Genomic DNA, 277,351 nt, shown 5'->3' on the forward strand with positions numbered 1-277,351 from the left:
TGTCTATAAGATTAACGACACAAAGACATAGAAGAAGACAGTAGAGCGGTATACAAAGATGGCGACAGAGGCAATGACGAGGACGAAGATGACGACGGTGACGGAGACGGCGACAGACTGAATGACGGTGACGGAGACGGCGACAGACTGAATGACGGTGACAACGGTGACGTAAACGAAATCAGCGTAGATGACGGGAACGTTGGGGGTGAAATCGTCTCCTCCTCGCTGTGGTCGTCATGCTCGGGACTAGAGTTGTGGATGTTGGAACCGTCGTCGGTTTAGTCGCAAAGAAAGCTTCACCAGAGCAACAATTGTGAACTTTTGATTATTTGCAACCATGAATTAGGATTGAAATCTATCAGATCTAGACAAAATACATTAAAAAAACAAGTAAATAATGTAAAGAATCGTAAAAAATAGGTGAGAGAGGCGGAAATTAGGGTTTCTGGTCGGCAGTGACCAAGAAAGAAGACGAAAATATTTTTGTAAATTTCCATCATTAATGAAAAAATCGAAATAAAAAATTCGTGTGTACATTACTTTCAAATTGTACATGTATACACCTAATTTTGTATTATAAATCAAAGTGATTGTGTACACATTTTTGGTTTTTGTTAACTAACTTTTTTTATTTTTAGTTATGCCAAATCGACATATTTTTTTATTTATTCTATTAAAATTGAAATACCAAAAAAATACTTGCCTATTTTAAAATATTTCTTACAAATTTTCATTTTATTTTCAATTAATTGTAACCACTTAATTTATTATATTTTCTAAATAATTTGACTTCATTTATTACAAAAGTACAAAACAAAACTCATCTATTTTGAAGTATTTTATTATATATTTTACATTCATTTCTCGCTCTTTTTAACTACTTCATTAATTATATTTACTATAATATTTTGATAGCATTTAGTTACATATTAACCATAATAATTCGACATTTTGAATAAATTTGCGCCATTTGTGACAAAAATTCAAAATTGTTAACAAAGAGTTTTTTTCGTTTACATAACCAGTTAGGCATAGACATTCAGATACCCGTTCAATTTTTTTAAATTTGGGTTTTGAAATTAGGCTCTACTTTGGTATTATAAATTTTCGATTGGGTTTCGAGCTCCAAATCTGATTTTGATGTATAAAAATCTAAAAATATCCAAAATGTATTGTATATGAAACATGCTCGGATATTTGTACCAAAATTAACCATACTAACCAATTCGGTTTGGGTATTTTGAATCCATACTAAAAAAAACCAAATAACCTAAAGTATATATTATCCAATTTGATTTAGGTTCGATTCTGATGTACATGAATCTAAAAATATTCAAATACTTATACAATTAATTATGTGATGACATATATAAAGTACATAGTATTAATCATGAAAAAGTAATAATTTATAAAAATGAATAAAATTAGGGAAAATTTGGAAATATACTTCAAAAAGAGAATTTATTTTGAAAACTACACCTTCATTTAGCTTATTTGAAAATTACACTTTCTACAAAGTAAAATATCTAAACTATCCATATTGATGATGTTTACAATTATTCTATTATTTGATTGAAAAGTATAATATGATTATTTATAAGTTTGAAAATTTTGAATGTACACTAGTCCTAGTTAAATATGTTATTAAAATATGATGTACTTTTCTTTTCAAAAGAAAAATACAAATTGACGCTAGCAGAACTCAACCCTAGAAGGTGGTATGTAAGTTCTGATTTTTTTTCTTTCATAATGAAATTAGCATCTTATAGCTGAATATAGAATAGCAAATAACATTTGCCAAATACAAGACATGTGGTTTAAGCTGAATCTAGAAAGATGAATCACTTTTAATTAAAATAATATTCTAACATAACATAGTTCTACAAAGAATAAATTACACATTTTAGATTACGACGATGGTGAGTCTTCGTAATCATCGAGTTTTAAGCTGTTATTTGTTCTCTTTCATCATCGTTAGAAGCTTATCGGACCATATTTTATTTGATCATAAATAAGGGGGCCAAGAGGAACACCACGTTCTTGCTAATGACCAGAAAATCACACGGAATCCACGTTCAAAATGAAATAACTAATTGCAGGATCTTAATAAACCAAAAAATATCTGAGTTGGTGATACTTGAGATACCAAAGAAACCTCTTTCCCATTCCTTTAACATGTAAACAAAGAAACCAAGCACATACTAATTTCAAGAGTTATCTAATTTAATTAAAAAGGGGCGCCTCTGCATATGAGAAATTTAATTAAGATTGGTCACGAAAATCACAAAAAATAAACAACTTTTAGTTTTTAAGATTTTTAATTTTAACAAAAATCAGGACAATAACGTCTTATCGTATTAGGAATATATATCTCACATCGAGAATTCTAAATGACATTAAGTAATATATAAAGGTATATAGCCAATCTACTAATCACCTATTAGTTTTAAGTTAAAAGCTCACAATAAACTCGAATCTAACATGGTATCAGAGCTCATATCCTAAATACCCTAAAACTCTTAATTAATATAACCCTTCCGACCGGGTATAAAGGTCGTGATTAACCCTACCCGATCGGGTATAAAATATCGTAATTAACTCGCTCGACCAAGTATAACTGTCTTAAAGTTCCGAGATTTCTGGCTGATAAGAACAATCATCTCGAGGAGGGTATTAGGGATATATATCCCACATCGGAAATTCTAAGGGCCATTAAGTAATATATAAAGGGATAGGGCCAATCCACTAATCACTAATTGGTTTTAAGTTGGAAGTCTATAATAAACTCCGAATCTAACATGGTATCAGAGCACAGATCATAAATACCCTAAAACTCCTAATTAATATAACCCTTCCGACCGTGTATAAAGGTCGTGATTAACCCTACCCGACCGGGTATAAAAGGTCGTAATTAACTCGCTCGACCGAGTATAACTGTCTTAAAGTTCCGAAATTTCTGGTTGATAAGAGCAATTATCTCGAGGAGGGGTATTAGGGATATATATCACACATCAGAAATTCTAAGGGACATTAAGTAATATATAAAAGGATATGGTCAATCCACTAATCACCGATTGATTTTAAATTGGAAGTCCATAATAAACTCGAATCTAACATGGTATCAGAGCCCATATCCTAAATACCCTAAAACTCCTAATTAATATAACCATTCCGACCGGGTATAAAGGTCGTGATTAACCCTACCCGACCGGATATAAAAGATCGTAATTAACTTGCTCGACCGAGTATAATTGTCTTAAAGTTCCGAGATTTCTGGCTGATAAGAGCCGTCATCTCGAGGAAGGGTATTAGGGATATATATCCCACATCGGGAATTCTAAGGGACATTAAGTAATATATAAAGAGATATGGTCAATCCAATAATCACCAATTTATTTTAAGTTGGAAGCCCATAATAAACGTGAATCTAACATCTCACATAGGGAAAAGAGTAGTTTTCACAAAAAAAAAGAAATGGTGTATTTCTCAAATTAAAAATAATAATTAAAGTATGTTTCAAATTAAATTATCCCTATAAATTAACATCTATATACGTAGGGGTGGACGTTGGGGTACCCGTTCGGGTTCAGATCGGGTATTTTGAATTTTCGGGTATTTTGGTATAGAGGTATAGAACCCGTTCGGGTATTTCTGTACTTCGGATCGGGTTCGGGTATTTTTAGTTCGAGTTCGATTATTTTGGATCGGATTCGAATATTTAGATTTTGAAAAAAAAAATTTAAACTTTTCATTTCTCAAATTTCTTGTATTTAAAAATATAACCTTTCACTTAACTAATTTTTTATTTTAATAGATTGAATGGTTAATAGATTTGGACATAACATTTTGAAACTAAGAAAATACATTAATTTGGTTATTGTTTTTAAATTTTGGATCTAACTTTTTGTTAATTCTTGAAATAAAAAGTTTGACATGCATTTTAAGTGAGTAGCAAATCATTTTCTCCATAATTCTATGTATATCATATGAACTTAAAGTATGTGTAATATCAATATACATATTTTATATAAAATGAGAGATGTAAACTAGAAATATACGGTTAATTATACATATGTTCGGTTATCTTCGGATATTCATTCGGATTCAGATATTATCCGTTCGGTTCGGATATTATCCGTTCGGTTCGGATATTATCCGTTCGGGTTCGGATATCCAATCCCTCCTAATTTAATATCCGTTCGGATATTTTGCTACTTCGGGTCAGATTTTGGTTTGGATTTTTCGGATCGGATTCGGATGCGGCTTCGGATATCGGGTAAAGTGTCCAGCCTTATATATACGGATCAATTTCTAGTTCCCTCATAACCAACTAGATCGAGTTTAGTTTCTCTTAACCAACCAGATGTAGTTTAGTTTATTTGATGTGTTGAAAAAGTCGTTTTCCTTGCCTTTGACCGTATATGTCATGGTGATAATGATAAGTTGGTGCACTGATCAGAGCCCTTAAATTTCGGCTTCTCTCATTGCTTCCCTAAAAATTGAAGTGAACTCCATCAGCGGAGTAAACGAAGACGACGACGACGACGACGACGACGAGGCTTTTGCTGACTTGCAAACTTTTCATTCGTCTCCGATCTGGAGACAATTGGGAACTGCGATTCTCTATTTGCCGTTTCGTGCGCTCTATCTCTCTCCCCCCTCTTTAAAACCCTAAAGATTTCCTCTGGAGCTGCAAATTCAATGCTTGTTTGTGTGTTATGGGTGATTCAACGATGATCTTAGACGAGACGAATCGAAAGAATCTCATCTTCCTCATCTTACAGTTCCTTCACGAAGAGGGCTATGAGAAAAGCCTACACTTGTACGGTCTCTCTCTTTGATTTTGGGTCTTTCTCATTTACCATTACAGTGCATCTTCTTATCACTGTGTGTTTCTGTTATAGACTGGAGCAGGATTCAGGGGCTTTCTTTGATTATAGCTACTTTTCTGGTTTTATCACCAATGGTAAGTGGAAAGACGCCGAGGACTACCTTTCATCATTCACTAGTCCGGATACTAATACATTCTCAAGGAAGATGTTCTTTGACTTGTACAAGTGGAAGTTTTCTGAAGCACCTGATAGGTTAGCTAAAGCCCTACTCTTTCTAGTTGAAGGAACTCAAAAAAAAAAGAATCGTTTTCTTAGTTTTTTTCAGCTAATGACTTCAATTTCATGGTGATTAGTAGATTTGCTTAAAATGATTGGAAGACTTTGTTTTTTTTTTTGTCATGTATGCTTTCTTATTCTTCTCTAGTTGTGTTCTGCAGAAGTGGTGGCTCTGAATCTGCGAACATTTTCTCCAACGATCTGAGACGGATTCCTGTTTTCAAAGATGATGGCTTTGAGGATTTGGTTGAGGTGATTGCTGTAGACGATTTAAGGCAAGGATTAATATTATATTAAGTAGCCCTGTAACAATATTCCTTAATGCACATCTCATTGAGTTTTCTTTTTTTTTTTTCTTTTTGTGGTGGTTGCTTTGTTTATAGAATTCCTGAGAAAACTGGGAGCGTGGACAAAGCATTGGTTAGAGCTAGTTTGTGTGTTGATCTCCGCAAACTAGCAGAAAGCAATCCTTCTTTATGTGGCAAACTTGTTTTTCCGAATTTGAATAAATCCGCACTGCTGTCCCTTATCTCCCTCATTTGTCCTAATTCTAATGTGAGAATGGGAGGTTCGAAGGTGAAATTTTGCTCTTATTTTTCTTGTCAGCTTTTTTTCGAAGTTATGTTGAGATTTAAAATGCAATGTATATTTTGCATTCATTAGTCTTTTGTTTCTGATCAGTGCGTTTCTTGTAGGAAGATCTCATTCGCTTAATCCTTCAATTTCTCCATGAAGCAAAGTACAAGAACACTTTGCATAGGTAAAAACATCTGGAAAGATATGCTATTCTGGATAATATTTTTATTATTTGTTGACAAGGTTTTTCTTTCCGAAGATTTGAGCAAGAAACAAAAGTCTTCTTCAACTTAAATTATCTGGCTGAAGTGATGAAGCTCGGTGAAATGGGAAAGGCTGAAGAATACCTGGCAGCTTTTACAGACAAACACGCTAATATATACTCAAAGGCCATGTTTCTTGAACTTCAGAAGCTGAAATGGTTCGTTTATTATTTCCTTGTAAAAGATGCTTGAGCAATCCTAGACTTAGTTTTCACTCTGATGAATATTGTTTTTCCTACTGTAGGGAGGCTACTACCCCATCTGGATCTCTTGATAACACGTCGCAAAAGACAAAATTACTTGCGTCTGTTGCCATGCTAGCCAAGAAGAATCCAGCACTGAAAGATATACTCAGCTTTCCTAAGATGGCAAAATCAAGACTCTTAACACTGATGAAGCAGACGTAAGGCTGCCCAAAAATGGGTTGCTTTCTTTCTTTTCATTGGTTTCTTCTAGTCTTGATTCTCTTCACCTCATGCAGTATGGACTGGTGGAGACCTCATTCATGCAGCAATTCTAATTCTCTGGAACATATCCCAGTAGTACCTTACCTTTGTGGCGAACCATCCTCTTTAAAAAACAAATTGAACGGAACAGGGCCAAGAACGAAGGTTGGTAACTGCAAACTTAAGGAAATCAATCATCCATCCGAGTGCAGTTCATTGGTTCTTCCTGATTATTGGTCAGGTGAAAGGGTATGTAATGGCTACTTTCTCCAGAATCTTATAAGACTTTCATTCTCACCTTTTATTCATCTATAGAAGGAAACAAAAAGAACTTTACTTTGTTTAGAGTAAAATGATCTGTTGAATAGCGATGCTGTTTGTTGATGCATGTAGTCAAAATTTTCCTTTATATCTTCAACCACTGGGTATAATTATTTGGTTTTGCTAGATTGCATGCTTGACATATTCCCCTTGTGGAGATTACATTCTGGCTTTGGCAGATGACGCCACACATAAACTCTGGACGTGGTCGACTGGCCAAAATGAATTCTGCAAGGTTTAGACTCAGATGCCAAAATTGTCTCTCCTATGTTTTTAGCTCTGATGTCATTTGACTACTTACACTATCTACTTGATTTTTTTTTTCAAACTTTCTACTTATATAGCATACTCCTCGAGTATTGAAGGAAGATGTATTTCCGAAGCCACGATTACATCAACCCATGAGTGGGAAAACTATGAAAAACGAAATAGCCACCTCTGTTGAGGATTCAACGTCTTGCTTTGCGATCAAGGGCTCCTATCTTTTCTCTACTTCAGGAGGAAAAATTGCTGTTTTTGATTTGAAGAGTTTTGAGGTAATAAGCATTGTTGTATTGTACTGTTATAAGCTTTCAACTCCTGCCTTTTGTGTCATCGAATGATACTGTGCTGCATAAAAACTGCAGAGGGTAGCTGCTTTTGGAAGTCCTATTAAACCTATGGCTACGTATTTTATATTTATTCCTGTTGATTTACTTGCCGTTGGGCTTGATGATGGCTCTATCCTCATCCATTGCTTATCCTCAAGAAAGGTAAAGCTCTCCGTTTTCATAGTGTAATCATCTGAACCGTTGTCTTTGTTTGTCTAGTGCAAAAAAATATATATATATATACCAACATGAATCTGTAAAATGTGTTAGATCAAAGAAAAGTTGGACGGCCATGATCAGAGAATAACCTGCTTAGCATTTTCGCGCTGTTTTAATGTCCTCGTCTCATCAGGAGCAGATGGAAAGGTTTGTACATGCCATCTTTACTGTAGGTGTTTTCAGGATTTTCCTAAATTGTTTTTTTTTTCTGTTTTCTCCAGCTGTGTGTTTGGAGCACAAAAAGATGGCTAAAGCTAACAAGTATTGACTCTATTCAAAACTTTTGCACCCGGCTTAACAATGTGTCCTCTCTGGTAACGCAAATCCAGTTTGACCCGTATCAAATCGAGCTACTCGTTGTCCAAGATAAGTGGATAAGTAGACACGCAGCTCCAACTCTAGATTGCCTTAGGCAGGTAAAAGGCAAATACTTGCAAGACATCTTCTCTGATGATATCCCCTTGCATCTCGTTATAACCAATAAAATGCTATGCAGTGGGTTCCTGATGAATCTGAAGCTGCAATTACTTCTGCTACATATTCTTCTGATGGTGAGATCATCTGTGTTGGCTTTAGAAGCGAGTCTATAAAAATTCTCGACTCCATGACATTTCTGATAAAATGTCGAATCAATCTCACTGCTTTTACTCAACCCATCCCTAGCAACATCAGGTACACTTTCCTTGCCTGCCCCCACGTTTCTTATATTCGATACTAAAAACGGTCAGAAATGATGTAATCAATTTTGGAATGAGACAGGGTCAAAGTTTATCCGGCTGTTGTAGCCGCTCATCCATCACATCCGAGCCAGATCTCTGTTGGGCTAAGTAACGGTAGGGTCATCGTTCTTCAGCCCTTGGGGAGAGGAGGATGGGGTGAAGCAGATGCACTTGAAGACGATCGAGATAATTCTGATGGCTTAGAGCATTGTTACTGACCGATGACCACATAGACTGCCTTTAGTTTTTTTTGTATGTCCATCTTCCTGGTACGTTTTACTGTTCTTTTTGGATGTATTCTGTGTAGGGTAATACGTAATTAATAGATGCGTATTTTGTGTATTATTCATCGTAAAGCATCTATCAAAAAGCTTCCAAATTAATATTTTCTGATGAAGAGGATTAGTGCTGGTAAATTTTTTGCAATTTCTTTTTCTTCTTAATAAGATTAGAATAGGGCGGCTATAGCTAATTCATTGGAGAATAATTGCACTTTTTAATCTTAAGTTTTTTAGTAATTAAACCCCTCAACTAAAGATGAATCGTAAAAAAAACCCTCAACTAAAAATCTTGTGAAATAAACCCTCAACTTTAATTCCGTTAACATATGTTACCCTCTGTCTAAAAAACGGTGACGGAATGTGACATATGTTAACGGTTTATAAGTTGAGGGTTTATAATGTTTGAAAATTTTGTTGAGAATTTTTTTTACGATTCAAAAATAGTTGAGGGGTTTTATCACTAAAACTAATTTATAAATTTTAATACATTAATCTATTATAAAATTAATTTATACATCTTAAATTAATAAATTTCAACACTACTTACAACTTATTATAACTTCAAAATATTAAATTATTTGATACTTGGCAATAGTGATATAAAAAAAATTGTGTTTATATCGTCATTGTCAGATATCAAATAATTTAAAGTTTCTAAGTTATATTAACTGTTAAGTAGTGTCGAGGATAATTTATCCATGAAGTCAATCTTTCTATTTAGAGTAGGAATCACTTTTTCATATTTTCATGATTTTCGTCATCCGGCTCATACTTTCCTATTTTCCTATATTGTTCTTGATTTATTGTATTACTTTATGTTTCAAATATATTACTGATCAAGAAAATAAAAATATAACGTATTTATTCAGAAATAAATGAGTTAAAAATAATCATGCATTATTTTGGAGGGGAGGGGGGAAATATGAGCCGGATGACAGAAATCATGAAAATAGGAAAAAATGCGTCCTACTCTAAATAGAAAGATTAATTTCATGGATAAATTATCTTCGACACTACTTAAGACTTAATATAACTTAGAAACTTTAAATTATTTGATATTTGACAATGACGATATAAACACACAATTTTTTTTATATCACTATTGCCAAATATCAAATAATTTAATATTTTGAAGTTATAATAAGTTGTAAGTAGTGTTGAAAATTATTAATTTAAGATGTATAAATTAATTTTATAATAGATTAATGTATTAAAATTTATAAATTAGTTTTAAAGGTTTATAAATCAATCTAAAACAATGTATAAATAATTTAATAATATGTAATGACTTTTAGTGATAAAACCCCTCAACTATTTTTGAATTGTAAAAAAAACCCTCAACAAAGTTTTCAATATTATAAACCCTCAACTTATAAACCGTTAACATATGTCACCCTCCGTTACAGTTTTTTAGACGAAAGGTAACATATGTTAACGGAATTAAAGTTAAGGGTTTATTTCACATGATTTTTAGTTGATGGTTTTTCTTACGATTCATCTTTAGTTGAGGGGTTTAATTACTAAAAACCCTAAATCTTACTAGGGATTTTCCCCTACCCGGGGTTTAAACATTATATTTGTATATAATATCTCTATATATATTATTAATATATATCGTGATCAATTTAAATAGTTTAGTTAGTTTTCTTTTAAATAATTCAGATATTTTTGGATAATTTTAGTAAATTTTCAATGATCTTTAAATGATTTGAAACATTGGTTATAACCCATTTCTGATCAAACCTGAAATGAACTGAATCCATCAAATTTCAAAACCAAATGTTATGAACATAGTATTAAAAATTAAAAATTCTTAAAAATTCAATCAAGCGGAAACAACAAAATCTAATTGTCATAGCTAGGGCTTGGTTTTAGGAAATTCAGGTTGGTTTTGGTTAAGATGCTTCGGTTCCAGGTAAATTTGGGTCAGTCTAACCGGTTTCAGAACGGATCAGATACACTATTATACCCATAATATTATATTTTCATTTATTTTTCTGAGGTACAATTCAACGTTTCTTAAACAGACTTAAGTTTAAACAAGCATCTGACCGATTCTGGATAAGAACCATACCTGGATCGATAACCATGGATAATCATACTAATATCCATCGGATAAATATGTTATGACTGGAACCGAACCAAACCGATCCATTTCAGGTCGTATCTAGTTTGGTATTCAATTTTGGTTAAATGTCCTAGGCATAGTCATAGCCTCAAAAGTTAAGAGAACATCAATATTTATATTATTAAAACTGAAATAATATCTTTCGTTTAAGTTAAAAATTACAGATTTTGCCACTAAGATATTAATTATTCCTACATCTTAGCATTAATTATCTTTCCATAATTTAAAACAAGCATGTAACATACTTTAATCATTTCTAACTAATTAATGATAAAATATATTATTTCAAAATAATGGAAAATAAAATAAATTTTTTGACATATCTATTTATGTATTGCTAATAATTTAAAAGTTTAATTATACATGTAAATACTAAATTTAACAATATATAAATTATTGATACAAAATAATATTCAAAAATGTTATTTTACCATTTATTCTTCAATCTACAATTCGACCTCAGGCTGAGGTACGAATGACAAGAAGAATTCACCACAATTTTTTCTGATTTTTCTCTCAAACTATGACTGGTTATTTTCTATTATATATGGCTATCACAGGACGTCCAAAAGAGAAAAGAAGGTAGTTATAGTATAGTAGTTGCTTTATTTGAGGGTTTTCTCTTTATACAAAGCAATGTGGTGAGTAGACATGTGGAGAGCTACTTCATCAATTTCATCACAAAGTATGACCGGGTGAGGACAACTGGAAAGGTACTTCATCATTCTGAGCAATAAGCTGCTGTCATTTCCCTCGTACGAAGAAATCTTTACTCAGACATGTGAGGAGCACATGTCTTGGTTCAGCAAGGAAGCAATCATGCGGCTTGTGATTTGCATGTGATCTTTAATGAGCAAGCAGACTAAGCAGCTTATAAAAAGCATATGCCTTTTTAATGAAGAAGCAAAACAATCAAGCAGCGTATTTCTATCACATGACTATGTAAATGAATCAACACATGATTGATTTACTGAATTCCACTTACGAAACACCATCCACGGAATACCATTCACAGAATCATCCATGGAACACCATCCACGGAATACCATTCACAGAATCATCCATGGAACACTATCCACATATGTTAGTACGCTTATTATTAATATAAATAATAATCAAATATGTTATATTAACTAATTTTTTAAGTGGTCCTACTATGACTTGTTAATGATATATGAAAATATGACCCTAAATTAATAGATTAGATTACATATTTTGCCACTAAGATATTAATTATTCCTAGATCTTAGCATTAATTATCTTTCCATAAATTAAAACAAACATGTAACATACCTTAATCATTTCTAACTAATTGATGATAAAATATATTATTTCAAAATAATGAAAAATAAAAATAATATTTTCTTACATAATTAATTATGTATTGCTAATAATTTAAAAGTTTAATTATACATGTAAATACTAAATTTATTAATATATAAATTATTGATACAAAATAATATTCAAAAATGTTATTTTACAATTTATTCTTCGATCTACAATTCGACCTCAGGCTGAGGTACGAAGGACAAGAAAAATTCACCATAGCTTTTTCTGATTTTTCTCTCAAACTGTACTGATTATTCTCTGGTATATATGTCTATCACAGGAGAAAAGAAGATAGTTATAGCATAGTAGTTATTTCATTTGAGGGTTTTCTCTTTACACAAAGCAAGGTGGTGAGCAGACATGTGGAAAGCTACTTCATCAATCCCATCACAAAGTATGACCGAGTGAACAATAAATTGATGTCTTTTCCCTCCTACAAAGAAATTTTTGCGCAGACATGTGCTCCTCACATGTCATGGTTCAGCAAGGAAACAAGCATGCAATCAGTTGCAGCTCACATAACTGATTTACTGAATTTCACCCACGGAACACCATCCATAGATCCATCCATGAAATACCATTTGTGGAACACCATCCACGGCACCATCTATGGAACACCATTCAAAGAACCATCCATAAAACACCATCCATCTTATTTGATCTACTGAACGTTTATTTTTTTTTGTAGACGGGGTATTACACTCATATTCAGAGTTAGTCATGGAGTAGCAGCCGGCAGCCCAAGAGGGAAGTCCTTTGCTTTCATTCGCCAAATAGACAATCATCATAATTATTAGAGTATTGATGTTTGCTTGGAGATTTTGTTCTTGGTGGCCTAAAAAGCCAATTCTTATATTGTTGGCAATGGCAACGAAAATTTTTATGTAAAGGAAAAATGATTATAGAAAAAAAAAAGAATTATATCTGAAAATGTTCTTATTCTGATAGCAAGAGATATAATTAATCATTATAGATATGTTACTTAGTTAATTAAAATCTCCATACAAACTTATGAGGCCAGACATCCACAGAAAGACCTTACAAAACAGGACTCAAGAAAAGAAAATGAAGTGGGTACACAATCCCTTTCTTGCAACCAACACTCTCTTTACGAAGCTTATTGCGTCGGTTATGATCATAGTAGTATGTTTTTAGACTTCCATATCCAAAACCAAAAACTAAATATACAAAAAAAATAAAAATAAAGCGAAGGACGCCCAATTCATCCGTGGCTGCTGCAGCTGCTAATAGATGCGCATAAACGCAGCTCTTTGTGGACGGATGAACCAGATTAGTGCCAAATGTTACCTACCATTGGCATGACACTATTTAATACATATAGAATAAGTCTTTTAGGTAGTTAATAGACAATGGTCGGGTCTATAAAAGCTCGTCCCATCGTCTTATTAGCCGCTTCTTGTTCAGAAGAGCTTCTTTAAGGATTCGTGCATAGTTAAGCACGAATCTTCCAGGTCCTCCTCGTCTATCATCATCATCTCCTCTGAACGACACTCCTCACTGCAAAACGCTTTCTCACCTCTGCAGTTAATCACCACACAAACATCACAAGTTTAGATTTTTCCGAAACCTCTAAAGCATTTCCTCATACAATTATGCATGTGAAGTTCCAGATCTACCTAAGTTGGGCAACTCAACCATCCTATGTTTGCGTGTGCATATGCACATTTTTGTGTGTACTAGAGAGTACTGGTAACGGAACACGCACCTGTACATGTATATGTCGTAGCCAACTTCAAGTTTCTTGTTGCAGAAGTCACACACGCTGAGAAAGTGATCCGTGGGAAACATGGATTCTAACTCTGTTTCAAATTGCTTCTCTTTGTTTATAGCCTCATTCTTTTGACACTCTAAAACTCGGTCACCATAAATATGAGTGGTCTTCGGGTTAGGACCATGCGCAATGATACAAGTGTAGTCCTCTGACATCTCCATATGATCCTCAGATAGACAAGAGGAGGATGCACTGTCTGAACCAATCCCTGGAAAGTACCCTTCTGCGATGACCTTGGATTGAGACAGAACTCGGGCCTTTCTCGGACAATCATTCTCAGAGAAGGAGCGGTTTCTTAACCCGATTGGCTCGGTCTCATCACCGATCTCAAAAATAACACCAGATCTTTTCTTTTCGACATCCAAGGACTTGGTTTCTGGAAACAACCTGGGATGTTTGTCTTTAATCTCAGAAAACTTGAGCCTCAAGGCTGGTCCAAACACGACATCTGGTGACAAAACCCCATCATCACGAAGAGAATCCACAATGCTTAGCCCAACTTTATCAGGGACACAACAACAGTTAAGATGAGCAGTGAGTGATGATCTAGGAGATCTGAGGAAGAAGGGCTCAGCCATTTTAGACAACACCCTGAATTCTAGAGGAGATTTAGGGCTCCTGAGAAAATCAGAATCAGAGATGCACTTGTTGTTGTTCAGACCGATCAAGAGACTCCGAGTGAGTGGGTTAGTGATCGCTTTGGTGTTGTTGTGTCCGACCAGATCGGTTTGCGGATCTACAGACTGAGACATTGTTTCATCTTGTTCTTGTTTTCAGCATTTACGGTTACGGTTCTTCGATCTGTTTCATAAACCAAAACATATCAGAGACTAGTATAACTCTATATAACGTTATGCCGATAAACTAGCATGATCAGATAAGTACAAATGGGAAAACAAATATGGATATACGTGAAATCTAGAAGGATCCAAAGAATGAAAATTTCCAAGAATATACCCCAAATATTTTTTAAGGTGATTTTCTGTGAGGAATTTCAGCAGAGAAATGTTTGCAACGGACAAAATAAAATGATTTGTGATTGTTTGGTAGTCTACAAATAAGCCTTAAAATTATATAAATATATTTAGACTATAAAAGAAAATTCTGAAGTATTAAACAAAACCTAAAAAAAACGTGTAAACTATATGTATAACAGGGATTAACATGCAATCTTTGTATGGACAAGAATTTTCTAGAGAAAGTAAATTCGAAGCAGATGCATAAGAAATTACAATTAACTAACAAGATGGGTTTCTTCTTACATGGATCTTGTAATGTTTTTTTTTTTTGTGCACTGATCTTGTAATGGGACATGAAACAGCAAAGATATGAATGAGAAACTGGAGAAGTAGATAGGGAAATAAAAATAGATCGACCCGAGTGGATCTTTAGAGGGGTCGGGAGGAAGGATCCGGAAGCGCGTGAAAGAATCTGAGTTCTTTTCTCTCTCACTCAAGTTCTTGAAGAAAGAGAAAGCTTGAAATACTTGGCTCTCTTCTCACTCTTCTCTATACCATTTCTTGGCCCTTTATGCACTGTTCTTTGTTGTTAAAAAAATAAATGCAACTGTTCTTTCTGCGTATTAATATTTTTTTTTTATGTCGTGGAGGTGTCCGTTTCACACGCTCTTCTTTCAAAAAAGAACCAAGAAATTTACAAATTTGACAAGACTTTTCCTTTTATTTTCTTTCTACCGAAAATGAATATAATAAATTTGGTGGGAAGAGCATGTCACAGTTTGGGCATCTTTATTCTTTCGATAGAAGATATGCAGAAATGTTTGCCTAGCTGAATCATTTTCATTGTATTTTTGTATACATTATATTGATATAAGTCAAATCAATTATCCTACCTTCTTAGAATGTAAAATATAATTTATGATTCTCTAACTAGAACCTTAAGATTTTTCCATAAAATTTTATTATGTTGATTGTTCTATTCCGATTTGGTTTTCTGAACCATCTCTTGTTTGCGTAAGATGTTTGAGGTCAAAAAAAAAATTGAAAATCAATTATTTTTCAAATAAATTATTAAACTTCAATCAAAATCAACATTGACTCAAACAATACTAGTCAAATGATATGTGTATAATATTTGATAAATTTTGTATTATGTTTCGAGTTTTTACATTAATGTCTAGTTTTTGTTTAACTAAAGTTTTCACCTTTTACTTATGATTAGTCAGTTCTTTTTTAAAAAAAATAAGGTAACGATATAACTCAGCAGTAGAGTATCTTCTAAACTTGGTGGATATTATAAGTTCCAAATTAATTTTCTCTAAGTTTTTTAAAAACTACTTTCTTTTATATTCTATTGTGGCTTTGTTTATTTTCATATATTATCATATAAAAAATTTAATACAAAAATTCCTATGATACTAATAGTTGTGTAATTAAATAACAAAATTATAGTAAATTAATTTCATAAGAACTCTAAGATAATTTTATTAAATTGAATTCTTTGAGTAATGCAATGAGATTCAAATATTCAATAACAAGTATGGATTTTTATCACCAAGAAAATAGGTTGAATACATTTTTCATATTAATTTTACTATTTATGTAACAACTAAAAAAAACTGAAACATATTTGGAAGATAGAAAATTTTGCCAGACTAAAACAACGTTTACCTTTTGATTAATCCAATGATCACTTGTATCTTGCTTGAAAAAAAAAAGTTAAACCATTGATCACAAAATTTTTAATGTGAGACTTTTACCATTTTTAGTAATATATTGTTGTTTTAAAAAAAAAATCAAAATATAACATATATGAATAAATCTAAATATTTTCATTATATGCATAATGTGATTGTCTAATTTCTTTTAATAATATAAAATTAAAAAAATACTAAAAATTGTTATCAAATACGTATTATTCATAATCATCAATGGGAAATTCTCTCAAATAGTTTTTTTTAAGTTTTTGTCACAAAAATAGCCTTCAAAAAAGAAAATGACCAAAATAGCCCATTTTATTTTGAATTTTTTATTTTTTAAAATTTGAAACCATATCCTCAAAACCCCACCCCTTAACTCTAAACCCTAAGTCTAGATTAGTTAACCCTAGCGTTAAAATACAAAAACTTATTTTGGTCATTTTCTTCATTGGTGGCTATTTTTGTGACAAAACCTTTAAAAAGGCTATCGTAGGAAATTCTTCATCATTAATTGTCATATATATGTTAATCATATTAGGTAATTTCGTAGCTTTAATTTAAGGAAATAATTGAGAATATTATTTTGGGTACTACTAATTAATTTGATAGTTAGTTTAATAAAAAATATATATAATATATATTTATAAAAACCAACTTATTTATCTAAGGATTCTAAGAATCATCCTAGTAATAATACGTGGTTACGAAAACCTGTCGTAATTCTCCTTGGCTAATATACAGGAGATATTGATTTGTTGCTTCTTGTTACATTAAGAGTTAAGAGTGACATGAAGTTTGACGAATTAGCGTGATACTAAAATAATTTAAGCATTAGATTTGAACATCTTTTGGTTTAGATAGTAATATTTCCAATAGCTGGGTTTTAATTAAACTCCGGTTAGTCAATTTGATAGCAAGTCGTATATGATAATATAATGTTTATATGGTCACAATTTTGATGTTAATTAAGGGTGACAAAAAGACTAAAATACCATTAATGAAAATCAGAAAAATGATTTTAAATTTTTTTACGACGGAATAATTTTAATCTCAGTGACAATTTGTGCAAATTGCATATGGAATAAAAATTAATTATAATATGTTCTCCTCTTTTAATAAAGTAGATAGATACAATAATGACGAAGTACGAACAAAATAACGATTTACTGATGTTTATGTGCTATATATTTTTAAACGAATTACTGATGTTTATTCGCTATATTTTTTTTAAAGAATTATTGATGTTTATTCGCTATATTTTTTTTTAAACGAATTCAAATGTTAAACCACATGGAAATTTTTATAAAACATACTCTCTCTATTCCTGAAAGAAAGATTTTATAGAGTATTCACGCATATTAAGAATATAATAAATGTTTACAATTAAATTAATTGTTTATTTTACTATGCATTTTCCAACAACCATCAACCAATAGTATTTAATCAATTCAAATATTTTCAATTAATTTTTCTTAAAATCATACAATTTATCAACATTAACTACTAAAAGTACCTTAAAATTCTAGAAAATCTATTATTTTGGAACAAACAATAATTCTAGAAAATCCTACTTTTAGGAACAGAGGGAGTAACTGATAGTTTTTTTTAAAGAAAAATTATTTCTTTACTTTAATATCAAGATTAATTTTGTTACCTTTTTTTGACGTCATCAATATTTTCTATTTTGTTAACTTTTTTTATAATATTTTTGTTAACTTTCATTTTGTTAACACATATAGTATTTTTTATCTCTATGAATAACAGCACATCCATCTCTATTTTCTTTTACACATCCATCTCTAATTTTGTTAACTTTCATTTTAATGAAATTACATTATATATAAAATATATTTTTGTTTAAAATCTTATAAATATTTTCTTTCTTATATATTTTATCTCGAAAAATATAAAAAAGGAATTTAAATAAAAGGAAAAAGAAAATATTTTCTTTTTCATTAATCAAATCTTAGTTTATGTTGTTAAATTATTTTTGTTATAACTTTGAGAAAGTATTTATTTAAATAAAATATTTATTACTATATATATATATATATTATGTTTGTTTAAGATTATCATTTAAAAGTGAAGATTATTTAAGTACTTTAAAATCAAGATTATTTGTGAACTTTCCTTTAGTTAATCACATCGAGGGTGATTGGTTGGGATGTTGCTTTAAATTTTGTGCTGTGAAAATTTGGCTGTATAATTATTGATGTAGATGTTTCTGATGTAGATGTACATTTTTCCTACAGCCTATAAAATATTGATTTACAACATAGGGGTTTTTTTGTCGGTAACTTAAACAGTCGACTCATATAGATTCTGCAAACCAATTTGGTAACTCTGCATCTATATGGACAACAAATGACGGTTGCGTCCTTGCACTACGTGTGAGATTGTCCGCTTTTGAATTTTGCATCTGTGGTATATGAATGAACCATGAACTGTTAAAAATAGAGGTTTCATCCATTTTTAACTTTTTGGTCGTAGCTTTAGAAATTGATTTAAAGTATAATTGATGTTTTTAGAAGCTGTAGATAAAAGTTAAAGCTAAAGTAAGTATCGACAGCCTAGCCAATCACCTCCAATATATAGAAAACATATCTAAGTTTTATACATGTTCCTTATTGTATATATTATTTTGGAAAATATAAAGAAAAAGGAAATCTAAAAAAAAAATATTTTTTTAATAATGACAACCAAATAAATTTAATTCATTAGAGCTATCATTGCAATTAACTATCATAAGAATTAATATGAGCGCGTCACATATGAAACAAACTTTCACAAATAATGTTATAGAGATGTTACGTAATATTCGTTATTTTTTTTTTAAATATTTTTAAATATAAACTATTTTTACATTTCAATGCAATTTTATTTATTTGATATTGTATGAAACATAAAAATATGTAGGTTTTTAATTATTGGTTGAAATGTTGAATTTAATATTAAATGATATTTTCTTAAAAGTAACAATTTTATTAATCTTTGTGATTTTAAATAAAATAAATTGTACTTTGAAAGAGATGGAATAGAAGAACATACTGAAAATAAAGTTTGAAGACCTCCAAATCAAGAAAATATAACTTAATCGATCCTCTTGTCCAATAATTATAAATTGATTGAAGAGAAGTTCACTAGAATTAATTGTTCAACTACAGAAAATGATATTTTGACATTTTTTTACAGAGTGGGGGTTACTCTAAGCTCTGAGGAAGAAAAAGTGAATATTGGGTAGTCCTTGATTTTTTTTTTGTTAGAATAAAAAATCTTGGATGATAAACTAAAGACAGGGTTAAATCCTTTATCAAAAAAGAAAACTAAAGATGTGGTCGAATAAAGCCAATAAAAGATCAATTTTTAATCAAATTTTAATTAAGAAAAATAGAAATAGTTTTTGTTAAATAATTTATTGAGTTATCCGTTTTTCAATAACATGGCCTGTGATTTTTTGCTGATTCATTGCTATTAGAGGTGTTGGAGATGTTATTTATGGTGTGTATATGAAGACTGGATCTTTTAATTTATTCTAATTTATTTTATTTTATGATTTATGAACCGATGTAACTAGCACTTGTTGATTTGTTGCATAGTCATATGGTGAAGCCTTATATTTACAAAGTGGTTTACCAAAAAAATCCAATACCTTACAAAGTAAAATATTTATTTATTTTTATTTTTTTGAAAAATATTTATTTGTTTATATTCTCAATTCAGTTAACATGGAAGAACTATTTAGTTCTCTCTCGGCCAAAATGTCTTTATTTCTCTCCTTTGAATAAACAGAGCAAATAAGCTTTTAAGGATTCTTTCTTTCACACACTAAACGACAAAAGGTCGAGAAAAAAGAAACCACAAAAAGTATTGTATTTGTGAGAAGACGCGTATACGCGGAGAAATGTTCACGGACGTTGTCAGGATCCTTGCTAGGACATGTGGGTGAAATGTATCCCCTCTGTGTGCTTTTCGTGCAACCACAATTGGTAAAAAGTATAAGTTTGAAAATCAGCACATCTACGGCAACTTTTGAAAAATAAAAACAAAACACATCTTTTTCGTTGCGAGTTTTAAAATTAACATTTTTTTGTTTGTTTTGCTAGTGCGCTTGACAGTGGCTTAACCACCTAATGTTTTATTTACCGACAGATTTTTTTTTCTAAGATTCGTTTTTTGTTTCTATGACCACCGAACAAATTGTAAAATGAAAAATCTATAATTTAACAATAACCAAACATTTCTAATTCTTCCGTCAGAGTGACTGTCAGGCAGCTGACGCATCACACCATCATTCTCCTCGCTTGCACTTTACATTTTTTTTTTTGAAAACACTTTACATTTTTCTTATCTAAACATTTTGGTGAACTTTAAAGAAAAGAATTGTTGTTTTCCGTGTATCAAGCACTTGTGTTTTTTCTCGACTTTGATACTTTTATCATAACCATGCACCGACATAATGTCAGAATCACTGTTCAAGGTGGTGCAGAAAATTCAGCTGCGTACAAACAAAAGGTGGCTCGTTAACCTATGGTCTAATAAAATTTAATACAATTACAAAATGTAATGAATTTTTAAAAAAATACAGAGTATTTTTATTTGTTCATAATATATTTTCTATAAATCAACTATAAAATATATGTTTTTCTATAAATCAACTATAAAATATATGTTTTTCTATTTATTTAAAACTTATATAAAAAGTATTTAATGTAGTTATATGTTCTGATAGGAGCCGTGCGAGATGAAAGTCTCATGCACGGTTTTGAATGAGAAAAAAAAGTGAGGAATTCTCTTTTCGACTCTGACTCTCCCACTCCTACAGGAATTTGCTTATCAACCCCTCGAACAGTACTATAAGAATCGGTACTGAACATCCCTCTGTAATTGTACACGCTCCCATAGAAAAAAGGGAGGAAAGCTCTCCATTCCTGGTTCTCCTGTACATGGATCCTTTAGAACCATAAGAATCCTGAGTTGGAATTGGATTCCAACTCATCACCTTTTGAGAATGAGACCTATTCTGGGACATACAATGCATTACAGACGTAAGATCATTACGTTTCAACCAGTTTATCATAATTAAACGAAAACCCTGAAAAATTCATTTTTGTTTCGAATCTTTTTTTATCGATATTCGTGTTTACTACTCAGTCAACCTTTATCAACGAGATAAAAAGTGAACTTTTGCTTTCGGGGTGAAAGAAAAGATAGGAAATTTGTCTTTTGGATTTGTTGCTAAATTATCGATATTAAACCCGAAACTCCCGACGGATGGCCAGTGATCCAAGTAAACGAAAGAATCGGTTATATGAAAATAATGTGTATAAATACCTTTTTACATAAATTATACTCCCTCCGTTTCAGATTACTTGTCGTTTTAGACTCAGATTAAAAAAACATTTAATTTTGTATATTTACTAGATAAAAATATCATTACCAATACACCTAACCACATTTCAACCAATTGAAAAATAGATTAAAATATAAAATCAATAAATTTTGCATTGAAATTATAAAACAACACTTATTTTGAAACAAAAATTTTACCCTACAATGACAAGTAATCCGAAACGGAGGGAATATTAAATATATATGAATATGTCAAGTATATAAATATATTAGTATTTACGAAAATATTATAGAATTTAATATGTCTATATATATAAATAATATATTATTTTACATATTTTTATAAAAAATCATCTTAAATTTAATAATACCGAAAAGAAAGATAAAACCAAAAATTTATATTTAAAAGAATTTTGTGGTTTATGAATGAAAAAGTGAAGTGAATTTGAAAGTGAATATAATGAATTAATAATGTAGACTGATTATTAATAATTAATAGAAAATAATTAGATGTTCATTCATTGTCATCTGCATCCCATTCTAACCCCTAGTTTAGTTATTGGAGACCATTTTTTTAACAAAAGTATGATATGCTCTTAATGAGAAAAAATTAATCTATCACGTTTTTTTAATGAATCTTATATATTTTTTATTTATTAAATACTCTTAAGATGATAATAAAGTCAAAAGTACACCCATTTTGTCTCTTCTTCTCTTTTTTTCTCTTTCCTCCACGACTCTCTTCTCCAACTCTTCTCCAATCCATTCACAAACCCTTCTATTAAAAGTTTTATTCGATTTTAATTCAAAACCTGCAGCACTCTGAAGCCATTGTTGAGGATTAAGAAGTGTAATTTTCAAATTTTGGTACATTTTTTTTCTATTATTGGTCTCTAGCCTAAATCCATTTGATGTTTTTTGGCGGTTAAGAAGCTGATCATATGATTGAAATACATCAAAAATCATAAAAGTCAAACTATAGAATCTGTTTTACAAGAAAGCTTATTTGAATGAGGATGCATGAATTCTATATTATCGTAGACAATGCTACCGCCAAAAGTTCAGCTTTTAGGTAGTTTCAGGTACTTTTGCCATGGTTTCAAATCAGTCTCCTAGGAGTGCATGAGTGCATGCACATGAGATGTAATGCTAACTTGATAGTAAGAGACAAGATGGAATAAATCAAAATGTGTGTGATATTCATAGTGAATCTCCTACGTCACACACTTTTTGATCATATACAAATAGGTTAAGATCTTTTGAATTTAATGTAGATTTGGATAATGTTACAAGTGGAAGCTTGCCATTGGATGTCAAGACACGGTGGAATTCAAACATGTTTAATGTTCACAACAACTCATAAGTTCAAAGTAGCATTCAAAAAGATTGATGGATAAGAAAAGGTGTACAAAGAATAGTTTGTAAGTTTGAGAATATTGAAAAAGAATTAGGTCTCCTTAGCTAAGGGATTGGAATGAGGTTGAGAAGTTATGTCAGTTTCTTATGATATTATCCAACTCGATATTTGTGGTATCAACTTCAACCTCTCTCAATGCGCATAGGTGTTATGGTAAAACAATCACCATAGTGACAAATCTGTTAGCACTTAGAAACAAATATTCTTATTTGAAGTCTAAGACAGACAAAATTATTTAGGAAATTTGACAGAAATTGGGATGATCTGAGAATATTAACATGATGTCAATTGTGACAACAGTCTTGATCCAACCAAGAAGTTGGAGCTTGCGGAGATGTTTTTTATTGAGCTGTATAGGCAAGACACTATCAAATATAAAGAGATGCGTGACTCGAAGATTAATGTTGTGAACTTTTTTTTTCAAATAGTACAATGCAAGATATGGAAACAATAACAAGTCAAACCAAACATCTCAGTCCACCAATTCATTTCAGTTCACCAATTCATCTCAGTTTTCCGGGGAGCAGTGTATTGAAAGAATGGAGATAGTGGACAACTGTATGGGTTATAAAAGAATGGATGTTAGGTACAAGCAAAAGATAAATAAAATATGAGTTACAAAAAATGAGTTGAGAACATACCTAAAAAAGTAAGAAAACTCTTTGATTTGGTGATTGGAGTGGAATATGATGCATCTCATCTCATGGTGGAGAGAAAACAAAGCTAAGTATCCTATCTTATTTGAGATGATTGCTTTGGATATTTTAGTCAAGCAAGTATCATCAGTTGCTTCAGAAAGTATTTTTAGTACTAGTGGTGGAATTCTAAAACCACATATGAGTTGCTTAACTCATATGGTTAAAGTTATAATGTGAACATAACAGTCGATGAAACAATACCTCTTAATGGAGTGAAGAAGGCTTACTAATGCATAAATTCTTATCGATCTTGAAGATGTGTACAAGATTGAAAGATGTAATAATCTTAATCTCAGCATCCAATCTTATAATATGAATACTAAACTGTTAACATTAGTTTGTAAGAGCATCCACAATGGGAGCTCTTAAGTGAATCCTTAGTGGGTGTGGAGCCCACTTTCTTAGAGTTTGTGCAAAAAAGAATCTTTAAAATCCTTTGATAAGGATTGATCCTTACACTGTTCACGGGTCCCATTGACTACGTGGCGGCCCGTGAATGGTCATCTTTTTTTTTCTTTTTTTTTTAAAAAAAAATCCAAAATATCCAAAATTAATCCGAAATGCCCTTGTGTTAAAGACTCCAATGAGTCTCACCATTGCGGATGGTCTAACTTTGTATTTTTCAGATTATTAAAAGAGAAAAAGACAAAAATAGCACTAAATCAAGTTTTTGTTCTCAAACTAGCACTCAAGGTCAAAAGTCACAAAAATAGCACTTAATGTTTTATCAAAAGTCACAAACTTAGGGTTTAGAGTTAAAGGGTGAGGTTTAGGATTTAGGGTTTAGGGTTTAGAGTTTAGGGTTTAGGGTTTAGAGTTTAGGGTTTAGGGTTTAAGGTTTAGGGTTTAGAGTTTAGGGTTTAGGGTTTAGGGTTTAGAGTTTAGGGTTTAGGGTTTAGAGTTGAGAAATGAGGTTTTGGGGATAAGATTTCAAATTTTGAAAAATAAAAAAATTAAAATTTTCAAAGGATAAACTTAGAAATGTGCTATTTTGGTCATTTTAGTTTTTGAGTGCTATTTTGTGATATAAACTTAGAAAGGTGCTATTTTGGAGATTTGCCAATATTAAAATGCAACAATCCCACAACAAGACTAAACAATTTGTCTTGCTTATATGGTAAAAGATTATGGTTCTTGTTTATCGAATTTGAACACTTTATATTCATTTTTCCAACTACTCTTCTATGATTTTGAATTTTGGCTGTTTGTTTAAGTTTAGATTGAATGTTGTTTTGTTTTAGGGTTTTACCGGCTTTTATATGTTTTATTTTTGATTATTTTTTTGTTACAAAATCTGGTACCAAACCAGACTTAATTTACTTTCAAACAGATATTTTCTTTTTTCTCTAAATCGATCCGAACGCAACTAGTTCTGAACCAATATCATATTGAAAATTTATAAAACCTGCATGGACATTTTAAACCTAATACAAATAATGTAAAAATTTAAATCACCCCAACTAGGACACTGAACGCATATGCCTAAACCATCAATTCAGTTTTAGTTTCAATATTTTCGATTTGGTACGGCGTAATATTTCGCTTCTGGTAATTTGCTCATGTCTAGGGTAAACCGTACAAAAGATTATAAGAGAAAAAACTACTTGCTTGAAAGTATATTATAAACTATGTATCTGTTTATAATTGGACTGATTCGGTGAATGGAATGTGGTTCAAAGCTTTAAAAAGTGGAGGTTTCGGGTGGTCTATCTATGGAAAGGGTGAAGCCCATGACTCTCAAGTCTCCTCTATTCTGTTGAGCGCAGGCTTGTCCCTTGCCAAAGAAGCTATAAGGATGCTTGAAACTCTTCAATCAGCAAAGACTCATAGATTCTCAAGTCTTCAGTTAATTTTGGACTCTATTGTCCTCTTCTCTGACTGGACATGATTAAGATCACATGTCTTCTTTTCAGAAACCTTGTCACTTTTTTCACTCCACTATCTTGCAGTTTTAATCAATGCACAGCCACTTGTTTTGATGTTGCTTTCACATTGAATGTTGTATCCAAACTTTGTTCTCGGATTAGTCTGTTTTGAGTTTATGAAATGAAATCGTTGACGAAAAAAAAAAAAAAAAAACTATGCATCTACTTTTATGATGAGAATACCCCTTTCCAATAAAGTTAGACGCTTTCTTTGTTAAAATGAGTTCTATAATCAACACAAAACGAGGACACCAACCTCACATTCAATAGTATTGCCAACCATGGTGAACTCATAAATTTTTACAAGTATACCTCTGCATTTTCTCCATTTGTCACAATCTCTCGTAAGTGAAAATCATCAGTCAATGATCTTCTGATATGAGTCCACCAGGTTCTTTTAAACAATATGCCCTCAATGTTTTAAACAAAAACATATGTAGTGTAGTCTTTCTATTTTACCCAAAGGGAATAAAATAAAAGCTGAGGAAAGACTAATCGCTAATCAGCCAAAACGATGTGTACCTCAAAAGTTTTTTTTTTTACTTTGGCTTTGCACCGATGTCATGGAGTTACAGGGCCTTTACATGTTTTGGGATAGCCATTGCTTGCACAAACCGAGTACAGTGTGCGAATTGGCATGTGAGGCTTGATGAGCTACATATTGAACATCAGCCACGCTACCGCTTTTGGACGCAATCTGGAACGCCCTTTTAAGGCGGCCACATACAACGCAAGCCAGCACCTTTCTGCACTCGTTTACAATCAGATGTGTATCAGCCTAATGATCCCACGCGATTCAGTTTATTACATACATAAACACATTTATGAAACATAGTGAATTGGAACCAAATCTACTGGAACGAGATATGACTATTCAGGTGACAGCCAAATAGTCTAGGAGTGATATTCTTTTTCTATGGAGTTGAACATAATGCAAGAAGACGCATCTAAACAATCATAATTACAAATGATCTTACCGATGGCTGCTTGTTAACATGTCTATGAGACGGTCAGGGCGCTCTTTGTGCTTGTTGGCATATACATTGATGGCAGCACCCAGGACCTACAACATTTCACGTAATATAAAATAAGTAATTTCAACATTACTCCACCGGCTTAAACAGATTGACAAGGAAGACTGTTGCTTGAGAACAGATTCTTTTTTGCTGAAAAGTACTAATTAAATAGATGTGTGACGTGTCTGAATTGTCCAAATAAAATTTTATGTTGAACACATGCAATGTTCAATACCTGATCCCAGTCATAATCTTGGATCGTTCCCTTGATGTTTTTGAATAGTTCTGTCAACTGACTGCCTTTCTTCCTATCGGCGAGTGACGCAGCAACACCAGCATATATATCAACAGCTGCTTAGGAGTAAGAGAAAAGTGAGATACCAAGAGCAACAACAGTTCACAATTATTCACATAAAACAATTAGGGATCACCTGAGAGCTTAAATTCATATATAACTTGAAAAGCCAAGTCAAAGTTTTTCTCAACAAGAGTCTCCACTATTTCACATCTTCTCCTGAAACCAAGAGCCAAAAGACAATTCAGCTAAAGGTTTTTCTCCGAGCTTCAGATTTATAAGAAATAGGCACATGATCTCGAAGGAAAAACTGGTATTCAGTTCACTGGGACAACAAGGGAAGCATATCCGTCTATACTATTTGATAGGCATCTCTTGGAGTTTAAAAGAAAATTGGAATAGAATCATTAGGGTAGTGTGGAAAGGAAAACATACCCTGTCTTTCTACTAAATACTTTTTTAGAATCTACCATACATATTGCTTAAATTTATGCAAGGATATAAGAAATTTGTTTGAAATATAGTGGAGGAGCAAGTTGTGTAAACAAATTATGGAAAGAGATTTCTTTTACAGCCAATCCTTGTTTTCAGGACAAACCTGGATGTCTCTGAATCATTTGGATTTCCAAACAAGGAAAGCTTCCACGGTGCTCCTTCAGAATCACTGAAGGACTTTACCACATCAATCTATAGGAATAACAAACCACAACGTGAAAGGTGGAAGGATAATTCTATAAAGCAGTAATTCATCAAACTGATGAAGACAAAAACTGTTTAAAAAAGTACCTGCATTTTAACCCGAGAGGACAACGTAACCAGAGCTTCTTCACTCAGCTTCTCATTGACACCTTTGCCTCTAACCCCCTTTGTAACAAGTTTTTTCGAGTCTGAACCTCTGTGACGTGCTGTCAATGCTTCTTCAAAGTGTGCCTGTACCCAAATCTTTGTTAGAGACCGATATGTCAAAATTAAAAAGAACACTAGCATGCTTATGATTGTCGGCTATTCTTTGTTTAGGCCCCAAAACAAGATCTAATATATACCTCATGAGCTAGTATATTTATATAACTCTGTTTTAAGTACTAAGGATTACATCAAATAAGACGTTTAACCTGTAAGCACCATATAAACTTGTCTTAATGTAGCCCATGCAACTTTTAGAAATTCTTTAGTTAAGATAATTGCGTAATATTATGCAGACGGAAAAGCGAGCTAAGGATATGCTGCCATAAAACTCAAAAATTTATTTGCCTAATTATTGACTCTAAACCACTTTAAAATGCTTAAATAATTACATTGCAATCCAAAAAGGAAACCTGCAATTCATCAAGACATTAGCATAGTTTGGATTACTTAGTGGATAAGTGTTTTCAGATGGATGTTGCATGTAACCTTGCTAAACACAGAGATTATATGGGTGGTGCAGAAAGAGCTACTGACTCTATACCTTTGCATGCTCAAGATGCCTTACAGCTTCCTCTTGAGTGGTAGAATTCATAAAAAGCTGAATACAGCAATACCCAGAGGTGACATAATCCTTCTTGAGTACCTGAACAATTAGACAAAAAAAAACTGAAAGAATTAGCATTACGTTTAGTAATTTCAGAAAACGCTTAGTAATTTCAGAAAACGCTTAGTAACTTGCTCGTCTTTCTAGAAACAGAAAAGGAAGGTTATACGTTAAGATCAACTATCGAATCTGGACATCTAAGGATGGACAAAATACTAACTCCAAGCTTAGGATCAGGGTTTATGGTTCAAATTGCATGAGAGGAGGTGCAAAGCACAGAGAATAAGACTAGCTGAGAATTTTGGGATAAAATGCCTATTTTGTATCCAATATTCACGGATATTATCTGTGCACATGATATAATTGTATAGCAGAACTACATGCCAAACATGAAAGAAAAAAATTCGATCCTAGTTAGTATACCGAAATCTCCAAGTGGGAACAACCTAAAAATAAGTTGTAGGCAAAGAATCATGAGAACAAAAATGTTCTCACCAGAAACTTGTATAGGTAATTGAAATGCCGGTTTGTCTCTAAGAAAGCACATATACGTGAAAGAGCTCCAGCTATGTACTGGTTTATGGCTTGATCTTGATGTTTTGCGGATTCGAGTCTTTCTGTAATTACTTCCTCGAGGGATGATATAGCTCCGTAACCGACACAATACTCACACAAACTTTCAATGGTCCCATACTCGGTTGCCAATGGATCTGTTCGTTGAGGTGAAGAGGACGAACTAACTGCGCCCAGAGATAAACTTTGCAAAGGAGGGGGAAGAGCACTTGGGGGAAAGAATAAAATGCATGCATCTTTAAAGTGACCGTGCCGGAACATAAAACCAAGAAGGTTTTGGCGAGAATGCTGCAGAATCACACGAAACAGATTCATTGAACCAAAAAAAAAAAGAAGCAAATGTAACAAGTTCATATGTTTGCAAATAATACTAACTGCATCCAAACTAAGACAGTACTAAAAAATCAAACCCACCTAAAGACATATCAAGACAGATAAGTATATTATGAGACAATGTCAGAATCACTTGAATATTATTGCCTTACCTCCTGCAAGTAGTTGGTACATTCAGAGTAGCGAGTACTATCCAAGTTGCTTCGGGGCCCATCTTCAAAGTTTGAACCGGGTACAGAATTATTCTTTTCTGATTCTAGGGATCTCCTTGATCTCTCTGAACGAGGGAATGTCGATGGCATATGCAGAACATTTAGGTATGAGTCTGCTGATAACGAATCGTCCAAAATTGTTGGGGCGCTTTTAGCCAAATGGTCATACCTGACATGCATCAACCGTCCCAAGAATAAGGTCAGGTGGTGGATTACCATAGACTTTTACTTCTTTTATCACCTTCGACTTGCATTATTCATGAGTATCTTCTCCATTCTTAAAAGTTTAATAATTTTTTTTTCTCTTAAATCATTAGGCTGCTTTTTACGTACTTGCAACATATCTAATTAATCATGTACATGTACATGTTCAACTGAAATTATATTTGATCAAACATTGCCCTGTCCTGTAAGTTGATTAGTCAGACATTTCATAATAAAACAACTCTAGAATATCCCCCATACAGGAATAACAGATTTAGTTAAATAGAAACACTTACATGGAACGAACAGTTGACACATCCACAGGCGGTCCTCCCTCTATTGTATTTATTATCTCCTGAATGACATCAGGAATGTCTTCCCCCTTTAATTGAAAGGCTTGCCTATAGAGCACAGAAAAATAACGGTATTACTGCACACAGCCTGTGGTTGAAATATGCAAAAGGGGGTTATAATTTATGTGTTCAGTAACAGCTTTAAAACTAACACGTACTTGAATTTGACTCGAGCTTGGGTATAGCGCTCCATCCGCAACAAAGCTAGACCCCATGCTTTCCACACAGGAAAAACATCGATCTGAAATTAACCAGGTACAAAAGCAGAAGTTATTGCAATGAAGTGACCTTACCACGTGGAAGATAATCAACCTATGAATTTTACCTTGCATTTCTTGCACATATAAACCGCCATACTGTACCGTTCATCAGATACTAATCTATCTCGTAGAGATTCGGATGACAATTTATCAGCAATGTCATCAAGAGAAGCAGAAATTCCAGACCCTAGGAGACTTTGGAGCAACTCTGCACGCCCCAGCCAAATTTCTGCAAGTGAGAGAACTTCGGATGGTTCATCCGTTGATTGACTGCCAACACTGGAGCTGCCAGCATCAGAAGATATATCATCAAGATCTCTACTTCTATCACCGTTGTTATTGGTAAATTCAGAGGCACCTAGAAGTTTTCTCAGCAATGATTTCGCATAAGATAAACCCTGCACAAACAGGGAAGATAGTTGCTTTAGTAATTCAAATCAGCAACAACAATTCCCACTCTCATGGAAACGAATTATAAGAAATGCAAGATGGCCATGTATAGTCCTGATATAAAATACACCCTCCAAATATGATTCAAACGAAAGCATTTTATTGAAAAAGATCATACCTGCACAAATGCCTCCGTTGCATGATATGCTCGGCCAATTGTTTCGACAGATGCAGCCTCCGATAACTTCTTGGAGTTCAATACGTTCTTCATTTGATTGATGCATAAGTCAATTGCAGTTCTTGCTGATACTAGCTCATCAGAACAAAGTGATAGCAGAGCCTAAAACAAGAGCAGTGTCATAAAACCGAAGATTACAGTTATTGCCACACGTGTAAATAAAGATAGCAATACCTTGAAGAGAACAATATCGGGGGTGCTTTCATATTTGTGAGATGCACGTACAGCCTCATCTTTGGTTGTTTCGCCAGTTAACATCCATTCTTCTGCAATGGAAACAGAAGGTAGTCTATCTTGCCCATCTGCCGAATAAGATGATCCCTGGTCCTCTTGAATACCTGTCATAGCCTCCCAAGCAGCTCTCTCAGGTGCCCCCAGCCCGGAACTCTTTCTTTTACGATCATCCTTTGACGTCGTCCTGTTTTCAGTATTACGTGGTCCCCATGAAAATGCTCTTCGGGCCTCTCTCTGAAAATTGCTTAAACTACTAGTGAAGGATGGTTTTGCTGGCCCTGCCCTTTGCTTTTGCCTTAACCGTGATGCAGACACAGTTATTCGAGGTTCTCTGGGCGGTGGGCTAACTGTAACAGCAATAGCTTTTGCGGCATAGGCCATGATAACATTGTTATCTCTTAATGCTGGGAACTCTTTGAGTATCTGAAGGAAACATAAAAGTAAGTCTCATAAAGTCATCAAGGGCGAACATATTAAGGAAGAACAAAGGAAATCACCTATTCAAAAGATATATAGACATGAACAAGAGAGTAACAGAAGTGCATTCACAATAATAGAGATAATATGCAGCAGAGTAATGAAATGAAAGAGAAATGAAAAATTCGAAAAAATTCTCTCTAGACATACCAGTGAGGCATATTGTAGCTGTTTTCTCATCAGCAGAGCTTCAACTATTAAATGAGGATGCTCATGAAGCGAAGAGCATCTCTGTTGCCACGGAAGTGGCAATGCAGCTAACACTTTCAGACCTAAAGCCCAGGAATTAAGCCGGGACACTTCCAGATCCGACAGATTGCTATCTCTTCGCTTCAGAAAGAAATGGACCTACAGAGAAAACGAAACAAACATCTTTCTAAACTCAAAATCAAAATATGATATTCACAATGATATGAAATAATAAAAAAAAAAGAAGAAGAAAAACGTTGTTACCAGGAGCTGTTTTGAACGAAGGTCAGGTAATAACTGCATTGCACCCATCACCACTGGCAGTGCATCAGCGGAGTCTTGAAGTGAAGAAAGAAATCGAGACGCTTCTGCAGGACCACCACCATTGAGTGGATCAGTGGTTAGAAGCTTTACAAGCTGTCGTCCTTGTAATTCTCTTCTAAGATCTATTGATAATTCTGCACTTTCAGCCACTTCCAGAGCTGCGGAAACAGCTCCTTTCCCAGCCAATCTTAAAGCCAAGCCTTCAGGGTCTTCTTTACATTCGGCTTCTACCTGTTTCCCATTCAGAATTTTGAGAGAGAGACCCATACCAAGAGCCAAACGTTGATATTAAGCAAAAGAGGAGAAACATTACCTCTTGCCAGCTATTATGGCGATCATCTGCAGAAAGTATGTGGCTGTACTTCTGCAGAGCTTTTCTCCTATGCAACACCTAGATGGACAAAGAATGATGAGGAAACATAGGTCTTAATTAAAGATTACAAGGTTATTGGGAACTCAAGTTACATGCAGGAATCTAGAGCTGAAACAAACTCCCTTGTACCTCATAGCTAACTGGATCGCTTTCTAAAAGATGACAACTACACATTGTAAGAACATTTAAAGCTGCATCAAGCTCCCACGTATCCATATACCTGAAACCAAGACTTACCAAAACATCAAAACTGATCCACGACAGAACAAAACTGCAAGCCGTTTGTAATAAGATGACAATAAATTCATATTTCTCAGTCTACTAACACAAGCCTGAATCCCACATTATACATACATTTACAGGTTATAAACAATAAGTTCAAACAATAATGAGCAGACTTAAGCGTAGGTATAGAAAGAATGATTGTCTTAGCCTGACCCATTTAAAAGACCACGAAGGAATCACAGGTGTCAAATACACTTAGGAAAAACATGGTAAGGCATTAAATAAGCAACAGAAACATCGGGAAACTTTTACAGAAAGCACGTTGCAATATTAGTTTGCATACAAAACATATCCAAAAATCAAGATACTCAGTGCAACAAACCGCTCACTTAAATCCTCTAGTCACACCACTTTCAATTCATTCCACATCACTGCCTCACCACATTAAGACTTAGGGGCGAAGGCTTTATCATCAAGGTTAATTTTGTTTCAAGTTCCTAATTGTTCACATCAGAGAGCTAAACCAATTGATTCTTATATTTCAATACTAAAATTTGATGCTAATCTTAATCTTATCTCTCCAGGAATAAAGAAACACAAAAATTCTTTCTAATAACAAAATCCGTAAACAAATCTTTGCTCTCAACCCAAATGGCACAGAAAAAAATCGGACTGCACTTCGTGGTGGTTTACTTACTTAAGAGCCAGTGTCGCTGCCAGCTGTTTATCCTTTAGCCGCAGGCAATACTGCCAACTGTTGCTCCCGATGCTCTGACTTCCATATCCCTGAGATCGTCCCAATGTTGAAGGAGTTTCTTCTCTACTTTTGATTAGGAGCTCAAGTAACCAATCGGAAGCCCCATTCCGCAAGAAGTGGTCCGAAAGTGCTAAAGCATCCATTAGTTTTCCTTCATCAATTAATCTAGCAAAATCCCAATCAATCGAACACTAAGAGAACTTTTCCACAAGCTAACGAACCAAAAGAAGAAATTAGCATACCTATTTACAGCATTTTCATATGGTCCTTCATTCTCCCAATCGAAAGAAAGGAAAACCGTAGGATCAGTTCTACTAGCTCCAGTTTCAAAGGATCCACCATCACGAGCACTGTAGTGTGTCAATGCTGGTCGAATATTGTTGGAAAAAGCCTCTTCCGCATCCGATTCCGAGTCACTGTCATGTTCACGAAGTCTCTTGATCGCAGTTCTTTCATCAGGTTTAATCCGTGCGTCGTCAGGTTTTTGCTTAGGTGTCACAACAAATTCAGAAACTCGATGAAGGTTAGTCTGCATTTGTATCCATCGGTTTAAAGTGGGAAACCTGTGAAGAAGAAGAAGAAAAATATCACATAATATGATGGAACATAAGAACTGGATTGATTTTTAATTTAAAGAATACGTTGGCTTGACAGTACCTCTCAGACTGATCAAGAGAAAATTCATAAAACAATCTGTCTGCATCAGGAGAACTTGTGAACTCATCGTTCAAGGAGCTCGAGAAGACAGAATCACTGCCATTGTACAATATGCTCCCACCAAATACGCAAGCTAAAACTGCTCGTACTGGGGATATTTTTACCAAATGTCTGATTACATCCAACTGAAGAGGATACAGAGGGACACCAGGTGTTGCTGAGGAACGGACATAACAATTGGGTTTAGCCTCTTTTGAAGGAGACAGCACTTTACTCTCTGAGTGAGAATATGTAGTGGTTGGAATGACGGGAATACAAGCCCATCCATGACCAGAACGTGGAGGATAAACTGGGGGAACACACGCAGATATTACTTCATGAACAAAATCAGCAGACATGACCTCAGCGACTTTCGCAGCCGCATCTGTGCTACTTCGATCAAACACCAGACGCGTCAATAGCTGCAACATGAACCAACAGTACGAGGTTACAAACAGATCTATGCCCAGAAAAAGCATTGGATTCACTCACAATTCGTACTGCGGTACATATTTAGTAATTACCACCCAGAGGCCAATATTATTAAACAGAACATCATAGGATCTTAAGATGTCACTAATCATGAAATAAAATGCTAGAGTTAAGAGAAGCAAGCACAACGAAACTCGGTAGTTTCTCCAAATAAAAGTAGAATGACAGGATTAGACCACTGGTCCACAATTCGAATGACAAGGAAAACAGTATAAATGATAAATAGCGTGAGAAAAAGCCAAGAAACACTTACGTCTTTAGGCCATTCATAAACAAGAGAGAAAAAGTTGAAATCATGGGTTGTATCAGTGCCGTCTACTATGTCACCAATAGCAGCAATATAGAGTATAAACTGAGATAGATAAGTAGAGGTTTTGTTGCTAAATGGGCCAAATGACCTCTTTCCCTTCTCTTCGCTTTCATGTGAAACATGATTTCCATCCACATCTCTACTTGCTAAACCAGAAGGACTTTGCTTCTTATATTTTAGCCCAAGACCAAGAACTCCATCCTTGTCAAAAGTCATGTCTCTTACGTCCCCTTTGAGTATGTCAACTTCTGGTTTTTCATCACCGATTGCTCTCGCTAGGTTGTGAAGCTTTCCTATTGTTCATTACAAGACCAATTAGAACTCCATGAAAGGCTAAAAATACATAATTAGTCAAGAGCAGACAACTCAGTCACATACTACATCAAGAACACATAGAGGAGAAAAGAGAAAAAAAAATAATACCACTCAGGAACTGTCGCTTGCCCTTATGAGCATCCTCAATCATTTGATGTAGCATTGCAAGAACGCGATCTTTTTGACCCTGTCGATGAGATTCCGTGGCTGATGAAATGATGGTATCTCCACTAAAACTGGCTTGAAGAATTTGAGGGTTATCCTGAAACATGACAGGGTAGGAAAAAAGGCAGCTAGGAATAAGAGAATAATAGAAGGATCTTAATATGTTTTTGAGCGCCTAGATATTCAAATATACACATAAAGGCAGGATTTACAAAAGTTTCCTCTGTGATGGGAGAGAACAGCATGGTAAAAAACAGTATATTTCTGCACTCACATACTTCTAAAATCATAACAGCATCTCCCTCCCTTAAGCATCCAGGCAAAACAAAAAATCATCACTGTTACCATTTGTACTAGGCAATATTATCTCATATGACCGTCCCACATTAACAAATTCAAAATTTTGGCAAAAAACCAGAAAATAGCATATTAAACTTGAGGACTGACCTGTTCCAGGAATTCCTGCAGACGCTTTAAGATCCTTCGCAATACAGAGATTATTGCAACTTCGTGGACCTGATCCCAGTAAGTAAACCCCACCTTTGGAGATCCTCCAGGATATATTTCGGATAACATAACTTGAGACTGCGTACAAAGTAAGAACTACTTAGCAACAACAGTACATACTTCCTGAATAAATTAATTAAATGGAACAGTATCACTTTAAGAATTTAGTAAGAAAATAACCAGCCACTATATTAGACACGGTACACTGTCCGGATATGTATGCAAGCCATTCCTCAATTTAAACTAATAATACTACCCCCAAAGCTTGTTTGCTTTGTGTCCAAAAAGCAATACAAAAATGTATAAGGATGTTAAACCAGATTCCCAATATACACCACTAAAAATGTCCAGAGAATGCAAATCAGTAGACGATTCCAAGAGGAAATCTAGAAACTGGGTACAGATACCAAGTATAATTAAGAATCCAAAGGTAAACAAACGGTTACTTTTTGTAGACCAAGTTAAAGTACATGGAAATTAAGAACACTGCTTGCCTTATCCAATAACTGTTTGGAAATTGTTGTAGATTTGGCAGAAGAAGCAGCCGCATCTATGCATAGTAGAATCTGGCATCACAAAAAGGTAACGTAAAACTTGCTTAGTGGTGGGCAAGGCAATTAATTACAGGGTAGTCCTATCAGGATCTAAACGACAAGGACATACCACAGCCAATGGACTCAACTGAGAAGCTAGAGAACTAAAATCTAAATCTTGCACCGCAGATGCTCCCTCAGCAGTACGAGACATCACATCTTCTACCTGAGAATAATAAGAAATAGAGATACACGTGACTAGATGCATCCCCAATGAGCTTCTACAAAAACGTGGGAACAGTATATAATATACAATCCTCAAGGCAGGAGAAAGAGGTCTCAAATCAGAATACAGTCATATCATTATGCGAAAAGTAGATACATATAAGGTGATACATATGCAAGAACAGTGAGTAATATTACGAAAGGTACCAATGTTCTGTTGAAGGCATTATCCACCCATTCAGCTAATTCAAGAGTAGCTTTGTCCTCTGCTGATAACGCAAACCGATGAACTGCCTGCTCTCCAATGTCATACTTAGCTCTTTGCATGCAGCTGCAGCAAGAAATTTTGTGTCTTAAAGAAGTGGCATGAGGAAGCAAAGTATTACTCAAGACAATTTATATAGGAACTCAGGCAGAGACAAAACGGGAACAAGTAATACTTGCACCTTAAAGAGAAGTTTATTGATAAACTATTTCATCAGCAGCGCTGTCATCAGAAGAACTATTCAAAATTTGCATGCACATACACGCTGAGATTAATTAAATGTAATACAATTAGCAATGCAAAGAAACAGATAGATCGACCTTTCAACTTCCCGTATATTATAATCATAGAGTAAAAGCTCGATTTGGTCCCTAACATTTTCGATGTGAAAATAGACGAGAAATAAGGTGGCTACAATTTTTTCCAAACATAGCAAGAGAATTCCACTCACAGGTTAAGTAGTTTTGCAGGGGCCGCCCTTAGAACACTTAAAACCTCCTTTAAACCCCACTGGCGTTCAGAAAGTGGCAAAAGATGCTGCATAATAGATAACCGCCATTCACAATCTTCAATGAAATGTTTAGCCATCGATACTCTCCATTCTAAAGCCTGTCTTCCATCAGCACTGTAATTACCATCCAGTTGACACTCTTGTTCAATCAGCTCTGATGGAAGATTGCGGCGTAAAACATTGAGTAGCTTTCTTGTGAAAGTTATAACAATTTCATTTTCCCCTTCTGTAGTAAGATCGCCAAGATCCAAACTAGAAGTAGAACTGAGACGAATATCATCAATATGTAAGAGTGAAATAACTATGTTGACCATCATAATCTGCAAAAAAAAAACTGACCTCATGTTAAAGAAATATTTAGACTACCACATTGAAAAAAAAATATTTGATAGAAACACACTACGTGTAAATGTAGTATAAACATATACATTTTTCCATATTATTTCTCTCATTGTAGAAAGTTTTCAGTTCCATATTTTCCACGATGGTTTTACTACAAAATTTAAAGACGGGGGCCTAACTTCCTGTAAATGAAGCAATGGATATAGATATTACCTTGCGTGGAACATTTTTAATTGCCTCCAAATGGGTGGTGAGGTCTTTTAAATAGTAAAATACCACATGATGACTAGCATCTGTCTCGTCTTTAATGACCTCGTCCATTGCACCTAATGCTAAGACAATAGCCTCCAAAGCATAACGCATATGCATCAATTCAATATCTTGTATCCTACAACGTACAAAGACATTAAAAGTGAAATTACCGACCATGAACGACTCGCCCCAGCAAAACAAAAACAAAGAAATGTACAGAATACAAAACACTGCATCGAATTTAACATTCAGAAATAAACCAGAAAGCTAATGCAACAACTATTGTGCACATAAATGAAGGGGGCCAATTTTTGTCAAAGGGACATATGTTAGAATCTACACTAATAAACTATCCAAGGAAGTATGGAGAAAACGATTGGAGTATATGTATACAACATAGCAATATGAACTTTGGTTGAACTCACCTCTTCCAGGCTTCTGCAGTTGAAGCAATAGGTTGCATACTAATCAGTGATATAGCTTCTTTGAACTTTACGCCCGGAACAACATCAAACAACACCTACATAACAGTAGGTCATTACAACTTGTTCGGATGAAGAATAGGAAAAACACATTCAGATGATAATCAACCGATTAATAATAGTACCACTCAACAACAGATATATTTTTGTTATCTATAGTAAATAAGGCTGCAATTTCCTCTTGTTGTCTATTCGTTCTTGTTTAAGTTTCTCCGTTGCCTGAGAGACATCATTCTTACTATAAGTAAATGAATCTAGCCCACATGAAATCTAGTGAAATTTTTCATTGACAAACACTATATCTCATTAGTAGCTTGAGATGTTCATTTGTACTAATTCTTATTTAACACTTTTTCTCTGAGAGAGACTGAGAAACATAGTCTCTGTATAGAGGATAACTTAAAAACTCATACCCGAAGTGGACTCTGCGCAGAAAGCCTTTCCAACACAAGATTTTCAACAAAAGGATCCACCTCCGCATCATTATTCTCAGATGACACATTACCATGCATCAAGAAAGATGCCTTTGGAGTCCAAGATTTACCAGAACTGATATAAGCAGCGAAAGATGCAAGGTGCAGCCGATAGCATAATGTATCGCAGAGATTTTCCACACAAGATTTCTGCTCAGATCATTATGTCCTGTTAGGCTTACACTGTCATATTCTACAAAAATAATATAAAAATAACCGGCTATGCAAAAGAGTAAAGTTTACTTCATCTGTATTGTTTCCATAAAGAGTAGATTCTTCTAACCGAATTGCTTGTGAATTACTAGACCAAAGTAGCCGCATCAGCTTTCTACGGGCTGCAGTTTTTCCAGGCAACAGGTCCCAGCCCATGGAAGCTACTAATGGGCGAAGTCTGGGAAACAAAGTCAGAACCTGTAGCACATGAGAAGAAGACGCTTTCAGATCCCAACAGAGAAATCCAAAACTAAATGGCGCAACAGGCAACCAACGATACTACTCCAGTGCGATAATGAGTACGAAAAGATGCAAGTTTATTCCACCTACATCATTAGCCTCCTGAAGCATTTCTTTCTTCACGTAAGACAAAGCAGCACACATCACACACTCAAGCACATGTGATCCAGAAATACGAGCATAATGATACATGTCTCTGAGGCAAGAATTAACTGCTATGCTCAGCGGGGAATTTTTGTCCTCTACATTTCTCTCAGTTTTCAAGTCTACAAGGTATCGCCGGAAACACTCAAGAGGGGGTGGAATTTGGTCATTGTCGAGAGATAGATGTAGCTGCCTATCTGGGAGGAGCATATCATCTTGAATACCCTGCAGAAGAAAAATTATAAATCATATAATCATAGTACAAGATAACTAAACCAAAGACACGTATATACATATTCAAAACGCACATATAAGCACACCCTTTAACTCAAACCAACCGCTTAGCTAAACTACCTCGAGGGTAAATATTCACAAAAGAACAACGTGAACTGGATATACAAGCTTCAATTCCAGCATACTCAAGGGAAGAAAAAAAACAGTTCTACGTTCCTAAACACAGCAAATGATTAGTTATGGTACACATTAGCAAGATCTGTAAGCAACTTGATTATTCTTATATGTCAAACCTCCTTTTCAAAGGGATTGCTCCCGTATATCAACTTTTATGAGAATGATAGCCACCTGAATCATCTCAAGAAGGTCTCCGCAATTAGAAGAGAGAGCTTCCTTATAGATAAACAGCAAGTTCTGGCGCACCATGTGCCAAGAGTCACCATATTCATCTTTTTTTTCCATAACTCTTGAAAGGAGAGCCTTTAGAACGGCACTATCAGAAAAGAAGGAGAAAACAGAATAATAGTCAGTTCTATATTCTTAAATATGCAAAAACCCAGGAGCAGGAAGTCAAAAGTTAAAGCAAGGAACGGAATTGAGTATGCAAGGCCATAGATTTCTTCATCCATCAGTATGACATCAACATTTTGCACAGTTTGAGATTTTCCTATGGAAACGAAATGAAACTGTCCTAAACAAACAAACACTATAAAGCTTCTCTTTTTGTTTTGAAATCCTGAGGCTGGAGCTCCTCTCCTTCCCCAAGTCGAGGTTCTAATTTAGTTTTTGAAGCAAGAGAAGGCTATAAATTCACTAAACAAACTAATTTTTATTGATGTCTTATAATAAGACACTCCTCCATTATATCTATTCAACAAAAAAGAATGTACATTATCAAATTTCCCTACACAGAAGTTAGCATAAAAAAGGGAATGTTGGAAAATCTCAAACATAAAGTGAGACTACACTTGTCACTACTTTGAAAACTGTTATAGTCTATCTTAATCTAAATCTCGTCTAATTTTAAAGAACATGTCAACCAAAAGAATGAGAACGTGATCAACCCTTTCTACAGATTTGCCTATATTCTTACAAACTAAGAAAATGAATGCCAAGGAAATAATCGTCAGAATTTTGTAAGCACAGCTAATATTCAAAAACTCTAATGTATTTGTGGAGTGTGCATAAATCAAGCACATACTGATAATTCTCTTTCTCGACGCCATAATCAAGGTGAAGATAGCGTACTCGATCAGCTGCCCCGAGCTCATCTCCTTCATCCAATTTTCTTCTCATAGCATCCAACTGTGCTAACTGAACATTCCTCAGTATCAAAGCAAACACATTGTTGCTATCCTCTTCTCGGGGATCTATGGCCTCGTTTCTCTCGACTTGATGTTCTACTTCCTCCACCATACAGCGCTCGGAACCACCATTAAGTTGCCTCCTAATGTTACAGCACAAGGCATCGAAAACATCAGAGTAATCCAATACAATACTCCTCAGAGCCTCAACATCCTCCTCTTCAATCATATAGCTGCTTCCTCCACTGCTACTTGTATCAACATCAAACTTCAATCTCTCAACACCCAAATCCAAAAAACCTTGCAAAACCCGTGCAGAGTTTCCTTCCTTGTCGCCATCCCTAACTCTATCGATCAAGACCTGGACCATCAACAAGAAATCCGCACGCAAACCTAGAGTCTCTGAATCGAAGCCCCAAGGGGAAGTAGGGTTTTCGAATCTGAGAAGCTCGACCGTGGAGAGGAAGGCGAGCAGCGACGGGGAAGAGCAAGAGCGTGACCAGAGGACATTATCGAATCTGCCAGCTTTGGAGACGATGGTCTGGAGAATCGTGTGTGCGAGGTCGGGGTTTCGAACCCTGAGAGCGAGCAACGTAGCCTTTAAGGCCTCGAACTGAGCAAGGTGAAGGTGGTTCGCGGCCAGACGGGAGAGAATCTCCGTTTCATTATCCATTGTCTTCAGATCAATGAATCTAATGCATACCGATCATCTTCAGCAATTCTGAAAGTCGTCCCCTCTCTCTCTCTCTCTCTCTCTCTCTCTCTGTCCGTAGAATCTAAGGAGATTTCTCGTTTCACAGTACGATTATTTTTTATTTTTTCTGGAGAAATTTGTTCTGAAATCGTCAACTGTGCTGAGAAAGCATGATAGCTTGGCGGAGCTGATCAGACCATTAAAACGTTGGTAGAGCAGATCGGTTAGTCGGCTGATTATTATCTGTTTGATCCTGATTTTTTTTTTAAAGAATTTGGTCCTGATTTTTGGTTGTGACTCACAAAAATCAGGGGAAATGAGAGTAAACAAAAACGTGAAATTAAGAGGAAAGAAAAAAAAAGAGAAAATGACAAAAATAGCACTAAATCAAGTTTTTGTTCTCAAACTAGCACTCAAGGTCAAAAGTCACAAAAATAGCACTTAATGTTTTATCAAAAGTCACAAACTTAGGATTTAGAGTTAAAGGATGGGGTTTAGGATTTAGGGTTTAGGGTTTAGAGTTTAGGGTTTAGGGTTTAGATTTTAGGGTTTAGATTTTAGGGTTTAGGGTTTAGAGTTTAGGGTTTAGGGTTTAGGGTTGAGAAATGAGGTTTTGGGGATAAGATTTCAAATTTTGAAAAATAAAAAAATTAAAATTTTCAAAGGATAAACTTAGAAAGGTGCTATTTTGGTCATTTTAGTTTTTGAGTGCTATTTTTGTGATATAAACTTAGAAATGTGCTATTTTGGAGATTTGCCCAAAAAAAAATACAGTTTTCCTTAATTTAAAAGGCTTATTTGCCGAATAACAAAAAAAAAGAGAAATTAAATGGAATTTTGGTTATTTAGCGAATTATAGTTTTTTTTTTGTTATTGGACCTAATTTCCCTAATTTAAAAGAGGAAATAAAAGGGTTTTGGTTGCTTTTTTTTTTTTTTGGTCATCTAAAGATTATATTATCACTGGTGAAATACAGTCGAATACACATAAGTGATACACCATAGATTTTACCTACTTTTAGTCATGGTATATTAGTATTTTAGGATATAGTTATTATGTTTTGGAGTCGTTTTAGCATATTTACAAGTTCATGAATGTTTTGGAGTTAAGTAGTGATTTTGGTGCATTTTGGAGATAAAATGAGAAGAAGCCATTCAGAGTTTAGCATCGATCGACGCACTGCGAAGCGCGCAAGACCCGACTTGGCTTCCAGCCGACTTAAAATCTAAGTCACACACATTTACAGAAATACCTCTCGTCGACTTTAACCTAATACTAGATTTTGATCCGCGCTTTCAAAGCGCGGGTTTATTTTCTTTTTTTTTTCAATTGACAAATATTTAGCGTCATATTTCATATATTTGTGTTTTATTTTATAAAAGACTTAAATTTTTTATCTTTTTTTATCGTGTTTCATTTTAAATGACTATTTATGTTTAAAAAATTAAACTTTATTTTTTAATGAATTAAGTTGGTATAACTCTATTGAATTAATTTTATTATATGGTTAATATATTTAATAAAAATAATTATATTCTTTTAATAAAGATTTATACTTTTCAATGAAAAAATCAATTTTTTTTTATGAATGCTTAAATTATATTAAGAAAAGAAAAAAAATTAATTAAGAATGGTTGAAAAAAAAAATTATTTGAACTTGGACTCAATGGTCCAAAGGAAAAAAAAATGTGAGAATTGGATCTGATTTCTTAATCGGCCCAAATGACCCAAGAGAGATCTGATGTGGACAGTGGGCTGGATCCGAAAAAAATGGCCCAATATAGATGTGTTATTAATATTACTTGATTGCCCTTAATGAAACATGCAATGTTAATAAAGAAATGGCAGGCTAAGGTAAAAAGGACAATAGGATCCTGCTTTAATAGTATAGATTTATGTGCTCCGCCATTGTTCTAAGCAACACACGTTTTCATACTTTCTTACTTTTTCACAGAAAACATAATTTAGGGTTTTTAGTAGTTTAGGGAGAAGATCCAAGACTCATTCAGAGATTTGTATTGGAACTTTAGTTTGTCTACTCTATTCTATTTTATGTAGTTTATTCATATTGTTTCTATGATTTACTTTGCTATGTCCGAGTAATTCACTTGTTAGATTTAGGGTTCAATAAGGTTATGAGGGATTAACCCAAAATATAGAATTGCTAAGGTGATAATTATCCTTCAAAAAATTCTTATTAATGTATGTGTTCTAGAGTAGCTAACTAGAACCTTCAACTTAGGATAGTTAACAACTACGACGGCAGGTTTTGCACCAGAATAGATTCCCTTGAGCAAGGATTGTTAGAAACAAACAACAGCTGATCTAGAAAATACTAGAGAACCTATCGATCAACTCGCTAAAGCTTGTCTAAGAGAACATCGATCGACGCTCTTACCATAACATCGATTGTTGGGGTCAAAATCGGTCACGACAGAATTGACGCCAGAAAGTTCCCGAGAAATATTTTTTCTAAAAAGAGAAGTCGAAAATCGACATCAAAAGCCTCGTACAAGTTTAAAAAGAGTTATACGAGAAGTTGTCAAAATAGATAGTCCAAGCTATTGGTAGATGACTTCCGGGAAATAAGCAATGAAACATGAAAAAGGCCGACCATCATTCCCCAACCATACAAATCATCCGAAGATAGCCAAAAACTCAGCCTCGACCTTAGCCGGCTAGCCATAAGGCGAGCCGGGACAGCATCGTCCCGCTTGCCATATGTCGAGCACGACAGCACCGTGCCAACATCACGCATTCGTGTCTCATCTTTGTAGCTTTCTCTTTCGAGCTTCGGTTACTCTGTCTCTTGTTTCGTTTCGATTGGAGTTACCTTTGGAACTTTACGATAAAAACCACCAAGACTTGTTTTCTCGTATACGTTCGAATTGATCGTGTAAAACGACAAACAATTTACTTAACACTTTAGTTGTCTCAACTATACGATTGGTTTGAGTTATTCTTAAAAGGGCCTACGTCGTACCAAGGGTAACCTTTCAAAGAAATCGTAAAAACATAAAGTCGAAATACGGCCCGATTTTGGACGAAATCGAGCCCAAGGTTGCTATGACGGTCTATCTTTTATTTGCAGAAAGAGATAACTGTCAAGTTTGGAGATAAATGTCAAGTTCCGAAGGATAATCATGAAGATCGGGAAAAATAGAATACTTCCGCAAGGAGATAAACTCGATCCAAGGGCAGAAAAAGAAAGCCCAAACCGACCAAGGAGGAGTATATAAAGGATGCCGAGGCGAGAGGTGCAAAAGGAGAATTTTTACACACAACAAACTTAGCACTTAGAGCGATTTAGGTAATTTTCCGTTTTTGGTATCGAGCTGCGACTCAACTAGGTTTTTCAAATCTTAGGTGGTTAGAACTAGGAAATCGCCAACAACTCTTATGTCTGAGGCTTTACCTGTTGTAATGCTTATACGCAAATTCGGAATAAGATCTTCTTTGTTCTATTCTCGTTTTATCAATTCATTATTTCGTCTATTTACTTGGTTTGATTACTTGACACTTGGCTTAGCAGAAATCTGGGGCCTCTGGGAAAGTTAGGTTCACTTGGCTTTCCTAATTTAACGGAAATCGACGGTGTGAATTTCGGTTCCCACATCGATCGACGTTCGATCCATATCAATAAGGGACAGCTGATATATTGGACTTAGTCAATAGGATTGATTCAACAACGAAAGTTGGAATACTTTCTCATAAGAAGTCGAGTTTTAGAATTGACAACCTAAGTATTCTATACATATATAATCATGATTACCTGAAACCATATATCTAACGCCTTCCTTTAGTTGTTTACAAACCTAAAATCAATCAATTGAACAACTATCTTGTTCGCCCTGCTTATTTACTGTTCTAATAATTTACCTAGCTTAATCACTGCTGATTAGGATCTATTGTGTGTCCTAGATTCTTGTGGATTCGAACCCTAAGTAATACAACTGAATGTCTTATTTGAAAGAGTAAAAGTCACTTCTTAGGGTAATTTGAGTGATATTCAATCCTCTGTTACTAAGAAAAAGTTGGAATCCTCGGAATCCACTCTCCCCAGTCCGCTTCCTTCTCCGACAACAAAACCCTTGTAGTTCGTCAAAGGTATTATCTCTCCAGTTGTTGTTGCAGGTCCCTCCTCCAGCATAGTGTCTCCAGACCAGATTAAGATTGTCACATACACTCCTCGGAATGGTTATATACCTCCCAGGAACTTGGTTGCTTTGATTCAGGTCTCGGCGAAACTAGAAGAGTTGGGAACACCTACTCAGCATATCTCGGGTGCCCCCTTTCTGCTAATTCCAGATGAAAATCTAGATGCTGCCAGAGAGGAATTCAAGGATTTCATCTATGCGAAGTTTCATTATAAAGCTTCTTCTATGGGCAGAGTCATCAGTGTAGTAAACGCAATTCGGGCTCGCTTGGGACCTATAATATTTGTTGCGAATTGACAAGATACTTATCTGCTCAAAGTGACAACCGTGAGCACAATATTCATTGTGGCTAGTAATTGTGACACCTTACAACTTACCGCCAGATTTTTACATGTGTCATGTGTTTTTGTTCCTCTGTAAAAATACATGAAAATAATAAGTTGTAACATATGAAATCCTAGTACATTATTTGTAAAGATGCAAGAATCTTATACGTTTGCAATCTTCGGATAAGTTTTCAGAAAGGATGTGGTATGTTTCTCCATTAATTTTGAAAACATATGGAACATAAACTTTCTTGCTCACATACTGAAATATTTCCTTTTTACTCTTTTGGCAAAAATTAGCTTGATGATCAGTTAGCTTAACATTTGCTTGCTTCTCATAGTATTTTACATTCTTCTGCATTAGATAAGAAAGCCATTAATATACAAATGTTGTTATTCAAATTTGAAAATAATAAAATAGGTTAATTTAAACATGTATAATATAACAATCAATAGAATGATGTGAAATATCTAATATTAACGGAAATAAATTAGAAGGTCAGAGCACTAACTTCATTATCCTTTGCCTTCTCACTCGTTTTGTATCCATCGTAATCAAGCTTAATCTGCGTTAGCAAGAAATGATTAGTGCATGAACGATAGAATACTAATAGAGAGAATAATATATAATATTAACAGAAATAAATTAGAAAGTCAGAGTACTAATTTCATTATCCATTGCCTTTTCACTCGTTTTGTATCCATCGTAATCAAGCTTAATCTATATTAGCAAGGAATGATTAGTGCATGAATGATAGAATACGTAATAATCGAAGGAATTAGATCAATATTAAAGGTCAATATAGTAAATGGCAAGAGTACTCACTTCATTATTTGATATGTTTGTCATTCAGTATAGATCAAACATATAAATATTAAACATATACATATAAAACAATCGATAGAATAATGATAGATCAATACTAAGAAAAATAGCGTAGACGACCAGATAACTCACTTTATTATCCATTGTCTTCTCACTTGTTTGGTATTCAGTGTAGACTATCAAAATTATTCATCTGCATTAGATATGAATGATTAGTACACGAATGAAGAGCAATAAAATACAGAGAGCAATTTGAAAATGATCTCGATTAATTATCACAAACAAATGTACTCTGTTAGGAAGAGACGTCGATTCATTATAGGAAATTTTTAGAAGGTGGAACTTCCTCGAGAAGAATCAATTACTAATTTTAAATTAAATTTAATTAAACTTTCAAATGTATTGTAGGAATATTCGTGTATAGCATTCCTTATGTGTCGAATTTTCTTTTTAAAAGATTTAATCGGCTGATTTTTGGAAAAAAATATCAAAATAGAAATTTCAAATTATACGTGTTAACAATCAACCAAAGAACGTAGTTTAAAATATCTAGATGACATAATATACGTCTCGCATGGAACATCATATCATATACATATCTACTAAATATCTCTTATATATTAAAGCACAAGTCACTCACCTAATAAAAATCTGACACATGGAATTGTGCTTTTAAAAAAATTAAATTCAATTAATTTTTTTATTTTCAATTCTTTGGTTAAAAAAAAACTGAATCCCTAAAATTTCTCATGTCAATGTCAACACGTTCTTTTTTTTCCGACACTTTCAAATTTCTTAAAGGAACGGTTATTTATAATTAAAGATCATGTCACGATTCAAACTGTTTAACTCTGTTTTTTTAACACCAATTAACTCTTTTATAAATTCAAAAACCTTATTTATTCTCCCTACCATCTCTTTCTCTACCATCGTTTCTAATTCTTCTACATCTTTTTCTTCTTGTTTTTTGAATGTAGTAAAAGATCTATACAAGTTTTTATTTCAGATTTAATTTGCTTTCATTTTTAATTCAGTGTTCTCTCATTTTTTTTAATTCTTTAGGCATGATTGAGGTTGAAGATGATACTTAAATATACTCCAGTTTCAAAGCTTTTTTCAAACAAGAAAAAAAAAATCAAAATTTTGTCAGAAATTTTAGGTAACAATATGTATATATGTATCTGCTAATACAAATTGAGTATTTACTAATCGGTTTTTTTTTACAAATATGTTTTCTATAACAGAATATACTCAACTAACTATTATATATATGTGTTTGTTTTACCCTTGAATTTCAAGGTTAGTGATGACTAAAGAAATAAGCTACGGAGAAGAAACCCAAAATGTAAGTTCAATGAACTTTTTTTTTTTTTTTGAAAAAAGAGTTATCAACGAAATTGTTGCTTCCATAGATGTATTTCTTTTTGGAAAACTCATAATAATTGTATTTTTTTTTTGTAAACCGTAATTGTTTTACCCTTCTAAATGTTTTGCTTCAAATGTTACACGCCTAATTTATGGTCTCCATTTTATCCAGCTACCAAATGTGACTAAAATAGTATTTAGTTTTGATATAAAAATAAATAAAGCACTATCATTTGATTAAAACAAAATAATTTAAATGCAAACAAAAGCTGGCCCGTGCATAGCACTGGGTAGATATCTATTTATCTATATTATTAAAACTGAAGTATCTTTTGGTATTGTTTGAAAACTTAGATAGTAGATTAAATGAAAGTTGTTTGGAAACAAGGATAGCAGATTAAATATATTTTTTATTTACATATTTAGTCACTGTATTTTTTTGTCATTTACAGCTTTTGTCGTTTGGAAACTTGGATAGCAGATTAAATGAGAATTGTTTGGAAACACGGATAGCAGATTAAATATTTCTTTTTATTTACACATTTAGCCATTGCATTTCTTTCTTATTTACAAATCTGCCACTTCACTTAAAATCAAAAATTAAATTAATTACAATGAATTGTTATTTCTTTTTGCTGAAAATAAAAACACAAACTGTAATATATAGTATATATTAATTTGCTACAGTAAAATTTTCAAGAAAACCAAATATCATAAAATTAATAATAATTCATAAAAACCTACTGTAAAAAATTAAATCATTTTTAAATAAATAAACAAAAAAAATCAATAGGTTAATATATGAATATTACAATTACATCAAATTGCATCAAGTTATAAAATTATAAATATAATATTACGTACAGATAAAAAATTATTATCAAACATCTATATTATAATATAATATATTATACTCTAAATATATTTTACAAAACCTAAAAATATAAATGGACATTTTATAAAATCAATGGTTTATAAATTTACATTGAACACAAGTTAAATCTAACATCCGCGCGGAGGCGCGGATCAAGGTCTAGTACTAGTTAAAATCTAAAACCTAAACTCTAAACTTTAAACAACATAAAATGTATACTATTTAAAAACCTAAACCCGTTTAAATTTAATATAAACATATATGTTTCACAATGGATTCACATATTATGTAGTTTTGTGTAACCAACCATCTACAATAAAGTTTAAAATATATGATTCGAGACCATTCTATAGTTAGGGACAAAACCGAGATTAGAGGATACTAACCGAGAGAGGTTTGATTAGTATAACTAGAGAATAAATTAAAGAGAAACTGAGATTGATTTAAATCAGTAATTAAAATCAGTTTAGCAAAGATAATCCTGCTAAATTAAAAATGGATTAGAGTGGGTTTAATGATTAATGTCATGTTTTTATTGTGAAATAGCTGAGTCACTATTTTGAATTAGCGAGGCAATCAAATTATAACGTTGTCGCTTGATTGTGCTTTCAAATGATAATATGATTTAGCCTAATCTCCCTTGAAACAATCCCGTTTCTGTTACTGTTCTTTTTTTGTCTGAATCTATTACTGTTTTTTTTATATTAGTTTTGCGAATAGAAACCCATAGATGATTTATTATTTTAGTGTCAATCATTTCAATTTAATATAATCTGATCACTTAATATATTATTTAAAAATAGAAAAAGAAATGTATGACTTCATTAGTGATCACATAGAAAGATCTTTTTTTTTTCTTTCAAAAAGTAATAATAATAAACAAAAGGAAATTGTCTTAGTGGGATCCTCCATCAAAATCTCTTACGTAAGAATTTCGGTTGCCCCATTTTTGAATCGTCTCTCTCTCCCTCGAATAACCATTTATAATCATCTCTCTCTCTTTCAATCCTGATCTCAGCTTACAAATCTTAACTAATAACGTGGAACCGACACATTATACTCTGAACCTGCCCTCTTCCTCTCTGGTTCTCACGTGATTTCAGTTTCTTCAAGCGATCGATTAATTAATCGTTGAAAGCTGTTACCAATTTTTCGAATAACAATGTCGCAAATCAGATGTAACTCTCGGGGTTTGAGGTCCGTAACCGTTCTTTTTCTAAATCTAGCTTTAGCTTTCGCATTCGTTTCCGCTGAGAGGATCCTCAAGTTTGATTCTCAAACGCGGGAAAGTGACGAAAGAAGCAGTTTCGTCCTCAGAGCAGCGAGTTTCTTATGGGAATCTGACCAAACAGGCTATCATCATGTCTGGCCCGTAAGTGTTCTCTTTTTTTTTCTCTACCTTTGAATATAACAACAACAACAACAACTCTGATCAGGACGGAATCATTGATTTCCCAGGAATTTGAGTTTAACTGGCAAATTGTGTTGGGAACTCTCGTTGGATTCTTTGGTGCTGCTTTTGGCAGCGTAGGAGGTGTTGGTGGAGGTGGAATCTTTGTTCCAATGCTCAGTTTGATTATTGGGTTTGATCCCAAATCAGCAACAGCCATGTCTAAATGTAAACATTCTTCTTAATTACACATGTTTTCTTTTAATTAGTTGTGGTTTTGTTGATCATTTTCTTTTATAGGTATGATCATGGGAGCTTCTGTGTCAACTGTGTATTACAACCTTAGGTTGAGGCATCCTACTCTTGATATGCCAATCATTGACTATGATCTCGCCCTCCTCATCCAGCCCATGCTTATGCTCGGGATCAGCGTTGGGGTTGCTTTCAATGTCATGTTTCCGGATTGGATGGTTACAGTACTACTCATTATCCTCTTTCTAGGTAAGACTCATCAGAGTATTATGGCCCCATCTGCGGTTTGACTTAAATACATAAATGACCATTATGCAGGCACATCAACAAAGGCTTTCTTAAAAGGTTGTGAGACTTGGAACAAGGAGACTATAGAGAAAATGGTACCTGTGGATATACTTTTTATGAACTTTCAGCCTACTCCAATTGATTTTTTAGGGTATTGTTATATCGTTTAACGCTAGCTAGAGAGTACCAATCTTTAACGCCATCAAACTTTTTTCTGTTCTGTGCTACAGGAAGCTGCTAAGCGTTTAGAGTCAAATGGTGAGTTGATTTTTTTTGTTGTGTTAATTGTTAAACATGTTTCAGCAACAATCTCTGTGTTTGCTTTTACTGGTTAAACACTGCTCACACCATGTACTTTTCATCAGGTGTATCTGCCACAGAAGTGGAGTACGTTCCTCTACCCGCAGCTCCGAGCACAAACAATGGAAACAACAAGAAACAACAAGTAAAAGTCTATTAATTCTCTTTACACTATTGCTACTTCTCTGTTTGCAGTTAACAATGTTAACGTACTGGCAGGTAAGTATTATAGAAAATGTATACTGGAAGGAACTGGGACTTCTCGTTTTCGTCTGGGTTGTTTTCCTGGCACTTCAGATAGCCAAGGTTAATGCAAATACATATATGTATATGTATCAGTTTGAGCATACTTGTTCATGTTCAAAATTTTATTAATACTTCTTTAATGGAAACAGCAAAATATGGCTACATGTTCAATAGCATATTGGGTCATAAACTTGTTACAGGTATAGACTGATATACTGAGAGATCCATGTTTACTAGCTTTTAGATGCTTATGATTTCATACCGTCATGCAGATTCCGGTTGCAGTTGGAGTATCAGGGTATGAAGCAGTAGCTTTGTACCAGGGTAGAAGAATCATTGCGTCGAATGGACAAGGAGACTCCAATTTCACCGTTGGTCAGCTTGTTCTCTACTGTACATTTGGCATATTGGCTGGAATAGTCGGTGGTTTACTTGGTTTAGGTGGAGGTTTCATCATGGGCCCATTGTTCTTAGAGCTAGGTGTCCCACCACAGGTGTAAAAATTTATATCATAGACAACATCATAATAAAGAATCACCTTTTATTTTCTTTGTATCACTAAATCTTCTACTTTTTTTTTTGGTAGGTCTCAAGTGCTACAGCTACTTTTGCTATGACTTTCTCTTCATCCATGTCTGTTATAGAATACTATCTTCTCAAACGATTCCCTGTTCCATATGGTCAGTTTTATGTACATTCAGTTCCATAAGGCTGCTCGGGATTGACAAATTTATGATCTCTCATTTATGTTTGTGCAGCTCTGTACCTTGTGGGAGTGGCTACAGTTGCAGCTTTGGTTGGACAACATGTAGTGAGAAGGTTGATTGCAGTCATCGGCAGGGCATCTCTCATCATCTTCATCCTTGCGTCCATGATTTTTATCAGCGCGATATCACTTGGTACAAGACTTCTCTTCCTACCTAAAGCTAATTTTCCTTGCGACTTTTGAAAATATTTAATTTTGTTTTCTTTGTTTCTAGGTGGCGTGGGGATAGTGAACATGATCGGCAAATTCCAACGGCATGAGTACATGGGTTTCGAAAACATCTGCAAGTACAGTGGTTAACGATTTGTGGATCATGTCAAAGACTCTATCTCGGCCTTTGATCTCTTTTTTAACTGAAGCCAAATCACGGTCTCAGTAACTGTAAAGTTTCATTCTTGATTGCAATTCGATTTTGTGTTATTTCTTTAGAAGGGATTAATGCGGGTTTGTTTGCTAATTGTATTCTAGATATGTTTGTTTAAAATACTATTTGGTATTGATTTTTTTTTTTGCACAACACTATTTGTTATCTGTTATTTGTTCTTCTTTTTTTTGTGAACAACACTATTTGTTATTTGTTTGTTTAAAAGGGTTTAAGAATCCAACCCCGTTCAGACAAGAGCTAGTTAAACAATGAAAGTATTTTCGAGCATAGGAAAGTAGTATTTTTCTTTCACTGAACGGCATTGTCGAAGGGAATCTTTAACTACTCCATTTTTTTCTAAAATGAAGTGAAATAGAATAGGGCTTTTTGCAAAAGTGACTCAAAACTTGGAGTCAAACAGAAAACTAACCTTTTCTTTTGACTCCTTTTTTTTTTGAGATTTTAACCCCACACCTGCATTTTATCTACGAAAATGCCATTAACATTTTTTTTTTTTTTTCAAAAATGGCTTCTTTACTGTCTCAACCTCATCTTCTTCAAGTATTTACAATATTGCCACTGCAATGAATAGTGGCAACAACCTTGTAAGAACTGTTTTGAGCTTTTAATGCCCTTTAATACACGTAAATCTCTTTACACTCTCTCTGTTTCAATTGTTATGAACTAAAAACAACATTTCTTTCACTTTCTCTCTATATTCATCCAAAAAACTCAAGCTTTTGATTCAAAATATGGGCTATGGTTGACAGAGCCATATTTCTTTCGTTTTGACTTACGGTTGCTTTCGTTTGAGGTTCTGGGTGGTTGGAGAAGACCCTGTGTGCAAACAAGTCATCTCACCTAGTTTAAGGTACGAATTTGAATTTTTTTTCAAGATCTGTTCGCGTAGAAGACTTACTAGTAAGTCATCTGTATGTAGAAGACTTACTGATGAGTCTTCTGGTCAAACGGACGACTTAAATTAAGTCGTCCAGCTTTGTTTGTTAAAAAAAAACACTCCAGACGACTTATATATACGTCGTCTACGAGAAACGGGCTAGTTTTGCATTTGACCGAATCGTGTCAGATCTTTGACTATTTCTGGACGACTTATAATTCAGTCGTCTCTGGGAAAGTTAAAATTTCAATATTTTATGAAAACTTGACGACTTACGTGTAAGTCGTCCTAGGTTAGTTTTGTAATTGAAAAATAAAACTTCATAATTTAACTTTAACCAGACGACTTAATATAAAGTCGTCCCTCCAGAAGACTTAATTTAAAGTCGTCCGGGGAAAGCAAAGTCGTCCAGAATTTTTCCCAATTTTCTGGTCAAACCTTGCTTATCCCGGACGACCTTAAATTAAGTCGTTTAGCTGGACGACTTTCATCTAAGTCGTCTGGAGAAAGTTAAATTTCAAGTTTTATTTTTCAATTACAAAACTAACCTAGGACGACTTACACGTAAGTCGTCAAGTTTTCATAAAATATTGAAATTTTAACTTTCCCAGAGACGACTGAATTATAAGTCGTCCAGAAATAGTCAAAGATCTGACACGATTCGGTCAAATGCAAAACTAGCCCGTTTCTCGTAGACGACTTATATATAAGTCGTCTGAAGTTTTTTTTTTAACAAACAAAGCCGGACGACTTAGAATTAAGTCGTCCCTTTTAATTTTCAATTGCAAAAGTGACCTCTTTAGACGACTTACCTTTAAGTCTTCTGGACGACTTAATGCTAAGTCGTCTGCGGCAATGTTTATTGAACTTCTTCATTTTCTCTATGTTTACTAATGTGTTTTATTTTGAATATTTGCAGATGATTTTTCAGTTACATGCAGTGTATGGAGAATGGTTGTTGAGAGATTTCCGTTGGGATTTTGTGGTTGATGATCTCAAAGGAGCAAGATTGTTTTTATTGAATGAAGATTCAACACATGCTGAACTTGTTGCAATGGCTCAAGAAGATTATAACCTGGACATGAGAACAGTGAGTGTGGAGATTAGCTACTCATTACCAGCAGAAATGATGATGGCTCCAGGCAGTCTTCCCATTCATGTTACAAGTGATAGACAAGTTCGAAACTTGCTGGAGATACTCAAAACCCATAGAGTATGTCTTTGTGTATCAAGCCGCAGCAAGGTCGAAACGGTTTCAGAGAAAAGGGATATTGATGAAGCTGGTGAATGGGAAAAAGATGTTGGTGATAATGATGAAGCTGGTGAATGGGAAGAAGATGTTGGTGATGATGATGAAGCTGGTGAATGGGAAGAAGATGTTGGTGATGATGATGAAGCTGATGAATGTTTTGAAGATGTTGGTGATAATGAGTTTGTTGAAGATGAAAATCAAGATGGGGAGGAGGAAAATGGGGAGGAGGATGCTGATAATTCTATTGTTGGTGAAACGGATCAGAATGGTGGGGATTACAGTCTTTATGGAAAGGTTCCAGATGAGGACGAGGAAGATGATGATAATATTTGTTTTGAAGAAATCCAAAAGACATATGCTAAGACAAATGCTATTGAAGGAGGAAAATCGAATGGTACCAGTATCTATGTCAACCAGAGTTTTGTTAGCAAGGGTGCACTGCTTTCAGAGCTGCGGTTGGCAGCAGTGAGGGTAAGTTTTCTTTCAGATTATACAAATCAACGAAAACTCTCGTTGTGGCAACATGTCCGGTTAGCTATCGTGGATGGAAGGTCAGAGCGAGTGTCAAACATGGGACAAACACGTTTTGGGTAACAAAGTATGTGGAAAAACATTTATGCTCAGCGGGAGACCGAATCGCTCAGCGGAGACACTGTACTCCGAAGTATGTAGGTAGTCTTTTCATTGATCGTGTTGGAATCATTGATGGGATAACTCCGCAGCATATCACTGATGCAATGAGGAACATGTTTGGCATGGCGCTTGATTACACCACTTCATACAGAGCACTGTTATATGCACAAAGATTGGTGAGAGGATCAGCAGAAGAAGGGTATTCGCGTCTGGCATCATATCTCGAGCAAATCTCCATTGCAAATCCTGATTCTATCACGGCGATAGAACTTGATTCTATGAAAAGATTTAAGTATCTATTTCTCTCTTTTGGAGCTTCTATCAAAGGTTTTAAGTATCAGAGAAGGGTCATTGTGGTGGATGGAACTCACCTAAGTGGAAAGTATGGAGGAACTATGTTAGTTGCAGCCGCACAAGATGGCAATTTTCAGATATTCCCATTGGCTTTTGGGATCGTGGATGAGGAAGATATACCTTCTTGGGAATGGTTTTTCACAAAATTGGCTAGTTGTATATCTCATGACAAGCCTCTGGTGATAGTCTCCGACCGGCACAAGGCCATTAAAAGTGCGTGTGATAAGGTGTTTCCTTGGGCAACCCGAGGAATATGTTATTATCACCTTCAAGATAACATTGTCAAAAAGTTTAAAGGGAAACATCTCATGTACTTGGTGAAAGGGGCTGCTTATGCTCACACGGTTTACGATTTTGACCGGTACATGGCTGAGATACGGAGTGCAAACCCGGAACTTGCAACGTATTTGGAGAAAGCCGACGTCAGGCTATGGTCAAGGGTTTATTGTAAGGGGAACAGGTTCAACATAAAAACAAGCAACATTGCTGAATCTATTAATTCCGCACTGAAGCGAGCAAGAGGATTTCCGATTACGTTCCTGCTGGAGTTCATAAGGCAGAAGTTAGGAAAATGGTATTGGAAAAGGAGACAAGATGCTTTGAGTCTCACAACTGAACATAGCGGGGGTGTTGAATACTTGCTTGCTGTTCGAGAAGAGATAGCGGGTACGATGACGGTCGAACCAATTGATGGATGGCATTTCTTTGTCAAAGGTGGCAAAATGGACTGTGTGGTTGATTTGGAACATGCAAAGTGTGATTGTGGTGTCTATGGAGTGGAGAAAATACCTTGCTCTCATGCTATAGCTGCTGGAATACATGCTGGTTTGCATATCTCCACACTTGTATGTCCACTGTACTCAAAGAATTATCTGTATGCAGGATACTCAGAGAATATATATCCTATCGTGTCACAACATATTGAGGAACGAGAATGCTTTCCTCCAGAACTAAAGCGTGGTCGGGGGAGACCGAAGAAATCAAGATGGCAATCTTGGTTGGAGCTATCTAGGATGAGAGGACACAAACCCAGGAAGAAACACAGGGCACGGAGATGCTCAAACTGCAAGGAAACTGGCCATACGAAACCACAATGTACACAACCAGTTGACTAGTTGTCCAGACGACCTAAATTTAAGTCGTCCAGTCTTGATTACCCGTCCAGACGACTAAATTTTTAGTCGTCCAGTGTATTTTATTTTTAGACGACCTTCTACTAAGTCGTCCAGTGTATTTTATTTTTAGACGACCTTCTACTAAGTCGTCCAGTGTATTTTATTTTTAGACGACCTTCTACTATCCCTTCAAGTGTATTTTATTTTTAGACTACCTTCTACTATCCCTTCAAGTCGTCCAAACCTTCTAGACGACTTATTTGTAAGTCGTCCAGTTGGAAAACCTTCCAGACGACTTATAATAAGTCGTCCAAACCTTCTAGACGACTTATTTGTAAGTCGTCCAGTTGGAAAACCTTCCAGACGACTTATATATTTACAAATCTATACAAAGACAAGCTGAAATACAAATACTTCGCTCGTTAAAAAATCATGTTCAAATACAAAGACAAGTTCAAATACAAACACAAATCTAATCATACATGCCCACGAACTTATCACCATCCACATTTTCTTTCAGATGCTGATCAACAAGCTCCTTCCATATATCCACCGCCATATTATCCCTCATTTTCTTCGCGTTGCACCTAGCAAAGTCTTTAGGGTCAAAGGAGACCCCAAGAGCATGACATTCAATGTACTTTACAGCGTACACGCCACAATCACCATTGTTGGCCGTGGGTACACCTTTCAGCGGTCTCTCATATGTGTATGGCTCCAACCCGTATTTGACCCGTATTTCGTCGGTGGCTGCGCACTCAACAAGCAGATAAGGGACCATCTGGAGAAAAGGCTCCATTATCGCATCCCATGCGTCTGGTACACTAGATGAAGGTATGCTGTCCCAGACGACTATGTGCCTCTTAGGGATCGATATCCAAATAGCAACCCAATGCTTGTCGTCCAAGTTCACTGGCGCATAGATATCATCAATGTCCTCCCCCCACTTCTTGTTTGATTGGCAAAATGAAGGTATTGATCCGTCATAAAAATTCGACGCCCCACCAGGTAGAACTCTTCCTAAACCTTTGTGATCAGGTTCCGATGTTTTGAAGAGCTGATACTGCTCTCTCCAAGACTGGGAAAAGTTGTGATCCAGGAAGCACATTCGCTCGCTCCTGAAAGCTTGTGGGTTCTCCTGATACCTCTGCCTTAGCACATTAATCCAAGCATCTATATGCTGCATATTAAATATAACAAGTTAGAAGTTACCAGACGACTTAAATATAAGTCGTGTGCAGAAGACTTACGCAGTCTTCCAGCCATCCTCTGGCTGTCCGGAGGAAGTGGTACCACCTTGTTGGTGATGTACGTGGTTTGTCCTCGGTCTTAGTTAAATAATGACTGCAAACAAAAAAGCAATCAGTTTTGGACGACTAAATCAAGCTATTATGGGTAAAGCAATCACTTACGGATCAGTTTTCAACCAATCAGCGAGTTCCTTCAACTTATCTTTGTTTACTGGCGGAAATGGATTATAGGCTGCCACTTTATCTTTTTTTTTCTCTGCCGTATAAGGAGATCTCACAGTGGGAGCAGGTTTCTTCGCTCGTTTACTCTTTGCACGCTTGTCCAATACAACCAGGCTCGGTTCTGAAACTGGATCGCTTGGCTCGGTGGAAGCGAGGCTCGGTTGTTGATCGGTGGAAGCGAGGCTCGGTTGGTGATCGGTGGAAGTGACAGCAACAATCTCTTTGGAGGTGACACCATCTGCTTTATCCTCCGGTAAGATCTTATTTACCGAGTTCGCCTCGGTTGCTGTATCCTCCGGCAACCATCTCTGCAATAAAAGTTGCACACAAGTTAACCCTGGACGACTTAAATAAAAGTTGTCTGGACGACTAGTTGACCCTGGACGACTTAAAATTAAGTCTTCCGTGGTCAACTAGTCGTCCAGACAACTTACGTTTAAGTCGTCCAGGGTCAACTAGTCGTCCAGACAACTTTTACAGTCGTCTGGACAACTAGTTAACCCTGGATTTGATACTAACCTCTTTGATTTGAGGAGGCTGTTTCTTTTGAGGAGGATGCTGTTTCTTTTGAGGAGGAGGAGGCTGCTGCTGTTTTTTTTTAGGAGGAGGAGGCTACTGTTTGGTTTGATGAGGAGGAGGAGGCTGCTGCTGTTTCTTTTGAGGCGGAGGAAACTGCTGTTTGGTTTGATGAGGAGGAGGCTGGTTACTAACCACGGTTTCATTGGCATGAGGGGTAGCCTGTTTGTTTCTACCCCCGGTTTCTTTGGCAAGAGGGGTAGGCTGTTTATCTTGAGGGGTAGCCTGATTGGTTAGAGGTGGAGGGGTAGCCTGATTGGTGACACCAACCTTCTTCTCCACAGCTTCCAATCTATCGGACAACTTCCTAAACTCCCTCATGCACTTATTAAACCCTTTTTTCATGCAGTCAGCTACGCCCTTGAACATAATTTCCAACTCCTCTCTGGTCACCCCTCTAGCCTCTTCTCTAGCCTCTTCACTAGCCACTTTAGGAGCCTCTTTACGAGCTTTCTTCCGAGGTCTTGGATTGTCTTCCTCCTCCTCCTCCTCCTCCTCCAACACAACCATCTCTTTGGCCTTCTTCGATGGAGTCACAACCTTAGGTTTTGTATTGACCTTAGTACCAGTGACTTCCCAGCAATCCATGGTCCACTTCCACGGTCTCCGCTCATACATGACTTTAATGATGTTCTCCGCGGGCAGGTCCTCAACCTCAGAGTCCCATTTTGGCCACATTTCACTAATGTCCTTCTCAACAAAGTTGATCACGCGGGTCTGCAGTAAATAGAAGAATCGAGTTAGATATTTGAAAAAAAATACTAAATAGACGACTTAATTATAAGTCGTCTACTAAGTCGTCCAGCTGGAAGACCTTCCAGACGACTTATAATAAGTCGTCTAATAAGTCGTCCAGCTGGAAGACCTTCCAGACGACTTATAATAAGTCGTCTAATAAGTCGTCCATATGGAAGACCTTCCAGACGACTTATAATAAGTCGTCTAATAAGTCGTCCAGATGGAAGACTTTCCAGACGACTTAATTAAGTCGTCCGATAAGTCGTCCAGCTGGGAAGACTTTCCAGACGACTTATTATAAGTCGTCCGATAAGTCGTCCAGCTGGACGACCTTCCAGACGACTTATAATAAGTCGTCTGCGCAGTCTTTTGGATTGAAGTAAATACCTGACTCAAGATAGCAGCTTTCATTGATCTGCGGCCTCTGCTGCCCTCGTAAGCCAGTATCGGTGGAGACGGGCTGTCTACTCTGGGACCACCAATACTAGCACCCAATTCCGGCATAGCTGTGTACGTCCAGACCTGAAGAACTTGTATAAACCCATCCACGGTGTAACAGCCAGCAATTTCTTTGTTCCACAAAGAGTCCATCAGCACCTTAAACGCGACTCTCCCCCATGGATAATTCTCAAACCGTTCTAAATCCATCACTAGCCTTGCCAGAGTAGATCGTGTAGCGGTTGAAAACTTTCTCCCTTCAATGAATCCAGTGAAGATGGAGAGGTACGCGAGCCGCTTGCGATCTTCCCTGGACCAATCCCCGCATCTCTTCAGTGCTGCTATTATCTGATCAGTAGTTGGCCCAGCTTCCAGATGAACTCCCAGCATCCCCCAGAAAGAAACATCTCTGGGGTAACGTCACATTTTGGTGTCTCAAGGTCCTCGATGTACTCGCAGTTTAGACCAGTGAGGTTTTCAAACTCTAACAGTGAAAACCTCAAAGGTTCTGGACCAACGAGAGACCACATCTCATACTTCTTCTTAATGTCCAGCTTGAAACTGAGCATGTAGTGAACCAGCCTTGAAGCCCAACCAAATCCCTGCTCCTTGAACTTGATGAAAACTCCCAAACTCGACTCCTTGAGCTCTTCAAATTCGTCATCAGTAAGAGCTTTCCTAAGAGCAGTATGCAACTTGCTGTTATCCGTATGATACGAAATGCTATTGTGGGCTTCTGGCTCTTCCCCTGATGTGTATAACCTACGGGGGAGTTCTGGAATATCCATCCTTTTTGTCTGCAAAATAATCAAAGACAACAATATAAGTCCAGACGACTTAGTAGACGACTTAAATTTAAGTCGTCTGGAAAGTCTTCCAAATGGACGACTTATATTTAAGTCATCTACTAAGTCGTCCAGTTGGAAGACTTTCCAGACGACTTAAATTACTTACAAGTCTTCCAGTCGCAGAAGGAGTTGGAGTACTCGTCATTGCGGTTATAGATCTGAAAAAATAAACGTGAAACGGTGAGAATGAGTAAATTGATAGAGACAACGTTTTATGTTCATCTTTTCCTCGAGATTGATGACTTAGCGGCGTTAGGGTTTACAGAGAAACGGCGCTAAGGTTTACAGAGAAGAAGCGGCGGCGCTAGGGTTTAGAAGAAGCGGCGGCGCTAGTGTTTAGAGGAAGCGGCGGTGAGAACGTTGGTGACCACGGTGGCGAGGGCGACGGTTTGTTCGAAATAGTGGAAGCGGCGGCGCTAGGGTTTAGAGAAATCGGCGGCGCTAGGGTTTAGAGGAATCGGCGGCGCTAGGGTTAGAAGAAGCTGCGGCGACAACGGTGAGAATGAAGTGAGATAGATAGCCGACGTTGAGAACGATGGTTTGTTCGGAAATCGTGGGAATTCGAAATCGCCTTTGAGAGAGAACTGTTAGGGTTTCTGAATTTCGCGAAAAATGAAAAAAAAAAAAAAAATCACCTTATATATTGGGTAAATAATCCGGTTAGCTTTAAAAGTACATTGGTAAACTTTAAGGTTTGGTCCGGTTTAGACGACTTATTCTGGCTGATAATGTACAACAGACGACTTAATATTTAGTCGTCTGTTTTCAGACGACAAAATATTAAGTCGTCCTAGACCCTAAAATGAACCCCTAAACTAAAATGACTAGATTAACTAACTAACCACGTTATAAAATCAAATTATACTTAAATAGTGTTTACTATACACAGAAATGAACACGCATAAGTAATTTTAAAAAATTTCAAAAACGGTTTTAATGCTTTCCAAAATCTAACCCTAAGAACACATACAATACTACAACATATGTTGATGAAACATAAACTAAAGAATATCATGACTCACTACTTTCACTCATCTATGCTGAAAACAATTGAAATTTGTTATATCTTAATTTATACCTCCTAAGACATATGTTAATTACATAATTCCCATTTTTCACTTATCAAAATATTTTTTACAAAATTTTTAAATTATGTTTAAGACTAACTGTCCAGACGACTTTCAGTTAAGTCGTCTGGACGACTTATTTTCAAGTCGTCTAAACAGACGACTTGCGAGGGGTAGAAACGTAAAAAAATTCCGTTTTTTTGTTTGGTCACAAGGGGATAGTTGTAATTTCAATAGCCTTTTAGGTTACTTTTGCCTTTGACCCAAGTTGGGGTATTGTTTTGGGTTTGACTCCAAGTTTTGAGTCACACTTGGCAATTCTCCCAATAGAATAAGAAGTAAAAAATGATCTAACTCAATTATATATCTCCGTCTATAATGAAGTTTATTCCATAAATAGAGTAATCTATTTTTTTTGTTCATTACTCTATTATAAAGTGAGATATAAAGTTGGGTTGAAGCAATTTTATTTTATTTTTATTTTATTTTATTTTGAAAAAAATATATAGAATTTTACATTGAAGATGTTTTAAGCCTTGGGATACGAACAACAAATGAAATGTGACAGAAAGATCAGAGAAATGAGATATGACATAAAGCTGCCTTTAATGTTACCCACTTCTTTTTGCTGTTAAATTTACCATATTATTCACGTTTCTTCTCTAGTTGCCAACCAAAATATAGCTACCAAAAAGTAAGTCCAAACTAAAATATAGACAATTTTTTTTGACAACCAAATTTATTAATTTCAAAACAGAATCATAAAAAGTATAATTAGCTATACAAAAAGACCTTGTGTCATTTTATTGTTTTTCTCTAATTTAGTATGTGATTTTGAAAATTGGACCATCAAAATATAAAATCTTCAAAATTAGGACCCTAAAGTAAGAAAGAAATTTTAATATAAGAGATGTAACCTGTGCATATGCACTTAATGCACACCCACAATCTTTTTTTTAATAAAAAACATGAAACCATGTGCATATGCACTTAAGGTAATTTAACCTTTGCTGTAGCATTTTGGCAATGAACGAACGATATTATCCTTGGTAAATTACAACGTTGATGTTTAAATAGATTCAGTAGAATTGTATAGGCCACTTTATAGACTTAGAACACCCGCAACGCGGGCTCTTAAGTGAATCCTTAACATAAATTCTTAAGCTAAAAGGATAATAATAATATTAAAAAAAATTGGCAAGTTAAGAATGAGTCCTAAATTAAAGGAACTAAGGACCAAATCCTTGATGTGCTGGCACTACAGGATTGGCTCGGGAAAAAGGTTGTGTTTCGTAAGAGTGAGAAAAATCATTCACTTTCGCGAGCAACTGAAAAAAAAACACGAGACGCAATAAGAAAGGGGATACAAGAGGCGATAAGAGAGCTCTTTGTTGAAGGTAAATCCGAGCTCTTTGTTCAATTTCTTTCCTTCTGGAGTGGATGCATGTTTATTTCATCAGTTTTTAGGGTTCGATTGTTGGGTTTAAATAGATTTAGGGTTTCTAATCGAATTGGGGATTTTATCGGATTAGGGTTTTCGTCTGAGTTAGCTATTTTCTTCTTCTCGATTCACTTGTTTGGTGTTTTCTTCGCGATTAAAGGTTTGGGATTGAGGTGATAATTGATTAAGGGTTTTCGTCTGGGTTTGATTATTTCTTCTTCCATGTTTTTTGAATGAAATTCGTCTAGTTTGATTATAATAGGTTATCTGTTTTGAATGGTTACAATCCAGTAAATCTTAAAAAAATTTCTTCTCGCAGGTTGTGAAATGGAGGAAGAACTGCGAGATATGAAGGCACGCAAAGCACACTACGACATGCTCCATTTCGTTGCAGATGCGCAACAAGGGATTCCCAAATTGTGCCCCTGTGGATCAATCACGAAGGAATCCGTAGATGAAGAGGATACATATGACTACCTCCCAGGGAAAAGATACTTCATCTGCAAAGACTTCGAGGTTTGAAGTGTTATGTCTCTTGCTGTTTGATCAATTGCTGTTTGAAATATTTTTTTTTTTGGATCCATTGTTGTTTGACAAAGTTTATTCTTCTTTGGCAGAATGACGGGATGCATTTTAGGTAGCCATGGGTTATGGGTGTGCAACAAGAGGTGGAGAGGCTCAAAATAAGGGTTCACGAGCATGAGAAGCTTCTCAGAGAATGCGACGAACTAAAGGTGAGTTTCTATGTTAACAGAATCAAAACTTGATAGTTGTTTGTATGTCATTCTAACCTATTGTTTTGTTTCTCTGATGTCTGTTCAGGCCCAGGTGAGGATGTTGCTTAGGCGTGTGTCTGACCTTGAGAGAGTCCTCTGAGGTTAGTGTTTAAAGTTACATGTCTTCTTTAACTCTCTAGTTTAAAATTAGCAGTTAGAATTTAAACGGATAGGACTATCGGTAACTTTGTAGTTTGAAAAGGGTTTTGATTCCTATGCTTTGAAAACATTTACTTTGCAGTTTGTACTTTCCAACTTGGTAGTTATAAATGCACACTAAACCACAATTAAATTTACCGTAACTGCATCTTGCAAAGTAAAATTGCATTTAATTGTCTCTAGCTGTTCTTATTTGACATTTTTCTACTAGGATTCAATGTTGAATCCCTTATTTAATCATCTCTGATTCTAGTAGAGAATCACTGAGAGTTCCTCCTAAATGGCAAGGTCCCCTAGTTTTGTTAACCTCTTAGCGAGTCAAGGATCAGTCGACCTTGACTCATTAGAAACTCCTTTCTTTAGTAGCCAATGTCCTGAAGAGTCTAGTGTTAAAGAGAGGAGAAAGTGGTCTGTGAAGGAGGATATAATCCTCATAGGTGCTTGGCTCAACACCAGCAAAGATTCAATAGTTAGTAATGAACAAAAAGCTGGTGCCTTCTGGAAGAGGATTGTCGAGTACTACAACTCCAGTCCTCTCCTGGTTGGGACAGTGCCAAGAGAACTAGGTCAATGCAAGCAAAGATGGGCTAGGATCAATGATTTGGTCTGTAAGTTTGTTGGATGCTACGACATGGCACTGAGGGAGCAGAGAAGCGGGCAAAATGAGGACGATGTGATGAAGCAAGCGTTGGATATCTTCTACAGTGACCAGAACATGAAGTTCAACTTGGAACATGCCTGGCGGGAGCTTAGGCACGATGTTAAATGGTGCTCAACGTATCTGGAGAAGGACAAGGACAAGCGGAAACCAGTGGATTCTCCAGTTCCAGAGCCAAAAGAGAGACCAATAGGGGTTAAAGCTGCTAAGGCTGCGGGGAAGAGGCATAAAACGGGAAAAGAAGAAGAATTGGCGAAGCTACAAGGACTGTTGGAGATGAAAAAACAAATCTCCAAGCAAAGTTTGCTAGAAAGTTTACTTGCAAAGCCCGAGCCTCTCTCTGAGATGGAATTAGCTCTCAAAATGAAACTTTTGTCTGAAATGTTGTCATGATTGATGGTTTGTTAGCTTTAGTGATGTTTGCATTAGAAGTTTGGAACTAGTGTTTACTTTACTAACTCATCTCCTATTCTCTGTTTCAGGTAAAGCTGAAGACCATGTACCAGATGAAGACAAAAGATGGTGTCTCTTCCTTGTTCATTCACGGGTTCTTAGTTTATGTGTTGCTTTGTATCTGAACCAAGTCACGGGTTATGTGTTTCTGTCTTGCTTTCCTATTTTCATGTGCACCAAGTCACGGGTGTCTGTTTCGTTGTTTCTTTGTATTTCCAAGTTGCCTTTATAAGTCAGTTTGTAGTGTCTCTTCTTGTACTCACGCTTTTTCTAAATCTTGTTAAGAAAACCAGTTCTTCTGCTTGTTCTCTTCTTGTTCTCAGAACAGTTAGATCATTATCTTATTTTCCTTAATCCAAGACTCTCTGTAACTCATTATTCTGTCAACAAATATCCTCTTTCTATAATTGGTTCAGGTTAGAAATTATAATCCTCCTTCTTTTATCTGTTTGTAATGATAAGAAATAGAATCACCATCTTCACTTCGATAGTAATTACGCATTTTTTGAAATGTTGTTTGAAATGTTTAAGATCAGTTTTATTATGATAACTAGGATTGTTAATCATAAATAATTTTCGTTAGTGGACTTATTTAATTTCTTAATATAACAGTTTTATTATGCGTATAATATATACACAAATAGATGGCAGATGAAGTCGATCGAAGATTAAATGCGGCTTTGGATGAGGCTATCGATGAATATTTTGAAGATAGCTACAATAACATTGTGGAGAACCAAACAAAGAAACAGAACAAACGTGCATACGTCGAACGAAACCGCGAGGAGGGCCGTAACCGTCTATGGAAAGACTACTTCTGTGATGATCCGACATTTCCGGCTCATTTATTCAGACGGCGTTTCCGCATGAACAAGAAAGTATTCATGCGTATTGTCGATCGCCTATCTGAAAATATTCCATTCTTTCAACAAAAAAGGGATGCTATCGGAAGGTTAGGTCTATCTCCGCTACAAAAGTGTACGGCATCTCTTCGTATGCTTGCTTATGGTTGTGCGGCTGACGCTGTTGACGAATATCTCCGACTTGGTGAAAGCACAACACTTTCGTGTTTAAGCAATTTCACTGAAGGCGTAATACAGTGGTTTGGAGCTGAGTATCTACGAAGACCCACCCCAGACGATCTTCAACGACTACTCGATATTGGAGAGATACGCGGTTTTCCTGGGATGATAGGAAGCATCGACTATATGCATTGGGAGTGGAAAAATTGCCCAACCGCTTGGAAAGGACAATATACACGGGGATCAGGAAAGCCTACCATTGTCTTGGAGGCTGTAGCTTCACAAGATCTTTGGATGAGGCACACTTTTTTTGGTCCCCCAGGTACTTTAAACGATATTAACGTCCTCGATCGGTCTCCTGTTTTTGATGACATTTTACAAGGTCGAGCTCCAAGGGTACAGTACGTGGTCAACGGACACCAGTATGATTTGGCGTACTACCTCACCGACGGCATATATCCGAAATGGTCAACATTTATCCAATCAATCTCACTCCCTCAAGGTCCTAAAGCCGAGTTATTTGCTAAAGTTCAAGAAGCAACCAGAAAAGATGTGGAACGTGCTTTTGGAGTATTGCAAGCTCGATTTGCAATAGTGAAAAACCTGGCTATTTTGTGGGACAAGAGACAAATAGGGATGGTTATGCGAACTTGTATCATACTGCACAATATGATAGTAGAAAATGAACGGGATGGCTATACTCAGTTTGATACATCTGCGTTTGAAGAAGGAGACTCGAGTAGGAGTTCACAGGTGGATATGTCATATTCTACCGATATGCCTTCAAATCTCGGTAATATGCTTGGCGTACGGAATCATGTTCATGATAGGCGTATACATGAACAATTAAAAAATGATTTGATTGACAATATTTGGAACAAATTTGGTAATGATGAAGATGTTTAATTTTGTATGTTTACATTTATTCATTTAATAAATGACAATTTATTATTTAAATGTTTTACAAAATTATTAATTTATGATTTCTAAGATTCAATTAAAAAAAATAAATTCTAAGAACTCCAAAGTGGATAACACCATTGGACTCACAATTATGATTAGAGTCCTTAACTATTCAAAAAAAAAAATTATTTTTTAATTACTAAGGACTCCAATGGTGGGTAACGCCATTGGAGTTGCTCTTAGACCATGGCAAAGTTTCTAGGAGAATGCCTAACACAATGGTGGATGCAGAAAATATTTTTATTTGGGGAATATATATTAAACCAAAATATAATATTAAATAAAAAATATTTTAAATTATAATAATCTTACAAATATTACAAATACTAGGTTAAGATCCGCATCTTATATGATATGAATATTATATATAAAAATTATTTTATGTATTATATATTTTTTACATATTATGAAATAGTAAATATATACATTTTGTTTCTGTTTATTATGAGACATCATGATTATGTGGAAAGATCGTCCTGAGTTCTAACTCGGAAATATAATTGTGTATGCTTTCTCTTTTATTTACCATACATTGTATGCTGTTAATGTTGTTCACTAGGCGTTATACCTCTTTTAAAGTTTCATTCTTGTTGCAAGACTTGTGGTCATTCGATTTTGTGTTATTTCCTTAGACTAGGGATCAATACGGGTTTGTTTGCTATTTGTATTCTAGATATCAATACTATTAAAACAGAAGCAATTCTACTTACAAATAGTCTAGATTGAACCATTATATTTAATTATCTTTTTTATTATTTCTACTTATATCTAATTTAATTATTATTAAATATACATCATGCCTAGAATTAAGGAACTAACTAACTAATTTATTATTTTTTGAAACTAATGAATTCAATTTATATTAATACTAATTTAAAATAACTAATCAATCATATTTTATTTATTAACATAATAAATAATGATATATACCTAACAATTTGTATATATATAATTGTACATTAATCCAAATAAAAGAAATAAATTCTTCAAAACTCTCACCAAATATATAAAATATAAATCTTATATAATCCAAATAAAAGAAATAAAATTTTCAAAACTCTCACCAAATATATAAAAATATAAATTTTGGAGTTAAAGTATTAAAATTAAATGTACATATATATAAATATAAATATAAATATAAATTAATATATATATATATATATTAATAGTTAGTTACTATTAATATTTAATATATGATGGAAAATGTTATTATTGATATTTTTATGAGTATAGTTTTTACAGGTTATTCGAACATACACTTAATATATTTATCAAATATAAACAAACTCAACAAACATATTAACACAATTAGATCATAAAACATTACATTAAAAACAAAATTAAATTAAATAAATAAACAATTATATTCTTTTGGAAACATAAATCACTAAATTGTAATAAAAGTATATGAATTGTTGATGCTCAAATTCATTCCTCTCTTTTTAGTATGCATCACATCCTCTCAAATATTGAATCATTACGCTTATAATAAATTGAAAAATTAATTTGGCTAAAAATTTGTATTACCATACTGATTTGATTTAAAAAAATAAATATTCGTAAGAAAATTATGTTCGCATATGCGGGCACAACACCTAGTTAATAATATATCCACTATCCATCTAAACATTAATAAATATATATTAGAATACTAAAAATATAAACATTTAAGTGAAATTGGATTACATATCATGCATGTCACCTATTGGTTCAACCGGTAGCCGGGTTCCGGTTTTAGCAGGGTTTTTTGTGTGGGTTTTATAGAATTTTTAAATAACAAGTTTTTCTTGAAAACCAAACCGGAATACATATTGAGACCCGGGTTTGCAGGTTTAACCGTGGATCCAGGTCAGATTTCAAAACACTGAATATAGTGTTTCGTTCATAACATTTAAATGTAGATACAAATTTAAATCAAATAAATTTAATCTATTTAATCAAATAAATCAAATAAAACAGAAGTTACAACTTTGATTCATGTGTGATTTTTTTAAAAATAGACCTAATGGACATATTTCTAGAAAGTCATGTTACATTTAATCTCTAATCTTATCATTTAAATTTTGGGCCTACCAGAAATTTTTATTGGACTATCAATAATTGCATTTAAAGAATAGATGATCCATTGGATTTATAGATAGTATAAATTAAATAGATATAATTTAATGTTGTACTACTATACCTCCATATGTTAAATATTTGTCGATGTTAACTTTTAAAATTATAAAGATTCTTTTTAAAATAAAAAATCATATTATCTAACAATGATTAATATTTACTACCTTAAACCAATGAAAACAAATTTTAAACTATATAGTTTATTTTAAAAATTTAACAAAAACTAAATGTTTAATTATTTACTCGATGATATAAATATATAAAGCGAAAAGTTTAATTTTTTAAAATACATTCTAAATTTGTGAAATGCTACAATATCTCTGAATATGACAATAAAACAATATTTTACTAATCTTTATATATATAATTACGAATTTAATAATAAAATAATAATCCGAAAATATATATATAGAAGAAGATACAAATACATGTGAAAATTTAAAACAATCTATTCAATGAAAAAAATATACCGTAAATTTATTATGTTTTAAAAATTGATATACATATATATTATAATATATACACTTTAAAATTGAAAACATAATATTTATATATAAATAAAATTCTGAGCGTTGGTTGATGGAAATTTTTTTCTTTCAGTGAAGCGGCATTGTCTAACCCTCTGGAGACGAAGAATAAATGAAATGTTGACAGAAAGACCAGAGAAATGAGATATGACATAAAGTTGCCTTTAATGTTACCCACTTCTTTTTGCTGTTAAATTTACCATATTATTCATGTTTCTTCTCTAGTTGCCAACCAAAATATAGCTAACAAAAAGTAAGTCCAAACTAAAATATAGACAATTTTTTTCCACAACCAAATTTATTAATTTCAAAACAGAATCATAAAAAGTATAATGAGCTATACAAAAAGACATTGTGTCATTTTATTGTTTTTCTCTAATTTAGTATGTGATTTTGAAAATTGGACCATCAAAATATAAAATCTTCAAAATTAAGACCCTAAAGTAAGAAAGAAATTTTAATATAGGAGATGTAACCTGTGCATATGCACTTGATGCACACCCTCAATTTGCTGTAGCATTTTGGCAATGAACGAACGATATTATCCTTAGTAAATTACAACGTTGATGTTTAAATAGATTCGGTAGAATTGTATAGGCCACTTTATAGACTTAGACCATCGCTATCGGCAAAGTTTCTAGGAGAATGCCTAACACAATGGTGGATGCAGAAATATTTTTATTTGGGGAATATATATATTAAACCAAAATATAATATTAAATAAAAAATCTCTTAAATTATAATAGTCTTACGAATATTACAAATACTAGGTTAAGACTTGCATCTTGTGTGGTATGAATATTATATATAAAAACTATTTTATACATATTAAAAATTCAGTAACTATTATGAAATATTATGAAATAATATTATGAAATAATAAATATATATTGAATATTAAAAAGTCAGTAATAATTATTTTAATCGGTGCAAACATATAAATAAATTACATTAATCAAACAATATTTTTTCTATTTGATACGGTATATAATTAAATGTAAATGATATTCACATATATATATAGTATATTTTAATATTAATATCTCTTAAATGATCTTTTCCACTCATATGGTTATTTTTGATCATTTGTATCTTTTATAGCAAAAACTTTAAATTACTGAAAACAAAATATTCATCGTGGGATTAATAGTTTTAGTAATTTATAATTTTAAAAAAATAATTTCAAATATTTTATCAAGGAAAAAATGTTCAAAGTAAATTTTAAAATTAAAATATTTCTGTATTTTATATCGTAAATATTTTACTTTACGATATATATATCTTTTAATCTTAATTACTAATTAAATGAGACTTTTTACTTACATGATTTTGTAATCATTTGTATATTTTCATAATAAAAATAAACCATGGATCACAAAATTTGAATGCGAGACTTTTAACAATTTTAGTAATTTATAGTCGTTTTCAAAAATTCAAAATATAACATATACAGAAAAATCTAAATTTTTATTACATGGTTAATGTGGTTGTTTAATTTATTTTAATCGTTTAAAATAAAACAAAAATGATAGAAGTATCATTAATTTTTATCAAAATCTTTATTATTCCAAATCATTAATTACCATATATATTTTAGTCACATTAGACAATTCTGTAATTTTTATTTAAAAAAATAATAAGGAACATTAATAATAAATTTATGGTTAGCTTAATAAAAATCTTATTATATATTTAGATAATGACAAGTGAGTACAAAAAAAAATGTTGTAATACTTCTCAATTAATATATAAGGGATACTCCACGTTCAGCCATGGTTTGAAATTTTTTCATCACCGTTTCATTTGTAACCGATGCAAACAAATCCTTTTCAATAAAGCAAACAAGACAGTCACTTAAAAATTGATCTCCATTTCGGTTGCGCGAAGCTGTCTTCACAAGCTTCATTGCAGAAAAACATCTCTCCAGAGTTGTTGTAGCAAATAGTAAAGTTAGTGCTAACTTCAAAAGTCTGTACACTAGAGGATGTGCAAGATGTTTCTGTGTTTCAACCATCGAACGAGAAAGATCTCCAAGACTCTCCAAGTTATTAAATCGGCCATCCTCTCTTATATTATCAATGTAAATGTTAAGTTGCCATCCAACCTTACTTACCGTTTTGTTCTTGTTTGCTGTGTATCTTATAAGTTCCAGAAAAATCCCTTTACTAACAGCATCTTCTCACTCATCATGAGCACGAAAAGGTATTCCCTGTCGCAGCATATATATAGAAGCATCAACTGAAGTATTCAAACGAAGACGATATTCGTTTTTCACCACATCATCATGCTTATAAGAAGGTTGGGCAATGGAATGTTTTTGATTCTTCAAAGAATCACACATCTTAAAAGCAATATTGTGAAAGCTATTCATACCACCCACATGAGAAGCAAATCTCTCAGATTTATTCCAACTAGAAAACCTTGTGTCACAAACGTATCATTCCACCTTGCTTATGTATGTCATCTCGAAACAAGTAACAACACAAACAATAAGCTCTATTTGTCGATATGCTATACTCAAGCCAATTACCATACTGATCAAAACAAGCAGAACTAAACCGTCTCAAAGAATTTGCGATCATCTTTTTCGGAAAATTATGACCATATGGTTTTCAAGGACCTCTAGCTAGATACTTGCGCCTTACCTAGTCTCTTGGATTTGAATCATAAGCTATGTTTTTTTTTTCTCCTTTTAGCAGGATCCCATGGTAAATCATCCAAATTTTCTTTAGGTGTTGATATGAAGGATCTTTTAAAAAAACTTTTCCATTGATTTGTCTGGCAAAAAAAGTGTTATGTTATTAGTTTATATCAAACTTAGAAAAAAAAGAAAAACAAATACTTTAAAAGTTGACTAGATTCATGACTCACCAAGTGATGGATATAAGTGAATCTTGTTTGTTTGACAAAGAAAAGTGAAAGTTAAAAGACAAAGAAGCTCGTGACGTGAGAGAGATGAGGTAATTATCTTTATTTAACTGCTAATTGTCTAACTTTATGTTGTTCCCTTTGTTGTAGGTTATTGATGAAGTTTTGGAGGACCACCTTCATATCCAGACCTCGTGAGGAAGACTCACACCCGTAAAGATAGGACCTTCATGAACGAACAAGCAGAGGCACTGGTTCTGGAGGTTGAACAAGCGGTTGAAGAGATGCTACAAGACGGATCTCTAATTGGGGATAGCCAAACTGCCTCAACTACTGCCACAACCACTTCAAAGAGCGCTGATACCACTCAAATTACCCTAAGGAGTGATTTATACTCTCTCAAATAAGATGTCGAGTTGTAGTACTTAGGGATCGAATTCACAGGGAATTAGGAAACCAAATAAATCTAATCAGTTTGATTACGCTAGGTTGATTTAATAATTAAATGTAAATAGCAGGTTTGTGAGCAATGTAATTGCTCGATTGATTGATTTGGGGTTTGATGGAAGGATGGTTGCTAGACTTAGGGTTTCTATTCAGGAAACTTGGGATTATAATCCTACAGATGCCTAATGAGTTGCATGCATGATAATGTAAAGCTCAACTACTTAATCAACAAGTCATTCAGCTCTCGCATGTTTTGACTTGTCTATTAACTAGAACTAATGATCTCAACTATCGTATGTCGATCAACAGAAAGTGTCGATCGATAATCCTTTAGGGATATCGATCGATACACCTTTTGCTCCGTCGATCGATTATGCAATAATGATATCGATCGACGCGCTTCTAGTTAAGCTTTATGCACAGGTTGAATGGTAGCTTACTAAGCTCATTAGATCAGTTCTCGCCTTGCTCATAGCGAGAAACTTAGCTCAGTTAGAATGTTTTCAGGATGAGAATGAAGCTCTCGCTTTTATCTATCAATCCTAGGGCAAGTTCTAGGTAGCTAATCTAGAAACATGCATTAATGAACAATCCTAATGACAATTACCATAACTCAGCAGTCTATAGTTGGGGCTAATCCCTCATCATATCTGAACCCTAAACCTAACAGGTGGATCTATTCAGACATGAAGTTTGTCACAGAAGTCATAGATGAATAGATATAAAAAGCAATAGATATTAAAACCAAAGAAAATGGAGTTCCAGGAGGACTCTGAAGGAGTTCCTCCTTTCTCTCATAACTAAGAACAATGAATAATAGAAAGCTTAGCCGTCAACAGTGGCTTAGAAAACATATAAATAGGGTTTTAGGTCGTCCAAGGGTATTCTGGTAATTTGGTCTTGCTTCTGGGCTTCAGTCGGTCATAATATATTCTCAGTCCATATTCTGGCATCACTGTCGACCGACACAAATGCTGTTACATCGATCGACAGTCCTTCATCTCCTCGACAGCTTCCTCTCGCGAGGCAGACTGACCACTCTTTAGTAAAACGGGCATAACGTCTGGTACAAGATGCTGATTGACCTCCAACCGGTGGCATTGAAAAGCTAACTAAAAGATCTATCTTGTTTAAAACTATGAGCTCAATCTAACGGTCGGAAGGTCTCCATCCATAGCTAGACATCTGACGCGTCTGTGCACCTCTGCACACAAAAGGCTCCAAAAGACACCAAAATCACCACTTTCCTCCAAATCGTCTCTGAACCTGTAAACATTCAAAATAGACTTTATATAGTAGTAATTAGTTATTAAAACACTTATAGACCATGGCTGAAAGCGGGTAAATTCCATGGTCTATCAAGCGCCTTCTCTTAAACCAAGAATACATCAAGGTAATAATCTCTCATGCTCATTATCTTTGTTTCTTCTTACTCTTGTATTGAACTTGTAACAAGATCATACTGTATTTTTATGACTGTGTTCTTTGTGGTAATGCTATTTTTTGTGTACTTTCAGCATGACAGGCAGGGGCACTATTTATGGACTTGGCAATGTTCAGTCCAAGAACAAATGATATCATCATGAGTCGGTCCCTGCTACACTCAAGCGAAGCCTAGACATGGAGATGCATGTTTGTGGCTTGGAGACCCTCACTCAGAAAATCAAGTCTGATTTTCATGCTTTCAAGACTGACCTGAAAGAAGAGATGACTAAATCTCAATCAACACGATTCTACAACTTCTACCGCCTCAAGCTTCCGCCTCTACAGCACAACCAAACTCCGGCTCAACGTCAAGGTTAAGCTCCATCTCCAGCTCAGGTTCAGTCTCAAGCTCCAGGTGATTCACAACCTCAACATCTCATCACTAATAACCATTCTGAATTAGATAGGTGGTGCAGTGCAGAACTCGGTTTGTAGGTTAAGATATGGCTGTTGCTTGCCCAAAAACAAGTTTATGTATTATGTTTTAATGTTTGAACCTTTTGAATGTTTGAATCTTTTGAACCATTTGAGCTTTAAGAAGCTCAATGTAATATAAATTATGTTTCTGTTTCAAAAGAAAGAATTCTAATTAGTTTTTTTTTTTTAAATCGTTCACAAATCTACTCACGAAAAACACTGCTTAAATTGTAGCAAAACAAAACAAAAGACGCAAAATAAATTGTATATGTTTCGTTGCAATTAGCAACTATATAATTGTAGCAAATACGGGGTAACTTGCCACAAAATAATCGGCGCTACTTCGTAGCAAAATTGCCATGTAACAATCGTGTCAAAACGGTAGCAAATTGACACGTTATCTTTCGTAGCAAAGTCGTACCATTTTACAACGGTTTTGCTATCTACGATCGTAGAGCTACGATTTTGAGAAACGTGGCTTTTCGTAGCAAGACCTCCATATAGCTATGAAAAAGACCCATAGCCTCGTATTATCGCCGTTGCTATTTGCGGTTTTTTACTAGAGAACGAGAGTTGGTCTACGATTTTAAATTTGAACATATTCAAAAATTATCTCCATAGCCTCATCGGATACGCAATGAGAGTTGGTATTAGATTTTAATTAGACATCTGATAGTTTATCGCAACGAGAATTGAATAACTTATTACTGATAATTGAGCTCTAGAATAGTTCTTAACAAACTCTTGGCATATATTGATTTATGTTTTGAATCTCTTGTTTGATAAATTTTTGAATCTAACACTTTACATACCTATTAAATTTCTGCATGTTTTATTGTTTTCTACTTTTTAGCTTGGCTTAGCTTGAAACCATAGATATATTGTGTGATCCCAGTCCCTATGCATTTGATCCTTAAGTACTACGATGACACTCTTATTTGAGAGAGTTGCTTGAATTTAATTTGAGCATATCAATCATCGCTTACATTAGTTTTGCTAAGAATTTTTTTTCTCTATCTCATTTGATCATATATTTGAAGAATGGTGGAACAAGATTTTTTTGCTGCTCGACGTGTACACCTTCAAAAGCTCACTACATACACACTTGTTGAGAAGTCCACGAGCCTCTGAAGTGGAACCCATGGTGAAGAGGAAGAATTGGGGGAGGGGGAGGGGGAGAGGGGTGGGGGGGGGAGATATTAAGGATTTTTAGTCTACGACGAAGAAAAAAAAACTACTCATAATTAATGAAACGTCTCCTTTCACTCATTAACAGAAGTTTATGAAAATTAACATTTGACTTCGAAGTGTTTATTTTTTACAACGAACGGCTATTTTATTACTCAGATTTGAAGTGGTCTGGGTAACCAGACCGGAATAGGTTAACCAATGTAACAAAGCTCTCTATGAAAAGATCTCGCAATCTTAGTTAATGAATTCAAAATTCCATTATGTGTTTTTGGAATATGAGATATCTTGAAGTCTGGAAAACATATATACGTCTTTATAGCCTCCATTCTGTTGTAAAATTTGGCAAAGTTGGAGGCACCTTTAGCATCGCGATCAAATCCTTCTTTGACTTCAAAGTGTTTAAAAGGGCTGAGTAAACACAAGTTCATGATTGTGGGCCGGGTAATAGTTCCAGGAACAGAGATAGTTGGGCCGGGCAATAAATCGAGAGAACGGCCCGATCGCTTACGAAACGAGACGGTCGTCTGTGGAAAACGCAGCGAAGGGTCTGTGGTGGCGGTTAAACGCAAGGAGGAGAGAGATGGACGACGACAGGATCCTAGAGAGAGAGAGGCTACAGATCGAGCTGATTCGCGAGCTTGATTTCGAGGAGCTGCAGGTGGAGGAAGTCGAAGAAGATTCTCCAGATTACGACGAAGACGATCTCGCTGCATTTCGGGTCACCTCCCACACTCGTCTTTCGTGAGCAATCTCTTTTCCTCTTTTCCTTCTTTAGATAGCGAATCTATAAACAGTACGTTTGTTCATCTCTCTCTATGACGTGGCAGTGATAATCTCGGTGCTGATGAACTTATTTTCAATCCAGATGTTGCTTCTCTACACACCTATCTTGGCGGTATATATATATACTGATTCTCTTCTTTGCCGAGTTGTTTTCTTGCATTTCTCACATTTGAGTTTAAACAGAGGTTGAAGACACTCCAAACAGAATTGCTTCTGTGGATGGAGGCACCGTTTTGAAGCTCCCCCTTTTCTATCTTGAAGGTACTCTCATAAACAGAGTTGCTAACCCGAAAGTGTACCATTTCCATTAACAATGTTTGTGTAAGACTAAGCCATTGACAATGCTGCTTTTCCAATACTTCAGGAGTGGTTCTATTTCCAGAGTCTACACTTCCCCTTAGGATTATCCAGTCTAGCTTCTTGGCTGCTGTTGAGAGAGCTTTGAACCAAACTAATGCTCCATGTACTATAGGTGTGGTAGGTGACTTAAATCTTTTACTTTAATTGTCTTGGGTTCTTTTAAAGTTCATGTTCAAAGATTTACATTTTATCCCTTTTTATCTTTAGATTCGTGTTTACAGAGAAGGTCATCAGTTCAAGTACGCCACTGTTGGTACAACCGCAGAGGTAATATAGGTTTCTGTTAGATGTTTGGTCTCATCTCAAAAATGTTTCAGGTTTTGGGTGTGCTTTCTTTAGGTTCTTGACTGGCTTTCCTATAATTAGATTTGTTTTGTTATAGTATTAATTAGGTTAGAGCATTTTAGACCTCTTAGAACATCTGCCAACTGCAAGCACATTTCCACCTGTCCGATAGTATCAAACTAAATACTAGAGTTTTGAATGTTGAGTTGCGGAATCAGATTTGATTGGTTTGGCACTAACAAATACCTAAGAAGGAAAAACATTTTACAATTGGAATCTACCTAAAAACTACTGACTTAATGATTCTTTCCGCAATGTTTCTGGAGCTATGTTTGAGACGGGGGATCTTGATATAGGAAGTTGGGAAGTTTTGTTTGTGAGAAAAGTTTTGATCCTCATCTTTTTGCTATGGAACTTACTATTCTCGGTGATAGTAACAGATACGACAATACCGTCGACTCAGTGACGGCTCATTCAATGTTATTACTCGTGGACAACAACGGTTTCGTTTAAAGCGTCGCTGGACTGACGTTGAAGGATTCGTAAGGACAACCCCTTCTATATATACATCTTTGCGTGTTGCGGAAAAAAGCTTTTCCTTATTAAATCATTCTTGCAGCCTTGCGGAGAGGTTCATATTGTTGACGAAGATGTGCCCTTGAGGACTCCCAGGGATGCGTTTGGGAAGCTGGTTCCAGTAAGCAACCTGCGAGGTCGCTGTGACTCGAGTAAAATGTCTACATTTACACCTCACAGAGATACGGACGAACAGTCGGTAGCAAATTCCGAAGAAAGTTTTGAGGGTAGTCTTACTCTGTCAGAGAAAAGACTTCACTATTCAGCAGTTGACTCACTTATGGATGGCTGGACGAGTAGTGATGATGATCAAGTAGTCAGCACATCTAATATCCAATCTAGTGCAGCTCATTCGTACAGCTCTAGGTCCATTGGATGTTCTGGGCAAGATGACAAAAATGAATCTGGAAATGGCAAGAGTCCTGTTTCACAAGGGAAAGGTCAAAAGCATTATAGGCTCACAAGTTTCCGGGAAAAGACTGATCTAAATAGATTCCGTATGGCCCCAAGAGCGTTTTGGCCACACTGGGTGTATCGGACGTACGACTCATATCATCTTGCTCAAAGAGCAGCTGGTAAGTTCCTTATTTGTTTTGATCGTTTTCTAATAGCGGCACAAACGTTGACAGTCTGCTAATGCAACGATGATGTACAGATCTCTGGAAGCAGATCGTTGGGGTTCCAAACATGGAGGCTGTAGTGAATAAACCAGATATTTTGTCCTTTTTCATCGCTAGTAAAATTCCCGTCTCTGAGTCAATTAGACAAGAGCTCTTGGAGATTGACGGAGTCTCTTACAGATTGCAGCGAGAAATAGAATTGCTCGAGAGCTTTGATCTTGTTCGATGTAAACACTGCCAGGTAATGTGAAAAACTACTTCCTCTCTGTAGTGTATTTGGTTTACTGATACGTTTTTTCATATTACTGCAGACTGTTATAGCAAGAAGAAGTGACATGTTGGTTATGTCTAGTGATGGTCCTCTAGGTGCCTATGTAAACCCACATGGCTATGTGCATGAGATAATGACCTTTTACAAAGCAAATGACATAGCGCTTAGAGGTAGACCAGTTCTAAAAGACAGCTGGTTTCCTGGGTAAGAGTTTTATCATTAATGTTTGCCTTTTATCTTTTTTTACATGTACTTGCCACTATACTTAGTCACTCACTTTTACTTTAAATTAATTGGTCACAGCCAGACCCGTAATTTTTCAAGTGATCAACCATAATAACTCTTTTGTATGTCTCTTAGGTACGCATGGACGATTGCAAACTGTGCAACGTGTGAAACCCAGCTGGGTTGGCTTTTCACTGCGGCAAACAAGAAGTTGAAGCCATCGTCTTTCTGGGCAGTTCGGAGTTCACAGGTTGCAGATGACATGCGCTGAAAAAGTATTACATCACGCCTTTATACCAAATTACCATATAAAAAGGTTTCTCCACCTTAAACTTCCCCAAACTGGTACTCTGCATCCTAGACTCCTAGTATCCTGATTAACATTACAGAATAGCTTGTGAACGCAGTAAGCGGACTATAGTACAGATCCTATGTCGTAACAAACAGCGCGAGGATTTGATGTTTTCATCAATAGGCATAAATACAATATATCTATATGTATACACATGAAAGCAAGACGTTACAAAGTTCTAATAAATTCGGTTAATGCTCTTAACTCTTAAGCATTGCGTTGCTTAACAAGGGAGTTTCTAGTTTTAGAAAATCTCTTGAATATTTGACATATCAACAAAAAGTGTTACTGTTGTTTTTTTTTTTTGAGAAAGTAAGAGCATCATTAGCAATAAGTTTCTTGCATAGAATCTCTAAACAATATTTAATGACTACTTTAAAGTCAGTTTTATTATGCAATTAATTTTAATCAATAAAAATGAGATGAACTAATTAAAACTGAACATGCGGTAGAAAGTCTCTCAACATCTCTCAAAACAGGTACTCTCTTTGCTTTTCTACCTTCTCTTTTTTTGCTTTTGATTTTTTTGTTATTATTTAAGTGTGAGAAATCTTTAAAGAAACCATCACTGCTGATGGCCTAAGGGTTGTGGACAGACTTGTAAATATGTGATAAGATGATTATGCCAACACCGAAAGTATTTCCGGACGGATTAATCTTGCAGACAGCATTTGAAATACTAGATTCTCTTGTAAGAGAATATTGATATTACCATTCAGATTGTCTTTTAATATTTATCTTTCATCTTCATTCTTTTGACAATATAGTACGGCCAAAAAGATTGTCCACATATCTTGGATACAAGCAGTAATTTTTAAGCTTACCATAAACCATTACGTTTCTGGGGTATACTCCATTCTAAGCAGTAAAGAAGCTAAGGATGACGATCAAGTTCTTGAGAACACAAATGCCACAAGACCAGCTACTACTACTGTCTGCTGGATTCCTCATAATCAAAAGTTCCAAAAAACCCTTCATCTTTGTATTCCTTGATTCCTACATGATTAACTTAAAACAAGACAACAAAATCACAATACAAAGCTTCGAAGGCAGGGAATAGTAAAATACTATAAACAGCCATCTCTTGTTTAATTCGAAGAGTCCTATCTCTCTCCATTACTGCCCCATACAACCAAACTATGACTCTTTTCCTTCTAGCAAGATAAAAACATTACTTGATGATAATATAAGACTAAGCTACTCTTTTCTATTTAATAAGTTTTAACCAGCTTTTCTTCAAACAAGTCGTCCAAGTTGAAAAACAGTCGATACAATACATAACATCAGTAATGAATACATATGTGATTCATCCTTTGCTAAAATATTCCCCTAAGCCCCATATAGCATCACTGATCACAACGGTTGTTCTTTCACACTGAGCGGATATATGACAAAGCTAAACTGAGTTTCATTCCTAACAGAAACTACAACTTCATGAAACAGTTCGACCATAACAAATAGATGAAATGTAAAGATTCTTGCTCCACTTTTCCTGCAGAGAAAATATAAAGGACTACAAAGTTAAACCACCAGGAAGGTGGAAAGACAAATAACAACACGAAAGAAAATAAGAGGGCAAGCCGGCACACAGACCTTGACATGATTACTAGGAAAAGCAGAGGTTCTAAGAGTCTCCTGTGTCTCGTCGGTAGGCTTCCTCCTAGGCACACTGAGAACAAAGGCAGCCTGATCCCAAGTTGCAGCAATTGATGTAATTCGGTAGCCATTATCCCATCGACGATGTATACCTTCACTAGGGTATAGAAAATCTAGTTCTACTACCTGCATCACAACAAACAAACGACAAACACATATTATCATATGATGTAACAATTCCAAGTGCTGCATGATTATATTCCGAAAAAAAAAGAAACTTTTACAAGACCTGGTCTGAAAAAGCAGCTCCACGGGACATTACAATCCCCCATTTGCTTCCAGCAGTTGCCGTTGATGTAACGTAAAATCCTTCCCTCCACTTTTTGTTTATCCACTTGAAGGGAAATGAATCGCTGACTTTGTAGGACTGCTGTAAATACGGGGTCCCTGAATACAAAGGACGAAAGGTGTGAGAACTGACACGAAACGGAAACAGCTGTTATGCCAGCATTCAAAAAACAGAACATTACCCTTGGACATAACCACAAATGAGCTCCCATTGTCTGCTCCTGCTACTGCCGTAATATAATAATTCTTTTCCCATTGTTCCATAATCCATTCCTACAACAAAATGCACAAGTTGGAGAATGTCGCAAATGGAAGTGACATGAAAAAATTGGAATGAGAAGAATGAATGATTCTACCTTGTGGAGAAAGCTCGGTGAAAGCTGATAGACTTGAGCCGTACAGCCAGTTCCTGCATCCATGATTACAGCCCAGAGATTCGAGCAAGAAGCCACACTGCTAATTAATAGCCCATCGTCGTTTCCTTTCTCAATGTGCTGTGGAAGCCTTATATCAGCAACGTTATAATGATATCTGCCCAAAGATAAAAGACAAGTCAGCTGCAACAGTTCAAGAACTATCAAGTAATATAATCCAAGATGGTACCTTTGCTTCATTGGTCTGTGAGCACTGTAAATGCTGATCCATTGTGTAGCTGGCATTCCCAACCTGACCTTCTTTGTTGGTTGTTCGTCCTCCTCCTCATCCATTGTCAACCTCCCTCTCTTTTGACCCACTTGATGAATGAGCTTCACACCAGAAGCAAAAACAAACAAGCTTTAGGCAGCAGAATCTGGGATAAGCATGTCATAGAGTAGATCACACTAAACCACCTTCTGAGCACCATCAGTATTTATTGGCCTAATATCTGGGTTTGGGCCGACTACTCCATCGAAAAGGGAAATATGCTTAGCGTAGTCAGGCTCCTCGTCAAACTTCAAATTGACCACATACTCAACAAACTGACGAAAAGGTTGGGGGCAGAAGCAACAAAGAGTTTCTGGGGAAGTAGCCATCTTCTTTTTGCAAACAAGGAAGCCTTTGTTCTCTCCCTAAAACAAGAAAATAAATATAAAAGGAAAGAAAGATGCAAAGAAATAAAATCAATAACCTTTTAGAGTCCCCAACCTGGTAACCTTGCCATGGAAGCCGGCCTCGAAGAAGGAAAACAAGAGTGTAAGCAAGAGATTCCAGGTCATCCCTCCGACTACAAGTTCTCCCAAGGTGAGCATGTACGCTAGCATAACGTACTGTTCCTCTGAGAATGCAAAAAGCCAACACATTAATAAGAGGTATAACTGAAGTCCTAATAAGATTCAATCTAACTTACCTAAAAACATCAGGACGCTGGTCATATTCAACATGTTGTCCACTGGCATTATCACGCCATTTGATTGCTGCAAGATTAAAGTATTGGATAAGAAACACAATGACGACAAACAAAGAACACCGAAATGTACCTAAGCCGAGGTCTACGAGGAAAAGTTTTTTCTCTTCAGGAGTTCCAGGAGGCCCAAGCAGAAAATTCTCTGGTTTTACATCACCATGCACATATCTGCCAGAAACAGGAGTAACTGGTTAAAGAAACAGAGTTGCCACCAAATTAAGCAATAGTTAAAAAAAAAAAGAAAATTACCCCTTAGAATGCATCTTTTCTAAAATGGATATTGCCTCAATGGCAATGCATGCAACCATCTCTGTTGACATCCTGAGTACCAATATAAAAAGGGGTCAACAAAATCTTCAGATGGTACAATATAAAATAGAATACTAACGCTTGAGAGGTACTATTCCGAACATCCCATAAGCTAGGCCCTAGAATATCCATAACCTGTATGAAAGATTTAAAAAAAATCTGAAATTAGTTAAACCGCAAGTAGATACGAACCAAATGTGAGTTTATTCAAAACTAGCTAAAAGTCAACATACCATCACGTAAAAATCACCTTGCCGACCTTTAAAATGAACTCGGGGCACACCATGACTGCCACCAAGTGCACTGAACAACAAAACAGATGATATTAGAAATCATATTTTTTTTATAAACCAAGAATTCAAACAGAGGCAGAAGAATCCGCACTTGTAAACTTGCCACTCATACGGTGGCCCATGGTTACATCCTTTGCTGCTTGTATGCTCAAACTTCAAAGCCACCTGCAAAAGAAGAAGACAGAGCAATATGAAGGCAAACAAACGAAGATGGTATATTTGGAAACACAAATCAACAAACCTCCATAGCACCGGGGCCAAATCTAGAGTTAACAGTGGCCGAGCCCATCTTTGTACCAACATAAACTTGACCAAAACCTCCTTTGCCTAGTTTTCTATCTAGTTTGTACATTGGGGAACCACCAACTTGCACCTGCAAAAACAGGAGTGGAATTGAATCCCCAAAGTTAACAGCTTTCTCCTGATCAATGACAATGCAAGAGATAAGGAACCAAAGAAGAAGAAAAAGCAAAGCTGAGACCTTTTCAGGAAGAGGAGGGGTGTTTCCTCCTTCATCGTCAGGCAAAGGTGCTTGACCACCACTCTCGAATTCATCCATCTCTTCTCTCAAACCCCTAACTTGTTCTCTTCCCTCTGTGTCCCTCCACCAACGGCGTCCTTTCACTTACGCAACTCTGTTTCTCCTCAAAGCAATTGGCTTTTCGTTGCCCCGCTCGCTGCGCTGCTCAGGCATCGTACTACGTGTTGTCGTCCAAGTCAGTGAGAAAGAAAAGAAATGAGCTTCCAGAAACATCGAGGGCTAATAATCTTTGTTCTAAGTAAAAAGTGGAAATTGAGATACCAAAGGGTTACGAAAAAAACTCGGAAATTAATTAGGGAGCACTGGGATCTAATTTTTGTATTTTTATTATAGAGAGAATGTGTGTAATATATCCAAACAAGGTTCAAATTAGCTATTCTTCATGGGTTTAGATATGGTGAAAAGCACTATCCTTTAAGACAAGGATTAACTGATTTGCTTCTCCTTTACGAAAGAAGAATCAGCGTTTGTAGGACGCGCGTGTGTAAGAGCTCAGAGAAAGAGAGATTTGGTTGAGGCGTCTGCAGAGGAGTTCTGCAGACTAGGTCTGACACAAGGAGGTGCAAGAAGCGATGATCTGCTGAGTAAAAAAGGGAATCATCCTCATTATGATGACAATTGTTTCGGTAAGCTTGGTTGCGTATTGGATACTGGAATTGGTACTAGGGTTTATAGAGTATAATATATATCCTTAGCGGGATGTGAGGGATTGGTGAGAAAGGTGAAGAGAAAACTGTGACTGAAAGTTTGGTGGTTAGCAACTCGTTTGACAGTGTTCATTATCTCTTAGAAGAAAGGTATAAGAATTTCTGATAAAGTTTCATCAAATATATTTTTCGTTTTTTATTTTGTAGACGAAAAATAACTAGGTTAGGCTGAAACTTGATATGTGAAGGTGATACGATTTATGTATTAAGTTTTTGGATATTGTTTTTTTTGGTGCAGGGAATGACTAGCTTGTTCAAGTTTCAAGCAATGGAGTATTTTGTCAGATTTGTCGTTGGTGACTGGAGCAGACTTGCTCATGGGACATGGAAATTCAACATTGATCGCACAGAAGTGAAATACAATGTGTTGCTGAAGGAGAATGAGACATACGACGCCTTGGTGGAGAAGGTTAGGGGCAAATGTCGTTATTCCCTTCTGAGCATGTCGCCTTGACCTATGACTTCCCGAAGAGGATGAAGATCCCATGAGACTACACCACACCGCCTGTGGACAAACTTGAAGACGGGGATGTGGAGCTCTTCATGGCAGTGAGGATGGACTTTGTTAATTTGACGATGTGCGTGTCTTTCGGTAACGAGGATGTTGGTCGCTAGCGGACAATGCGTGGAGAGGAGTTCAGACTGACAGAAGACCGGACAGATGTAGTTCCGCTTAAGCCAATCCCTTGGAGAGGTATGTTGCACCTCAATAGATGATGTTGACCGTTAACAGTTATATTTAAAGGCTAACTTGATTGATACTCCGCACAGGTTTCCCTGCGGGAGGGTATCTGCAAGTTAGTGAAGAAAAGTTGATGACCATCTGCAGCAGGGAGCAGACTGATGAAATCTGAAGGAATGTTGTGCATCTGACAAGGAGTGAGATTACCCAACCACTAAAAGACATTGATGTTATCACTTCAGAGAGCGATTATTCAGATGAAATGGATGTTTTCACACCAAATGCTGATGGTATTATAAGGCTGTAGAAAGTGGCAACAAAACAACCGGATGGCGCAAACCTGACCTTGGCCATAGATATTTAGTAGATGAATTGCCTTTATTCAATGCGTCTCTGTCTCTGGGAAAACCACTTTAACTTAACTGATAAAATAAAGGTGTCATCGTTAACGTGTTTCGTAGTTGCTACTGATCATGTTCTTGGCGGAGGTAGGGGATCCTCTAACAAAATAAAATGAAAAGTGTCTGAGCCAGCAATTCAGCGGGGTCAATTCTTGGACTTTCAGATTGGTTCAGGTTCTGGGAATGCAAACATTGATGGGGGCAATGGACAACAAGAAAGAAGTCAATGAGGCTAATGATTTTGATATACTAGTAAATGCGGTATAAAACGATAAATAAACAACCCAACATTGTGTGTGATAGATAAGTGCAACAACTAGCGTAAGTTCATGGGCATAACTTTAACAAGACAGTTAGTCAGTAAGGTCTGCGTAGAATTTCAGAGCCAACTGCTTAGCGGCTTCCGGGAGAACACGAGTAGTAAAGGCCTTACAACCATCGACACTGGCTGATGTGTGAGCTTCAATCAATAGCACAGTCGTGACTAATGCATCGGTCTGGCATGTGCGTAATTTGGGGGATTCCCTTACACCTGGATAGAACGAATGCCATCACACCTGCATTGCCTTCATAGTAGTCAGCTGATTTGAGGACAAATGAGATAAGGTTAGCAATTGGGTTATGCATTTTGGTTCTACAATTAACTACAAATTTGATTCATGATTCTTAAGTATTTTCTCGTTTATCATTTTAATCCATAAATTTTTTATATTTCATAAATATTTCAAATTTGTTTTTATAAATTCAAGTTTTACAAATAAAATAAAATAAAAACTAAAATAAGATTTAAAATATTTTTAAACTAAAATTAGACATAATTATTTAAATATTACAACAACATTAATAGTCTGGTGAATTATTTCGGAATCTCCAAAATATTTTCCAAACAAATTTTGTGTAACCAAAGATAGATCATTACAGAAATAATTTATGGAATAATGTAGTATTTTACATGTAGTATTTTGATTATGTATTTTGATTTATAATTTTATATTTTAGTCTAGGATCTTATTAATTAATATTTTGTAGTATTTTTATATATGCTCTAGTTATTTATAAGTTTTTAATGGATTTACATTAATTATGATAAATATAAGAACCATATTGTGAAATATAAATAATTTTGAAGTTACATTTAAAGTTTTGTTTTTGGAATGTAACACCTTGAAACTTTAAATATAGAATTTTGCAAACTTCAAAATATATAGTATTTTTTGGAGACGCTCTAAGAAATTAATATATCATATTTGAATATGTCATTTCATAAAAATAGATTATAGAGAAATACTCTACGATACCATTAAAAAGTTTTAATCACAAAAATAGGTTTCAAAAGTCAAAATAACCAAAATAATTTCATTAAAAAGATAAATACATTTTTGCCATAGGCTTAAATAATCTAGATTAGATTTGGAGGGCTTTGATTTTCTTTAAAAAAAAATTAAGATGTAAAATTTAAAATACTAATTTTAATAATATTTTTATAAACAAATTTTGGATTTCAAATTTATAAAAAAAAAAAATTGAAGAAAATGTTTGAAAAAAACATTATTAAGAAAAAAGTTTCGTATATTGAATATTTTTATTTTGAAATAAAATAATTATTTATAATGGAGAATGACTTGATTCAAATTGGCGATGAAAATAGACTCAAAGATATTTCTCTGGACACCAATTTCGTATTTTAATTCCATCTAGAAGGTCTCATTTGATTGGAAAACTTTTGACTTTCGATTCTGTCTCAAGAATGTAATGTGTTCATACATTGATTCTTCTTCAAGTATGATTGATCTATATCATTTTCTCCTGCTTCTTAAATCTCGAAAAATAATTTGGAATATTGATGACATTCCTCTTTAGGTGTCTATCATTAGTGTGTTATTTGTTGTCTCGTTAACCTTAACATGGAAAACCCAATGGGACAAAAACCATGATAAGGAAAAAGAGTACAACTACGAACATCATCATATTTTCCCCCTGGAAGCATCATATTCGGGAGATGTATTCTCATCATATATATATATATATATATATCATCCTTTTAGGAATGGATATAAACATATTCTCATTGAATAAACTCGTTCGATTTTCAAATAATCTCTTAGACCATTAGGCTTATAGTCCATAGCCTCTCTTTCATACAAAATGTCATATCTTGTTCTATTTGGAATTCATGCACAAATTTCCTTTTATAGACAATTTTCTAAACATTCATATTATGCATAATTATACATACGAGTTGTTCTTTTGCTTCTTGTGAAGTTTACAAGTATGACTATCCTTCTTGTCATATGAAATCACATCTTTCCATCATGAAAAAGATAAGTAAATTTTCAATATCATGGTACTTCGTGACCAAGAATTATTTCTTTCTTTTATATGTTCAATATACTCGCGCAGTAATGTTTTCGAGAACTAGCATTTACTGCTTCTAGCAGTCCAAATCCTTATGGGGTTTACTGCTTCTTGCAGTTTATACCTTTTGGATCATTGATATAATTGTCATTTCCAGTGGCTTTCAATTCTTGCCAGATTAAAGAAACTAGAAAGTTGATGCTTCCACCACATGATGATGTGTTTCTTATAACTATTTCGGGTCTTTGTGAGAACTCTTGTGCAACTACTATTTTGCATCTCACAACTTTTCATCATCTCATTCATTCTTTCACATAAATACCCATTTATGTGCCACTGGTTTTGCACTATTAGGTGTATGGACTATCGGTCTGAATTCTCTTCTCTTTGCAAGAGATTTAATCCTTCATCTATTGCTTATTTCCATTTTGGCCTATCATTTTCTTTGTGTACACTTTCCAATAGATGGTTTATGATCCTCATTCTCATCAACTGCTACATTGCATGCATAAGTATTCACGACGTCGATTTGATATCGGTTCATATTGTTCCAGACATGACATAACTATTTGAGCTTTATGTTTTCTTAGGTACCTGAATTCCTTCTTGTCATGTTTTCTATCTCTTTTCGAGATCCTTAATATTCATTCCTCGATTCTGTCATTCTCATTCATGCTCTTTTTATTTTCCGAGGATTATTTCATTTGGAACCGATAGGTCCTTCACGCTTCAGGCGCTCTTTAGACTCATTAGCAGTTTGATATTGTCCTTCTGGGACATCCAATTTAACTGGAGCATCTATAGCTGGTACTTGTGACTTAATCACTTTCTTATGGTCAGTAAATGAGTCTGACAACTCATATGTTAATCTTTATAATAAAATTATCTTCATACATTCATTTTGGACTTTTATTCACGCTATTTAGTCTGAGGATTAATGATAATTCATTTCAACTCATTCATCCTCCAGCTGTTTATTTTCTCTCCTTAATGTTGGATAGACTAACTTTTGAGTCTTTAAATAAGTATTATATCAACGGAGATTATATCCAACATATTCATAACCTCTTTTCAGGTCCCATCTTTTATAGTGTGGTGGAGCAACTACAACTTTTCTACATTTTCTAGATGGGAATCTTTGGTTCCTGACCCAAAACCAATTATTGGTGAGAGTTTTTAATTATTGTTTGGCATTATGCAAATCAATACTGCTGCATCTTAAATATGAACATTAGCTACAAGATGTTCATCATGTTTCCACACATGCATAAAATAATCATCAAAGGCTTGTTATTTTACCAGTATTACCAATTAGCCTTGCAAACATCAGGTTGCGGATCTATGACAAGGATACATACGACCTTCTTGTCGATGAATATGGTGGATGATCAGTCCACCAGTGGGTGATCAAGCCCACAAACAGCTCTTTGTATAAATAGAATCCAAATTTTTTTGACTGGTGAAAACTGTATTCTTATATTGCCTTGTAAGCAAGCAGCATATCGCAGATCATATGTAAGAACCTTCTCGTTCTTCAACGAATATCCATATGATTATCTTTCACATTATTACTAAACCGGGATGGCATAACCGGTTTGCCAAACATTACACTTTCGGTAAACTTTTGGTTTACTATTTCATTTATCTTCATTTTCAAATCATTGTGTAGTACAATACATTAAGAAGATGTAGGCACTTTCTTGATTATACTTTTTAAGAAATATTTCTGATTAAAAATGAATTTAACATTTCTTTCGCTTAATGTCTCAGATTTATATGGATTTAGTTTAAGAAGGATTCATCAATCTCAGCTTAGTAAAACATAATCTTCTAGATGTTTCACTTGATATAAAATGTGAGATTCTTTAACTCTTCCCCTCGAGATGATACTACTACAGGTTTATCAATCTCGAATGCATCTCATTTTTGAATCAACAATATACCCTATTCGGGTTATGTATTCTTTCATAGATCCTTCTTACTTTGAGACTTAGGAGAATGTAAATCATTAAAGATTTCAAATCACTTTTTTTTATGTGTAGTGATATTTATGCACTCTTCTGGAGCATTCATATATATCATCTTCTTAAATATTTTATAAGTTCTATATTACATTGTATTGTACTCACATTAGTTTTCTTTCATCTTTAGATGATTGAATATCTTTTCTTAATTACCATCTTTATTTTCTCAACTCCAAGTGAGAGTATGTGCTCTAAAAGAAACACTTTAGATCTTAACCTTATTTATATCCACATTCACGTATACAACGACTTTTATGTTCATTTTCTTGAACAATACTATTTGTGTGGATTTTTTTTCTTAGTATAAAGTTATATTCTCTTCAAGAGAAAGATCATAATCGTGATTTATCATCTTACATCAATAACTCATTATTTTTCTTAGTCTCAAGAAGACAAGATATAGTTATAAACTTTTTTGTACTCTCTTTTTTCTTGTGTCTTATGGACAACATTACTCATGTGAAAATTAAAAAATTTCAATATACATGCATCATTACAAATTTCTCCGAGAAATTTTAATGTTAAACTTAACATCCAACATAGTTGGCTTTAATTACAGAATTTAAGTCTTGTATTCTTTAGATGCAAAATATAATGAGCTTTAGATAATCACATTAAGGTGATGATACTTTCTTCGGATTGTTTTCCAAAATTTATGGATCTTATAAGATCAAGCTTTGAACTTAAAACTTTCGTGTATATATAATGGTAATAAAATATAATAATTAATACTATCAATAGATATGTATTATCGAAAACATTTTATTATATAAAGAAATAAACAATACTCATATAACAATTATTTCATTCACTAACTTTATTAGCATACCATTAATATCTTTCTGCTATCTACTTATCAATCAATAAATGTATTAAAAACTATACATTGTCACAACCATTTTATTAAATATATTAAATAATATTCCTATAAACATCATCCAATTTATTAGTTATTTACTATCATGCTACTAAAACAAGATTCTTTTTACGAGTCAATCAATTCTCCGCACAATATCTTAGTCACCTATACCAATCTTTTATATAAATTATTTTATCTTCTCAAGTAAGTGATTATGTATCAACTTAAAATATAGAAGACAAATGGTACTTATCTCTGTTAGAAGAATTACAGTCGGAGACAAGGCGTTGATTAGAATCTCATGCAAATTCCCATCTTAAGAATATACTAGATTTTTACCCGCACGCCCGTGCGGATGTTTTCTTTAGCTTTGATATTTGTCTAATTTTTTTTTTATTTGATTGAACGTAAAACACTTCTATATTTGTTTATATGTATTTTTAAACACAACAATTTAATAGGAGAGATCCATAGTAATTTATCATGTCTTCATTAGTCAGTAGTGCTAACTGATAATATATATATATATATATATATACACATATATATATATTTTTCGTATAGAAGCAATAGTGTAAATATGCATGAAATTACACATTTATAAATATTTTTTATTTTACATTATAATGTGACAGTTGGTGATATTAATTTATTATTTACATGTATTTTGTATTTTAAACATTTTTAGTTCTTGGTAACAAATAATTAGGTATTGGATGCTATTTTACGATAAATCCCATAAATTAAAAACATTTTTAATTCACATAATTTTTTTATGATAAAATGTTTCACATTATTTTAAAATATTTAAAAGTATATCATATTTGATTAGTTAAACTTTTACTATTTTGTAATATAACATTTGTTTTTCTATTATGAAGTTTTTTTAAATAAAAAGAATATTCATGTTTTAAATATTTTATTAATTGAAAGATTGATATATTTTCCGTTTATGTGATAGTATATATGAAAATCATATTCTGGTTGCTCATTTTCTATATTCATTTTCCGAATATTTAATTTTTTAATCTAATATATGGACTCAAGAGTCAAAAATATAGATTGTATTCAAAAGATTTGATATTTTTTTAGTTAATATGATAGCAATAAATTAGGGATACATTAAGTTAAGTAAGTTTGAATTTCATTATGGGCAATTCTCTCAGATAACCCTTTTTAAATTTTTGTCAGAAAATAGCCCCCAAGAAAATGACCAAAATAATCCTTTTTATTTTGAAAATTTTAATATTTATTTTTTATTTTTTAAAATTTGAAACTTTATCCCCAAACCCAATCCCTTAACTCTAAACCCTAAGTCTAGATTAGTTAAACCTAGATAAAATACATTTTTACGTTTTAATAAAACTTATTTTGGTCATTTCTATATTGAAGGCTATTTTTGTGATGAAAATTTATCTTTCATTATTGGTATTATGAATATTTTAAAAATCTAATTAAGATAGAGTGCATCCAAAATCGTAATTAATATGCATAATGTATATGTCAAACCATTTCTAATTTACGTAAATTGTAATCAATTTTCAAAAAGTGTGTTATTATAAGAATATTTCGGATAGTAATAGGCATTCAGGTTTGGTTAGGGTTTATTTGGGTTTTGGGTTTTCGGAATTAAATATTTCACCGCCATTCGGGTATTTATAAACTTTTGTTCGGGTTCAGTTTGGATCTTTGCGGATTTGATTTGGATTCGAATATCTCGTTTAAATTATTTAAAAAAAATTAAAATTCATATATACTTTAAACTTCAAAATGTAAAAATAAAAATAATATATAACATATAAATTAAAAATACCTAACTTAACAGAAAAATTGGTTTGACTTGAATATTTGAATGCAAAATCAATAGATATTTTAATTATTTTTGGTGTTTTGAGTATTGTTTAGCAATTTTAAATATTTAATTTTGATTATTTACATATATTTTCAAGTAGTTTAGAAAACATCAAAATATATTATATATTTTGGATATTTATCGATATTAAATCTAAAACTAATTAATATATTTCAATATATAAATCTTATTCAGATATATTCGAATACTCGAAATATTTTGGTTCAAGTCTGGTTCGGTTCTGATTCTTTAGATACCTATATTTTATACTCGTTCAGATATTTAACCAATTCGGGTTTAGTACTATTTTTTCGGATCGGATTCAGTTACGTTTTTTGTATTCATGTTTTTTCCATCCCTAATTTTGGAAATCAATTTTTAAGATTTTGTGTATAGAAAAATCATTAAGTATGTTTAATATTAAGAAGGTGGTTATAAGTAAAAAACAATATTGTTTGTTATAACTACACATGTATTTGAAATAAGGTGTGGTATGTGCTGGTTTGTCGTAGGTTAAATGGAGTATTTGTTTAGGTACGTGCCGGTCTAATTTAATAAATTAGTTAGTCTACCAAACATGATGCTTTTGCGTTTTTTTTACAGGAAATGAATGAATTAAGGAAAGTATAAAACTACGGTGTTTTGATCAGTGGCATATGATTGTAATTATTGAGGAAAACTTAGGGCGAAGATTTATTTGTACTTCATTTTTAATAAATTAGATGTATAAGTATAATCCTGGAATATGAAGACTTTAGCTCATGAAAACATGGCTATATTTGTTAGTAAACATATATATATATATATCAACCCGATTTTTACACATTGATTCTCTTCAGACTTAAAAGAAACAAGACATAAAGTATATGCACCAACTATCAGACTATAAACCTACGTATAACATATTTATTGTTTACATCTAAAACACAATGAACGTTAAAAATCAGTGATCGACTAAGCCGAATTAAAACAATACCAAATCAATACTAGGTTAGACCGACTTTAAACAATTCTTTCTTCATATGAGATCTAAATTTGTTGGATGAATCTATAAGTCAAAGGTTTATTAAATTATGTACATCTGTTTCCTATTAACGTACATAGATGTATGATAAACCAAACAAATAAGCCTGATCGTAAACATATATATCATGCAACAACAACTAAACGAACATATCAAAAACAATCCAATAGAATTTATGGGTGAGTCAATTATAAATCATGCGGTTACTTATCTCAACATGTGATTCAATATAATTATATCAAACCCATCGTTAACTATGCTTACTCAAACCAATGGTTCATCAAACGAAGCAATAAATGACAAGAATATTAAACAACCATATCAAATAATAAAGCACAAATCTATATGCTTGCATGTCTAGACAGTTGTAACTAATAAAATAATAAGCAAGAAATTGGAATCATACAATATTGGAACATAATTCCATAACTACGTTTCGATCAAACAAACGGTAAAGAAATACTTAGCTCGAACGGCAATAATAATAGAGATTGGGAATCAACGGAGAATAGAGGATCACTCGTAGTCACATGTTTTCTTCGATTGGTTACATAAACCTCGCGAAAGAACAAAAACGGCAAAAGTTAGGATTTTTGCTCGGCGGCGAGGGATTTTTTTTTTTTTTTTTTTTTTTTTTAGCTTTTGCTCTGCGGCGAAGGTTTTTTTAGGTAGCTTTTTTTTTTTCATTGAAAATTTGAAAAACTGAAACAAGAATTGTATCACAAGACGAAGCTTGTGGAAATAAGACAAAAACAAATGAGAACCAGTAGGCCTCAGAAAAGGAAACTCCCGAAACATGTGGGAGAAGGATCAATAGTAAACTCACTCTCTGAACAAATTAAAAGCATAGCACTGTTCAGATGAACTAACGGCATCAGCGGTGTGAGGCTGCCTCTTGCGTTAACAGAGTAGATAACCAGCGAGGTCCATCACTAGCCACATAAGAATGAAACCGATTGTCTCTGGTGACGCTTAGAGCAATTGCAGAAGCTGTGGAGTTACACGACACAGGTACCAACTGTAAGCTGCTTCTCGGTATCATATGAATAAACCGAAACACCTCATAACAAAGATAGTATGATGATGGGAACAAACTGGGAGACTCCAGAGCTTCTGCAGCCCCCGCCGAAGAGAATTCAAACATAATGTTTCCTAGTTTCAAGTCAGCCATAGCAGCTGCTGACCAGGATACAGCCATAAGATCGGCCTGAACAGCTGAGGTAATGTCATTAAAGGATCGTCTACTATGAAACATGACCTTACCAAAAGAGTCTCTCACAATCCAGCTAGAGCTGTAAACTGGGCGAGCCCATGCCCATTAGCCCATATCCATTTGTCCATTTATTGTTTGCGGACAGAGAGTGACCATGTCCATTAAGAACCATGTCCATTAAGGACCATACCCACTAACACCCATATTTTCATGGACTGCCATGGGGTCCATAATGACCATATAAGAAATTTTAAATTTTAATTTATTAGCCTACAATTATATATACAAGTACATAAAATTAAAATTCATCCATAAATTCAAAAGTACAACAATACATAAGTTCATAAGTACAACAATTCCGGTCTTGGCGGGAAAAATTGATTTTGCGGTTTTGGCGGAAAAACTTAATTTTGCAGTTTTGACGGGAAAGCTCGATTTTGCAGTTTTGACGGAAAAACTCATTTTTGCGGTTTTGGCGAAAAACTAGATTTTCTGATTTTGGCAGAGAAACTCGATTTTTCGGTTTTGCCATGGGGTCCATAATGACCATATAAGAAAAATTTAATTTATAAGCGTACAATTACATATACAAGTTCATAAAATTAAAATTCATCCATAAATTCATAAGTACAATAATACATAAGTTCATAAGTACAACAATTTCGGTTTTGGCGAGAAAAATCGATTTTGCGGTTTTGGCAGGAAAACTCGATTTTCCGGTTTTGGCGGGAAAATTCGATTTTACGTTTTGAAGAAAAACTCAATTTTGCGGTTCTGACGGAAAAACTCGATTTTCTGGTTCTGGCGGGAAAATTTGATATCAAAATTTAAGCGAAAAAATCGATTTTACGATTTTAGCGGAAAAACTTAAATTTTAGAAACCCTAGGTTTTGGGACCATTGGACAGTCCACGTCCATAAAGCCCAAAACCAACAAAGATCATTTTCTTAATGGTCTTCCACATTTTGTCCAATAAAAACCAATGGGAAAATGGGTTTGTCCATATTAAACCCGTTTGTATATGGACATGGGCAACCATTGGACGGCCCGCCCATTTGACACCTCTAAATCCAGCTTGCTCCACCTCTTAGTGAAGAGAGACACCATGACGAACCAATATTACATTTCAGGTACGAAGGTGGAGGTTTCTCCCAGATAACCGCCACACCATGATCTGTTTGTGGGGTTATCGAGCTCTCTCCAAGGTGACCATGAAGCTTTAACCATAGCACTGCCTCATCCATAGCTGTTGACACAACTACTGAGGAAACAGGTATAACACGTTCGAAACAGAACTTGTTCCTTGCTTTCCAAATTTGCCAGAGTATCCAAGGAAAGGCTAAACGAACAGATTCGCCTATGCTCTGTTTTTGACTGCAAGATATCAGATAATGGATGTTGAGGAACACCGAGTTGGGAGACCAACCTCCAGGAGGTAAAGGAACGTTCGAAGCTTGCCACACCTCTTTGGCAATAGGACAATGGAACAGCATGTGACAAATTGTTTCGGAGTCTTGATGACACACAGGGCACGTAGTATCTAGGGGAAGTCCTCTGGAGCGGAGCTGAGATTTTACTGCAAGAGGCCCCGACAGTACCCGCCACATGAAGTGACACAATTTGGGAGACGTTTTAGATTTCCAGAGCTTTCTCCAAAGTTGTTTTTCCAGCGGAGGGAGCGTGTTAGGAGCATCTGATCTGATTGCGCTGAGAGAATCCAGGAGTTTGTAGCCACTTCTAGAATCATATTTCCCATTCGGCGCTAAACCCCAGCAGATCGAGTCAGTTCTAGAGGCCACAAACTTTGTATTAAGAACTAAGTTGACATCTTCTTCTGCAATCACTTGACGAACACGGTCTGCATTCCATGTATTAGAATGAACATCCATGAGATCATGAACCGTCAGGGTGAGATCAACAACTGAATCTTGTCTGTAACGAGGAGGTCTAGAGGCAGGATCCAGTAGCCAACTATCTGACCATACTTTTGGTAGCTAGGATAGGGTTTTTTTTTTGTAGCTAGGATTAGAGCGTGCTGATAACGTGTTGTGAATAGAGAGAAAGAAGAAATCGATTATTCTTCTTATTATTCCATAGACCACGATACATATATATAGGAATACAAGATTAGGGTTTAGAACCTCTAGAAGATGAGCTTATGAACCTATATGGACATCCACATAATAGTTCATAACAATATATATATATATATATATATTTGAGATAATAGGAATCTGCATGATAAAAAACAAATATTTCACTATATATGAAGTAGTGTAAATTAAATCGTTTAAAAATATTTATTCAAGAAACCTAAAAAAAACACAGTTGGAATCAGAAAAAGCTGTTCAACCTTCACAGGAAATGTTTTGTCACAACTCCAACAAAAAGTTTTAATTTTTCTTCAGTCAAAAGAACATTTCGATTGTAAGCCGACAAAAATCTCAGAGGCTTTTTGACGACATCCGTCCCATCTTCATCTGCTCGTGTTCACCGATTCCAAAAGTGACGAGAGAAAGGAAAAAAGTAAAAGTAATATTATCATGACTAATTGCACTACATATATCATATTATCAAGTTTAACCAAAACAAACAAGTATGGTAACAACACTTTTTTAAATGGCACAAGAATTTACGCTATACATTACGTTCATATTTTAAACATCTTTCCCCAATATAATAAAGAAAAATATTTTGATTACAGTTAAAAAATTATTATATTTTTTCAATGCAGTATTAGCAACTATTTTATAGTATTAATACTACTTCATGCTGTCATTCAAATATTTATTTTTAAATATAATTTAAATTCAAATTTATTTGGTTTTCAAAATAGTTTAATGATTACTTTCGAATATTATTTATCTATAAAATAGCAAAATGAATGTTTTCCAGTAGCTTTTTATAACTAATTTGGTTCACTAGAATAACTAATGTTCTTGCTGGTAAATTAATTGTTAAAAAAAAACTATTAAAACAATATGATAACACTCCAAAATTGCGTTATGAGAACGTATAAAATAATCAATGTAACTTGTCTAGCTCATATCTCAAAATAAACATAAAAATAAAAAAGTTCAAATGTCTAAGAAATTCTGGTTAACTTAATTTTATTTTTATTTTATTTAAAATAAAAACACTAACATTGAAAATTAGCCATAATTTGAAGTGAGAATGTGGTCGACACCTTTTTTGTTTCTTTCTATTTTAAAGTAATATTATCATAACTAATTGCACTACATATATCATATTATCAGTTTATCCAAAACAAACCAGTACGATCCAAATTTTAGCGAAAAAGAACAAAACAAGTATAGTAACATCTTTTCTTAAATGGCACAAGAAATTTACGCTATACATTACGTTCATATTTTAAACATCTTTCCCCAATAATAGCTAATAAAGAAAAATATTTTGATTACATATGGTTTTGTTATACTTTTTCAATGCAGAATTATCAACTATTTTATAGTATTGGAGTCTGTATTGCAAACATTTACATCCTCTTCTCAAGTTAGAAACAGTTACTACTTCATGCTGCAATTATTATTTTCATTCAAATTTTTATTTTCAAATATAATTTAAACTACAGATTGATCCGCGCATCCGCATGGTTATTGGTTCTTACCTTATTATACACTGATATTTAATTTTTTTTTTATAATTAGTGTTATATATTTTAGATGAATTGAAATATACTCTTTATGTTTCAATATAGTTGATGTTTTAGGTGATTATTGTTATTTCATAATAGATGATGTTTTCACATATCTAGGTAATTTTAACTTTATCAAAAACTGTGTAGCCAATTGTGTTTTTACTATGTTTATTTATAATTAAATAATTAGTTTTAAATTATATTTTCAATAAACTTTTTTGGAAAAATAAATTTCTTAATATAGTTTAAAGAGTCAAAACTTACGAAGATAGCAAAAATAAAATAGATGCAACTTTATCTGGTTTTCAAATATAGTTTAATGATTACTTTCTAATAAATATTATTTATGTATAAAATAGCAAAATGAATGTTTTCCAGTAGCTTTTTATAACTAATTAGGTTCACTACCAAAGTTTTAGCCAAAAAAAAAACTAATTAGGTTCACTGCAATAATGACTGTTCTTCCTGGTAAATTAACTGTTACGAACAATATGATAACACTTTAGAATTGCGTCATGAGGACGTATAAAACAATCAGCTTAACTTGTTCTAGCTCACATCTCAAAAATAAAATAGTTAAACTGTCGAAGAGATTTTAGTTAACTTAATTTTACTTTTAGTTTATTCTAAATGAAAAAAAACATTAACATTGAAAATTAGTCATAATTTGAAGTGCGAATGTGGTCGACACCTTTTTTGTTACTTTCTATTTTAAATTTAAAGTTTGATGTATATTCCCCTTTATGTAGCCCATCCTAGCACTTTTTAATCTCTTTTTCATCTAGTACAACGAATAATGCACATTGCCTTTCTTATGAAACCCTCTCTTAGAACTATTTTTATAAGTAAAATAATAAGCAAAAAAAAAAAAAAAAAAGACAAACAAGACTTTTAATCTTTCTAATCACAGGACATCATTGAAGTCCTTTAATATATAGCTTTTCTGGTTTACAGCTAAGGTGAGCAAATCACTATCCGTAGGGGCGGGCAACACACTCATCCAGAAGAGCATATATACATATCCAACAGCCTCATGTTATAATAGAGATAAGCCAAAGAAACAAAAGCAAACATGTCTACTTCTCATCAGCATCATCATCCACATCTCATCACCAAACTCTTATTCTTGTTTCTCAACTTCTATTGCCTCCATGCAAATGAACTCGAGCTTCTCTTATCATTCAAGTCCTCAATTCAAGACCCTTCAAGGCAACTCTCTTCTTGGTCTTACTCTTCAACCAATGAAGTGTGCCTCTGGAACGGCGTCGTTTGCAACAACTTCTCGCGTGTTGTTTCTCTCGACCTCTCCGGCAAGAACATATCTAGCCAAATCCTCACTTCCACTATATTCCGGCTACCTTTTCTACAAACCATTAATCTCTCCAATAACAATTTTTCCGGTCCATTCCCTCATGACATCTTCACCATTTCGTCTCCTTCTCTTCGTTACCTCAACCTAAGCAACAACAACTTGTCTGGTTCCATCCCTCGAGGCTTTCTTCCAAATCTCTACTCGTTAGATCTTTCAAACAATATGTTTTCAGGTGAAATCTACGAGGACATCGGACTTTTTTCTAACCTTAAAGTCCTAGATGTCGGCGGAAACGTCTTAACCGGCCATGTACCGGCCTGTTTTGGAAACCTCTCAAGGATAGAGTTCCTAACACTGGCTTCAAACCAGTTAACCGGGGGTATACCAACTGAACTAGGGATGATGAAAAACTTGAAGTGGATATACTTGGGATACAACAATCTTTCTGGCGAAATTCCTTACCAACTCGGTGAGTTATCCTCTCTCAAGCATCTTGATCTTGTCTACAACAATCTCTCTGGACCCATACCTCCTTCACTGGGAGACTTAAAGGAGCTTGCGTACATGTTTCTCTACCAAAACCAGCTATCCGGTCAGATTCCACCGTCCATCTTCTCCCTCAAGAATCTCAGATCTCTTGACTTTAGCGATAACTCGCTCTCTGGAGAGATCCCCGAGCTCGTGTCTCAGTTGCAAAGCCTGGAGATTCTCCATCTTTTCTCTAATAACTTATCAGGAAAGATTCCGGAAGGACTAACTTCCTTGCCACGTCTACAAGTTCTCCAGCTCTGGTCCAACAAGTTTTCTGGCGAAATTCCGGCGAGTCTTGGGAAACATAACAACCTCACTGTTCTTGATCTTTCTACCAACAATCTCACTGGAAAAATCCCCGACACTCTCTGTGACTCTGGCAACCTCACCAAGCTCATCCTCTTCTCTAACTCCCTCCACGACGTTATCCCGCCGAGTTTAAGCGAGTGCCAGAGCTTAGAGCGAGTGAGGCTTCAAAACAATAAATTTTCAGGCGAGTTACCTAGAGGGTTCAATGAGTTGCAGCTCGTTAACTTCTTGGACTTATCAAACAACAACCTCCGAGGTAACCTCGGCACATGGGACATGCCACAGCTTGAGATGTTAAATCTCGGGAAGAACAAATTCACTGGTGAATTTCCGGATGTTTCTAGAAGCAAGAGACTCAAGAAGCTTGATTTATCAAGTAACGGAATATCTGGAGTAGTTCCGGTTGAGCTCACGACGTGCACGGAACTTATGGATTTGGATATAAGCGATAACGAGATCACTGGAGTGATCCCAAGTGAATTGTCTTCTTGCAAGAACCTAGTCAATCTTGAAATGAGCCACAACAATCTTACCGGGGACATTCCTTCTAGTTTCTCAGATTTTCCAGTTCTCAGCGATCTTGACTTGTCTTGCAACCAATTATCCGGCAAGATTCCCAAGAATCTAGGAAACATCGAGTCTCTTGTTCAAGTCAACATCTCTCATAATCTTCTTCACGGAAGCTTACCTTCAACCGGAGCTTTTCTTGCCATAAACGCAACAGCGGTCGCAGGTAATTACAATCTCTGCGGTGCAAATAACGTTAGCGGTTTACCTCCTTGCCACGTGGTAAGAAAGACAAGTACAAAGTGTTGGTGGTTTGTCGTCATGTTGACCTTTGTAGCTTTCTTGGCCGTCCTTGTCTCCGGTTTCTTTATCTCTCTTGTCGTTCAAAGGAAGCACAACGTTTTAAAGGTCGAGAGAGTTGAACAAGAAGACGGTACAAGGTGGGAAATTCAGTTCTTCGATTCAAGATTCATCAAATCGCTTACAGTAAACGCGATTCTATCGTCTCTCAACGAGCAAAACGTTTTTGTGGATAAAAACGGCGTGAAGTTCGTTATTAAGAAGGTCAACAAGTATGATACTCTTCCCGACATATCTGAAATTGTGAAACTTCCGGAGCACAGGAACATTATTAAGCTAGTGGCGACGTGCCGGTCGGAAGAAGTGGCGTACTTGATTCATGAGGACGTCGAAGGTAAACGACTGAGCGACATTTTGAATTGTTTGAGTTGGGAGAGACGGAAAAACATAATGACCGGAATCGCAGAAGCTCTTTGGTTCTTACATTGCCGGTGCTCTCCACCAGTTGTTGGCTGTGATTTATCTCTGGACAATATTGTCGTCGACGTCAAAGATGAACCAAGACTCTTACTCGGCCTTCCGGGTCTAGTTTGCATGGATGCTGCCTACATGGCTCCAGGTAATAATTACAAGACATTGTTCCTGAATATATTTTTTTCCTGAATATATTTTTTTCAAATATATAATAGATCTATACAAAGAAAGAAATCGGTTAAGATATCTCATATTTTACGTCTATAAAAACATTTTTTCCATAAAAGAAGAAATAAAACATAGAAAAATACAAATATCGAAGGCGTGCTAGAATCTAGTGCGCTTTAGAATAATAATAATGATTTTTTTTTCCTTTTGCCAAATTTGCTAAAAACATCTTTTATTTAGCAAATATCCCTCCTTTAGTTATGCAACTTAAACCCACTTCCAAATTTCTAAGAGAAGTATTCTTAAATTACATAAAAAATTAAGTTAAGAAAGAAAACAAAAACTGTTATCTATGAATAAAGTGAAATATGAAATATCTGTGAAACTCTGCAACTGGGTTTAGACTATATACATGTACAGTGAGACACACATTTTATATGTATATAAAATTTGATTTTTTGTTTTGTTAAGAGTGTTTTATATGTATTTTCAAAGCTTAAATATCAATGTCGTGTTCGTTTATAAAACTTAGAAACGAGGGAGCACAAGGAGGTGTCAAATAAAAGTGACATATATGGTTTTGGAATTCTCCTTCTTCATCTCCTCACCGGTAGACGTCCCTATAGTGATGAGGACATAGAATCTGGACTCAGAGGAAATTTGCTCAACTGGGCTAAAGATTCATATTCCGATTGCCATATCGACACTTGGATCGACTCATCCATAGATATGTCGGTATATGAGCATCATGAGATTCTCCATGTCATGAACTTAGCTTTGCATTGTACCGTGGTGGATCCGCAAGAGAGGCCTTGCACCAAGAACTTGTTAAAAGCATTAGAGCTTACAAGTTCTTCTTGCACTGCTTATTTTCCCAAGATACTATCATTGACCTGACATATTTTGGCTTTGATTCATCTTCCAAGTAATTTTATTAGGTTTTTTTTGGTTGTTTTGTTTCAAATTTTGCTCGTTAATTTTGTTGGGTTTGTTGGGTGTAATAACCCAACATGAATGTATCATCAAGATGGTTTTGTTTATGTCATCAAGATGGTTTTGTTTATGTTATCTTGACTGTTTGCTGATGTATGTCTTTTGTTGGTCCAAAGTATACTGATGTATAAGTTACAAAAAGGTCTACTGATGTATGTAAGCGAGTGTGTATATATATATATATATACACACACGGTGAAGAATAGTTTAAACATACATTGTTTGCAAACAGAGATTATGGTTTGAACATCTTCACATTCTTCGCAGGAAAAACGGCCATGATTAGATCATGACTAACAGAGGTTCTTAGGGTGAGGTTTTTAGGGTGAGGTTTTTAACGGAATATAAGAATCTGTCTCTTAATTTTTAACTAAAGAAGTTAAGAACCGACTCTTAAATATCTTATTCATGAGCCGGTTTTTAGCTTTTTTAGTTAAAGTTAGAGATGGTTTCTTATATTCCGTTAAGAACTCCACTTTAAGAACTCTCATTAATCATGCTCTTAGTACTTGAACTAGGATCATATTGTCTAATCGATACCTAAACTATTTCCTTGTGCGCTATGATATCTAAACTAAAAAAAAAATTGAATGTAGTACCTGAACTTACAATAAAAAGCTTTTAAATATCCACTACCGACAGCATGTCAGGTAACCAGTAGTATTTATCAGTTAGATGCTGACGTGGAAGAAACGATGTCGTTTCAACAGGTGGTAAAAAAACAATCATATGAAACCACCCTAACAGGACAATGCTGGACTTAGTGTTTCTATTCAAGTAATCATGATTATAATCTTATAGGTGCTCATTATTTGTATGCATGATATTATATAGCTCAAGCTCTTAAACAACAAACCGATCGGCGTTCGCTTTTTAGGTTTGTCTATTGACACGACTTTAGTGTCGATCGATGATCCTAGAGGAATATCGATCGATACAAGTGTCTCGCTGTCGATCGATTATTTTGTAGGAATATCGATCGACGAGCGTTAAGTCAAGCTTTACGCACAAGTTGAATTATGTTCACTAGGCTTCCTAGGTCAGCTTTCGCCTTACTCTAACAATTCTAGCTCACTTAGGACGGATTCATGGTGAGATGCAAGTTATCACTTGTGTGTACAATTCCTATGGCAAGTTCTAAGTAGCTAATCTAGAAACATGCATTAATGACAATCCTAATGATGAATATCACAAATTAGAGAGTATTCGGGGATTACGCAGGGCCTAGTTTTTAATATAATTATATAAATTTTTATATATAATTTTAAACAGCCTCTTTTTGATTCGTCGAACATTTATGGTGTGTTTGATATGAAAAAATCTCTAAATGCAGTATGTATGTGTTTGTTTTGGGTTTGATAGCTAATTGTAATTATTTAGTAATGAATAATTACAGAAAATCTGACAATAATGAGTAAAAATAACTAAATGTGTTTCAACTTTACACGGATAAAGAAAAAAAAAAAACTTAGGTCAACGCGGGAATTAGACGGTCAATGTGAGAATTAGACAGTCTTACGTGAGTCAATGCATGACTACACCGATTTTATGTAAATTTGCCGCTATTAACCTTCGAACAGCTCTAAGCAACAGCGTTTCTGAACGGGAGATAATAGTTTCCTAAAGTCATATTTTGAAAACTTAACTGTGCTTATGCTGACAAAAAAAAAAAAAAACTGTGCCTATAAAATATTAAGTGAGTAATTAATATTACTCGAAGACGTAAATTTATGTTTCGAAAATTGATCCATGTGGATAAGATAAAAATTTTAATCACCGATGTGAATTTGTATATTACTATATTTGAAAGCTGAGCAACTTGGCGAAATAACACTTCTGACAATCATTACTTTTTTTCCTTCCTGTCTAGACTGCATCGATAGAGCGACTGAATTTAATCGAAAATTTGTAATATATGTTTCAAAAGGAAGAAGAAAGGAAGAACTTATCTCTATATAACTCTACTACACTCAGAACAACAAGAAAGATAAAAAAAAATGGCTCGTCTTGGTATGAATATGATACATGTTCTCTGCGTAATCATTTTCGCCATCACAAACACTTCACACTCTCTACACGAAAAGCCTCAAGCTTTTCTACAACCTATTCGCAAAGACATCACCACAAATCTCTACTACTCTCCCTTATCCATAGGCGCCAACGTTCATAACATCAATCTCGCCATTGACCTCGGTGGCTCCGCGCCATTATTGCTAACCTGCGCTGCTGCCGCCAAATCCCGCTCTTACCACCCTATCAAATGCGGCTCCTCTAGATGCATACAAGCCAAACCGGACCCTGTCTCCTGTCCGACCAATACCTCCAAGAAAGCCACATGTCACAAATCCTTCTCCACTTCCTTCACTGAGCAACCCGTCAAAGCTCGTCTCCTCCGAGACACCGTATCTTTGCTATACACGGACAACGGGTTCACCTATATGGGCGGTGGAATCGATATGACTATGACTATAGCTTGCACCGACGTTAAACCCTTCCCGTCGATTGTTGTTGGGACATTGGGTCTCGCTAAGACCCATATGGCGCTCCCTTCGCAGATCGTTTCTTTATACAAACTACCCTTTAAGGTGGCTCTTTGTTTGCCATCACCAAACTCCGGAGAATCTTCTGGATCTGGTTCTCTTTTCATCGGCGGTGGTCCTTATTTCATGGCACTATACCCTGAAGATATCTCAAAGATCTTTTCCTCAACACCTCTGCTTCCTAGTGACCAGTCTCGTGGTGAGTACTTCATCGATGTCAACTACATCCAAATCAGCGGAAAGATTGTTCCTTTTTTCAAGAAAAGCACAAAGATCTGCACTTTGGCTCCTTACACCGTCTTGCATAGTTCTATATACAAAGCTTTGGTCCTAGCCTTCGCCGAAAAAGCCAAGATGACTAAAGTTCCGGCAGTGAAGCCTTTTGCTTCGTGTTTCAGCTCCAAAAGACTCGGGAGGTGGATGATGGGAAGTCGTGTTCCTGTGATTGAGTTATTGCTGCGTGGCGGGGCTAAGTGGAAGATTTACGGATCCAATTCGCTTGTGAAGGTGAGTGAAGATGTGGTTTGCTTAGGATTTATGGACGGAGGTGTGAATCTGACGATGGGCATGATAATAGGAGGTTATCAGATGGAAGATAATTTTGTCGAGTTTGATGTAAAAGCTTCTAAGTTCTCTTTTACTTCTTCTCTTTTGCTTTTTAACTCTTCTTGCTCACAGTCAAGACACTTCTGATTCGAGTCTTGTCTTCCTTGTTTGGTTTGGTTTGTAATGTTTGAAGAACTGCAAGATTATCTTTGCTTTTGAAATATTCTATTTTCTTGGCCTTACTTCGTTGAAAATAAGTAAAAAAGAGTAAATGTTTTCTTTTATCAACAATGAATTTTATTTGAACCGTAAATGAGGTTAACTAACTAAATAACTATTTTATTTTTGACAACTGGAATTTTATAAACAAGATAACAAGTGCAAACTACTTTTAGGGACATGAAAACGAAGTCAAGAGTGTATCATGGAATGCAGCTGGTTCATACCTTGCAACATGTAGTAGAGACAAGTCCGTGTGGATTTGAGAAGTGCTAGGTGTTGGAAAAGCTATGAATAGCTAAGAACATGAACTCACTCTTTAAGAATGGAAGAGACAATCAACTTGTGATTGAATCCTTTCAGAAAAATAATTTACACAACCATCTGAATCTACAGAGATTAAGTGGCTGTGAGATTGATACAATAATTAGAATTAAACTAAAAACAGATTAAAGACTCTAGTTTGAATCTATTTCTTGAGAAACGACACAACACTTTCAGTTTGTTCACTTAAGGAGAATAAGAAATAGAATCAGTAAGCTAGAGTTTAAGAGAAGATAAAGAAGAGTTTAAACTGATTTTAGAGTAGAATGGGCAAGCATGATCTGCCCTTAGGCAGACCCAAAACATGTATACCTTAACTCCTTACATTGTGACTAATTTAAAGAACACTTAGTAAAGGGATGAGTGATACACGGAATTTATGAATGCTTGTCTCTTATTTCTTGTGTATATAATTACAATGAGGCTGCCTCTTTATTTATAGAGGAGAGCCTTAGGTTTTACAGCAGCAGCAACAAGACAAAGGAGAGATTAAACTAATACTATCCTAGGAAATGAATAAACAAAGCTATTAGGAAGCATCCAAGGAGGAAGAGGACAATAGAGTTTTCTGCAGCAAGAAAGTGAAAGGGACAGCTCATTTGGCACCAATTCTTTTGGCGCCAACTCTTTTCTTCTTCTTTCTTTATTGTGCAAGTCTTGATTACTTGCAACACACTTCATGCCTCTACAGCCTCCTTCTCTTCTTGCACACACACCTTGATCATCTTTTCATTGTCTTGGCTGTGTGATCAGTATCTTGAGGCTGGAGATGCTTGGCCTTCACTTCCTTTGTTTGGCCTTCACACCTCCTTGTCTTGCTTCACTCTAATACCCTCCCTCAAGGTTGGGCTGCGGAAGCCATTGGTTCCAAAGGCCAAGCTTGCAACACGCAAATGACTACCTCATTAAAAACCTTACCATGTAAAACCACTTGGGATAAAACCATGATGAGGATAAAAAGAGTATAGCCTTCACGGTGCATTGGATAGCTATGACCTTAGCTTTATTTGAATTGAGCTTGAAGCTTCTCTAATCTGAACTGCGGCTTGGAACTGTCTTTAAAACCGTCAAAAGTGAATCATGGCTTGAACCATGATCTGAACAGATTGCTGAGGGTGTTGGCGCCATGATTTGAACTTGTGCAACACCTCTTTCTTCTTGATGCTTCACATGAAGCTTACTGACCCTTAGCTAACATCTTGCTGGTGAGTTGATTCATCACTTTCCTACAGCCACTTCTCCTCAAGATCTTCTTGTCTTGGGTCCATAAATCTGAGGCCATTGGTTCTAACCCCCAAAGCTTGCTTCTGATGCTGCTCTAGATCAACCAAACTTGCATTGTCTTCTTGAGACAACCAAGTACAAACACCAATCACCATTCTTAGACTTAGAACCTGTTGAGTATGGACAGATTCAAAGCACAAAATTAGTGAATGATGGAGAGAATAAAGTAGCCAGAGAGTATAAGTAACCATAGAATTAGAGAATAAGTAACAAGAGTATGAGAGAATAATGGAGAGTAAGAGTATGGAGGAGAATGAGAGTTTTGCGGAAGCAGATTGCTGTCCATGGCCTTCAAGCTTCATGGCTGATCACAATGCTGGTGAGGCATGAACATCCCACCAGTTAACACATTTTTAAAGCATTTTCGAAATCAGATTACTCAAGAACCTGTTCAAAACATTTTCAGATTTTTTTTTTTTTTTTTTAAATCTTTCCAAAGAGCTTTTCTTTAAATATGAAATTCAAATGCTCTTACAAATAAATTTTCTTCAAATCATCATCAATCTTTCTCCCTCCCTCAAGTATTGGTTTCATTAGACTTAAAGTCTTTTACCAAGTTTGAAAATATTAAGAGACAGAGGGTAGAAAATGATGATAATGTTTGAGACAAAAAAACCAGCAAGAACTTCATCTTTTAACACTGTTTTTAAAGCACAAAACAGAAGAAGTCTTTGGTTTCATTTCCCTCCCTTAGCCTTGGATTAGGATCCCAACTCAAGATCAGAACCACAGCTTACACATGGGAGAGAAGAAACCAAAACAGAACTCCATCTTGTCTTCTTTAAAGAAATCATTAGACAAGATGAAGAACACAAAATATTTTTGAAATCGATTTTTTTTTTTTCTTTTTCAGAGTTCTTCAAGATACAAGTTTAATCTTTTCTCCCTCCCTCAAGCTGACATGAACATATTTTTAATCTTTCATCCAAAGGCTTAAACAAGGAGGAGATAAAGGGGAGAGTCATTGATTAAGAAAAAAAAACTTTAAAGATTTGCATCTTAAAGAAACTCACAGATTTTGAATACATACTTCATCTACACTCTCTACTGTCCAAGTTTTGAATCCCAGCCACACAGCTCATCAAAAAAAAACGAATTTAAAGGAGAAAGAGAGATAGATTCAGATGAAGAAATTGACAAAAGAAGTGAGTTCAGCCCAAGAAGAGCAACCTTGCTCTGATACCATGTTGGAAAAGCTATGAATAGCTAAGAACATGAACTCACTCTTTAAGAATGGAAGAGACAATCAACTTGTGATTGAATCCTCTCAGAAAAATAATTTACACAACCATCTGAATCTAGAGAGATTAAGTGGCTGTGAGATTGATACAATAATTAGAATTAAACTAAAAACAGATTAAAGACTCTAGTTTGAATCTATTTCTTGAGAAGCGACACAACACTTTCAGTTTGTTCACTTAAGGAGAATAAGAAATAGAATCAGTAAGCTAGAGTTTAAGAGAAGATAAAGAAGAGTTTAAACTGATTTTAGAGTAGAATGGGCAAGCATGATCTGCCCTTAGGCAGACCCAAAACATGTATACCTTAACTCCTTACATTGTGACTAATTTAAAGAACACTTAGTAAAGGGATGAGTGATACACGGAATTTATGAATGCTTGTCTCTTATTTCTTGTGTATATAATTACAATGAGGCTGCCTCTTTATTTATAGAGGAGAGCCTTAGGTTTTACAGCAGCAGCAACAAGACAAAGGAGAGATTAAACTAATACTATCCTAGGAAATGAATAAACAAAGCTATTAGGAAGCATCCAAGGAGGAAGAGGACAATAGAGTTTTCTGCAGCAAGAAAGTGAAAGGGACAGCTCATTTGGCACCAATTCTTTTGGCGCCAACTCTTTTCTTCTTCTTTCTTTATTGTGCAAGTCTTGATTACTTGCAACACACTTCATGCCTCTACAGCCTCCTTCTCTTCTTGCACACACACCTTGATCATCTTTTCATTGTCTTGGCTGTGTGATCAGTATCTTGAGGCTGGAGATGCTTGGCCTTCACTTCCTTTGTTTGGCCTTCACACCTCCTTGTCTTGCTTCACTCTAATACTAGGAGGAGGGAATGAATATGATAGTGCTGCCGTGTTAAATGGACATACACAAGATGTGAAGATGGTTCAGTGGCATCCCACCATGGATGTTTTATTTTCTTGTAGTTATGATAACACCATCAAGGTAACGAGAATATGCTGCTGATTGGGTTTATAGGGATGCAGAGCTTGAAACTTGTTACAGATACAAAATATAAATCATAATTTCTTAACGTTTGTTGCGTGCTACTCACAGGTTTGGTGGCCTGAAGATGATGATGGTGATTATCGATGTGTCCAAACCTTAGATGAATCCAACAAGTATATATACTCTCTTCATCTTCTTCTTTATATGTCTTCCAGTTTTTATTCTTAATAGACACATTAATATGTGCGTTTATTCTTCACACAGCGGTCACTCTTCTACTGTTTGGGCCATTTTGTTTAATGCTGCAGGGGACAAGATGGTCACTTGTAGGTTGGTGAATCTTCTCCTCTCGTCTACCATACTGTTTTACTGTTTTGACAATATCAAGCTTTGTTTGAATGTGTACTTGCAGTGACGATCTAACCTTGAAGATATGGGAGCCAGATATTTCCATGATGCACTCTGGTGAAGGATATGCCCTTGGTGAGACTATAATGGCTTACATGGTCGAGTTTATATTCTTTTTTTTCTTATAAAATTCTGTAACTTCTCCAGTTATATCTCCGTCCAACTTGTGCTAACGGAATGGTTGGAATTTGCAGGACTCATCTTTGTACACACTCTGGTTATCATGACCGTACCATATACTCAGCTCACTGGTCTAGGTATTAACATTTCTCTTGGTTTCCTTAAAGCATGGTTTACCATGAAGGTATTAGCACCTAATGACAGGGATGACATTATTGCGAGTGGAGCAGGTGATGATGCTATACGATTGTTTGTGGACAGCAACAATGACTGTAAGAAAACTTCACCTTAAAATTTACTTCAAAAACCGAAATCTCAAACTTTCATAGCACAATACAAGAAACCAAATGAAGCTCATATGCTCTATTATTTCTAGTATGTCCAGTCAATCGTTTTTTTTTGTTTGTGTAACCAGGCTGCTGGACCTTCATATAATCTGTTACTGAAGAAGGAAAAAACACATGACATGGATGTAAACTCTGTCCAATGGTCACCCTGTGTAAGTTCATGTTTCAAATGAATTAATAGACACGAATGCATACAACCTCATATGATTGCAATGATGAAGTTATGTTCAAAGGCATCATTTAAATGTATCTTAGAAATTACAAGTCAAAACATTATACCAAAGATTTGTTATATGATCTGATGAGAGATTTAGACATTGTTCGAGGACATGATAGAGACATTTGTCTATGGCCAAGTATTTTACCAGAAAATGTTGTTGCATAGTATTTATGATTTTGACCATGCTGTTTGTAGAACCTAAATCTACACTAAGTATTTGATAGTGATCAGAAATTTGATCTAGTGAAGACAAATGATGTAGGCAACAATATCTTCAGAACACAACGATATAAACAGTTTTCAGTAGATAAAAATAGACTTTATTGATGAATAAGATCGAGTACAATTAGTTGAACTAGATCGAATGATACAAATGAGATCGGCAAAGAAAGAATCTAAGATTGGGATGAAAATAAGGTCGATGTATATGTGTAGCTCTCTCTAGGGTTTTCTACGTCCCCTTCTTCGTGTCCGTTCTCCTTCCTTTATAGCGAGTCGACCTCGTAATCTTCGTAACTTCTCCGTGATCTTCGTGACTGCTCCACGATCTCCGGGATCTCGAAGTCTTCATTTTCGAGCTCGATTGCTTGCAATGGACTTCAGTTCCTTATGGTCCATATCTTTGATCGCGGCCCATTAATATATTGACCGAAATTGGGTCCAAACACCGTTGTTTTTCTGAAACAGGAGGAGAACCGGTTACTAGCCTCGGTCAGTGATGATGGGATGGTCAAGATTTGGCAGCTTGCAACTAAACCCTGACTGGTTTTGTTTCGGTTAGTTTTTTTGAAAACTCCTTTGATGTTTATTTTTCCTGAGATATCTCTGTAACAACATAATATCATAGCAAAAGAAGTGAAACTCTATACGATTTGTCATATCCTGTGATAATTTATAATAAAGTTCATTCTTCCCATCATATAAGACTATGTCCTCATTTAGTTTTATAATATAATGAAAGAAACCAAGCAATTGCTAATGAGCTCTGTGAAATGCAACCAATGGATTTCATGTGACTAATTACATTTATTTCAAATTGCTGGAAGACAAAAGGGAGATGTGTATTAAATCAACAAGAAATGATCATCATTTAATTTTTTTAACTTGAACATTTTCTTTACAAAACTCAATAAACCAGCAGTGATAAGCTTGGCAAACGAACATGTAATGGGTGAAGCCTGAAGCTGTAGCTATACCTTCAAACTCAGCTCGTGACCTCTCTTTTCTGCCGGAGATATCCTTCCTTCCCACTTTCCACTTCACATACATTTAACCATCATAACATCTCTTTTCATATAATAGAATAGCTTTTTATATAAAAGAACAAATACTATTCAACAAATAATTGAAATGGTAATTATTAAAAATGGAGAAAAATATGACGAAATGAGAAAAATAAGAATTGAGATAAATAAATATACAAAAACTAAAAAACATTTAAAAGTGGAATCAACGAAATACATGTGGAAAAAGTAAATTAAAAGGTTAAATCTAATACTTGTATTTTCCAAAATAAGATAATAAATAATAATCTCTGCAAATCTCATTTTTATTAATTCTCAAAAATCATTCTTTTGCAATATCCCAAAATAACGATAATACCATTCGTCACTGTCCCCTCAAAAAGGAATTGATTAACCATACGGGTTAAATTTTTCTTTACAATATTCCAAAATTTCTGATAGAATAGAGCCGTCATCCCATCTGGCCATAGAGTCTTTTCTGGATGCATAGCAAATAGTGTTGGTTTAATCTCCCACTCAGTGATCGGTGCTAGATCCTCGTTAATTATCTAAGTGATAGTTGTTGAAACCTTTGATAATGCATCTACAATATCTTCCGGATTAGAAGACTCAAAGATTTGTCTAAAATAACTAGTAGCAATGGCTACCGGTCCTTCTTCAGCGTCTACCACATTTTCGGTTTCATCTACAAGTTGTGTGATTATATTCCTTACTCTCATTTGCTTTGTTAAAGCATAAATGAACTTTGTATTTCTATCTCTTTCTCTTAACCATAGAACAAGACATTTTTGGTTTCCGGAACAACTCTTTTACCTTATGGACATCAGATAATTCTTTTAAAGCTTCTGCTATATCCTCGGTCGTCTAGATCTGAAAATGCGACCTTATTTACTTATCACTCAAGTGGTCCCGACATAATATTCTATAACTTTATATAATAAACAAAACTTCACCTTTATATTCTCTTCCACCCAATACCGGCCGGCCCTGGGTACAAGCTGGACAAGCACCAGCATCCGGCCCCGAATAAAATAAGTAAAATTTCGTCCTTAAATTTAACAAAATCTCCAATAGTTTTGGTGGTTTAGCTAGAAACTGATACGCGTTGATGTGATGAGTTCAAATCATCCTGGGTGTGTTTTTTAAAAAAAAAATTCCTCTTTTTTTCTTAAATTATTAAGTTAGAAGCCCACAATTGTTTTTTGCTTTCAGTCCTTAATTTCTCCGGAGCGGGCCTGCTTCCACCTGCAGAGTTCTACCAATAAACACAGAGTTGGTACTACACGTAGGATACTATCATGAGCATCTCGTCTGATACGCATATCCAGTCTCTTTTATTGGTATTTTAACATAATCTCTACTACCGAACATTACCGAATACGCTAACCAGTATGAAAATATCTTGCTCGTGTTCATTTTTTTACTATTTCATTATTAACTGGTTTTTAGTCCTTTAAAAACCGAGATGACCGGTTATCTTTGGTTCATAACTTAATTATCACTCCTTGCCGCGACCGATCCAATTGCCATTCATAAACCTGGTGGTTACTCTGTCAGTTAGCTGCATTTAGCACGTGTGCTAAAGATTGCCTCGAACCATCTATTATTGGCCTCACTAAGCCTAAAATTAATACAACTAGGAGTTTGCCGGCGCGTAATTAAAATTATTTTAACATGATAATATAAACATTTGGTTTGGTTGTTAATGTATATTTCATGTATTTTCCCGAATTTTTTTTTTCAAAAAGCATGGTATTTTAGGGTACCCTTTATATGTAGTGTGTTTCTCTGTTTTTGTTTTTATGTGTGGTTTTCTTTTTTTATAAATATGTAAATATTCAGTGACGCATGTACAAAGAATTTAAGGCTAAGAACATTTGTCACAAAAAAAAACTAAGAAAAAAAAAAGAACAGGCATAGATGATTGTGACTTTATAGAACCATTCTCTAAGAATGCTTTAACCAAATCTGCATAAAGTTCAATGTATACGTCTTTCTAACATCATCTTCCTCAATGCCGAATAAAGCTCCAAAATCTTCTCATCTGCTGAACAAAACTATATCCTTAAAAACCTTTAACTAATTTGTCTGTTAAACTCACTTTATATTCTCAGCCAGAGATCGTATATATGCTAAAGCTAGCTTGACTAATACGTTAAGATCATCTTTTGGTCATCTTTAGAGAAACATTACAAAGTTGGATATATATATATATACAAAGTTAGAAACAAAAAAACTAAGTTATTAATCATAGCTCGAGGATATGAAACATATTGAAAGCTAACATAGCTAAAAAAGGTTTGAAAGTCATGCTTGGTTCTCCTGACAGTTCTTATGTTCCGCTGTCGACGGAAGCGGCGGATCAAATCTCCGAGGGAAGATAGAAAAGGCAAAGGAATAGCTGAAGCCGAAGGAGGAGGAGCAGCAGCTTTTCAAATAAAGGGGAGCACCTTGCTATCATGAAAACGCCAGCTGGCAACGAAGCTTACACTCATTCACATTGGTTCATCCTGCGGAAAGACAAAGGCTTCTCATGGGAGAGAAGCGAGGAAGAAGAAGGAAACGCAAAAACAAAAGACAGAGATCGGAGAAGATGAAGTGGAAGAGTTGGGAGAGGCTCTCCAAGCTTGAAGAAAGCATGTTTGTCTAGATGGGCTGGGTGGGCAATAAACTTTTTAAGAGATTCAATACGAAAGCCTTCTCTATTTCAACCATGGTGACGTGGCAAAAAGCAATCTCCCTATTGGACGATTTTCCAAGCTGACGTGGACGTTCTCCTTGAGGCTCATATTTTCATTTTATTACTTGTTTGATAGTCGACAAAAAGAGGACATATTCCTATAAGACAGTGTTTTGAAACCTGACCCGGACTCGCGGTTGAACCGGTAAACCCACCCAGAAAAAATCCGGTTTGGATTTTGTGAAAAATCCAATATTTAGAAACCCGCAAAAACCCGCGAAAACCCACTAAAACCCGGAATCCAATACCGGTTGAACCAATAAATAATTTTTACTTTTCTTTTAGTTTTTTTAATTATGTTTTCTATTCTAACTTCTAAGTTTGCAATTAAGAAGTTAGGTGCTGAGAAAAAAAAATTTGAATTTTTCCTTTTCAGTTTTATATTTGTGATTTTTAGATTTTGATGAATATTTCACTCTGCCACCTGAAAAAAATGAAGTGAACGATAGAGACAACCAAAATTACTTGATGTGATTTGGTGTTAGTTTATTTCCGTTATTGACAATTTATTACAATGATCTTTTACTTTTGGTTTATTTTGAATTTGAAGTTTAATTTATTATTCACATTACATATTTAAATATTTATGAATTTTATGTCTTGATTTATTTTAGATGTCATAACTCTTATCTTGTTACAGAAAATTTTAAATAGTCTAAACTATTTTTTGATATTTTGTATGTCAAATGAACATAAAAATATAAAAACTAAAGTTAAGTATGTTCTAAATGTTTTTTAACATAAAATATATACATATCCAAACTATTATTTTATGTGTTAAAAATATTAAACTTTAGTTTCTATATTTTTATTTTCATAGCTAATATATTATTATATAAAAAATTAATTTATTTATTAACATGTGGTTCACTCACGGTCGATTCAATAATCTAGCGACCTGGTAACTCATCCGGTTCCGTGTCCGGATCGGGTTTAAAAACATTGCTATAAGGCTATAACACAAAAAGGAAAACCAAGACTTTTGCAAATTTGGTAAACTACCGTGGCTACGCCTTGTAAACGTCAGAAATGGGCTAAAGTGTGTTTTGTAAGTTATCATAAACAAAACAAAAAGGCCCATGCGATATAAGGTCTAGAGTGGTGACCGAAGTTTCTGGAAACCTTGTGTCCACGTGGTTAGACAAATGGCAAAGAACTTTGAATACAAATGTCTAGAACCTTCTTCTCCTCCACTTATATACAAATGTCAAGATCAAACTCTGTCTAACACTTGCACAAAACTTTCCCAAACCAAAAGTTCTTGCAACGAAACAGAGTCAGTCTTTTGGCCTATGGATTAGAAATGGAACAACTGAAAGTGGAATTGGAGGAAGAGACGGTGACCTACGGTGGCTCAGCGGCTGCTTCTTCGTCTGTTGGTTCGTCATCGTCACCGAGACCAATGGAAGGGCTTAACGAGACAGGGCCACCGCCGTTTCTGACAAAGACTTACGACATGGTGGAGGATCCGGCAACGGACACGGTGGTGTCTTGGAGCAGTGGTCGTAACAGTTTCATCGTTTGGGATTCTCACAAATTCTCCACCACTCTCCTTCCTCGCTACTTCAAGCATAGCAATTTCTCCAGCTTCATTCGTCAGCTCAACACTTATGTAAGTCTTCCCTCTTCACTACCTCCTCTGCGTCTTGTTCTTTTGTTGTTTTCTAATCTCGACTTTGGATTTCTTTAGATCGGTGGTTAGTCCTCAGCTTAAAAGGTTAGTTCTTTGTGCTTTCTGACAACTAAAATATCAAATGGGTTTCTCAAAGTTTGCTCCTTGGTTACATCAGACCTATCTTCTGGTTTAAATGTGACAAGAATCTATGGAATATGGCGTGTAAACGAATCAGTAAAGTGCATGTTTCTTTTTAGTTTTACCGCCGTGTCTTTTGATCTAGTTCCGGTTCTGCTGTTTTGAAACTTAGAAATAGAATCTTAGACGGTAAGTAAGGATTCTTCTGTCCCCGTTCTGAAGAAACTTGTCCTTGTATTGCAGGGATTCAGAAAGATCGATCCGGACAGATGGGAGTTCGCGAACGAAGGGTTTTTGGCGGGGCAGAAGCATCTCCTGAAGAGCATAAAACGAAGGAGAAACATGGGTTTGCAGACTGTAGTGAATCAGCAAGGATCAGGATCAGGTATGTCTTGTGTGGAAGTCGGGCAATACGGTTTCGAAGGGGAGGTAGAGAGACTGAAAAGGGACCATAGCCTACTCGTAGCTGAGGTAGTTAGGCTGAGACAGCAGCAACATAACTCCAAGAGTCAAGTTGCAGAAATGGAGCAACGTTTGCTAGTTACAGAGAAAAGACAGCAGCAAATGATGACGTTCCTCGCCAAGGCCTTGAACAATCCAAACTTTGTTCAACAGTTCGCGCTAATGAGCAAAGAGAAGAAGGGTTTGTTCGGTTCCGATGTTGGTAGGAAGCGGAGGCTTACTTCTAGTCCAAGCTTGGGGACTATCGAGGAGAGAGTGTTGCATGATCAGGAGTTCGATAGAATGAAGGATGATATGGAGACGTTACTTGCTGCAGCCATAGATGATGAGGCGAGTAATTTGGTGGCCGCTAGTAAGGATGAACAATGTTTGGAAGCTATGAATGTGATGATGGAAGATGGTTCTTTAGAGCCAGAGATAGATGTCAAAGTGGAAGATTTGGTAGCTTCACCGTTGGATTGGGACAGTGAGGACCTACACGACATTGTCGATCAAATGGGTTTTCTTGGATCAGAACCTTGATTATACAGCTCGAGCACATCTCACTGTGGTCTCAGAGCTGTCTTGCGCGGTTTAAGTTGTGGTAATTGCTACCACCTCTATTTACTTGTTGAATTGTTTCTTTTGTTTTGTATTAGTTAATGCGTGCAGTGTCGTGGTTTCGTTGTACATTGTGTGTTTCCTGTTCTGTTTAATAAAAGACCTCTCATTTGATATGTTTCAGTCTCCAGATCTTAGAAGCATACATGTTTTCAACCTGGAGCTGCAGTTTGAAAATCTAGCTGGTGTAAAAGAGCCAAGACCTGTTTGTTTACACTCCTTTTGGGAAAGGAGTCGGGTGATTCATGCCTGGTGGGTGTGTTCGCGTGTGCATATGTAGCTAGCTTTTACTTTATATATATGGAGAATGATAGAAATATATTATATAAACTACGAAGAAATTCAATAATTGATAAAATTATGCTAAAAAATTAAGAAAAAGATCTTACAACTGTAGAGTCAAGATTTTTTTTTTTAACTCAAATTTTTTTTTTTAATTCAAAATATGTTTCGTAGTGTGACGGTTTAACGAGGTCTATGATACAACTTCAAAAAAGTTTCTGATCAGTGTTATTCTATCAGAAGAAAGATGGTGAAACTAGTTTTGTATGCTCACAAATTCAAAGAAAAAATTATCAAAGAGGAAAAAAAATACGAGGAATTGATTTATTTTTTTCCGTGTTCTTTGCTATACACACAAATGCTCCTATTTAAATCGAGAAATAGAGAAAGTGATTCTTCGACTATTTCTAACTCTACTTGTTGAGTTGTCACATGAAACCATGGCTGGAGAACACTGTGACAAGGATGGGATTCCACCTATTAACATTAATCATTTGCAGTTAGAAGTTATAATGGCTGATATCACCAAACGAAACATCAGTCTTGGAAAAAGAAAAAATATATTAAAAAGAGATTTATATATTGCTTTTGATGAGGTTGGTTGTGTGTAAGAAAGGAAACGATCTGAAAGACCACTGGATAGGCCTAATAGGAGAGCAAGGTTGCAGCTAGTGTTATCATACGTCTTAAGAGTAAAGCACAGCGTGACCAATTCAGTTATTCCACAAAGAGCTTGCTACAAAAAAAAAGACAAAACTTGTTAAGAATATAAAAATCAAATTTTAACAAATCTGATTTTTACAGGAAAAGTCACGACCAAAAAGGCTGCTGGACATGCCTATTAGGGGGAGCAGAGGACAATCTAGACCAGCCAAAGAAGAAGACAAGCCTTGCTATAGTCGTGCTGATCAAAGGAGTTCGCATTACTTCACAATTACTCCATAAGAATTCATGAAGAAATCATTAACCAACAATTTTATGATATTTTGAATAAGATAGTGAACCAGGGATTCAAGTTTGAGAAAAACAAGAAGAGGCCAACCCCATGACATTCCTCATAACATGCAGGAACATGTTATCCAAGAGCTGAAAACAGAGTCATCTAAAGTAAGAAAAGAACCTGAGATAGAACATGAGTGTTCTCTTTTCTCTCTTCTATTTGAACTTTTTTTTCAATAGCTAACTTATTTAGAACCGGTGCAACCGCGTAGACCTGTATCCCATATCTCAGAATAACACTCAGAAACATAACAAAAGAGTTTAACACAAAATGAAGTGTTGGAGTAGCTGATCAGCTTGGAGCCAAATACGAATCCTAAATCTCTGTCCTCTGGCCTGCAAAAGCATTGTATGGAACTTTGTATGGTTAGTTATATGTCTGAAATGTTTGTTGATAAGCTCAAATTTACCATAAGAGCAACTCTGCAATTTTAGAGGTCGATTGATATGCTTAAATTTACTATAAAAGAAACTCTGCAATTTCAGACATCAGTTGCAGATAGATAAATAAACATAATTTTTTATAATTTTAAAATGTTATAATTAAAATTCTAAAAAATATTTTATATCTCTGCAATGTTAAAATTTTAAAATTGAAATAATATAAGTAAAAAAATATATCAATTTTTTTATAATTTATTCACTAACAGTATCATGCTTTATTTTATAAAAACTTTTAACCCAGAATATTCGTTATAATACATATATATATAAATATATACATATATAACTGAAACAAAATAGTCTCTAAAAGGTTCTAATATAAATCTAATTTTATTGAAATTATAACTTTCATATGAACTAAATAAATAAATGTAATATTATTTTTAATTATATTATATTAATAACTATTTTATTTTATCATAATAATATGTTTTCATATTTTTATAATGTTGTAATGTGTTAATATTGGTAATTTATTATTAAACAACAACATTATTTCATAATTAACCAGTCATAAATATTCTGCAAACACAACAATTTCTAACTGATGTACTATAGTCGTAAAAATTGCTTAATAACACTAGAAACCGCAACCATCCACGTCTATAAACTTCTGCAATCGCACTCGCATACATGCATTTCAACCAGTCATGACATATATCGTTGTTGTTCTTTGGAGTTTGTATCCTATTTTTTTCTAATTTACATAAATATACACTCTCAAATAACTTTAAGACCCACAATTTCATAACACCTTTACAGTTAAAATTCCAAAGTCCAAACTTGAGATCATTTCCTCCGTAGATAGCCATTTCTTTTTCCCTATTAAAATACTAACAAATATTCAAATAATCATCAATTATTATTTCAACTGAAAAAGGAGAGACCCAAAAAGAAAGAGGGAAAAGTGGAATAAAAAGCAAACTAAAACTAGAAATAATAGAAGCTTAGCTGACTCCAATGGACGATAAACTCCCCTTGACATCTACAAGCACTTGCAAGTGCAACAATGAGTACATGCTGTACAGCGATGGGTGGAGATGCTAAACAATGACCGATACTTTAAAAAGATTTTTATGAAGTTAAAGTTTATACAACTTTAAACATTCAAAATGTTAAGCCCTTTTTCAAAAAAAAAAAAAACATTCAAAATGTTTAGATGCAATGATTGAATGAACCTACTACAGTATAGCCTCTAACTTAATATTTGATAAATTAATTAAAATTACAATTTCTAAATAAGTTTTTGACCAATATATTACTAACTTTCCATCGAGAGTTCGCCCTAGTTTCAAAACTCTCTCAGAACGCGAATATCAAGAAGCCGCCGCTATTACCGTTTCTTGACGCCGGCGGCGTCCTTGGCCGTCGGCGTCAGACATGTACTTACCTTTCTCTCTCTATGATTCTTCTCCTCTCTGTTTTGATCATTTTTCAAGCTTCTGTGTTTTATCTCCGTCTTGACGGTCGCTTTGTTTGACGCCGAAACTTCTCTTTGGAGACTGTTCGTCGGAATGTGCTGGCGACCACTTCGCGGGACTGTTCTCACCGGATTCGGCTCACTCTGGAGGACTCCCCTTCACAGCGTGCTCCACTCTACCTTCAACCACCGTGCTTATGCTTCAAACCCATGGATCTACTTCCCAGAGTCGTATCCCCATGGATCTGCTCCTCACCAGCCAGATCCACCTTCATCTCTCGCTTGCTGTCTTCCTCGGGTCTCCGTGGTGTCAACATCTTGTTCAAGTCTCGTCGTAGTCTCCACCGCTACTATCAACACTCCATCTCAAACCAACATTTCTTCTCGGAGGCAACTTGGCGTTGAGGATGGAAGCTGCTGGCTTTCTTGCTATAGGTCCGCTAGATCTGTTATTTTCAGGGGGGTTCCCCTTACCGTCTCTCCCCCCTTCACCTCCACCCACAAGCCATCTCCACCGCCTTCACCATCTGTTCTGGTTCTGAAGCATCTCTTGCCCCTCCGGGAAAGTGATAGCTTCCGTCACGCTACTCCGCCACACGTAAGCTCAACACCAGTAGATCAGAGATCACCGGCGTTCCTCCTCTCACCGAACCAAAACCGTTCGTTCACCTGGCGCTACACTGAACTTGACAATCCAACCTATCGCCGGCGTTGCTCCGTCCATTTCGAGCTGGACCACAAAGTAATGAGATTGGGCCTGGTGGACCCAACAGCTCTTGATGATTTGTTGGTCAGCCCAACAGTTTCACAGCCCATGTTATTGTGGGGGATGTTGATATTTTTGATCAATTTTCTAAAGATTTCCGATGGATTCATTGGGATTTTTACCGAAACATACTTGCACACAATGCGTCATCTCTCTTTTATGAAGAAGTTACAACCTTTTCACTCACCGGTGGACTCACCGGGACTTTCGTCTTTATCATCATTAGCATCCTTTTCTTCAGAGAAGCGATCCGTCTTATCCCCAGTCTCCTTTTCAAAGAGTGTTTTCCCTCTAAACGTTAAATGGAGGTATATGCCCATATCTATAATCGTTTGTCTATCTTGTAGAGCGGTCCGTTCGGGGCCTGAAGATGCAACGGATTTCGTTTCGACGGTATTCCGAGGTGCGGATTGGGTATCAACGTCACACAAAGTGACTATCTCTCAAGTTTCTGGCATTGCCATGAAGCTTGCTTCGACGCACTCGAGTTTTTTTCTGAGTTCGCTGTTAACCTATCTTAGAGGTTTCTCTATAACTATCGCTTATGTTGTATCGTCTTTTGTTTGTAGAGTTTGTTTAAACTCTCTTCTTCTTTGTAGTTCGAATGTTTAAGAATTAATGAAAGTTGTGTTATAAAAAAAAATAAGTTTTTGACCAATTGTTATTCTTTTCCATAAACTCGGCATTTATTTTTCTTTTGTGGTTTTGCAACCCATATAAACCAATCTAAGACATACTCAAGTATAATATTTTTACCGATAGCGATAGGATAGAAATTTAGATGACCAACTGATAAATATTGTCAAAACAATTGATAAAGAGAAGTTTTCTTTCTATTATCTAAGTGTTTCGGTAGTTTCGTTTTGATTCCTAAACTATGAACTTAAAATCAATTGACGGTAACTGAAATGGTTCAATTTTTTTATATATAACTTAAATCCCTTTAATATTTCTAATGTGAGATTTTATTTCCAACAAATTCCAAGTAAACTTTTTTTTTTAAAATATAAACTTTTCTTTCTCTTGATTTTCATATACTTTTTAGCTGAGAATGCGACAGCTATTTGTGACAATGTATCATTATCTGGAAACCAACTCAACATTTTAATGAATGACATCATAGTTCCACAAAGAAAGAACTAATATTTTTTTTCCAGAATCAATGTTTAACATCGTAATTCTCTTCCGAGAGCATTTGAGAACTTCCGTTATGGCGCATGTAGCGACGTAATCATTCGACTTATTTTCATATTATAAAGTGATAAATAAAGATATTGACAAAGAGAACTTTAAAATTCAATATGAAATATGTTCAATTCAAGTTTTGGTTCGATTTTGATTCGCTTTTTCGGTATTTTGGTATTTCAATTTAAAAGAATTAGTTACTATATTAAAACCACATTTATGTTGATTTGGTTCTTTTATATACTTTTGGTTTATTCAGTTTTATACCAAAATCATAGCTATATTGATTTCTTAAACACATTCACAAATATGATTAGAAATTGGATTTATTAAAACTTAAAAATAATTTCAGTACTCTAGATTTTAAAGACCCAGCATTAAATAAGCTAAAAGACTAGGGCTACAATCCAACCATAAAAAATACATTTCTTTTTATTTATTAATGAAGAAAACTAATTGGTGAATAAAAAGTTAATAATTAAGATAGTTTCATAAAATAAAAATTAGAAAATTTTAGTAGGAAGATAGATGGGCGATCCAATATAGAGAGATCCGTACTTTCTATTCACTTGTGAGATTTGGATGGTTTGGAGGGAATAATATTATTACACAACTAAATTTAGCAAACATATATGCCAACAAAAATAAATTTTATTTAATTTGATGAAAAAACTAAAACAAAGTTTACCTTAATAATAACAAATTATGAAAATTACCATTTTAAATATGAAGATCATCCCAATAAAATAATTTATATGTATATATATGATCAATTGTATTATATAATTTACATATAACTATACTTCTATATTTTAAATAATTAATTTTTCAGTTTATTCAATTTATATAGAGAAATTATCCACATACATACTGCATTTTTTTTTAAATAACGATCATTCGGTTTTATTGGTATTACCAAATCCAAATAACATTTGTTATTTCAGCTAGATTCGGTTTTACCGGATTAAATACCTTCGTTACAAACACTCAGTTGTAGAGATGATAATTTGACAAATAATTTCAAAACATTTTATCTTTTGCAAAATAGTATCCACCTATTCTAATTAGGCCTGAGACGGATCGGGTATCCGGGCAATTTTAAGATATCCGGATCCGGATCCTTATCCGGCGGATCCGTAATTTTACTATCCTTATCCGGATCAGGGGTTCGCGGATATCCGGGTGTCGGATATCCTTCTAAAAATTATAATATCCGGCGGATATCCGGATCCGGATTTGGATCCTTAAAATAAATAAAAATAATATTAATATATATAAAATATTAACAATAATTTAAAAATAAAAAAGATATATAATGTTTTTAATTATTTCTATGTATAATATTACAAAATTTACATAAAATTTATATATAGTATTATAAAAATGAAAATTTATTTAATAAAATTAGTTTTTATATATAGATATTATTATTTTTGAAATAATTATTAATAAAATTTACGGATCCGGATATCCGGACTAAAAAATCAAAATATCCGGATCCGGATTCGGCTTTGACGGATCTAACATTTTACTATCCGAATCCAGATTCGGCCTCTCCAGATATTCAGATTCTTAGATCGGATCTTGAATCGAATCCGGATTTCGGATAAAAGTCTCAAGGCCTGATTCTAATGGTGGGATAGTGGAATGAATGTAGAACCGACTTTTCAAAAAGCACATCAAATACTATAAAAGTATAAATTAATGAACCACCCACCAGAACCAGCACACATTAAAAAGAAAAATATAGAGAGAACTTTAGAAGTTAGAGAGATGAAGACGCAACATTTATGGTGGGAAGTTCTTGATCTATTCTTGTTACAAAACAAAGCTCTTGTTCCATTCTTGAGTTTTATAGCGGTTGTGGTTATTGTCCTCTACTTGTACCGACCTTCCTGGTCCGTACTCAATGTCCCCGGTCCAACCGCTATGCCTCTTGTTGGCCACTTGCCCATGCTGGCTAAGTACGGCCCTGACCTCTTCTCCGTTCTTGCCAAGCACTATGGCCCTATCTTCAGGTCCACTTCTCTCTCTCCCTCTCTCTTGATTCATAGTTGTTATGGGTGTTTTCCCCCTAAACTGAGACCATAGTGGTTTGTAATTCTTTTGTGTGATTTAATGTAATTTTGGGATATTTGGATTTTGGTTCAGTTTGATTTACAATAAAAACGACTTAATCATTTTAAATAATTAAACAATTACTGTTATATGTATTAATATGATAACATTTATTTTACAACATGTATAGTCAAACAATATATAGTTCTAGTAAATTTTAGCTTCTTCAGTTCAGTTTGGTTCAGCTGCAATAGAATCGCCTTTTTCAGTATCTCTATGCTGTAAAATTGTAAAACGAAACAAATTACAAATATAATTCAGTTTGAGTTCAGTTTAAACATTTTTGTTTAGAGTCAATTCGGTTTGGTTTGTATTACAATCTCCTATGGCTGTTGTTAGGCATTTCCTGATTAGTGAACACAAAGTGTTTTGGGGAAAAGAAAGGATGAACGCAATTGATTATAAGAAAAGACGACAGAAACTTATAATAAAAGTCTAATGAAAGGGTATCTATTAAAAAAATAAATTTTATCAAAAATACAGATTTCAGATGGGGAGGCAACCATTGATAGTAGTTGCAGAAGCAGAGCTTTGCAGAGAAGTAGGGATAAAAAAGTTCAAAGATATTCCGAACAGAAGTATTCCTTCTCCAATCTCAGCCTCTCCTCTTCACCAGAAAGGTCTCTTCTTCACCAGGTATACGCTTCTTGATTAGAACCAACTCTTATAGACATATCTCTCTCTTCTTCAACCTTATTAATGATTCTTTGGCAGGGACAAGAGATGGTCTAAGATGAGAAACACCATCTTATCTCTCTACCAGCCTTCACATTTGACAAGTCTTATCCCAACAATGCAAAATTTCATCACTCGTGCTACTCATAACCTTGACTCTGAACCAGAAGATGTCGTAATCTCCAATCTCTTCCTCAAGCTAACCACAGATATCATCGGACAAGCTGCTTTTGGAGTGGATTTCGGCCTCTCGGGTAAAAAAACAATTAAAAAAGATTCAGCAGATAGCAGCAATGTAGAGGTTACTGATTTCATAAACCAGCATGTGTACTCCACAACACAGCTCAAGATGGATTTGTCTGGCTCAGTCTCCATCATCTTAGGCTTACTGATTCCCTTCTTACAAGAGCCGTTCAGGCAGATTTTGAAGAGAATACCAGGAACTATGGACTGGAGAGTCGAGAAGGCTAACACGAGACTTAGTGGACAACTCAATGAGATTGTGTCAAAGCGAGCCAAGGAGAGAGATACTGACTCAAAAGATTTCTTGTCATTGATTTTGAAAGCTAGAGAGTTGGACTCTTTTGCCAAGCGCATCTTTACCCCTGATTATATTAGCGCTGTGACTTATGAGCATCTTCTTGCTGGCTCTGCTACCACTGCTTTCACGTTATCCTCTGTTCTCTACTTAGTATCTGGTCATCTTGAAGTTGAGAAACGTCTGCTTCAAGAGATTGACGAGTTTGGAGGACGTGATCTGATCCCAACTTCCCATGATTTAACATACAAGTTTCCATACCTTGATCAGGTGCTTTTTTCTACAAAACCCTGGAAAGTTGATTTTATTAGAAATTTTGAATGGATGTTTTTTTTTTTCGGCTTTTCCTTCTTTGTAGGTCATCAAAGAAGCTATGAGATTCTACATGGTTTCCCCATTGGTTGCAAGGGAAACAGCAAAAGAAGTGGAGATAGGAGGTTACCTACTTCCCAAGGTATCAACTCAAAACCCCCTTTTTTTTTTTTTAGTTTCCTCCATTCACAAAAACTTTGAATTGTTATTGTTGTTTTAGGGGACATGGGTTTGGTTGGCACTAGGAGTTCTAGCAAAGGACCCCAAAAACTTTCCAGATCCAGAAAAGTTCAAGCCGGAGAGATTTTATCCTAACGGAGAAGAGGAGAAACTTAGACATCCATATGCTTTCATCCCGTTTGGCATTGGTCCACGAGCCTGTGTTGGACAAAGATTTGCCCTGCAAGAGATCAAACTCACCTTGTTGCATCTCTACCGTAATTACATTTTTAGACATTCTCCAGATATGGAGAAACCACTGCAGCTTGATTATGGTGTAATCCTCAGCTTCAAGAATGGTGTTAAGCTCAGAGCCATCAAAAGATTCTAATTCTATAAAACTGAGAGCAGCATGATGAAATAAATGTGAAAACCGAATTTTTATATTTAAAATTGATCAAAAACTCCAATGTAGTTTCAGAGGAAAAAAATAATAATATAACATACACAGACAACAACAAGCTGTTGAAACTTTTCTAAGGCAATTGATATGAATATCAGAATGTCTGTCACTTCATCCTCTCTGCTTCGTAGGAGTTAATGTAGAAAGGATCCAAGACAGGACTACTCTTCCTGAACTGAAACTCATCCATGGATTGCCTAAGAGCACACGGTTAGTTCTACGCTTAGCCTTTGTTGATTCGGTCATGCTTATGTAACTTGGCTTGTACTCGTTTGCTTGACTGCTAGAGTTGTCTGAAACAAGGCCAGTGGTTCCAGAAGCAGGCGTGTTTGAAGTGCAAATAGATGATGAACCGGGACTTGAAGATAGCGTATGAGGAGGAGGTGTGGCGGAATCTGTAGCGTCCATAAGTCTAGTCTCCCATGGCCGAGCAACCATCCAACGCTCCAACCAACTCCACCCCCAACTATTCTTATCAAACTCTTGGCTTTTGACTTTTGAGATATGAGATTGAATTGTTTTGAGCTAGGAATTGACCTCCATTGCTGCAGAAAAAACGAAACTTGGATTCAGCAAAAGGAGTTAAGCAAAACGCTTAAAAGGTGGCCACAGCTAAACCTTTTGAGCTAAAGCATAAGCCAATGCATGCGTTCCCTCTTGAAAGCACCTTCTTGTCTTTGCTGCAACTTGGTCTTGATATCATCTACAGTGCCTTTCCTATCGCACCAACCTTCCTGAGAGTATTATTAAACAACAAGAAGTCAACATTTTTATGATATAAATCAAACCGGTGTGCAGAGACAATAACCTCGACTTCTTTCAATTCTTTCAAGAGATCAGATTTGCTTCTGTGTTCATCTAAAAGCTTTTGCACAGCTTGTCAGTCATCCTAACACGACGAGCTCTCACACGAGCCTGCACTCGAGCGAGAGCTTGCATGCACCTTAGTGTTACTGATGCATGTTTCCTCACTTGCCTCCCTCTCACTAAAGCTTGTAGCCTCACTATCCCTTTTAACGCCCTCAACGCTCTTCTTGCCTAGTAACAACAAATTAAACCTTTTAAGTCAAAATTAATTGTTCTCTCAATTGTGTTCAACTCAAGAGTTTAAGATCATAAAAACTGTAACGCCCGCGTCACCCATTTCCAACCAGGGTTTCCAAGCACGGGGTTAAGGACACACATGTCTCCACATGATATGAATCAAATTATCCTAAGTGATTTGTACTCTCTCGAATAAGAGGTCGAGTAGTACTTAGGGATCGAATCCACAAGAAGCTGGGGTACACAAAAGATCTTAAACAGTTTATAATTTTTTTTTTGTTCACTAAACAGTTTATAATTAAGCTATGTTAATTATATAAATAGTAAATTGCAGTGGTGAACAAGGCAGTTGTTCGGTTGATTGAATTGATGTTTTGTAAATAATTATGAGAAAGCATTAGACTTAAGGTTTATATTCAGGTAATCAGAATTATAATAATAATATAGAAGTTAAAGTAGTTTATTGGATATTCTAGAACTCAAACAAAGTAATAAACTATCAACTTTCGTTTATTTAGATTATCTATTGTCTGGATCTCAGATGAACAGTTGTCGATCTGGAAAAAGTGTTGATCGATGCTATCAATGGATAGTCGATCGATATAAGTGTTTGCGATGGATGTTCCTTCCAGCAAGCTTTACCGAGCGGGTTTCAGTTGCCTCAATCAGGACATGACTAGCACGAAGTCACTCAATCTCAGCTCTACAAAAAGTGCGTCCTAGAGGAGTTTCGTTTGTGAAATTTGAAGGATCATTCAAAGTGTATTCCTGATTTTATTTAGGGTTTTTGTCTTTGTTTGTTACAAACACACCATCCACATTTTCTACTAACCCGTTTTTCTTCTTCTATTTAACTTTCCAAAGTCCATAAATTAAAAGTTCACTAATTCTTTGTGTTGTGAAACCTGACAAAAATCATGTTGGCCACCGGAAGGGTAGCAAAACAAAAGGAAATAGCGCAGAGTACAAGACGTGTTGCCAATCAAGGAAAGGCAACTGTGCTTGCTCTCGGTAAGGCCTTCCCCAGCAATGTAGTCTCTCAAGAGAATCTCGTGGAGGAGTATCTCCGTGAAATAAAATGCGATGACCCCTCTATCAAAGAGAAGCTGCAACACTTGTGTAACATTCATCATTTTTAATTTCCCTCTACTTTCTTTTACAACCTTTTACGTCCGCCCTTGTATGTATATATAATAAGCATACTATATGTGATATGGCTTGGTGGTGTTAGGTAAAACCACAACAGTGAAGACACGCTACACCGTCATGTCTAGCGAGACGATGCAAAAATACCCTGAGCTAGCAACCGAAGGTTCCCCAACCATCAAACAGAGGCTTGAGATCGCAAACGAGGCGGTTGTGCAGATGGCATATGAAGCGAGCTTGGCTTGCATCAAGGAATGGGGAAGAGGAGTGGAAGATATCACTCATCTTGTCTATGTTTCCTCCAGTGAGTTCCGTTTGCCCGGGGGTGACCTTTACCTCTCGGCACAACTGGGACTTAGCAACGAGGTGCAGAGGGTGATGTTTTATTTTCTGGGATGCTACGGAGGTGTGAGTGGGATGCGCGTGGCCAAGGACATTGCTGAGAACAACCCAGGGAGCCGGGTGCTGCTCACCACCTCCGAGACTATGGTTCTGGGGTTCCGTCCCCCCAACAAAGCTCGCCCTTACGACTTAGTCGGGGCTGCTCTCTTTGGAGACGGAGCAGCTGCCCTGATCATCGGAGCAGACCCTACAGAGTCAGAAAGTCCCTTCATGGAGCTTCACTATGCACTGCAGCAGTTCCTACCAGGAACGCAGGGGGTGATTGATGGGCGGTTGTCAGAGGAGGGCATAAGCTTCAAGCTAGGAAGAGAACTACCTCAGAAGATCGAAGACAACATAGAGGAGTTCTGCAAGAAGCTGGTGGCAAAGGCTGGCTCTGGTTCATTGGAGTTGAATGACCTGTTCTGGGCCGTTCATCCCGGTGGACCGGCCATCCTGAACGGGCTAGAGACGAAACTGAAGCTGAAACCAGAGAAGTTGGAATGCAGCAGACAGGCGTTGGTGGATTATGGGAACGCAAGCAGCAACACCATCTTCTACATAATGGACAAAGTAAGAGGTGAGCTTGAGAAGAAAGGCAGAGGTGGAGAAGAGTGGGGTCTGGGTTTAGCCTTCGGACCGGGAATTACATTCGAGGGATTTCTCATGAGGAGCCTCTAAATGCGGCTACTGGCTATGGACCCGATATATGTGATTAAATAAAACAGTCTCCTTTGCTTTCGAATCTATTCTATTAAAAAAGAATCACTCTAAAAAAATCTACTTATACAAGTTGTTTGGACTATTTCATTAGATTACTAATATTTTGGTTTTACCTTAAATTTATACTAACAATATGTTACCATATATTTTTCTAACAATAATTTAATCACAACTTATTATTTATTAGGCTCACATTTTTAATACACGTTGATATCAGATCCTAACCACATCTATATTTTATTTGGTAGACCTTATAATACACGAAAATATGGAAATGCTCCTGTAATGTCAAATGTTTGCCTAACGTGTTTTTAATGCTTCTCTTTAACTATAGACAATGGAGAATGCAACATATATGATCGTCAATACTCTTATTCAAATTTGACTTATTCACATAAAAACCATTAGTGTTATAGAGCACATAGACTATTATTACTTTTGATACATGCCACAAGGTCCACAACTAACTCAAGATTCATTTTGGACTATAAGAATTAAATCAATATTTTGGTCCACTTAGTATTTTTGTAGGCTACATGAATAGATAACTGAACACTGTTTTCATTATTATTTTTATCTCAACATCTTCTTAAGTTTTAAATAAAAACTAAACCCAATACCAAAAACACCTAAACCCTATATAGATTATATGTAATCTCAAAACTATAATTTTTTAAACTTAATAAATCTATATATTGTCAGATTCATGAAATATTATATGATATAATTAATGGTTCTCACAAATTATTAAATTCTTCCAAATGAATTTTAATTTAAAATAAAATATATAAATAAATGCAAAAACATATATTTTCGTGACTATTAGCTTTTTTACAATTAATCTACCAAATTGATTTTGTATCATGTTGATATGGTTCACGCAAAACATTTTAAAATTTAGACGAAATGTACACATTTATTCTTCTGTCTAGCAACTTAACAAATATACCTATTTACTGTTAATAAATATATCCTACCAACATTAAGAATATAAATATTCAAATTTATATCGACCATAAATGCTATATATTAGAATAGATTTTGAAGATATTTTAGCAAAGAAAAATATTCTGAATTGTATCACCTTATTGGTACTCATACATTCATTTCTTACGTAATTAAATTTACTAAAATTATATATATATATATATTCCCTTAAAATTATATACATGGTTGAACTGTTGCCCATATCGCTGATTATATAAGTTTTTTTCTTGACAACACATACTTATATTGTTATACAATATCTTATAATCTAAAATATGAATATAATTTATTACAGTTTTGTAAGAATTAATGTAAGTTCTATATTCTGGTTTTCAACGTGTGTAAACGGTTGTACATGATATATATATATATATATATATATATATCATTTGTGATCTATTTTAAAATAATTATACATACATCATAACACATATTCATATATTTATAATATACTTTACTTTTAAAATATAAAATTTCAAAATATTAAAGATGAAATAATAAATTTTGATTTATAGTTTAAAAATATTGTAAGTCAGAATATTTATAAATAAAATTAATGTATTTTGTTTGATAAAAATAAATTGTTAACAGTTAGCTAAAATAGGTTAAACAAAGAGACTCATAATACGAGTCAAACTTATCCAAAATCTCTAAAATTATAGTTCAGTTAAAATAGTAAAATAAATTAAATACACAAATTTAAACATAAATCATAGGAAATGTTAAAACATATAAATTATTTATAAAATTATACTTTTTATTACATAAAAAAGATATATGGCCTCATTTGAAAATCTGGAGAGAAATTCCGTTTATCGACAAAACACATTGAGATTGGTATAAACTCTTCACTAGGTTTGGAATATCTAAGTTAAACAAGATTTTTATTTTTTTGAAAAAATATTAATGTCGCGCTTCAAAGCTTGATTCAAAAGTTTGAATTAATTTTTGAAAAAATATAATCCAATTTATATGGGGATTTTATCGGATCAACCAATATTGGATAGTGGGTCAATGATAGATTTTTAAGTTTTCACCGAGTTTTATCAGATTTTTATATATAAGGTTTTAACAAAATTCATACCAGATTTTATATGAATCACATGATTTACTTCTGAGACTGTAGGTTTGGGTCACGTATGAAAACACTGCTAAAACTATTAAAAATTTTACAAATATATACTATTAGATTAGCTCAAAATCTGCCAAGTAAAATTTTTGTCTCATCAACTCAACAAATATAACTCTTACAAAAAACACACAAAATGCAATGATGACGTTGTAACATATAACTCTTACAAAAAACACACAAAATGCAATGATGACGTTGTAACATAACAATGTACGTATAAATTCTAAAATAAAATATTTTATAAATTATATAATTTTGTAACTTAATAATATACTTCGAAACATCAAAACTAAAATAATAATTCATATCAAACATTATTATTACTTGGAAAAAAACATGCGCTTCAAAAGCGTGGGTCAAAATCTAGTAAATCTTTTTAATATTATTTAACAAATCAATTTATTATGAGTGACTTTAATTGTTATGACCAAAATATATATTTGAAAGTACATTTACCATTATAACATTGAGAAGTCTACGTGAAACAATGAAGTCCCCTGAAAAAGTATGCTTATGAATTTAATCTTATAACTAATTTATAAAATTGTGAAAATTTATTTTAATAATAATTAAAAGTATGTAAATATAAATAATTGTAAATCATTTAAATTATTTAATAAATTGAATATTTGAAGTAGATGAAATGAAGTAGGTAGAAAAATATAGATGGTATATCATATTTGTCTATTTTTTAGAGTTAGTTAACACATGTTCAAGTAATGTTTGTATTTTAGGGTTGGTTCTAAAATTTTAAATATATTACTTTGACATATTTTCGAAAAATGATTACTTTGACATATAAGTGTAAATTGTGTTTACAGTAAGCACTTTAAAGGTTGATTTTATGTTTAGTGTACATGTTATTGTTATCTAGATAGTTCAAATATTTAATTTTAAAGTATGGAGATAGAAAATTTGTTAAAGAAATCTTCCAACAGGTTCAAATTAGTAAAATCAATGTCTCCTTATATAATATGGATTCTAAACATTTATGATATCTTGATGTGAATGAATGGAAATATAGTAAGTTTAGGGTTAGTGGATTTCGTGAAGAATATCTGCCAAATCTCTATAATATTATTTGAGAAGTCAGTTTTCTATGTGTCGCGCTCACGTTAACACTTACGGTGGTTGATTACGATGATATTCTTAATGAATCAAATATATCTATTTATCATTATTAAATATTTATTCTATTTTTCATTTTTATTTAAGTTTTCTTTTTCTTTATCTTTTCGAAAACCCAATATAATAATTTTTTTTATAAATTTTAAAACGAAAATATCTTTTATATATATAAAGTAATTCATAATAACGAAAGTTCACAAAATAATCTTGATCTTAAAGTAAAAAAATAATCTTGATCTTAAAGTAAAAAAATAATCTTCCCTTTTAAAAGATAATCTTAAAAAACATAATATATATTTTAAAAGTATTAAGCATTTTATTTAAATCAATATATTTCTCAAATTATTACAAAATAATTTAACAACATAAATTAAGATATATTTAATGAATAAAATTTAATTTAATCTTTCTTTTTTATTTAGTTTCCCTTTTATATTTTTCAAATTAACATATATATAAATAAAATAGGGGTTTTTGCAAATATGACTCAAAACTTGAAGTCAAACACAAAACTAACCTATGTTTTTTTTGAAACTTTGACTTGCCTCTTTCATCCCCAAAGTTCAGATTATTCACGAAAATGCCATCACTTTTTTTTTTTGAAAATGCATATTTTACTCTATCACATTCATTTTCCTCAAGTATTTACTATTCACAATATTGCTATTGCCATCAATACACCAACCACCATGAATAACCAATTTGAAGCTCTTAATGCACCTAAAAATCGATTTACACTCTTTCTTTTCTCAATTCGTATGAATTAAAAAAACATCTCTTTCCTTTCTCTCCATATTCATCCAAAAACCCCAAGATTTTGATTCTAAATTTTTTTATGGTTCATAAAGCCATTGAAGCTTACGATTCTTGGTGGGTCACTTTTGTTCGAGATTATGGGTGCTTGGAGAAGACTTATGTGTGCTAAATAAGTTATTTCACCGGTTGAAACTATGAAATCAGCTTTTTTCCCAGATCTGTTCGTCCATACGACTTACCTGTAAGTCGTCTGGTTGTAGACGACTTACATGGAAGTCTTCTGGTCAATGCAGAAGTTAGTTTTGCAATTGACTTTTAAATGTGTTTTTATAGACGACTTACATGGAAGTCGTCCATCTTTGTTTGTTAAAAAAAAATCGAGACGACTTCCATGTAAGTCGTTTAGGGTAAACGGGTTAGTTTTGCATTTGACCGGATTATGTCAGAAATTTGACTTTTCCTGGACGACTTACACGTAAGTCGTCGAGTAGAAAATTAAAAAATCAATATTTTTTTATACCTAGACAACTTACATGGAAGTCGTCTCAGGTTAGTTTTGCAATTGAAAAATAAAGCAAAAAAAAATTATTTTTTTCTAGACGACTTACATTGAAGTTGTCCATGATTTTATTCCGAGATTCTGGTCAAACTTTGCTTATCTTGGACGACTTCCATGTAAGTCGTCGGACGGACGACTTCCGTGTAAATCGTTTAGGTTAAAAATCAATTGCAAAACTAACCTAAATGGATGACTTCCTAGAAGTCTACCAGACGACCTCCGTGAAAGTCATCTGCGTCAATGTTTAATAAACTTTCATTTTCTGTAAAACTATAAAGACTTTTTAATTGTTTTTGTTAATTCATGTATATTAGTCAATATTGGGACTACTGAATGAAATTTATAACTTAATTGGTGATATTTATGAGGTTACCAACATTCATGCTTAGTAAAGTTTCTAGCTAATTGAGAAGACTTCTGTGGAAGTCTTCAACGTTAGTTTTTGTAAATTTGTTAAGTAACTTTAAGATATCTTTATTTAATTTTCAAAAGTGTTGAGTAACTTCAACAATATCAAGTAACATGGTTTAGTGTGTCTTCTCAGATCATAAAATATACTTTTTACTTATGTATGTAATGAAAGTGTTCTACCTTTGAACTTATGTAATGTTTTATCTTTTGTGAATTTGACTAAGTTTTCTTGAGAATTCTTCTCCCTTAGTTGTAACAAATTTGATTAATTTTTTGTGTTATTGTGTTATGCTATGGAAGTTGTATCAATAACTTCAATTATGTCAAGTAATTTTTGCAAGATAATATTGTGGAAAATGAACATATTTACCAAACTTTTTCATTAATATCTTTTCAAGTTTACAAAAAAGTCACAGCTAAAGAAGTACACATGCAAATCACAAAACATACCACAAACAAAACTATTATAGATCATTCATCTATCTATAAAGACAAGCTTAGACTCCACTTGATATGGAAGAAGACCCCGTCAGAAGACTTCCAGGAAGTCTTCTAGCGCATTATATTTTAGAAGACTTCCGAGAAGACTTCCCATAGGTCTTCCAAAGTCTGATCCAGATCTAAAAACATGTATATCAAACCCATATCTGAAAAACCTGCATATCATATCAAAAAACGTTCAAATGGCTTAAAAACATAGAAAATAAATGGAAAATTAGATAGACATACTTTTATAGAACACACAAAGTACATATCCAAGTGGAAGATGAGAACCTTCTGATTAAAAACCTGCAACAAAAAGATACATTAGTGAGAAAGACATGAGACAAAAATGAAAAATTCATATAAAGTTTAGTGTTTTCAAGCCAAAGAGATTAGAGTGGGTTTGGAGAGTTTTAGTTTGGAAAAAAAGTATGAACTTTATGCAACAGGAGGTTACTAAATGAAGAAAAATCAGACATAAGAACTTACCAAAACACTCAGATCTATTATGAAAGGGAGACATGGGAGAAAAGACTCTGTTAGAAGACTTCCTGGAAGTCGTATGGAAGTATTCTAGCCCAGAAGTCTTTCAGATCTGAAAAACATGTATATCCAAATCCAGATCTGAAAAACCTGCATCTCCAAAAACGTTCAAATGGCTTAAAAACAGAGAAAATGAGTGAGAAATTAGATAAATCTACCTTTGTAGAACACACAAAAAATACATATCTAAAATTAATAATCTAATTTTAAATGAGTGGAAAATGAGAACCATGTGATGAAAAACCTGCAAAACAAGATAAACTAGTGAGAAAGACAAGAAACAAAAACAATAAAGTTTGGTGTTTATAAGTTCAAAAGATTAGAGAGAGGTTGAAAAGTTTTAGAATGAGGAACATACCATTTTTGTTGCAGCCATTTAAGAGGAGAAGAGATAATGTGTAAATTTTTCAATTCCAATAAGGTTAAATATTTTCGATCAGAAGACTTGTTAGACGACTTACTTGTAAGTCGCCCAGAAGACTTCAATATTTTTAGCGGAAGTTAGAAGAATTTCAGAGAAGTCTTCTAATCGCCAGACGACTTACATGTTAGTCGTCTAGACCCTAAACATAACCCCTAAACTAAATTAACTAACTAAACACTTCATAAAATCAAATTAAACTTAAAAAGTGTTACTTCACATAGAAATAATCACATGTAGGTAAATATTTAATTTTTCAAAAAAACATGAAAGCTTTCCAAAATCTAACCTAAGAATACATACAATACTACAACATATGTTGCCAAACCCTAGACCAAAGAATATCATGATTCACTATTTTCACTCATCTATGTTGAAAACAATTCAATTTTATTATATCTTAATTTATATCACTTAAAACTATTTATACTTACATGATTTTGATTTTTCGCTTATCAAAATATTTTTTACAAAATTTATAAATTATTTTTAAGATCAACAATACCAGACGACTTCTGTGGACGTCGTCCAGAAGACTTAACAGAATCTCAGAAGACTTAGCGGGACTATATTCATAAAAATGAGTTCTGTTTTTTTGTTTGGTCACAAGGGGCTGTCTATAATTTCATAAGGCTTTTAGGTTACTTTTACATTTGATTCAAGTTTGGGTATATTTTTGCAATCAAAATCAAGTTTTGAGTCATATTTGGTAAATCCTCCAATAAAATATTATTAAAATTTAGGAAGAATATATTTTTACATATATAATGTGATTTCATAAAAATGAAAGTTTTAAAAAATAATCTTTATCAAAGTAAAGAAATAATCTTCCCTTTTAAAATTTATGGGTTATGTTTTTATGTAACTTTGTACCTATCATCATTTTATTTTTATAATTTTCTTTTTCTAAATTAAAATATACTAAATTACTAAAAAAATCAAAATATATTTACACATCTAAGATGAACAACCCAACTAATACAATGAATAGAAATAGTTATACTTTAATTTGACGGAATATATGTAACATAATATACCCACAAAATGAGTAACTAGACCAATTTTAAATTTTCTTATACAAAGTCGATCATTAAATTAAAATAATATATTTTATTTATAGTAATATTTTTATACGTATAAATTATATAACGAATCAACATATTACAAATAAATATGAAATTTTCAAATAATATTATAAATATATACATTAACCAACTATTACAATTAAGTATTTTGTATAACTTATATATATATATATATAACGTATATATGCATAAGGTTTCAAAAGACTATTATTGTTATATTTATTTATGTAACTTTGAATCGTCAACACTTTAGTTTACTTTTACTATTTGATTCTCAAAACAACCTATATTGAATTATATATATTCTTACTAAAATAAGTTTACAAATCTAAGATAAGAATCAAACTACATCAAAATAACAAAATTAAGCTGTACAACAAAAATATTATAGTTGAATCGAAAGTAAATTTTATCTAATATATCCAAATAATAACCAAACAGTCGAGATATTATATATTCAAAATTATACGTCTAACTAAAATAACATAATGTTATTTAAAACTACCCATATTGATTATAATATAATAATAGAATAATTAAAACTAAAATATTACTAAATTATTATAATATATTTATTTTATGATATTTATCCCCGTGCATGAGCACGGGAAAATCACATAGTCAAAAAGTATTTACGTAGCCGTAAATTTTATCTTCAATTTAAATATAACCGAAAATAATCAATAAAATATAACCAAACAATAATTTACTTAAAATTCATGGTGTAGATTACTTCATGTGAAGTCTACTTGTGTATATTTCCATGAGTAAGTAGACTTCATGATCCATGAAGTCTTCTACACCAAAAACTTTTAACATAATTAAGATTTATATAAACAAATTTACACATTTTCTCTCTCTAAAATGGCTGCAACAACAATCTAATATTATTTTCTTTAAAAATCTCTAATATATTTGAATTTGAAGACACCAAACCTTGTATCAATTGCTTATGATATTTTTTGTCTCATGTTTTTCTTACAATTTATCTTGTTTTTACAAGTTTTTAATTATGCGGTTTTCATATCCTCATCCTAGATATATAGATTTTACATGAGTATTTTTGTGTGTGTTAGATTTGAGCAAAATTATAAATTCAACTTAATGTGACTATTTCACAGGCTTCTTCGGAAAGTCACCTAAACATAAACTCTAAAATCAAATAATTGAACTAAGTATCCGTAAACCCTTCACGACGACATAAAATCACCTTTTAAAGTGTTTAATGTATACACAATTAAACACTTATACATTAAATTAACATTTCAAAAGATATTTAATAAACCAAATCTAATCCTGAAAATACAATATTAACTTTTTATTACATGATTTATATTTTTTTATTGGCAATATTTAATTTATTTTCCACTAAATAATTTTCCAACTTTTATAATTTAACTATAAAATTAAGGTCATAAATATATTTCTTCTCAGACATTTCCTCAAGAAATCTTCTCACAAGATTCATTGTTTCGTGTAGATTTTTAAGGGTATAATTGTCAAAATATGTTTAATTTTTTTTTGGTCATAAAAAGATAGTTATAATTTCATTACACATTTATGTTACTTTTGCATTTGAATATGTGGTATATATTTTAATTTTATTTCATATCCCCTATATATTAATTGAGGATCATTTAAAAAGTTGCAACCTAAATTTTGTACTAATTAAAAAGAGATCTTGCTTAGGTGTCACTCAATTAGGATGTCAATTTATCTTATGTGGCAGCTTAAGAATCAATTGAAAAAATGTTGGTCCAAATTCAATTATTAGGGAACATTATATTAACCCAAAATATAAGAAACATGTATTATTTCCTTAAATAAAAACTACGGAATTACCTAATATGATTAACATATATATGTCAATTAATGTCTATGAATAATAAAGATTTGATAACAATTTTTGCATTTTTCTTCATTTTTGTTTAATTTATATTATTAAAAGAATTAAACAATCACAGTAACCATATAATAAAAAATTAGATTTTTTCTTATATGTTATATTTTGAATTTTTTAAAATGACTTTAAATTACAAAAAAAAAGAGGAAACCTTATATGTTATAAATTTTTTAAAACGACTTTAAATTGTAAATATGAGAAAACCTCATATGTTATATTTTTCTTATATGTTATATTTTGAATTTTTTTTAAACGACTTTAAATTACAAAAATGTAAATTTTCCTTAAGCATACGACGAAAAGCATTAAAATGACATGTATCAATTCGATGGTTGATCTGAAACATTTCAAAACCATATGGAAGATAAAATTTAAAATAATTCAATTGTGGAAACAGTACTGTTCACTTTTTTTAAGAATGTGTTCGGTGGAAAAATAAGTTTTTTGTCATAATTTGCTTAATGTCCAATCCGATCAATCTATGATATATTAATTATAGTTTAGTTCCACAATTTTTAATAAAAATTGATCCGGTCCATCGGAAAGAAATTATATAATAACAACAAAAAAATAGCAACTATTTTAGAAGAATTTTCCAAAATAATCCAAAACTAAGATAAGATCTGTGCCTTGCGCATGGTGAGTTTATTTGTATATATTACTGATAATTTTTTATATATTTGATCGTTTTATTTATACATATATAATATTTTTTGTTGTTATTATATAATTTTTTTCCGATTGATCAGATCAATTTTTATTAAAAATTGTGAAACTAAACTATAATTAATATATCATGGATTGATCCCGTATGTTTAAAATTCCTCTACGTCGTGTCATGAGATATTATATTACCAATGGTTGATTCCACACCTAGAGAGAGAGATTAGGACGACCTAGTTCAAACTCCTCCCATAAAAAAACTATCAAAACAAACTTTGTATGCACATGTGTTATCAGTTCTCACGTTTAATAAAGTTGTCAAGAGAACACTCAACAGCTATTAAGCAGCGCTTTAACTGAAGGGGCCTAAGCTATATACAGAGTTTTTTTTTGGTTCATCTCCTAGGTGAACTTTTAGGTTCACACATAATCAATAGTATTTTCTTATTTTATATTCTCTATATCTTAAAAAAAGGTTATATTATGTTTAAAAAAAAATAGTAATAGTTGCTAAAAAATAATTTTTTTAACGGCGTCGTCAAAACTCAAACCCTAAATACTAAACTCTAAACACTTGGGTAAACCCTAAAACTTTGGATAAATCTTAAATTCCAAATCACAAAAACACTAAACATTAAATCTTAAAAGCACTAAATCATTAATCCCAAACCCTAAACCCTTGGATAAATCCTAAACCTAAGGCTTATGGTGTACCCAAAAGTTTAGGATTTATTCAAGGGTTTAGGGTTTAGTATTTAAGGTTTAGAGTTTAATGTTTTGTTGATGATGTTAAAAATATTAAAAAAGTAATTTGGCAACTATTACTATTTTTTATTTATTTTTACTTTCTTATTTTAAAAAATAATATAATTTGGCACATTCTTATTATTTTGGTTCTTTTTTAAAAAATATGGAATTGAAAAAATAAAATACTATTGGTTTGTAAACCTTCACCTCATTGAGTAAACCCAAAAAAAAATTCAAAAAGTATATCTATATGGTTAACTAGTCAAGTATATCTCCCCACTCATCCGTTGCTACAAAAAGTTACATAACACAAAAAGAAACATTATAAGAAAGAGAACATCTGAACAACATAATAGCCCCTAAATTTGATAATAGCAATATATACACAAGTCAGCTTCAGGATGAGCCAGCGTGGTCCAAACTACCACATCGATGATACTCCGGCGGCCACCGTCCGCTCCACTAAAGCTGCAGATATCCCCATGTATGTACCATTTTATCAGTATATTATTGGCCTCAATATATGTAATAATTAATATAGTCTATCTATGGCTTGTGCAGGCTAGACTATGAGGTAGCCGAGCTGACGTGGGAGAACGGGCAACTAGGGTTGCACGGCTTATGTCCACCGCGGGTGCCTGCTCCGTCAAAATACTCCACTGGCGCCGGTGGAATGTTGGAGTCAATAGTGGACCAAGCTACTCGCTTCCCTAACCCTAAGCCCGCCGATGAGCTCGTCCCATCGTTCCATCACCGCTATTCCAGGGTCGGCATGGACGCGCTTGTCCCCGAGCAGCAGAGCCAGCCCGCTACCGGCGTGGGCTCGTGTAGCGATGGTCATCCCATGGATGGTGGGAAACGAGCTAGAGTGGCGCCCGAGTGGAGCGCGAGCGGGAGCCAGCGCCTGACCATTGACACCTACGGCTTCACCTCAACATCGCTGGATGTTAACTCCAGCTCCGACGGGAAGCCTTTCACCAAAACCACCAACATCGACGATCATGACTCCGTCTGCCACAGCCGCCCACAGGCAATTAGTTTCTCTTTTATTATTATAACTTATTCCTTCTAATTAATTTGTTATATATCACTTTTAAAAAAAAAAATGAATTACAACGCTATATATAGGTGGAGGAAGAAGAAGAAGAGAAGCAAACGGGAGGAAAATCATCAGCTTCAACCAAGAGAAGCAGAGCCGCTGCTATTCACAACCAATCCGAACGTGTAATTCATTCACTCCTTCAACCCTTTATTACTCTTATTTATTTATTTTGAGAGGAAAAATTATATTGTTATTCGTCGACTAGTGTTTCATAGTTAATGTTTTCTTTGTATAGGAATGAAATTTCAGAGTTAATATTCATTAATTAAACATTGGTGATTGTCTCTTGATTGGTTTTATTGCAGAAGAGGAGAGATAAGATCAATCAAAGGATGAAGACGTTGCAGAAACTGGTTCCCAATTCCAGCAAGGTACCTCATTTTACATGCATCGTAAACTGTCGTTAAATTATTATTTTCTCTTCTTTCGGTCAACTGCTAAATCAAATTTATTTGAGTATACGTGCGTAATAATATATAATAATAATAAAGTACTATAAATAAAGTAGGTACGAAAATAGCTAGAGGGGATAAGAAGGGTGGTGGACCAAAGGAAAATGAATGTATATGAAGAAATGGAACTCATACGATGATTTTACTCCACACACTTATGCTCGATCTCTCTTATTTGTTTGGCCCCGAAAAACTGATTTTACATCTCTTTACGACTTTCTCCTGCCAATTGGTTCATTCATATACCCTTAATTACTATATGCCACCTTTTGGCTGTCAATCGAAATTCAACCAATACAATCAATTAACACGATCTACATTACATATGTATAGTGTACTATTATTATTGTAGACATGTGTTCATCGATCATTCCTTGAGTTGGTTTGGTTAAATAATACATCAAAAAGAGTGAATGGTTTGATAAGTTACAATTTGGAACTAGACGGATAAAGCGTCCATGTTGGATGAAGTGATAGAGAACTTGAAGCAACTCCAAGCACATGTGTTCATGATGAGCAGAATGAACATGCCCTCCATGATGCTTCCCATGGCCATGCAGCAGCAACAACAACAACTTCAACTAAATCTCATGTCCAGTTCCATGGGCTTAGGGCTTCGCATGGGGATGCCCGGTCTAGGTCTTGTCGACCTTAGTTCTATGAACCGAGCTGCTACTGCAACGGCTCCTAATATCCATGCCAACATGATACAGAACCCATTTGTGCCCATGACTTCTACCTCATGGGATGCCTCCTCTTCCACCGACCCTCGATTTCAGTCTCCTCTTATCCCCGATCCTATGTCAGCCTTTCTTGCATGCTCCTTGCAGGTTATACAACTTTTGTTTTATATAAAACTTTTATCCTTCATTTTTGTTTAAAGGATTGACATGCAGCCAACGACGATGGAAGCATATAGTAGGATGGCTGCGTTATATCAGCAAATGCAGCAACAGCTTCCTCCTTCAAATCCAAAATGATATATTATTTCGACCTTACGTCTACATATGTGTTGTACATATTGACAATAAATGCATATTCCATTGTATTTTAATTTGTATGTATAGGGTACACATGACTATGATTAATTAATACTATTAAATTAGGAACATATCCGGTTGATAATAGTTGAGTCTAACTTAAAATATAATTGCATCTAATTGATTATCTAAATATATCATATAACCACCTTGATAAAATCCAAATTTTCCGGATCCAATTCTGTCATATACATATGTTACTGATAAAATAATTTTGTAACTACTTCTAAGATATATGCATATTTTGTAAAGTTCACCATTTAAATTCCAAAATATCAGTGATCCACTACTTTCAATATTACAAACTGTCGACTACCTTATGAAGTCCAATAAATAAATATTATGTCATTTGGAAACAGAAATATTGATACAATACTTTAATAAATATTATTTTCACCACACAAATAAATGGAAATGAACTAAGGTTTAATTAATGTTTTAAACACATTCTAGATGTTGAATCTAATTATCTTCCGGTCACTGAGTTATTAGATTGAGGTCTGACTGGTTCAAACGCAACGGTTGCGGTTGCGGGAGTTTGCGGATGCGGGTGGTTGCAGTTATTAGCGGGTTTAAGAGATTTGTACGGCTGGTTCTGCGGTTAGAAATTAGTGCGTTTGCGGGATACTTATGACTGGTTAACTACCAAATGCAACAACCGTTAACTAATAAATTAACAATATTTATATTTTATACAATTATAAAAATATCAAAAATAATAATATTATAATAAATATAAAAATTATATTTAGAAAGTTATAGTTTAATTTTTTTTTTAAATAATAGAAAATATTTTTATCTTAAAATTTTATAATATTAATTAAAATATAATAGATATATTTTAGTATTTTTATAATTCCGATTTAAATTTTTTATTGAATAATTTTATTTTTGTATTTATATTGTTTTAAGAAAAAAAGAAAAAAAATTATCCTCCCACAACCGCCCGCAACCGCAAACGCTAGCTGGAACCACCTTTTGAATTTATGAGGATTGGAACGGTTCGAAGCGGTTTAAAGCGGTTTGAGTGATTGTTGCAAAACGCCAACAACTGCTACCAACTGCAAAAGCTGCATTTGCGGGTGGTAACTGGGAAACCAGTCATACCCTGATTGTGGATAACTATGTCAGTTTTTAATTTATTTTTAACATATAATTATAAATATATCAATATTAAAAATAAAAGAAAACCCCATGTTTAAAAATGTAGTAAAATTTTAAAATTCAAATTATTTATTTTTCATTTCACATAAAAATATAATTTAAACAATTTTTATAACAAGTTAGAGTTACGACATATAATAAACTATACAATAATATCAAAATTATAATTATTTAAATATCTAATTCAAATGTTTAAATTAAATTTTAAATTTTAAAAACAATAATTTAAACAAAATTGGATTATATATCGATCACCCATAAGTTCAACATGCAGCCTCTAGTTTTAGCAGTTTTTGCGGGTTATGAAGTTTTTAATTGATGGATATTTTTTGAAACACAAACCGGATTCAAAAATAAAAACAACAAATGACATATAAATTTTACAATACATGAACAAATACTTAAATTTAATATAAAATTACTTATGTTTAAATCTTTGGTTAAAACCCCAATAAATATTTCAAATATCTCCAGTATTTTAACCATTTTGGATTACCGTTAATGGGTTTTTGTACAAAACTTTGTAGCCACAAACTTATTTTAAATTATGATTATAGTTTTCCGGTTGTATCTAAAACTAAATTTCTTGAAATAATAGAGAAAAATTGAAACAAAAAATATACCCAACTTTTAAAGGACGGATCAAAAGTTTACCTTTTAAAACCCCTAAAAAGGTCTGGTTGTATCTGAATATCGTCTGAGAAAGTAATTATTATGTTTGGGTGAATTTGTAACCTCACTCTAGACCCAGAAACGAACCGCTACTTTATTTTTGATAAGTGGTGGTTTCAGTATCCTTGCAGGTATGATCGAGCATTTTATCCGTTAAATTTGATCTGATTCATTATTTGTTTCGAGTTGATCCAAAAAATCCGGATATCCGTAATTCTCTGAAGCAAACCAAATATTAAAAATCAATATCCGTTAAAAGGGAAGCAAATCACAAATACTAAAAATTTAGAGACGGATATCCGATCCGTTCCGACTTTTGTACAAATAGATTTATATCTACGATTAAATATAGAGTTTTAAATGTATAATCTTATATAATTATTTAACATATAATTTATTAAATTTTATTTTAAAAATTACTTATAAAATATTAAATTAAAAAATATAAATCTTTATACAAAACTACATTTTCTAAAAAAAAAATTATAAGAAAAAATTATTAATTTAAAAATTTAATAAAACATATAGTTTCATTAATTTTTTACTTAATATTTTATCATGTAAAAGATATTTCTAAAAAAACAATTTGATATATCTTTTTAGACTTTTATTGAACAAAATGGATGAAGCATCCGTGAATATTCGTAAATATCAAAAAAAGTTATGCATATCTGGAAAACTAGATATCTGTAATTTTATGAAGTAAAACAAATTGAAAAATCAGATATCTCTGAAATACAAAGCAAATCACGAATATTAGAAAATATGGTACTATTCGATCAGTTCCCGGCCCTACTTACAGTTTGTAAAATGGGAAAAATGTTAAACAAATCATCAGCTTTTTCATTTGGACCATTATAATCCCCAGCTTTCGGAAAGACCTGAAAAACAATAAATTTTTCTTTTGACTTTAAAAACCCAGCTAACTTTTCTTTGAATGGATCAAATTAGACCCGACGTTAATTAGACTAACGGAACATGTTAACCCTGTTAATTTGCACAGTTAGCCAGTACGACAACGTTTTATCTTAAACTTCAAAATAAGATCTGAAACCCTAATATCATTTTCCCCCAAATCGATTTGGGGATTTTCTTGACACACCAACCCTAAAAATTACGATTACAACTCAAAATCCTCCAATCTCACACGATTGACTTCCCTTAACACGAAGATGAGTTCGGATTCGACAGCTGAGAGTTCAACCGTGAACACATACGGTATTCGTGGGTTTCCGGCGAGCTGTGTTTGCGGGACTAAGACAACAATCTACACGTCTGAGACTAACAAGAATCCGGGGAGACCTTTCTTCAGATGTCTTACGAGAAGAAATGTAGCTTCTTATCTTCTTGATTATATTGTTGTCGTTTATTCAAATTGAATATAAAGCAATATGCCTAAAATCTTATGGTTTTTGCATAGAACCACTTGTTTAAATGGGTTGAGGAGGCTGTTTATGAAGAGGTTCAAGATGCCTTACCAAAGATTGTACTGCTTGAAGCTGAGCTTAACAAAGAAAAATCTGATATTGAAGATTTGAAAGGCGTGGTCACTGAGTTGATGGAAGAGGTTGTAAGAGCCAAAACAGAGGTGAAGAGGTGTAAGGTGATGATGACGATCTTGTTTGTGATCATGTGCGTGATCATCATTGTCCTACTAGTTAGTTTGATGTAGAATTAAGTTAGTTATTTGCTTAATGTTTGGTCTTGACTATGTTTGGGGCTTAATTCAGTGACTATTATGTTGGTTTCATTGACTATGTTGTTGTTTGAAGTAATGAACTAAGTTGTTGTTGTTGTTGTTGTTGGTTGAGATACAAACCAATCTTAAATAAAGCTTGATGAAACATAGCATAAGTTAAGTGTCAAAGCACTACAAAATAGATCCGAAAATACTGATACACAAGACAGAAACCTGAAAGCTGAGTGTTGAAGCACTAAAACTGAAACATGAGTGTCAAAACACTAAAACTCCAAAACACTAAATCCGAAAATACTATCTTCTGCTTCTGCCCCTTCTAACTTCGAAATCACGAAAACCATCGACCCCATACCGACGCATCTGAGTTTGGTGGTGCATGTGTGGCTTGTTCCCATCTCCCTGACTCTTGTGGCTGTGTTGATTCCCCTCGTGGCTGTGTTGACACTTGTGGCTGGGTTGGTTGTGATGATGAAGCATGAGACTGTCCCTGGCTTGGTTGTGACGATGATGCATTAGACTGACAATGAAAAAAAAAATCAAGTGAGCATAAGAAGATCAGAAACAAACCAAAAACATCTTGAGACTTGCCTGATTTTTCCTAGGGCGACCTCGTGGTTTCTTGGGCTGACTTTCAACAAAGTCATTCTTACATGTCTTCTTGTTATGATGCTCTTGCTTGCAATTAGAACATGTAATAACTCGATCAGCACGAGTTAGTTTCGTGCTATCAGTTGTAGAGACTTTCGGGCCCTTCTCTGTCTCACCCTTGCTCTTGAACCTATCATGGTTCTTTGGTCTTCCCGGGTTTCCTTTTCTCCAAGGTGGTGGGAGGACACCTAATCTACCAGTCTCAGGCCATAGCTTCTTCCCTTGAACAGGCCTTACCCCCATACTATAGGTTTGACGCCACATAGCTATGGTATAACAAGGAGATACAAAGTCAGAAAGTTTTTTACCATCTTTAAGGATCACATAGGCGGCATGAATGCAAGGAATTCCAGTCATTTGCCACTGGATACACCCACAACTTAGCTCATCCATATCCACAGCATAAGCCACACCACCATAATCAACCTCTGTGACTGGACCAACTGCTGGAAAGCTCATACAATCCTTAGACTTTGACTCCACTTTAGCCATCTGAAGATGCGTCCTTTTTGTGAACTTTGTCTTAGCATTTTTAGCCATTACAGCCCTTCTGAAGTTTCGAACCATACACTGTCTCCTTATATCCTCTAACATCTCCAATAATGGCTTCCTTCTTGCTTCACGGATGGTTCTGTTGAAGGACTCACTTAGGTTATTGAGATTATCGTTGCACAAGGTCCCTAATTTGAAATATGCTCTGGACCAAGTTTCTGGTTTGGTGACTTGAAGAGTAGCATAGGCGCCTGGATTGTACTCTTTCAGCCTCTCACTCCACATTTTATAATCTCCAATTGTATAACTCCTTGCTATTCGCCAGAAGAGTCTTTGTAGCTGCATGTCATGGCTGCTCTTCTTCCAATTATCGAAAATGTGTCTACAACACTGTCTATGCTCAACCTCTGGAAGAATGGTGTGGACTGCTTTCACTAAACCCTGCCAATTACAAGCATGAGACAGTTAAAAACACTAAGATACAGTAATGCTTTAAGCACTAAAAGCTTTAAAAAATCAAGATCAGACGTTTACCTTTTGTTTGTCAGACAATATAGCATAGCCTTTGCCATCCTTTAAGCCCAAGTCATTTGCGAGGTGTCTCACAAACCAGTCCCAATTCGTGTCATTCTCCACTTCTACTACTGCCCATGCAATCGGAACAATCCGATTGTCTCCATCACGTCCTACAGCAGCCAAGAGATGACCCTTTATGTCCCACTTTAGAAATGCTCCATCTAAACCCATTATCGGTCTACAAGAAGTCTTCCAAGTCTCCTTCTGCGCATGAAAGCAAACATATAGCCGGAAAAACCTCTGTTTACTTCCTACTGTCGGTCCAGGGATGGTTTCGATATCCATTGTAGTGCCAGGGTTGGTTCGAAAAATCTCAGCTTGATAATCCCATATCTTGTTGAAGTGTTCTTCGTGGCTTGCTTTTCTTTCTTTCATAACCTTTGTCTTCGCATTCCCACAAGCTTCCACACTCACAAACATCCTATACTCTCTTTGGATCTCAGAAGCAATTTCATGCTTGGTGATTTTGGGATTCAACCTCAGCCTCTCAGCGAACAGCATTGCTATAGTAGAACACTTCAAAAACTTTGAGTGTCCTGTTATCTCACACTTGTGCTCATTCACATAACATTTGATCATCAGCTTCTGTTTGCTCTTCTCATAAGAACAATACACCCTCCAGGGACACGAGCCATCTTCACACTTCGCACCTAACTTCAAAGCAGTGGACCGGTAAAGCTTGATGTTGCGTCGGGTTTTTAATGTATACCTGAGAAGGGTATGCTTGAATTCTTCAGCAGTGGAAAAAGTGTTTCCCAGCCCAAGCATTGCCTCTGGATCCACATCTTCTCTGTAGGCTAAACTGGGAATCGATTGTTCTTCATTTTCATCATCTGATGATAGAGGATCCGGAACTTCTTTTTCATGCTCCCAATACCATTCGTCCCCACTATATTCATCATTCTCACAATCATCATTCCTCGCTACTTCTCCGAAGAAGACAGTCAAATCGCGACCAGTTTCTTCCTCGATACCACCATGACCGTTTGCTTCATCAGGGACTTCTTCGTTGTTTGGGACTTCTTCGTTGTCTGGGGCTTCATCAGCTTCGTCGTCACCGACAACACCACAGTCATCCTCGCTGATTTCTCCTTCTTCTTCCCTGTCGAGTACATCTGTTTTGCTTTTTTTCTTCTTACGTACATCAGCTTCGTCGCCGACTCCACCTTTTCTTTTCACTACAGAACTGGCACCACCGAGTTTCCCTTGTCGAGACTTCTTGTTCTTTTCATTACCCATCTTCTCTCTTCTTCTTTCTGGCGAAATCGTGAAATTAGGGTTCTTAATTGAGAAAACCCCCAAATTGATTTTGAGAGATAATGAGGAAGATGTGTTTTTTTAATTGAAGAGAAGACAACGTCGTTTTGTTTAACGACGAAAATTAACTGCGTTTAGACGCTTTGTTAGTGAACTTAACGCCGGGTTTAAATTGATCCAATCGACAAAAAGTTTGAGGTTTTTATGGTCAGTTAGGAATCTGGGGATTATAATGGTCCAAACGAAAAAGCTGAGGATTTATTTAACATTTTTCCCTTTGTAAAATCCTTCGGTTTTACGAATTAATTATGACACCATAAATGCCAAATCGAAGGAAACAAAGGGCATATGCTTTGTCTGCAAAATTCCACAATAATTTGATGATAATGTTTGTAACAGTGTGCGAATATTTATATTTGTAAAAGGTGTTGTAAATGTTTGGGTGTCAACAGGTCAACTTGTCCTAGACTATCACCACACGTTTGTAAACAAAAACTAATTATTAATAAGGAAAAGTGACTCCAAATAATGTCAAGTTAAGTAGTATTAATCGATGTTAGAAATTGCGTTAGACGTGAGTCGGACGGTCGGTATGAGCCTAACGAGTTGATAATAACTCGGAGATTAATCGAAGGGGATTAATTTTAAAATTTTTCCGTATATATATATATATATATATATATATAATTTGTTAAGAATAGACAACAAATTTGCTGGCTCAAGCGGTTTGTAACTGATGTAACTATATAATAGTCTAAGTTCAAAGCCTCATCAGTGATATTTTCATTTTTCTTCTTGTTTTCCTTTAATAAAAGACAATCGTAATTCTCATATCATTTCTCTCGTTTAACCTAACGAGTCTTCTGGTTTTCCAAACCAGCTGCCTCCTTCCTCTTAGGCTATTTCATTTTTTCAACAAGTTTATATTGGATTCTATTAGTTTTTTTTACAAATCCGACTAAAACAAACCCGTTTTTAACATAAACTGAAACAAAAATGAAGTTTTATTAGAAATCCCGATTTTATGGCCGAGTAAAACCACATCGGGACGGTGGTCCTCCGCCTCACATATTTTCGCCGGATACTCGGCCGCGTTTTTAACATGGGTAGTAATCAATCGATCGTAATGACCACAAACCCTAGATCCCACCTGTCATTTTACTACTGAACAGCTGCTCTGAAATTTTATTTTATTTATTCCAAAAAGAGTTAAATCAAATCAAAGGTCGACACCAGTTGGTTTGATAGTTATGTATGTTATTATATACTCCCAAAATATACGAATCGCCCCAACTAAACGGTGGTTGTGACTTGCGACGCGATGTTAATCAAAAGGAGTGAAGGGTAACAGGCATTTGAATCCATTTACAAATAAATCTGAAATGGTTAATATGAAATATGTAATGGGTGAGATAAAACATTTACTATATACTTGATCCATTATCACCTGTTATTAAAATCTAGACAACTATAACGTTTTAATAACCAGTGTATTGTATATTTTTTTAATCAGTATGCAATGTCGTCGATTTGAATCTTTGCCACAAACAAATAAATAAATTTAGACGTCCTGATTCGAGAATATTAGATATGTCACATGTGTGATAGCTATAAAACAATGAATCACAGGAAGATAAATTCAAAAGACGATTCCTTTCACTCCGACAACTGATGAGAGAGAGCACTATTGAAACAGAATTGGCCAGAGTAGCAGCTCATTGCCCTACCTTACGTTAGGGGAATCTTCTTGACGGGCCGAAATAGGCTGCCTAATTATCAGTTCTATATAAGGCCCACATCAGATAAGCTGCGTAATCTAACATGGTGCCGATTATCTTGGGCTTCAAATCTAAGTATTGTTTGGTTGCTGTAATGCTGTATGACTAGATACGGATTCAGTTTGAACAGTGGCTCTAGGCTAGGTTGATTGGCTCCTCCCATCTCTTGCTCATTCTGCATAATGTAAATCAGAAGAAGACAATCAAAGAGCAGAGGCTTCCACAGCCCTAAACCCAAGACCTCCTTCCGGTTCCCAGTGGAGTTCCCGTTTGTCATGATTGCGACGATTTCTCTCAAATGAGAAGCACAACAAAGTGTATTCAATTATCTCCTTATTTTTTTGGCAAAAGAAGGAACAAAAGGAACGTGGCCATCATACATATAGACATAGGCTTCGATTCACCCCAATATTATCAGTGGGTATCAAATGAAGAAACGGTCGCAACAATTAACAATTTCATAGGCTTGACCATACCTCGGTATCACTAGTTTTCTAAAATTGCGACATCATCCCTCAGATCAGAACCGTGATTCAACCATTCTCCCAAAGCTTCCCCCCTCCCGCTCAGGCGTGTTGTCAGTCTGTCCCAGTCTTGAAACATTTATACGGCTCTTTCGCTTCAACCAGTGCATTTTCTTACTTGGTTGGTTAGGCTGCTGACCAAGCCTATGCTTCAAACGACCAACCACAGACAAGTTGAGTCATCAAACTACACTCGTACAATAAAGATTACAAACACCATGAGAGAATTCGACTACTATCCACTTACCACGTAGTTTTCTTACATCAACAACACAATGTAAGCAAATCTGGAGGAGGCCTATCTTCAATAACAATTTGGACTCGTGTAAGTAAGCTTCCCAGCCTCGAATCCGCAATTAACCAAGGCAGTTGCAATCATCGCCATTATCAATCAGCATTTTGCAACTTCCAGACATTGTACACCACCTTTATTTTGAACAAAAAGAAACTGAGGTTCAATCAGCAGAGTAGCGAACTACTTAGATGAAATGCGACAAGATAAGTTCTGTGAAGCAAAACGTACATAAAACACCGTGTCGATTCCTATGCTGAAATGATACTTGGGATGATTTTTGGAAGTAACTTATATAGCTGTTTTTCGCACGAATCACTAGAACTAGTAATGCATGTGAGCTCATTCTCCAAAACAGAGTACGCTTCAGAAAATGCCTGCAAAATAAATCATCACAAAATTTTTCCATGGTCGTATATGTTTTAGATTAAAAAAAAAAGCATTGATAAAATGTAAATATGATCCAATTTACCTTAATACATTGATGTATACGGAAGCAATTTCTCCCAACATTATTTGTTGGAAAAAGAGGGTCATCGATGTGTATCGGATCAATACTATGAGCAGATAACCAACAAACGTGTGAATAACAGAACGTGTACAAGTTGGTATTTCACAGAGCCGCGATGTTTACCTATGACCCCTCTCCCGATTCCTATAGATACCACTTCCTTGCACTGAGACACGCATCTGCCGAGGATCAAAAACATTACTGCAAAACAAATTTTTACAAAAGAAACACTAGACCCGTTATCGTCACATTCCTTCTTGAGCTATATCTATAATTGTAATTAACAGATTTATAAGGAGAAGCAGTAATTTTGACTGACCCAAAAAAGTAAAGAAAATCCATTAGAAGCCGCCCAATGTTCTGCAAAAATACTTATTTTCAATTAGTAATAATTGCATGAGTGTAACAAGGAAACCTGAACAAATATAGATACTTGTGTTACAGAATAGGCAAACAATAAAACCAAGTACTTGGTTGATAGAGCGCCCCAGATGATGCTCATGCTGAAGAAAACGTGTAATCAGTAAGACCTGCAGTAATCATATAGTCTACGATTCATAAACAGATATCTGAAAACATGTTTAGAGCATGGATTAATAAGGTGGCTGGTGCATTGGTTGGTACTAATCAAATTTGACAAACACCAACTACCAGGATCCGCATTACATATACAGAGACTGACCACATGAAACCCAAAAGAAAGAAGAGTTTTACTTAATGTAAAGGAATACGGCTCACCAGGCAATAAGAGCTTAATCCACCGGAGTATGATTGATCCAGGGTACGATCAGCCAAAAACTGCTTTAACACCAAAGCAAGTGGTGTGGCAGCTGGAAATTGCTCTGTCAGATCTTTCACCTGCAGAAATGAACACTTTAGGAAACATAAGCCCAAAGAAAGAAAAAAAGGTTACAGAGATACATACACAAGAAGAGGTATAATGTAAGAAAAACAAATATCTTGCTGTGAAAGAAGAATAAAACAAACACCAATTGTGTGGTTTGAAGACCCGTATGCGATGGCGTTTTGAAACTGATGTCAAGACGGACACATTTTACATTTGCCAAGTTTCCAGCCTTTGTCGGTAAAGAGTTTGCTGCTGCAGAGTCTTCAAATCCAACCATATCAGTGTTACTATTGCTGTCTTGGTCAACGGTGATACAGTCTGGGCCATCTTTTGGTGACTGAATACTGCATACCAGATCACAAGGGACTTCCACAACAAGCATGATAATTGGTATCTGCGCATGCATTAACAAATTATATAAGAGAAAGCATGATGAGAGTACCTAACGACTGTGAAAAATAAAAACACTAATAAATGAGACATTACAGCTGTATTTTCAACCGCCTTCAGGGAGTCAGTTTTTACCCACTCTTGATTAGCGAGATACCTGGCTGCATGCTGAATAGCAAAACATGATATCAAAGATAATTGAACAGAAAAATGTAACCAGTGAACTGTCAGATATAGGTACTCTTATTTAACAAACAGAGTAACTTCAATTTAACAAACAGAGCAACTTCAAATAAAAAATTAAATATACAGAAGAGAGTAGGCTCAAGCATGATTCACAAATCAAGTATTTTACAAGGCTTCCGCTGTACTAAAGCAATCCCAGTTCCCTAATATGCAACACGACATGAGCAACGAGCATACTTAAGAAAGATGGGTCCATATATGAAAATAATTAGACTAGCCCCTAAAACAAACATAAAAGCACAAATGTGATCACAAAAATAAAGCAAATTTAAAAGTTAAATTTAAAAACATAATCATGATTGTCAACTGTTGCAACATGACTTCCACAGTAAGCATACCTGAAGGCATGTCTCCTTTATACCATTGCGACCCTCCAAAATTCCTGCCTCTTTGATAGGTTCCTGAGACGGGTATTATGGATAAGATACTTCCAGTTCAATAAGTAATGCATAAGATGAATAATATTAAGTTTGCTCACCAAGTTTCTCACTGGAGGAAGACAAACCACAAGGTCCACATCACTCGAAGGGAGGGCCAAACCAGTTGCAGATGAGCCAAATATGTTCGTCCTAGACCTGGGCCACAGAACTTGGAGAGATCTGGTAACCCGCTTGATTGCCCAATTGATATAAGGTTTGCGGGACATATTCTCTGCAGCAACCTTTATGAGCAGTATATGACTCAAAGGATTCGAATAATTGCCAACCCAGGTAATATAAATATAAACTTCAAAGACTCTATCTCGTCATTCAGAAAGGTATTGTGATTACCTGCTTGCAGAAAGAATCTATCTCGTCATTCAGAAGACCGTGTATCAATGATTGAGATTCCCCTTGCGTTGGACAGTTCAATAACTCGGGTGGTTGCAAAGGGAAGGCCACATCAGGCTGTAAAATAGCATTTTAGAGGATGGACGCATCTTAGAAAGAGTACACATAGAGGTCGACGATGTTACTTACATGCTCCTGGTCTCGGCCTAGTTGCGACATTGCAATTAAGTGATCTTGAAGGAGGGCCCCAGGTAGAGGTTGAATGATTGGCCTGACTGCAAGGCTTTTGTTCCTCCAGGGTAAAACAACCTCCGCTCCACAAGGTTCTTCCCAGTTTACACCGTCATGAAACCAGCCTCTCATTCCCCAATGTCTTGGGCTTGAACTTCCAGACCTCACAGTTGGGAAACCTCGCCGTGCTCTGGAGTTGCTCACAGGTGAAGGTGGTGGTGGACGAGGAGCACGTGGAACACATAGTACTACAGGTGATGGTGGTCGCTTTATACGAGGATGCTCGCGCCTTGTAGGTGGAACATTTGGGCTTTTGGTATCATAACTACGCTTGTATTCAGATTTCGACATATTTGGGATGATGATAGGCCGCAAAATCGGATAAGGAAAAGAGTCTCCAGAATTTCCTTCAACATCCCCAGATAAACTAGTCAAAGTTCCAGAGACCTCCTCTTCACCTGCAGGAGCTTCACTTGTTGTTGGGGGAGCTTGCAGTACTTTAGTAGATATCTCATTACCTGGCACAACATAACCAAGAGGCTGGTTTGCCGGGCCTAAGGGATCAAAAGGGGAACAGAAGGATGCCGAATTTGGAGAAGCTAGTCCATTTGCGCTGTAAGAAGACGAAAACGCAACCATGTCATCAACCGACCTCTTCATCTCAGCTTCATGCCAAGCCCAAGAGCTATCATCAGAACTAAGGGACGGAGGGCGAGAAAAGCCAGTCCCTAGATGTTCAGAAGGATTCCAATACATCACTCCACCACCGAAATATTGATTATAGTCTACTCCAGAAACAGTGTGCATCTCAAAATCTTCCTCCAACATCCAATTATTCTCGCATTCATTCCCTGGCTCGGGCTTATTTTTCTGTTCAGGAATGTCCACAAGAATTCCAGAATCATAATTGCAAGCGAATGCTGTTGTCAAGCCGCAATTGCTATGAACCATGGGAGGCCAATCTAGACTCATGGGCATGGGTCGAGGAAGAACTTGTTTGTGGGTACCTTCAATAGAAAGATTCCTAGCATGATGAACAGTTGACACGAAAGGTTGGCGTACATATGCATGCAAATTGTGACCAACATCAAGGTGCAGTCTATCAGTGGCAGTTGGAAGGTGAGAATTAAGATGTGGAAAGTACATGGGTGCTATAGCAGGCCACTCATAAGAAACAAATTCTGAACTGCTGGAGGCAATACCATAGCCTGCTGCTTCTCTTCTCTGATGGTGGATCCGCTGGGATTCCCCTTCCTCCAGAGTTCTGGATCGTCCATTAGACGATGACAATATGTCTCTACGTTCACCTGGACAGCAAGACTTTTGAGAGTTCACGTTATCACAGCTTGAAGTACCGGCAGAATCTGTAGAAGTCAAAACTGATGAAATCACACACGTTCCAGCTTTTCCGTTCAATTCTTCCTCTCCAGAATTCTCACATTTAACTGCATCATTCCCAGATGCACCTTCCCTTGAACCATTCCTATCACAGCTAACTCCAATACTCTTAGCATCTATATGCTCCTGAGGAAGCTGATTGGCAGAAGTACAATTTGATTCACATTCGGGAGCTTTTTCGATGGCTGAACTATTCAATACGGACTCATTCACTTCCCTGGTGTTTTCCAAACTTGTACACTTTTTATTCTTATTCTTATTCTTGTCTCTCCTTTTCTTTTTAGCTCTTCCTTTGTCGGCAACCAATCCTGGGACAGCTTCCTGATATTATATATATAATCAGTTTCAAAACCGAGATCTAGTTAGCCAAAATATGAGGAAATAAAAACAATTCACCATATTTGCTGCAGAGGCCTTAGAACAATTGATCATTGTTGATGATGTAGGAGCTTTCTTGCATTCTACCGCATCTTTGTTTTTGTGAGATTCCAACTTAGCTTGATCTTTCTGGCGATAACTTCAAAGATCAAATTCAAGTTCCCAGACGACTGCTATGAAAATAAAATAATCTGTGGATGGAACAGAAAATATGTACCTTGGCGGACAAATTTATGTTTCTATCCGATTTAGCCTCAGGGGTTGGCTTTTTCATATTCCCGGACTTTCCTTTGTGTTTACGTTTGGTTGAACCAGAACTCTGCTTGGAAGACGAACTTTTGGAACACTTTGGAGTATATTCTTCAAGAAGCTCACGTTTAACAGAATCAACCGAGATTACCATAAGAAAACCCCGCAGTTTTCTTAATATACAATCAACCAAGGTTGGGAGAGAAGCCAATGAGCTGAAGAATACACTTTGTACTGAAAGTAAGCCATTTTGACATAAGACTAGTAATGAAGCAAATTCTTGAAGCACGTATAAGGCACTTAGATTAGTGGCAATGGCATTAGGTCCCCTTGATAGAGAGGTATGTTCCAAAAGCATGTCAGAAGGGCATTCCCTTGCACCAAAACTGAAGAGCCACATTTCTTCCTGGGATGCTTGATTTGCTTCTCTAAGAATCTCATATATCTGAGTTTCGCAGTGAAGAGAGAAATTTAGATAAAACCAACAACACACACACAGAGCAAATATAGAACATAGAAGGAAGGCTGTATAGACATACCACAGATTTTGCCGACTTGCCGAGCAAGCAGGTCCAGATTTTCTTGTGTGTGGCGGCCTCCAGATTCTGCCACCAGTCAGCACATGCTTTGGTCCTCCAGTATGCATTAGCAGCCGCAGCAGCAGCGTTCAATTTCTCTTTGAGTTTCATTCCTCTTTTCTTCCCATTGGAGGTGTTCAACCAAGCTAATCTCAAGCTTACCTCTAACCTATTAGCGATGAAGGCTTCCATGGTATAATAGCCTTTGGCTTTGAGCCACTCCAGTTCAACCCAATCCGAGGAGCCCAGATCAGTCTCTTCCCCTCTCAAGAAGGAGCCATTGGATAGAGCGTCCATAGTCTCCACGAAGTGATCCACGTTCGTAAGAAGCTCCTCGGCCATGACGACGGAGTCGAGGGAGCAAGAGCAATCTTCCCCTTGTTTCGAACCGAAGAGACGGGTGGAGTCGAAAAGGGAACGCTCAGAGGCGTTGGAGAGGGCAACGCGGGAGATCAATCCACGAGACTTCTTGAAGCAGAGACTGGGAAGATCGAGGGAAGGGAGGTCTGGGAGGATGATGAAAGAGCCATGGCCCTTGGTGCGGATATAGCCGAGCATCTGGAGCAGAATTTTGACGAACTTGGGATCCACGAAGGTGAGGTGAGAGAGGCGCTGGTGGACGCTCAGAGAAGAGAACCATCGGAGGATCGCTGACCTAGGATTATTAGGTATCGAGGAGGAGGAAGAAGAATTGGAGTGGTAGAGGGCGATGTGAGATGTGAGGGAATCGATAAGTTGATTCTGAGCCATGGAAGACGAGAATTTGGAAGAGGGATGGCTTTTTTCCATCTTCTGTTACTGATCCCGACGAACCTAATCTCATCAAAATGTGTGTCAAAGCGACTTCCTCGCTCGCCGGAACCACCACGAACGGCAGATATCACTTCAACGGATCTTACCTTCCTCTTCCCAGATTATTAATGGGCCTTCTAAATTCAGGCCCATTGTAAGTTCGTCCGGGTTTTTCTTCTTCGTGTATTTTTTCATATACACAGAAAAAATTTATTTTTCCTTATAAGACAAATACTAGATTAAGACTCGTGTCTTGTGCGGAATAAATATTATATATATAAATTGTTTTATGTATTATATGTTCTTACATATTATGAAATAATAAATATAAATATATATTAAATAATTAAAAATCAGTAACTATTACATATATAATAAAATTGGTGCGAACGTATAAATCAATTTTATTAATCCAAACAATTTTATTTAAAAATTTGATAGGATATGTAATTAAATTTAAATGATATTAACATACATAGTATATTTTTAATATTAATGTCTATTAAATGATGCTTTCTACTCATATGTTTTTTTGATCATGTGTATCTTTAATAGCAAAACTTTAAATTATTGATAACAAAATTTTCATTGTAGAATTAATAATTTTAGTAATTTATAATTTAAAAAAAATTAATCAATGTTAGTTCAAAAATTTTATCAAAAAAAATTATTCAAAGTAAATTTTTAAATTAAAATATTTATTTATTCAATATGGTTTATAGTTTAATTTAGAATGATATATATACATATATATTTTAAATCTTAATGATTAATTAAATTATACTTTTATTTATATGATTTTGTAATCATTTGTATTTTGTCATAACAAAAATTTTAAACCATAGATCGCAAAATTTGAATGTGAGACTTTTAACAGTTTTAGCAATTTTTTTAATCATTTTTTAAAATTCAAAATATAACATATACAGAAAAATCTATATTTTTATAATATGGTTATTATGATTTTTTTTAATTATTTAAATAGTTTAAAATTAAACAAATTTGATAGAAGATGGACCAACATATTTCTCTAATAATTCTAAGAATCATCATAGTGATGACACGTGTCTACAAAAAGAAGTTGTAATGTTTCACAAATAATATATAGGGGATAATTGTCGGATGTAATAATGTTTCTCATAATTTGTAATAATATATTTAACCAGACAAAAAAAAATCAAAATAATTGTAACCGAACTAATTCTATTCACTAGGGATAATACAGTATTTGAATACAAAAAATCATCTTTATAACTTATTTACTAATGCCCGCCAGCTTTACATGCTTGGTCTCTATCAGCAACACCAACAAGTCCATATATCTTTCCGGTACCGAATATTTACGCTAATATGAATTATCTCTTTTCGAGAAAGAGCAGCATTGCCGAGCCAGAATTAGACAGAGATACTTATCTCTGGATAATCTGGTATATTTGGAAGCTCCGAAATGACAAACTCTTTAGGAGGATAGACAAGGATCCATTAGAAATAGTTCGTTATGCAGAGAGTGAGTGTCAAGTCTGGTTCAATGCAAACGAGATGTTGCCATCAATTCCACAAGATCATAGTATTAAGGATTCCAAAGTCTTAAGCTTAGGTAATATATGCATGATAGATGGGTCATGGACATCCACCACTCAGTTCAACGGGTGTGGATGAGTTTGGATGGACAACTTGGGGAATGTTCAACTTATGGGAACACGAAATTTTCCACGACGAGAATCTGCCTTACGTTCAGAAGTGGAAACACTACGATGAGCGATGAAGAGTATGCTTCAGTATTTGATATGTCAGAGCTTTGGAACGGATTGCAAAGATTTAATCGCCATGATTAAGGAGTCTTATGCTTGGCCAAGTTTTGCTACAGAATTGGAGATGATAGAGACTCTACAGATATGCTTCTCGGACTTTAAGATCATTCATATTCCACGAGCGCAAAATCAGATTTCAGATTCTTTAACTAGAACTTCGAGGTTTTTCTATAGAGAACTTTGTTTTGTTGATTATTCTATTCCGGTCTGGTTACCCAGACCACCTCAAGTTTGAGCAATAGAATAGCCGTTCGTTACCAAAAAAAACTCATTTACTAAATTTGGGATAACAATTATTTTAATGGGTTTGTCCAATCAATGGCAACATAAATTACGACAAATAATATATTATCATTTGTTAAGATATTAACATATTTTAAAATTTAAAGTGGAAATTATATATTTTCAAATTTATTGTATTGTAATGATCAACAATATTGATGTATATATTGATAGATAAATATATGAATAATTATCCTTAAATCTCATGTTAAAGAGACAGAATTGGTCTTTGTAGTGAATTTTCCATTAAATTATTTTCAAATAAAATTACAACAAAATTCACCCAAAAAAATAACCCAAATATTTAATGGAATTAGGAAATTAGTAAATTGAATACCACAAAATTTTAAAAGATTTTAGAAGAATGATTACAAATAATTAATCCAATAACAGAATTTTTTAAAAAAAATTGATGAAATACATAATTAAACAACACTAAAATTTAATGGAAACTATAATTTCTTCAAATTCAATCAAAATTTTTAAATCCAATGGACAAGTTTACAATAGTAATCCTAGTTCTTCATACAACTTGCAATGAATTGGTTATAAAGTTATAGTGTCTCCGAGAATCGAGAAGACACGCATGGAGTTTAAATGTGTGGTCGGATAGGTATCATCTCAGATGGAATGTAAGTTTATGCAGCTTTGCTTAGAGAGTTAAATAAGGATCTTGTTGGCCACGAGCTTCGATCTATCCCTTTCCTTCTTCTCCCCTGCCGCATTATATTCTTTGGGTCAACACTATCTCGCTCCACAACGCGTGTGTGTCTACAAACTATAACTATAAGTTTAGAAGTTTACAATTACAACCATGTCTATAAAAACGTAGATCCTGTTCCATATATGCCAGTCACGTTGGGAACTGGAATCCGGTCAACTGCCTAGCTAGTAGGAAGATACTATATTATATAGTACTACTTGCTTACCGGCCTTCTTATAACTTTCCTTCAAATGATAGCTATATTGATCATACAACCAGCTCATTCCAGCTCATGGACCACATCTATTCACGTGCCATGCAAATTGATGCATACATATCTATTTATAAACATACACAACGACATGTAATTGTTATACCATCTACCCATATAATTAGCTAAGCTCACAAATAGTCTCTCCTCATCACCATGGCAGCTAACAACAAACTGATCCTCCTGTTACTCTCCCTACTTCCTCACATCATCTTTTCCTCGGTAGCAGCAAGAAAAGACTACAACACGAAGGCCTACGTGGACTCTTGGTGCCGAACAACCTTATACCAAAACCTGTGTGTCCGGTCGCTGTCTCGTTACGTGCGTTCAAGGGCTATGCAAAATCCACAGGACCTAGCCCGATTCGCACTAAAAGCAAGTCTCTACCGAGCCAAGTACACAAAGGCGTTCTTGTCAAAAGAGGTAACAAACCTGGAGACGCTAAGGCCTAAATACTATGCGTTGGTACACGACTGCTTGACCCAAATCAGAGACAGCGTTGACCAACTGAGCCTAGCAATAGCGGAGCTGAACAGAGTCAACAGGAGAGGCGGAAAGAGACAATTAGATCTGGACTGGCACATAAACAACCTGCAGACGTGGACAAGCACAGCTCTTACAGACGCCGAGACATGCGTGAGTCAGTTCCCGGGGCGGAGGATGAGCAAGTTGAAGGCAACAATTAAAGGGAAGGTGAAGAATGTGGAAGAAACCACAAGCAATGCCCTCGCCTTCATCGAGCACTACGCTGCTGCTAGGTACAGAGCCAGACGTCCATGACCGTTGCCTCCACCAGCTTGTGTTTTGATCATAAATGACATTCTTGCCTTAATTAATATGTTGTATATCACTTCTTGATCTCGTAATTAATCATACATAAAATTTAATCAATAACTAGATTTTTACCTGTTTATTTGAAAATAATTGTATAAAATATGAACTATAATTTTATACATAATTTTTATATCTCAATCTTTCAAAATTTATGACATTTTAGAATCCATTTCTACTTGATTCAAATTGTATTGCTAAATTGTTGATGCATCAACCTTATTTATATGACTAGGATTAATAGGTTGAGAATTTTGCAGCCATACTTTTTAATTGCAAACTGCAACAATTAGTCTATTGACTTATTGCAGTCATAATAAATAAATAATTTTTAAAGGATACAAAACTTTTTAAAGAATTTGCTTAAAATATTCTAAATTGGCTATCACTTTTCAAAAAATAAATTTAATTAAAATACTATAACATTTCGGTTTAGCGATTATTGTTTAGGATTTAGTATTTAGTGGGTGGGTTGAGTTTATAAACTTCTATAAATATTTTACAATTTGTTCTTAAAATTTTATAAGTAATTTAGAAAATTTAATCTATTTTTACCATAAATTTAAGGTATTTATAAAAAAACTCAAGGGTAAAATTGAATTTTTTTTTTGTCAAACTTATGAAAAAATTGAGATTCCACCAAAATTTTAAGAATAAAGGCTATAATAATTGAAATCACATTGGATTTTGAAATTTGAAGCTACATAATATTGAAAATCTTTGTGATGAACTTAAATCATCAATAAAATATATCAAATCACCAATTAATTTAATATTTTGAAATATTAAGATTTCCAAAACATACTTCCTTCAAAATAAAATAAAAATCAATAAAATGTAGCTCATAAAACAAGAATTAATCTGAGACATATGCTGGCTCTTTCAATAGTTAACAATAAAGAGATTAGTTAAAAAAAGTATGTTAGAACATAAAAATATCATATACTAGGGTCGGTCCGCCCTACGGGCGGGAAGTTATAATAAAAAATATTTTATTATGCTGAACAGTTTTTATATATCTGAACTTCAAAACAACAAACCGATTATTTGTGCCTAAACAATCATACATTCTATAGTATTGCATATAGTTTCGAGCAGAACTATCATTTGTCCACACTATACGTAATCATACACAATTTAAATATTTGATGATTAGTTTAAATTGATTAGTTTATCACACCCAATGCATAAGGCATAAGGCATAAGGCATAAGGCATAAGGCATAAGGCATAAGGCATATTAATACTACTCATTTGAAAGCCAGAAAAAATATTTCATTAAAAACAATTAACATCCCAAAATGACATTATAAGAATTGATTTGAATGATTTAACAATCAAAATTTTTAGGAACCCAAATCCTCACCCACTCAACTATTCACCAAGAAGAAAACTATTAAAACTTTATATGAAAAAGGTGACTTGGCCCGCCCTCTAGTTGCTTTCCTTTTTTATTAATCATCCGCTAATACATAATTAGATGATTAATTACCTAAACTTTCCTTTTTGGAGCTAATTACTCATAACTACCTAAAACCAAAACCGGTTCATTCAAGCTATATTTTTTGGTTTAGTTAAAACGTATTAGTATTTTTTTCTAGGTTTGCATCGGTTTCAGCTTCTTCGATTTACTTAATTATTAAAATTAAATGAAAAGGAAATTACTTAACAATAAAAAAGGAACGTTTTGACAGATTTGGTTCGCAAGTAATTGAAGGTGTAGCAAAACAACATCAAGTCATTGTGACTGTCATAAACGCTGGCTTTGACCTATGCTCTCAAGGAGTTCTTCATCACCACCGTGAACACCAACTTTCCGGCGAAATCAACTTGTCTCTCCGTTGGGTCTGTGCTCCACTCAAACTCTTGAACCATCCTCGCCATCATTAGCTCCACGTGTATGATCGCCATCCTAAGCCTCGGGCAGATCCGACGGTAGATTCGAACGGCATCATCTTCACTCCTGCTACGGCGGTTAAATTTGCCTCTTCTTCACCTATTATAAACTGGTCCGCGTCGAATTTATCCGGATTGGACCAGATATTCGAGTCTTCACTCATATTGGGAAGATATAACTCCACGTTGGCTCCAATTCCCGGGAATGTCTTAGCCGGAGAGAGTCGTCGGCTCCGTAACGCCGTGAGTTAACGTGAAGTACGTCGGTGGATCTCTACGGGCCGCGTTCCTTGGAAAAATGTAAAAGCCCACACAAAACAAAAGCCGAAGCCCTTACCCCTTTTAATGAAACACGGAGTTTGACAGATGTCGCATTCTGGTGAGATAACTTTCTGACCTGGATCCTAGGTGGCAGCACAGGAAGGAGACAAACATTTTTTTATATATATAGATAGATATCAAAATAAAATTTAATATAAAATGGCTAACATAACAAGAAAATTAATATACAATTTATTGTAGATTTATTTTTATTTTTATTTTTATTGGTATATAATATGTTAATTTCAGTTCGAGTCTCTTTATTTTTTAATCTTCTACTAATTTACAAAAAAAAAAAATCTTAAAAGAGTGGCTGGTAAGAGTAAACCATTTGTTAAAACAAATATTGTTAAAAACAACTTATTTATTAGTTTCAAATTGTTTTTCACCAATCAAAAGAAATTAACGAATTTATTTACTCATTAAAATTAAAATTTTGATCAACAATATTATCTTATATTTTAACACAAATTATTTTAGTCTGTTACATTCGTAACTTTCAAGTAACTAATCAAATATGATATAATAAAACAAATATAATATGAGTGTAATCTACAAAAAAAAACTATGGTCATTTAAGCAAACTATATGATGAAATTCTCCTAAATCTTTAATATGATCCAGTTTTTTTTTCATTTTATTTTGTTAATGGGTTCATTCTTTTTCTTTTTCTTCCGGTTTAATTTTTTTTCTCAACTATATTATTTAGTTTAGTTTTTCTTCTAAATCTTATCCTTATTAAATAAAATATCAAACAAAAATTTATTAACACATTAATATAAGTTTTGCCCCTACTCAAAATATTTTCTAGATCTGCCGTTGCATCGATGTATTGTTGTGCCATGTCATTTTCAGCAGGGTGTGTGTCAAGGAAGGATGCTAAGCAGATGGATTATGCAATTAGGCATCCTGAGTTTAGATATAAAACATAGTTTCAGGGTCATAAATCAGAGGTACATTAAAACCATACAACGAGATTTCACTTATGAATAAGTGTGCTAGTTCTGCTACAAAATAAGTTTGCTTTCCGATCTCTTTCAGTTTGACTATCTCAGTATTTGGAAATAGAGGAGAAAATCAACAAAAATAAGATGTTGTCAACCATCAAATAGTGTCTTACACCATTTTAATGATTTACTCTATTTTTTCTCTTTTAAATATAGTAAACTCCAATGATACTATATTCTAAAATGAAAAATAGAGTTATTAATAATAAATAAATGAATTATTTTATATACAGCGTAAATTCATTTTTATTCTATTATAGAGTGAAAATAGAATATCATTGGAACAATTTTACTCTAAACTTTATTTTATAGTGAAAATAGAGTGGAATTGGAAATACTCTTACTCCAAACCCCATTGCCTCGCGAGCAAACCCAAACCACATGTACCGATCGTAACCGCCAGCACCTTGTCAGTCCAACAGATGCGATCCCGACGATCCTCCCATTGGAAACGGACCCGATCGGAGTTATCATACTGGGCTTGCGATCAGTATACTGTAATCCCAACCGCCATACGCTTCAGTGCACCATCGCTCAATACGCGGCCCGCCTTACACGACTCAGACTAAGCCGCCAACCCCATCGCTCGACACTTGGACAGCCAGACTAGAACCCGATCAGTCCTTCTCCACGAACTCGGTCTCTCTCGATCAGTTTCTCCCCCTTTCTGTTTGCGAAAATCAGATTAAGAGGGCTGTCGGACGGGTTCCTCTCCAAAACCGTCTCTTTCCATAATTGCTCCCGCGCATCCCATCCAGTCTATAACTGTCCTCGACAGTTTCTCATTAACTCCCAACTACTCTATAACCGCCTTAGCAGTTTATGGACTCGACCGTCCCTGTCGGTTAAGCATCCAATAACTGCTCTGGAACTGCTCTGGTAACCGTCTTGATAACTGCTCGGTAACCGCTTAGTAACTGCTCTTGCTATTTTACTTGGCGTATCAGAATGCACTTATCTCGGTATCCATTCCTGCCATAACGTATATTAGTCAGTCTCTACACTGACTAACTGATCTCGGAAGACAAGTCCAACCGCCTTGTCTGAAACCCGACCAACTTAGTCCAGCAAGCTTAATTGCTATGTCCGGACTCTACAATATTGTCTGAACCCGATCATTACTATCCAGAAGACATGTCAAACTTGTCTGGCTCATCTGATCAGTCCAACTAAATATGCATTTTTGGACTGATCCAACTCAGACTCTGAAACAAGGATGCTACACCAGGACCGCGGTCCATATGCAACAATGCCATCGAAATGTTATTTATGAGAATTGGCTAAAGTGTTAAAAAAAAATAAAAAAAAATTGAGAATTGGCTAAAAAAAAATATTAGAAAAAAAAAATTGCAAATTACCACTCAAATGGGTTAACCTTGCTCTTTGAGAATTCAACTTTCGATGATGGCGAATTACTCATTCTCTGAAAAGAACAAATCTTGGAGAGGCAGCAGAAGAAAGTTGTGTTGATTTGAGAAAATTTCTAGGGTTGAGAAGGAGACAACGGAGCTAAAGTCTCTGGCGGCGAGTTTCTTCGTTTTTGAAACATGATGTTCCAGGTCTCAGATGTAGGACACAGAGACGTAGAGACTCCAAGCAGCAACAATGGTCAGGACAGCATCGGTATGATCGATCTCGTGATCTTAATTAAACTAAGAAAGACTGCAACTCTGAAGCTGAGGGAAAACTGTTTCTTTCTAATACAGGTTCAATGAACAAGAAGCATCCTTACGCAAGACCAGAAGCAGGCTTTTCATCAAATCATGGTGATAACCAGGACAACGACGGTCTCTCTCTCTCTCTCTCTCTCTCTCTCTCTCTTGTTTTTGTTTTTGTTAGCTCCGGTGAGATTTATTTCAATTTAAAAATAAAAGCATATATTCTCTGATACAGAGCTTCCAAGAAAGAGAAACTATCCAGAAACTGAAAAAGGTTCTTCATCAAGGCATTCTTGCATTGTTGCCGATGTCACCACAGCTTCGAGTCTACACACATATACACCGGTGGTGCGTTTTCGTTATTCTCATTAGCTAATTGAGTTGTTGCTTCTATAGGTAGACACATTTTAAAGTTTTTGTTAGTCATGAAACTTGACTGAGTCTTTTGCAGCTTGGTCTTGCAAAAGACTCAAACTTTTTATGTTCAAAAGTGATATGAAAATTTATCCAGAGTGATCAGTGTCTTCTAGGCATTAATCATTACTCATTTTGGTTTCCTTTGTTAGTCAACTTCAGTTTGAAGATGTGTGTTTTGTCGGGTTTATTTCAGTGTGGTCTGGGAGAAACTTTGCTGAAGTAAAACCATCTTTCATTATACTTTTGTTTGATTTGATTTGGATAATTTTTCCTACTTTTAACTTAGTCTACTTACCAGTTCATTTGATGTGACTCGCGTTAATTTTGTGGTTACAGTTTCTTACACAAGATTTCACAAGCTTAGGTGGTCTTAAAGGGAAAGGTAGCCCGAAACGGATAATATCGTCAATGGGGACACGATTCGTAACATTTACACTAGCACCTGTTGATGTCAGACATTGTAGACTGGTAAGATTAGTCATACCAATTCTTGATTCAAAAGGGTCAGGTTTCTCTTTATTGGTTCTGACGCCTTGTTCGATTCTCTACAGCGTCTTCCAATGCAATTCTCGAGGGAGAATGGCATCAATAAGCCTGGCAAAATATATCTGTTGGGTAACGATGGTTCAAAGTGGCTGGCAAACCTTCTCCAGGAAAGCAGAGGAAGAATGACTGTGGGAGACGGCTGGAAATCATTTGTTAAAGCTAACGGCTTAAAGATCGGTGAATCCTACACACTGGAGTTGAATTGGGAAGACACAACTCCTGTTCTCAGTTTATGCCCTACAGATCATCATAGCGTTGGCATTAGAGCAGACGGAGAGTGTTCAGAAGCAAGCGAGAATGAGTCTCTTCCCATAAAACCTAGCAGCGGAACCGAAGTTATCAAATATGACAACAGGAAAGATGAGAGCAGTTCATGGGAGAGAGAGAAGAATCATCTGCGATCGAGAGATTCAAGTTCAGCAAGCCAAAACCGATTCCTGACATTAACAATTACACCTGACAGTCTCAGACATGGTAGACTGGTAAATTCATCAATCAATTCTTGGTTAATATCATCGCATAACAGAAGGGTATTTTTCTTAAATTAGATTCTTCGTTTACATCTTTTGTAGCGTCTTCCATTGGAATTCATGACGGAAAATAGCATGAACAGGCCTGGGGATATAACTCTCTTGGGTAAAGATGGTGCAAAGTGGCTGGCAAGTCTTCTACTAGAAAGAAGGGGGCGAATGTGTTTGGGAAAGGGATGGAAAGACTTTGCTAAGGCAAACGGCTTAAAGACTGGTGACTCCATCACGCTGGAGTCAATATGGGAAGACTCAACTCCTGTGCTCAGGTTGCTCCACATAGAGTCAACAGATGATAGAAGGCAGCAAGATGAGTGCTCAAAAGCAAGAGAGAAGGAGTCTGCTTTCACAGAACCTAGCAGTGGAAACAAGACCAGGAAACTAGAGAGCAACAGAGAAGAGAGCAGAATATACCCTCTTACAAGGCTAGATTCATCTTTAGTGAACCAAAACCGTTTTGAGACATCAACAGTTCGTTATGGTGCTCATGATTATCAAATTGGCGAAATTGTTGTTTTCAGAGATGAAAGAGATATGATGTTCCAAGTCTCAGATTTAGGACCTAGGTTCTCTGAGATTCAAAACGTGCTAGCTCCAAGCAGCAACAGTGATCAGGAAAACATTGGTAAGATCAGATTATATTTATCTTTCAAACACAAGTTAATGTGGAGAGTTGTTTTAGTTAAAGTTTTAAGAGTAATATGTTAACTGAAAGCTATAACTTAAGAACTGAAAATTGAAGCTGTTTCTGGCAGACGTTATTGTGAATGGTAAACAGTTTTAGGGTTTTTCTGATACAGGTAGCATTTCAATAATAAGAAAAGAAACAGGCTTTTCATTATATGATGGAGATGATCAGTACAACATTGGTATATCTATTTCTCCTCCATTTCATTGTAGTCCCATATCTGGATAATTCTAAGGTTAATTGCTTTGGTGGGGTGTTTCTACAGAGCTTCCAAGAAAGAAGAAGGCGAAGAAGAACAACCCGGGAACAGAAGCAGATTCTTCACCAGAACGCTCTTGTTTTGTAGCCCATGTCACAGCTTCTAATCTACACACGGATGCACCGGTGATTATTATTCAGTTTACTTTACTCCTTCATTAACTTAAATCTCATGCTGAAGTTTATGCATACTGATAGCTAATTGAACTGTTCTTCTAGTGGTAGGCATTTCAGTTTTGATTTGTCATGAAACGTCAAACTAGAAAAACTAGCTTGGTCACATGAGGAAATGCTTAAAATGCCTGAACCCCTTTTCCATGCTGATTTGCAAATCGGTCTCTCAAGTGAACAGTTTCTCCCAGGATGGTATTTTGGTTTGATAGACTAGTTCAGCAACAATTTAATTGTTACATCTTATATAACTATATGCATTTTGTCAGTTTACTTCAGTTTCATTAATAGTTTGGAAGTAAATTTTCTGTAAGTAAACCAAAATTCCTTTTGATGTTGTTTTGTTTGTTTGTTTTGGTTTATTTCCCCCTCTTAACGTGTTTCATCTAGAAGCCTAACTAGAGTGTGTCATTGTATTGAGGGATTTTGATCTTAACCCTTATGTTTATCAGTCTTGAATGACTTTATCTGACCCTTGTCTTAAACTGCTGGTATATGCAGCATCTTCCACAAGATTTTACAAGCTCAAATAGTCCGACACAGATAGTTTCATCATATTTGTCAAGCGAGAAACAATTAGCAACATTCACACTTGCACCTGTTGATGTCAGGAATTGTAGACTGGTAAGATCGTCATAACAACTTCTGATTCAGAGGGCTAGTTTTTCTCTAGTCTATTCTTGTCGGTTTTGACGCTTGTTCAAACCTCTACAGCGTCTTCCAATGCAATTCACAAGGGAGAATGGCATAAACAAGCCTGGGAAGATATATCTGTTAGGTAAAGACGGTTCAAAGTGGCTGGCAAATCTTCTCCTGGAAAGCAGAGGAAGAATGACTTTGGGCGACGGTTGGAAAAGTTTTGTTAAAGCAAACGGTTTAAAGACAGGTGAATCCTTCACGCTCAAGTTGAATTGGGAAGACGCAACTCCTGTTCTCAGTTTGTGCCCTCCGGAGTGCAGCATTGACAGTAGAGAAGGAGGTGAATGTTCAGAAACAATCGAGAAAGAGCCTCTTCCCATAGTCCTTAGCTGCGAAAAAGAGATCAGCAAAGATGATGAAAACAGGAAAAAGGAGAGCAGCTCATGGGAGAGAGAGACAAATCTTCTGATATGGAGAGATTCAACTGTACTAAGCCAAAACCGATGTCTGACACTAACAATCACACCTGACAGTCTCAAACATGGTAGACTGGTGAGTTCATCAATCATTTCTTGTTGGTTTTACTGCATAACGAAATGGCATGCTTTAGTTCTCTGTTCAAATCTTTTTCTAGCGTCTTCCATTGGAATTTATGACGGATAACAGCATGAACAAGCCTGGAGAAATAACTCTACTGGGTAAAGATGGTGTTAAGTGGCTGGTTAGTCTTCTTCTGGAAAAAAGAGGTAGAATGAGCTTGGGAAAAGGGTGGAAAGATTTTGCTAAAGCAAATGGCTTAAAGACAGGCGACTCCATTACGTTGGAGTCAATTTGGGAAAACGCAACTCCGGTGCTCAGTTTGCTCCGTGTAGAGTCTAGCAATGATAGCGAGGTTTCAAAACAGTCGGGATCTAGCAGCGGAAACAAGACCAGGAAAGCAGAGAACAGGAGAGAAGGGAGTAGTTCATGGGAGTTGGAGAAAAGAAGATATTCATCTTCAGCATTCCAAAACCGAATCGTGATATTAACACTTACACCTGAAGGTGTCAGAGACTGTAAACTGGTAAGCCCATCAAACGAGACTCTAGCTTTAGAGGTGGGGTTAGTTAGTTTCTGTCTTCAATTCTAATTGGTATATTATTAACATATCTCACAGCAACTTCCGAGTCAATTCATGAGGACTAATGGCATCATGAACCCTGGAAAGATAACTCTGTTGGGTAGAAGTGGGATGAAGTGGTTTGCATATTTATTGTCAAAAGATGGAACAATCGCTTTGGAGAATGGATGGAAAGGTTTCTGTGAGGCTAATGGGGTGATGGTAGGAGAGTCTTTCGTTTTGGAACTCATTCCCACAGAAGACGCAGACCATGTTTTCAAGTTCTACTCCAACTACGGATACCATATACATAAATGTTAATTAGTAAGCTTTTATTCAAAATGTTTCTATGGATATCATCACAGACAGATTCTAAATATGTCATTTAACAGGTAGCTTTCTAGCAATGTCCTTTAACCTGTTGTACCTTATGTCACACATGAGATTTACAAAATTCTTGATCGAGGCTAACGCTGGTAATTAAAAGAAAACTATTGTTAAGAAAATTGAAAACCCAAATTTAACCAAAAGGTCCAAAACCAAACCAAGCCATAAAAAGTTTTATAGCTACAGCCTACAAGAACTATAGGGTAATGTGTTTCAAAACCATCCAAACTATTAAAATGTGTCATAACAATATCGACTCTGAGAAATATGTCGAATTCATCATTTGGGGTGTAATTAGATCTACTCAAAATGTTTTGGGGCCCAATCGAATTTGTAAAAGTTGAATGTTGAACCCGCCCAATCCTGAATCCGATTAATAAAAGTGACCCGACTCTTAGCCTATTTGATTTTTTTTTTTTGGTGAAAATATCATATGTTCCAAAAGCAAATCTTCTTCTTCTTCTTCTTCTTCTTCTTCTTCTTCTTCTTCGTTGTTCAACAAAAAAGAAGCAAATTTTTTTTTTCCTTTGCGATTATCTCATACATCAGCAACAAATTAATAGACCATGTGGCAGAGAACTAAAGTTTTAATAATCTCATAACTCAGCAAAGGAATAATCTAAATCTTGTATTCAATGGATAGAAACTGCGGACACTCAGGGCCACGCAACCGACTTCGTCGCTAGATTCTTCAGCCATGCCGGTCTCATGTCCTTCATCTCAATCTCTCGGTAATTAACTTAACTAAACCATATCTCCAGCAAAGCTTCTTCTTCTTCATTTGAGACTTGTTCTTTTTGCGCAGCTCTGTTTCAGTGTTTGGATCTACAAAGCTTGTGGAAGAACTGTGAATCCAATCAACAGAGCAATAGAATGTTGTAGACAGAAACTGGAATGTCTACCAAGCTGGGTTGAGATGGTGATTCGAGGTGGTTCCTTGAGACCCATTCCAAAGCTTCTCTCGCTCATGGTGGTGATTCGTTGGGTTTCAATTGGCTACATCTGAAGAAGCATAGAGTTATGAGATGATGGTTGGATCATTAACCAAATCCCTAACTCTGATTGTCCTGTAATTAAACAGATAAGATAACGATCGGGTCATTTTTATTTATCCGATTGGGTTTTGGACCTGGGCGGGTTAAACTTTAAAAAATTCGACCGGGCACCAAAACATTTTAAGTAGATCTGATTACACCCCAAATGATGAATTCCACAGCTCATTCTCTGATATGTTACGCGAGTCGTTCTGTTCCTTCCGTGTGCTTGGACAAATCAATCAAAATGGCGAAATCAACAACGCTTCTTAGCCGCCCGCAGTTCTTCCACACTCTTCTTCCTGGCTTTCAAACTCACCTCGTAAACTACGTTTTCTACATTCTTCGATCAGTTTCTAATTGATAAAATATATCATATCCTTTTTCTCTTATGTTTGTTTGTGTAGACGATTCCGTCAGACTTCTTCTCGAATTATATCAAGGACTTGGAGACGACTACTGCGGAGCTCAAATCGGACTCCTCCCTCGACATAACCTGGAAAGTCAAATTGACTGGTCGGATACTTAATGATGGCTGGGGAGACTTCGCCGTCGCTAACAGTCTTCAGATCGGCAACGTCGTCCTTGTCCGATACGAAGGAGGTACTGTCTTCCATGTTTCTGATCTAGGACCCAGTTTCTCTCAGATCCGAGACATTAAACCTCCAAAACAAAACATTGATGATGATGATGGTAAGTGTTCTTCTGCCTCTGAAAAAAAGAATCAATAATTTAATTGAGGAAGATGTCAATTTGTGTGATCGGTTGTTGTTTCTTCTAAAGCAGCATGTAGATTTTTGTTTAGAAAGAATCCGAGAACAGATGATTTTGAATCCATATATTACGAAATTATTAACATGCTGAATGTTTTTGATACAGAGGTTCCTTTAAACAAGAAAGTGAAGACCAACATTTATGAAACTGAAGCGGATTCTTGTTTGAAGGCCTTTCTCACAGATTCGAGTCTACACACTGATACACTGGTATTTACTTTACTTCTGCTAATCTCATACTAATAATACCTTTTGCACAATCTGGTGATATATCCTTGTGTTTATATGGTGTCTTCCACAGCATTTTACAAGCTCAAATGCTCTTTCAAGAAACTGTTCTGAAGCTCATTCCGCACAACTTAGCAATGAGGACATGGAAAGAGAGAGGGAAGAAGACGAGTCATTAATAAAGAAGAAGCTTAAGCCGAAGCAAAGACCTGTGTCATATTCATCATATTCACCATGTCATAAGCGATTCGTAACGTTTACGCTCCCGCCTGAATATTCCACACTTTGTAGATTGGTAAGTCATCAATAATAAACAACTCTTGATTCTGTCATTATTGACCTCTGTTCAAATATGTTCAGACTCTTCCAAATCTATTCGTCAAGGAGAATGGCATCAGCACGCCTGCGGAGATATGTGTGTTGGGTAAAGATGGTACAAAGTGGCCGATCACCCTTCTACTTGACAAGAAAGGAATAATGAGTTTCGGAAAGGGTTGGAAAGAATTTGTCAAAGCAAATGGGCTAGAGACAGGATTCACGCTCAAGTTGATGTGGGAAGACACAACTCCTTCGTTTAGTTTATGCTGTCCAGAATCAGCGAGTGACAAAGATGAAGAAGAGTGTTTAGAATCTATCAAGAAACAGTCTCTTTCAATAGATAGGAGAATTAGAGACAAGCCCGGCAAACGTAAGAATAACAAAGAGGAGAAAAAGTCATGGGAAAGAGAAAAGATTCATCTGAGAGGGAGAGATGTTGGTGATTTTGAGGGTATTTTTACTTTTCTTGTATTCTGTTATATATATAGTATCAGTATATCATGAGGTTGTAACATGCGGGATGTTTCTGGTATAGAGGTTCCTATAAACAAGAAAGTAAAGACGGACAGTCATGGAACAGATGCGGCTTCTTCTTCATTAGACAACTCATGTTTTGTGGCCTTTGTCACGGATTCGAGTCTAGACACAGATACACTGGTATTTACTGTACTTCTCCATTTACCAAAATCTCATACTAATAGCTTGTGCATGCTGTCTCTAGTGCTGCACATTAGGTGTAGTCTAATTCCGTTTGGAAACAAATTTGTTCAAGTGATGTCATAGTTAAATCGCAATTTTTTTTTGGTTCTCTCTGACACAAAATGTCTTAGGTATTTTAACTTCAAGTTGGATTTGATTCATGGTCATTTACTTTGACTCTGCTTGGTCTAGTTTTATTTCATTTGAACTGCTTTTACTTGTCTTATTTGCCTACTTTCATGCATGCATATTGAATTATTCATGTTAATGTTTCCTATATTATTGTTAAGTTGGTTAGTCGTAAAACTAAACAAAAATTCATGAGATCTGACCCGTGATGTTAATCTGGTGTTTGCAGTATCTTCCACGATATTTTACAAGCTCAAATGGTCTTACAAGAAAATGCCTCAAGATTGTTTTAATAGATGGTGGGGGAAGATCATGGGCAATGGATCTGAGCTTCAACGAATCTTCTGATATTTTCTACATAAGCCCGGGTTGGAGAAGTTTCTGTGACAAAAACGGTCTAGAAGCAGGAGGTTTCTTTACGTTTAAACTAGTGGGAAACGAGGAAACTCCTGTGCTCAGTTTCTGCCCTATGGTATCCATCGATAGTAGAAGCCAAAAAGATTGTTTTGAAGCTCATTCCACAGAAGTTAGCAATGAGGAAGAGGAGATAGAAAGGGAGAGAAATGAAGAAGAGACATTAATGGACATAGAAGAAAAGAAGAAGAGTAAACCGGAGCAAAGACCTGTGTCATATTCATCATATTCACCATGTTATAAGCGATTCATAACATTTACCCTCCCACCTGATTATGCCACACTTGATAAATTGGTGAGTATCGAAACCCACGCTTGATTCTGCCATTATTGGTTATGATGCATTTTATTTGACCTCTGTTCAAATATCTCCAGACTCTTCCAAAGCTATTCGTGAAGGAGAATGGAATCAACAAGCCTGGGGAGATATATCTGTTGGGTAAAGATGGTACAAAGTGGCTGACACGACTTCTACTGGACAAGAAAGGACTGATGAGACTGGGAAAGGGTTGGAAAGATTTTGTCAAAGCAAATGGGGTAGAGTCTGGATTCACGCTCAAGTTGATATGGGAAGACGCAACTCCTTCCTTTAGTTTATGCTGTGCAGAATCTACGAGTGACAAAGATGAAGAAGAGTATTTAGAAACTATCAAGAAACAGTCTCTTTCTATAGATCGGAGAATCAGAGATAAGATTAGTAAAGTTGAGAATGACAAAGAGGAGAAAAGGTCATGGGAAAGAGAAAAGATTGATATGAGAGGGAGAGATTCAACTACATCGAGCCAAAAAGATTGTTTTGAAGCTCATTCCACAGAAGTTAGCAATGAGGAAGAGGAGATAGAAAGGGAGAGAAATGAAGAAGAGACATTAATGGACATAGAAGAAAAGAAGAAGAGTAAACCGGAGCAAAGACCTGTGTCATATTCATCATATTCACCATGTTATAAGCGATTCATAACATTTACCCTCCCACCTGATTATGCCACACTTGATAAATTGGTGAGTATCGAAACCCACGCTTGATTCTGCCATTATTGGTTATGATGCATTTTATTTGACCTCTGTTCAAATATCTCCAGACTCTTCCAAAGCTATTCGTGAAGGAGAATGGAATCAACAAGCCTGGGGAGATATATCTGTTGGGTAAAGATGGTACAAAGTGGCTGACACGACTTCTACTGGACAAGAAAGGACTGATGAGACTGGGAAAGGGTTGGAAAGATTTTGTCAAAGCAAATGGGGTAGAGTCTGGATTCACGCTCAAGTTGATATGGGAAGACGCAACTCCTTCCTTTAGTTTATGCTGTGCAGAATCTACGAGTGACAAAGATGAAGAAGAGTATTTAGAAACTATCAAGAAACAGTCTCTTTCTATAGATCGGAGAATCAGAGATAAGATTAGTAAAGTTGAGAATGACAAAGAGGAGAAAAGGTCATGGGAAAGAGAAAAGATTGATATGAGAGGGAGAGATTCAACTACATCGAGCCAAAAAGATTGTTTTGAAGCTCATTCCACAGAAGTTAGCAATGAGGAAGAGGAGATAGAAAGGGAGAGAAATGAAGAAGAGACATTAATGGACATAGAAGAAAAGAAGAAGAGTAAACCGGAGCAAAGACCTGTGTCATATTCATCATATTCACCATGTTATAAGCGATTCATAACATTTACCCTCCCACCTGATTATGCCACACTTGATAAATTGGTGAGTATCGAAACCCACGCTTGATTCTGCCATTATTGGTTATGATGCATTTTATTTGACCTCTGTTCAAATATCTCCAGACTCTTCCAAAGCTATTCGTGAAGGAGAATGGAATCAACAAGCCTGGGGAGATATATCTGTTGGGTAAAGATGGTACAAAGTGGCTGACACGACTTCTACTGGACAAGAAAGGACTGATGAGACTGGGAAAGGGTTGGAAAGATTTTGTCAAAGCAAATGGGGTAGAGTCTGGATTCACGCTCAAGTTGATATGGGAAGACGCAACTCCTTCCTTTAGTTTATGCTGTGCAGAATCTACGAGTGACAAAGATGAAGAAGAGTATTTAGAAACTATCAAGAAACAGTCTCTTTCTATAGATCGGAGAATCAGAGATAAGATTAGTAAAGTTGAGAATGACAAAGAGGAGAAAAGGTCATGGGAAAGAGAAAAGATTGATATGAGAGGGAGAGATTCAACTACATCGAGCCAAAAAGATTGTTTTGAAGCTCATTCCACAGAAGTTAGCAATGAGGAAGAGGAGATAGAAAGGGAGAGAAATGAAGAAGAGACATTAATGGACATAGAAGAAAAGAAGAAGAGTAAACCGGAGCAAAGACCTGTGTCATATTCATCATATTCACCATGTTATAAGCGATTCATAACATTTACACTCCCACCTGATTATGCCACACTTGATAAATTGGTGAGTATCGAAACCCACGCTTGATTCTGCCATTATTGGTTATGATGCATTTTATTTGACCTCTGTTCAAATATCTCCAGACTCTTCCAAAGCTATTCGTGAAGGAGAATGGAATCAACAAGCCTGGGGAGATATATCTGTTGGGTAAAGATGGTACAAAGTGGCTGACACGACTTCTACTGGACAAGAAAGGACTGATGAGACTGGGAAAGGGTTGGAAAGATTTTGTCAAAGCAAATGGGGTAGAGTCTGGATTCACGCTCAAGTTGATATGGGAAGACGCAACTCCTTCCTTTAGTTTATGCTGTGCAGAATCTACGAGTGACAAAGATGAAGAAGAGTATTTAGAAACTATCAAGAAACAGTCTCTTTCTATAGATCGGAGAATCAGAGATAAGATTAGTAAAGTTGAGAATGACAAAGAGGAGAAAAGGTCATGGGAAAGAGAAAAGATTGATATGAGAGGGAGAGATTCAACTACATCGAGCCAAAAGCAATTCCTGACATTAGCAATCACCCCTACCAGTCTCCGATGTAATAGAATGGTAAGTTCACACGATCAACTTTTGCCTCAAACAGTCAGTTTCTCTCTATTGTACTCTTAATGGTTTATCAAGAAGTTTGTATATTATTTTATTTTCCTTTCAAATCTTTTTTTTCAGCGTCTTCCAATACCATTCTTGAGGAAGAGTTGCATGGACAAGCCTGGAGTGATATATCTGTTGGGAAAAGATGATACAAAGTGGATGGCAAATCTTATACAGGAAGGAGACGGAAGAATGAAGTTGGGAAAAGGCTGGACAGCTTTTGCTAAAGAAAACGAGTTTAAGGCAGGAGAATCCGTTACATTGGAGTCAATCTGGGAAGATGAGACTCCTATGATCAGGTTTCTCCGTACGGAGTCTGAGAGTTCAAAAGCTAACAAGAAAGAGTCCATTTACACGGAAGACACAGAATCAAGAACGAGAGATTCATCTACAGAAATCCATGCCCGGTTCGTGACGTTAACACTAAAACATGAAGATGTCAAAGCCTGTATGCTGGTAAGTCGATTCAAACAAAATTTGTTTCAGAGGTGAATATAGTTTGTCTGGAATTTTATATTGGTAATGAGATGTCTTTGTTCATCTACTGTTGCAGATTCTTCCTAGTCAGTTCTTGAAGGCTAATGGCATCAACAAACTTGGGAAGATAACTCTTTTGGATGAAAATGAAGTAGAATTGTCGGCATATCTACTGTCAAGAGAAGGAATTGTTGCTGTGGAAAGTGGTTGGGGTGAGTTTTGTGAAGCTAATGGCGTCAAGTTAGGAGAATCTTTCACTTTGGAGTGCATTAAAGAGCAAGACGAAACAGCTCCTGTACTTAAAGTTATGTTCTCAGGAGGCTAATAAATAAAAATAGGATTTAAATTGAAGATCCCTTCGTTGATTTGAACCAACCAAAAAGAAGAAGCTCGACGAATAGTGATAGTAGTCTTCAAGCTTCTTCTTCCTGGCTTCCACGGCCACTTGGTACTTTCTTTTTTTTTTGAGCAAACTACGATTCATTCAATTAAGAAAAACAGAGTCACCCTCCGACTAGGGAGGTAGAGTTTACAGATGCCAGGGCTGCCTTAGCCACTTTATCAGCAGCAACATTACATAAGCGAGGAATGAAATGGAAGGAAATATCCTCAAAAGATAAGCTAAAATGATAGATGTCAAACAAGATGCCAAACAGTTCCGGGCGTGATTCCTTAGCTCTAATCATGTTGATAAGAACCTGGGAATCCGAAAGAACTATCAGCGATCGGACGTTAGACGAGGAGGCGGTCATCACCGCCAAACGAACAGCAAGAGCTTCTCCCATGAGAGCTGATGAAACAAAAGAACGAGAAACCTTAAGGGGCTGGATCCTAGTGTCTTCCAGTCCCGAAAACAGACCCCCTATGCCACAGTTACCAGTACGAAGATCCCAAGCTGCATCCACATGGCACAGAACTTGGCCAGGAGATGGTTGGGAAATGATCGGAGGAGAACCTTGTCGATTGGTAGCGTGGTTATGTTCTTCAGCGAGCAGTTGAGCAGCAGCCCACTCCTTCGCATCAATAACGCTTTTGTTCACAACTTCCCACTCCGTGAAGGTTTTGTTTTCAAAGCACAACTTATTTCGAGCTTTCCAAAGGTTCCATAAGAGCCAGGGCCAGACAGGGGTATCACACCCCACCGGAGGCAGATTGGTGTACTTCTTACCATTTGCAAATAAGCTCTCCATGGAGCTATTTGAACCATCCGGAAATTCATAAACTGGTAGTAGGCTCCATGATTGGGAAGCAAAGGGGCAGAGAAGGAAGACGTGGAGATCATCTTCAACTCCTCCACATTTCGCGCAAGGAAATGGAGCCATACCTCTGGTCGCTAGATTGGAACTCACTGGGATTGCCTTTCTTTTGACTTTCCATAGAAAATCCTTGATCTTGGGTGAAGTATTCAGGTTCCATATGTTCTTTAGCCAATCAAAGGTCTGCTCATTTGTGTGAGGAGGGATCAAGCCAACACATTCCACTCCATAACCCGTTTTCACAGTGTACTCTCCTGATTTCTCAGCTAGCCAGGCAAGGGAGTCGCGAGCAGGGGCAGAGCTTGTGATAATCCTATTAATAATGCCTTCATACTGAGGAAGATAGTTCCTGATCTTTTGGGTGTCCCAGGCATTAGTGAGAGGGCATAGAAGCTCACTAACCGTCATCGATACTGCATTCTCATTTGGTGGACCCATAGGGGCTGTAGGAAAGGAGGAGGAGAGCCAAGGATCCCCCCACACCTTGATGTTTTCTCCATTCCCAACCACCCAACCGAGTCCTTTTCTTAGAACCTCCCGACCTGCCAAGATACTTCTCCATCCGTGGGAAGCTGATGATGGGTTTTCACACTCCATGAAAGAGGAGGCTTTAGCATATTTTCCGAGCAGCACTTGTGCCAGCAACGAGTCTGGAAACTGTATAAGGCGCCACCCAATTTTAGCGAGCATGGCATCATTAAAAGTCTCAATGTCTTTGAAACCTAAGCCACCAGCATATTTGGGCAGTGTGAGAGTAGACCATGCAACCCAACACATTTTTTTCTTCTCCGCGTTTGCATCCCACCAAAAACGAGTAAGGAGGGATTGTATTTGTTTGCATAGAGAGATAGGCAACTTGAAACATGACATCGTATAGCACGGTATTGCAGCAAGGACAGATTTGAGGAGGACTTGTTTACCGGCGCCTGATAAGAACCGAGATGTCCAGCTATGCGCCTTCTGTCTGATGCGATCAAGAATTACCGCAAATATGTCTCTCTTTTTGCGGCCAAAGTTTTCGGGGAGGCCCAAATATTTGCCAATCCCTCCCTCTGCCGGGATAGACAGCTCAGTCTTCACTCGATCTTTAACCTCACCAGGGGTCTTAGCCGAGAAAGTGATAGACGACTTCAGCAGGTTGATCCGTTGTCCAGATACCTTTTCATAACTCTCTAAGATCGTCTTCAGAGTAGTGACACAGGCGGGTGTTGATTTGCAAAAAAACATCGTATCGTCCGCGAACAATAGATGATTAATCGGAGGACAGTTCCGTGCTACCCTCACCCCCGCCATAGTACCGTTTATTTGCGCCTTAGTACACATCGCTGAGAGGACTTCTGTACACATGATGAACAAGTATGGTGAAAGCGAATCACCTTGCCGTATTCCACGCGAAGGAGTGACATGACCGGAAGGTGAACCATTGATCAGAAAAGAGTACGACACTGATTCAACACACGCCAAGATCCAAGAGACCCATATCGGGTCAAAACCAAGCTGGGCCAGGACTGCTCTAATAAAACCCCACTCTATGCGATCATAAGCCTTGCTCATATCGGTTTTCACCGCCATGGAGCAATATTTTTTCGCCTCTGAAGTTCGGAGATAATGTAAGGTTTCATGCGTAATGAGGACGTTGTCCGAGATAGCTCGTCCCGCTACAAAAGCCGATTGCGTCTTGGAGATAAGATCTGGCAGCAGAGGCTTGAGGCGTCGAGTAAGGATTTTGGCAATGATCTTGTAATGAGTGTTGCAGAGAGCTATCGGTCGATAGTCCGCAACCTTTCGCGGTCCCGAGCCTTTGGGAATCAATCGAACATGAGTCTCATTCTGCTGTGGATGTATTATTCCGGTGACAAAGAAGCTCCTGACATCAGTGATTACATCTTTCCCAATGATATGCCAATAAGAGTGATAGAACTTTGCTGAGAAACCATCCGGGCCCGGGGCCTTTCCTCCATTTATCGACCGTGCTGCCTCCTCGATCTCCTTGTCTGATGGAATTTCTATAAGCCGACTATTCATCTCTGGAGTAATCTTATTAACAAGACAGGATTGGACTAGAGAGAAGTCAGAGTTGCTGTTTGTGGTGAACATCTCCTTGTAGTAATCTGCAATGACCGAAGAGATCTGAGCTTCCTCAAACACTTCCTCGCCATTCTCTTTTTCTATCACTGAGAGATTATTGAGCGCTCTCCTCTTCCTAGTGGCCGCATGGAAGAAGCCGGTGTTCCTGTCCCCCTTCTTAAGCCATTGAATCCGGCTTCTTTGTAGCCAAAAACTTTCCTCTTCTCTATAAGCAACCAGTAATGTATTAGTGAGAGTTTGGATATGAGGTAAGTCCGCAACTGGCAATGATAGCGCTTCTTCAAGAGCTTGCTGGGCAGATTGGATAACAAGGTTGCTCTTTACATTATGTTCTTTAGCCCATTTGATGATGCTCCGACGGACAGAGTTGAGTTTTGTAATGACTGAATCGAGAGGGTGATGATTCCAGGCAGCATCCACTAGCTGTGTAACCTCATCATTCTCAGTATATGATCGATTGAATCTGAAAAGCCCCCTGCGTTTTTGCATTGCAGTATTGAGGTAAGTGATCACTGGTCTGTGGTCAGACCCTTCATATCTGAGATACACACTCCTGCCCATTGGGAATGACTCTGACCAGGAGCAATTAACCAAGGAGCGGTCCAGTCTAGACTTGATATGATGAGTGTATCGTACTCCTCTCCATGAGAGTTGATTTCCGGAGTGCTTAAGGTTCCATAGTCCGTTTTGTGAAACAAAAGATCGGAATGCCGTGAAGGAGCCCTCCCATCGCTCAGGCCCTCCTTCCTTCTCCGAATTATCCAATATATCATTAAAATCCCCTGTCAATAGCCATGCTTCCTCTCTGTTTGCACCCACTCTCGTAAGAGTGTTCCAGAAATCCGCTCTATTCCCTGCCACTGGCTCGCCATAAACAAAAGTTACAAAGGCTGATGTTCCTTTGAAAACCACTTCAGCATCGATGAAATGGGCACATGACTCTATAATTTTGATCTCAACCCCCTCCTTCCATAGCAAAGTGAGGCCACCACTCAAGCCCACTGGTGGGATTGAGAAATAATTGGGATACTGCATACTGTCCAGCTTTGACTTGATGAATTCATCGGAGTTTTTTGTCTCCATGAGAAACATGATATCCGGTGAGAGAGTCCGATGTAACTCCTTCACTCTGCGGATTGTCAGAACGTTTCCCAAGCCCTGACAATTCCAGCTCATAATTACTAAGGAAGAGGAGGGAGATGGGACCGAAAATCCGCCCCTTCCTTGTTAGTCGACGGTATATTCACCGTAATGGGATTACTCGAATCCTGTCTCTTGCGGCTTGAACCTGGCCCCGCAAATTCATTTGCATAGCGAGCTGGGCATAGTCTCCTACGGGGGGGATTCTTGGATCGTGCTGCAATGCTTTTTGAGAGGCTTAGTACTTGCATTGGGCTTCTAGCTACCCGTTTATTGCTCGTGGTTTTTGACACCTTTCGCTTCCCAGCATGTTTGCTTAACGTTGCTGCAGCTGTATCCTTAGCTTTGTTCCTGTTGCCTGAAACACTTGGGCTTCCTAGGCGCAGAGAGGCCGGAACCCTGGAGCCAGATGCCAAATGTGAGGGTTGTAACGCGGGTTCCACCGCAACTTCCCCTCCATTATCCTGTAATTCAATTACCGGAACCATTGATGTATCTCCACCAGAGAGGCGCTCCATGGCAGGAACTCTGTATTCCTGGGATTGTCCTGACAACCGATCACGAGTGGGAATTCTCTCCCTAGAGTTAGATTGCCCTCCACTGTTGTTCTGATTCACTGGATAGATGATTTGGCCGTCTGCGATCGATCCTCTTGATCCCCTCCTGATCGATCCTCTGGTGGCTGATGCTGCAGGGGTTCTAACAGTTTCATCATGCTGGCTTCGAGGCTCAAAAGAGCCCCCGCTAGGTCTGTTAGAGTGATGCGAGGCAGGGTTTACATGCAGCGAACGAGAGCCTCTATTCTCAGAGTAATGGCGATGATAATCCCGATGGGAGGCAGGGTCTGAAGTCAACAGATGAGAGTCTCTATTATCAGAGTAATGGCGATGCTCCTCCCGATTCGTCAGGGAAGGAATATTTGGGCCAGATTGTTGAGGAGCAGGTCGTCTATAGCCTCGTTTATCATCGTGTCTCTTTTTATCAGCTTCGATTCGCTGGAGAGCAATGGCCTGAGTAATACCGAGGGGTCTATCCTTAGGAGCTCGAGCTCCTCTTGGGCGAGAGGGACAGTCCTCCTCTTCATGAAGGAGAGAGAAACAAGTGAAACAATGTTTCTCTATCTTTAGGTATTGAAACTCCACTTCTGTAACTTCTTCAGAGGGGAGCAAGATTTCCATTTTCATTTCAAGTGGAAGGAGCCCATTCACTTCTACACGAAACTTTGCTTCTTTGGCGTTTCGGCTTGAGACATGTCCAAGTGCATCGCTGATAGTTTCAACAGCTTTTTCATTCCAGTAGTGGAGGGGGATACCATGGATTTTCACCCAAAAGGATATCTGAGAAGGGAAGTTTTCCGACACCACCGGTTCCCATCTTTGTAGTATCAACATCCATCTTTTGTAATGGTACGGGCCTTTGTCAAGAACCGTTTGAAGCTCGTGTTCTGAATCGAAAACGAAACTGGAATTTGTCGAGCCCCAGTTCACGGCCTTCAACGTGCCCTTCCAAATTCCAGACTTGGGGTAAGAAGTCGATAACAGCTCGAGGTCTCTGGAAACGTGGGTTTGTAACCCTACCAATGATAGTGAGCTTGTTTTCCGCTATTAGAGCGGCAGGGTCACTGTCTGGAATGCGAATAGGAGCACGGCGAGTATGCGGAGGTGGCGGGGGAGCGGCCGCACTCCATTTTTCCTTGTCTGAACGAGAGTAGCGGCGAGACATGGTGGGAGTGGTACAAGTAATTCAAGCTGAAAGGAGATTTAGTATAACCAGACCCAGTGTGGAGAGTATCTTAAAAAGATGGTGAAATCTCGACTTTCCAAGGTCAGTAAATGCTGATATAGGTGAGTATCTCAAGTGATTAATGCTATATCAAGTTGTTGGAGGCAGTAATATTAGGAGGTTATAACAACCCAAGATTTGAGAAAGGTAGCTATCTTATCTCACCCATAGCAACAGCTCCGGTAGAGAGAGAGTACAGAGACTGTATGAGGCTGAGATGCGAGAACAGAACGGAGACGGCACAGGAGGACCCTGGCTGACCCACCGACGGAGTCGGGGGCTGAACCCGGCGGAGGAGACTGCAGAGCCGGTAGGGTAATTTGTGGGAGCTATCTATTATCCGTTGGATATAGCTTAAAGTAGTACTTATTTGAAAATTTGCAGGGTTTTACAGAGGATAAAAGCCGACAAAGGTAAAGAACCGTGGGTTAAAAGGTTAGGTCAGCTTTGGGTACAGGGTGTAAAGGTTTTTCTCTGGAACTGTGTCTGGGAGAAAACTCGCAAGCGGCGTGAGTGTTTTTTGTTGTGATTGTAGCTTGTACTAGTACTTTCTATTTGTCCTTCTTATATATTTGTTTGCATCTCTGAGAAGAAGCCAACTGAGAGCTGGGTTTGGCTTTGTGTTTGTGTTTGTGTTTGCATGTTGCTTCAGAAAAACTGATCCAAAGGGGAAGAACTCCGATTTGTCGTTTGTCCTCCAGAGAGTCAGAGTCAGAAGAAGAGATCAACTTCGTTGAGTTGTGTTCCGTCCCTCTCTAACTCTTGACTCAGACATATAAGAAGACTGTTACAACTTCGGTGAGTTGGATCTTTATATAACTCGCTCAGAGGTGACTGTTACAACTTTTTGATTGGTTAAAGTCTGTTATTGTGGTCTCAGTTCAGATATAGTCCTGTTTATGCGATTGATCTTCTCTGTTAATGTTTCAGTTTCAGTTCGGGTTTACAAAACTGTTATTTTCTCGTATGTTTCAAAATCGCAGCTGCCTCAGTCTTCTTCAACAAAAATGGTTAAATCTGATGGAAAAGCATACATTGTCCATGCCAGACTGGTCTCTGCCACCGGAGGAGCTACTACATATGATCTGCAAGATGCTTGTGCGGATCCGCCCTTCCCTTGCCTTCTTACCTATTACCCCGAGAGAGTCAGAGGATAACATGGCGCTTCCATATCCTTTTCAGTGCTCAGTGAAAGTGGAGTTGCTTTTTATTGTATTGAATTTTCAGAATCTTCCAAAGAGTTTTGTGAGGGCAAATGGTCTAGAGACCAGATGTGGAGATATTGTTCTGATGAATGAAAAAGGTAGATTCATGGACTTCAGCTTTAAAACAAAGACAATGTGGAAAAAGTTACATCACACGAGGGTGGAGAAGATTCTGTAGTGCCAATGGACTCGAGGCTGGAGATATATTCACTTTCAAACTCATCAAAAGAGGAGGAACACTGGTTCTACGTAAGTCTCCCTCCCACAGAGAATCCAAAGAAGATGAGGGCTCAGAAGCTGATGAAATAGAGTCTCTTTCCACAGAATCTGACAGCGATGAAGAGAGCAACCAAGATGAGAAAAGACTCAAGAGGCGTATATCAATATGGAAAGATTGTGACACTAACTCTTAAACCTTACAATGTCATAAAGTGTGTACTGGTTAGTTTCATCACTCAAAGCCAATTGTCTTTTCCATTCTATTGAGTTTGATCTTTTTTGCTTCTGATAAAATCTTAATTGCAGTTTCTTCCCAAACCCTTCACGGATCTACATGTTATCACTGTGGGAACTAAAATGAGTCTGTTGGATAAACATGCTTGATCATTCGTCCAATATTTGTTTCTCTCTAATATTATAGCTAGCTATTATAATTGTAAAATATTTGTTTCTCTCTAATACTCTAGCTAGCTATTATAGTTGTAAGAATGAAAGATTTGAACTATTTATTATAAGTTTTCGGGTTTATCATTTAAAAATCTAAATAGTTTTTAGTTTATACATAGTTTACATAAATTATTATATATATTTTTATACGTATTGTCTTAAGCAAATAAACTTCAAAAGCATATGTTCATAAAATAAGTAATTTGTTTTGTTGTTCTAGAATTAGATGATTTTTTATACCGAAGTGGTGTACATATATACTAGACAAACATTTATATTTCGAATCTGCACTTACATTCTATAACAGTTTGATATATTAGTTTGGAACAATAACCCGTGTATAGAGTTTACCGGTGATTTTCTTCAAAAATTTAGATATGTATCTGAAGTGAAAATAATTTTTACAATGTCCATCTTTTTAAATTAACACTTATGTAATTCACTGAATTCATAGATGAAGTTAAAAAAGAAAAGAAAACTGATATCAATGAAACAAAAACGAGAACAAAAGCACAATTTTATAGAGATAGAAAATGAAATCACTTATTGAGAATCAATAGTAAACAAATCGAGAGCAGAAAATCTAATCATTTTTTGTCATTTTACAATCGATGTTGCCTATCTCTGGTCTTGGTGATTTGTGTCAGCCGCAAAACTTAATTTCTTTTTGTGGATATTAAGTCTTAAAAATAATTGAAATGAATTGTAATATGTTAACTCATCAACATCGATGATACATTTAAGAGGCCAACATTTGTATTCTTCATGTTACAATCGATAACGATTGTAGTATTGCAAAATGTTAAAACCATTTAATGAATAAACATTAGTATAAAAAAACTCACTTTGCGCATGCGTTCAGGTTATCATCTAGTATAATAGTATTCAGATATCTTCGTATATCCAAAATATTTTGGTTCGGATCAGGTTCGGTTACCCAAAATAATTTGGTTCGGTTACAGTTTTTAGGATATTAAAATTTTGGATTCAATCGGGTATTTAATCAATTCCGGTTCTATTCGATACTAATTTTTTGGATCGGATTCGGTTTAGTTTTTCGGATCCGGATATTTTGTCTGGCCCTAAGTTTACCATTTCAAATAAAATCCTACAATCTTAAAATCTATTGTGTACTATTGGTAATAGAATTTTAGTCAATATATCAGTACAAATGTTTGCAGAACTTGTCCTATGGGAGAAGATTACTGAGTTGAAGTCCAACGCTTTGATTGTGTCAATATAGACTTTTAGTTTTAGGTTTGAGATATTTGTGTTGAGAATGGTAATACAGTCTCATTATCTCCGTCGCAGATTAGTTTCTTATAGCTTAAAGACCAAACGGCCTGCACTGCCCAAATTAGTGAGGAAAACTCTGCTTTTTTAAGCAGTATATCTTCCGCTCAAAAAAAAGAAAGGATACATATAAGTCTCTTCAAAAAAGAAATACAAATCCAAACCGAGTTTTAAGAGTTAATTATCAAACGGAAGCAAAACAGGTGAACAAACAAGTAGTAGTGAAATAAATGCAAATGGAAAGAAACAAAGAAACAATCACTTGTGACTGGTGAGATGAACATCTTGAGGAAGGAGGGTGTAATCAATCTGAAGCTCCTCGAGAACTCGCTTGATAGCTATGAACAGTTTGGTTCTCCTGAGATTCTTCTCTCCAAAATTTTGGAAGTTGATGGTGTGCTGGACTAGAAGATTCATCTTCAGTTTATTCACATTCTCAATCACCTTCACCATCAACATCGGTTTTGGATACCAATGATGTGGGTTCTTCACCAAGTATCTGATCAAAAAAAAAACATACCACTTACTCGCCAATACACACTGATGTGTGAATACTAAAGAGGTTTGGTTTTGCTTGATAATTACTCTCCAATTCTTTTCTTGAAAGTGGCTATTTTCGCAGCGGGTGTTGAAAATGCAATGGAGAGAGTTCTATAAAATCTCCCATGTCTGGACTTCTGTAGAAATTGCTTATTGATTTCGTTATTAAAACCGCATTTGGATAGAACACTTTCTCGTTGTCAATCTTGAGGAATACCGTAGTTAAAAGATGTATTTCTTCAATCAGCAACTTCAAAAGAGAAATTCATAGATTAAATGTGTTAATAGTGAACAAAAATAAAATAAAACCTCAAAAGTTATTTACCATTACACCATCGACAACGCAACGGTCACCGACATCATAAGGGTGCATCACAAACACAAACACAAACACAAACACAAATGACTCAAAGATGTTCTTGCAAGTGCTTCCAATCATAAAAGCAAGACCCACAAATTGTGAGGAGAAGACCAACAAAAACTTGGTCGATGCTATATCAAGAAGTATTAACCAAATGATGAAGGTGATAATGGTCAAGACTCCAGCTATTAGTTTGTCCACCTGCTTAACCGCTGTTTTTGTGTCGTCCAATGAATGTCCTAGAGCTTCCGACTTGTATAAACTTTAATCTGTCAAAGAAAATATGACAATATATTCTTACGCACACACATATACACACACACACATATATATATATATTCGTTTTTCAACTTCTCTAAATTACGCATGGACACAAAAACTAAAGACTTGTTTATAGCCATGGATCATAACCGGCTTATAGTCTTCAAGGGCAACCATAGAGGAAATTTATATTTGGAGAAGTGTTTGAAGAATGTTACCACCCATTCTATAAAAGCTTTCCGTGTGATTTTCCCGGTCTCGGTACCTTCTATTAATGGAAGTACAAGATCCACCACCTCTTCCTTTATCATGAACCTCAACAGATCATCTTCATTTATGTAACTGGAAAGATACAATATCAAGTATTGTATATATGACTTAAGATGCAAACTAGAAGAAAGCAGAGTATATCTTTACTACTCACTTGCGGTTCGGCTGAGCAACATTGTTGAAGATATCATAAGCAGCAGCCACAGCTTCCATCTCATTAGTTATTTCTTTATCATGTTTCCCTCTCCTATTGATACACTCATCTAAAGTGCTAGATATGGTTGAGAGACCTGAAGCTCTCACAGCTTCAATCAAAACTCGCATTGCCAAAGCAGAGACCTTCTCTCTTGTTTCATCTTGTGAACTTTTCCCATGTCAAGCACTTTCTTCCCTTTCACTGATCCATCCTCGGTGCTCATGAAGCTTAGGTGTCCCCTCTTTGGCTTGCACCCAACTCTCTCTGCTTCTTCTACATGCGGAGGTCCCGATAGGGTCTGGAGAACGTATTGGTGGAAGACAGACTCTTGAATTCTCTCAAAGAAGTTTCTGACGTTGAACTTTGAAGCAAGTACTTTCAAGGCAAACGTCTTCATCAAGAAAAGGATTGACCCCACGAGAAGCGAAACAATAGTCCAAGTTATAAGGTCGAGAAATTTTTTGGTCTTACGAGAGTGTTTGTTGTCTTCCTCGAACAGAAATATCCAAGCAACAAGAACCAGGCTGAACCAAATGAAGACTTGAACATTCTTCTTCAAACCATGGAGAAAAAGTACAAAACTTTTTTTCGTAGGAGATAGTTCCTTTCTATGATGAACAATGCTAAATGCATGAACCAGTTCGTCATGAACATGCCGCTTAGCGTCACCATCACAAATACACACCATTTCCAAACTTCCAAACCCCATATTAAATGCTTGTACACCTTATCAACGGTTAAACTCACAACCAAAGTGCATAAGATGGCAACAAACACTGCCAGTTCAAGCAAAGCCCGAAGTTTAATTCCACTTCGCTTAACTCGGTGTAGCTTAACCTTTTCGTAGATTTCCTCATTTTCGTCTATCTGAGAATAACACCTTAACATTACTTTTTTTTCATACATCAAAACAACACATCTCAGAGCACAGAAATTAGAAGAAAAAAACGATCACCGGAACACTTACAACAAATAAACTTACACTATGCATTACCCATATGACCTACACAATTGTCAGAATACACAAATCAAACAAACACATAACATCTAAATAATAAACTCCGCGCGAAGCATGAGTTACCCCCTAGTTTGAAATAAAGTCTATCGACAGTCCTAAGTTGTTGAAGGATTGACTAAATAAGGATAAGGATGGACTTATCAAAATTGACTACATTCTAGCTGTATTATGTTGCAACATCTCGCATTCTTTAAGAAGAATTATTTTTGTCAAGATCGCTAACTAGCAAACTAAAGGTAGGAAATAAAACAGTCTAAAGCCAAATATAGACGTGACAACAAGAAAAAGACAAGTTCAAATTTGGCCGAAACATAATCTTCGAAAATGTCTCTCCACCATTAATCTTGAGCTCCTCTCAAGGCGTGTATATATATACCAATCAAACATTTTATTGCAAACTCAGGCTTTGAGATCTGGATTCTACTATTGAAAATAAGGGTGAGAAATAAATAAACACCCAGAAGATGGATCTCAAGGCTTCCTCTTCTCTCCTCTGTCTCGCCATCTTATTCGGTGTTTCTTCCATTGTATCAGCAGTTAACATAACCCGAGCACTCGAGAAATACCCTGAATTCAGCACCATGATCGAGCTTTTCGGCAAGACCGAGCTCACCCCTATTATCAACAAACGTCAGACAATCACCGTGCTAGCTCTCAGCAACGATGCTATCGGTTCCATCTCTGGTAGACCTGAGGAGGAGCTCAAGAACGTTCTTATGAATCATGTAGTTCTTGACTACTTTGATGAGCTCAAGCTCAAGGCTCTAAAGGACAGGAGCACATTGCTCACTACCCTTTACCAATCTACCGGTTTGGGCCAGCAGCAAAACGGTTTCCTCAACTGCACCAAAACTAACGGAAAGATTTACTTTGGGTCTGGTGTGAAAGGCGCTCCTCAAACCGCTGAATACATCACAACCGTGTTCCGCAACCCGTACAATCTCTCTGTGATCCAAATCAGCATGCCCATTGTGGCTCCTGGACTCGGATCTCCGGTTCAGGTTCCTCCACCACCACCCATGACACCACCACCGTCTCCATCTCCAAAGAAGGTTGCAGCCACTCCAGCTCCTGGACCAGCTGAGGAGGAGGATTACGCAGATTCTCCTCCTGGCGCAGCTCCAGAAACCGCACCTGCATCAGCCCCATCAGAAGATGGTTCTCCTGCTCCGGCTCCAGGGAATGCTGGTAAGAAGAAAATGGCAGCAGCTGATGAAGTTGAACCACCTACTTCTGCTTCTAACACAGCTTTGAGTTTTGGTGCCGTTCTCGTTCTCGGGTTGGTGGCTAGTTTTGCTGGGTTCTAAAATGGTTTAAGACAGAGCAGAGTCGAGGACAGTTAACTGAATATGGGAATCGACCATGGTGATATGAAGTGGATCAATACTTAACAAATTCTACTCACATTAATAAACCTCAAAATCATTTATCATTAGGGAATTAAAGTGTGATGTTCAACAATGTGAAATTTGTACTGAGATATTGTAACCTATGTGTGTTTATCTTCATTCATCAATTCAACGTGTTACATTCGAACAATATGTGCAAGGAATTTTCAAACTAGCCAAAAAAAAAAGAAAAATCAAATTAGCGCTATGGAAACGATTTAGTCCCAAACTAGCTTTGATGTGTTCTAAGATGGTTTAAGACAGAGCGACTCGAGGATAGTAAACTGAATATGAGACACGACCATAGAGACAACCATGGCATTATGAAATGCATAAAAATTAATAACATTTTCCACGTACTCGCATTAATGTACGTCAAAATCATTTATCATTAGGGAAAAATGAAAGGCGTGATGTTCTGTACTGTGAAATTTGCACATCGAGATTGTTACTTATGTGTATAATCTCAGTGATCCATTCAACACGATGTATCATAAAAGATAACGTGTCATGGACAGGGGGTTACGTAGCAACATATCGTGGATATTAGCAAAAATATCATGGATTTTATTACGGACATTAGTGCAGCTCTTTAACTCCTATGGAAATGGTCAGAGGAGTAACTTCAACCAGAGTTCACAGTTCCAGAAACCTTACAACAATAACTTCAACAACAGCAACAACATAAACTATGAAAATTCTTCCTACCAGAACGTGCCACCACATACTCGAGAAAACAAGATTGAAGCAATGATTGATCAAGTTCTTGAGGGTCAGCAGAAGCGTATGGTGAATGTCAATGGAAAGATAGATGTTGTCTACACTGAGCTGAATGCAAAGTTTTAGACTCTGAACACACATGTGAAGAAGTTGGAGACACAAGTAGTTCAGACAGAAGAAGCTGTTAAGAAGCAAAAAACCTTCATAAAAAGTAATGAATCACTGAAGTACCACGTGAATGTCATCATAGAGGATGATTTCTGACAAGTGGTTAAGGAGGAGAAGCTTCAGGAAGGGGATTTCGATGTCTAAAGCTCTATGAGTTTCGACGGTTCACATTGGTGTCGACCGACACCAAGAGATGAACATCGATCGATGGAATGGGATGAACACCGATCGACATCAGATGTTCAATATCGATCGACGGAGTCTTGTTAAATGGTTGCGTGGTATTTATTCGACTGACACAGAAGTATACTAATTCTAACGCTATTCTAAGATCTTTATCATTAGGAATTGACTTGACAAAGTTTTGTGGGATTTTCCCCGCAGAACTCATGATCAACACATGTTGTTAAATAGTCATGTGGTTAACATAGATATTCTATGTTTATTTTTTGAAATAATTGGAAATGTTGTTGTAGCTAATAAACTCTGAAAGTCTTTTGAATTACTGAGATGAACACAAAATATTTTGATGTATCAATAAACCAAGACTTGACTCTATAATGTTTTCAAATAGGAAAGTGTTAGATTTAGATTTATTATGAGTTTACAACTTAAAACTAATTGGCGGTAAGTGGAATGATCATAACCTTTTATATTAGTTAAGCTTTCTTTAAATTCAAGATGTGGAATAATTTATCTTTAATATCTTTCCTCGAGATGATGGCTATTAGCGCCAAATATCTCAAAAATTTAAGATATTAGTATAACAATTATACCAATCGAGAGGGTTATACTATGGAGTTTAAGATATTTAAGATCTAATTCTGATACCCTATTAGATTCGAATTTATCATGAGTTTCAATAAAACCAATTGGGATACATATAAGTGAACTAACCTTAACCCTTTATATATTAATTAAAGTTTTTTTAAAAATTTCAATGTGGAATAGTTTATCCTTAATAGAGAATAAACATTTTTGTCCTCCTAGAGTTCCTGTAATGGCTATGAGGCAGATAAAGTTCAACAAGTTTCTTTTGGATTAAGTTTCAAGGCAGGTAGTCCAGAGGAACTTACCTGGCTATGGGCCGATGACTCCATCTACAATCTTGGTCACCAAACACTTATCAACAAGATCATATATCAGAGTTGCAGGATCAATATTGTCTTATATTCAGTATCTTCGGAAAAAAACAGACTCTGACTTTTCTGATCTGAAAAACACACAACATTTAGAAATATGCTCCTCTGTTCCTCATAACTCATTTGCAGCACCCTCCTGAATCTTTACCATATAGAATAGTCTGCAATATATCTCTTCCATTTCAATCGGAACCTAACGACTTCAGAGCTAAACATCCAGAAATGTTTGGCAAATTCTTCTGGTTCAGTCCCAGGAACTATTAATAACATAAGAGTTAATTCAGATGAGATAAGGATTGCAAACTTCAACTCTTCCATATACAATATTCACCAAGATAATCTCCAACAAGGATGATTGATGATATTGATACATACAAATTGAATACAGTGACAACAAGAAAGGAAGAGGAAAGTCAAGAAGAAGAAGATACGGTCTTGAAGGAGTCCCGAAGGTGGGTTAATGTGTCTTGGTCGCGGTTCCACTCGGGCGCAGGGGCGTTGACGAAATGGGCATAGAGCTTGTTCTTAGCGCAAGTGACTGTGATCAGACTGTGCTTCCCTACTCCATCGATCTCGTACAGATAGTACACCTGCCCTGTCTCTTCATCCTTCTTCTCCTCAGACACCACTTTATCAGCGCCTGCTATCAGATCCTGGAGCTCCACGTCTGACAAGGCCAGGTTGTTAAGGATCACATCCCTCGGCGCCAGCTGTCTGAACCCCGACAAGAACGTAAGGTACTCCTTCTCTGTCCTCTTCTTGGGGTTGTAAAATTCGCTGTCTGTCCCGTTTGTGCCCTTCTCCACCTTCGACACCAGCCTCTCCTTCCACCCCTCCGGCACGTCGTACACATACTCCGCCGATGTCTTCCTGTCCGAGTTCCCTCCGTATCCCCCGTAGTTCGCCGCGCTAGCTGCTGTCCCGTAGTATAATTTGTAGGGTTGGTTCCCCTCACCCGCGGCAGGCAACGCCGGAACCATCGTCAGGACGGCAGTCGCGGCGACAACGGCAGAAAGAGAGGTGCGTAGACATCGCGATACTAATGCCTTGGGGAGGACCGGCGTTTTGGTGGTGGCTGAGGTTGAGGAGATGACGGGGGGAGTTGGAGAGAAGATTTTAGTGGCCATATTATTATCAGTTTAGATTTGGTTTGGATAACGTTACCATACCCACTCTCTTATTCATTTGAAACCCTCCGCTTCTTTCAGCAGCTTCGGTTTTTATATCTTCGAACAAGCCCACAACTTTTATCATAGGGCTTCCCTCCTGATAATTTACATGAACAAAAGCGAGACGTTTGAAAAGTAACATGAACGTAGAGATAACTGAACAAGGCAATGCATTCACTTACCTGATTAATGTTCTAAAATTACAGACCAGCTTATGCATATTGTTGTGATATACGTTGGAGAGACTAAAAGAATTGATTTGGTTATCTATGTCACCAAAGTGCGCTTACCTTTTCCGTCACACATCCGTTTAAAACTCCATGGTTAAGCGTGCTTGAGTTGGAGTAGTGGAAGGATAGATGATCTATCGGCAAGTGATTTCCGATATCGTGTGAGTAAGGCCAAAGCACGAGGAAATATCATGCGGTGATTGTGATATCACTCAGCTTACCCTAAGGAGTGATTTATACTCTCTTAAATAAGAGGTCGAGTTATAGTACTTAGGGATCAAATCCATAGAGAGCTAGGGTTCACAAAAAATCTAATAGTTATATGATTAAGCTAGGCTGATAGGTATTAAAGCAGTAAATATAATAAATTGCAGGGGAACAAAGTAGTTGTTCTTATGGGACTCAGAGTTGTTTGGTGGAAGGATGGTTGCTAGATCTAGGGTTTCTATTCATGTAATCATGATTATAATCTTATAGATGCCTAACAAGTTGTATGCATGATATTATAGAGCTCAAACACTTATAAATAAACCGATCGGCGTTCACTTTCTAGGTTTGTCTATTGACCAGATATAAGTATCGATCGATGATTCTAGAGGAATATCGATCGATACACTTGTTGTACCGTCGATCGATTATTCGATAGGAATATCGATCGACGCGTTCTTAGTCAAGCTTTACGCGCATGTTGAATTGTGCTCACTAAGCTTTCTAGATCAGCTATCGCCTTACTCTAACAATCCTAGCTCAATTAGGACGGATTCATGGTGAGATTCAAGTGATGACTTGTACCAACAACTCCTAGATCAAGGTTCTAGCTACCTAAACTAGAAATACAAAAATTAATGACAATCCTAATGATGAATATCACAACTTAGCAATATATAGTTGGGGCTAATCCCTCATAACCTATTTAAACCTTAAACCTAACAGGTGGATCTATTCAAGCATTAAGTTTGTCACATAAATCATAGATGAATAGATATAAAATTTCAATAGATATAAAAACCAAAACCAATGGAGTTCCAGGAGGACTCTGAAGGAGTTCCTCCTTTCTCTCCTAACTAAGAACAATGAATAAAAGAAAGCGTAGCCGTCAACAATGGCTTAGAACACACATAACTAGGGTTTTAGGTCGTCCAAGGGTATTCTGGTAGTTTGTGGTTGCTTATGGGCTTCAATCGGCCATAAAATATGCTCGGCCCGTATTCTGGCATCACCGTCGATCGACAGTCCTTCATCTTCTCGACAGCTTCCTGTTGCGAGGCAGACTGGCCACTCTTCAGTAAAACATGCATAACGTCTGCTACATGATGCTGATTGACCTCAAACCAGCGGCATTGGAAATCTAACTCAAAGCTCTCCTCGATAAGAAAGGACAAGATGACAATGCTTGGAAATCTTACGACTCAGAGGGAGACGAAAACCCATTTGCCCCACTTCGCCATCAACACGATCGACGCGTCAATCGTAGAAACGCCAACAACTCCAACTCAGACGAAGAACAAGATGACAATGCTTGGAAGTCATGTTTTAAACTCAATTTCCGAGAATTCAATGGTTCGACCATAGCTGAGGAGTTATTAGGTTTGTTTGTCACTGTGAAAGAAATTCTCGAGTTTAAGCAATTCCCCTTAGATCGATGTGTGCCTTTGATCGCCATACATTTTCGTGACCGAGCAGCCGCCTGGTGGTCACAAGTTAAAACAACACGATCTCAGCTACGCAAATCAAAGATTATGTCACGGGATAGGCTCAAACAAGAGATGAAGAAAATTTTCGTACCGTACAATTATGATCAACTAATGTTTCAAAAATTCCAAAGTCTGCGGCAAGGGACTCGATCTGTTGACGATTATGCAACATAATTTTAAGATGATCAACCGTGTGAAAGTTTGTGATACAGAAGAATAACTAACAATGTGATTTTCATTTTTAAAATCCTTAAAAAAATAGACTGGTCTATCTAAATATATATGCTAAAAAAAATTATTAAACTATCCATAAACTTAAGTATTAATGTTTTTCATTTTTTTCCTTAAACAAAACTTACAAAATTACCTAACGTGACTAAAGTATATATGACAATTAATGATTTTGAATGATAAAGATTTGATGAAATTTTGTTTATCATCAATTTTTGTTTAATTTTATATTATTAAAATTAATAAAAAAACAATTCACATTAACCATATAATAACAAAAATTTTAATTTTCTATATGTTATTTTTAACAAATTTTGGATTTTTTTAGTTGTAAATAAACAAGAATGATTTTTTTTGATATATGTGATCACACCAATTTAATTATATACTTAATAATTAATGACTTCTCAATTATTCAATATATATTTATTATTTATTTATTTCATAATATTAAAAGAGTTGAAAACAATTAATAGGACAAGAAATTTTTTTTTATATATAATGCTTATTCCACACAATCTTAACCTAGTTTTCTTTTAGTAAAATGCAACTTTTTGTTTTGTTTATGGTAAAGGCAACTCTTACGAAGCCTTTTATCCCGAAACAAAAAATTTAAGAAGCCCGAGCAATATATAACTTAATGGGCTAAATGGCCCAAAGTACCGATATATTTAATGCAAGTCAATCTAGGATAATGGGGTTAAAGAGTAAGGACATGACACTATCAACGATTTTGGCTTTCTCGGGAGAGCCATGTCCATCTCCATATTGATACATGCATTGCGACATGCGTGCCAAGTTCATGACTGATTCCACAAAATCTTGAGGGATTAGCAAAGACCGACATTTCGTTTTCTCGTAATTCATTTCGTCCCACATGTCGTTGATTATCTGCTGCACGTGCACACATGCTTTCTCTTGGGAAGCTCCGGTCTCGTTCATGTAACACTGGATTGATTTGAGGACATCTCCTCTCTCCAATTCCTCCTACATATCAAACACATATTCATAAAATAGAAGAGTGCCGTATATCAGTTATTTTACATCTACTACATGCATATCAATAGTTTTTTTTTTTTTTTTTTTTTTTGAAAAAAATGCATATCAATAGTTCCAGTACAGATTTCTAATAAAACGATTTGCGATTCTTAGAATACGGGTGGTGGAAATTGTAAGCATAGTTTAATTCAAAAACAAAAAAAATTAATCATAGTTTAAACGCAGTTTTAATTTTAACAAAGCGTTACAGTTTTATCGGTGGTTAGAAAGTAAAGCGTTTGATGGCTGTAATGAGCATCTCCAACCCCACTCCATTTTGCAGTTTTTTTTGCAGTGGAGTTGGAGATGCTCTGAAAATGAGCCGTAAAATGACACTTAAAATTGGTGACTGTCAATCTAAAACTAAATAAACTTAGAAGAAATTGATATACCTGAGAAGTTACAAGGTCGTTGGCTAGACGGACCACAAAGGCAGAGCATCGGACAACGTCCTGTAAGTGCTCGGACAAAGTCTCCAAGACTTGAACAGAGAGTTGGTCAGAGAATACACAGTAGAAGTGAACACATATTGTTGGGACCCCGATTGATTTCCAAGCATTTTGCATGTACTCTTCCGTATTTGGTTTGTGCCCTCTTTTGTACCATATTGCTTCTATTAAAAATGCATTGCTTACATCTGCCCACTAAAATGTAGTAGGATAATTAAAAAGGAAGATTTTCTTACAATATTTGCAGGAATTTCCATGATTTTGAAGTATGATTATTTTGTAGCAATGGTTTCTTTGGTTTACGGAACAAATTGGTAATAATATGGTAACTAATATAACCTGATAGTTATAAGAAAATAAAAGTATACATAGATGTATATATATAATAAAGTGTCCAATAATAATAACAAAGCATGATCTTGACACATAGAGTTGATAACAAAATAATTAATATTTTTTAATTATAGAAGCAATATAATGTAGAAGTTATATTTTTCATAAATGTATATATTGTAAGTAATTAGTAGATTTGTAAGTAATTAATATATAAAACTATCAAATAAAACTATTATATAATATATTAATTCATGCATTTTATGATATATATTTATTTATATTTATATTTATATTATTTTATATGCTTAATATTTTAAGATAATAAAAAAAACTTTGTAAGTTTCAACAATATTATTTTTAATATAAAATATATTCATATTATAAAATAAATCTAATTAATTCTGTAATTATTTAAATTTTTAATATCTTAACAAGAATGATTTAGAAATAACTTCATAAAAAGCATAAAGGAATGAGCATATGAAAGAATATTTGTAGTTTCTAAATATTTTATTAACTGTTTTACTTACAATATTACATAATAAAGAGGTTCATGATCATCTACAATAATAGTATAAGCAAAAAAATTATACACTTACAGACTTTCTAAGGAAAGGAATCACGTTGATGTTTTTATTTCTGAGGATATCACATCCAATGCTGTTGACTTCATTGTACACTACAAGAAAACACAACCTCATATACTCGGGGAGTTCATCGAGACGATTTACATCCCAACTGCAACATATTTTAATAGAAAAAAAAATCGATATGTATCATGTTTACTCATAATTTAGAAAATAGCCAAAAACATTCAAGAAAGTAGAAGTGTAGGAGACTTTACCTTGCAAAGGCGGCAGTGAGGAGTTGAAGTTCTTCAAGAGTACCATAAATATCGTAGATGTCGTCGATAGTTGTGAGAAGTGTATATAACTTGGCCATTATTCGTCTAACGTAACCAAATTGAGGCTCTTGGATTTGTCCAATAGTCCAAAAATAATTTTCCACTATTCTATCTCTTGAAAAATGAAGTTGATTAGCTAAACCTGTCTCCCTCCACCAGCTTCACACCACATGTACATCAACAGGAATATGATATAGTACCAATTTATACATTATTAAAAAAAAATGTTTTGTCCATGACATACATGCATAATATTCTTACAAATATTTATTAGTTTTTATCTTATTTATTCAAAAACCAGTATAATAAATTATTATTTTTGTTCTTAAAAAATTTAAACTAAACATCAATTTATTTAAATATGATAAAATATTTTAGAAAATATATTATACAAATGTTTCTACTTGATTAATATTTAAATGCAAATTATTTACATCTTAATTTTTACCTTTTATAATATAAAATTCTATCAGACACCAACACAATATATATATATTATTTTATTTTATAAAATATGATTTTAGTTTTGACAATTTTATTATATTAATTTATAATCAGTTATCTAATAAAAAATATAAATCTAATATTATTAACACATTATCCGTTTTAGTTATATATAAAAATTCATTAAATGTACTAATAATTTTAAAAAGTCTAATTTTTAATACGACAATTCGATGCGAAAAAGTTACTTTCTAAACAATAATACTCCCTCCGTTCCTAAAAAATAGACTTTTTAGTATTTTCACACATATTAAGAAAACACATTAAACTACAATAATAAATGTATCGTTTTCTGTAATTTTCAGTTTTCAATAACTTTTAACCAATAGTAATTCAATAAAATCAATTAATTTTTTTGAAGTTTACAATTTTTTCATAGAAAACACAAAAAATACATCTTTCTGAAACAAATTATTTTCCTAAAAAATCTATCATTAAGGAAAGAGGGAGTGTAAAATATATCAGATTTGTGTTCGTGTTTTCCGAACTAAATGAATATTTATGTATGTAGATTTTTCGTAGTTTGTGCCGGCGTCGGCGTGTGTCATCATTCAGAATAGTTATGGTTATGGGTTTATTAAAAAAACAATTTCTACCTTTTTTTACCAACTAAACATTAAATACTGCAAATCCACCTCCAACGCATATATAGAGCAGGGGCTATTGGTAATACTAAGCCTGCGGATTTTATCCAAAAGCTGAACCAAACCGAATCAAATTTTTGGTGTTCAGTTTGGTTACGGTATTGAGTTTGGTTTTGTTCAGTCTGATTTTGAAAAATAATTTAGTTTTTAGTTCGGTTCTATTTGCAACTTAAAAAATAAAAAATAAAAATAACCAAAAAATTGTAAAATTATCAAAATAGTTGAAATAACTGAACCAAATTAACTTAACTAATTAAAATAACAAACTAAACAATAATTACCGAATTTAACCAAAACTATCTTATTTTTAAGCCAAAACTATCTTATTTTTCTTAAAAATAATACCGAAATCTAAACAAAATCCCAAAAACAGTTAATTTTGGAAAAAAAATATAAAATCGAAATACCTAATAACCAATCCGATTTTATTTTTGGTTCATTTCAGTGGGATTGTGGCCAAACTTAATTAACCGGAACCAAAAATACTCGAACCGAGAAAAACGAAACCGCAGGTTATGTAATAGGGCCGACCTTGTGTTATATCTATATCTGAAATATCCAAATTAAATTGGAATAGAACCAGAACCAAAACTAAAAAATATATAAATTGGAATTAAATCTAAATTCAGAAATAGTGAAACGGTTTCTTTATTTCTATATCTGAAATATCTGAATTAAATTGGAATCAAACAAAAAATGAAATGGATAACTAGATAAATGAAATATGGTTTTATACCTATAATAATAATTATATATATATATATATATATATATATAAATTTATAAACCAAATAATATTATCTGAAAGTAATTGAAAAAACTTAATTATCCAAAACTACCCAAATAATCCAAAATATCTTAATATTTTTTTTATCTCGGAAATGTGAAATAATTAGAATTATCTGATCTTTTAATCCGGACCATCTGATCTACTTGATATTTTAACTGAACTATTCTAGATTTCTTTCCAAATTAACCAAAAAATAAGGTGAACGAGAACAAAACTAAACCCAATAATTTCAGGGTATTAGTCGGTTCCTAGTTTAACTATATAAACCGAACCAAGAATTACTTGAACCGATCAAATCTTATTTTTTTCGGTTCTTATATGGATGATAAATTTGTATCCAAATAATTCGATATCCAAAAAATGGCCTGAACTGAACAAATATCCAAATGCGTAACCCGATTCCTCGTTATATTTAAATATGATAGAGTAGCACATATTCATTTGGTTAAAGCTAAAGTATGGCTAATGTATTATTCACATATTCACTTTATTTTTTTTCTTACAGAATTGAATAATTTTATAATGGAGTTTGGTTCCACATTGATACTACTTTCTTTTAGAATAAAAAATATAATAATGAATAAAAATAAATTAATTACTCTATTTATTGAGTAAACTAGTTTTTATTCTATTATAAAGTAAAAATATAATAGGGTTAGAACATTTATACTTTGAACTCCACTTAAAGTGAAAAATAGAATGGAGTAGAAGATGGTCTAAATAAGTCTAACAAATGTAAAATTGCTATATGACTAGTAATTAATATATACCTGGAAACGTATTTGAGCTCTTCTTGATAAACAGCTTGTACGATATTGAAATCGAGCTTGGCCAATTCAACTAAGACAGGGTTCTTGTTTGGTTTCATTCCATACAAATTTATGTACGATCTCGTGGCTAGCCTTCTCATTCGCCAATGGTAGGGCATATCTAACGCTTGAGCCACCATCTCTCCAACGCCAAAGGATGCACAATTTTTATTACTATGAGTATCAACAAAGTCTCTGAGTTGTTGTGTTGCAAAAAATCTGATGTAGTTTTGCAGCTTAGTATCCGACTTTGTTGAAAGATATGATGCCTCGTACAGAGATATGAAACCATTTATTTCACCGCTCTCAAACTTCCCACAGTTTTCATGGAAAACATCAAATACATCTGTAGTAAACAGTTTCATTAGTTATACACCGACTATTGATATTTTTATATATTATGTATTCTCTGATGTACGAACGATGTAGTTTAACAAAAGTAGTTTCCAGTATTCTGTATAATATATACGCCTCCATTTGAATTTAAGTATGTTTTCGGCGATGTTTTGAAAACCGAACCCGAAGTTGATTTGCCATTGCAGCTGGGTCAATAGTCGGACCAGTCTAACAGAATTTTAAATTTTAATTATAGTTTATATTAAGTAACTATATATGAATGTGTAACTATAAATTTATTTTTACAAAATTTTATATCATTGTAGAATCTAAAAATTATATGAAAATAAAATGAAGATTTTAAAAATAATATAACAAATAATGAAAAATAATTTATTTAGATAGATATTTAAAAAACAATATGAAATTTTTATGAATTTTTTTTTTAAATTTGCAGTTTTTTTAAAAAACATTTACTTGAATCTGAGAAAACCAGATTTTAATATCGAACTGGATCATCAGTTTTAGCGAGTTTCACCGTTTTTTAACCGGGTTTACCAGTTTAACGAAAATCCAGTTTTCAGCACAACTTGGAATCAGTTAGAAGGCCGACTCACGGTCCGTCCGGAGCGACTGGCCGGTCCAGTTCGGTTTTCAAAACACTTGCCAAAAGCAACAAAGTGTAATGGCATAGTTTTCCAGCTTACAAAATGTATTTGTCTATTTAAGCTCTCGCATAATCAAGTTCTAGATGTTTTCAAAGGATAGAAAATGAGTAAGATCCAAAATACTATTGGGAGTACGATGAGCATTTTGTCTGTTTGGATTTATTTGAGTTTTGGGTTTTGGAAACTAAAGATTTAAGCTCCATTTGAATATTTATTAATTTTGGTTGTTTGGATTTGGTGAATCTTTACGGTTCGGATTCAGAAACTCATTAATATTTTTTTTTATAAATCCATATCTATTTAAAAATTCCCAAAATTTAACCTTTTTATGAAATCGTTTTAAAATTTGCTGTTTTTTTTTAAAAAAAAATTATTTGAATTTGAGAAAACCGGAATTTAATATCGAATCAAATCACCAATTTTAAAGAGTTTCACGAGTTTTTAATCAGATTTGCCTGTTTAACTAAAATCTGATTTTTAGTACAACCCGGAACCGATTAGAAGGCCGAATCACGGTCTGACTGGCCCGTCAGGTCTGGTTTTAAAAACACTGGATTTCGTATTAACCTTTTGTTATTGTTATGGGATTTCAATTTAAAGTTTTCAAAATAATACCTACTGTAATCTTAAATATGTATAAATTTAATTCATAATATGTCTTTTTAACGGCTCTAAATATAATTAATAATATGTCTAAAATCATTCATTTAAAGTTATCCCAAAAGTCACTTTCTACGTTTAAAGATAGTTTACCTATCTTTTCGAATGGGTCAAAGGTGCATATATAACTACGTATAACTATATATATTACAGATTGCAAATGTTAGTAAAAACTAAATAAAATGAAAATATTAAATAGATCAAGAATTTAACATTTATAAGTGATGATTTACCTTCTGAAACATTGAAACCATGTTGTCTAAGCAGTCGGAATTTGAGTGCATTAGCATGTAGATCGTATTCCATGTCGTACTCCATGAAGTTACTTTTATCTAATTTGTGATAAGTAAATGTCAACATATTGTCGATTTCCTGTTCAAAATGGTATGAAACCCCTAGTTTTTGTAGATCGTCAATAAGCTCCAATTGGTCGACATGAGTACTCCTCTCATGATCGAGCATCTTTCTCACAGTTTCTTTCAATAAATCTCTCTCTCGCACACTTTTAATATTCTGAAACGAGTGGAGACTGTAAATGAACATAGATATGAACATGTTCGACATATTGAACATAGCGAATTCTCAAAAACGTACTTAAAAAGTATAAAGTGGACACTTACGTACCGTATATTTATTCTTGACCGAGAGGAGATGGTGATGGTCCCAAAGAGAAGGCCGATAGTTTGCGGAACGACGAGGATCAGATGGAGACTCACTACCCGGTGTCGTTTTAGCTACTATGGTGCATGTGAATGGCTGAGGACGTTGGGTAGTCTTCGCAAGGGCTTTACTGTAAATAAGAGGTGAACCCATCTGCACTAGACTGGCCATTGAAGAAAAGTAAGACTCTAGGTACCTGTGGTGGATACCTTTGTATTAGCGTGCATATATAAATAGAAAAATGACCTCAAACATAATCAAAACAACTTGTTTTTAATAAGTACGGGTATCCGGCGGACTGAGATCCAACCGACTAGTCCTCTGGGGGTTTGTTCACCGGGCGCCAAACTGACCTGTTTGTTTGTAATGAGAATTAGATATTTATGTCGTCTGACCACACAAGCGAGTAAATCTAAATTTGTTAGGTTTAGCACATGGGGTGCTTAGCACTTTCCAAGCTCGCTGCACCATTCGACCACACTTTTGTGGTTATCAATATAAGTTTTTGTTCCTACACTAGCAATCAAAGATCAAAATATGTTTTAGTTAAAGATAGAAGACAATTATATCCATTTTCAACATATATATTAATAAATATTTTTAAAAAACCTCAAAATATTATATTTTAATTTTTATCTAATTTTGTTTCAAAACTTTATTTTACTAATTGTTTTTTTTTTAAATTAGAAAATCTTTTTGAATATATATAATAACTTTCTGAATTTAGGAAGATTGTTAAATTTATATAAAAAAAAAGAATTCATAAACGTCTATATAAAAATACATTCTTAAGTATGTATTTAGGAAGATTTTCATTAATATATATTTGTGCTTATCTTACTAAGTTTGAATTATATGTATATTTAGTAAGAGATTCTTAAATATGTATAAAATCGTACTAAATGTTTTGGAAGACCTTCCTTAATTTGATATATAATTTTTATAAAGATATTATACATATTTAAAAGCATTTACTTAAAATTTTAAAAATATGTTATATATTGAACATTATTTTCTTAAATATGTTTATAAATCAAATTGAGGAAGCTTAGATGTACGAAGAACTACCTAAATATAACAAAAATTACATTTAAAAAGTATTTTTTTTTGAAATACACATTTAAAAAGTTTATTTAAACATTTATGAAGGTATTTTTGAATTCGAGAATTTTTACAAATTTAGGACGATATCATACATGTTCACGAAAGTCTACTAAAATTCGTTGCTAATTTTTTATAGAAAAAAATATTTGATTTTAATATTTTAAAATTTTTAGTATTTCTTAATTTTATATATTTAAAGATAATTAAATTAAATTATGAAGGAAATATAATTGTTATTTACCTTTTAATAAAAGTTATTTTGGTCATTTTGATTTGAGAAATACCTTTAGATATGCCAATTTTTTTTGTCACAAATATAAGCTTATAAAAATAAAAATGACCAAATGTTTCATTAAAATGTATATATACACTTGTATCCGTAGGGGTAAATAATCTAAAATTAAGAATTTAGAGTTAATGAATGAGGGTTTTTGGGTAGAGTTCAACTTTTTTAAAAATATTAAAAGTTTAAAAATAATAATTTTAAAAATAGTTTCAAAAAGCATTTTAGAATTTTAAGAGAAAAATTGTAAATAAATTTAAAAAAATTTGATTTTTTTTTTGAAGAAATCAAAGTTCGAATTTAAAAACATATAATTCGAAATAATATATCTAGGATATAAAATTGTTTTGCCCTTTTAATACAACTTTTTTTTGGTGATTTGTTTCTTTGAAATTTTTTTTTACGACAAAAATTTAAAAATAATCTATACAATGAGAGAGGATTGCTCTTTAGATTTTTGTGACTAAAGTAATGGTAGTCGGCTAGTTGAAAAAGAAAAACATATATGGTAGATATTGTATTATTGTGTCCGCGCATTCGTCGTGAATCACGTGTGCTTGTCTGCTTTTATATAGTGCCTTATTGTGATTCGGTAACATTTTTTTTTGTCGACTGATCGGTAACATTTTATATATAAAGTTCGGTGATGTAGGAAGAAAATATTAGTAATGGGACCACAAAATAAGAAAAGTATTGCGATAAGATTATGATAAGGGTAGAATTTGACTAGATTGGTCTCATTCTTTGATTCATGTTTATCTCTTACTTTATTAGGAAGCACATGTCTGATCCAGACATATAAATATTTGTATAGTATGTTGATGAAATAAAAATGAAAAATATCATAATATCTTGGCAATGGCATTGACATGATACTAGAGAAAAACCCAAACACAAAGTTTTTCTTTACGATTTCGCTTCATATTTTATATTCTTATTATTCAACTTCGCTAATTGATATCACTCAAATTACCATAAAAAATAATTATACTCTCTCAAATAAAAAGTCGAATTGTAGTACTTAAGGATCAAATTCACAGGGAGCTAGGAAACCAATTAAATCTAAACAGTTTATGATTAATCTAGGCTAATAGTTTTAAAACAGTAAATAAATATAGCAAAGCAGTAAACAAGTTGAACAAGACAATTGTTCAGCTTGGCAAGGATTTATTTGATGGAAGGATGGTTGCTAGATCTAGGGTTTCTATTCAGGTAATCAAGATTCTAATGATATAGAGGCTAATAGTTGCTTGCAAGATATTATAGAACTCAAACAATAACAATATTCTACCAGCTCTCGCATGTCTAGATTATCTATCACTAGATCTAAAATCTCAGCTCTCGCATGTTGATCTGTAGAAAGTGTCGATCGATTATTCTATAGGAATATCGATCGATACACCTTTCACAATATTGATCGATTAATCTATTGGATCATCGATCGATATAGCTTATAGCAAGCTTTACGATCGGGTTGAATATGTGTTCACTAGGGGTTCCTAAATCAACTCTCGTATGTTTCTAGCAATCCTAGCTCAATAGAATTTAGTTCAGAGAAAAGACCAAGCGATAGCATTGTGCCTAATGATTCTAAGATCAGGGTTCTAGTTCATGACTCTAGAACACAAGCACTAAGAACAATCCTATGATGAATATCACAAATTAGCAGTTCTATATTTTTGGCTAATCCCTCATAACCTATCTGAACCCTAAACCTAACAGGTAGATCTATTCAGACATGAAGTTTGTCACAGAATTCATAGATGAATAGATGAAAAGCATAAATAATATAAAACCAAAACAATGGAGTTCCAGGAGGACTCTGAAGGAGTTCCTACTTTCTCTCTAAACTAAGAACAAGAATAAAAAAAAAAAAGCTTAGATAGATGTAGCCGTCAACAATGGCTTATAAATAACATAAATAGGATTTCTGGTCGTCCAAGGGTTTTCTGGTAATTTGGGGTTGCTTCTGGGCTTCAGTCGGTTATAAAATATGCTCGGCCTGAATTCTGGCATCCATATTGATCGATGTCAAGAGTTCTGCATCGATCGACATACGTTCCTCTTCTCGACAGCTTCCTCTCGCGAGGCATACTGACCACTCTTCAGGAAAACGGGCATAACTTCTGCTCCAGGATGCTGATTGACCTCAAACTGGCGGCATTGGAAAGCTAACTCAAAGTTCTATCTTGTGTTAAAAGATGGGCTCAATATAACGGTGGGAAGGTCTCGATACATTGCTAGACATATGACGCATCTGTGCAATTCTGCACCTCAAAAGATTCCAAAATCACCATATTTCTCCAGAACGTACCTGAACATGTAAATACTCTAAATAGATTCTATGTAGTAGTAAATATATATTAAAACACTTATAGACCATTACTAAAAGTGGGTAAAATTCATGGTCTATCAACTCCCCCAGACTTACCCTTTTGCTTGTCCTCAAGCAAAACAAACGGGCAGTCTCTCTGAAAGAGGTTTGAAAATAGCAGGGACTCACATGATTTAAAACTTAAAATCATCACCTCTACAATATTACAATCAACATCTAAGAAGTCCTAATCACAAAATCACATTATACCATATCATAACTTAGCAACCAAATTCACCTAGCCAACAACTTAGCAAATCATGTCTGACATTCCCCTCTACCAACCTCATTTCTTAATCATAAATAAAAGTGCAGGCTTTACCTTGGGAGTATCGATCACAGGATGCAAGGATTTTCAAACAAGTATATGGATCTGCAGGTAAACAATAGTTCTTTTCCTCTCTCTCTACTAATTTCTCCCCTAGTCAAAGTCTGCTTTATTACAAGACCATTGACCAAGGTTGGACATGCTTCCATGAATCAAGCTTTAATGGTTTTAGCCACCAAATCCTGTTCACTTCTTTTTGACCTATATCCTAGGATTCTTTGTGAATCAAGCCTTAATGGTTGTAGCCACCAAGTCCTGTTAGAATCCTTTACCTATAGAATTCTTATGAATCAAGCCTTAATGGTTGTAGCCACCAAGTCCTGTTCGAATTCTTTTCCTAAATTATAATCTATAATTATATATATATATATATATATATATATATATTATTATTTTTCTTTTTCTTTTTCTTCTTCTTTTTTTTTTTTTGTTGTAATAATCTAAATTTCAAAATAGAGAGAAAAAGGGTGACATATCTACACAAGGCTTTACCTTTCACATTTGTTTGAAGAATCCGATCCAATGTATACCAAGCCCCAAGACAAGCAGTTGTGTCAGGTTTAGTGTTGGAGGTCAGCTTTGGTTCCTTCAAACAATCTCAGCAAGTGTGAATAGTTGACAGATTGATCCACTTTAGTATCTTTAGTACTATCTGCAATCAGTAAAACTAGAATGGTGCTAAAGAGTGGTTAGATATCAAGGAAAAATCAAATAATTTCATTATCCCCTTGTTGACTCAATAAAACTCTTTTGAAAACATTTTTATAAGACTCATGAACACACTAATATCAGTAAACATCCCCCCAGACTTAAATTACACTGTCCCCAGTGTATATCTAGTCGGAGTTATGGTGAGAAATAATCATAAGTAAATAATTTAACAAGTAAGAACAATGACCTGCTCAGTGTCGATCGACACAATGAAGTGACAATCGATCGTTGTTGATGAAGTGCTGTCGACTAATAGCGACATGGTCTCATCGGTCGATGGCTAGAGCAATCATTCGACACAATGAAGAGACAATCGATCGTTGGATCTGAAGTGCTGTTGATCGATATCGAGCTGGTCTCATCGGTCGATATGCTGAGGAATCGTCTACTCGGATCTTTTTTTTGTTTTTTTTTTCTAAATAGCTAACTAAAACACAATATTAGTAGAACCTCCCCCAGACTTAAACAACACTGTGACCAGTGTTATACAGTCTAAGATTGGTGGGGAAATAAACCATAAGGACAATATTTAACAAGGTGAAACGTTATGCCTGATCGCTGATGGTGAGCGTCGATCGACACAGTTAAGTGGCGGTCGATCGATACTCGTGATGCTATGTCGACCGACAATGGCCTGTTTTCGTCGATTGCTTCTGGTATATCAACTCTTCTTCCTTGGATCTTTTTCCTTTTACCTAATAGTGGGTTGTCTCCCACTCAGTGCTTTGTTATAGTCATTTTGCTTGACTTTAGAGATCTGATTTAGTCTGGATGAGGATCAGAACTCGCTCCAAAACAAGTCTCAGTTTCTACTCTCTGAAGCTTTATCATTCTTGTGTGAAAGCCTCCTCCATAGACTCTTCTCCTTTGTCTATCATTTCAACAATAAGGAGTGCTCGAACCTTTGCAAATGACTTTGAGAAGCATCTGCTGCGCACTCTAGATTTCCTGAAACCATCTGAGAAGTGAGGAATCAATGATAACTGAGAATCACCCATGATCCTTTTTCTCTTCTTCCAATTCCTCCTCTTCTTTCCCTCAGACTTGTCTGATCGCGTGGTGGTATCTCCATCCCTAAGATTTCCACACACATCGAACTCCTTCTGCTCTGATATGCGTCCAGTGTCGATCGATGGAGAAGTGATAGCGTCGATCGATGCTGGTTTGTTGGTGTCGTTCGATGGTATCCGGCCGGTGTCGATCGATGCTGCTTCTGCTGGGCCTTTATAGACTTCATCTCTAAATCGCAACCCTTTCTGAGAAGCTTCTACGTGCTGATGATCATCCAATACCTCAATGTAAGAATTGAACTGCATGCTTCTATCAGGTGGAATAGGAGACTCAACTTCAAATACAGCGCATGGAACCACAATCTCCACAGGATCATGTATCCTTTTCACTCTTTTGTGAAACCCAGCAGCTTCTTCTTTCCAGATAGGTGGTCTCTGATGTTTAGGGACAGCAAGGTGTGAGGCCTTAGACATGTACATCCTCTCCTCAATCGGTTCCATCTCAATTATGCAACCTTGCGGAATGTCTAGCAATGGGCATCGATCGATATTAGGTGGGTGGTGTCGATCGATAAGTGGTTGGCGGTGTCGATCGATGTCGGGTGGGTGTAGATCGATGATGTGGGGTGGTTGTCGATCGATCTCATCAGGTTGGTGTCGACCAATGCTAGCCTCTAGTGAAGTTTCCAGATCCTTTTCTGAAGTGTCCTGATGGTCATCAAGCTTCTTCTCCAAGTCGTGATCCAGATTCTCAGGTGTTGTCTCATCCTCTAGCTCCAAGAAATCTTCCATAGTGATCTCTCTGTCTACATCTGGGACAAGAACACAACTTGATACGTCGGTGCTCTTCTGTGTCGACCTATCGATCGATGTTAAGGGCTTTTCGTCGGTCGACATTAAGGTCATGATGTCGATCAACGTTGAGGTAGTGATGTCGATCGACGTTGAGGTCGTGCTGTCGGTCGACGTTGAGGTCGTATCTTTAGTACCAGCTTCCTCTACTCTGCTCAGCTCTCCAGACACATGTTGTTCATCCCTTTTTGCCATAATGTCGTCGAGCAGCTGTATTGGAATCATATACTCCTCATCTAACGATGCCAAGAACCTTTCCCATTTATCATTCTTCTCCTTTTCTCGAGTTGCTGTAGCTTCATAGAGAAATTTGTTGAGGAAGGCGGTCTTAATGTCCTCCCAGCAGGTTAAAGATCTTGGCTGCAACTGACTGAACCAGCTAAATGCATCTCCAAATAGAGAATATGGGAAGATTTTGCAGATAATGTGGTCTACAGATACTTCATTCTGCTCGCTTGCAGAGGCTAACTCCTCAAGTTCTTTGATAAGGTCTCTGGGATCTTCATGAGGAAGACCTCGGAAAGGGTCCACACTTCCCTAATCATGCCATTCGCGATTCAGATCAAAGTTGTTTGTCTCAGCAACATCAATCACATCAGGGATTACAGCACCCTCTGCATTAATCAATTGTCATGTGCTGTTGCGAGTGCGACCTTCTTCGTCTCTTAACATCCCATTCTCGTCCACTGTAAGTATGAATACTTCGAACTTCTATGCCTCCAAACAAGTAGTGTCAGACGGCGGATGAACAGTGTCGGTCGACGGTGGATGAACAGTGTCGATCGACGGTTGATTAGCAGTGTCGATCGACGTCGGGTGAGCAATGTCGATCGACGTAAGGTGAGTAGTGTCGATCGACATTTGGATTTCTACGCTTCCAATCGCTGCTTGGAGGGTGTCGACTGCCCTCTCAGACTTATGGATCACGCGTTCCAAATCCAGTGGCTCTACTAGTAAGAACCTTATTCCCTTGCTGCTTCTGGTACTCATATGTATGTACCTGAAACAGAAGAAAAAAAAATTATCAGGTTTTTTGTGAACAGTAGTAAAACCTTGACTAAATCTAACTAGACAAGATCTAATGGCGATCAAAGCTCCCCGGCAACGGCCCCAAATTTGATATCACTCAAATTACCCTAAGGAGTGATTTATACTCTCTCAAATAAGAGGTCGAATTGTAGTATTTAGGGATCGAATTCACAAGGAGCTAGGGAACCAATTAAATCTAAACAGTTTATGATTAAGCTAGGCTAAATGTTTTAAAGCAGTAAATAAATATAGCAAACCAGTAAACAAGTTGAAGAAGACAATTGTTCAGCTAGGAAAAGATTTGTTTGATGGAAGGATGGTTGCTAGATCTATGGTTTCTATTCAGGTAATCAGGATTCTAATGATATAGAGGCTAATAGTTGCTTGCAAGATATTATAGAACTCAAACAATAACAATATTCTACCAGCTCTCGCATGTCTAGATTATCTATCACTAGATCTAAAATCTCAGCTCTCGCATGTTAATCTGTAGAAAGTGTCGATCGATTATTCTATAGGAATATCGATCGATACACCTTTCACAATATCGATCGATTAATCTATTGGATCATCGATCGATATCGCTTCTAGCAAGCTTTACGATCGGGTTGAATATGTGTTCACTACGGGTTCCTAAATCAACTCTCGTATGTTTCTAGCAATCCTAGCTCAATAGAATTCAGTTCAGAGAAAAGACCAAGCGATGGCATTGTGCCTAATGATTCTAAGATCAGGGTTCTAGTTCATGACTCTAGAACATAAGCAGTAAGAACGATCCTATGATGAATATCACAACTTAGCAGTTCTATATTTTGGGCTAATCCCTCATAACCTATCTGAACTCTAAACCTAACAGGTGGATCTATTCAGACATGAAGTTTGTCACAAAAATCATAGATGAATAGATGAAAAACATAAATAATATAAAACCAAAACAATGGAGTTTCAGGAGGACTCTGAAGGAGTTCCTTATTTCTCTCTAAACTGAGAACAAGAATAAAAAAAGCTTAGATAGATGTAGCCGTCAACAATGGCTTATAAATAACATAAATAGGGTTTCTGGTCGTCCAAGGGTATTCTGATAATTTGGGGTTGCTTCTGGGCTTCAGTCGGTTATAAAATATGCTTGGCCCGCATTCTGGCATCCATATCGATCGATGTCAAGAGTTCTGCATCGATCGACATACGTTCCTCTTCTCGACAGCTTCCTCTCGCGAGGCAGGCTGATCACTCTTCAGGAAAACAGGCATAACTTCTGCTACATGATGCTGATTAACCTCAAACCGGCAGCATTGTAAAGCTAACTCAAATTTATATCTTGTGTCAAAATATGGGCTCAATCTAACGACGGAAAGGTCTCCATCCCTAACTAGATATCTGACGCGTCTGTGCAGTTCTGCACCTCAAAAGACTCCAAAATCACCATATTTCTCCAGAACGTACCTGAACCTGTAAATACTCTAAATAGACTCTATGTAGTAGTAAATATATATGAAAACACTTATAGACCATGGCTAAAAGTGGGTAAAATCCAGGGTCTATCAGTAATGAATTGGTTAGATTCAAGCGTAAATCTGTTAGAAATGGATTGTATCCCTCCACAAGATGTTCAAATAAGAAATTCAGTCTATATATTTGGTTCAACTTAGCGCTACTCGACATCAAGAGCTCGACACACGAGTTGGGCTTAACAGCCTGACCTTACTCACCACAATCAGCTCGACACACGAGCCCCGTTCAATAGCCTGAAGATTTGGCCTAGTTACTCGTCCTAACAAGCTTGGCCCAACTCATTAGGTTAAACCAATTAAGGACAAACGAAGGAAGATGTTTATGTATAAAAAGAGGATAAAGAAAACCAAGAAGGGAATTCAGATCTGAACAGATAGAGACTGATGGCTAGAAATTAGATTTATGTACTCTTACTCTTTTTCGCTGACTTGTACTTTCTCGGCTAACTCCAAGCAGTGCCGGCTTGTTTCTCCTTTTGTTGACACACAATAATCTTTTCCTCATCAGATCAATAAAAACACTTTTGAGATAACCCACCATCGAGTTTGTTTGCCCTTATTCAAGACCGATCAAACTCAGATTCAATAGTTGTCCCCCACCGTAGGGCCATACAAAGTAGCGTTAACAAGATCCGAATTAATCCCACGGTTCTACCGCTGGAAACGAACCTGCACCGACAGCAAAGGGGCTGACCCCGGCAGAAATGATGCGACTCATCATGGAACCCCTTACTCAGCATGAAGAAGCTCACAAGGCGTTGAACGAGCGTCTCGCCGTGTTATCTGCTGTATTCACGTAACCAGCTGGCGAAAACAGCAGTCCAGCCACGACACGAAGACAACTCTTTGCCCCCACAAATCCTTCAATTGGCAGTGTCAAGCAGACAACAGCCAGCGAAAACCCTACTGTCAGCGGTGCCGAGGAGACAATTCGTGGCTTAAGTTAGCAACGAGCCGCCTAATCGAGGACCTCCAGCTCTTGATGCAAGACATACTCTCGATGACGAGTTCAGCACCGGAGATCGAGCGTTTCCTCGCCGCCACTTTAAGAACCCCCTTTTTGATGAAGATAACTAAAGTTAAAATCCACCATATGGACAAAGTTCTGTATCCCGTCATATTTCGGAGACACAAATCCCACTAACAATGTGACAGCGTTCAACAAAACCATGTAACGAGCGAACCCCACCGGATCAGATTCGTGAAACGCTTGTATCAAAAAATGCGCTTAATCTTATCATGGGAAGGTGGTGCAGATAAATATTTGGGATATTTTCAAATATTTATTATTTATTTTATTTGTTATTTTGATAATTATCTTTAATGTTTTAGGGTTTTACGGTTTTATTATATATAGCCGTCTAGGCTTAAGTTAGTATTCAGTTTATGATTTGATTAATAAAATTGAGAGTTCTCTATTTGTTCCTTGTTTTCGATAGATCATTGGTGATCTCAACGAATTTAAGAAGACATTGATTTTAGGCATTTTTAGACTAAATAAGATCCTTGTGTTATCGTAGCTTCCGCTACATCAGAAGGTCTCTATCCATAACTAAAATTCTGACGCATCTGCGCAGTTTTGCACTTCAAAAAGTTCCAGTATCACCAAAATTCTCCAAAACGTGCATGAGCCTGAAAAGACTTTAAATTGACTTCAAACATAATAAATAGTCTCTAAAAAGGTTATATACATCTAAAAGTGATAAAATCCATGGTAAATCAATTCCTCCAAACTTATCATTTGCTTGACCTCAAGCAAAATATAGAATAAACTTGTGAAAGATGTTTGAAAACAGCAAAGATTAACACAAATTTTAAACTATTACCTTCACCTCTGCAAGTGTAACTGATATAAGTGGTAATGAATCAACACCAGCCTCATAAGTGTTTCACTGTAGTACACTCTAGCTTAGCAACCATACCATACATCACAAAACTCCACTAATCACTACAGGAAATATGGGTATTAATAGCGGCCGTAAAACGATATGAGTTATGTATAATAGCGCTTCTTTAGCCGCTCTGACAGCGCCCATTATAATAGGTCCGACACTTTTAATATCGGTTTATTTGTATGCTATAGTAATGATAGCATTAGTCTCTATGCAATTGTTAATATTTTTAATAGCGTGATACAAATGTTATTAAAACTCATTAATTTGATTTTTCCAAAAGCAAAGATTGCAAATGTTTCGTGTTATTAATTTGTTTTTAATTATCTGAAAATTTATTAAAATATAATTCATAATTAAATAATTCAAAATTAAATCAAAAATTAATTTATAATTAAAAATTAAATTTTATTTATGAATTAAAAATTAAATTTTATTTATTAATTAAAATCAGTATACAAATAATTATTGAACATCATGTTGTTAAAAACAAATAAATTAAAGAACACATTAAACCAAAAACAAATTAAAACATAATTAGCCAAAACATAATTAACCTAAACCTAAACTAAGCATCCGCCTTCAGAGTGATGCCGCCAAAACATAATTAACCTAAACCTAAACTAAGCATCCGCCTTCAGAGTGCTGTCGTCGCATCACCTAGTCACCGGAGTTGACTTCTATCGAGTCGTCTGCTACATACATCAGAGTTTCTCCGTCGCCTTGTATGCTCGATACATGGTACATGTACTTGTCAATCTTCTTTGACTTTCAGTATTTCTTCAGGAGAGTGGATCTTGGTTGGTTTCCTGATGATGAAACCATCCTTCAGAAGCTTCTGTTCTGGCATGTAGTTTTTTTCAAAAACAACTCAGTAGGAACTCAGGCAAATAAAAATGATGGTAAGAGACTTATTGGGACAAGGCGCTGAATTCAAAACCAGACTTTCAGATTTCCTTGAGCATCAAGAAACAAGTTTTTTCCGGCTGCACAGAGAGAAACAAGAAAAATTAGGTATATCAATTAGCTGCACTTATTAATATAAAAAACCTCACACTATGAACTTGAGCCCAAGAGTTACTAAAACGTTGTTGTACCTTTAAGTCTTTGTGGTAGAGTCTCCTGCTATAGCAGTAATGAACTGCACTGATAAACTCACAATTTTGCCAAAAAGCCTTCCACCACTGATGAACTCTAGGACAATATATATATTCGCCTTGCTCGCCAGAAACTAAACAAAGAGTGTATAGTTCTGGTAAGAAACAAATAGAATACCTCGTTAAAGAGATCATCGAGGTCTACACAAGGAAATAAGCTTGAAGCTGTACGCAGAACAGAGAGATATAGACTCAGGAGGGTACCTATAATCCATGCTCAAGATTCAGAAAAGGTTGAATCTTCGCATACCCATTCGATACACCAGCCGAGAGCACAAGAGAGGAAAATCTCTTCTTCCGTCAAGTCTTTGCCTTCCTTCAAAAGCTCGAGCACAGCTTACCCAGCGCCTCTCTCTCTCTCTCTCTCTCTCTCTCTCTCTCTCTCTCTCTCTCTCTCTCTCTCTCTCTCTCTGACACTAGATCTGTTTTCAGAAAATCATTGGAAAAAAAAGAGACAAATCTCAAGCGTTGATTCAGTATCATCTAATGGTGCAGATGGTTATCCGCGTCAAACCAATAGAAAACAAAGGTGAAGATAGATAGGAGATTGATTTTATTGATTTTGGACCTTTGACTTAAAAATCAATCAATAGCTCAGAAAAAACAGTACAAATTATCTTCTTCTTTTTTATTTATACTTATTTTAAAATTATTAAAACTTTAAATAATTTGAATCATAATTAAAAAAAAAAAATCTGTATTTTGTATTTAAATATAAAAATTGTGTGATTGACTAAAATATTAAAATTTTAGATTTAATGTTTTATGATATAGGTCAATATGAGGTATGTGGTTTGGAGTTTAGGAATTGAAGTTATATTATGAATACTGATTTTATTTAAATTTTATAGTTTGTATAATTTCATAATTTAGTATAAAATAAGTGTTATATATTTAGAATGTTATGATTTAATACTTCTTGTATAGAGTTTGGAATATGATATAGGGTTTGGAGTTATTGATACTGTCTCAAATAAGAGGTCGAGTTGTAGTACATATGGATCAAATTCACAGGGAGTTAGGAAACCTAAGGATTATAATATGATTTGTTAAGGAAAGATGTTTTTTAGAGTTTAAATGTAAATTGCAGTTTATATTGAACAAGTGTTTGTTCAATAGCAGGTTTGGAGTTTTGGTGTTTAAAAAGGAAATAGCTAGACTTAGAGTTTTTATTCAGGAAAGTTGGAATTATAATCCTACAGATGCCTAATGAGTTGCATGTATGATAATGTAAAGCTCAACTACTTGATCAACAAGTCAATCAGTTTTCGCGTGTATTGACTTGTCTATTAACTAGATCTATGATCTCAACTCTCGTTATATTGATCAATAGAAAGTGTCGTTCGATATTCCTATGGGAGTATCGATCGATACACCTTTTGCACTGTCGATCGATTATTCAAGTGTGATATCGATCGACGCGCTCTAGTTAAGCTTTATCCGCAGGTTGAATGAAGACTTACTAAGCTTACTAGATCAGCTCTCGCCTTGCTCATAGCAAGAAACATAGTTCTATTAGAATGTTTTCAGGATGAGAATAAAGCTCTCGCTTTTATCAATCAATCCAAGGACAAGTTCTAGGTAGCTAATCTAGACACAGACATTAATGAACAATCCTAAAGATGATTATCACAACTCAGCAAGCTATAGTTGAGGCTAATCCCTCCTAACCTATTTAAACCCTAAAATCTAACAATAGAACTACTCAGACATGGCTAAGCAATTCATAACAACAGTTAAGTATAAAAACATCATTAGAATAGTAAATAGATATCAATGGAGTTCCAATCACAAATTATAACTTTGGATCTTCTCTCCTATCTATCAAAATCCTAAAAACATTTTCTGAAAATAATAAATCAATGAAACACAAGAAAATCACATTTTGCCTCTAACATGGCGGCAAAGCTTATATAATTAGGGTAAAACTCGTCAGGGGCAATCTTGTAAAATGGTGAAATCTTGGGCTTCAAGTCGGCTGTGACCAAACGGGCTTTCTGCGCGCTTCGCTGTCGATCGATACCATGTCATGCGTATCGATCGATTCTAACTCTCCAATATCAACCGATTGTCGAGCTCGATGGTCATCTCGGGTGCTTGCTCCAAATATCTCCAAAATGCTCCAAAATCATCACTTATCTCCGAAACACTCTTGATCTTATAAATATAATAAATAGACTCCATAATATAATAATTATTAGTAAAAAAACCTATAAACTATGGATGAAAATGAGTCAAATCCATTGTCTATCAGTTATAAGTATGGCTAGGGTATATGTAGGGTTTGTATTATAATAGCCTTGTTCGTTTCATGATCGCTACATCTAGCGTCTGCGATCAAAAATTAAGTCTTTAATCACGATAACCCACGACGCTGGTGAAACATCTCTAACTCGTTTTCAGTCGCCGCGGCCATTAATAATGAGTAAAAGGAATGCTGAAATTAATTGCGGCGTTCCGTTTTTTTGTATCTCTGTTAACCATTATTGTCTATTTTAACATTTGACTTTGTTGTTTTCTTCTCCGTCAAAGTGCATTTCTTTGCCGATGCGGCTTAACGCAGTGATGATGAAACGAACACGGCTAATGTTTAAAGTTGAATATTTCTGTATGATATATAATTTGAATGTTTGGGTTAAAATGTTTAGAGTTGAAGATTTATGTATAAAATGGAATTTAAGATATAGGGTTTGAGATATGTAGTTAGGGTTTAGGGCATGTTTAGGGTTTAGAACTTAAGGAAAAAAATGGTCTTTTTGTTTTTTTTTTCTAATTTATTATTAGTGTTGGATTTTATTTTTATCATATTACTTTTTGTGTTATCTTTAGATTTATAGATGAATATTAAAAATTTAGAGCTTACTCAATTTTTATTTATTAGTTATTGCTTTCAAAATCATTAATAAATATAATTCACTCTAATAATACACAAGTAAATCATTAATAAATATAATTTGGATGTGATACAGAGATTTGATAAATAATAAGCTAAAAATATTTATTTAAACAAATATATATTTGATATGATTACATCATATGATTTTTTGAAAAGCTGGTGTATGATCTGTTGAACAAATAATGCTTCTCAGCTTTTGTCATTCGATCGATGTAAAGTTGATGTTTTTTTTTGACAAAATGTAAAGTTGATGTTGCCTGATATAATCTATCACTCCATCTCCAGATATGCAAAAACAAACACCACCAAAATAACAAGTATTACACAGAATTGGGAGCATCCACAGAAACAATTGAGTGTACAAAAACTCACACAAGCTTGAAAGTTTCACCATTAGTTGTTATCGACCCTCAAGTAACAAGCTTGAAACTGGGTGTTCAAGCGAACCCATCACCATGCCACAAATCAATGGAGTGAGAACAGGAGGAATACACATACTGTTCCAACAATGACCTGCAACCTGTTCTTACTCCACCTGTGAACATGAAACTTTGATAAGAAAGGAGCGAACTTGATTATTCTCACCATAGAGATCCTCCGAACATTTTCGGAGACAGAATTTGCTAACATGTCAAACACAACCTCGACCTCTTCGTGCCACCCTTCCTTTCTCACAAAGCCCTTTCGTTAAGTAACCATAGGCTGACCATAGGTATAAGCATTAGGCTCAGACCCATATAGAGCCATCGCACGGAATACCCTTATAGCTTCCTCTACCTCAAGACACTTTGCATAAGCCTTGATTATCATCTTTCTTCACCCACAGTCACGACTTCACTTCCTTGATGTTGAATCCGAGTTTGGTTAGGTCGAACGAAAAGAAACTAAACTCGATTTGTGGGTTCTTCAAAGACGTTTTATTGATCAGTATGAGATAACTAACGTGATTACAAAGAGATTAAGGAAAATAAACAAGGTCGGAGCTTTATTGAAAGAGCCGACGAGAATACAAGGAGGCTCGATCGGTTGTAAAACCTTAAATCTTGCCGCCAGTGTTTTAGTGTCTATTTCGGATCACCTCTTTATTCATTTGTCTTCTCCTTTTATAGCTGAGATCCGCTCTCAATTCGCCCAAGAGCTTGCTCGCCCTAAAAGCCCAAGCCCGAGACCACGTTGAATGGGCCTCTAAGCCGAATAAAAATCTCTTCGAGCCGAAGCCGATCGAACGAGTCCATGGTGTCTTGGTTGAGTCGATCGATCAACGTCTTCAGTTGAATTCTAAGTCGGCTTGACCAACTTTGGTCGGGCTTAATGGCAGATATGGGCCAAGTCCGATTATTAGATGGACCTTGTGGAGGGATATGTAATTCCTCTCCAACACTTAAGGTTTTGATTGAGTTGTGGATTCATGTAAGATACCTCCCATAGTCTTTTCCTCTGCCTCTTTGATCATAAGCCAGAGACTGTGTTCTGCCTCAACCTGTATATGGAAATGGAACTCACGTTAAGGTTTGCAGACATGAACATAAAAAAAACATCCAATAAATTGTCAGCTTGATTATAGAGTTGTTATACAACAGTGTAACAATGAAAAAGTCTCAAGAGCTTACGTATTGGCTTGAGTTATTTCATGTTCTGATGCAGCTATATTGCAGGTAATATGTTGATACTCTTGCTGCTCTTCTATGGGTGTATCCATCAAATTCCAGAGCTCCAACATGGTTGTTGCTAGATCTTGAAGTTCATAAAAAAATTCAACAAGCAACTATGAGTGACAACAGCAAAGACAAAATTTAGATAACTCGCCAAAGTAATTTACAAATTACCTTCTGCATTCTCGTTAAAACCATCTTCAAACTCGGGCTGCTCTGGAAACAAATATCTGAAATAAAAAGCAGAAGTTGAGGGACCTGTCTTGCAACTACGTAAAACTCCACCATTGGAGAGGATCGAAGCTTTCTCTTCGCCGGATCTGAAGCCCAACGACGATGACGACAGAGCAAGACGAAGAAGCTTGGTCGCAGTGAAGCTCCGAGATGGTGAGGAGCTAACTGCGACGGCGAGGGATAGCCAACGACAATTGGAGACGGTGAGGAGCTGACTCCAAAACCTCCGGCGCTTTCTCCGGATGAAAACGCCAGAAGAAAATATCGATTTGGAAACCTAAGGATTTATGAAAGAAAAATTCTGAGAAACAATGAAGAAAAATAGGGTTTCGTTATGGGGCTCCGGCAACCGCCTAGAAGGACATGGCGGCGCCGGAGAAGCAAAAATATGAGGCAGAAACCTAGAGAGAAGGGGGAGAGAAAACGATGGAGAGAGAAAAAGTTCATTTTCTATTCAAGATAAATGATCCTTGTGTCTCTTCTCTGCTTCTCCTTATTTGTCTCTGTGGTCTGTGCTTTCTATTTCGCGGGGGAGGTGGTGCTCAACCTAGGGTTTCTGGTTCAGATCTGGAGATCTAAGGTTAGATCCGGACGGAGCATGGCGATGTCGGTGGAGTTTTAGGACGGCTCCTCGCTGGTTGTGTTAGTCTCTGGATTTCTCTCTGAGGTCTCTGTCCAGAAGATTTCCCTTTTAGGGGTCGGGTTTTCCGCGAGGCGGTGGCGCGTGAGGCGCTGAGTAACCTATCTCGGGTTTGTCTCCTCTTCAGTGTTTCGAGTGGCTGTTCGGGAGTCGCTTCTCAGCAGGTTAGGGGTATGGGTTCTTGGATCTACGGCCTTTCACCTAAGTTTTGGAACCGCCGTTGGTCTATGGTGGTGGCATGTCTTGGACCTTGGTGAGTGGATTTTCTCCTCTTCCCGTTGTGGTCTGTGGTGGCAGCGCGCGTGGGTTGTCCCATCCGTGTGTGTGTCTTGGTCTCCTTGGTGCGTGCTGGTGACGACTGCTCTTCAAAGTTGGTGTGTGCTCGGTGGTGTGGCCCTCCTGTTGCCGTCCCTTTCTCCATGTGAGCATTGCTGTGGTTTGGGTTTTAGTGTTTGCGCTTTGGGTCTGTGGTGTAGGATAAGCTTCACTGGATCTTTCGGCTTTCTTGTTCACTTGGTGGCGCTTCTCCGGAGGGGGTGCTCTCTTCATGTTTGATTGTTCTTTTGAGCGCTCGGTTAAATGGATGTACACGGTCACGGGTTGGGGGGGGGGGAGGTTGGAGGCAGCAATCTTCAGTCGTCCTTCTCCGTACGACGGCATCGCCGGTTGCAGATCCCTCCTCGTGTTGCCGGTGCGGTTCTTCTTGGGTGAGCGAGCGAGTCCGAGATGTGTTTCTCTGTGCAGGTTGTGGCTCATGGGTCGATCAGAAGCTGCAAGAGAAGTGTGTTTCAATGTTTGAGGGCGTCTTTCTCTCCGGTAGCTCGCGACAACTGATTCCTCACTTCGCTCATTCCTCTGCCTCTCGTGGTGTCTAGTTCTAAGCCTTATCTCTTGTTCTTTGATTTGCTCATTTTTTCAGTAGGTTCTTTTGTTTATATTAAATTTTGCAAATCTGTTTCTTGTTATCTCTGTAAACTCTGTAAAAATGAAAAATCTGGTAATAATACTTTAACATTTTTACCAAAAAATGTAAAAAAAAAGGGTTTTGTTCTATGAGAAACAGTGAAGAAAAGTTAAAAAAAAAACAGTGAAGAAAGCCGACGGGTATGTATGTATGAGTGCTCTACACAGCCATAATTCTCTCTAGAGCAATAAAATCAAAGCAATCAAGCTTTATTAATAAAAAAAATAAAGCCAGAGCCCAAAATCTTTAAAAGGAAATATAATGTTTCTAGAAATCAATTTTTCTACGGTTTTAGGTTTAGTGCTTTTAAAACTTTGAAATAAAACTACAACAATAAAATTTAAAGCTAAAGCCACAAAATCTACAGCTTAAATCTTAAAGAAAAAAATTTAAAGCTACAGCCTCTACCAATCAACCCCATTATGATTAGAAATTGAAATATTTTACATTACAATAGCCTTTAATTTTGGATCTGCGATAGTAAGACATCTATACTTAGTAAATTAAGGCGGCTAAAATATTTATTTTCCCGCGATAACAAATATAACGTTTTAGATTAACAAACGCTATTAAAAAAACAAATGTTGGTATACAATAGAAGAACTGTCATAAACGCTATAATATGATGTTATTAATACTCACATTTCCTGTAGTGAATAGCTCCTGACATACTCCTATACTGACCTCAGTTTTACAAATATATGTGTAGGCTAAATCTTGTGAGTATCGATCACTGAACACATAAACTCATCTTAAGCAAGTCTTTGGACCAACATGTAGTTTTTTTTCTGATTATTTCCCTCTCTCTTCTCTTTTGTATGAATTTTTTTATCTTAATTCCAATGAACAGTGACGCTGATGCAGTCCGTCTTGTTCATCTTCCTTTTGATTTTTTTATTTGGCAAAGTGTATGCGAATAGTACATACCAATGCAAGACTATGGAAGACATGTTGTCCCGAGCCTGGGTGCAAGTGAAGTGGGAAGAAGACGTCGTAAGTTGATCAAAGGTCCAACAGAAACATGACCAGAAGATGACCAAGCAAGATAAAAACGACCAAGACTAAAGATCCCATCAAAAGTCAGGAAAAGAGGCAGGAAACAGAAACCGGAGCAGGTATCAGAACCGTCCCTTGGAGAAAGCCGAATGGATGAAAATGTCCACATGGCCCGATATCTCCCATATCTCCATCTCAAAACCCGAAATCGTCAACGTTTTGAGCCATATGGGCCAACAGGTCAAGTGGCCTCAGAAGATAAAGTGCCAGATTCCTTCCGAAATCCGAACATGGTGGTGCGACTTCCACAATGACTGTGGGGGGAAAAATACTCCGGTATAAAAAGCCTCCAGGCGTCGGGCAGGACACCGGCATTCATGTTCTTGCTGGGAGAAGCTCCGGCTAGAACTAGGATTTATACACCAAATTTTGTACTTCCTGCTCAAAACAGTAATAAAGCATCTCTTTTAGCCTCAATTCTTGTTTACTACTGCTTATTCATTGTTCGGTAGTACCATAAAAATCCTACACAAAAATACCCTATCAGTTTGGCGCTAGATTCTTGATCGGCTTGTTCTGAAGCACTGCGCTGCACTCTTTAGAGACCATCATAACATCGTTGCCTCCTGATTTTTTTCCTGAGACCAGACCCTTCATTAAACTGCGCATAGATGGTATCATTTGGTTCACATCAATCAGAGGTAACTTGATGTTCAGGTCCTCTAGCATTTTTAGACACTTCATCTCTTCGCGATCCTTTCTGGATTTCTTTGCTGAAACAGGATAGGGTACCTTTGGTATGTATTCTCGGACATGCAACAGGTTCATCAGGTAAATCTTGAATTAACGGATCTGCCTCAGCAGGCTGTTTCGTTTCGTTTTCAGCAACTGGAACATCCAACGGTGATTGTTCTGATTCTTTATGCTTTCCCTTTTCTGCCGCTGTGAAGCGTTTGGGGACCGGTTCTGTCAATTGTCTCCCACTTCTCAACGCGGCTGCATTACACTCCTTAGGATTTGTCTCAGTTTTCCCAGAAAGTGAACCTTGCTGCCTCCTCACGATCTCAGCTGTCTGAGAAATCTGAATGGCCATCTGCCTCATGTGGCTGGCGACATTGTCGTACTTGGTGCTCAGATCGTTGAACATGTTATTCATTCTGGTGTTGATGTTTGTAGTGACCTGATTCAATGCCATGCCTTGAACCTGCTGACCTTGCAGCAACTGTTGCATCATCATGGCTAGGCGTTTCAGCTCATCTTGCGGAGCAGTGGTAATGATCGGAGCAGTCTGCTGGTTGTTCTATGGTTTTAGGGTCTGGTGTTGGTTCCCTGAGCTGTTGAGTACAAAGGTTTGTCCTAAAAAAATTTGAGGGTAGAATTTCTGATAACCCGTGTTATGTGTCTTGTCAGCAGGGTTGTCCGCTCCGTTGTTGTGATTGAACATATGTGGATTTTTCCTCACGTTGGGGTTCGAGTGATAGTTGTTAAACTGCCATCCTTGCCCATTGACATAGCTGACCTCTTGCTGATCTTCTGCGGGCTTGTCTGTGTCTGATGCAGTGTCTTTGGTGCTTTGTTCTAATGATGACTCCTCCATAATGAAAACATGATTCTGATTGATCATAATTAACTGATCCACCTTAGCTGACAGCTCGTCTATCTTTGATGTGTCAACGCTGTTGACCTTCGTGGAGCAGTCAGCCTCTGGGTTCTTATTAGCTGAGCTGGAAGCCATGTTCTTGATCAGTGCAAAGGCTCCTTCAGTCGTTTGAGTCATGAAATCTCCATTACTCGAAGAGTCAAGCTGGTTTCGCTTTTCTAAGATCACTCCATCATAGAACACTCCCAATAGATAGTCGTTATCGAACCTATGGTGGGAGCATTCCATGCGGTAGTTGTTGAAACACTCCCATGCATCACAGAAGGGCTCATCATGGATCTGCTTGAACGTGGAGATTTTGTTCCTCAAGGCTGGAGTTTTTTCCTTCTTGTAGAAGTTGCTCAGAAAAGCTGATCGAACCTGCTCCCATGTTGTTAGAGAGTCGGTTGGAAGAGAGTCTAACCATCTGGCGGCTTTCCCATCAAGAGAGAGTGGGAACAGTGTGCACTTGATGTAGTCTGGTGACACACCGTTCGCTCGAGTAAATCCGCAAACTCTCTCAAAGTTCTCGATGTGATCCATCGGTATTTCCGCTGGGAGACCATTGAACATCTTCCTCCGCACCAGGTTGATGAAAGCGGGTTTGATCTCAAAGTCATGTCTCTGAAATGGAGGAGGGTTGATGGCAGAGCAAGTAGCAGGAAAATTACGAGGAAGATTCCTCTCTCCTACCAGAACACCTTGCTGTTGTTGTTGTTGTGCGGCGTGTTTGGTTGCTTGCTGAGCGGCTTGTTCCCGCGCTTGCATGGTTTGAAGCATCTGCAGCATCTGCTGCTGCATGAGTGCCATAGCCGCAGCGAGATCGTCTTGGTTGTCGTGATCACCCATTGTGGTGTTAGTTGGCCTTGGTTGTTGTCTGTTTATTCGTTCTAATCTTGAGTTCCTGATTTGAAAGCATGATTAGGTCTCTTTCTGTGTTTCTCCGAGTATGTCTACTGGTCATGCACCTGGATCATTAGCTGCAACAAAAAAGGATAAGCAAGTTAGAGGTCTTAGACTTAATGTATAATCCGTAAAATAGAGGTAAAAAGCTGATCCTTGTCGCAACGACACCAAAACTTGATACACTAAAAATGAACCTTGCTACTGTCAAGTTAACAGTGTTGTTGTAATATGTTTAGATTCAATTTCAGAGGACCAGTTTACACTTTATCTTATTGGTTCAACGCTAAGCTAAAACAAGATTGAGGTTTGAGTTATGGTTTCGTGAGAAACAAGTAACAAGACTAAATTAAAAATGTAAATTTAACAAGAAGCCAGCCTAGGGTCATTTCATCTGGTGTCAATACTGAGCCAAACAATTATTCAAGCACGATTAAGCACTATCTAGAACTTGGATCACTTAGGTGGAACAACCCTTTGTCGTGGAACTGCACCCTATGCCTCTTGATCTTGATACCTAAGCTCTCGCTTAGAACAAGATGCGATGGCAAGCATTAGAGATCAATAAGTTCACTAAACACCCTAATATCTACTTTCGCTGGTTAGGGTTGCTAAGCTCATTCATACAATGTTATGTCATCTTCTACGCAGTTAGCAAGTTGATTTGACCTAGGTTCAAAAATTAAATGGTCAGATTAATGCAAGCAGTAAGAGTTGGTATAAATGAAGACAACATAATGAATTGCTTATTTATGTTTAGCTCATGTGATTAACACCCTAGAACCCTAGATAAGCTATGCGACTACTCAGACATCACACAAGATACCAAAGACATGATTTCTGAATAATACTGCATATAAATCGAAATAGAAACAATAGGGTTCAGGATGATCTTCTCTAGATGAGAGATGGAGCCGTCTCCCTTACAAGTTGCAAAATTTCCAAAAACAAGTCTAGGTTTCTTGTAAAAACTAGCGTAAGTCATAAAATAAATGATAGAGACGCTTTTATTTGTAGGTGCCATAAGGTTAGAGAAGAAGTGAGGCGGCTACGACAAACTCCCGAAATAAGTTGGATGTTTCCTTAAATGTCGGGAACAATCGCTCGGACTGTTCTTTGAGAGGAACAATTGTCAAACTGCTTCGACTTGCTGTTCCGCAGGAAATCCTCTAAATATGGCATCTTTTCTTCATGCACCCATCTTCGACTATGCATCCTACTCCAGACCTGAAAGGACTAAAAAAAGACTAGACAGACTCGATAAAGGATTGAAAAAACTTTGAAAACATATATACAATGATGTCAAAAACAACATAAATCAAATAGCATTGTAGAATTGGAACTAGACATGGATTTTTATCTCTGGATAATCTGGAAGGCTTAGAATGATAAACTCTTTAGGAGGATTGACAGAAATCGTTTGGAGCTAGTCCGACATGCAGAAAGTGAATGTCAAGCCTGGTTTAATGCAAATGAAATGCTCATTCCTGCTCCACAAGAGCTTAGGAGCGAGGAACTCCAGGTCATCAGCCTGGATAATATATGCACGGTGGATGGTTCATGGACTTCCACAGCACAGTTCAGTGGTTGTGGCTGGTTTTGGAAGAATAGTTTTGGAAAGATTCAGCTCATAGGAACGCGAAACTTAAGGGCGAGAGACTGCTTTACATTCGGAAGTAGAAGCACTGCGATGGACAATGGAAAGCATGCTACAACATTCTTCATGTCAGCGCTTTAACATATTGCAAGAATTTGATCGCGATGTTGAAGGAGTCAAAGCTTGGCCAAGTTTTGCAACAAAACATGAGGTTATTAAGACACTACATATATGTTTCCAGACTTCGAAATATCTCATATCCCAAAGGCTGAGAGTGGAATTTCAGATTCTTAGACTAAGATTGCGAGATCTTTTCATAGAGAGTTGTTATATTGATTGTTCTATTCTGGTCTGGTTATCTAGACCACAGATCACTTCATGTTTGATTAGTAGAATAGCCCCGTTTTTGTAAAAAAATAAAATAATAAAAACTATGATTATGCATGTATTTGTGCATGTCTAGTTGTGCTTGACTGACGGCATCACACTTTTTGCACGTCTCACCGTTACACTTGGCGCCCTTTAATTCAGAAACTGGCTTATCGTGGCCGTAGGAAAAAAAAAGACTAATCAGGTGTACCCAATTTCACACCAATCTGATCTCCCACATCAAACGGGACAATCACAATCACGAAGCAGAAAGTTTCAAAGAGGCGTACCATCTCTCCATATAAATAGGAAATAAAGGACCATCGAACATCAGAGTTTTTTCGATTCTTCAGAGAAAGAGACGGGCCTAGATTCGCCGCACGTAGAATCTCGCCAGGAGCTGATGAAGGGACGAAGAGCGGCGAGAAAATCTTCTGCTATGGTGACGGTTATCGATGCGAAACGATTCCAGACGAGAATGGTTCGGAGGTTGATGAAGTTCGAGGAGTTGCCTGGTTATTTACAGGATAACGAGTTTATACACGACCATTATCGATGCCAATGGTCTCTCAGAGATACCTTCCTCAGCACCTTCTCTTGGCATAACGAGACTCTCAACATCTGGACGTACGTTCAAAATCTCTGCGTGGTTTAGTGATTTCTTTTTGAAAGTTTTCTTGGTAAAAACATTAGTTTAATAAGGACAGATGTTTCCGGCGGAATTCGAACGAGCGACCTTGGTTTTCTAAATTAGAATTGATTTTTGGGTTTGTGATGTTGAAAACTTGGCAGGCACTTGATCGGATTTGTGTTATTTCTGTGGATGATGGTGGTGAGTTCATTAGAGACGACGGAGCTCGGCCTCGCTGGACTCTTCAACCGAATGTCCGGGTAAGAACTGCCGAGGTCAAATTCGGCATTTCTGCTATTGTTTTTGTTTTTAATTTTAATCTAAAATTAAACCGGCTTTTTTGGGCGATAGAGCGTGGATGATTAGCCTCTCAAGCAATCAGAGTCTGCTTCATCACGTAAGATTTTTGTTTCTTTGTTATTTTTTTATTTCGCTGACTTATCTTATCTTCTGTGACACTAAGAATAGTAAAATGGCTACACATACATTACAACTTAGACATGTATCTTTGGCATTTCTGTAGTGTAGTGGTCAATTGCCCCACCATGTGTTGTTTTCGATATGTTTATTTGGATCTTTCTTCTGTTTCTGCCCACCAACCTTTTTCGAAAATCTCATTACCTTTCGTGGAAAAAGAAAACAAAGTGACAAGAAAACAATTCAAATTATCTTCAAGTGTTCGGTTCATGTATAAAATTCTTCCTGGAATAGTTTTTATCTTTAAAATAATTTCAGTTATTTCTATCAATAAATAAGCTGTTACAAGTTTCAAATAATGGATGGAGGTAACAAGTTTTGAATTGGTGTAATGATTAATACTTTTAGATTATGTGGTAAAAAATGGAGTTCTTTGTGGAAAGATTTACTCTCGGTACGAGCATAACAAAGACCCAAAATCTATAATCATTTTCTCAAAAAATGTTAGAAGCAAAAATGAACATTTTAAGATAGATGGGGATTTATTTGTACTAAAATTATTCAAACAACACTTTGTATTTAATTGGACAGTTTTATGTTTTTTAGTCATTCTCTAAGAAACCGACCGCTCCTTTTATTTTACACATATGACTAAATTTTTAAAGATTCTCTTTTGTTCAATAATTTTTTTAAAGGTTCTCTTCTCTCGCAGGATTTGAACATGACACAGCATATGTCACTGCTAAACTCTCAAGCAGAAGTGAACCATCACAACCACCACCAAGAAGTTGTTCCGAAATGGCCATGGCTTGTGTACTTAGCCGGAGCCATGGGTTGCTTGATCTGTAGCTCTGTTTCGCACCTCTTCGCTTGCCACTCAAAACGTTTCAACCTATTCTTCTGGCGTTTAGACTACGCAGGAATCTCTCTCATGATTGTCTCCTCTTTCTTTGCGCCTATCTACTACGCATTCTCTTGCCACACTAACTTCCGTTTCCTCTACCTCTCCTCAATCTCAATCCTAGGCCTCCTCGCCATCATCACTCTCCTCTCGCCAGCTCTCTCAACACCACGTTTCAGACCATTCAGGGCAGCCCTTTTCCTTGCAATGGGATTCTCTAGTGTGGTGCCAGCTTCACATGTGCTTTTCCTTTACTGGGGTCACCCTAATGTCCTCTTCGCCCTCTCTTGCGAGCTTGCCACTGGTATCTCATATGCTGCGGGAGCAGTGTTTTACGTTAGTCGTGTGCCTGAGAGATTGAAGCCTGGAGCGTTTGACATTGCAGGACATAGCCATCAAATATTCCATGTGTTTGTAGTTTTGGGAGCCCTTGTTCATTGTGTTGCCACTCTTCTCATTGTGGATTTTCGACGAGCGTCTCTTTCTTGTGGGTTTTAGCCAGAGAGTAAGCATTAATTTGTGATCTTTTCAATTTATTTTATGATCTATGATTCTACATTGTGCTCTTAGAGATAGAAACAAGCGCAACTGCGATTGCAAGATCTATAAGACCATCCGCAACGGTCGAAATGGCCATTATCTTAGCGTGAATTCTTAGGCAAAACCTAAAATAATAATCGTAATATTTTTACTTTAGGTAAGAAAGAGTCCTTAGGGAAGGAGGTTTAAGGATTAATCCTTAAGTGCGTGGCATCACGTGATAGGCTAGCGGAAGGGGTGTGTTCCGCGTGGGGGAAAACGAATCATTTGGTTTGTCGATCACGAAAAAAAAAGAGCTCTCGCGATATCAAAGACGATTTGGCGACTGGAGAAGGGTGAAGGTAAATCGGAGCTTTCACGTTTTTTTTTTTGCATTTGGAGTTGTTGCATGTTGATTCATCTGGTATTAGGGTTCTATCGAGGGGTTTTAATCGATTTCGGTTCTCAAATCGAGTTGGGGATTTTTTCGAATTAGGGTTTTCGTCTGGATTTGTTCATCGCGCATCGGTTATTTGTTGTTTTCGTCGTTATTAAGGGTCGGGATAGAGTTATTAAGGAGTGGATTGAGTTCTTTATCGATTTAAGTCTTGGGTATAGGTTTCTAAATCGATAAGTTTTTGTTGTTGCAGGTGTTGAAATGGAGGAAGAATTAAGAGATATGAAAGCCCGGAAAGATTACTACAACATGCTTCATGCCGTTTCAGATGCGCAACAAGGTATTCCTCAATTCTGCCCCTGTGGAGCACTGACGAAGGAAGTCGTTGATGAAGACGACACATATGACTACCTCTCTGGGAAGAGATACTTCATCTGCTGTGAGTTCGAGGTATTAAGTTTTCTCTCTTACTATATTTCTTCTTCTTTGAAATGAATGTGCAGTTTGATAATGGTAATTATGTTTTGGCAGAATGACGGGATGCATTTCAGGCAACCATGGGTTACAGGTATGCAACAAGAGGTTGAGAGGTTCAAAAAAGTATTCAACGAGCAGGAAAAGCTGAAGAGAGAATGCGAGGCGCTTAAGGTGAGTGGAAATATAAATTGTAACATGTTTGTGCTGGTTTGTAACGAAACCTGTGTAACAAAAAGATTGGTTTGTCTGATATATGTTCAGGAGCAGGTGAAGATGCTGCATTTGCGTCTGAATGAACTTGAGAGCAGCCATTCGGAGGTTAGTGTGTAAACCTATTTGCGTAACTTTAGCTAGATAGTTTAGCTAGATAGTTTTTAAAACTCTAGGTAGATAGTTTTTAAAACTTTATAGTTGAACTTTATAGTTGAAACTTTATAGTTCAACTTTATAGTTCAAACTAGTATAACTTTTTGTTGTGATTTCTAAAGTGATTTGATATGTTATAAATGAAAAGTAAACCCGTCTTTAATTGCGTCTAACTGCTTATTTTTAATGGTGATAACACCATTTAAGTGTCTTTAGCTGTAATGAGAAGACAGTTTCCTACTAGAAGTTAATTCATTTTCGTAAATAATCCCCTATTTAGAGCCACTCCCTTTGCTTAGAGTCCAGTAAAACATAGTATTCTTCCTAAATGGTAAACTCCTCCACAAGTTTTATTAACCTTTTAGCGAGCCAAGGGGTTATTGACCTTGACTCATCGGAACCTCCGTGCGTTAGCAGTCAAGGGGTAGCCAGCCAATGTTCCGATGAGGCTACGGTAAAAGAGAAGAGAAAATGGTCACCAAAGGAGGATATAATCCTCATTGGTGCTTGGCTCAACACGAGCAAAGACCCAATAGTTAGTAACGAACAGAAAGGCCTTGCGTTTTGGAAGAGGATAGTAGAGAACTACAACTCCAGTCCTTTACTGGTTGGTACAATCCCCCGCGAACTTGGGCAAGTCAAGAAACGATGGGCCAGGATCAACGATTTGGTGTGTAAGTTTTCTGGTAGCTACGAGATGGCACTGAGGGAGCAGAGAAGCGGGCAAAATGACAACGATGTGATGAAGGCTGCATTGGAGATCTTCTTCAATGACAAGGGCTTTAAGTTCAACTTGGAACATGCCTGGAGAGAGCTTAGGCATGATGTCAAATGGTGCTCCACCTTTCTCGGGAAGGACAGTGGGAAAGACAAGCGCAAAACAGGTGCTTCTGATGCGGGAGGGTCAGTGACAGAGCCACAAGAGAGACCCATAGGAGTGAAGGCAGCTAAGGCTGCTGGTAAGAGGAAGAAAATAGGAAAAGAAGAAGAATTAGGACAACTTAAAGATTTGATGGAGACCAAAAGGCAAATCTCAAATCAGAGTTTGCTTGCTAAAACCGACCCACTTACTGAGATGGAATTAGCTCTGAAAATGAAATTAATGTCTGAGATGTTGTGATGGTTTGTTAACGCTTACTTACTGTTGTTTACTTGTCTTTTTACTCATTCTTACGAATCTCATTTTACGTGTTTCAGGTGAAGAAGAAGCAAATGTGAGCCAAGTCACGGGTTGTCTGGAAAGCTGCTGTGTGTTTTGTTTGTTTCTGCGACTGTTTTCATGTGAACCAAGTCACGGGTTGTCTGTAACCCTTGGCTTTATAACTCTGTTGTTTCGGCTTTGTAACTCTACTACTCTTCTTCTCAAAAAACTTGTATCTCTCTGCTTTCAGTTTGTTATCTTTGCATCGGAATCTCTACTATTGTAAGCTCTCTGTTTCTTGAACTAGAAGTTGTTGTCGGTTTAAAACCATAGCTCTCTGCTATTCTTCTATCTCGTGTTTCTTATAGCTCTCTGGTCTTTCGGTTTATCTTTTAAAGAACTAGATAATCACTTGATCGTTTTCTTATAGCATCACTTGTTTTTTTTTAAAGAACTTGGTCATCACTTTAATGAACTTGATCGCAGACGTAATATATATAGTTTTTTTAAAGAGATTAGAAAAGCACTTGTCTTTTTTGTAAGTGGTTGAAGAGATGATCGCAGACGTAATATATATAGTTTTATGGATTGTTTCATAGCACTTCACAAATAATCGTAATATATATAGTTTTATGGATTGTTTCATTAATTGGCACTATATTTTTTAACCATGCCACTATATTTTTTATAATTGTTTCATTACTTGTTGTTTTATTTAAAGGATTACCAAATATGGAAGATGAAGTCGATCGCAGATTGAATGCGGCTTTGGATGAAGCTGTCGATGAATATTTTGAAGATACATACAACAACATTGCGAACAACCAAACAAAGGAACAGAGCAAACGTGCATATGTCGAACACAACCGCGAAGAGGGCCATACCCGACTATGGAATGACTACTTTAGTGAAAATCCGACATTTCCCCCTAATTTATTCAGACGGCGTTTCCGCATGAACAAGGCAGTTTTCATGCGTATAGTCGATCGCCTCTCGGAAAATTTTCCATTCTTTCAACAAAGAAGAGATGCAACAGGGAGGTTAGGTCTATCTCCACTACAAAAGTGTACTGCGGCAATTCGCATGCTTGCTTATGGCTGTGCTGCTGACGCCGTTGACGAATATCTCCGACTAGGAGAAAGCACAGCACTTTCATGTTTAAGCAATTTCACAGAAGCCGTAATATTTTTATTTGGAGATGAGTATCTACGAAGGCCCACTCCAGAGGATCTCCAACGACTACTCGATATTGGAGAGATTCGCGGCTTTCCTGGAATGGTAGGAAGCATCGACTGTATGCATTGGGAGTGGAAAAATTGCCCAACCGCCTGGAAAGGACAGTACACACGTGGGTCAGGAAAGCCAACAATTGTCTTGGAGGCCGTAGCTTCACAAGATCTTTGGATATGGCATGCTTTTTTTGGTCCTCCAGGTACATTAAACGATATTAACGTTCTCGATCGGTCTCCTGTTTTTGATGATATTTTACAAGGTCGAGCTCCAAGTGTACAATATGTGGTCAACGGACACCAGTACGATTTGGCGTACTACCTCACAGATGGCATATATCCAAAATGGTCAACATTTATCCAATATATATCAAACCCTCAAGCGCCTGAAGCAGAGTTATTTGCAAAAGTTCAGGAATCAACCAGAAAAGATGTGGAGCGTGTCTTTGGAGTATTGCAAGCTCGATTTGCAATAGTGAAAAATCCGCCTATTTTGTGGGATAAGACACAAACACTACAAGAAAACACGGACAATACCGACGGAAAAACCGACCGAAAAAAATCGGTCAGGATTTTCCAACGGAATTCCGACGAAAACTTGTCGAAAATCTATTTCGGAAAATTCGTCGGAACTGCGTCGGAAAATCCTGACAGAATACTTTCGTCGGTATTTGGTCATACGATCCCGACAGAAAACCGACAAAAAACTGACAAAAATATGACCGTTGCAAAAAATTGACACATACCGACGAAATACCGACGCAGTACCGACAATTTTGGAATTCGGTCAGAATTCCGTCGGTATATTCCGACGGAATACCGACGGATTGAACAGCCGTTTCACTTCCCGATGGAATACCGACGAATTTGCAGCCGTTGCACTTCCCGACGAAATACCGACGAATTATGTAGCCGTTAGTATCCGTTTAAATTACCGATGGAACACCGACGGGTTTTGTACGTTAATTTAACCGTTATGATTCCCGACGGAATACCGATGAATATTTTCCGTCGGGAAGTTTTCCAGATTCATTATAAATACGACCTCTCCTTCATTCATTCAAATCACAAAAAAAACAATATAAATTATGGATACTCCTTATAATTTCCGTTCTTGGTTAGATCAACCTCATATGGATCCAAATACAAATTTACTTACGGAGGAATACGCACGTGGTATTCAAGAATTCATGGGGGTGGTTCAAAGTCAACCGGAAGCAAGAACAAGTAAGTATTTATTATGTCCATGTTCTACTTGTAAGAATAATATCCGTGTCAAAAAAATGGAAGTATGGAGTCATTTATATTTGAAAGGATTTACACGTGGTTATAAGATTTGGTATCTTCATGGAGAAAGATTTGAGTATGGTAGTAGTAGCGAACCTCAAACTGCCGATAGGTTAGATGAACCTACCACAAATGTAGATTTTGGGGTAGGGACTGTTCAGATGGTATATGATGCATATGGAGAAAATTTACCGTCGGGTGAAGAGGAAGGAGATAGACAAGAACAACCCAATTTAGAAAATTTCCCATGTGAAGAGGAAGGAGAACGAGAACAACCCAATCTAGAAGCGAGAAGATTTTTTGAAATGTTAGATGCAGCTAAGCAGCCATTGTATCAAGGATGTAAAGATGGGCATTCACCTTTATCATCCGCAAGTCGATTGATGACGCTAAAGACTGACTATAATTTGGCTGAAGAATGTGTGGATGCGATTGCAGATTTTGTTAGAGATGTTCTACATGAAGATAATCTTGCACCTGGCTCATATTATGAGGTACAAAAATTGGTCGCTGGTCTTGGCTTACCATATCAGGTGATAGATGTATGCATCGATAACTGCATGATTTACTGGAGAGCAGATGAGAACAGGGAGAATTGTAAATTCTGTCGGAAACCTCGTTATCAGGATACGAGTGGAAGAGTTCCGGTGCCATACAAACGAATGTGGTATTTGCCGTTGACTGAAAGATTAAAGAGGTTATATCAGTCTGAACGAACAGCAGAACCAATGAGATGGCATGCAGAGCACTTAACAAATGGTGAGATAACACATCCTTCCGATGCAGAGGCGTGGAAGCATTTTCAATCAACATATCCAGAATTTGCATCTGAGGTAAGAAATGTGTATCTTGCATTATGCACAGATGGTTTCAGCCCATTTGGAAAGCATGGAAGACAATATTCATTGTGGCCGGTAATCTTGACACCTTACAACTTACCACCACATTTGTGTATGCGACGGGAGTTTTTGTTCCTCTCAATTCTCGTTCCCGGGCCAGATCATCCTAAGAGATCACTGGATGTGTTTCTTCAGCCATTGATATATGAGCTGCAATTATTATGGGAGCACGGTGTTCATACATACGATGTTTCGCGGAAAGAGAATTTTCAGATGCGAGCAGTACTTATGTGGACAATAAGTGATTTTCCAGCATATGGTATGTTATCTGGATGGACCACGCATGGGAGGCTATCATGTCCTTATTGCCAAGACAACACAGATGCTTTCCAACTAAAAAATGGTCGGAAAACGTGTTGGTTTGACTGTCACAGGAGATTTCTACCACACGATCATCCATATCGTAAGAGTAAGACATTGTTTACAAAGAACAAGAGGGTGTTTGACAGTCCACCTGAAGAAGTAAGTGGCAAAAAGTTGAAGGAACAATTAAGAGATTTTGGTGCAGATAGAACGCCAGACGTGGGTGGAAACGGACATGAACCGATTTATGGTGTAGGGGAAAATCATAATTGGCATAAGAAAAGTATCTTCTGGGATTTGCCCTATTGGGAGACTCATTTGTTGTGGCGCTGTTTAGATGTCATGCATATTGAGAAGAACTTTTTCGACAATTTGATGAACACCATCCTTGATGTCCAAGGCAAGACGAAGGATAACTTGAAGTCAAGACTGGATTTGGTTAATATTTGTGCTCGTCCCGAACTTCATGTTGATGAGCACGGTAAAGGTCCTATTCCCATATCGACTGGATGCAACTGCAAAAGAAGAGTTTTTTGATTGGATAACACACAGTGTTAAATTTCCAGACGGTTATGCATCAAGTTTGCGTAATTGTGTTGACAAAAGTGAAGGGAAGTTTACTGGCTTGAAGAGCCATGATTGTCATGTAATGATGCAGCGCCTCCTTCCTTTTGCGTTTTCCGCACTATTGCCACGAAATGTCCACGAAGCAATCGCAGGTACTTTAAAATTTAACATTGTTAAATTAATTGTCATATTATTTTTTAATTCTTATATATATATATATGCTTATGGAATTTGTTTTTTTCGTGTATGTAGGGATAAGTGCTTTCTTCCGTGATTTATGCTCGAGATCACTCACATCAGATGGTATTCGCAATTTGGAAGTTAAAATACCGGTGATCCTTTGCAACCTCGAGAAGATATTTCCTCCATCATTTTTTGATGTTATGGAGCATCTTGCTATTCATCTTGCGAGAGAAGCGGCACTCGGTGGTCCCGTGCAGTACAGGTGGATGTATTTGTACGAACGGTTTATGTTTCATCTGAAGAAGAAGGTCAAGAATTTAAGCAAGGTGGAGGGATCAATAGTGTCTCAGTGCATCAATGAGGAAACCTCAAACTTTGCTGAATACTACTTTCCATCAGAAGTTCGAACAAAAAGTCGAAGACCTGCACGGCATGATGATAGAGGTGAAAGGGCAACTTATTATGTTTATGTGCCAAACATGTTTACACAAATTGGACGACATAGTGGAAAGTCAACGGACCGGATACTTACAGTGGCTGAGCATGCTCATTTGCACACATATTTGCTTACAAACTGCGAAGACATTCTTGAATATGAGAGGTACATAGATTTAAAACTATGAATTATTTGCAATATTTTTGACACATATCTAACATTTTGTGTTTTTTACAGTATTTACTTGGCAGAGATGCGCTTAAAGTACCCGGATGCGACCGAAGAACAACTCGAACAACTCAAGCAAAACAACTTTGCAACATGGCTTTCTGATTATGTAAGTGTCTACTCAGTAATTAGTGGTAACTAATCATTTTACTTATTATCTTTTAATGAAAGAAAACATTTTTTTTGTTTTTATAGGTAAGCCATTGTTTAGCTACTGGGCACCCACCTAAAGATTGGTTACGTGAGATAGTTTGTGGTCCAAAGTTTGTTGCGAAGTCATATCCGAGATATTGCACTCGAGGATATGCATTCAGAGTTCTTAAGGAAAATACTGTAAGGAGAACAGTTGATTGTGGGGTTTCTTCGTCATCCGGAGACGATGTGTACTACGGTAACGTACGCGAGATTTTGGAAATTCAGTACCCGGGAATGATTGGCATGAGATGTATTGTCTTCAACTGTGAGTGGTACGACAACGTTGTTGGTCGCGGAGTAAGCACTGACGCATTCGGTGTTACATCTGTACATTCGCGACGACGACTGGATTTTTACGATCCATTCATTCTTGCTTCACAAGCTGACCAGGTATGTATGTTGAAATATATTTTCCATCGGAAGTAATCATATATAATTACTTCGACTTATATAATTTATAATTTTTCAGGTTTGCTATATTCGTTATCCGCGGATTAGGCAAAGGAACGATCCTTGGATCGTTGTCATGTCAATAAATCCCAGAAGCCGAGTACAAGGAGTATTTGATCCACTACAACAACAATTAACCGAAGAGGACGGCGAGATTGGAGAGTTTGACGAAGACGATTCAGATTCATCATGTTCATCATCAGATAATTCCTCAGATGCAGAGTAGATACTCTTTTATGAATGTATATGCAAATTACTTTTAAACATTGTAGATTTCTTCTAAAAACAAATTATGGGTTTGAAACGTTGTATACTTTAAAATTAAAAAAATAAATTAGATTTGTTGATTTAAAAATCTAACGGTTTTGATTGATTGATTATATAGGGTTTTGATTGAATGGTTATATATATGTCATGTTCAAAGTTTTAAAACTGTGAGAATACAATGGTGAGATTTGTAAAACAAAAATCAAACTGAAACTCTAAATTGATAATGTCCGTCGGTATTCCGTCGGTATTTACCAACGTATTTCCGACGAACCCTTAGAATTTGAGGGTTTTGTCGGAAATGCGTCGGTATTTAAATACCGATGGAATACCGACGAACCCCTCAAATTCTAGGGATTCGTCGGTATTCCGTCGGTATTTACCGACGCATTTCCGACAAAACCCTCAAATTCTAAGGGTTCGTCGGAAATGCGTCGGTAAATACCGACGGAATACCGACGGACATTATCAATTTAGAGTTTCGGTTTCTTACAGGTATGTTTTTTTTACAGTTGTATTAAATATCATATATAACATCAGACAACAAATCTACCCATTGTATTCTCACAGTTTTAAAACTTTGAACATGACATATATATAATCATTCAATCAAAACCGTTCGAACAACATCATACACTTTTAAGTTGGCTTGTGCCAGTTCTCAGAAGTTGTAACACTCAAATAAATTTATAACATTTTTTGAGAATGTTTTATGATTATATAACATAATATATCGGTTTTAGAAAGTCGTATAACAAATATAAATAATTTCGACACCCTGTGTAAACTCTAAACCGTAATCCGTCGGTATCTCGTCGGAATATTCCGACAAATAACCAACGGAATTAACTATACCGACGAAGAACAGACGGAAATGGTCGTCGGTATTTAGAAAATTACCCAGGTGAAGCTGTACCGCGCAAAGTTTCTGCGAACCGCCAATATTAAAAAACCGACGGATTTCCGACGGGTATATTAAATACCGACGGAAAAAACCCGTCGGTAATCCGTCAGTTTGTTAAATGAATACATAAGAGAAAATCTCTTCTTTTTCCTCATTTCTTCCCCTTTTTTCTCTCTCTCCGCCCAACCCCTCCTCCTCCCTCGCGATTTCCGGCGATTCCCTCCTCCTCCCTCGCGATTTCCGGCTAAATCCCCCAAATTCGACCTCCTCTTTCACCCAGTCATGTAAGATTTTCAATTCCTTTAACTTTGCTCATGGGATTTTAAAGGTTACAATGTTAGTTTTAAGGTTTATGTGATTTTGAGATTGATTAGGGATTTGGAAGTTAGTTTAGGGCCGGGATTGAAGTTTTGATTTAGGATTTGTGTGATTGAAGTTATAGATTTTGAAGTTATTGAAGTTATAAAGTTTTTTTCTAATAAAATGTTTTTAATTATATAAAAATCGTTTTTATTTATAAAAAATTAGCATATGGTATAAAAAATATTTTTTTCATTATAAAAATTCGTTAAATAAATTATAAAACACATTTTAATTATTATAAAAATATTTTAATTATAAAACGTTTCTAAATAATAAAAAAGCTTACTAATGTTTTTTTTGTAGGGATGAACCACCTCCTCTTATACTTAGACGTCGTTCTCGCCGAGGTACTTCTTCAGTCACTCAGAGTACTCAGAGTACGTCACCCGCTAGTAGCCCAGTTGCAGCTACCACTCCTCCAGCAGCCCCCACCCCTCTAGCAGCCCGCACCCCCCCCCCTTTGTAGCTTCCGGCCCTTCTCAAAGTTCAAGAGGAGGAGGATTGCCTACTACGATGACTGTTGCGGAGTTAGTTAGGCAACCTGGCCGAGAATCGCTTCAGCGCCTTGCTCCAAATTATCTTATTGTCCCAAACACCACTTGGTAAGTATTTGTTTTAAAAGGTTCTTTCATTTTATATTCATCTTTTACATTTAATTGTGTTTGGTTTTATTTCGTAGGTTTGATTTGTCTGGCAATGGTATCACCAACAGCCTTCTTAGGATGGAGTACACGATGCTAAAGCGTGGTTATCCAACTTTCTATGACATGCCTGACGAAGATCAAGAACTTTGGTTTCGGCAATTTGCGGTATACGTTGTCAATTTTTAATATTATAAAAAAAATTCTACAATTGTAACTTTCTAAAAAAATATTTGTATTTATTTTGCAGCAAGAGTTCACTTGGGAATCAGGGATTACAGAACAAGTGAAAATTGTTTTCCGCCGCAAAGCAGCTTCGCACTACACCAAGCGGATCAATGAGTGGAAGCAAAAATTCGATGTTGGCGAGGTCCCGAAGCACATCAACCCAGACGTTTGGTGGGATTTGTGTGCTCATTGGACGAAAGATGAGACAAAGTCTTTGTCGACAATCAACTCGCAAAATCGGTGTAGCGGGCGTGACGGGAAAGGGATGTTTGTCCACAACTTAGGGGCAACAAGTTTACAGACCCGAGCACTTCAGCTAGTAAGTTTCTAATCTGATTTTCTTATTCATTTTTAAATATGTGATACTAAATATATTGTTTTTAGATGAAGGAAAATGGTGGAGTTCCCGTAGATGATTTTACCCTGATGAAGAACGCCTATACCAACAAGAAGACTGGGGAGATTCAGGATGGACTTATTAAGGGCGTAATCCAGGTCGTGGAAAATCGAAAAGTGGATCTCCTCGCGACTCAAGCTTCTATGTGTGAAGAAGGCGATTCTGCATCTTCCAACTCCTTAACCGTAGAGCAACTCAACAACCTTGTTCTCGAGGTACATTCTAATTTCTTTTTGCTATGTATGTGTGATATGTGTGTGTGCGTGCGTATGTGTGTGATATGTATTTGTTATTTCTCATTCAGGCTGTTCCAAAGAAAAAGGGCCGTTATGTTGGATTGGCTCGTTCGACCGGAGGGGCTTCTTCTTCTTCTTCAGCTCACTATCCACTCGTTGATGAGCTTATGGAGCAGATTAAGACCAAGGATACGGAGATTGAGTTTCTGAAGAAGGACAATGCTGAAATCCGGGTTGAGCTGCAGCAAAACCGAACGACTATGGAGGAAAACAATGTTCTCACCCAGACCTTGTTGCAGAAGTTTAGGACCCGATTCGGTGAAGACTTTTAGTTGTTTTTTAATTTTCAAAAACTTTTTATAACTTTAATGTATAATAATGTTGAATTTATATATCTATAATGTTTTTAAATTCTAAATTATCAATTTTTTCCTGAAATTAAATTAAGAATTATAAAAAAAAATTTCTTTAATTAAAAAAGGAATACCGACGGATAGAGTTATCCGTCGGAATTTCTACATTTTTCCGACGAATAAGATCCATCGGTATTTTCATGAAATTCCGACGGAATAAAGTCGTCGGTTTTATTTTCAGTTACCGACGGACTTTTTTCGTCGGTATTTTCTGAATATTCCGATGAACACCCTTTGTCGGTATTTTCTGAAATTTCCGACGAATTCTCTTCGTCGGTATTCTCTATAAATACCGACGGATATGCAGCGTCGGAAATTTTAGAAAAACACCGACGGAATACGTTCGTCGGTATTTACCGACAAATTTCCGACGAATATCAGTATACCGACGAGATGATACCGACGGACATTTTTCGTCGGTATTCTATCGGTATGTGGCTTTCCCGAAGAGATTATGACGGATTTGTCCATCGGTATCGCGCAGTTTTCTTGTAGTGAAATAGGAATGGTAATGCGAACATGTATCATACTACACAATATGATAGTAGAAAATGAACGCAATGGATACACTCAGTATGATACATCAGAGTTTGAAGAAGGAGCCTCGAGTAGAAGTTCACAGGTGGATATGTCATTTTCTCCCACGACTTCAAATCTCCGTACTATGCTTGACATACGGCGGCGTGTTCGTGACCCGCACATACATGCACAATTGAAATATGATTTGATTCAAAATATTTGGAACAAGTTTGGTAATGATGAAGATGTTTAGTTATTGTATGTTTACATTTAGTCTTTCAATAAATGAAAAAATTTATTTAATATTAAATAAAATTTTAATATTTCAAAGATTCAAATAAAAAAAAAAAAATTCTAAGGACTCCATTTCGGATAACACCATTGGACCTACATTAATGCTTAGAGTCCTTAACTATTTAAAAAAAATATATATATATATATATTATTTTAATGCTAAGGATTCCAATGGTGATAACACCATTGGAGTTGCTCTAAGATTCTCATTACCGAGCAGAGTCTTTGTACCGTAGGGGTATTATTGGATTACCGAACATGTTGTAACAAGCTTTATCATATTTACATATTGAACTTGGTGTCTTTTTTAGTTTTATACCATCACCCTACTTGTTCTTTTGAATCACTCCTAAAACCCTAGAAACCGTCGGCCACGGAAGTCATGTGTACAACGGCTTTGTTGACTTTGCCTCCATGACTATTTGTCCATCGAGATGCAACTGAAGTGCTCTAGTTTCAGGATTTTTTGGTTTTGAATTTAAACATGTATGTTTCTTCAAAGGTGGAATAGTTGATAGAAACTAGGATATTTCTATAACGCTTTAATCTAGTAAACCTGTTAGCTATAGACAAGTGAGAGTAGTAACATCGAAGGCTGTGATTCGGTAGCTTATTGGGAAAGCATCTCAATCATTTGTTTCAAATTAATGGTGATGATATTGCATGGTAATGTAATACCTGCATTTTCTAAATAAACTTAAATAATTCAATTACTGAAAATCTCCATTTATTTCTTCTTAAACTCAACGCCATAGATCAAATAAATAAATAAAATCCGAAAATGTCGATAAAACCATAAAACCGAAAGTCCAAAAAAGTAGAATGTCAAAAGCACTAATCCAAAAAAAAACTTATTCTTGCTCGTTAGTCTCACCTGAAAAAGGAAAGAAAGAATGATGGATAACATGAGAATCACTCACTAGGGAAATTTAGCTCTAATATGAACACATACGATGCCTAAAGCATCACACGAAGCACAACCGTATCCACCGAGTTTACTCCGATCGGATACCATTTGATTAATCAAAATAACTTTATCTCCTGGCTGGTTGCAAACGAAGACTGCACTAACACCTCTCATGAAAACAAGCATAACTCTCAAAAATAACTCGGAATGACAATCCGCTTGTTGGAGATGATAGATAAAAGAATTAAATACTTACTGACAAATTTTCCAGACAGAAATCGTTTGTTTCTGTCGACCGTTTCCCACTTACACCGAGACTGGGCGGAACTGTCTCTACAACTCAACAGCTTTATTCTTCGCCAAGAAGCAACATCAATAACTATCTAACCGTATCTCAGTTTGCCACTCTGGAAGACGATGTGGATAGCTGACATCGATATCTTTCCAATGATATCTTGCTCGTTTCCTGGTTCATTCTGGATCAACGAGAAAACACTGATGAAGTTGATTGTTGGCAGATCCGATCTACAGAGACCAGTCTTGAAGAAAAAATAACACTATTAGAGAAAAAAATCCAAATGATGATTTCTTTTCTGCTAAAAATAGATCTGTGAGTGTAGAACATAACCTCAAAATTTGGCTCTCGTTTTGATCAATCGTTCTTCTGTTCTACCAAAACGTATTTGTTGAGTCTTAATCTCGCTTTTCGAATGGTGCGATCGTGCGATATTTTTTCTTTTATGGTGGCTATTGGTTGCTGATCCGGTGATTTTTCATCAAGGATTTTACACTCCAAAAATCTCTGCCAAATGCCATCACGAAATACCTCTTTAAATAAAAAAAAATTAGAGTTTTCTGTAACCGTATTGGGCCTAGTTGGACCGAATTAACTGGATCGGGATTTGGGTCGTTACAGTTAAATTCTGGAGTTGTCTACTCATTGACATTCTTCAATCTAGGGAAGCACGCTTGTATTGTGAGTAACAATATTGGTGATAAATAAGAGAGCAAAATGTGTATCTCGCCAACCAGTTGTCAAATCGTTTAAATCTGATTATGTAATGAATCTAATAAATTTGTGAAGTCCAAGTTTAAGAATATTATATAAATTCTATTGTGATAAAAATTAGTTGATTTAAATATTTATCATAAAATTTATATAAGTTTGATTTCTATTTGAAATAGGTTTAGGTCTTATGTATATATAGAATTCTTGTTTATATCATTAAGACACAAATTAAACAACAAATAAAATAATGCAATTCAATAATATTAGTATTTTCTAATTCTACATTTCTCTATAAGAATTAGGATCTGTCTGTGACTGTGTCAACAACCTTTTTACCATTTCAAAACTAATTTCAATGTGACTGTGTCAACAACCTCTTTACTGTATATAAATTTTTCAAATTGTTTCTTCTCTTAGTCCATTTATATAGTTATACATATCTGAATATGACCAATGTAACGGTTTGGAATTTTTAATGTGAACCACAACAACCGGTTAAAAGGAAAAGAAGATAGAAGCAATCATCAACAAGATTTTTTTCTTTTTAGTTTCATTAAAAAAACAATATCTTCAAAGACAAACATATCTATTCAACAGTATTCCGTTCATTTCAATCTAGTTATCTTTTGAGTTTTGATCAAACACAACAAGTCAAAACTGTATATGACATCTTACATAAAGAAAGACATTGATTTTCATTAAAACTTGTTTTAACGGTTTTGGTAGGAAAACTCGCTTTCAATTTTGGTGGGAAAATTTGTCTTCGGTTTTGGCCGGAAATCTAGTTTTTGTAATTTTAGCGGGAAAACTCGTTTTTACGGTTTTTGGCGAGAAAACTCATTTCGTGGTTTTGGCGAAAACCCCATTTTCCGATTTTGGCGGGAAAACTCATTTTTCGATTTTAGCGGGAAAATCGTTTTTACGTTTTTGGCCGAAAAATTAGGTTTTGCGGTTTTGGCGGGATAACTTGTTTTCGGTTTTGGCCGGGAATTTAGTTTTTGCAGTTTTGGCGGAAAAAACTCATTTTTATGGTTTTTCGGCGGGAAAACTCGTTTTTTTTTTGAGAAAAAAATTATTTTTACAGTTTTGGCGGAAATTTTGTTTTTTTTTTTTGGTTTTGGCGGGAAACTCAGTCTTGCGATTTTGACGGGATAACTTATTTTCGGTTTCGGTGGGAAAACAAATATTTCGGTTTGGGTGGAAAACTCGTTTTTACGGTTTTGGCAGAAAAACTCATTTTTCAATTTGACGGGAAACGACCAATTTCCACAGCAGAAGTATCATATAGAAACAGTTTCACACGATCTTTTAACCTCGTCTTAATTGCCCATATGAGAATTGAGAAGTTGAACAACCTATTTCCCCCTAATTTCAAAGTTCGAAACCCGACCCACATGAACCTACCATTAGCCGATTAAAATCGATGTACTGGTTTTTGAGTTTAAGTCTAACCAATAAAAACCTAATTAAACCTAAAACGATCCGTTTACAACCCGATTTGTGATTATAAACCGTAATTTAACTAAACCGGTTTTAAATAAGCCAAAACCCCCCCAATTCTCTTTATCTCTCTCAATCGTCGTGAACCCTAGGCAAGACTGAAGCATTGAATCAATTTTGTTGACTGTTCTTTCTGCCTAATCGGTTAGGTCAGGTGATTTCGTCGCCTCATCTTCTTCCTTTTTGAGTTTTTATTATGCTTACTCTTTGTTTTAAACTGAATCAGTTTTGCTTACTCTCTGTTTCAATTTCGAGTTTATAGTATGACAATCTTGGTTTCTTTTCTTGTAGAATGTCTCAGAAAAGAGGGACCGATGTGAATGTCGAGTGGAGTGACGTCTTCTTCTTCGAACACCTGATGTCTCTTTCGAAGCTCCACTGTCATTGCTCATCTTTGATTTTCACCAGCTGAAGGAGAGAGCTTCTGGGTTCGTTCTTTTTAGGGTTCATATAATTGAGAGTTTTTAAAAATTGGATTCGAACCGGGTTAGCATATCGGATCTGTGGTTATTTGGTCTTTCGGTTTGGTTACCTCTTACGAACCACTAAATTGATGAATAACCGAAGCTATGTGGGTTCGGGTTTCAAACTTTCAAATTGGGGGGAAATAGGTTGTCAAACTTCTCATATGGCAACTAAGAATAGGTTGAAAGATCGTGTTGAACTGTTGCTATATGATACTTCTGGTGTTGAAATATGCCGTTTTCCCGATTTTGACGGGCAAACTTGTTTTTCTGATTTTTGTGGGAGAACTTTTTTTACAGGTTTGGAGGGAAAACTTATTTTTGATTTTGACGGGAAAATTTGTTTTTTGGTTTTGGTGAAAAAACGTTTTTGCAAATTTTATATAATTTAATTTTGAAAAATATGAAAATATAATTGAAAACTCATGGGTACACCATTATCCTTTTGTATTTACCCGGCATAAATATGAATGTTAAAATTTATACCTATGGTTGATCCAAATAATTTTAGACGGGTAAAAATCCTACCCGTTATTAGTGGGTTTGGGTTAACATCCCTAGGCTCCACAGAAGCTTAAACCTAGTCCTCCTGTAAAGAGTCCTTAGAGCATGGAGATGGTGACTTGGGATGCTTAACAAACAAAATTATCTTAATGTGTTATATTTATGTATTTTAATTTAATTATTTTAAATAAATATTAGCTAATGAAAAAGAAACATGTGGCACCAAAGTTTACTATCGCATTCTAAGAACATGGGTTTAAAGAACCTCAACCATTTCTCTTCCATACTTTTATGTATTTATATTATTGCCTTTTGACTAGGAACTCTTCTGCAAACTGCCGTTGGAGAAGCTCTTAACCCATTTCATTCTCAGAGGTTGCCTACAAAATTGATACATAAACATAACTTTTAATTAACTATCCCGAAGTTTTCATTTACTTAATATTTGAACCAAATCAATTAATAAAATATATGATAATCTATAAAAAAATTAATCAATATTTCATTTTCAAACCTAATCAAAATTTTGACATACATTTTTTAATATGTAATAATTTAGTAAAAATACATAGTATAATCTACAACTGGTTTTGTTGTCATAGAATAGTCGCAAATTAGCTACTGACATACGACAAGTGCTATTAGGACTACTGTAATCAGTCGTCCATTTATGTTTTTCGACTGATTACCTATATGTCCTACATCTATGTTTTTGCACTGCTGACACACGCTTACAGCTGGTTCTGACTAACACATGTGGCATCATCTTCACACGTCCACAGAATCGAGAGCTGCGATTCGATTCTTGAGCTTTAAGCCATCTGCCTTTTCTGTATTTCAATTTCACATCATCCCTTTGTTCTTATAAAAAACTCCTCTGCTTTTATCCTGTTGTGAGAGAATCGTTGATGACCGTTGTGACATAGCTTTGGGCTGAGATTCATTAGGCCTTTGCCGAGGCCTGTTATGACAGTCTGATGAGCCGAAGCTCCGTGGTTTCGATTTGAAGTGTTAGTGTTGATAGTGATAAACATCATGTCCTCCACAAGAACTGTCAAGGCCTTAACTGAAGTAGAAGCTTTCGCTTTGATAGCTGATGAGCTTAAGTTCGTGGACCAGTTCAGGAGACTACATAGCAGAGAGTGCAACACACTATCAGATAAAACATTTCGTGAACTCATTACATATATAAAAGATAATTATTTGTTGGGAAAATTAGCGGATAATAATTTATTTGAGAGGTTGAGATAGAATGTTGACGGTTACTATTTAAGATAACATTTTTATTTTAGAAAAGGGATTTTCACTAAGGCTTGTGTTTGGAGATTTCTTAAAAACTCTTAGAACTCTTTATGAAATGTTTTTTCTCTATTGCTTTGCTTGATTCTTGGATTATTACAAATGGTGCTAAGCACTCCTATTTATACAAGTGAAAGACCACACTCTAACATGTTCTAGATTTTTCTAAATTATTATTTTATTTCAAAATATCTAACTCCATAACTTTCTCTCTTCTTTTACACAATTATTCTTCTATATATACTTCTCCACTTTTCTCTAAATGTTTCTTCTTCTTGGACTAAGGCTTGATTATGATTTGATTAGTTTTGGGCTCAAGGAGGGAAATCCAACAAATCTCCCCCTTCCCGATTTAGCCCGAAACAGTCGCCATACCCGTGCCTTTGCAGCAATCTTCAAACTTCTTGATTGGTAATACTTTGGTCATAAAGTCTGACCAGTTTTCGTCGGTGTGTACCTTTGTGAGATGTATGAGCTTCTCTTCCAGAACTTCTCGGATCCAGTGATGTCGGATATCGATGTGCTTTGAGCGAGAGTGAAACATTGGATTCTTTGCTAAGTGAATAGCACTTTGGTTGTCACATAGCATGTTGTATTTTTCTTGCTTTACTCCCAACTCAAGCAAGAAGTTCTTCAGCCATAGCATCTCCTTGCACGCTTCCGTTGCTGCGATGTACTCCGCTTCCGTGGTGGATAAGGCAGCACACTTTTGTAGCTTCGATTGCCAAGAAACAGCTCCCCCTGCAAAGGTAGTCACGAATCCTTATGTCGATTTCCTTGAATCTTTATCACCAGCCCAATATGCATCGGTGTAACCGTTCATCTCCAATTTTCCATTTCCAAAATATAGACGCTTCTTCGTTGTGCCTCGTAGATAGCGTAGGATCCACTTAACTGTTTTCCAATGTTCTTTTCCTGGATTGGCGAGAAAGCGACTCACAACTCCTACGGCATAGGAAATGTCGGGTCTGGTGCACACCATAGCATACATGAGACTACCCACTGCTGATGCATATTGGGTAGTCTTCATTTCCTCTCTTTCCTTCTCACTTGTTGGACTTTGCTTCGAACTTAGTTTGAAATGTCCACCAAGTGGAGTGCTCACCGGCTTTGCTTTGTGCATGTTGAATCCTCCAACACCCTTTCAACATATCGTTCTTGGGACAACCATAAAAGCTTCTTTGGCCTATCCAGAGTGATCTTCATTCCAAGAATCTGTCTCGCTTGCCCCAGATCTTTCATCGCAAAACACCTTCCCAAATCTTTCTTCAATGCGGATATCTTGTTGCGATCTTGGCCCACAATTAACATATCGTCAACATAGAGCAATAATATGAGAAAGTCGCCGCTTTCGTACCTCTTTATGAAAACACAATGATCATTCTTGGTTTTCTTGAAGTTATGATCCACCATGAAGGAGTCAAACTTCTTGTACCATTGTCTTGGGGCTTGTTTGAGGCCATAAAGACTCTTCTTTAATCAGCACACCAATTCTTCTTTTCCTAGAACCTTGAATACTTCAGGTTGCTCCATATAGATCTCCTCCTCGAGTTCACTATGTAGAAAGGCCGTCTTGACATCGAGTTGTTCAATCTCCAAGTCTAGAACCGCTGCTAGACCAAGAACCACTCGGATACAGGACATCTTCACCACTGGAGAGAATATTTCTTCAAAATCTATGCCTTTCTTCTGGTTGAATCCTTTCACAACCAATCGAGTTTTGTATCTTGGATTTGAGCTTCTCTCTTCATACTTCAACCTGTACACCCACTTGTTCTTCAAGGCTCTCTTTCCTTTTGGTAGCTTCATCAGCTCATAAGTGTGATTATCATGCAAGGATTGCATTTCATCTTGCATAGCTTCAACCCACTCATCTCTATGAGTGTCTCCTATGGCCTCCTCGTAGCTTTGAGGCTCCCCCTCATCTGTAAGATTAACATACTCATCTTGATAATATCTTACAGATGGTCTTGTCTCTCTTCCAGACCTTCTTGGCTCATGTTCTTCCTCTGGCTCCACTTGAACTACTTCTTCACCTTCATCACCATTCGGATCCATGATAGGATCCCCTTCGCCATCATCTCCAATCACTTGTTCATGATCTTGAGGCTTATGAGAATGTTCATTCCTTACAACCCTTAGCTTTGGTTTCTTTGATTTGTTGATGTCTTCGATTGTTTGATCTTCGAAAAAAACAACATCTCTGCTCCGGATAATTTTTCTGTTAACCGGATCCCAAAGCCGATAGCCGAAATCATCTCTTGGTGACCCAAGATAGATGCACTCTTTAGTCTTGGAGTCTAGTATGGCTCGTTCATCCTTAGGTATATGGACAAACGCTCTGCAACCGAACACCTTCAAATGGTTGTAAGAGACCTTCTTACCCGACCAAACTTCCTCAGGGACATCGCCTTCCAAAGGAACTGATGGTGTAAGATTTATGACATCCACTGCAAACTTTATGGCTTCTCCCCAAAATGGCTTGGGTAGTTTAGCATGAGAGAGCATGCACCAAACTCTTTCTGTGATCGTTCGATTCATTCTTTCTGCTAGCCCGTTCAGTTGTGGCGTCTTTGGTGGTGTCTTCTCCATCCTGATTCCATGAGCTTTGCAAAACGCTTCAAAGGGACTTCAATACTCTCCACCATTGTCAGATCGAACACACTTGAGTTTTTGACCCGTACTTCGCTCTGCTTGGGCTACAAATTCCTTGAAAGCATCAAGAACTTGATCTTTTGACTTCAAAAGGTATACCCATACCTTCCTTGAATGGTCATCAATAAAGGTGACGAAATATGATGCCCCTCCATTGGATTTCTCGGACATGGAGCATACGTCAGTATGCACAAGATCAAGAATAAGCTTTCTTCTCATAGGCGTAGATGATCTTCGGAAAGCGACCCTATGTTGTTTTCCGGCTAAGCAATCATTACATGGTGAGAGAGAAATACCTTTCATATCAGGAAGAAGTTTCTTGCGAGAAAGTATATTTAAACCTTTCTCACTCATATGCCCGAGTCTTCGGTGCCATATATCCATGTCATCACTTGCGACATTTACTTCTTCCTTGCAAAGCTTGGCTTATGTTACATATAAAGAGCCTTCTTTTCTTCCTCGAGCCATGATCAAACTTCCCTTGGTTAGCTTCCATTTGCCACTGCCAAAGTGGCTATCCAAGCCGGCATCATCAAGCTTCCCGGTTGATATGAGATTGAGTCGGATGTCGGGAACATGCCTCACATCTTTGAGTACTATCTTACACCATGTGTTTGATGTAAGAATAACATCCCCCTTTCCAACGATCTTGCTTCTTCCTTGATTTCCCATTTGAACATTACCAAAGTCACCACTTTGATAGGTTGTGAAGAAGCTTCCATGAGGGGTGACGTGAAAAGAATCACCAGAATCAACGATCCATGAGCTATCATCAGAGCTAAGATTACATTCTCCAACGAGATATAATTCTTCGCTCTGGTCTTCCACAATGGTGGTAGTCTTGTCTTCATGCTTCTTTGTAGGATTGAACCGGTCTGCTTTGATATTACCGGCTTGTTTGTCTTTCTTGAGAAACCGACATTCCGACTTCATGTGACCCGGTTTGCCACAGTAATAGCAAGTAACTCTCGGACGTGACTTAGATCTTCCTCGAGATTGGTCTCGTCCTCTGCTTCTGTTTTGGCCACGAGTCTCTTCTCTACCTCGTCTATCAACAATGTTAGCTTCTGAATAAGAACTCGAACCTCGCTCCTTCCTGCGAACTTCTTCGTTTAGAAGGCTATCAGTGACGGTGTCCATGGTAAGCTTTCCCTCCGATGCTGAATTGCTTAGAGTGACAACTAGTGTGTCCCAACTCTCCGGTAGTGAACTACGGAGTAAAAGGGCTTGCATTTCGTCTTCAACCTTCATATCAACTTTGTATGCTGATTTACAATCCCCTTGAAATTGTTCAAGTGCTCCATCATGCTCTGGCCATCCTTGTACTCCAACTTTACCAACCGTCGAACAAGCTGAAGAGCTTTGTTTCGAGGTGTTTTCTTTTGAATCATGAATTCAAGTTTTGTCCATAATTCAAAAGCATTTGTGTAGGTAGAGACATGTTCAAAGAGAGATCGGTCGACATACTTACGTATTACGGCAACTGCCTTTCTATTAAGAATCTCCCATGCTTTATCATCCTTTTCTTCCGGCTTATCCTTCATGATGATGGGCTCATGCAAATCCTTACAATAAAGGTGATCTTCCATCATCGGTTTCCAATAAGAGAAGTTGTCCGTCGTGAGCTTGAACATGTCACCTTCAAAGGTAACGGTGGCCTCCATCTTTACTTCTTCAAAGAGAACGGTAACCTTGCTCTGATACCAGTTGTTGGGAAAATTAGCGGATAATAATTTCTTTGAGAGGTTGAGATGGAATGTAGACGGTTAGTGTTTAAGATAACCTTCTTATTTTAGGAAAGAGATTTTCACTAAGGCTTGTGTTTGGAGATTTCTTAAAGACTCTTAGAACTCTTTATAAAATGTTTTCTCTCTATTGCTTTGCTTGATTCTTGGATGATTACAAATGGTGCTAAGCACCCCTATTTATACAAGTGAATGAGCACACTCTAACATGTTCTAAATTTCTCTAAATTATTATTTTATTTCAAAATATCTAACTCTATAATTTTCTCTCTTCTTCTACACAATTCTTCTTCTATACTTCTCCAATTTTCTCTAGATGTTTCTTCTTCTTGGACAAAGGCTTGATTATGATTTGATTAGTTTTGGGCTTAAGGAGAGAAATCCAACATTATTCGAGATTTTCCCGTTCCTTCTTCTGTATAGATAAATAGATGAAACATTTTGAAATTCATTACATATAATTTTAATCCAACTCTGCTGCTTTTGTTCATCGTTTAACTGACGTTAAACTTAACATTTTGAAATTTATTGCATAAATAGATAGAAACATTTCTGAATATTCATTCCACAGAAATTGTTTTATATATTAAAGTTGCTCGGATCTTCCTTTCAAAAAGCTTTTGCAGAGAGTCTGCCATTGTTTCCGATCTGGTTCCCGGTTTTTCATCGTTTCCTTTGCCTTATCCGCACAATCTTGCTGGGAACAAGACAAAAAAAAAAGAAAACATTCAAAAGCTTGGAGACTGCAACATCGAAGACAAATGGGACAAAAGATAATAAAGTAAGTAAACCTCCATTAACTTCATATTGACTACGCGGTCAATGATCTCGAATAGAATCTCTTTGTTGTACTCAGGATGGCCTTGGATGCTGAGGAAATGATTCCCAAAGGAGGCCATTTCGACGTTGCATTTGTCTGAATAAGCAAGCAGTGTAGCTGACTCAGGGAGCTCCAAAACTTCGTCTTGATGGCATTTTATAATGGCTAATGAATTCGGAGTCTTCTCTCCGAAGAAACCACCTGGTTTCACTGCGTCTTTAGCCATTCTTATGCTTCTTAGCCCCATGTCTGCACCTCTACTTGCTCTTCCAATTTTCCCTCCTTTTATTCTACATAGTATCTGCTTTCAACAACAACAAGAGAATGAATCATTCATTCATTACAAATCTTTTGAATCAAGAAATCTAATAAAATGGTACTAACCACTGCAGTCTGGATCGTTTCAAACGCTAATTTATACCTTCTCGTTTACATTTAAACAAAAGGAACGAAGAAAATCTTAATACTTCTACCTAACGTCTAACTTTTCATGTATATTATTCTGCAAAAGTAAGATGATTAACGTTTTGCGATCATTTTGAGAAAACGCAACCTATATATACGCAAACAAACAATAGATGCTTCCTTTTCACCATACACTCATTTATTGATTACAGTTTCAAATAAGCAAAAATAGCTTCTTCTTTGCCAATGCATAGTGTAACAAAGAGTGTTAAAAATACTGTTGAATTTGAGTGATTATTAAATCAAATGGGTGGGTTTTGAAAGCCCTAATTACGTATGGATTTTACGGATCAAATCAAATCAGCAACTATAATCATAAGAAAATAATTCTAGGGTGAGAACCTGATGGCCAAAGCAGATACCGAGAATCTTCTTCTTCATGTCGTCAAGTTTTTGACAAAGGGAACAAAGCTTAACGATCCAATCGGCCTCACCGAAAGCGTCATGGAGGCTTCCACTGATAACGAATCCATCGTACTTATCAAGATCTTTCTCCTCCGGAAACTCGCCGTCGATCACTCGGAAGAGATCCCATTGCTCTCCTTCTTCTCCGAATGTGGAAACAAACACATTAAAATAACCTCCGTTCGTCTTCTTCACGAACGCTGAATCGGACGTAGCCAGAAATAGAGCGAATCTCTTTTGTTCAACCATTTTTGCTTTTCTTCTTGTGTGGTTGTTTCGATAGATTGATGGCTTAAGAAAATGATAAAAGGGTTGGTGTTTTAAGAGTGGAGCAAAAAGATAACAGCTGGAGATTTTTGTTGCAATTAGTTCTGATTTTGCAGTAACTAACAACCTATAATATTCTTGTTTTTGTGTTGGTCAAAGATTCTGGTTTATATATATTAGTATACTGGAACCCAAATAATTACCTTTGATTCTAATATGTTAACAAATATAAAAATATGTCAAAACGGCTTCACATACGTTCACATAGCCCAAAACATGTTTTTGTACTTAAATTAACTCATAAAATTTAAACTGACTAAATTAGATTTCATTTAAAAGGGTAAATGATAATTATTAAACTTTCTTATAAATATATGATATATATAAATATTTAGAATAAAAATAATTTTGGAAAAAGATTTTTCTTCAATTTTTTTAAGAAGACCCTCGTTACTATATATATGATACTAGGCTAAGTATGCGTTTCGCGTGGAAATTTATTACATTATACCCATTTTTCTTTTTAACATTTTTTAGTTAAAATGATTTTATTTTAATTATGTATGGAATGCTATTTTGTAATTTCTTTTAATATTTTTATCATTTCTTTCTGCTGAATTCGTTTGTTGTAACAAACTCAAAGTCAATTTCATTAGAAATTTCCTAAAATTTTTAATATGATTGTTTCGATTATTAATGAAGTCGTGTTCTATTTTTATTATGTCGGTATATACAATTTAATCTCTTTGTTTTAGTATAAGTTATCTTATTTCATTATGTAACTTTTTTTTTGTTATCAGATAATTTTATATTATGTCTTTTGTTGGAATATGAAAGTATATATATTTTTAGTTTCATATCAGTATTAAATTATGGTTGAGTTTTTTTTATATATTTTTAAAAGAATTCATTAAATGTCATTGATTTATCATATATTAACATCTAAATAATTTGGTTTTATTTATTAATATTCCGATTATACTTAAAACTAAAAACTTACATATATAATGTTAAACGTATTATTAAGCTATTTATTTCTGTATAGCAATAATGGTTAACGATTATATGACTACTTAATAAATCTTGTAATTAGTTGAAAAGGTAATAAGAAAAGGTTTAAAATGTTAATATCAATGGGGTTAACATTTTTAACGCGCGGGCTTTCGTATAAACAAATATTGAAATTTTGGCTTCAAAAACTGAAAAATAAATAAATATTGATATATAAAAGGAGAGGTCCACGTAGTGGTAAGGTATTTATCCGAGCGAATCTAGTATGTTATAATTAATTGTAATAACTATGAATAATTTTCATATTCAACAAACTTGTGGAATGGAAGGTTTGAACATGTGCACGGTTCGTTTAGTTTTTTATTTAGGCTATAAGAATTTTGGAAGCTCTGGTTAATTATGTGTTTGTGATGTGTATAATAATGATGTTTGTTTTTTTAATAATGTTTTGCGTGACAATTTAAACAAAATAAAATTTATATTCTGAATGCAACAATTTAATTGTCAATATATATGAAAAAAATTGTCAATATATATGCAAGAAAATAAACAGTATTTAGTATATAGTTTATGATTTTCACTAACTTGATATTTTAGATTAATTTGTTAATTAGGCAGTTACTTACATTATTGCCAGACCATATTCAAAACTGGGAAATACCTATCGTCTCTAAAAGACATTGACGCATACAAACCAATTCTACTCGTTGTAGGAATTAGATTATATGTAACATTTCTCCTAATTTATATATTCTATTATGGTAGTAATTATGATCTATAGATGGAGATTGTGGAAAAAAACAAAGACACATATGAAGATGGTGCACTTTGAGTCTGATGCAGCCCAGCTCATCAAGACAATCAACTCTGAAGCTTGCCTAGCCGAGCTCTATAGAACTGTTCATGATATTTTGGCATATGCCTCAAATTTCGACGGTGTTTGTTTTTCTAAGATACCTCGAGAGGAATGTAGTTGATGATAAATTGGCAAAGGATGATCTGCTTGTATCTGAAACCTTGGTTGTTGGTGATGCCTTCATTTCTCCTAAAAAATCCACCTAATCAATTAAATGTCGTGTTTCAAAAAAAAAAAAATAGATGGAGATTGTGGAAAAAAAAACAAAGACACAGATTTATACGAACCTATAGTTATCCTTAATTACATTAGGTATCTTAAGTCATTGCACAGGAGAACACTTTAGCTTAATCTCAACACAATATCTTCTTCCTCAACCTCTTAGAACCACTGATGAGTAAATCATGTTTTCCTCTTCTGTTTTTAGGGATAATTCTTTTGTAGTATGTAGTTGGGATTGGGAGATCTCCTAAACAGTACCAACTAATGTCCATTGAATTTTCTTCTTTTGTTTTATGAGTTTATAAATTTGACTGGTATCTTTGATTATTTGTATTCTTGAAGGCACTTTGAGGTCATTGGTTCGGACAAAAGAAGTCTCATCGTCACAGAAAACAAAAACTCTTATCATTACTACTTATCATAATTCTACAAATTTGAAAATATGGCCATTACTTCTGCCTCTTAACTCTGTTTGGCATGTGATATGAACAAGAAAAAATAGTCATCCAACATTTTAACTAAAGCAGAAGAAAGAAAAATGTATACTTAGTAATTTGTTCACCTAGAAAGACTTTGCTGTCACCTGAGGATTATAATAAGATCCATGAGCCATAAAAGCAGCCTACAAATCTATGAAAAGGCTGTGAAGCCTCATATAATACAAAAAGAAAAATAATATTTCAGTTCCAGTTTCGGTTTTTACTTATCACAATTTTTCTTTGAAAAATATGTACATATGAATACAGATAAAGAAAATAAAATTATACACCCACCTGTGTATAATTTTTACTTATGACAATTTTTTTGATAAAAAAAAATATACCCACCTGTGTCTAGTAGTTCAAAATACACAAAAAAAAACATAAACTTGCTCAATCTTGCAAGATAAGGTGATATCATGTTCCAGTCATGAGTAGCAGAAAACAAAAATAAGAACTATAAAAGCAACAAACATGGTTCAACTCCACAGAGTTAAGGATACCAAATGATATGCATAAGAGCACAATCAAAAGCTTGAAATTACCATGGATCTTTATTCACTATTCCATTTTATGATTTTAAGAGACTTGATCTTCCGAACATGGACAATGGTGAAAAATCTTCAACTATTTTACCAAAGTCTAAAGGGAAGATTTGTATCTCTATTCATCAAAAAACGTAATAGAGAATAAAGATAACGATGTTTATGTTATCGATATGGTAATCATTGAAGATGCCCTTATCTTTTGCATGGAGAAAAATATGTTAATTGTGTTCTTACGTAGTTGTGTTCTTATGTACTGGATCTTAAAACAATTCAAATTTCTATTGAATTGACTTCATCTCTTTAGGTAAAACTGATCTATATAAAGATCCCAATGTACACGTCATTAACATTTTATAAGAATTTTAAATTTGTATTTGGAAGAAGACCATCCATTAATATTTGTTATGTAAATGATAAAACTTCTTATCAAAAAGTAATGTTTATTGTACCATTATGTATTTTCATTCTTAATGTTCGCTAATAATAAATTAACATTCTCCATTTTTTTATTATTTCATAAAAGCATGGCTTCTCGAATACAGTTCTAAATTCGACAAGTTCTATTGTTACAGATGATTCTCCACCACTTAGGAAACATATGATCTTACCTTCATTGCTTATATGTAACTTATACATTATGATTAGTCTGTTCTTTTAATATGTCTTATTTAGGTGGAAGACAATCATATACTTTGGGATCAAATGGTGCTCGAAGGAACCGTTTTGTGACATAACAAATACTCAGATATAGAGCCAAGTATGTTCAAATGTCGGACAAATTAACAATACCACTCAAGCAACCAGAACAACCATTTTGCCACCTATTAGAAAAAAAAAGTAATTATTAAATTACAACCGTCAGGTTCTTGCAAGAAGGTGGACAAATTTCCGGGTTTAGGAATCTTCTCAATAAGAGAATGGCTTGCTTTAAAAGCCATTAGTTACATGATGTGGTTTTCTGCTTGAGACGGGATCACATTTTATAAAGGGTCCTCAATTATTTCGATGTATGATGGTGACACTTTAAGATGCTTGTTACCACATACTATTAAACCGTCTACAAGAGCAATAAGAGCAAGTTGCAGCCACTTCCATTCAGAGAGAGTTGAATTTTCCAGCATCTCATGAACTTCAGGTACGGTAATGTCTAGATCTTCATTTTCGAATAGTCTCTTCCACATTGTTCCGCCTGTGGAGATAACTCCGGATGATTCCATGTCACAGACTTTGTCAACAAAAGGTTCGTAGTTTAAGATATCTTGGAATTAATGAAGCGAAAACCATAGAATGTTGTTTCCAAATAAGAGCCAAATTTCATATTTGTAGAACGTAACTAGTTGGCGACAGAGCAGAGAATGTATAAGTTTTGCGGAGTTGGAACATCATGCTATACTGGCAACTGGCAACTGGAACAAACGAGCAAGCTGAGTTTCTAGTAAGGACTGAAATTCTAGTGTACCTTGAAGTAAAGTTACTATAGAGCCGATGATATTTGCTTTGGAATATATGTTCAGACGAGGATGGGTTGGATAGCAGTCAGCTGCAAACAATCTTTACAGAAACGATGAGGAAGAGGCGAGAGTATATTCCATCTCCTTAATGGATACAAAGGAGGTTTTTTCTTTGTATTTTGTGTCTGATACTGCAATTTGAAAAGTGTAACAGTCAGATTTTGAATTTGGTTTAGATGCAATTGAAGAATTTTTTTTTTTTAATATATGAAAGGACATATCTTAAACACAAAATTGAACAATCGCAACTAAAGGATTACAAATGTAACATGCAAACAGTTATTGTAGTTTAAGGATACTTAATAATAGCAAATATAAATCAAAGCGACACCAACTAATTAATGAGATTTTCATAGAAAAATAATAAGTAACTGTCTAAAAATTTCGAAAATGATACGGATATATTTGTGATATACCATAGTTTTTACCACTTTTAGACCATGGTATAAATTCTTTATTGAGTCTAAGGTCTAATATATGTGTTATGAGTCTGTCGTAGAGTGTTTTCAGGGTCAGGTACGTACGTTTTGGGAAACTTTGGAGATTTTGGAGCTTTTGGAGATACAGGACTTCGCAGACGTGTCAGAAGTGTAGATATGGATGGAGACCTTCTCACGGTGCGATTAAGATCATATTAGCTTTCTAATGCCACCGGTTTGAGGTTCATATGAAGGTTAGATCTAAAGTTGTGCTTGTTTTACTGAAGAGTGGTTAATATGACTCACGACAGGAAGCAGTTGAGAATCAACAAGATGTCGAACAACACCACACCTTGGGTGCCTATCGACACTCCTCCAATTCAGGCCCGACGAGTTTTAATGAAGATCCAAGAATTGTAGTTTTGGCCCTGGAGTTTCCTTTATTTACAAAAAGCCCACAACATTTTTTTGACCTATATTTATTGTTTTTAAGCCATTGTTTACGGATACTCTTCATTATTCTAGAGGAGATAGCTTAGGATCGGAGAGAGAGATCTGAACACCTTTTGAGAGAAGATCTTGAACTCCCTTTGTTTCTTTACTCTATTTTCTTACTTATTTATTGCAGTTTATTCAAACTATTATTATGTTTTCCGTGATTATGCATGAGTAGTTATTTTGTTAGATTTAGGGTTCTTCAAAGGTTACTTGATGGTTTACTAAATTTGTATTATTATTAGGGGAAATCAAATAGTTTTTCATCTGGTTGTTCTTACTGCTAAGCTTGGGATGAATCACCTTAAACTTAGATCTTAGGATTAATTGGCGCAAGTGAGAGCTTGGTCTATTGTCTGAATTGAAACTTAGATGATCTAATTAGCTTGGCGCATCCGAGAGCTTGTCCAGGTGGTTAGAGAACACATCAAACCTATTTGCTAAAGCTTGTTTAGAAGTAGTATCGACCAACACTCCGCAAGAAGAATCGATCAACACTCCCCGAGGATACATACGAAAGCTGGATTCCTAGGTCTAAACATTAGATAATCTTTACATACAAAAGTTGAATGATTATTGAGTTTGAGTTCGAGAATACTCCTTTAATAAATACCTAATAACTTACTTAGTTTGCATTCCTATTGTACGTGAGAGTTCACCTAAGTCTAGGTTCTCCTCATTTTGATAACTTACAAACACCTTCTCTTAATTTCCTGCTTTACATCATTAATCTCTACTTTTACTTCGAAAACAGCAAATCTATTGTGTAATCTTAGAGACTACCTGGATACAATCTTTAAGTACTATAACTGAACCTATTATTTGATAGAGTAGGTTATGATTAATTTGAGCATATCAATTTGTTTCCACATCAGCGAGCTCAGATGACATCATCACCTGCGTATCGAGGTGGAAGTTTTGCAAGATGAAGTTGACTACATGTTATCCGCTTCATCTTTGTTTGGCTTCACAATTGGGAAACCATAATTAATCGAACTTTCGGCTGGCAATGTTGGTTTGTTCGTTAAACTTCGATGTCAAGGATGGATGACCAGTAGAATCAATTTAGGGTAGCGATTATGGGCATGAGAAACAAAATGGTAAACAAAAGTTTTATAGAGCAAAATCAAAGATTTAATATATTAGTCATGATTTTTTTAGGCTATGGTTGTAGATAATTATTGGATAATTTGGAGACAAGTTTATGTGAACAATTTAACTTTGCATGTAATAAAAGAAAGTTTAACAGTAAAGGAAAAATTGTAAATAATCCATTTGACAAAACCTTTAGAAGAGACCTTTCATCTACACTTAAAAGCCGACTCGTCCGTTTAGCTAATAAAATCTTTAGACCATGATTAATGCAAGTTTCTTAGGAAGGTCTTTTAGCGAATATAAGAGACGTTTCTTAGTTTTTAACTAAAAAAAAATTAAGAGACATCTCCTAAATAAGATAGGTTTGAGCATTTTACCCGGACCCGAAGACCTGAATCGGAACCGACCCGAAAATATAGGTTCGGGTCCGGGTCCATGCTAATGTACCTATTGGATTTTTTTTAGATCCGCGGGTCTCGGTTCGGGTCCGGGTCCTACCCGAGACCCGTTCGGGTACCCGAAGTATCTGCAAATAATTGTATATATTTGGGTGATTGGGTATATTTTTGGTATTTCATATTTTTTAAAAGTTTTGGGTTCCGGTTTTCGGGTATAATTGTAGGTTTTGGGTAAATTTTTAGATTTTTAGAAAATATAATTCGGGTATGTTTTGGGTTTTTGGGTCTGATTTTGGATAAATTTTTGGGTATTTTTGCGATTCTTCGGGCATTTTTAGAGTTTTCGGGTATATCGGGTCCTAAATACCCGAACCGACCCGGATCCGAAATATACCCGAAAATTATGGATATTTTACGGGTATTGAAATTATAGATCCGAACGGACCCGGACCCGACAAGACCCGACCGAAACCGACCCGAAAAATTATAGGTACATATATGGGTCTAAATTTCTAGGATCCGAAGGACCCGGACCCGACAAGACCCGATCCGAACCCGACCCGAGGACCCGGATGCCCAGACCTAAAATAAGAGATAGAAGAGACGTTTCTTAGTTTTTTTTAGTTAGAAGCTAAGAAATCCTCTCTCAGACATCTCCAATGGTTTACTCTAAAATAGAGTAACTCTATGATAGAGTTTGAGTTTGATTCAATGGTACTCTATTTTAGAGTAAAACATAGAATAATGAACAAAAAAAAAACAAGTTACTCTATATTTGAGAGTAAATCTATTTTTCACTCTATAGAGTGAAAAATAGAATATCATTAGAACATTTGTCGATAAAAAAAAGAATATTTTTACTCTAAACTCTATTTTAGAAAAGTTGGAGATGCCCTAAGAAACCTGATCAATCGTATGTCCTTAAGCCATGATTATCGCAGTATACTAATGGGGTTTTAAAGGTGTGGGTCGCACTTGTTTTTTAAAAATCGGTTGCAGAAGTCACGAAATAAGAGTCGACTTTGGACAGTTTCTTGTACTGTTTGCGGATTATACTGACACATGGCAGTCCGAAATTGGTTCCTTTTTTTTAACTTTTTTAAATCAGACAAAACAAAAAAAAAATTAAGAAACCGAAAACAAGTTTCACCGTAATTATGCTCTTGGAATTGCACAGCTAGTAAATCGCAAACTTCGATGCCAACTATTTGTTGTATTTTCTCTATTTTCTTTGTTTTATTAAAAACAAAATTTGATTTAGAATATAATATTAAAAAAAAAACTTTGGAAACCTTTTCATCTCTAAAAGCCAAAAGAGAATATCAATTTTTGACATTAGTAGTAATCAGAAAGAAATAAGATAATGACATAACAAAAAGAAATAATAAAATAATACTCTCTCCATTTTTAATTATAGGTAGTTTTACTTAAAAACACGAATATTTAGAAAATTATTATTTAAAAAAATATATCATTTAACCAATTAATTCAACCAATTATTAAAAACCTAACATTATTTTATTGGTCACACAATATCTAATAATTGAAAAAAATGTATTGAAATATGTAAATTACTTATATTATGAAACAAATTGTTTTTCCTAAAACTATTTAGATTTAGAAAGAGAGGGAGTATAAACTAACTGCAGGTCCTAATCAGATTAGGCTAATCTCAAAACATGCACCAGCCGCGATAAAGCGCGTGAAAGTTTAAAGAGTCTCAAGTTCATCACCTACTAGGAGAAGGAAGGAGAAGAGATATCATTAAGCAACACGGAAACGTCTCGGAACTTCCTTCCTTTCACGCGTTTCAATTCTCTTTATATAACTCTCCTTCCCCTCATTAATTCTCTCAAATTCTCTTCTGGGTTTCCTAAATTCTCAACCTTTTTCTCCAAATTCGATTTCTTAAAATCATGGTTCGCTGTAGCAACAACCTCGTTGGCATACTCAACTTCATCGTCTTCCTCCTCTCTATTCCCATCTTAGCTGGAGGAATCTGGCTTAGCCAAAACGGCTCAACGGAGTGTGAGGGTTTTCTCGACAAACCCGTGATCGCTCTCGGAGGTTTCCTTATGGTTGTAGCGATCGTTGGTTTGATCGGTTCCTGTTGCAGAGTCACATGGCTTCTCTGGACTTACCTCTTTGTCATGTTCCTCTTGATTCTCCTCGTCTTCTCCATAACGGTTTTCGCCTTTGTTGTGACTAACAAAGGCGCAGGAGAAAAGGTTTCTGGGAGAGGGTATAAAGAGTATAGACTTGGAGATTACTCTAACTGGTTGCAGAAACGTGTGAACAGTGACAAGAACTGGAATAAGATTAGGAGTTGTCTCGTTGACAGCAAGGTCTGTTCTAAGCTTGACGATAAACTTGTTGGTGTTCCTGTCAACAACTTCTACAACGAACATCTCACTGCCCTTCAGGTAAACGATTCTTATATGCTTTAGTTTTGGTTGGAATCATGGATCTGATTCCTTACTGTCTTAAAGTTTCTCTGTTTCTTAGAGTCTTGTTTTGTTTGAAAAGATTGTGATCAAAGTCTGAAAGGAATTGGACTTTTCAATCTTCTCTGATCCTCAGAACCTTTGATTCTCTTCACATGTCTTTAAAGATCCGAACTTTTTTACTTTTAGCAAAAAGATTCTACCTTTTTGAAATTGAGAATCTTTTTTATGAATATGGACGACAGACATTAGATATAAGAACATAATTCTTTGTGTGAATTTTGTTTTTTCTTACAGCTACAACTAACTAATGAATCTTTTTTGTTTTGTGTTACAGTCTGGTTGCTGCAAACCCTCAGAGCAATGCCAATTCACTTACGTAAGTGCCACAAACTGGACCAAGACGGCCGGAACACAACCAAATCCAGACTGCCAAAGCTGGGACAACGCACCAAACAAGCTCTGCTTCGATTGCCAATCTTGCAAGGCGGGTCTTCTCGACAACGTCAAGAGCGCGTGGAAGAAAGTTGCAGTAGTCAACATCATCTTCCTCGTCTTCCTTATCATTGTCTACTCTGTTGGCTGCTGTGCTTTAAGGAACAACAAGAGAGATGGCAGTTATGGCTATGGATATAAGCCTTGAAGGCTTTCAAGTGTTTTAGAACAGAGATTCGTTCATTGTTCTTTAATTCACGCAGTACTGGAGTTTGCTTTTATGTTTTATGGATTTACATCTTGGTGATTTGAGACCTATTGCTTGTACAGCTCTCTCATGATACTTGTTAGTGTGTTCTGGCTTAACCATGATATATATTTATTTGTTATATGTTCTCTTTGATATTTCCCTAAACATACTATGATCTTTGAAGTACTCGTTGAGGAACAGAGAAACAAGGTTTGTAAAAATAACTTAACATAGATCTAGGCTGTAGCATTGGAAGTAATTAAGATCGTCTTGCTGCTTCAAAACAGAAATTAACGAGGGATTCATTCGTAGGATTTGAATATGAATGTGAAACCTGACTAAAAAGAGTACGAATTTCACAAGCAAAATAAATATTTAAACTCCTGAGTATTTTCAAGTTTATTTTAAATCATGAAAAATATTTTTATGATATGATTAATTTTTATTATATAATACAAAATTTATTTTTTATTATTATTAAATATTTTAAACACACTAATAATAAATTTATTCTAGTGGTCTTTGAAATATACATTAATTTCATTAATTTATAAATATTTGTAAAATCATAATGCTTGCACGTGCATGTAAAACATTTAGTTTGAATATGAATGTGAAACTAGATTAAAAGAGTATGAATTTTATAAGTAAATAAATAATACAGTCCTTTTAAGATTACAAACTTATAAATTACTCAAACCGGCTATATTAACCTATGGACCCTAAATGTGGTCGTATGTTTGAGCGAGGCCAATGGGCCGATCGGTTTACATGATGGATACAGCGATTGGTTAAGGCAGCCAACGAATGGGAGGAATTCGCCAAGGTCTTCCTTTAGTAATCAACCATACCTAGTGGACCGAGACCATGATGCCGAGCCTTGATTGGATTGATTGAGTTAGGAAGTCATTGTCGTTTAAAGGACATTGGGATCGTGTGCATGTTAGGATTAGGTTTTTGGGACTAACTGTGTAGGCGTAATGGTCCGCCTCACTAAGAAATTGTAGAGTTGCTTATGACATATTGAATGTGGCAGGTTCTAAGGATTGTCTGGGTTGACGCAAGACCGGGGCCCGATGGGTGTGAGTGGTATTCGATTCATTTAGGTCTAGTGTTGTTGATAAACCTTTGATTTTACCTACTTTTACCCATGGTTTACTGATGTCTCGAGTTTTAACCCGATTATCTAACTGCAAGTGCACAGTAAAGTACGCAGTAGTAATACGGGATCGAATCCACAGGGACCGATGATCACACGTAGAGTTGCAGACAAGTTAATAGCTACAGTGAATCAAGATATATTTTTGATGGTTTTTGTTTAATTTTCTCTAGTGTCACAAAGCATAAACAAGCATGTAAAAAGATGATTTAAACGAATTGAAAACTATTTTAAAACAAACGTTGGGCATTGGGAATTCTCAGGGATTTCTTTTTAATCAAGATACAATTAATGGCAGACACAGGGATATATTAAGAACCGTCTAGAACTCAAACACGATATTAGAATTAACCTACTTCCGTAGCGCTAATTCTCTATGTTATAGAAATCTCCACACTAACTTCCGCTGAGTTTCAATTTCTAAACAAGCATTAAGAACAGGTTCAATATGTTCACAAAGCGCAATAACATCAACTTCCGAGGGTTAAGGACACTTTGCTCATCTAAAGTATTTTCGGAAGTTCAAACAATCACTTTCGGTGCATCAAACAATCTGAAATCATGAACTAAGTGATCAATTCAGTTCAAGCAGTAAGAAACCCATTAGATGAAGAACCAAAACGTAATCCCTTAGTCTACACACGTTTTATGAATCAAAACATCAAGAAATCCCCTATGAGAACCCCTAAACCCAACTAGATGACTACTCACACATAACTAAACAAGAACAAAACGATTTTGATGAAGAAAACATGATAAGATTGTATTAAAACAGAGTAAAGGTTCAGAAGATCTTCTCCAAATGGTTTTGAGATGAACTCCTTCACAAATCTTCACAAATCACACAAAAGATGAACAAAAACTCTCAAATCTCTCTCTAGAACTTGTAAATCTCCTTCTTGGTCGCCCCTGGTCTTTTCTGAGTCTCAAAGGTCGAGTTCTTTTGTGAATTATTGAGGGGAGTGGGTAAAAAGGAGTGAAAAGCTCGTGTGTGCGTGTGGAGCCCGTAGCGCCTGAGATCGGTCGATCCACATGGCCCGGATCGGTCGATCTCGTGTATGAAAGCCTAGGATCGGTCGATCCACATATCCGGATCGGTCGATCTAGTGCTCTGTGCGATCAATACTTCATTCGGTCCATTGTTCGGTCCATCTTGCTTCTGAATAAATCCCGAATGCGTTCTTTTCTTTCAAGCTATCTAGTAACCTGCATATTACACTTAAGAACACCAAAACGCATCAAATAGACCAAAACATTAATTAAAACCGACCATTTAATTGCTCCAAAACGAGTTTAAAACCGTTAAAAACACGGAATATCAACTCCCCCAGACTTGAATCTTTGCTTGTCCTCAAGTAAAGAGGATTAAAATTTGGGAGCTCACTAACCCTCAGTAGACCTTACCTTGTGATTTCGCTAACCACTTAAATCAGAGACTGTCAAGGCTTTCATTCCAAATCCCCACCAAGACCGCGCAAACCTTTCCATATTTCAGACCTGCAAGTCTCAGTTTCAAGTAATCAACTCTTTACATTCATTAAAAAGGGCGTGACCTTTCCACCAAAGATATCTCCATCAGGTATAACGGGCTTGGTGTTTGGGAGGCTGTTTTAGTGTTTAATTAGGTGAGGCTCAAGTGTTTGTGGGTATCAGCGATAACAAAAAAAATGCAAAACATTATGCAAAATCGCTGGAGAGACCGAGTATATTGATAACCATGTTTTCGAACTGCTCAAGTCTCAAATGATCAAAAACCAACAAATCTCAAACTCTAACCCCAAATTTAAACAAAGCATCATCTCTAGTACATAAAATAAAAATAAAATGTCTAAATCAAATATACTGAATGAGATATAAACATGAATAAATTTTTTTTTTTTTTTTTTTTTTTTTTTAGGAAAACTTATACAAACCGGAATCGAATATATACACTGCGATGCAATCACACACTTACAACACCCAATTTTTCTATTTACACCTCTAGACACACAGGTCCGTGTCTAACCACCTAAAGGTTCCGATCCTACCTAAGCAGTCGGATGAACCATGTCTACCCTAATCTCTCCATTGTTTTTGCACATGTATGCACATATGATCAGTGTGTAAGAATGCATGGAGATGAAATAAAAGGGTAAGGTGTAGGTGAGGTACCAAACTATTGATGAGTCTGGCCATTCAGGATTATTAAAGAGTGGTAGAATGTGGTAAAGAAAATCCTGAATGTGTATATGGTGTACCGTTTCCTGATGTTGATTCCTGGTCAAAAGAAATTAAATTCATTAATGGTCAAAAATAGTTGAGTCGACTACAATTCACCGAGACTTGATAAAAGATTTAAGGAGAGGTTGTTTGGTCAAGTGGTTCCTCGGTTTGTCTGCGCTAACAGTCCTGAAAAATGGTCAATATGAAATGTAAAGCACAACACACAAGGAAGTAGTCTAATAATCATCACAGGGTCTGAGAAAAATACGTAGAGAGTTTTTAAAACACAAAGAAAATAAAAGAAATAAAAGCAATATGGTACATAAGTAGCATCCTCCCCCAGACTTACTTCACACCGTCTCGGTGTGAAAATAATTCCAAGAGAGATTACCGATCAGGCGTTGCGGTCAGTACGCCTCTTGGAGCGCCTCTCCAAGGCTCCATCATCATCAGAGTCCTCCGCTGCCTCAGGTCCAGCAGCGGTGCCGTGGGCGCCTTAGATCGACCGATCCATAGGCGTTGGATCGACCGATCTCTGCCTGATCGTGATACATGCCTGAAAATCATCTAAAAAACACATCCAAAAATCAATTCACACAAAAAAAAACATAATCACAAAAGAGAAAGAAAATCAAACCATGTGGGTTGCCTCCCACTCAGCGCTTGTTTAAAGTCGCGAGCCTGACTATTTTGTTGTCCTTAGGCGAGATCAGGTTCCGATAAAGGAATGTTGGTTCCTTCTTCGGGTTTTGCATCTGTGAAGTAAGGTTTTAGCCTCTGCCCATTGACGGTGAATTTCCTCCCATTGTCTTCCAAGACAACAGCTCCATAAGGTCTAACCTCTGTGATGGTGAAAGGTCCGGACCAACGAGACTTAAGCTTTCCAGGAAATAGCTTGAGTCTAGAGTTGAACAGAAGGACTTTGTCTCCAGCAGCGAAGTCTCTCGGGATTATCTTTCTGTCATGCCATGCCTTAGTTCTTTCCTTGTAGATTTTGGTGTTCTCATAGGCGTTCAACCGAATCTCGTCCAGCTCGTTCAACTGAACCATCCTCCTTTCTGCTGCGGTTTTAATGTCGAAGTTCATCAACTTCGTTGCCCAAAAACCACTGTACTCCAATTCCACAGGTAGGTGACAAGACTTTCCATAGACCAGATTAAAAGGAGTGGTGCCCAAGGGAGTCTTGTAGGCGGTTCTATACGCCCATAAGGCGTCATCAAGCTTCACAGCCCAGTCTTTCCTTGTTTTGCCTACAGCCTTCTCCAAAATCCCCTTGATTTCTCGGTTCGATATTTCAACCTGCCCACTTGTCTGAGGATGATAAGGTGTAGCTACCTTATGCTTTACTCCATGTTTCTTCAGCAGTTTATCGAACGTCTTGTTGATGAAGTGAGAGCCTCCATCACTAATAACCACTCTCGGGATCCCGAATCTTGGAAAAATGACTGTCTTGAACATTTTCTTGACAACACTAGAGTCATTTGTCTTGCTGGCTACTGCTTCCACCCACTTGGAGACATAATCAACCGCAACCAGGATGTACTCATTTCCATAAGAAGATGGGAAAGGGCCCATAAAATCAATTCCCCATACATCAAAAACTTCAACTTCAAGGATGAAATTTTGGGGCATCTCATTTCTCTTACTGATGTTACCCTTCCGCTGACATGCATCACACTTTGAGACAAACTCATGGGCGTCTCTGAAAAGTGTAGGCCACCAGTAACCAGCCTGCAGGACCTTAGAAACCGTCTTGAATGTTGCAAAATGGCCTGCGTATTCTGAACTGTGGCAGTGGAAAAGAATCCCTTGCATCTCATTCTCCAGAACACATCTCCTGAATAAACCATCTGAGCATCTCTTGTAGAGGAAGGGATCATCCCAGTAGTAGTGGTTCACATCTCTCATGAACTTCTTCCTCTCATACCCCTTCAGGTTCGGTGGTTCAATTCCAGCACATAGGTAGTTTGCAAAGTCTGCAAACCATGGGAGATCATCCTGAATTTGTCTCATGACACAGCAATCAGCCTGATCCAAATACTCATCCTCCAGCAAGGTGATCACATAGACATTCTCCTCGGGTAATGTATCATCCAGTGGTGTTTCAGCTTCCACTCTCATTCGGGAAAGATGATCTGCCACTCCATTTTCTGCTCCTCTCTTGTCTCTGATCTCAATATCAAACTCCTGTAGGAGTAAGATCCACCTTAAGAGTCTCGGTTTAGCATCTTTTTTCGTCATCAGGTACTTCAAGGCTGCATGATCTGTGTGCACAATTACTTTCGAGCCCACCAAATAGGACCTGAACTTCTCGAAAGCATAAACTACTGCCAGCAACTCCTTCTCAGTGGTAGCATACTTGATTTGAGCATCATCAAGCGTTCGGCTGGCATAATAGATCACATGGAGTTTCTTGTCTTTTCTCTGCCCCAAAACAGCTCCAATCGCGTAATCACTTGCGTCACACATTATTTCAAATGGCAAGTCCCAATCTGGTGGCTGCACAATGGGAGCACTGACTAGAGACTTCTTGAGAATCTGAAACGCAGCGAGGCAGTCAGCATCAAAAACAAACTTCGCTTCTTTGCACAGCAGACGGGTGAGTGGCCTCGCTATCATAGAGAAGTCTTTGATAAACCTCCTGTAGAAACCGGCATGTCCCAGAAAACTCCGAATATCCCTCACTGTCCTGGGAGGCTGTAGGCTGGTCATAACTTCAATCTTTGCTTTGTCAACCTCGATACCCTGCTCTGATATCCTGTGACCCAAAACAATGCCATCTTTCACCATGAAATGACACTTCTCCCAATTTAACACCAAGTTCTTCTCCTCACATCTTTCCAGCACCTTGCACAGATTAGCAAGGCAGTCGCTAAATGAAGAACCGTAGACTGAGAAATCGTCCATAAAAACCTCCATAATGTCCTCAATAAGATCAGTAAAGATCGACATCATGCATCTCTGGAAAGTTGCAGGAGCATTGCACAATCCGAAGGGCATTCTCCTGTAGGCAAAAGTACCGTATGGGCAGGTGAATGTTGTCTTCTCTTGGTCGTCTGGATGAATGGGTATCTGAAAGAACCCGGAGTAGCCATCGAGAAAACAGTAGTAGGGGTGGTTGGCTAGTCTTTCCAGCATCTGGTCAATGAAAGGAAGTGGGAAGTGGTCCTTCCTTGTGGCTGAGTTTAGCTTCCTGTAGTCAATGCACATCCTATGCCCTGTGACTGTTCTGGTAGGAATCAGCTCAGCTTTCTCATTTGTGATGACAGTGATGCCACCCTTCTTAGGAACCACATGAACCGGGCTCACCCAAGTGCTGTCTGAAATTGGGTAGATCACCCCTGCACTCAACAGCTTTAGAATCTCCTTTTTCACAACTTCCATCAGTTTGGGATTCAGTCTTCGCTGGTGCTCTATGGACGTCTTTGACTCATCCTCCAAGTGAATCTTGTGCATGCAAAGATCTGGAGAAATACCTGTAATATCATCCAAAGAGTACCCCAATGCTTTTCTATACTTTCGCAATTTTGAAAGAAGCAAAGCGGTCTCCACATTATTCAGGTTAGCACAAATAATAACAGGATATGTGGAATTCGGTCCCAAGAATGCATACCTCAGCCCAGCTGGGAGGGCTTTAAGTTCCACCTTTGGAGCATTCTCCTCACTCCAATCTGGTTGGGAGGATGACGGTTTGACGGTTTTATCGGTGCCTGAGTCTTCAAGGCTGACATAGGCGACATGCTTCTCAATCGGTGAGGCTGAATCCAAAATCTCAGAAAATCCAACCACTTCTTGGTTCATGAACCCGAACTCACTCTCCTTTTGGGTCAATGCGACTTGTAGAGGATCATCAGTGTGCAACTCTTCATCCATTTCCTCCACCAGTTCAGTCAATGTATCAACCCAGAAAGTCTGTCCATCAATAGTCGGATTTTTCAGCACCTTCTCCACATTGTATCTCATCGCCATGTCTCCTAGACGTAAGTCTATATGCCCATTCTGTACATCAATCATGGCTCCAGCAGTAGCTAAAAACGGTCTGCCCAAAATGAGAGGATCTTTAGGTTCCTCTTCCAGCTCCAGAACTACAAAATCGGTAAGCACGTATCCCTTTCCAACACCAACAGGGATGTTCTCTAGTACACCGACTGGTCTTCGCACTGATCGGTCAGCAAGGACCAAGGAGATCCTTGTAGGTTTGTAGTTCGTCATGCCTAGCCTCTCAGAGACAGAGAAAGGCATTAGGCTCACTCCTGAACCCAGATCGCAGAGACTCTTCTCAAAAGTAAGTGATCCAATGCGGCATGGTAGAACAAATGCTCCGGGATCTTCACGCTTTTTAGGCATGACATTTTGTAGAACTGCGCTACACTCCTCATTGAGCATCAACACACCCCGCTCTAGGCTCATCTTATCGGTAAGAATCTCCTTCATGTACC

General features: G+C 35.9%; 29 protein-coding genes, 3 long non-coding RNA genes, 1 other non-coding gene and 4 pseudogenes across 48 annotated transcripts; 24 read left to right on the forward strand and 13 right to left on the reverse strand.

Annotated features, from left to right (window-relative positions):
- Positions 1-4,407: 4,407 nt before the first annotated feature.
- Positions 4,408-8,642, forward strand: LOC106397239 (protein TOPLESS). 2 transcript variants are annotated; one of them, XM_022699209.2, is made up of 15 exons: positions 4,408-4,825; positions 4,908-5,087; positions 5,260-5,386; positions 5,495-5,687; positions 5,807-5,871; positions 5,947-6,108; positions 6,195-6,353; positions 6,432-6,645; positions 6,845-6,952; positions 7,062-7,253; positions 7,344-7,469; positions 7,578-7,673; positions 7,748-7,942; positions 8,023-8,198; positions 8,286-8,642. In XM_022699209.2, exons 1-15 carry the CDS (start codon positions 4,807-4,809, stop codon positions 8,461-8,463), a joined length of 2,190 nt encoding a protein of 729 aa, XP_022554930.2. In that variant the 5' UTR covers positions 4,408-4,806; the 3' UTR covers positions 8,464-8,642. The 2 variants fall into 2 exon arrangements, with proteins under 2 accessions (XP_022554930.2, XP_013693280.2); XM_013837826.3 differs by having other exon boundaries at positions 4,411-4,825; positions 5,273-5,386.
- Positions 8,643-12,940: 4,298 nt separating this feature from the next.
- LOC106388372 lies at positions 12,941-14,576 on the reverse strand (annotated as a pseudogene).
- Positions 14,577-26,009: 11,433 nt separating this feature from the next.
- LOC106388371 lies at positions 26,010-42,487 on the reverse strand. The gene is made up of 35 exons (XM_048752795.1): positions 41,387-42,487; positions 40,534-40,678; positions 39,898-40,176; positions 39,598-39,765; positions 39,295-39,504; positions 38,825-38,919; positions 38,361-38,535; positions 37,746-38,125; positions 37,237-37,360; positions 36,935-37,030; positions 36,766-36,837; positions 36,212-36,349; positions 35,708-35,861; positions 35,228-35,577; positions 34,444-34,904; positions 34,029-34,349; positions 33,727-33,951; positions 32,934-33,024; positions 32,745-32,822; positions 32,372-32,662; positions 32,069-32,266; positions 31,382-31,864; positions 31,148-31,309; positions 30,645-30,977; positions 30,478-30,560; positions 30,263-30,367; positions 29,703-29,931; positions 29,140-29,505; positions 28,582-28,683; positions 27,921-28,064; positions 27,733-27,821; positions 27,271-27,353; positions 27,075-27,190; positions 26,801-26,886; positions 26,010-26,569 (listed from the first exon to the last, which is right to left on the reverse strand). Exons 1-35 carry the CDS (start codon positions 42,160-42,162, stop codon positions 26,404-26,406), a joined length of 7,374 nt encoding a protein of 2,457 aa, XP_048608752.1. The 5' UTR covers positions 42,163-42,487; the 3' UTR covers positions 26,010-26,403.
- Positions 42,488-50,643: 8,156 nt separating this feature from the next.
- On the forward strand, positions 50,644-53,490 carry LOC106388370 (sulfite exporter TauE/SafE family protein 3). The gene is made up of 12 exons (XM_048752796.1): positions 50,644-51,103; positions 51,190-51,349; positions 51,422-51,622; positions 51,692-51,756; positions 51,892-51,919; positions 52,027-52,106; positions 52,181-52,267; positions 52,357-52,407; positions 52,480-52,701; positions 52,794-52,887; positions 52,966-53,106; positions 53,188-53,490. Exons 1-12 carry the CDS (start codon positions 50,894-50,896, stop codon positions 53,271-53,273), a joined length of 1,425 nt encoding a protein of 474 aa, XP_048608753.1. The 5' UTR covers positions 50,644-50,893; the 3' UTR covers positions 53,274-53,490.
- Positions 53,491-65,384: 11,894 nt separating this feature from the next.
- LOC106424532 (glutathione S-transferase T3-like) lies at positions 65,385-66,155 on the forward strand. Its single transcript, XM_013865296.2, has one exon. It carries the CDS (start codon positions 65,385-65,387, stop codon positions 66,153-66,155), a length of 771 nt encoding a protein of 256 aa, XP_013720750.2.
- A 704-nt stretch (positions 66,156-66,859) lies between these two features.
- On the forward strand, positions 66,860-73,914 carry LOC125582950. Its single transcript, XM_048749424.1, has 3 exons — positions 66,860-67,391; positions 67,620-68,044; positions 73,867-73,914. The coding sequence occupies exons 1-3, from the start codon at positions 66,860-66,862 to the stop codon at positions 73,912-73,914; spliced, it is 1,005 nt and encodes a 334-aa protein (XP_048605381.1).
- Positions 73,915-77,745: 3,831 nt separating this feature from the next.
- On the forward strand, positions 77,746-80,932 carry LOC106402136. Its single transcript, XM_013842810.3, has 10 exons — positions 77,746-77,997; positions 78,084-78,151; positions 78,223-78,300; positions 78,404-78,516; positions 78,607-78,666; positions 79,125-79,226; positions 79,304-79,835; positions 79,916-80,121; positions 80,192-80,355; positions 80,512-80,932. Exons 1-10 carry the CDS (start codon positions 77,837-77,839, stop codon positions 80,645-80,647), a joined length of 1,620 nt encoding a protein of 539 aa, XP_013698264.2. The 5' UTR covers positions 77,746-77,836; the 3' UTR covers positions 80,648-80,932.
- A 502-nt stretch (positions 80,933-81,434) lies between these two features.
- Positions 81,435-85,459, reverse strand: LOC106397522 (casein kinase 1-like protein HD16). 2 transcript variants are annotated; one of them, XM_013838115.3, is made up of 16 exons: positions 85,140-85,459; positions 84,900-85,031; positions 84,750-84,823; positions 84,599-84,668; positions 84,445-84,500; positions 84,306-84,377; positions 84,130-84,224; positions 84,000-84,066; positions 83,798-83,927; positions 83,503-83,721; positions 83,276-83,418; positions 83,029-83,203; positions 82,855-82,945; positions 82,614-82,771; positions 82,322-82,510; positions 81,435-82,220 (listed from the first exon to the last, which is right to left on the reverse strand). In XM_013838115.3, the coding sequence occupies exons 1-16, from the start codon at positions 85,215-85,217 to the stop codon at positions 82,161-82,163; spliced, it is 1,809 nt and encodes a 602-aa protein (XP_013693569.1). In that variant the 5' UTR covers positions 85,218-85,459; the 3' UTR covers positions 81,435-82,160. The 2 variants fall into 2 exon arrangements, with proteins under 2 accessions (XP_013693569.1, XP_013693568.1); XM_013838114.3 differs by lacking the exon at positions 81,435-82,220 and having other exon boundaries at positions 82,227-82,510.
- A 15,355-nt stretch (positions 85,460-100,814) lies between these two features.
- LOC106397571 (leucine-rich repeat receptor-like serine/threonine-protein kinase SKM1) lies at positions 100,815-104,809 on the forward strand. The gene is made up of 2 exons (XM_013838176.3): positions 100,815-103,552; positions 104,108-104,809. Exons 1-2 carry the CDS (start codon positions 101,047-101,049, stop codon positions 104,470-104,472), a joined length of 2,871 nt encoding a protein of 956 aa, XP_013693630.2. The 5' UTR covers positions 100,815-101,046; the 3' UTR covers positions 104,473-104,809.
- A 1,460-nt stretch (positions 104,810-106,269) lies between these two features.
- On the forward strand, positions 106,270-107,877 carry LOC106443704 (probable aspartic proteinase GIP2). Its single transcript, XM_048752797.1, has one exon. It carries the CDS (start codon positions 106,566-106,568, stop codon positions 107,799-107,801), a length of 1,236 nt encoding a protein of 411 aa, XP_048608754.1. The 5' UTR covers positions 106,270-106,565; the 3' UTR covers positions 107,802-107,877.
- A 175-nt stretch (positions 107,878-108,052) lies between these two features.
- On the forward strand, positions 108,053-114,533 carry LOC106399137 (annotated as a pseudogene).
- A 3,426-nt stretch (positions 114,534-117,959) lies between these two features.
- LOC106397539 (heat stress transcription factor A-2) lies at positions 117,960-120,058 on the forward strand. Of its 3 annotated transcripts, none has more exons than XR_001279749.3 (3): positions 117,960-118,364; positions 118,749-119,550; positions 119,692-120,058. XR_001279749.3 is itself a non-coding variant. In XM_013838136.3 (2 exons), exons 1-2 carry the CDS (start codon positions 118,056-118,058, stop codon positions 119,487-119,489), a joined length of 1,050 nt encoding a protein of 349 aa, XP_013693590.2. In that variant the 5' UTR covers positions 117,960-118,055; the 3' UTR covers positions 119,490-119,683. The 3 variants fall into 3 exon arrangements, 1 of the variants encoding a protein (XP_013693590.2); XR_001279750.3 differs by having other exon boundaries at positions 119,699-119,910; XM_013838136.3 differs by lacking the exon at positions 119,692-120,058 and having other exon boundaries at positions 118,749-119,683.
- Positions 120,059-126,375: 6,317 nt separating this feature from the next.
- On the forward strand, positions 126,376-128,980 carry LOC106401831 (cytochrome P450 711A1). Its single transcript, XM_013842434.3, has 5 exons — positions 126,376-126,681; positions 127,265-127,417; positions 127,496-128,264; positions 128,353-128,448; positions 128,527-128,980. The coding sequence occupies exons 1-5, from the start codon at positions 126,437-126,439 to the stop codon at positions 128,854-128,856; spliced, it is 1,593 nt and encodes a 530-aa protein (XP_013697888.2). The 5' UTR covers positions 126,376-126,436; the 3' UTR covers positions 128,857-128,980.
- A 54-nt stretch (positions 128,981-129,034) lies between these two features.
- On the reverse strand, positions 129,035-130,113 carry LOC106399136 (annotated as a pseudogene).
- A 739-nt stretch (positions 130,114-130,852) lies between these two features.
- On the forward strand, positions 130,853-132,366 carry LOC106401832 (type III polyketide synthase C). Its single transcript, XM_013842435.3, has 2 exons — positions 130,853-131,091; positions 131,204-132,366. Exons 1-2 carry the CDS (start codon positions 130,890-130,892, stop codon positions 132,178-132,180), a joined length of 1,179 nt encoding a protein of 392 aa, XP_013697889.2. The 5' UTR covers positions 130,853-130,889; the 3' UTR covers positions 132,181-132,366.
- Positions 132,367-143,310: 10,944 nt separating this feature from the next.
- Positions 143,311-145,705, forward strand: LOC106397554 (transcription factor UNE10-like). Its single transcript, XM_013838149.3, has 6 exons — positions 143,311-143,524; positions 143,602-144,070; positions 144,169-144,264; positions 144,448-144,513; positions 145,038-145,424; positions 145,491-145,705. The coding sequence occupies exons 1-6, from the start codon at positions 143,442-143,444 to the stop codon at positions 145,572-145,574; spliced, it is 1,185 nt and encodes a 394-aa protein (XP_013693603.2). The 5' UTR covers positions 143,311-143,441; the 3' UTR covers positions 145,575-145,705.
- A 2,937-nt stretch (positions 145,706-148,642) lies between these two features.
- LOC111201674 (uncharacterized protein At1g43920, Chloroplastic-like) lies at positions 148,643-149,142 on the forward strand. Its single transcript, XM_022693920.2, has 2 exons — positions 148,643-148,801; positions 148,891-149,142. The coding sequence occupies exons 1-2, from the start codon at positions 148,643-148,645 to the stop codon at positions 149,140-149,142; spliced, it is 411 nt and encodes a 136-aa protein (XP_022549641.2).
- Positions 149,143-154,236: 5,094 nt separating this feature from the next.
- Positions 154,237-161,219, reverse strand: LOC106438861. 6 transcript variants are annotated; one of them, XM_048752799.1, is made up of 17 exons: positions 160,296-161,219; positions 159,725-160,201; positions 159,526-159,636; positions 157,690-159,450; positions 157,501-157,617; positions 157,209-157,391; positions 157,069-157,131; positions 156,581-156,652; positions 156,237-156,488; positions 155,986-156,105; positions 155,718-155,777; positions 155,567-155,607; positions 155,371-155,448; positions 155,209-155,293; positions 154,968-155,113; positions 154,692-154,870; positions 154,237-154,588 (listed from the first exon to the last, which is right to left on the reverse strand). In XM_048752799.1, the coding sequence occupies exons 1-15, from the start codon at positions 161,121-161,123 to the stop codon at positions 154,988-154,990; spliced, it is 4,374 nt and encodes a 1,457-aa protein (XP_048608756.1). In that variant the 5' UTR covers positions 161,124-161,219; the 3' UTR covers positions 154,237-154,588; positions 154,692-154,870; positions 154,968-154,987. The 6 variants fall into 6 exon arrangements, with proteins under 6 accessions (XP_048608756.1, XP_048608755.1, XP_048608757.1 ...); XM_048752798.1 differs by having other exon boundaries at positions 154,237-154,593; XM_048752800.1 differs by having other exon boundaries at positions 154,692-154,892.
- A 3,058-nt stretch (positions 161,220-164,277) lies between these two features.
- LOC106443850 (21 kDa protein-like) lies at positions 164,278-165,084 on the forward strand. Its single transcript, XM_013885402.3, has one exon. It carries the CDS (start codon positions 164,350-164,352, stop codon positions 164,971-164,973), a length of 624 nt encoding a protein of 207 aa, XP_013740856.2. The 5' UTR covers positions 164,278-164,349; the 3' UTR covers positions 164,974-165,084.
- Positions 165,085-169,517: 4,433 nt separating this feature from the next.
- Positions 169,518-174,657, forward strand: LOC106400751 (B3 domain-containing protein REM-like 1). 2 transcript variants are annotated; one of them, XM_013841133.3, is made up of 13 exons: positions 169,587-169,870; positions 169,954-170,034; positions 170,141-170,253; positions 170,659-170,790; positions 170,874-171,350; positions 171,441-171,820; positions 171,917-172,020; positions 172,196-172,264; positions 172,349-172,467; positions 173,014-173,136; positions 173,227-173,703; positions 173,786-174,214; positions 174,308-174,657. In XM_013841133.3, exons 1-13 carry the CDS (start codon positions 169,795-169,797, stop codon positions 174,569-174,571), a joined length of 2,844 nt encoding a protein of 947 aa, XP_013696587.2. In that variant the 5' UTR covers positions 169,587-169,794; the 3' UTR covers positions 174,572-174,657. The 2 variants fall into 2 exon arrangements, with proteins under 2 accessions (XP_013696586.2, XP_013696587.2); XM_013841132.3 differs by having other exon boundaries at positions 169,518-169,870; positions 171,441-172,020.
- Positions 174,658-175,122: 465 nt separating this feature from the next.
- LOC106400752 (B3 domain-containing protein REM13) lies at positions 175,123-189,806 on the forward strand. Of its 4 annotated transcripts, none has more exons than XM_048752805.1 (17): positions 175,126-175,368; positions 175,443-175,993; positions 176,079-176,364; positions 176,551-176,654; positions 176,746-176,967; positions 177,033-177,441; positions 177,526-177,647; positions 178,048-178,527; positions 178,608-179,231; positions 179,312-179,935; positions 180,016-180,639; positions 180,720-181,184; positions 181,302-181,682; positions 181,780-182,151; positions 188,622-188,648; positions 188,688-188,767; positions 188,953-189,806. In XM_048752805.1, the coding sequence occupies exons 2-14, from the start codon at positions 175,838-175,840 to the stop codon at positions 182,026-182,028; spliced, it is 4,746 nt and encodes a 1,581-aa protein (XP_048608762.1). In that variant the 5' UTR covers positions 175,126-175,368; positions 175,443-175,837; the 3' UTR covers positions 182,029-182,151; positions 188,622-188,648; positions 188,688-188,767; positions 188,953-189,806. The 4 variants fall into 4 exon arrangements, with proteins under 4 accessions (XP_048608764.1, XP_048608762.1, XP_048608763.1 ...); XM_048752804.1 differs by having other exon boundaries at positions 175,127-175,368; positions 188,622-188,767; positions 188,953-189,615; positions 189,700-189,806; XM_048752807.1 differs by having other exon boundaries at positions 175,123-175,368; positions 178,048-178,318; positions 179,023-179,231; positions 188,622-188,767.
- Positions 189,807-191,210: 1,404 nt separating this feature from the next.
- Positions 191,211-193,952, reverse strand: LOC125584390 (annotated as a pseudogene).
- A 227-nt stretch (positions 193,953-194,179) lies between these two features.
- LOC106401151 (fasciclin-like arabinogalactan protein 3) lies at positions 194,180-195,318 on the forward strand. Its single transcript, XM_013841609.3, has one exon. The coding sequence runs from the start codon at positions 194,244-194,246 to the stop codon at positions 195,084-195,086; it is 843 nt and encodes a 280-aa protein (XP_013697063.1). The 5' UTR covers positions 194,180-194,243; the 3' UTR covers positions 195,087-195,318.
- A 2,137-nt stretch (positions 195,319-197,455) lies between these two features.
- LOC106401152 (thylakoid lumenal 19 kDa protein, chloroplastic) lies at positions 197,456-198,410 on the reverse strand. Its single transcript, XM_013841610.3, has one exon. The coding sequence runs from the start codon at positions 198,322-198,324 to the stop codon at positions 197,611-197,613; it is 714 nt and encodes a 237-aa protein (XP_013697064.1). The 5' UTR covers positions 198,325-198,410; the 3' UTR covers positions 197,456-197,610.
- A 1,157-nt stretch (positions 198,411-199,567) lies between these two features.
- Positions 199,568-200,737, reverse strand: LOC125584391. Its single transcript, XR_007321340.1, has 2 exons — positions 200,382-200,737; positions 199,568-200,283 (listed from the first exon to the last, which is right to left on the reverse strand). It is a non-coding gene; the product is annotated as an uncharacterized LOC125584391 (long non-coding RNA).
- A 395-nt stretch (positions 200,738-201,132) lies between these two features.
- Positions 201,133-208,557, reverse strand: LOC106402047 (tricyclene synthase, chloroplastic). 2 transcript variants are annotated; one of them, XM_013842688.3, is made up of 7 exons: positions 208,284-208,557; positions 207,893-208,172; positions 205,957-206,341; positions 203,189-203,407; positions 202,944-203,082; positions 201,952-202,203; positions 201,133-201,508 (listed from the first exon to the last, which is right to left on the reverse strand). In XM_013842688.3, the coding sequence occupies exons 1-7, from the start codon at positions 208,488-208,490 to the stop codon at positions 201,203-201,205; spliced, it is 1,788 nt and encodes a 595-aa protein (XP_013698142.1). In that variant the 5' UTR covers positions 208,491-208,557; the 3' UTR covers positions 201,133-201,202. The 2 variants fall into 2 exon arrangements, with proteins under 2 accessions (XP_013698142.1, XP_022554935.1); XM_022699214.2 differs by having other exon boundaries at positions 207,893-208,188; positions 208,284-208,511.
- Positions 208,558-219,832: 11,275 nt separating this feature from the next.
- On the reverse strand, positions 219,833-221,021 carry LOC125584392. The gene is made up of 3 exons (XR_007321341.1): positions 220,775-221,021; positions 220,511-220,665; positions 219,833-220,399 (listed from the first exon to the last, which is right to left on the reverse strand). It is a non-coding gene; the product is annotated as an uncharacterized LOC125584392 (long non-coding RNA).
- Positions 221,022-224,364: 3,343 nt separating this feature from the next.
- On the reverse strand, positions 224,365-228,246 carry LOC106399134. Its single transcript, XR_002656586.2, has 3 exons — positions 225,293-228,246; positions 225,077-225,200; positions 224,365-224,946 (listed from the first exon to the last, which is right to left on the reverse strand). It is a non-coding gene; the product is annotated as an uncharacterized LOC106399134 (long non-coding RNA).
- Positions 228,247-229,252: 1,006 nt separating this feature from the next.
- Positions 229,253-230,440, reverse strand: LOC106399133. Its single transcript, XM_013839603.1, has one exon. The coding sequence runs from the start codon at positions 230,438-230,440 to the stop codon at positions 229,253-229,255; it is 1,188 nt and encodes a 395-aa protein (XP_013695057.1).
- LOC125584783 lies at positions 229,818-229,925 on the forward strand. The gene has a single exon (XR_007321691.1). It is a non-coding gene; the product is annotated as a small nucleolar RNA R71 (small nucleolar RNA).
- Positions 230,441-232,560: 2,120 nt separating the features above from the next.
- LOC106399132 (heptahelical transmembrane protein 3) lies at positions 232,561-237,660 on the forward strand. Of its 2 annotated transcripts, XR_007321342.1 has the most exons (9): positions 232,562-233,087; positions 233,253-233,351; positions 233,443-233,488; positions 234,221-234,914; positions 235,107-235,290; positions 235,579-235,775; positions 235,857-235,973; positions 236,064-236,120; positions 237,366-237,660. XR_007321342.1 is itself a non-coding variant. In XM_048752809.1 (4 exons), exons 1-4 carry the CDS (start codon positions 232,864-232,866, stop codon positions 234,905-234,907), a joined length of 1,056 nt encoding a protein of 351 aa, XP_048608766.1. In that variant the 5' UTR covers positions 232,561-232,863; the 3' UTR covers positions 234,908-234,945. The 2 variants fall into 2 exon arrangements, 1 of the variants encoding a protein (XP_048608766.1); XM_048752809.1 differs by lacking the exons at positions 235,107-235,290; positions 235,579-235,775; positions 235,857-235,973; positions 236,064-236,120; positions 237,366-237,660 and having other exon boundaries at positions 232,561-233,087; positions 234,221-234,945.
- On the forward strand, positions 236,497-237,288 carry LOC125582951 (glutathione S-transferase T3-like). The gene has a single exon (XM_048749426.1). It carries the CDS (start codon positions 236,497-236,499, stop codon positions 237,286-237,288), a length of 792 nt encoding a protein of 263 aa, XP_048605383.1.
- Positions 237,661-241,485: 3,825 nt separating the features above from the next.
- On the forward strand, positions 241,486-243,433 carry LOC125584393. The gene is made up of 5 exons (XM_048752808.1): positions 241,486-241,746; positions 241,847-242,378; positions 242,451-242,550; positions 242,637-243,026; positions 243,106-243,433. Exons 1-5 carry the CDS (start codon positions 241,494-241,496, stop codon positions 243,310-243,312), a joined length of 1,482 nt encoding a protein of 493 aa, XP_048608765.1. The 5' UTR covers positions 241,486-241,493; the 3' UTR covers positions 243,313-243,433.
- A 330-nt stretch (positions 243,434-243,763) lies between these two features.
- LOC125584394 lies at positions 243,764-247,432 on the forward strand. The gene is made up of 2 exons (XM_048752810.1): positions 243,764-246,101; positions 246,191-247,432. The coding sequence occupies exons 1-2, from the start codon at positions 245,874-245,876 to the stop codon at positions 246,452-246,454; spliced, it is 492 nt and encodes a 163-aa protein (XP_048608767.1). The 5' UTR covers positions 243,764-245,873; the 3' UTR covers positions 246,455-247,432.
- LOC125582952 lies at positions 245,134-245,820 on the forward strand. Its single transcript, XM_048749427.1, has 3 exons — positions 245,134-245,222; positions 245,300-245,429; positions 245,512-245,820. The coding sequence occupies exons 1-3, from the start codon at positions 245,134-245,136 to the stop codon at positions 245,818-245,820; spliced, it is 528 nt and encodes a 175-aa protein (XP_048605384.1).
- A 10,335-nt stretch (positions 247,433-257,767) lies between the features above and the next one.
- On the reverse strand, positions 257,768-262,367 carry LOC106400381 (gamma-glutamyl peptidase 5-like). Its single transcript, XM_013840750.3, has 3 exons — positions 259,059-262,367; positions 258,223-258,552; positions 257,768-258,128 (listed from the first exon to the last, which is right to left on the reverse strand). Exons 1-3 carry the CDS (start codon positions 259,368-259,370, stop codon positions 258,018-258,020), a joined length of 753 nt encoding a protein of 250 aa, XP_013696204.1. The 5' UTR covers positions 259,371-262,367; the 3' UTR covers positions 257,768-258,017.
- A 5,668-nt stretch (positions 262,368-268,035) lies between these two features.
- LOC106401375 (tetraspanin-8) lies at positions 268,036-269,692 on the forward strand. The gene is made up of 2 exons (XM_048752811.1): positions 268,036-268,845; positions 269,204-269,692. Exons 1-2 carry the CDS (start codon positions 268,339-268,341, stop codon positions 269,507-269,509), a joined length of 813 nt encoding a protein of 270 aa, XP_048608768.1. The 5' UTR covers positions 268,036-268,338; the 3' UTR covers positions 269,510-269,692.
- Positions 269,693-277,351: the final 7,659 nt, after the last annotated feature.

The sequence above is a fragment of the Brassica napus genome, chromosome C3, assembly GCF_020379485.1.
Source record: "Brassica napus cultivar Da-Ae chromosome C3, Da-Ae, whole genome shotgun sequence".
Classification (NCBI taxonomy): Eukaryota; Viridiplantae; Streptophyta; class Magnoliopsida; order Brassicales; family Brassicaceae; genus Brassica; species Brassica napus.

Excerpts from the sequence above, each read along its gene's own strand:
- LOC111201674 (XM_022693920.2), top strand. The coding sequence starts at position 148,643 with ATGAGTTCGGATTCGACAGCTGAGAGTTCAACCGTGAACACATACGGT. Across the intron at positions 148,802-148,890 it reads GATGTCTTACGAGAAGAAAT|AACCACTTGTTTAAATGGGT; the intron begins GTAGCTTCTTAT and ends GTTTTTGCATAG.
- LOC106401152 (XM_013841610.3), bottom strand. The coding sequence starts at position 198,324 with ATGGCCACTAAAATCTTCTCTCCAACTCCCCCCGTCATCTCCTCAACC.
- LOC106388371 (XM_048752795.1), bottom strand. The coding sequence starts at position 42,162 with ATGGATAATGAAACGGAGATTCTCTCCCGTCTGGCCGCGAACCACCTT. Across the intron at positions 34,350-34,443 it reads TCTCTTGATCAGTCTGAGAG|GTTTCCCACTTTAAACCGAT; the intron begins GTACTGTCAAGC and ends TCTTCTTCACAG. Across the intron at positions 32,823-32,933 it reads GCGATCCAGTTAGCTATGAG|GTGTTGCATAGGAGAAAAGC; the intron begins GTACAAGGGAGT and ends TTGTCCATCTAG.
- LOC106397522 (XM_013838114.3), bottom strand. The coding sequence starts at position 85,217 with ATGGATGAATTCGAGAGTGGTGGTCAAGCACCTTTGCCTGACGATGAA. Across the intron at positions 84,225-84,305 it reads GAAAAGATGCATTCTAAGGG|ATATGTGCATGGTGATGTAA; the intron begins GTAATTTTCTTT and ends TGTTTCTGGCAG. Across the intron at positions 82,946-83,028 it reads CACCGAGCTTTCTCCACAAG|GAATGGATTATGGAACAATG; the intron begins GTAGAATCATTC and ends ATTTTGTTGTAG.
- LOC106397554 (XM_013838149.3), top strand. The coding sequence starts at position 143,442 with ATGAGCCAGCGTGGTCCAAACTACCACATCGATGATACTCCGGCGGCC. Across the intron at positions 144,071-144,168 it reads TCTGCCACAGCCGCCCACAG|GTGGAGGAAGAAGAAGAAGA; the intron begins GCAATTAGTTTC and ends CGCTATATATAG. Across the intron at positions 144,514-145,037 it reads TGGTTCCCAATTCCAGCAAG|ACGGATAAAGCGTCCATGTT; the intron begins GTACCTCATTTT and ends ATTTGGAACTAG.
- LOC106443704 (XM_048752797.1), top strand. The coding sequence starts at position 106,566 with ATGGCTCGTCTTGGTATGAATATGATACATGTTCTCTGCGTAATCATT.
- LOC106443850 (XM_013885402.3), top strand. The coding sequence starts at position 164,350 with ATGGCAGCTAACAACAAACTGATCCTCCTGTTACTCTCCCTACTTCCT.
- LOC106438861 (XM_048752799.1), bottom strand. The coding sequence starts at position 161,123 with ATGGAAAAAAGCCATCCCTCTTCCAAATTCTCGTCTTCCATGGCTCAG. Across the intron at positions 156,653-157,068 it reads TAAAGGAGACATGCCTTCAG|CATGCAGCCAGGTATCTCGC; the intron begins GTATGCTTACTG and ends TTTGCTATTCAG. Across the intron at positions 156,106-156,236 it reads GTCTTCAAACCACACAATTG|GTGAAAGATCTGACAGAGCA; the intron begins GTGTTTGTTTTA and ends TCATTTCTGCAG.
- LOC125582950 (XM_048749424.1), top strand. The coding sequence starts at position 66,860 with ATGGCAGATGAAGTCGATCGAAGATTAAATGCGGCTTTGGATGAGGCT. Across the intron at positions 67,392-67,619 it reads CGATATTGGAGAGATACGCG|GTCGAGCTCCAAGGGTACAG; the intron begins GTTTTCCTGGGA and ends ACATTTTACAAG. Across the intron at positions 68,045-73,866 it reads ATCTCGGTAATATGCTTGGC|GTTATTGATGAAGTTTTGGA; the intron begins GTACGGAATCAT and ends CCTTTGTTGTAG.
- LOC106399132 (XM_048752809.1), top strand. The coding sequence starts at position 232,864 with ATGAAGGGACGAAGAGCGGCGAGAAAATCTTCTGCTATGGTGACGGTT. Across the intron at positions 233,088-233,252 it reads GAGACTCTCAACATCTGGAC|GCACTTGATCGGATTTGTGT; the intron begins GTACGTTCAAAA and ends AAAACTTGGCAG. Across the intron at positions 233,489-234,220 it reads ATCAGAGTCTGCTTCATCAC|GATTTGAACATGACACAGCA; the intron begins GTAAGATTTTTG and ends CTTCTCTCGCAG.
- LOC106401832 (XM_013842435.3), top strand. The coding sequence starts at position 130,890 with ATGTTGGCCACCGGAAGGGTAGCAAAACAAAAGGAAATAGCGCAGAGT. Across the intron at positions 131,092-131,203 it reads AGAGAAGCTGCAACACTTGT|GTAAAACCACAACAGTGAAG; the intron begins GTAACATTCATC and ends TGGTGGTGTTAG.
- LOC106402136 (XM_013842810.3), top strand. The coding sequence starts at position 77,837 with ATGGACGACGACAGGATCCTAGAGAGAGAGAGGCTACAGATCGAGCTG. Across the intron at positions 79,836-79,915 it reads TCTTGCTCAAAGAGCAGCTG|ATCTCTGGAAGCAGATCGTT; the intron begins GTAAGTTCCTTA and ends GATGATGTACAG. Across the intron at positions 80,122-80,191 it reads TTCGATGTAAACACTGCCAG|ACTGTTATAGCAAGAAGAAG; the intron begins GTAATGTGAAAA and ends ATATTACTGCAG.
- LOC106399133 (XM_013839603.1), bottom strand. The coding sequence starts at position 230,440 with ATGGGTGATCACGACAACCAAGACGATCTCGCTGCGGCTATGGCACTC.
- LOC106401151 (XM_013841609.3), top strand. The coding sequence starts at position 194,244 with ATGGATCTCAAGGCTTCCTCTTCTCTCCTCTGTCTCGCCATCTTATTC.
- LOC106388370 (XM_048752796.1), top strand. The coding sequence starts at position 50,894 with ATGTCGCAAATCAGATGTAACTCTCGGGGTTTGAGGTCCGTAACCGTT. Across the intron at positions 52,107-52,180 it reads GAAACAACAAGAAACAACAA|GTAAGTATTATAGAAAATGT; the intron begins GTAAAAGTCTAT and ends ACGTACTGGCAG. Across the intron at positions 52,702-52,793 it reads AGCTAGGTGTCCCACCACAG|GTCTCAAGTGCTACAGCTAC; the intron begins GTGTAAAAATTT and ends TTTTTTTGGTAG.
- LOC106400751 (XM_013841132.3), top strand. The coding sequence starts at position 169,795 with ATGATGTTCCAGGTCTCAGATGTAGGACACAGAGACGTAGAGACTCCA. Across the intron at positions 172,021-172,195 it reads CAGTGATCAGGAAAACATTG|GTAGCATTTCAATAATAAGA; the intron begins GTAAGATCAGAT and ends TTTCTGATACAG. Across the intron at positions 172,468-173,013 it reads ATCTACACACGGATGCACCG|CATCTTCCACAAGATTTTAC; the intron begins GTGATTATTATT and ends TGGTATATGCAG.
- LOC106424532 (XM_013865296.2), top strand. The coding sequence starts at position 65,385 with ATGGCAAGGTCCCCTAGTTTTGTTAACCTCTTAGCGAGTCAAGGATCA.
- LOC125584394 (XM_048752810.1), top strand. The coding sequence starts at position 245,874 with ATGAAGGAAAATGGTGGAGTTCCCGTAGATGATTTTACCCTGATGAAG. Across the intron at positions 246,102-246,190 it reads TCAACAACCTTGTTCTCGAG|GCTGTTCCAAAGAAAAAGGG; the intron begins GTACATTCTAAT and ends TTTCTCATTCAG.
- LOC125582951 (XM_048749426.1), top strand. The coding sequence starts at position 236,497 with ATGGTAAACTCCTCCACAAGTTTTATTAACCTTTTAGCGAGCCAAGGG.
- LOC106397539 (XM_013838136.3), top strand. The coding sequence starts at position 118,056 with ATGGAACAACTGAAAGTGGAATTGGAGGAAGAGACGGTGACCTACGGT. Across the intron at positions 118,365-118,748 it reads TTCGTCAGCTCAACACTTAT|GGATTCAGAAAGATCGATCC; the intron begins GTAAGTCTTCCC and ends CTTGTATTGCAG.
- LOC106401375 (XM_048752811.1), top strand. The coding sequence starts at position 268,339 with ATGGTTCGCTGTAGCAACAACCTCGTTGGCATACTCAACTTCATCGTC. Across the intron at positions 268,846-269,203 it reads AACATCTCACTGCCCTTCAG|TCTGGTTGCTGCAAACCCTC; the intron begins GTAAACGATTCT and ends TTTGTGTTACAG.
- LOC106397571 (XM_013838176.3), top strand. The coding sequence starts at position 101,047 with ATGTCTACTTCTCATCAGCATCATCATCCACATCTCATCACCAAACTC. Across the intron at positions 103,553-104,107 it reads TGCTGCCTACATGGCTCCAG|AAACGAGGGAGCACAAGGAG; the intron begins GTAATAATTACA and ends TATAAAACTTAG.
- LOC106402047 (XM_013842688.3), bottom strand. The coding sequence starts at position 208,490 with ATGGCCAGTCTAGTGCAGATGGGTTCACCTCTTATTTACAGTAAAGCC. Across the intron at positions 208,173-208,283 it reads CGGTCAAGAATAAATATACG|AATATTAAAAGTGTGCGAGA; the intron begins GTACGTAAGTGT and ends CACTCGTTTCAG. Across the intron at positions 203,083-203,188 it reads CTCACTGCCGCCTTTGCAAG|TTGGGATGTAAATCGTCTCG; the intron begins GTAAAGTCTCCT and ends AATATGTTGCAG.
- LOC125584393 (XM_048752808.1), top strand. The coding sequence starts at position 241,494 with ATGTTGATGAGCACGGTAAAGGTCCTATTCCCATATCGACTGGATGCA. Across the intron at positions 241,747-241,846 it reads TGTCCACGAAGCAATCGCAG|GGATAAGTGCTTTCTTCCGT; the intron begins GTACTTTAAAAT and ends TCGTGTATGTAG. Across the intron at positions 242,379-242,450 it reads GACATTCTTGAATATGAGAG|TATTTACTTGGCAGAGATGC; the intron begins GTACATAGATTT and ends TGTTTTTTACAG.
- LOC106397239 (XM_013837826.3), top strand. The coding sequence starts at position 4,722 with ATGGGTGATTCAACGATGATCTTAGACGAGACGAATCGAAAGAATCTC. Across the intron at positions 6,109-6,194 it reads GAACTTCAGAAGCTGAAATG|GGAGGCTACTACCCCATCTG; the intron begins GTTCGTTTATTA and ends TTCCTACTGTAG. Across the intron at positions 7,674-7,747 it reads CATCAGGAGCAGATGGAAAG|CTGTGTGTTTGGAGCACAAA; the intron begins GTTTGTACATGC and ends TGTTTTCTCCAG.
- LOC106401831 (XM_013842434.3), top strand. The coding sequence starts at position 126,437 with ATGAAGACGCAACATTTATGGTGGGAAGTTCTTGATCTATTCTTGTTA. Across the intron at positions 126,682-127,264 it reads CACTATGGCCCTATCTTCAG|ATTTCAGATGGGGAGGCAAC; the intron begins GTCCACTTCTCT and ends TCAAAAATACAG. Across the intron at positions 127,418-127,495 it reads AAAGGTCTCTTCTTCACCAG|GGACAAGAGATGGTCTAAGA; the intron begins GTATACGCTTCT and ends ATTCTTTGGCAG.
- LOC106400381 (XM_013840750.3), bottom strand. The coding sequence starts at position 259,370 with ATGGTTGAACAAAAGAGATTCGCTCTATTTCTGGCTACGTCCGATTCA. Across the intron at positions 258,553-259,058 it reads GTATCTGCTTTGGCCATCAG|ATACTATGTAGAATAAAAGG; the intron begins GTTCTCACCCTA and ends TGTTGAAAGCAG. Across the intron at positions 258,129-258,222 it reads TCAATATGAAGTTAATGGAG|CAAGATTGTGCGGATAAGGC; the intron begins GTTTACTTACTT and ends TCTTGTTCCCAG.
- LOC125582952 (XM_048749427.1), top strand. The coding sequence starts at position 245,134 with ATGACTGTTGCGGAGTTAGTTAGGCAACCTGGCCGAGAATCGCTTCAG. Across the intron at positions 245,223-245,299 it reads ATTGTCCCAAACACCACTTG|GTTTGATTTGTCTGGCAATG; the intron begins GTAAGTATTTGT and ends TTTATTTCGTAG. Across the intron at positions 245,430-245,511 it reads TTTGGTTTCGGCAATTTGCG|CAAGAGTTCACTTGGGAATC; the intron begins GTATACGTTGTC and ends TTTATTTTGCAG.
- LOC106400752 (XM_048752805.1), top strand. The coding sequence starts at position 175,838 with ATGATGAATTCCACAGCTCATTCTCTGATATGTTACGCGAGTCGTTCT. Across the intron at positions 177,648-178,047 it reads GTCTAGACACAGATACACTG|TATCTTCCACGATATTTTAC; the intron begins GTATTTACTGTA and ends TGGTGTTTGCAG. Across the intron at positions 181,185-181,301 it reads GTCTCCGATGTAATAGAATG|CGTCTTCCAATACCATTCTT; the intron begins GTAAGTTCACAC and ends CTTTTTTTTCAG.